Source organism: Crinia signifera, chromosome 9 (assembly GCF_055691185.1).
Source record: "Crinia signifera chromosome 9, ASM5569118v1, whole genome shotgun sequence".
Taxonomy (NCBI): Eukaryota; Metazoa; Chordata; class Amphibia; order Anura; family Myobatrachidae; genus Crinia; species Crinia signifera.
In genome coordinates this window covers 6,568,039-6,856,396 of record NC_139225.1, presented here as the reverse complement: position 1 = coordinate 6,856,396, position 288,358 = coordinate 6,568,039, and the positions used below count along the sequence as shown (strand labels likewise).

The 288,358-nt window shown below is 44.9% G+C and overlaps 3 protein-coding genes across 5 annotated transcripts in view; 1 reads left to right on the top strand and 2 right to left on the bottom strand.

Moving 5' to 3' along the window:
- SCAI (suppressor of cancer cell invasion) overlaps window positions 1–91,430 on the bottom strand; it is a 108,317-nt gene extending 16,887 nt beyond the window's left edge. The window contains exons 1-11 of one of the 2 annotated variants that reach the window (XM_083160982.1): window positions 91,278–91,430; window positions 53,376–53,505; window positions 37,973–38,068; window positions 37,472–37,558; window positions 34,383–34,481; window positions 28,138–28,234; window positions 21,427–21,525; window positions 18,294–18,446; window positions 16,692–16,793; window positions 9,074–9,175; window positions 3,805–3,883 (exon numbers count right to left, since the gene is read on the bottom strand). In XM_083160982.1, the coding sequence (XP_083017108.1) occupies window positions 3,805–3,883; window positions 9,074–9,175; window positions 16,692–16,793; window positions 18,294–18,446; window positions 21,427–21,525; window positions 28,138–28,234; window positions 34,383–34,481; window positions 37,472–37,558; window positions 37,973–38,068; window positions 53,376–53,479 (1,018 nt within the window). In that variant the 5' untranslated portion in view covers window positions 53,480–53,505; window positions 91,278–91,430. Of the gene's footprint in view, window positions 1–3,804; window positions 3,884–9,073; window positions 9,176–16,691; window positions 16,794–18,293; window positions 18,447–21,426; window positions 21,526–28,137; window positions 28,235–34,382; window positions 34,482–37,471; window positions 37,559–37,972; window positions 38,069–53,375; window positions 53,506–83,620; window positions 83,874–91,277 lie in introns of those variants that run through there. The other variant, XM_083160983.1, reaches the window with a different exon arrangement.
- Window positions 91,431–119,347: 27,917 nt separating this feature from the next.
- On the top strand, window positions 119,348–134,539 carry CCNB3 (cyclin B3). Its single transcript, XM_083160981.1, has 12 exons — window positions 119,348–119,635; window positions 123,489–123,591; window positions 124,335–124,418; window positions 125,561–125,676; window positions 126,749–126,860; window positions 127,017–127,121; window positions 127,255–127,347; window positions 128,306–128,443; window positions 128,864–129,019; window positions 129,831–129,980; window positions 131,851–131,981; window positions 133,236–134,539. The coding sequence occupies exons 2-12, from the start codon at window positions 123,499–123,501 to the stop codon at window positions 133,300–133,302; spliced, it is 1,245 nt and encodes a 414-aa protein (XP_083017107.1). The 5' UTR covers window positions 119,348–119,635; window positions 123,489–123,498; the 3' UTR covers window positions 133,303–134,539.
- A 3,115-nt stretch (window positions 134,540–137,654) lies between these two features.
- Window positions 137,655–268,130, bottom strand: LOC146037071 (diacylglycerol kinase eta-like). 2 transcript variants are annotated; one of them, XM_083160979.1, is made up of 30 exons: window positions 267,819–268,130; window positions 265,421–265,634; window positions 186,061–186,171; window positions 185,825–185,905; window positions 183,600–183,704; window positions 183,094–183,226; window positions 171,564–171,670; window positions 168,014–168,139; window positions 166,930–167,032; window positions 165,647–165,809; window positions 163,788–163,896; window positions 163,546–163,685; window positions 162,193–162,274; window positions 161,847–161,938; window positions 160,839–160,938; window positions 158,903–159,152; window positions 158,697–158,801; window positions 157,630–157,729; window positions 157,044–157,151; window positions 154,599–154,695; window positions 153,462–153,569; window positions 153,234–153,347; window positions 152,772–152,906; window positions 149,860–150,026; window positions 148,474–148,591; window positions 147,390–147,476; window positions 142,783–142,902; window positions 141,769–141,877; window positions 140,203–140,333; window positions 137,655–139,753 (listed from the first exon to the last, which is right to left on the bottom strand). In XM_083160979.1, the coding sequence occupies exons 2-30, from the start codon at window positions 265,610–265,612 to the stop codon at window positions 139,676–139,678; spliced, it is 3,471 nt and encodes a 1,156-aa protein (XP_083017105.1). In that variant the 5' UTR covers window positions 265,613–265,634; window positions 267,819–268,130; the 3' UTR covers window positions 137,655–139,675. The 2 variants fall into 2 exon arrangements, with proteins under 2 accessions (XP_083017105.1, XP_083017106.1); XM_083160980.1 differs by lacking the exon at window positions 140,203–140,333.
- Window positions 268,131–288,358: the final 20,228 nt, after the last annotated feature.

Below are 288,358 nucleotides of genomic sequence, written 5' to 3'. Positions count from 1 at the left end.
AGTAGTGCCGGTTACATATCATGTCCCCAGTAGTGCCAGTTACATATCATGTCCCCAGTAGTGCCAGTTACATATCATGTCCCCAGTAGTGCCAGTTACATATCATGTCCCCAGTAGTGCCAGTTACATATCATGTCCCCAGTAGTGCCAGTTACATATCATGTCCCCAGTAGTGCCAGTTACATATCATGTCCCCAGTAGTGCCAGTTACATATCATGTCCCCAGTAGTGCCAGTTACATATCATGTCCCCAGTAGTGCCAGTTACATATCATGTCCCCAGTAGTGCCAGTTACATATCATGTCCCCAGTAGTGCCAGTTACATATCATGTCCCCAGTAGTGCCAGTTACATATCATGTCCCCAGTAGTGCCAGTTACATATCATGTCCCCAGTAGCGCCAGTTACATATCATGTCCCCAGTAGCGCCAGTTACATATCATGTCCCCAGTAGCGCCAGTTACATATCATGTCCCCAGTAGCGCCAGTTACATATCATGTCCCCAGTAGCGCCAGTTACATATCATGTCCCCAGTAGCGCCGGTTACATATCATGTCCCCAGTAGCGCAGGTTACATATCATGTCCCCAGTAGCGCCGGTTACATATCATGTCCCCAGTAGCGCCAGTTACATATCATGTCCCCAGTAGCGCCAGTTACATATCATGTCCCCAGTAGCGCCAGTTACATATCATGTCCCCAGTAGCGCCAGTTACATATCATGTCCCCAGTAGCGCCAGTTACATATCATGTCCCCAGTAGCGCCAGTTACATATCATGTCCCCAGTAGCGCCAGTTACATATCATGTCCCCAGTAGCGCCAGTTACATATCATGTCCCCAGTAGCGCCAGTTACATATCATGTCCCCAGTAGCGCCAGTTACATATCATGTCCCCAGTAGCGCCAGTTACATATCATGTCCCCAGTAGCGCCAGTTACATATCATGTCCTCAGTAGCGCCAGTTACATATCATGTCCCCAGTAGCGCCAGTTACATATCATGTCCCCAGTAGCGCCAGTTACATATCATGTCCCCAGTAGTGCCAGTTACATATCATGTCCCCAGTAGTGCCAGTTACATATCATGTCCCCAGTAGTGCCAGTTACATATCATGTCCCCAGTAGTGCCAGTTACATATCATGTCCCCAGTAGTGCCAGTTACATATCATGTCCCCAGTAGTGCCAGTTACATATCATGTCCCCAGTAGTGCCAGTTACATATCATGTCCCCAGTAGTGCCAGTTACATATCATGTCCCCAGTAGTGCCAGTTACATATCATGTCCCCAGTAGTGCCAGCTACATATCATGTCCCCAGTAGTGCCAGTTACATATCATGTCCCCAGTAGTGCCAGCTACATATCATGTTCCCAGTAGTGCAGGTTACATATCATGTCCTCAGTAGTGCCAGTTACATATCATGTCCCCAGTAGTGCCAGTTACATATCATGTCCCCAGTAGTGCCAGCTACATATCATGTTCCCAGTAGTGCAGGTTACATATCATGTCCTCAGTAGTGCAGGTTACATATCATGTCCCCAGTAGTGCCAGCTACAGATGACCCCAAGTAGTGTTTTTAGCGAAAAATAAATAAAAATTGCATTCTGGATATTTGATTAAAGGGATACTCCACCTGTACAAAGCACATCGCCTAATTGTCCTTTTGAAATACAGCATGTAAAGGAAAGGCCCATACACACTAGGCGATGGGGGCCGCAGCCCATATAATAAACAATATCGGCCGTAAGTCCTGATATTGTGCATGCACGCTGAATGTTATCGGTATTCGATATCATTCAGTGACGTCCCCCGGACCCTCTGAACATGCGAGTCGTTAGGCTATATAGCCAAATTGACCTGTATGTTCAGCAGACAATTACTGTCAAGGACAGGTGGGAGTGCGCATCGCTAACAGCACTGAGTGTACGCACTAGACGGTATTGTGAACGCTATCGCTCTGAAGCCCCTTTCTGACCGATACCTTTCACATTATCCTCTTGTGTGTATGGGACGTAACAGAAGCTGACTGGCAAGACTTTATCTCTCTCCACTTCATATTTATCCAAACTGATACAATTAAAACCCCCCATACATTACGGCGAGGTATTGCATGCATAGCCGGTACAGTTATACAGTGTCCATGATTTATGTTGACATAGACACCAAAAAACCCCATGAAAAACGCATGTCGACTTTTTTCATGTAAACCTTTTCCACGGCGTCCATATTTTAAAAAATTATATTCATAAACTGACTGGTTGATTTGGACAACTTCTCCCCTGCTTGATGCATTAACCCGACAGTTCTATATAACATACAGAGAACACAGTGCTAGCGCTAATACTCTGCGGTCTCCCGGACTCTGCTGGTAATCGCTTCCTGCACCTGCTGGTCCGTAACACATGCTGACTGGTAACCAGTGGTAAGCCATGCACACAGGAGCGGGCAATGGACAGCATGCTTCAGATAAAGGAATGCACGTTTAATCCAGCTGATGAGCAGTGATTTATGGATGCATTATAACCTCTCCAGGCTTGGTCAACGGGCGCACGGTCATGGTCACTGCGTGTATTCTATATATATTCTAAATCATTCATAGAAATAAACTGATGTTGTTAGATAGGGTGTGGACCGTTAGGTCTACAGCAACTAGGTCAACACCATTAGGCCGACATGGGTCAAGGTCGACAAGACATTAGGTCGAAATAAGCATTAGGTCGACATGGGCAAGGTTGACATTCAAAAGGGTTTTTTTCGCTGTTTGTTTTTTTTTTTTAATCCAAATGTCGACACAGTCGACATGGACACAGTTTGAAGTGCACAGCATGCAGCCACTCGCATCGCATGCTTCGGGAACAGTATCTCGCTACGCTCGGCACACTATTTTATTCTCCCACCACGCCCTAGTGGATGCTAGGGCATGAAATACTGCCTGTCGGCACATGTCGGCTCAAAAAACAGTTGACCTTTTGACTGTCGACCTTGCCCAAGTCGACCTAATGACCTGTGGACCTAGACCCATGTCGACCTAGTTGCTGTAGACCTAATGACCGTATCCGGTTAGATAAACAGGATAGCTGGAAGTAGACCAAGCATGAAAGGGCCAATCTAAGAAATTCGAAATCAATAAATAGGATGAACATTGGCATTTGGGACCGACACATTAGGGGAGTATTAGGGCAAATTCCCGTTCTGCTGGGGGATCGGAGATAACATGTTAGAAATCCTCAATTCGGACCAAGAAACAGCTTTAGGGGAGTATGGGATTTTTAACATTCTTTTTTTTTTTGTGATCACCAATTGGCGCATTGGATCAGATCGGCAGAATGGGGAATCGGGCTGTAGATGTGAAGTCTGCATTGTCAGGAACACGGCTGCCTTGTCTTTCCCTGCAGGTAATGTGGATTGTGACCATCTCGGATTATTATGCCGTTTTATTTGGAAAGGCATAACCAAATGATCACAGAGCCAGTGATTGCAATCGGGAAAGACCTCTAAGGCTCATGACAAGTGACTATATTACAAATCTCACTTCTGAACATATCGTTTACATGAGGGGGCCTCCGGTTCAATGCTTAAAGCTTGGAATTAATGACATGTGATTCCAGTAGATGGTTGTGCAATGGTAGCCATGACAATATATATGGGATGTTAAGCCGCAGCACCACTGGAGGGGCCAGTAACACAGAGCAGCCATGTATATATTGCAGGTTGGGCTGCTCCAGCGGTGAGGCACTCAATGCACAGCATGGAATAAAGAGAATTGAAGCCCTGTCTATGACAGGGAGCATTCCTTTATCGTACCTTCATAGTCAGAGCGACCTGTTGGGAAGACTCCTGTGGCAGACAGGTAAATCAGAAGGGCGCTGTTCGCGGGCAGCTCCTGGAACAGAAAATATAGGTGCACATTGGTTTTCTGTAACAGAGGGCGACTCTATGACCATGAATAAAACATCAGAGACATCACAAATAACAGGTACTGGCTGTAAGCTTAAACCACTTCAGTAGTATGCCCGGAATTTTTCCGGGTTGAGCAGCGCTGCAGAGGCGGGTTCTCCCGGAAAATTTCCGGGCATACCATCGATATGGTTATTGTAAAAAAACAATCTCTAGATTACCACCCCCCAAACACCGGCTAACTTGTACAGCGCCAGTGATAGAAAAATTAGGAGTATTTTATCAAAGGACAGCCTCATGCATGCGTACTACAAGCCGTACGCACGAGGAGTGTATCGATTATTGCCAAGCCGTGCAATCGGGTCTCAGTAACCCCCCATATTGGGATGGTATTCTGCTAAGTGCAGAATAATGGGTAAAATATGCAAGGCAGATGTATGGGGGTGCTGTATGGATGGGTGATTTTAGGTTTGCAAGTGGGCTACAGCTGTTTTAAACAAAATTTTTAAGTTGCTTAAATGACAAAAATAAACTGGCAGCCATTTTTATTGTCAAATTAAGATGAACCGTATGGTGATAACGGCATTTCACGTAAACAGGTTTGGTGCACTACCCTTAATAAGAGCAGAGCAGACGTTCAAGATGGCAGCACTGAGGTTCCCGCAACGACCTTAAAGGCCCCCATACATTAGGCTGACTTGTCCTAAGGACAAGTTGGCCTAATGTTGGCCCCGACTTCCCCTGAGCTCCCTCGGCAGCTCCTGATATGATTTGGCACTTGATGCGCCATTTTTTACATGTGATAAATCGGATCGATTTATCACATGTAAATCCGGGGGAGCTGCAGGAGAGCAGGGTCTGGGAGGGAGCTTACAGGTGGGGTGGCGTCAGGGTCCGGGGCGGGTGCAGGATCCGGTCCGTGGGAGCTGCAGAAGGGGTAGTGAGCTACCGGCAGGAGAGGTGGCGGGGTCCGGTCCAGCTTCAGGAGGGGTAGTGGGATAGTGGGTGGACTGGAGAGGTAGCGGGGAGTGGGGACCGCATAACAGAGTCCGGGTAGCAGCGAGCGGGATAATAGGAAACATCCTATTCAAAAGACTGGGCGGTCGCTGATTGGCCGAGAGCTCAGCCAATCAGCAGCCGCCCTGCCCGCCCAGTAATCAGATCGGACGTCATACCCTACGCGATTTGTGAAATTTCACCAGATTTCTCTGCCCGATCCTCCAGAATCGGGTGAACTCGGGCCCAAATCACGTAGTGTATGGGGGCCTTTAGAGTGTGGTATATTCCTCCCCCAAACCAAAAATATACTGGTAGGTTAACTGGATCACACTAGAGTGTGTGTACATGGACTAGATGGGCCAAGTGTTTATTATCTTATGCAGCACGGCCTCCGCTCCCCCCCTGCCTGCTATGCGATGCCGGCACCCTGGTAACGGCAGACGCCAAAACTTTACCATGTGTGCACACACCAGAAGATGAGCAGTGGTCCAGCCAGGCCAAGCAACTCCGCTACATACAGCGCACCAAACCAAAACAAAGCATGACGTTATCACCATACACTTGATGATTAATTTCAGTGGAAGTAGTGGCCTGGGCTGACGGGAAAATAGAGAACATTACACACACGAGAGGTCTTATTACCGTGCTTATACAAAATGATAAATCCCCAGATAGTGCCATACAAGCCAGCGGTACCCACAACACTACTTCCTTCTGTTCCTCCACCATCTCTGCATCTCTAGCCACCATGACTCATAACACTACTTCCTTCTGTTCCTCCACCATCTCTGCATCTCTAGCCACTGGTACTCACAACACTATATCCTTCTGTTCCTCCACCATCTCTAGCCACCAGTACTCAAAACACTACTTCCTTCTGTTCCTCCACCAGCTCTAGCCCCCAGTACTCACAACACTACTTCCTTCTGTTCCTCCACAACACTACTTCCTTCTGTTCCTCCACCAGCTCTAGCCCCCAGTACTCACAACACTACTTCCTTCTGTTCCTCCACCTTCTCTGCATCTCTAGCCACCAGTGGCACTGCTACGCTAATACCTAACATGTGATGTTTTCTTCAGGAACTTAAAAGCTTGTCACCATCAGCGGCTAATTACAGCTTGCATAACCCCCCTGCCACACCAACCCGACAGCATGACCTACTTCTCTCAGGAAAAAAAAAAATCAATATTAATAAACAAAACTGCTGCTGCTTGATGCCTCTGGGCACAGGCCAGCTATGTGTCCCACTTGCCGGGCACCTGTGGATCTCGCTTGCAGTTCCAGGAAAATACCAGGGTTATACTGCAACCCGTTATAACAAATTAATATATATCTAGCACTATTTTTTTTTGCAGGAGTTTAAAGGAAATTCTGGGTACTTAAAATAATAATAATAATAATAAAAAAACAAAAAACATTATGTACATGGAACAGAGCTACATCATTAAGTGTATTACTGTCATGTATATGATGTAACTTACATTAGTAGATAAAATACATAATCTCTTATCCATACATTCATTATATCCCGCATTGATTATTGCAATAGTCTCCTAGCTGGTCTTCCCAAGAACAGACTCTCACCACTGCAATCCACTCTAAATGCTGCTGCTAGGCTGATCTTCCTAACAAGACGCTCATTGTCTGCTGATCCGCTCTGCCATTCCCTCTATTGGTTGCCTGTATATTACCGTATTCAATATAAAACACTTCTACTTGCTTATAAAGCTATTAACCATACTACACCAGCATATATCTCTGCACTTATCACAAAATATCTCCCATCTCGACCACTACGCTCTACACAAGATCTGCGTCTCTCTTCTGCAAAAGTATCTTCTGCGCTATATAAGACGCTGTAACGGAATCTGCTGCGCTATATAAGACGCTGTAACAGAAGCTGCTGCGCTATATAAGAAACTGTAACAGAATCTGCTGCGCTATATAAGACACTAATGGAATCTGCTGCGCTATATAGACACTGTAACGGAATCTGCTGCGCTATATAAGACACTGTAATGGAATCTGCTGCGCTATATAAGACGCTGTAACCGAAGCTGCTGCGCTATATAAGAAACTGTAACGGAATCTGCTGCGCTATATAAGACATTGTAACGGAATCTGCTGCGCTGTATAAGACACTGTAACGGAATCTGCTGCGCTATATAAGAACCTGTAACGGAATCTGCTGCGCTATATTAGACACTGTAACGGAATCTGCTGCGCTATATAAGACGCTGTAACCGAAGCTGCTGCGCTATATAAGAAACTGTAACGGAATCTGCTGCGCTATATAAGACACTGTAACGGAATCTGCTGCGCTGTATAAGACACTGTAACGGAATTTGCTGCGCTATATAAGAACCTGTAACGGAATCTGCTGCGCTGTATAAGACACTGTAACGGAATCTGCTGCGCTATATAAGAACCTGTAACGGAATCTGCTGCGCTGTATAAGACACTGTAACGGAATCTGCTGCGCTATATAAGACACTGTAACGGAATCTGCTGCGCTATATAAGACACTGTAACGGAATCTGCTGCGCTGTATAAGACACTGTAACGGAATCTGCTGCTCTATATAAGACGCTGTAACGGAATCTGCTGCGCTATATAAGAACCTGTAACGGAATCTGCTGCGCTATATAAGACACTGTAACGGAATCTGCTGCGCTATATAAGACACTGTAACAGAATATGCTGCGCTATATAAGACACTGTAACAGAATCTGCTGCGCTATATAAGACACTAATGGAATCTGATGCACTATATAAGACACTGTAACGGAATCTGCTGCGCTATATAAGACACTGTAACAGAATCTGCTGCGCTATATAAGACACTAATGGAATCTGATGCACTATATAGACACTTTAACGGAATCTGCTGCGCTATATAAGACACTGTAACGGAATCTGCTGCGCTATATAAGACACTGTAATGGAATCTGCTGCGCTATATAAGACACTGTAATGGAATCTGCTGCGCTATATAAGACACTGTAAAGGAATCTTCTGCACTATATAAGACACTGTAACGGAATCTGCTGCTATATAAGACACTGTAACGGAATCTACTGCTATATAAGACATTGTAACGGAATCTGCTGCACTATATAAGAAACTGTAAATAAATAAGATTCCATTGCATTGCTTTGTGCCTGCTTCTGGTGTAGGGTGGCCAATCCCGGGATCGGGATCGGCGGGATCCCGGGATTTGGCCCCCAAAACGCCGGGATTTCAATCCCGGGATTGGAATTTCCAATCCCGGGATTTCGGGATTAAACTGCGCATGCGCAGTTTAATGCCGGGCAGCGTCTGAGCACTCAGACGCTGCCCGGCTTCTCCCAATCCCCGCAGTGCGCAGCGTGACGAGGTCACGCTGCGAGGTCACGCTGCGCAGGGCACAGCCGCACGTCCACGGCTGCCCGCCCGCCCGTCCAGCGCTCCCGGCCACCTGCCCGCCCACCCACCCAGCGCTGACGGCCGGCAGCACTCACGGCCGGCCACCCGCCCGCTCACCCACCCAGCGCTCACGGGGACCCAGCGGCAGCGGTCCCTGCCACCCACCCGCCCACCCAGCGGTACCTGCCACCCACCCGCCCACCCAGCGGTACCTGCCAAAGGTACCTGCCACCCACCCGCCCACCTAGCGGTCCCTGCCACACACCCGCCCTCCCACCCAGCGCTCCCTGCCACCCACCCGCCCTCCCACCCAGCGCTCCCTGCCACCCACCCGCCCTCCCACCCAGCGCTCCCTGCCACCCACCCGCCCTCCCACCCAGCGGTCCCTGCCACCCACCCGCCCTCCCACCCAGCGGTCCCTGCCACCCACCCGCCCAGCGCTTGGGCGGCCAGGGTGTTTTTTATTATTAGGGAAGCCAATCCCGGGATCCCGGGAATCCCGGGATTGAGCATTTTTCAATCCCGGGATTGAAAAAATGCCCCGGGATTGGCATCCCTATTCTGGTGTAACAGTGCAGTGTAAGCAGACGGTGACTGTGTAGGACTGGCACTAGGCTGAGTAACAGGCCAATTCTAATTCATACAATTAACCACCTGTGACACACAACAAAATCTGTTATCTGTTAGTTTTTATGGTAATGTAAAGTGCGGCGAGACCTCTGACAAACATTACATACCACAGACAGTGCATAAACATAAACACCCACTGACCTTGAAAGATGCCGCAAGGAAGGTATAGAGCTGACTGAAGGTAGGCTTATAGAGAAGGTATTTATGAGGGTTCTCTCGTTTCGTTGGCTTCTCTGTAGGGTCCTGAAAATCAGAAACATTCTGTCATTCACAGCTCGGTCCCGCCCCTTGCACAGAGTCGGAGCCATCGGCCGCGCACAAACAGCGATGGCAATGCACAGAATAAGTCCCTGCCATCGATGGTTTGTGTAACCATCACCATTGATGGTATCATCGATAGACATCCCTACTACAGATGGCTATCTCAAAAGTAAGGAAATTAATCACCATCTTTTAATGGTATACTGTGCGTCGGTGGTCCATTACTACAGCAAATGATTCATGGTCAATTTGAGGAGTATAAACAGTGCCTGTGCCTGCCATAGTCATTATTATCCTATACCTATCATTATCCTTTGGAACCGAGGGATCTGCAACACCCAATTACAGTGTACGTCAGTAGTGTCAAACTCATGGCCCACCAGCTGTTGTGGAACTACATTTACCAGCATGCCCTGCCACATTTAGCAATCAATTGATATAAAATCTGTGGTAGCGCATGCTGGGAAGTGTAGTTCCACAATAGCTGGAGCACCACGAGTTTGACACCACTGGTGTACATAAACAAATAAGCAAAACATGAAAACGGTAATTTAAGGCCCCCAACACTTCTCCGAGGTATTGCATAGAGTGTCGCATCTGTTACCGCGGCAACTGCCCACCGAGGAGCCGCCAGACTCCCTAGCGGTTAGGATTGCATATGAAACCTCGTGTACGGTCACTTTGCTGATGCTGTAGTGCCAGTGATTCCAGAAAGTTGGGGAACTGCAGTCGTAAGCCTCCGCTGTCAACTGTCACTTCACAAACATGTACCACAGACACAGCAACTGAAATATTACACTATCACTAGCAAACATTGTAGGACCCTCACAGGATGACACAAGCAGCTTTTATCTCAATATCCAATCACTATGATCGAGCACAAACTGCGTTTCCTGGGATGTCCTCATACCCCGTCTACGCATTTAACAGATCAATTCAGTCTCATTTTTTTGCCAACAATTTGAACTGTGCACCATTAGTTTAACCTCTTGCAACCAGCTCAACAGGCATTTCTGCGAATGAATAAGACATGCAGTGATTCTGCTTGCTGGCCAGTAGATAAGTACATCCCCAGAATGCTTAGCCAGGGAGAGCTGAGAAGGAAACAAGCTGTACCAGCCTTCCCTCATTACAAATACAAAATGCTCTTTGCATTATTAAGCATTTCGTTATTTAATCTTCCCACATCTCCAATATTTCTCACAAAGCAGAAGGGTAATGTGAGTGCAAAGCTGTGTCATATATACTGTATGCAGGATAAATCAGGGCCACCTCTTCTATAACACAATATACTGGCCAGGCTGCACTACCCTGAGCACCTGCACACTCATTACTCCATAGTTATCCTCCCCCTTACTGCCTACATATCCCAGGCTCTTCCCCCTGTGTGTTTATGCAGGCTTCTGCGGCTACGCTGCCTACACACCTATCTCTTCTATAACACAATATACTGGCCAGGCCGCACTACCCTGAGCACCTGCACACTCATTACTCCATAGTTATCCTCCCCCTTACTGCCTACATATCCCAGGCTCTTCCCCCTGTGTGTTTATGCAGGCTTCTGCGGCTACGCTGCCTACACACCTATCTCTTCTATAACACAATATACTGGCCAGGCCGCACTACCCTGAGCTCCTGCACACTCATTACTCCATAGTTATCCTCCCCCTACTGACTACATAGCCCAGGCTCCTCCCTGTGTGTGTGTATGCAGGCTTCTGGGGCTACGCTGCCTACATACCTATCTCTTCTATAACACAATATACTGGCCAGGCTGCACTACCCTGAGCACCTGCACACTCATTACTCCATAGTTATCCTCCCCCTTACTGCCTACATATCCCAGGCTCTTCCCTGTGTGTGTATGCAGGCTTCTGCGGCTACGCTGCCTACACACCTATCTCTTCTATAACACAATATATTGGCCAGGCCGCACTACCCTGAGCACCTGCACACTCATTACTCCATAGTTATCCTCCCCTACTGACTACATATCCCAGGCTCTTCCCTGTGTGTGTATGCAGGCTTCTGGGGCTACGCTGCCTACATACCTATCTCTTCTATAATACAATATACTGACCAGGCTGCACTACCCTGAGCACCTGCACACTCATTACTCCATAGTTATCCTCCCCCTTACTGCCTACATATCCCAGGCTCTTCCCCCTGTGTGTGTATGCAGGCTTCTGCGGCTACGCTGCCTACATACCTATCTCTTCTATAACACAATATACTGGCCAGGCTGCACTACCCTGAGCACCTACACACACATTACTCCATAGTTATCCTCCCCCTACTGACTACATATCCCAGGCTCTTCCCTGTGTGTGTATGCAGGCTTCTGCGGCTACGCTGCCTACACACCTATCTCTTCTATAACACAATATACTGGCCAGGCTGCACTACCCTGAGCACCTGCACACTCATTACTCCATAGTTATCCTCCCCCTTACTGCCTACATATCCCAGGCTCTTCCCCCTGTGTGTGTATGCAGGCTTCTGCGGCTACGCTGCCTACATACCTATCTCTTCTATAACACAATATACTGGCCAGGCTGCACTACCCTGAGCACCTGCACACTCATTACTCCATAGTTATCCTCCCCCTACTGACTACATATCCCAGGCTCTTCCCCCTGTGTGTGTATGCAGGCTTCTGCGGCTACGCTGCCTACACACCTATCTCTTCTATAACACAATATATTGGCCAGGCCGCACTACCCTGAGCACCTGCACACTCATTACTCCATAGTTATCCTCCCCCTACTGACTACATATCCCAGGCTCTTCCCTGTGTGTGTATGCAGGCTTCTGGGGCTACGCTGCCTACATACCTATCTCTTCTATAACACAATATACTGGCCAGGCTGCACTACCCTGAGCACCTACACACACATTACTCCATAGTTATCCTCCCCCTACTGACTACATATCCCAGGCTCTTCCCTGTGTGTGTATGCATGCTTCTGGGGCTACGCTGCCTACATACCTATCTCTTCTATAACACAATATACTGGCCAGGCTGCACTACCCTGAGCACCTGCACACTCATTACTCCATAGTTATCCTCCCCCTTACTGCCTACATATCCCAGGCTCTTCCCTGTGTGTGTATGCAGGCTTCTGCGGCTACGCTGCCTACACACCTATCTCTTCTATAACACAATATATTGGCCAGGCCGCACTACCCTGAGCACCTGCACACTCATTACTCCATAGTTATCCTCCCCTACTGACTACATATCCCAGGCTCTTCCCTGTGTGTGTATGCAGGCTTCTGGGGCTACGCTGCCTACATACCTATCTCTTCTATAATACAATATACTGACCAGGCTGCACTACCCTGAGCACCTGCACACTCATTACTCCATAGTTATCCTCCCCCTTACTGCCTACATATCCCAGGCTCTTCCCCCTGTGTGTGTATGCAGGCTTCTGCGGCTACGCTGCCTACATACCTATCTCTTCTATAACACAATATACTGGCCAGGCTGCACTACCCTGAGCACCTGCACATTCACTACTCCATAGTTATCCTCCCCCTACTGACTACATATCCCAGGCTCTTCCCTGTGTGTGTATGCAGGCTTCTGGGGCTACGCTGCCTACATACCTATCTCTTCTATAATACAATATACTGGCCAGGCTGCACTACCCTGAGCACCTGCACACTCATTACTCCATAGTTATCCTCCCCCTTACTGCCTACATATCCCAGGCTCTTCCCCCTGTGTGTGTATGTATGCAGGCCTCTGCGGCTACGCTGCCTACACACCTATCTCTTCTATAACACAATATACTGGCCAGGCTGCACTACCCTGAGCACCTGCACACTCATTACTCCATAGTTATCCTCCCCCTTACTGCCTACATATCCCAAGCTCTTCCCCCTGTGTGTATGCAGGCTACATATCCCAGGGTCTTCCCCCTGTGTGTATGCAGGCTTCTGCGGCTACGCTGCCTACACACCTATCTCTTCCGCTACGCAAGGAGAACACAGGAACCTTGACTTGTACATTCAGGCTCTGTGCCGAGTGATAAGATTCCCAGGGGGTTGCTGCTAGATCACATTATCTAGCTCAGACCAGACAGCAAACTGCCAGCTGTGGATGTAATTATCCTCAAACCGAATACGACCAGCTCACATTCCTGGTCACCTGTTGGGGGCCAACTCACTGACGGCACCTATGCAGGGCTCTCGCCATAGATAGTGACCTCTGCTATAACAGGGTTTAGTTCGACAAATAGAATCGGGTGACATGACTTCGGGCAGTGAACCTCACTGCGCTAGCCATGCTTCGGGCAGTGTACCTCGCTGCGCTCGCCATGCTTCGGGCAGTGTACCTCGCTGCGCTCGCCATGCTTCGGGCAGTGTACCTCGCTGCGCTCGCCATGCTTCGGGCACGGTGCCTCGCTGCGCTTGGCACACTATTATATTCACCCTCCATGCCTTAGTGGATGGTAGGGTATAAAATGCCGCCTGTCAGGATGGCAATCAAAGACCAAAAGAATTAATATTCTTCGAAAAACAGCTGTATTATAATATTGTATTAATTTTTTCAACACATGTGATAGCTTTATGTTTTTTTAATGCACATATTAGCACTGACAAGTGAAAGCATTCCCGCAATAGAAGCAGTTGGCTGGCAGACCCTTTGATACCCCTTTCACATCGCAAAACCGGATCCGATGCTTTCATACTAAACCCGGGTCCTAAATTATACAAAGGGAAACTCAGGTTTAATCTATGTTATAGGTTGAATTGCCGGGTTGGTCGACACAGGTTATAATATGTGGTGCCATACGTCACCAATTTGGCAATAACCCACAAAAGTAAAATACAGTATTTACAGGTCTTCTGTGCTTGCGATTTTCTGTATTATTTGAGAAAATTGTACACGGCTAGGTACACCTGCATTTATTTTTGTAATCCCCCTATTCACCCGCTTGGTGGACCCCTTGCTTATTATTAAAGAGTTTGCCAAATACGGATACAAAATCTGCCTGGATTCAATTCCACCAGCTGGACATTTGACCCTGACTTTCATCCGGTTCACATCCAGAATATATCCTTGATTGATGTTGGTGTGGTGCACCTAATTATTCAATTAAAATGTAACTTTTAATATGTTATTTAAGATAAGATAAGAGAAATATGACAAACACACAAGCAACATTTAGTGAAGACAAGGTAAGGTAAGTGGTGTTTTAAAAGGTCGGTGGCCTACTGACAACGCACTGCACTAGGGAGATAGGATTGGTAACCAGGTTGTAATATGCTGAACACTGTATATATTATGTATTAAATTTTAATCAGAATTGTGTCTCAGTGTCCTTTGTTATTTGACAGCTAGTAAGGTGGGGTATGTCCAGCACACGTGTCACATCAAGTGGCAGGTGTGTGATATATTAATAACGGTGTAACGAGGAGACAATGTACTGCCCCAGTGGAGATTAGTACATGTACCCCTTAAAAAAGCGTGAGCGAAGCGTGCGCCGGCTAGCGGTGTCGCCTACTGACACGCACTTTGACTAGGAATGTATTTTGATTTATGTATTTAACCCACAGGTTTAGCTAGATAACCGGGTACGTCCGAGCTCCAGTGTTCACTGCCATCCTTGACCAGTGAAGACACAGCAACTGCCAGAACTCTAGCAGTGTACGTGTCGGTACTATCTGTTAAGGTGGCCATACACACGCAGATTTATCTTCAGATCTGGCTGGTTGGAACAAAGACATGGTTATGGATGAGAGCAAATGACAGTTGACCATTTGCTTGGAAATGCTGGAAAACTGCCAAACTGTCACTCATCCATAACCATGTTTTTGTTCCAACCAGCCAGATCTGAAGATAAATCTTACTAGTGTATGGGCACCTTTAGCGCTTCAGGCTAAAAGATTACAGTCTGTGGGAGCTGTATGCTAGGGACTCCTTAGTCTCCCACAATAACTGTTATTTCAAACTGGGCAAGACACTACAATCATTGGCATCCTACAGCAGTGCATGTGTTAATGCTGCCTGTCAGGATCTGTAGATATCACGCAGATAAGCGTTTCTACAACCAGATCTCGCTTGTAATTCAAGTGACCCATTATTACCATTGTTACAGTGTGTACAGAGGCAGATTAAGTTGAGAAACATTGTAGCAATAAAATCTATATCAGCAACTATGCCCCACGTATTAATAGCACCCAGTGGAGAAAAGGAAAACCCTACTAATTATTATTAAAGGTTTATTGTTTCCTATTTCAACCCTTTCTGGTCAGGCGATCTCATTGGCTGTGTTACCTAACGTGTGTTACATATCTTCACTTCTCAAATCCCACTGTCCAACATAAGGATTCCCTTGTATAAAATATTCGATACTGTTGCAATTTTTTATATGGGTGAAAATAAACCCTGATTTAAAGCCACAGGGCATTCAACATACACGCTGTGACCTATCAGAACAGCTACAAGAAAATAAACAAATTGAATCCTATTAGGACTAATGTGGATGTTTAATCACCGTTTCTATTAAGTGATATAACACTAAGGTTAAGTTCATTCTGTAACCGGATTACACAGGCCTGACTAACGGAACCTCTTTTAAGGGGTACATGTACTAATCTCCACTGGAGCAGTACATTGTCTCCTCGTTACCCCGTTATTAATATATCACACACCTGCCACTTGATGTGACACATGTGTGCAGGACATACCCCACCTTACTAGCTGTCAAATAACAAAGGAGACACAATTCTGATTAAAATTTAATACATAATATATACAGTGTTCAGCATATTACAACCTGGTTACCAATCTTATCTCCCTAGTGCAGTGCGTTGTCAGTAGGCCACCGACCTTTTAAAACACCACTTACCTTACCTTGTCTTCACTAAATGTTGCTTGTGTGTTTGTCATATTTCGCTTATCTTATCTTAAATAACATATTAAAAGTTAAATTTTAATTGAATAATTAGGTGCACCACACCAACGACAAACCTTTTCCTCCTCCTTTTGCTCTCATTCAATTTTTTTGTCTCAAGTGGTAGCACACTTCCCATATTAATCTAGATATCCAGAAAATAATTGTCTACATGTGATAATTGGGGGGTCCCTTTCTGTCTCTTCCTCAAAGATTCCAATGAGGATCCTGTGCGGGTAACAAACCCCCTTTGTTTCTATCCTTGATTGACTGTGTGGAGGTGCAGTATACAAACAAATAAGCTGATTTTTTTTTGCGTTTATTCATCTACTAATGCATGCAATTTTATTATTGTGATATTTTCATTTGAAAACTTTTTTTTTTCCCCTAGCCGTGTACGGTGTATTCATACCTCAGTATAGCAGAAGCGCTGTTCTTCATATCTTTTCCATTGTTTACTTATATTTGGGGAGTAACATCCCCCCTCCCCCTCCCCCACTGGAACAGCTGCTAACTGATTGCACCAAGGTCAAATTAAGTGAGAACATGTTTAGGCCTTTCATTGAATGCGGAGCTTCATCTTGAATTACCTGCAATCCCGGCTTATTCATCTGAGAGGTGAGATTCATTGGTTCTCTCTCCAAAGCTTGTAACATTCGGAACATATCAATGGTCAGCTCACTGAACTTCACCTGGGAGAAAACCTAGGTTAGTGAGATGAACAATCACACGGAAACACAAAACCGGGTAAGATTTTTTGGGGCTTTCAAAACTGAAATTCCAAATGAGGCTTCAGTACTCAGGCACATTACAAAGCAAGGGTGGGTCTGCAGCAGGTGTTCCCAACCTCAATGCTCAAGGCAGTGCATGTTTTAGAGATATTCGTACTTGAGAACTGATAACTTAATTAGTATCTCAGTTATTTTAGCGATCTGTTCTGAAGCCTGTATATAACGAAAACATGCACTGATAGAGAGAGGACTGAGGTTGGGAATGCCTGGTCTAGAGGTACGGCCCCATCCACTAGTCCGATTTGGCCACTTTTCACCTGATTCAGACAGATCAGGCCAAGAAATCAAGGGAAAGAGGCCAAATCAGATCGGAGTCAGAGACATGATCAGCCTCCCGGCAGCGGGAAATGGGATAGCATGCGATATATTGCATGCAAGAGACCCTGCAACCTGGAATATGGGGGAGGAGGGGGGGGGGGGGCTTTAGTCCTGCAGTCAATACAGATCATCAGTAACAGTTCTTTAATGTAAATATATATTTATATTAGGACCGTCTCCTAGTAGACTGCTCCTGATCTACTGCGAGACAGTCCTACAGATGAAGCGGCATTCATCTTTGCAGGGGCTGGTGGTGGATTCGCCACGCACCACCACCAGCCGCCGGAAGGGGACGCGCGCGTGTTCCCCTCTAACCCTGCTCATCTCCCTGAAGCAGAGACGGGCAGGGGTTCCCATCCCTCCGCAGACGGGAAACTGGGACACGCGTCAGTCAGATGTAGCACCGCTCACCAGTGGGGGTGGTCTGGCGAGCCCCGGCACTGGATGATCGGCGCTACATCTGTATATTGGGAGGTACCTCCATTGATGGTTGTTTTTAACCTGTTACACAAATTGGTTTGTTCCAGGGTCATTTTTTATTTGCTTGGTCCTCTCGTGTTTTCTTCTAAGTGGATATTTAACATAATAAACCACTATAATCAGAGAAATTGATGACCCCTGATGAAGTCTGCAAGGACGAAACGCATTGGTTTGTGTTGAGAAACCACTGACGATCCGCGGTGCAGTGTGCATTAAGGACTTTTTAAATAAATATGATCAAAAGGACTCTTGTGCTTATACTTTCTTTTGGATTGGGTGAAATTAGCCCCGGATTGTGCTTTATATTTCTCCCTTAAACCGGAGGAGCGCCTGTTCTCTGTTGTACATGTTTTTGTCTGTATCCTTTTACTGCAAGGATTCCTAGTGCTCGTTCATATAAAAATCCAATTCTATTATTCTTTGAAGGAATATTATAGTAAAAAAGGGAAGGACACATGTTTGGTGTTCTATGGTCATAGGTCTGAGGCATTCCCATAAGCAAAACTGAAAACATCATACAACAAAAACCCTTCATTTTGATTTGGTGGGCTACTTACAGAGCAGGGCTGCATTGCCCCAAATATTGCGACGGAACTTCCTCACCTGATTATTGCAGTTGCCGATGATGAGGGCATCAGCCAGCATTAACTGTCCCACCACCATGCCCTGTTCCAGCACTGGTCCTGTGGTCTCCGCCAGACGATTTGAAATGATTACAATGGTGTTGTCATCGTTCAAAACCATCACGGGGTCTGCCTGCCACCGGAGAAAGGAGATAAATATAATGAACCGTCTGCAATTGTAGGAGACCTCCGCCTCTCAGAGCTTTATGTCATGTCTGACTGCTCCATAGGAAGCATTAAAACCGGTCCATTAATCAGGACACAAATTCATGGAAATCACTGGAGATAGGACTTGAAAATAGTGTGAAATAAATGAGTGTTCCCCACTCATGAGGGAATAGCTGGGCAGCCACTGAACTTTCCAGCAGTTCATCAGCCTATGTTAGCTACCACTTTATTATTCAGATTAAATTATAATTATATGCCAGATCATCTCTATTAGGGAAAAGAGGCCGATTATAGGCATCCGATTCCCACCATAGCCCTAACTGTGCGGAGTTTGTATATTCTCCCCGTGCTTGCGTGGGTTTCCTCCGGGTAGTCCCGTTTCCTCCAACAATCCAAAAATATACAGGTAGCTTAATTGGCTCCCAACAAATTACCCCTAGAATGTCTGTGTGTGCATGTACATGTGGTAGGGAATATAGATTGTAAGCTCCTCTGGGGCAGGGACTGATGTGAATGTTCAAATATTCTCTCTAAAGCGCTGCGGAATATGTGTGCGCTATATAAGAAACTGTTAATAAATAAATAAAAAAATGGCTGGATATCCCAAAGTAATGACCAAGGTGTTTCCAATTAGCGGCCATTTTTATGGGCCAAAAAAAAAGGACATGCGATCACACTTGGGATACGGGATAAGTCCCCGATCCCATGAGTTATTGCGGGTCCCGGTGGCTATATATAGGCGATTCTATTTTGCGTGCACATAATACCTGGTAACAGCAGGTAGCCGGCATTGGTGTTAATAGGATAGCCCCCAGCAAACATTGAAAACAGAAAGTGATACAAAAGGGATAAATGGAAATAAAATACTAACGGAATAGTGTGAGTGAAATTATGAGTAAGATATATTGTATCACTTTCTGTACATAGCTCTGGCTTCTTAACACACGGCCCAACTTGGTCTATTTTGCAAAATCGGACTGTAAATGAATGAATTCCATTTCGATCCTAATGCCCGGCATCGATTCAAAAAATAGACTTTGCAGGCAAGATGATATAGTACCGACCGATCTGTACAGTATAGTCGAAATCGATCCCGATCGAATCGCACCATTTGTGTACACCCCTAAACACTGGTGTGCGGCTTTGGGCTTTCTGGCTTATGCTGATATTTGGGGTGCTGCACCCTGAACCTAGATATAGCAATAGTGCCCCCAATACCCAGAGAGACATTGACAACTGGCTTGAAGGCTTCCAATATATTTGCAAATATATGAAACCAAGATCTCTGCATTATATTATGGTGTAGATTTAGATCTGGTTACTGATGTCACACAGTGACAGGGGGAACCAAGGGTGCTCGTCTTTACTCAAGATTACACATCCCGTGCAAGCACCTGTGTGACACTTAACTAATTGAGCATCCGTCAGTATATATAAATAGGTACTTGTGTATTATCACGGCGCCCCTGTTTCCATCGCATGCCATTGTACAACCAAAAAATTGCATCGCATGCGATGCGATGAGACACGATTATACCCGATTTTAAATTGTATACGCACCCAGACCCTGATGGGTACTGACAATATTAAATGCCCCCCCATTGCTAACACCACCCCACTATCAACGCCAAGCCGAAGCGTGGCAAGCGCAGCGAGCCCGCAAGGGGAGGCAGTACGCGTCCTTCGACCTTTTCATACCCCCACTATCCACGTCGGCGTGGAGTTGATTTTATATAGTGTGGCAAGCGCAGCGAGCCACCGAGCCCGAAGCATGGCGAGCGCAGCGAGCCCCGCAATACTTGTGAAGTAATGCGCGTCCCCTCGCGGGCTCGCTGCGCTCGCCACGCTTCGGGCTTGATGTGGATAGTCCCCCACTATGAAAAGGTCGGAAGACGCGTACGGGCGCTCCTCGCAGGCTCGCCACGCTTCGGGTTGGCGTTGATAGTGGGGTGGCGTTAACAATGCGGGGGACATTTAACATACTTATTACCCATCAGGGTGGGGATACAATTAAAAATCGGGTCTGCCTGGGCATTTAACATTGAAATCGCGTCGCGATATTAAAATTGTACACTATTCTCGGGAAAAGCCTCAAATCGGGTCCATCGCATACCATCGCAAACCTTAATTAGTGGTATGCGATGCGATGGGCGCCGTGATAATACACAAGTACCTATAAATATATATATATGTTCATAGAGAAACCAGTCTGTAAACGGACGATCTTGTAGACATTGCTACAATATATTTATTCGGCCAGTATCACATAAAATGCACAATCAGCCATGGATCATCATGAGATCCATATTTATGTCTGTTAATAAGAGAATAAAACTAGATCAGCAGTAAGACAAACACAGTCCTCAAGGAACCCTACAGCCGGGTACACAAAAGTAGATACATCTGCAGATCATCTGATCTGCACATATATCCACAGACGGATCGGGCAGCGTGTTCACACTGCACACTGCCCGATCCGTCACAACTAGGAGCTCCTGCAGCGGCTGTACGGACGGTCAGCGGATCACCTGTACACACACAGCACAATGCATATATATATATAAAATCGGGCATCTACGGTGTTGCACAGCCGGCATGATAGAGATACCTGTGAACAACACCTTTCATAGATATATCGCTGGTACACACTGGCCGATGTTAATTTGATATATTTGTCGTTCAATGGAACAGGCGATATATCAGCCAGCGAGTACACACCTTAACAGTCCATGTATTAAAGATATCTTTGACTCAGCACAGATGGTTAAAGCCAAATCACTGAGGTACTATTTAGGTCACCTGTGGCCAAGCATGACTATACTTTAAAACTGAACCATTGCATTTAGGACCGAGTTTGGGCACCTCTGTGCTAGATTATCCTAACAATGATAGGTCTGACATCTAGTTGTTAGATCACACAGTTACAAGAAAGAAGAATACTGAACCTCTATGAATGCAGCCACCTCCTGGAGAACGAGGTTCCACTCCAGCTGATCCTCTGTGTTAAAGCGATGTGTGTAGTCTTCAATTTCGTCTGACAGCTCCTAAATAAAAGATCAGCAAATAACACCTATGAAATGTCACGTGTGCGCTGCTTTAGGTTTGCAGCGATGGTCTGTCAATCACTGAGGTATTGGCGATGTCTATACACTTACTGTACCACCGTTCTGCGGCAGTGATCTCTACAAAACACCACCATTGTATAAGAGATGGCGTAATGTGTGCATGACATTTGTGCTTTAACAGGTGTTACAAACGGCATGGTAGACAATTAAAATACAGCAACTCGGAGTAGGCAGAGATAATGCACGCGTACACAGAAATATACAGACACGCTCAGAGCAGGCAGAGATAATGCACACATACACAGAAATGCTCAGAGCAGGCAGAGATAATGCACGCGTACACAGAAATATACAGACACGCTCAGAGCAGGCAGAGATAATGCACGCGTACACAGAAATATACAGACACGCTCAGAGCAGGCAGAGATAATGCACGCGTACACAGAAATATACAGACACGCTCAGAGCAGGCAGAGATAATGCACGCGTACACAGAAATATACAGACACGCTCAGAGCAGGCAGAGATAATGCACGCTTACACAGAAATATACAGGCACGCTCAGAGCAGGCAGAGATAATGCACGCATACACAGAAATGCTCAGAGCAGGCAGAGATAATGCACGCATACACAGAAATATACAGACACGCTCAGAGCAGGCAGAGATAATGCACGCGTACACAGAAATATACAGACACGCTCAGAGCAGGCAGAGATAATGCACGCGTACACAGAAATATACAGACACGCTCAGAGCAGGCAGAGATAATGCACGCGTACACAGAAATATACAGACACGCTCAGAGCAGGCAGAGATAATGCACGCTTACACAGAAATATACAGGCACGCTCAGAGCAGGCAGAGATAATGCACGCATACACAGAAATATACAGACACGCTCAGAGCAGGCAGAGATAATGCACGCATACACAGAAATATACAGACACGCTCAGAGCAGGCAGAGATAATGCACGCATACACAGATATATACAGACACGCTCAGAGCAGGCAGAGATAATGCACGCATACACAGAAATATACAGACACGCTCAGAGCAGGCAGAGATAATGCACGCGTACACAGAAATATACAGACACGCTCAGAGCAGGCAGAGATAATGCACGCTTACACAGAAATATACAGGCACGCTCAGAGCAGGCAGAGATAATGCACGCATACACAGAAATATACAGGCACGCTCAGAGAAGGCCGAGATAATGCACGCATACACAGAAATATACAGACACGCTCAGAGCAGGCAGAGATAATGCACGCGTACACAGAAATATACAGACACGCTCAGAGCAGGCAGAGATAATGCACGCATACACAGAAATATACAGGCACGCTCAGAGCAGGCAGAGATAATGCACGCATACACAGAAATATACAGGCACGCTCAGAGAAGGCCGAGATAATGCACGCATACACAGAAATATACAGACACGCTCAGAGCAGGCAGAGATAATGCACGCGTACACAGAAATATACAGACACGCTCAGAGCAGGCAGAGATAATGCACGCGTACACAGAAATATACAGACACGCTCAGAGCAGGCAGAGATAATGCACGCGTACACAGAAATATACAGACACGCTCAGAGCAGGCAGAGATAATGCACGCGTACACAGAAATATACAGACACGCTCAGAGCAGGCAGAGATAATGCACGCTTACACAGAAATATACAGGCACGCTCAGAGCAGGCAGAGATAATGCACGCATACACAGAAATATACAGGCACGCTCAGAGAAGGCCGAGATAATGCACGCATACACAGAAATATACAGACACGCTCAGAGCAGGCAGAGATAATGCACGCGTACACAGAAATATACAGACACGCTCAGAGCAGGCAGAGATAATGCACGCGTACACAGAAATATACAGACACGCTCAGAGCAGGCAGAGATAATGCACGCGTACACAGAAATATACAGACACGCTCAGAGCAGGCAGAGATAATGCACGCGTACACAGAAATATACAGACACGCTCAGAGCAGGCAGAGATAATGCACGCGTACACAGAAATATACAGACACGCTCAGAGCAGGCAGAGATAATGCACGCGTACACAGAAATATACAGACACGCTCAGAGCAGGCAGAGATAATGCACGCATACACAGGAATATACAGACACGCTCAGAGCAGGCAGAGATAATGCACGCATACACAGAAATACACAGACACGCTCAGAGCAGGCAGAGATAATGCACGCATACACAGAAATATACAGACACGCTCAGAGCAGGCAGAGATAATGCACGCATACACAGAAATACACAGACACGCTCAGAGCAGGCAGAGATAATGCACGCATACACAGAAATACACAGACACGCTCAGAGCAGGCAGAGATAATGCACGCATACACAGAAATATACAGACACGCTCAGAGCAGGCAGAGAATGCACGCATACACAGAAATATACAGACACGCTCAGAGCAGGCAGAGATAATGCACGCATACACAGGAATATACAGACACGCTCAGAGCAGGCAGAGATAATGCACGCATACACAGAAATACACAGACACGCTCAGAGCAGGCAGAGATAATGCACGCATACACAGAAATACACAGACACGCTCAGAGCAGGCAGAGATAATGCACGCATACACAGAAATACACAGACACGCTCAGAGCAGGCAGAGATAATGCACGCATACACAGAAATACACAGACACGCTCAGAGCAGGCAGAGATAATGCACGCATACACAGAAATATACAGACACGCTCAGAGCAGGCAGAGATAATGCACGCGTACACAGAAATATACAGACACGCTCAGAGCAGGCAGAGATAATGCACGCGTACACAGAAATATACAGACACGCTCAGAGCAGGCAGAGATAATGCACGCGTACACAGAAATATACAGACACGCTCAGAGCAGGCAGAGATAATGCACGCGTACACAGAAATATACAGACACGCTCAGAGCAGGCAGAGATAATGCACGCTTACACAGAAATATACAGGCACGCTCAGAGCAGGCAGAGATAATGCACGCATACACAGAAATATACAGACACGCTCAGAGCAGGCAGAGATAATGCACGCATACACAGAAATATACAGACACGCTCAGAGCAGGCAGAGATAATGCACGCATACACAGATATATACAGACACGCTCAGAGCAGGCAGAGATAATGCACGCATACACAGAAATATACAGACACGCTCAGAGCAGGCAGAGATAATGCACGCGTACACAGAAATATACAGACACGCTCAGAGCAGGCAGAGATAATGCACGCTTACACAGAAATATACAGGCACGCTCAGAGCAGGCAGAGATAATGCACGCATACACAGAAATATACAGGCACGCTCAGAGAAGGCCGAGATAATGCACGCATACACAGAAATATACAGACACGCTCAGAGCAGGCAGAGATAATGCACGCGTACACAGAAATATACAGACACGCTCAGAGCAGGCAGAGATAATGCACGCATACACAGAAATATACAGGCACGCTCAGAGCAGGCAGAGATAATGCACGCATACACAGAAATATACAGGCACGCTCAGAGAAGGCCGAGATAATGCACGCATACACAGAAATATACAGACACGCTCAGAGCAGGCAGAGATAATGCACGCGTACACAGAAATATACAGACACGCTCAGAGCAGGCAGAGATAATGCACGCGTACACAGAAATATACAGACACGCTCAGAGCAGGCAGAGATAATGCACGCGTACACAGAAATATACAGACACGCTCAGAGCAGGCAGAGATAATGCACGCGTACACAGAAATATACAGACACGCTCAGAGCAGGCAGAGATAATGCACGCGTACACAGAAATATACAGACACGCTCAGAGCAGGCAGAGATAATGCACGCTTACACAGAAATATACAGGCACGCTCAGAGCAGGCAGAGATAATGCACGCATACACAGAAATATACAGGCACGCTCAGAGAAGGCCGAGATAATGCACGCATACACAGAAATATACAGACACGCTCAGAGCAGGCAGAGATAATGCACGCGTACACAGAAATATACAGACACGCTCAGAGCAGGCAGAGATAATGCACGCGTACACAGAAATATACAGACACGCTCAGAGCAGGCAGAGATAATGCACGCGTACACAGAAATATACAGACACGCTCAGAGCAGGCAGAGATAATGCACGCGTACACAGAAATATACAGACACGCTCAGAGCAGGCAGAGATAATGCACGCATACACAGAAATATACAGACACGCTCAGAGCAGGCAGAGATAATGCACGCGTACACAGAAATATACAGACACGCTCAGAGCAGGCAGAGATAATGCACGCATACACAGGAATATACAGACACGCTCAGAGCAGGCAGAGATAATGCACGCATACACAGAAATACACAGACACGCTCAGAGCAGGCAGAGATAATGCACGCATACACAGAAATATACAGACACGCTCAGAGCAGGCAGAGATAATGCACGCATACACAGAAATACACAGACACGCTCAGAGCAGGCAGAGATAATGCACGCATACACAGAAATACACAGACACGCTCAGAGCAGGCAGAGATAATGCACGCATACACAGAAATATACAGACACGCTCAGAGCAGGCAGAGAATGCACGCATACACAGAAATATACAGACACGCTCAGAGCAGGCAGAGATAATGCACGCATACACAGGAATATACAGACACGCTCAGAGCAGGCAGAGATAATGCACGCATACACAGAAATACACAGACACGCTCAGAGCAGGCAGAGATAATGCACGCATACACAGAAATACACAGACACGCTCAGAGCAGGCAGAGATAATGCACGCATACACAGAAATACACAGACACGCTCAGAGCAGGCAGAGATAATGCACGCATACACAGAAATACACAGACACGCTCAGAGCAGGCAGAGATAATGCACGCATACACAGAAATATACAGACACGCTCAGAGCAGGCAGAGATAATGCACGCATACACAGAAATATACAGACACGCTCAGAGCAGGCAGAGATAATGCACGCATACACAGAAATATACAGACACGCTCAGAGCAGGCAGAGATAATGCACGCATACACAGAAATATACAGACACGCTCAGAGCAGGCAGAGATAATGCACGCATACACAGAAATATACAGACACGCTCAGAGCAGGCAGAGAATGCATGCATACACAGAAATATACAGACACGCTCAGAGCAGGCAGAGATAATGCACGCATACACAGAAATATACAGACACGCTCAGAGCAGGCAGAGATAATGCACGCATACACAGAAATATACAGACACGCTCAGAGCAGGCAGCAATAATGCACGCGTACACAGAAATATACAGACACGCTCAGAGCAGGCAGAGATAATGCACGCATACACAGAAATACACAGACACGCTCAGAGCAGGCAGAGATAATGCACGCGTACACAGAAATATACAGACACGCTCAGAGCAGGCAGAGATAATGCACGCATACACAGAAATACACAGACACGCTCAGAGCAGGCAGAGATAATGCACGCATACACAGAAATACACAGACACGCTCAGAGCAGGCAGAGATAATGCACGCGTACACAGAAATACACAGACACGCTCAGAGCAGGCAGCAATAATCCACGCATACACAGAAATATACAGACATGCTCAGAGCAGGCAGAGATAATGCACGCATACACAGAAATATACAGACATGCTCAGAGCAGGCAGAGATAATGCACGCGTACACAGAAATATACAAACACACTCAGAGCAGGCAGAGATAATGCACGCATACACAGATATATACAGACACGCTCAGAGCAGGCAGAGATAATGCACGCATACACAGAAATATACAGACACGCTCAGAGCAGGCAGAGATAATGCACGCGTACACAGAAATATACAGACACGCTCAGAGCAGGCAGAGATAATGCACGCGTACACAGAAATATACAGACACGCTCAGAGCAGGCAGATATAATGCACACGTACACAGAAATATACAGACACGCACAGAGAAGGCAGAGATAATGCACGCGTACACAGAAATATAAAGACACGCACAGAGCAGGCAGATATAATGCACGCATACACAGAAATATACAGACACGCTCAGAGTAGGCAGATATAATGCACGCATACACAGAAATATACAGACACGAACAGAGCAGGCAGAGATAATGCACGCATACACAGAAATATACAGACACGCTCAGAGCAGGCAGAGATAATGCACGCATACACAGAAATATACAGACACGCTCAGAGCAGGCAGAGATAATGCACGCATACACAGAAATATACAGACATGCTCAGAGCAGGCAGAGATAATGCACGCATACACAGAAATATACAGACATGCTCAGAGCAGGCAGAGATAATGCACGCATACACAGAAATATACAGACACGCTCAGAGCAGGCAGAGATAATGCACGCGTACAGTACACAGAAATACACAGACACGCTCAGAGCAGAGGTGGAAGGAATTGTATGCGTTGTTGCGTTGTAACGTCCAATGTCAGGAGGCAGCACAACTAATATTAGAATGACAGCACCAGAGCAGCACATGAATCACCGAAGCTCAGAACACAGAGACCATCCATTACCTTGACTAGGTCTTTAACAACATCCATTTTATTGAGTAAGAGACAGACGACGATGAAGCGAGCATAGTACCGCAGTTTCTTCACAACCAACTCCGGCCTACAAGACAAATACTTACAGTTATCTAAACAAGTTGTCACGGTCCTTAATAACAAATCTCAGGATGTGCCGTTCGCCAACGTGATGACAAGTTTCCACATTGACCCCTTTCCTGTGGCAAGTGCGTGCATGTAATGCATGGCACACATGGCTACTTCTAGGACGAAGATATTTGATTAAAGGTTCCAAGTATTACAAGAAGGCTTCATAATTCCCAAACGGATAGGTATCATGAGACTTGTAGTTGGTTATTAGTGATTTGTGATCAGTGGGCACCTAATATTGTGTTCTGGGCAGCGATGATTAGCGGGTCTGCAGCCTAAACATTTGCAGCTGCGTAGACAAGTGCGTCCAAACATGAAATCCGCCCTATGTCGGCACGCAGCTGTCCCATGAGTGGAGTCCACATGATTATTATTATTATTATTAGATGAGTGTATATTATCAAAAGCGTCCTCACCGGGAAATTTACTAAGATCGAATGTGTACGAATGGGGGCAGTCATACCCATTTGATCTTAATTATGTCTGGCACCCAGTGATCCACAAACTAATAAATCAGTCAAATTTGGCTGATTTGCGTTCTTTTTTATGAATGGCAAGCACAGCCGAAACAATATCCCCCCCACAAGTATGACCAGCCCTACGGGGGACATAAAGAAAAGGGGTTCCCCATATTTTTTATAACCAGCATCGGGCGGTGTCACGCCTCAACCGGGGGACACTTTACACAAGTTCTTTCTGCCAAAGCATGACAACCATGGCTGGTCAGCCCTGGCTGGGTCACTGGGAGAATGGGGACCCTCCAAATGGATGGGTTCCCCCCTCCAGGTTACTCCCTTTCTGGGGTGAATGAAGGTGGGGAGTATAATATTTTTTTTTTTTACAGGTACCCATTCAGATTTCCCCCACAGTGTCACAAGCATAACAGATCATCTCTTATATATTTGGCCAGATCTGTCAGTCAACGCAGTGTGGCAAACGGTGGGCGGGGTTTCAGGGGTGATTGACAGGCCCATCCACCGTCAGCCACACTGCAGAAGCAAGGCACTTCCGCACTTCCGTCGTACATGCTCTCCACAAGCACACACCCCTCCTCGCCCAACACTCACCATGCCTGCCCACTAACTCCATCCACGGCTGCTCACCACCCACAACCCCTCCCCCAACACACTCATCCCCGGACCGCCCATAGGGCATCTACACACATCTACACAGCCTCCCCCCTCCTAGACCCCCCCACCGGACATTTAGCCCGCACCCCCTTCTGCCTCACACCTGACAACGGCCACCAATAATAACACAACGCCCGCCCCCCTTCTGCCTCTAAGACATTCCCAACAACACCCCCCACTTCAGCCACAGCGGACCCAGCCTACGCTAACCCCGGCCCCCCACACGCAGCGCTGGGTTGGGCGACGGAAAGACCCCGCCTGCACCAACCTTTCTGACACAGCGGTCCCCTGCAACTTCACCCCCCGACACGCAGAACGGTGTCGCCCGACGGACGGACACCGCTTGCACGCCCCACCTGCTGCCACAGCGGTCCCCGGCTAGCCCGCCCCCCGACACGCAGAACTGTGTCGGGCGACGGCCGGACCCCGGCTGCGGCAGTCAGTACAACACGCTCCAGCATTAGGCCCCCTTCTGCCACAGGCTACGGCAGCTACAATAACCCCGCCCCCCCGACACGCAGATCTGTGTCGCCCGACAGACGGTCCCCGCCTCCGCCAGCAATAATAACACACACGCGGAAAATGGCTGCCCCCATACAGCATTATGGGGGCAACCATTTTCCCAGTGTCTGTTATTATATTAGCCCTGCAGCCGGAGCCGGGGACCGCCCCTCAACAAACATGGATCTGCGTGTCGGCATACAGTTACAAGGGGGGCGGGTTAATGTTAGTGCAGGAGCAGGGGACCGCTGTCGGGTGTGCCTGTAACGAGGGGGGAGGACAAGAAGATAGTCCGGCAGCCTCCCCCCAGGCAAACACAACAGCCTAGAGCCTCCCCGTCACCAAGGGGGATGCGCACAGTGCCCCACCCGCATCCCCCAACGTCACCTCCCCTTCCCACCATTATCCCACTCAGGTCACACACCTGCACGCATCTACAGCCACGCTGCCTGCCTACCAAAAGCTGCCTGTCGCCCAGCTGAGAAGCACACTCATCCCTGCCACCCAGGGGACCCACTGCCTAATGATGAGAGTTGCCTCCCAGCCAGACTTCACTACCTGACGCTCCATGGGACCCGCTGCCTGACTCTCCCACCTGGCTACCACCCAGACACCGCTACCTGCCGCCCAAGGGACCCGCTGCCTAACGCTCCCAAAAGGATCCCACCCGGACACCGCTACCTGCCTCACAGGGGACCCGCTGCCTGACACTCCCAGCTGACTCCCAGCCAAACAACGCTACCTGCCGCCCAGGGGAACCGCTGCCTGACGCTCACAACGAACTCTGTCCGCTCCCAGGTAAGACACAAACGCTGCCTCCCAACCCCCCTCCCCACTAGCCGCCCAACCTAGCCAGCCCCATGTTTACACAACGCACACACACCCCACCCAACCCCCCCAACGCTACCTGCCGCACAGGGGAACCACTGACTCACGCTCCTAACTAACGTTGTCCACTCCCAAGTCAGACTCAATTATATGCACTTTCATTTCTAAACATTTATGCTGTCACTCAAATTCACTACAACAACATTATTCACCAAATTACAATACATCTCACACTCACATATATTTCCACTTCAAATGGGGCGAAGCCCCTCACGACGGTGTGAAGAGCGCCCGGAGGGCGCGATGAATCACCTAGTTGCAGTATAAATTCCCAGGATTCCTTCCACTATTTTTTTTTCTTTTACCAGTAAAGGGACCCGGACTAAGCAGAATCATCACAGTCTGCCCATCAACTCTGCCATGTCTGGCCCAACCTGCTCCGTCCTATCTGCCACTGCTGCTCTGTTTTTTTATCCTCTCACTGAATGGGTTAAATGAGGGTCTTAGGGTCTTTATTCAATCAAAGCCTGATATAGTCCAAGCTTATTAATAAATATAGGAATAAAATATTAAGAAGTTCTGATTTAAAATAAAATTTCAATTTCAACACTAATATGACCTAACAGGCAAGATTCAAGGAGTTTTTTAGTAAGATGGGGGGTTCTATTGAAGATAGCGACCCATCAGAATCTACTTATTTATTTAGCACCTTCTAGAACATAATAGATAGAATCGTATTGGTTGCCCGTAGCAACATCCCATCTTCAAAATAATCCCCAAGGTATTCACTTTATAGAAATAAAAAATGTTTTATCTATGCATTATCAAGATATAGGGGGTATTAAATCCGGGGTAACTACTGTCAATCCGTCCCGACAGCTGTGACCCTGGCCCGTTTTGCCAGACAGCAAATCGGCAGGCGGGATTCAATGTCCCGCCTGCCGATAGGTGAAAAGTGGGCGTGGCCACGTAAATGGCCGTGGATTGCCGATCTGCAGCCGGGGTCGCGACAATCCACGGCTGTTATCGGCAGAACGGGCCCGACAGCTTCTAATGTTGGGCTCTGCCGTGATCCCTCTTCAATGGTGTCGGTATTTCCCCCGTCGGGAATAGTGGCAGCACATTATTTAATTGTTTCTTTCAAGTCTGATCTCCTTTCTGTTTAGATGAGATCCAAATGGTGTTTCTTTAGCGCAAATAGCCTGGGTATAGCATACAGTGGTTGAACCCGACTAAACTAATGGGTGCTACGTGACAAGCGTTTGAGCACTGAAACAGCTGACTTTTGCGCATTTCAGATAACCACCGTCGGGAGCTTATCCGACAGCTATTCCCGCCCCAAAAACAAAAACAATAGAATTGCTCTTTCGGGCACCCAGCATGGACAGTTGCTGGTGAAAATAACGAATTTGCCCCCATAGAGCATAATAAGTTACCCAACATCCGAGTACACGATTCAAACTAACGTAGGACAATTCTATGTACAAAGCATAATGCGGGTTCTTATTTAATTAGGTTTGGTGTGGGAGAAGAATGTTAAACGAATAAAGTTTTTCTTGTAAAACAAGAGTACTGCAACAACAGCGGACGCTCTGGGTTTCTCCTGCAGGTCTCTATCACCCAGGCTGAGCTGTCCATAGTCACATTTGCTGACGGCTTATCCTTTCAGACTGGTTTATGAATGAGCGAGCTGGCAGCAAAACGTCTGAACAAATTTCCAGCCTCCCCTATCGCGTTTGTACCTGTCGAGTGGACTTATTTTCATGTCCATGAGAGCCTCTGCAGTAATTTATCTTGACAACAAATGTCAGCTGCTTCCAGGCTACTGACTGCAGAGAATGTCCGTGAACAACAAATCATTACAGGACAAACCACCCCATACATTTCAGCTATGAAGTGTAACTAGAAGGCAAGTCCTCAAGGTTTAAAAGGGTGGTGGGGGGTGGGTTTGTTAACCACATACAAACTATATTAGCGGCGAGAAAAAAAAAAAACAGTGAAGTATTCATCAAACACATACAAAGCCTCAAAAAATAGTTTAAAGCAGTAACAAGAGGCTCATTTTATCCAAAACTAGGGGCAGATAGATCAAAGCTTAAGGAAAGATAAAGTAATACCCAATCAGGATCTTAATGCCATTATACATGCTGTGTTTGAAAAATGACAGTTTGGAGCTGATTGGTTACCACTATCACTCACCCCTAGGAATTATAATTCACTGGTATTTAACTCTTAACCCCTTGACCTCAGTAAAACAACGAGACGGGGAACCAATGTGACCGTAATCATTATCTACTAAAGGTCATAAGTCTGTGCTATGTGGAAAATGGGTATTGGGCATTGGATCGACCCAATATAGGTTGACATGCATTGAGTTGGCCACTGAAGGTCGACCAAACAAGTGGACATTTGAAAAGGGTCGACATGGGTAAGGTTGACCGGGTTGGAAGGTGGACACAAACATTAGGTCGATAACGGCAAGGCCAACAGTCAAAAAATTAACGTGAGATTTTTGTCCCGAATGTCAACATAGTCAACATGGACACTGTCAAAGTGTACAGCTGCGTTTGCCATGTTGCGGGCACTTTTTATTTTTACTACCACCACGCCGTAATGGATGGTAGGGCATAAATAAAATACCACCTGTCGGCACGTGTCAGCTCAAAAAAAAAAAAAAACTTTAAAAACTCAAGTCAACCTTTCGACTTGCCGACCTTCCCACTGTCGAACTAATGCTTTTGTCAACCTTCCAATTCTGTCGACCTTAGCCAAGTCGACCTTCAGTGGTCCTCCCAATTCATGTAGACTTAAATAGGGTCGACGTGAGTGTCCTGTGGGAAAAAAAGCAGCTATCTGGGATTTCATCATAAAACGGATCAATGGATTGAAGGCTACAATAAATAAATTAATTAGGAATGAAAGATTTGTGGCATTAACAGAAGAGCAATGTGGAAGCCTGTAGGTCATTGTGAAAGCAGAAACCTGAGCTCTCCCCGCCCAGTGCGCAAGTATGCCGCAGATCATTGGTTATTACCATGGAACCGTGCTGGGGGTGGTTTAGCCACATGTCCGATAATTCCGCAGCAGTGACATGTAACCGATATAACAAGGATACTGTATAAGCTAATTGGTAGAAAGATGAACTGGGATCCTTGCTCTTTATCAGTTTAGATGTGCTATAATCAAGCCATGCTGTTATAGATATGCCGTACACAAAGAATATGGCAGTTCTTGTTTTCTGGATTTATCCTCCGTTACAAAGACCTTCCAGATCAGCATTCTACCATTGTGCCTGAGCTGGACCCTTGATTTATGTGCTGCCAGTACACATAATCCCAAGGACATAGAAGAAAAACCATAAGACCTGAAACCAAGTAGTATATAAAGGGCTCAGCTGGGGACCCCGGGTCTTTTGGAAAATACATTTCTACTGCCACGATTACCTTGCCGCAAGAATTAATCACCACATCTGACTTCTCATAGACATCCTGGGCAAAGCCCACAGCCGCCTCTAGAGGGCGATGATGTGTTAAACATATTTCACAGCATTGAAAACGTCTACATATCGGAAACCCATATTGCACATAAAACAATCATTTCCTAAAAGGTTTGATAAATATCTTATAAGCCAAAACAGGGTCTCACCTGTCCTCTTTGGTGACCTGGGAATAGTAGGAGCGCTGTCTAATCGCAGAGTAGAAAGAGAATGCTTCATTAAGGTAACTGGTCTCTGATGTGCGGAGACTGCCAGAGAAGGAAAAGGTCTGGTTACTGAATCTTAGTCTAGAATATTGTACTCACCAGTTGGTGCCAGTCACAGAGTAACACAGACGGTGTAATGGTTATATTACTGCCTCACAGCGCTGAGGTCATGGGTTCTATCCCCCCATGTGTTATATATACAGGGCGGTACGGATGGTGTAATGGTTATATTACTGCCTCACAGCACTGAGGTCATGGGTTCTATCCCCACCATGTGTTATATATACGGGGCAGTACGGATGGTGTAATGGTTACATTACTGCCTCACAGCGCTGAGGTCATGGGTTCTATCCCCACCATGTGTTATATATACGGGGCAGTACGGATGGTGTAATGGTTACATTACTGCCTCACAGGACTGAGGTCATGGGTTCTATCCCCACCATGTGTTATATATATGGGACAGTACGGATGGTGTAATGGTTACATTACTGCCTCACAGCGCTGAGGTCATGGGTTCTATTCCCACCATGTGTTATATATACGGGCCAGTACGGATGGTGTAATGGTTATAGCATTACTGCCTCACAGCGCTGAGTTCATGGGTTCTATCCCCACCATGTGTTATATATACGGGGAAGTATGGACGGTGTAATGGTTACATTACTGCCTCACAGCACTGAGGTCATGGGTTCTATCCCCACCATGTGTTATATATACGGGGCAGTACGGATGGTGTAATGGTTACATTACTGCCTCACAGGACTGAGGTCATGGGTTCTATCCCCACCATGTGTTATATATACGGGGCACTACGGATGGTGTAATGGTTACATTACTGCCTCACAGCACTGAGGTCATGGGTTCTATCCCCACCATGTGTTATATATACGGGGCAGTACGGATGGTGTAATGGTTAGTATTACTGCCTCCCAGCACTGTGGTCATGGGTTCTATCCCCACCATGTGTTATATATACGGGGCAGTACGGATGGTGTAATGGTTACATTACTGCCTCACAGGACTGAGGTCATGGGTTCTATCCCCACCATGTGTTATATATATGGGACAGTACGGATGGTGTAATGGTTACATTACTGCCTCACAGGACTGAGGTCATGGGTTCTATCCCCACCATGTGTTATATATACGGGGCACTACGGATGGTGTAATGGTTACATTACTGCCTCACAGCACTGAGGTCATGGGTTCTATCCCCACCATGTGTTATATATACGGGGCAGTACGGATGGTGTAATGGTTAGTATTACTGCCTCCCAGCACTGTGGTCATGGGTTCTATCCCCACCATGTGTTATATATACGGGGCAGTACGGATGGTGTAATGGTTACATTACTGCCTCACAGGACTGAGGTCATGGGTTCTATCCCCACCATGTGTTATATATATGGGACAGTACGGATGGTGTAATGGTTACATTACTGCCTCACAGGACTGAGGTCATGGGTTCTATCCCCACCATGTGTTATATATACGGGGCAGTACGGACGGTGTAATGATTACATTACTGCCTCACAGTGCTGAGGTCATGGGTTCTATCCCCACCATGTGTTATATATACGGGGCAGTACGGATGGTGTAATGGTTACATTACTGCCTCACAGCGCTGAGGTCATGGGTTCTATCCCCACCATGTATTATATATACGGGGCAGTACGGATGGTGTAATGGTTACATTACTGCCTCACAGCGCTGAGGTCATGGGTTCTATCCCCACCATGTGTTATATATACGGGGCAGTACCTATGGTGTAATGGTTAGCATTACTGGCTCACAGCGCTGAGGTCATGGGTTCCATTCCCACCAGAGTTTGTATATTCTCCCCGTGCTTGCGTGGGTTTCCTCTTGGTACTCCGGTTTCCTCCCACAGTCCAAAAAATAGACTGGTAGGTTAACTGGCTCCCAACAAAACCCTAGAATGTCTGGGTGTGCATGTACATGTGGTAGGGAATATAGATTGTGAGCTCCACTGGGGCAGGGACTGATGTGAATGTTCAACTATACTCTGTAAAGCGCTGCGGAATATGTGTGCGCTATATTTGTCATTACTTTTTTATTACCAGTTTATGATATAGCGCACACATATTCCGCAGCGCTGTACAGAGAGTAGTTGAACATTCACATCAGTCCCTGCCCCAGTGGAGCTTACAATCTATATTCCCTACCACATGTACACGCACAGACATTTTAGGGTTAATTGAGCCAATTATCGTACCAGTTTATTTTTGGATTGTGGGAGGAAACTGGAGTACCCGGAGTAAACCCACGCAAGCACAGGGAGAATATACAAACTCTGCACAGATAGGGCCAAGGTGGGAATCAAAAACATGACCTCAGCCCTGTGAGGCAGTAATGGTATCCATTACACCATCCATGATGCCCCAGTAACTGGTAATATTAATCTCTGTTCATCGCTGCAGAATATGTGTGCGCTATTTAAATTACTGGTAATAAATGATAGTTATGTGTTGCTAGGAAGACACGGTTTTCAGTCGTCCTGTGAAGCTACCATTCCAGTGTTCCACTTTCTTAAACAAACTTGGTGTTACAGGTAATGACAAAAGTATTATTTGCTTCAGAATTAGGCAGCTGCAGTCTCCTGACCGTGGACGTGGATGAGAGTCAAAGCTGTAATCAGTGACTCCCCTAACAGGAAACAAAGCACAGCGTCTGCAAACCTTTTAAGTGAACAGGCAGAACGAGGAGGCTTTACTAAGCCCTACAATGTAAGGGTCACAGACAAAGGCCCCCTCCCGCAGTCCATAAACGGACTGAAACAAAACATGCACCACTTTCATTATTCATATCAGCCAGGCACAACCAATGATTTTACGTTCTGTGGCCAAGGATGGCGGATTATGGTTTCATTAGGAATAACGGACGCGGCCGTCAGCCCGCGCACAAAGTAAAATAATCGGTGTACACAGCAGAACACTGCGCACGCCTCGGCCTTTCTGTCTGCTACTGTCAAACGTGTTGAATTCAGGTTCCGGCCTACAGCCCATACTTACTAATAGTGGTAGTACAGCTGGCCGATTTTTGAGGCAATTTCTCCGATCTGCCAACGCTTGAGTCCATACCGATTGTCAAGGACCTGTCTAAATAGGGGGGCAAGAAAAAACAATAATAAAAAAAAAAAAATTGTAATACTTGTAAAGGCATGTACAAAAAATGTAATGGGGCCTACACACGGGGAGATTTGCTGAACGTTCTGAGCAATGCTAGAATGCTCAGCAAGATTGCGCAGCACATACTTTTTGTACTGTGCGATGCAATGTCTGCAGGAGCGCGCATCGCACTGTGTATGCGCACCTTTAATGACCTGTGATGTTTACCTTATATAGGAAATATAATTTTTTTTTTTTTTTACACAACCTTTATTTGAATTTATATAACAAACTTAAGTGACACTGGAATATTTAGCATCTCTCAAAAAGATGTTGGGTTACTACACACACACACACACACACACACACACACACACACACACACAGTAAAACCGGCATGTTCACCTGTGCTGCTGCTGAAATTTCCACAGCTTTGTGTAGACATCAAAAGTCCTTCCAAAGTACGACTGCCACTGCTTCTGTCCGTACTGGGGCAAGTCCCTGCAAGGAGTACACAAGGTCTGTCAATAGGAGTTTCATTGTGCTCAGGCTGATCATTATTACTATTATTAACAACCTTTATTTATATGGCGCCACAAGGGATCGGCAGCGCCCAATTGCAGAGTACACAAATAAATAGCCAAAACAAGAACACAATTACTTACAGTTCAAGACCATGTAGAACAAGTACAAAGTGTATAAATCATCAGCAAAACACTGTATATTTGATTTACCATTATCTCTATTACTTTGCAATGTACCTCTATCCGCCTGTATCAACAGACCTAATACCCTGATTCAGGATTGCATGCCAAACATCGCAGTTTACCGAGCACCTGAAAGCCGCCTGGCCGAATATACGCCCCAATGTTTTGTACCAAATTTGAGTGCCGCTGCTTTTAGAACCAGTGAATAGGCAGAAAATGAGATGGCCACAATAAGGTTGTGCAGGAACCGTCTACGAGGAGACTGAGTATGTTCCCCTCTCACCAGCTGCACCTCCTGCCTCAATGCCTTATCACTCACCACACAGAACGTGGAATTAATGGGCTGTGCAATGAGAGGATCCTCTGGGCCACGGAAGCTGCCCCCCTCCCAACTCTATGACCTTCTGCTCCTCGTTAGGGAGGCGCTGCTTGCACGTCCCGATGACAGTATTGTGTACAGTATGTGGAGGAGGTAGATAACCAGAGTCCGATTCACCTAGTTATTGCCACAGGGACCCTGTACAGATCCGTCTGGGGCACTGATGTCCTAGCACATTCTCAGCACGTTCTGGTTGGCATTGTCTGCCGGCATACAGCAGCAGCGCTCCGTCACACAGTACAGCCACCTGCGGTGAGGTTTCCATGGAAACAGGCTGCCACTGTGACTAGTTACCCAAAAGCCTAAACTCCCACCACTACCTCTCTTTCCATAAAAAGGTCTGTTCCAGGCAGTGCCAGCTACTGCCTGCAGGTTATCACAACAGCGCACTGCACCGCTTCTCGCCGGTCCTAGAAATGTTCCATTATGTTTGCTTTATCAAGGATCGGAATTACGCACCTAGAACATAGAGAGGCGCACGGGATTACCCTCTGGCAGGAGCAGGTGACCCAAAGTGTCTCCGCTACAGGTGCATTTATTAACGGGACAGAAATAGAGAAATAGGTAGTAATTATTGTGGAAATACAGTATAAAGCTGATTAATCACCGCTGACAGCCGGGACTAACTGGCAGAACATAGAAGGAAAGCTTATAAGAGAAGGTAAAGTTGCACGTAAAAGGGGAATTCGGTTTGCGCTGCCCACTGCTCCTAGCTAAAGTGGCGGGAGCTATTCAATTGTTGGTGCCAATGGACAAAAGTGCCGTGGGTGCCCATTATGTGCGCTCACTCCCACTTTAGGTGGCAAGTCCATGAAAGTCGGGCATTTAAACACCCAAACACAGTGCGCCCAGCACTTCACACGAGTATAGTCACTTTGTGCACATGTGGCACTGAAATGAGTTTGGATGCGTAGAGTAATGGGCACCCCAGTATCTCTTGCATATCATTTGCATGAAATTAAGGTCATTTCTAATCATGCCCATAAATTATAACTCATTTCTCTTCGAATAAAGCTTGTAAAACGTAAATGAATTGAAGCAATTTTCACTACAACATGGTGGCGGTGGTATAATGCGATGAAGACATTTCTTGCATAAATAAAAAATCTCAAAAAATCATTTGCTTTAGTCTTGGAAATAGCAGTCGCTCACATCCAGGTGAGAAGGAAGGCTGCTGGAACACTCAGGGGTCTAGGATATAAGCCTTGGGGGAAATATAATAGTATGAGAGAATCAGAAAGTGAGAGATTTGGGAAGAAATCTCCAGTTATTTTTTAAAGCGGCAATCATTTACAATTGCAAAATCAAACTGGTATTGCTGTGTAAAGGATTGCTGCTTTAACAACAACAAAAAAGGTTTCTTACCAAATCTCTCACTTTCTTATTCTCTCATCCTATTACATTTCAGCCAATAATCTCCTAACTGCCATGTTACATACAAGGGTGTGTTTGAAAATGACAGTTAAGACAGTGTTAGATTGGCTGTGACTTGATCACTCTCCACTTTAGCGCTCTTGAAAGTTGAGTGCAAGACAAGTGATGGTTAACCTGGACACTCCAGCTGTTGTTGAACTACAGATCCCAGCATGCCCCACATCATTTTTAACATGGCCAAATAGCAAAACTGTAACAGAGCATGCTGGGATGTGTAGTTCAACAACAGCTGGCGTGTCAAGGTTAGCCATCACTGGCATAGATCTTTTAGCGAGAACGATGCAATAGTGACACACTTATGTAAGTCGAGGATTCAATACTTCAACAGCGAACACAGCTCACAACAGCTCTAAACGTCTAAAGGGCCCCATACATCAGCAATTAATTGTGACAATTTTCAGATATGGAGATGATTGCCACAATTAATTTTAGATGTGTGGGCTCCCCCTTTTGGCAATCCCAATCACAATCGTCAATCGATTGCTTAATCAGGTTTTTAAACATGTTTAATTATCTGGTATTATCTGCAGATCTTTTTTAGATGTGTGGGCATTCCCAATTCGTTTTCTTCATCTATTTACATTATGAACAGCTGAAATGACAATTGATTGGGGCAATTTCCAGATATGAAGATGCAATCTTTAGATGGAAAAATCTGCCGATCACTGAAAAAAACTGTAATGTGTGGGCAAAGTCAGATAGATCTGAAAATCCATTTATCTGGCCAAAATATCCCAATATCTGAAAATCCATAAATTGTGATTGCTGATGTATGGGGCCCATGACTGACATGAAAAATCTGCGACTGGATCCACCGATTATATAAACATGAGATGAAACAAATCTTTTGTTTGCTAACCGCATATTCAGGGCTATTTTTCAGTAGGCTCCAGCAGGAACTGAGGCCCTTATTCTAGTTCACTGTTTCTGACAAAATATTTCTTATGGAGCCCACACACGCACCGATCCCGGCGTGCGTTGTGGGCTTAACTAGCACACATAGCATCGCATCGTATGCCTTGTGCATACGATGTGCATGCGATGCGATGCTATGCTAGAAAAAGCTAGTACAAAAAGTATGTGCAGCACATACTTTTTGTACTGTACGATGAGGCGCCGCGGGAGCGCGCACCCCATGGTACAGCATCGCACCGCCGGCAACGGTGCGTGTGTGGGCACCTTTAGATGGACAAAACCACGTGAACTGCAGGTGAGGCAGGTGTTACTTGTGCAGAGATAATTCGATTTGGGTGGGGTTTTACACCTGCCTCACCTGCAGTGCACATGGTTTTGTCCATCTAAGAAATATTTTGTCAGAAAGAGTGAACTAGAATAAGGGCCTCAGTTCCTGCTGGAGCCTACTGAAAAATAGCCCTGAGCATATATATCTGTTTATATTCTTAGCACAGTGCACCTTTTAAACCTCCTATACAGTATATTTAGCCAGATCTGTCAATCACTGTGTGTATAATGCTGGGCGGAGTTACACCCTCCGCCCCGAGTTATACACACCACGCCCCCCTCCACACAGAACTGGCCATCCCTTCCACCCAGATCCGGCTCAGATTGACAGTGGATGTCTGGACACCCCCTCACCCCCACACGATTTGCAGCAAGCTCCCTCACTGTGTACTGCTTGCTGCATGATAACTGTGTTTAAGGGGCGTGGTCACCGAGGTCCGTGAAAAAGCCACGCCCCCAACTTTGCATGGTCCCAGCCATCAGTGTGCTGTCCTACCTGCTGCCTCTTCTGCTTCTGGTGAGGGAGGGGACACACGCTGTGTGTGCTACCTTCCTGTGTAGATTGTTATATGGGGTTACCCCTGTTTGATTTTACACTTTCCTAGCAGTAGTCAGGTGCAGGAGGGGGTAGGTCATCCGTACGTATTTTGAGGAAAGAGATGCAATGTACATGAATAAGTCACTCCCGGCTATTGGGCACAGGATGCTTCTGTGCAGTCTGCCCAAAGTCTTAACATTACACATACTAGGCTTGGGGGTTATTCAATCCCGGCCACTATTTCTGCTGGGCGGAAATAGCGTCAATCAGAATTCAATCTACCCCCATGCTACAGATTCTGTTTGGTCAGAAACTGCCGCTGGATTGTCAAATCCTTGGTATTTTAAGGAGGACAGAAAAGAGTGCCTTTTCTTGGTGCACCTAGAGAAATAATACTTAGTAAAACATCACTTTTATTGAGTTCATTTAAAATAGTTGCGAAGATATAAAAAGGACTGGACAACACGTAAGACAACAAATAGTGATTTTTTAAAAGGATAAGAATCCTCACCTAGCGGGACCCCACTACCCGTTATCACCGTTATTATTTATAATAGATATGGTGTGGCACGGAAGACTTGTTTATATTACCAAAGTCATGTAATTTGGATAAGTCAGGTTTGTAACTTTATCATATACAATGTATCACAATAGTCCTGAGGCTCACTTAGTGCAGCCACCAGCACGCGCTTGAACACGGATGTGATGCCGTTTCAGCGCTGCTGTTAGGCTTGCTGGAGCCAGTAGTTCCACAACCTGCGTTCCTACCGCAGAGCTGAGTCTGAGGTTTGCCTGTGTGCACTCCCTCGCTCATGTGGATCTAGAACAGGCAGGGACACACACGGCTCTGGCGCCAGAGACCGTGTCCAACGGAAACCCCAATGTAGCCAACAACAAATATATATACAGTTTGTAAGTGGGGAGGGGAAAGTGGGGTATTAGACACACTAGGTGTGTAGTTAGTCGAGCGTACGCTTTCGCAAAAAAGCTTCCTCAGGTCCTGAGGAAGCTTTTTTGCGAAAGCGTACGCTCGACTAACTACACACCTAGTGTGTCTAATACCCCACTTTCCCCTCCCCACTTACAAACTGTATATATATTTGTTGTTGGCTACATTGGGGTTTCCGTTGGACACGGTCCCCAATCAGTACACTGACACGGTCTCTGGCGCCAGAGCCGTGTGTGTCCCTGCCTGTTCTAGATCCACATGAGCGAGGGAGTGCGCACAGGCACACCTCAGACTCAGCTCTGCGGTTGGAACGCAGGTTGTGGAACTACTGGCTCCAGCAAGCCTAACAGCAGCGCTGAAACGGCATCACATCCGTGTTCAAGCGCGTGCTGGTGGCTGCACTAAGTGAGCCTCAGGACTATTGTGATACATTGTATATGATAAAGTTACAAACCTGACTTATCCACATTACATGACTTTGGTAATATAAACAAGTCTTCCGTGCCACACTATATCTATTATAAATAATAACGGTGATAACGGGTAGTGGGGTCCCGCTAGGTGAGGATTCTTATCCTTTTAAAAAATCACTATTTGTTGTCTTACGTGTTGTCCAGTCCTTTTTATATCTTCGCAACTATTTTAAATGAACTCAATAAAAGTGATGTTTTACTAAGTATTATTTCTCTAGGTGCACCAAGAAAAGGCAATCTTTTCTGTCCTCCTTAAAATATCCTGTCTGTGCCTCTGGTAGCACACCCTCGCATTTACATATATCCAATTAATCAATTATGCTATGAGGGTCCACCCGTTTGTTACAATAAATCTACCTCTGTGCGACTGACAAACCTTTCTGTAAACGTTCTATCAAATCCGTGGTAGTTTCAGCCGATCGGCGCCTGTTGTTGCCGAAGCAGGGACTTTCTGAGTTTCGGAATATATTCCATCAGTCAGAAGTAATGACCTGACATTGAATAGGTCGAATGACAATCAACCTAATAATATAGGAAACGGCCGCTATTTCCCCCCCTCCCCCCGGTGTAAATAGTGGCCAGGATTGAATACCCTCTAAGTCTAGTACTTCAGGTATTTCTTCATCTCTATGAAAGGGTAAAAACTGCTTTTGTTCTTTTTTGGGGGGGAAAACCCCTCATATCAAACTTTTCATGTGTCCACCTATAAACCGGGTACTGGCCAGTAGTACCATGAGTAGTAGTCAGTAAAAGCAAATTACTGACAGTAAGTGGCACCCCGAGACAGGACAGTAAAGTAGCCCATTCTGTCACATAAAGGTAAACAGACAAATGAAGGTGTCAAGCACATTGCATAAATAGTTCCAAAAGCACCTGTTACACGTGTGTGCATGTACCCGAAATAGTCCTCTCACACCTGCACAATATCAGTCACTCTGACAGCGTGCATCTGGGGAACGTGACCCAAACCTAAACATGGTTATCACCTCGCACAACTGATGCTTAACTTAACATTACCCCTCTTCCTTCAGCATTGTTCCCAGCCTCCATTACAGACAGCAGGTTTGGGACAGGATCCAAATGAAAAGATAACAGAGTATACTGTGACACCGCGGGCACGGTGTACAAATAATCAAATCCATATGGTGCCTTTACTACAAACCTCTAGGGGGGGTAATTAATCCCTGAGGATATTTCCGAAAGTCGGAATTACCGGCAGTTTTGTCCTATAATAGATCGAATTCCCATTTGACCTATTCAAAAGGTTTCTTTTTTTCCAGACTTTCGAAAACATTCTGAAAGTCGGCGAATCCACTTTTTTTTTTTTTTTTTAGGTGGAAACAGCCACAAATTCAAAAATTTAGCGGGCACTTATGCCACTGTAGATTTGGCTTTTCAAAGAACCAAATCTGCAGCAGTGAGTCCCAGATGTAAACTGCAGGGATTGAATAGGTCCTGGCCGGTCACGCAGCCTCCGTAGCCCTCCAACCAGAACGGCCAGGACACATCTGCCCCCCCCCAACAAGGTATATTCAATGAAACCATTAAAGATGTGCAATTATATTAGATGCATCCTTTTAACTGTTCCACTTCAATGTATTTTTTAGGTGGAAACAGCCACAAATTCAAAAATTTAGCGGGCACTTATGCCACTGTAGATTTGGCTTTTCAAAGAACCAAATCTGCAGCAGTGAGTCCCAGATGTAAACTGCCGGGATTGAATAGGTCCTGGCCGGTCACGCAGCCTCCGTAGCCCTCCAACCAGAACGGCCAGGACACATCTGCCCCCCCCCCCCCCCCCCCCCCCCCAACAAGGTATATTCAATGAAACCATTAAAGATGTGCAATTATATTAGATGCATCATTTTAACTGTTCCACTTCAATGTATTTTTTAGGTGGAAACAGCCACAAATTAAAAAATTTAGCGGGCACTTATGCCACTGTAGATTTGGCTTTTCAAAGAACCAAATCTGCAGCAGTGAGTCCCAGATGTAAACTGCCGGGATTGAATAGGTCCTGGCCGGTCACGCAGCCTCCGTAGCCCTCCAACCAGAACGGCCAGGACACATCTGCCCCCCCCCCCAACAAGGTATATTCAATGAAACCATTAAAGATGTGCAATTATATTAGATGCATCATTTTAACTGTTCCACTTCAATGTATTTAAATGTACCAATGTAGAGCAGTACATTACGCTTGTATGATGATCCCTGCTTGTATTTTGGCTGTCGAAAGCTTTTTCTAATTTTAGCAGAGAAAAATTCTAACTATTTGATCTGTTTCTTGGCTATGCGATTCTCAATTATGCATCACTTGGCTTTCACTCTGGGGATTCCCAGGGATATCCCAAACAAAAGCCTTCTAAATAATTAGTTTGTTATCTTAATGTGCATGTCCGGTAGTTGATGACACAATATCCAGTAGGCGTATTACTGTAACTAATAACAAAAAACTATAAATGGACCACAAAAGGGGTGATTCAACAGTCTTCCCCTATGCCAGCCTCTGATACCCCTTTTACATCAAAAATCCCTGATCCGACCCGGCATTTGGAACAAGGATCCGGATTTACCCCGTTTAAACTTGCATGTTATGCCCCTTTCATCTTAGAAGGTGGTATTTTGCCATTTTTTTACCTTTTCAAAGCGGTAATATGTGCGGTCTGAAAGGTCCAGAGTGAATTTAACGTTTTAAAAAAAACGGTATTTCAAAACGGTAAAAAAGCAGACCGTTTCAGACAAGTTTTTCTTTTTTTTTTGCAGTCTGAACTGATCTGAACCAGTATATAGGACCCAGGCAGCAGTGAGCACAAGCTGGTCCCGCTCTGTGGGGGGTTGGGGGGGTGAAACTGTTCAATGTGAAAGGTATAAAAATGGTAATTAAATGGTAATATACCGTTTGCAACATGTGATGTGAAGGGGGTATAACTTGCTTTGACCCATTTTAAGAAATGTTTTAAATACCGGGTCTAAGCAAGTTTTTGCGGTGTAAAAGCAGAATTATTCTGCTACCATAACAAATCAGAAACATGTATGTTCTCCAAGTCGTTGGCCGCATCAAAAAACGTTCTATCTTCTTTGCTCAAGGCCCCTAGGAACATATAGAACAACCAATATCCGTAGATAAGATAAAGATTAAAAAATATTTTTTCAGTTGAACATTTTGTATTGACGGATACAAAATCCATGAGCACAAGAACATCGGCTGCAGGATTAGACGGGATTCGTTTTCGCGCATTTACACTGAAATTATGAAGAAGTCTTACAAGTGACAATATAGCGTAGATCATCATGTGTTAAAGGTAAACTAATGTTTTATGAGTTTTGTTCTGAAAGATCCTGTAAAGCCGAGCGTCCACGAAAGTCAGCAGGCGATGATTCACCGCGCGCTCATGTAGAAAGAATATCAAACAAAAGGATCCGCTGAGCAGTGCGAAGTAATTCTGACATCTCTCCACCCGAGAGGTACTAAATGTCTTATTAATATCAGAGAAGAAATATTATGTGTAAGACGGAAAAGCCCTTTGAGATCCCGTAATCTCTCCACAGAAACCTCAGACACGATTCTGTCAAACGGGAATCCAAAGGATACCACACAGCTAAGGGTCATAGGTCAGCCCGCTAGAAATACAACATAATGATGCTGATAGGTTGACAGATCATTGGGCGAAGGTATAGGGTTAACGAGTGATATAATAACAGTTTTCCATGTTAGGCGCCGCTTGTTGGTCTCCGACGATTCAAACTGCGCATGCGCCGGGGAATGTTCGCAGGGGATGCCGTGTACCCGGCGCATGCGCAGTTTGAATTTGAAGATGCCGGAGACCAGCAAGCGGCGCTGACCATGAAGCAGGAGACCCGCAGCACCAGAAGAAGATGGCGACCCGCGACGGGGCTCCATAAAGAACGAAGCACCACATGGCCGGAACATACATAAGGTAAGGCGCTGCGCTATGCCTCCTGCCCCGCACCGCCACCTGTTTAACACCCGCATGGATAGATAGATATTATGGATAATGTAATGGTTAGCATTAATGCCTCCCAGCACCGAGATCACGGGTCCAATTCCCGCTATGGCCCTCGCCGTGCATGCGTTGCTTTCCTCTATTTCACATGGGACGTTGCTATGGCAACCAATCAGAATCTACTTATTTATTTAGCACCATCTGAAAGAGAATTGGATCTGATTGGTTACCCATAGCAACATCAAATGTGAAATAGAACTCGCATCTTAGTAAATTTGCATGTAAAACCGGAACACTGGTAGGTACGGAAATGTATCCAAGGTGCAACCAACGTAATCAACTGAAATCGGTATTAAGGAATATAATACTTATTGGGGCAGATTTATTAAGCTTGGAGAAGAGATAAACTGGAGATAAAGCGGAGAAAAGGTAAAAGGAGATAAAGCACCAGCCAATCAGCTGTGTTTGAAAAAGACAGTTGGGAGTTGATTGGCTGGTGCTTTATCTCCTTTTACCTTTTCTCCGCTTTATCTCCAGTTAATCTCTTCTCCAAGCTTAATAAATCTGCCCCATCGTTTTACAGTATTTTAATTTTGTTGTAATTTTTTGGTCACATTTGGTTTCTTTCTTCATGTGCAAAATGTCACTGGATCCTCTTCTTGATGACGTTGCAGCAGATTTATCACCCCGTTATAAGGTAATTATTACCTTTCATGTATCGCTTACTTACATACAAATAAAGTGTTTACCTAATTATTGACCCCCTATCAGCAGCCTCCATCCACGGTCATCATTTTTCCTTCCTCTTAGGGTATAGCAGTTCTTGCTGGTAAGGAACTGCAGAGTCCTCGTCTAACCAGAATCCGATTTTTTCTCTTCATCAGGGAACATATGGACTAATGTATACAAATCCTTTACCCCTGTGATCTTTAGTCAACATATGTATTTATATTGTTCTACTAGAAAGTGCTCGACTCTCATACGGTTAATGAATATTTGGCACCTGTCCCACAATTTGAAAGGGAATCCGGCTGCTCTCACTGGCTGAGGCCTTGTTGGCTCCGACAGGTACTGTAAACAATTCTGGATTCTTCTACAGCAATCAGAACATATGATACACAATAAAACACGGCCAGGACCATAAATCTCTCTGTGTCCCTACAATGACAAGCACACATTAATGAGCCAGCAGATTTAAGCTTCTTCAATGAGAACATATCGGAAGCAGGAATGTTTTATTTTTGTTCATGAAAGAGCTGAAAAATAATATTTATGCTCTTCGTTTGGTTGTAAACCAGAGAGTGTTCTCTATTTACAAAGCGATTACAATATCATTAACATTAATGCACATGCTGACAATCTCCTGAAGATCTATATATTTGGTTTCATATGCTTACTCTAGCAGCCAAGAATATGTATACGCAGGGCCACGGTGGGTGCACAGCCCGCCACACATGGCCAGCGGCTTCTCAGTCAGTCACGGCACCACCTGCCCAGCAAAGCGCCAAGTTTAGGACACATAGGGGAAGCACTATGCTTATACTGATCGGCGCTCCCCCTCTGTGTCCTAGACTCAGCGCTCTGCTGTGACTGGCTGAGGGGTTGCGCTGTCACTGGCTGAGGTGTGGAGGAAGGAGGGCGGAGAGGAGCAGCAGTGGGCACTGGCAGGCAAAAATGGTATGTGAAAATGGGGACAGGGCTAACACTGTGGGGATAGGGATCAGTGTGGACACTGGCGGGGGGAAGGAAGATGCTACTCTTGTAGGCATTGTGTGAACAAGCGGTGCTAGTCCTGTAGGCATTGTGTGTGTAAAGGGTGCTACTCCTGTGAACTTTACTATTATGTGACCTCATCCCTTCTCCCTATATTTTTGGCACATGCCTTTGTGTTCTTTTTTAAAAAATATTGGGGGGGGGGGGCGCATGGACGCCAATTCTCTTTCTGGCACAGGGCACTAAAATCTCTACTTACCGCACCGAGTATATGTGGTCCTATTTCCGACATCTACACTTGGTGGCTTCGTGAAGGCCAACCTGCGTGCTCATCAGCGGTATACATTCACACAGAGAAGCTCCACTTTGAGCTCATTAGGTTTTAACATAGGCTGTTGGGTAAAAGGGTCAATGCAGAGATCTTAAGGATCCCCCCCCCACACACACACACACACACAATGCAAACGTCAAGAAGGCTGGAATCTGCAGGCTTGTACTGTCCTTTACCCAAACTGTACCCAGCGGTAGAAACCGCACCATTGAAGGAATCAGTGGCTTCCAAACCAATACTCTATCAGTGCTAAGGTTACCGCCGATACCAGCCCCATCGCTTCACGTTTGCATCTAGTCCCGTAAGTCAGCTTTTATTAATACTTTTACAAAAAGGAGTCACGTTATTTGTCCTGAATTTTCTAGTCTCTCATGTAGTTTGTGAAGTCAGAGCACATCATCCCACTGGCAGGAGGACGGGCAGTGAAGCTGAAAATTAAAAGTGAAAACCTCAACAGTGGCTGATTTTTCAGGGCCTGAGAAGAAGACATTTTTTTTTAGCCTAGCTCAGGAAAAACGGGGAAAATAAAAGAAAACAGAAAATTGACATTACACACATGAATTGCGGCAGCACCGAGCGTCTAAGTGCTTCTGAAACCCCGGTTCTGAAATGACCTTATTAAATGTCTAAGCTTGGAAATACAAAGCGAGTTGCACGTGAAGGAGTAGCGTTAACCCACTGTTACCGGTAAAGCAACTAAGGAATCGCGGACAAAAGGGTCAGTTACAGTGAAAATAATTTTGAACGTTCTTTAGAAGGCAGCAAACATTCAGGTAAGAGTATAGGATGTGCCGAGGATTATACATTGTTAATTACAATTTGCACATTCATTCATACACACTCTGTGGCCTGGGTTCAACTAGGTTCTGGATACACCTGCAAGCCGGAAGGAATGCGGTCCTCTCATATGTGACGAATCACATACGACCCCTGTTCTCTGCCATCGGAGGTCAGACATGGAGAGAGGGAGCGGTGAAGTCAGAGATTGGTGGTAGGAGCAGATAGGGGCTAGGCCCTAATATTGACAGGCTTTTAACTAGTGTTTAAATAAAAACTTGAGCCATAATTAAGGAGTGAGATGTGGGAGGTTCTGTAAAATGTGCACCATAGCACTTCCTGTACAGATTCAAAGACTGAGTCGCACGCAGAGGTGTTGGATATCAAACTAAGTGGCAGAGTCTTCTGTTGCATGCGATCCAAATCGCTTTACAGCGTATGCTCATTTTCAGCAAAAAAGATGCCCGACACTATCAGAGCCTCCCAAGGTCTGGCAGGCGGAGATGGGCTGCTAGAAAAGTAGTATTTTGCCAAATGAAAAAATAATTAAGCGGAAGTAATATTTCTCCAAAAACATAGTAGTTACAGATACGCTTCGTGCAAACTATTCCAGTAGCTTACTAAACTAAAAACGTATGATTACTCTCTTACACGGCTTTGTCTCGTTGCGACTAGGATTTTGTAAGCGGCTCCAACCAGGGTGTGACCCGGGATGAGACCCCTTTCAGACTGTTGGCCCTACCGGGCCTATTGCCGGGTTGATTACAACACCAAAAGCGGGTCCCGAGCCGGTACTTAGAGACAAAACCACCTTGAAGCTCCAGCAGTCCTATTGCTGTGAATGGGTCCCACTGTTTAGCGTTGCATTGCGATTCCAGTTGAACCCTAGTTTGACTGTGAGAACACCGTTGGGCGGCCTGTCCTGAGCGCCAAACAGCTGGATCTATCCAACTGGACCAAACAGATGCACAACAACAACAAAAAGTCTCATAATTCCATACAACACGGGGTTAATGCTTTTAACTGGTGCTGACGCACGAGAACTATTATGATACATTTATTATGAATACGATGCGTGTATCGATCCTAATACAGTCCAGGAACTGTTTGTGAAATCGGAGCCCTCGTATTTTCTTTGGGATGGATCATTAATATGCTTTATGCTACAGATGAGAATCAAATTACTCCCAGTTTGCTAAAATGTCAAAGCGATAGCAGATTTAGGGGACAGTGTCTCCTTAATACTAAGAAAATAAATGAGCTATATTTACCCCTCATTTTAATGGGCTGGGTTTAAAAATATCCAATTGCTGCAAAATCCATATAGGCATGTGGGAAATGGAACGGTGTATCTACTTCTGCACACACACTTCCATTAACCCATTGAAGGGCGGTAATTCCTAAGGCTACTTACAAAATATACTGTATACCCAGTGGCGTAGCCACCGTGCGGCAAACCCCACGGTGGCGAGGAAGCGCTGAGCAATGTGGGCGCAGGGGTCTGCGAGAGCTATGCCGCATTCGTGGCCGGGAGCCGGGACCTACTTTGTCTGCGTCCCGGCGCTCCTAGCTTCCTCCTAGCTCCTTATGACAAAATGTCCCTCAAAAAAATGTCCGCCCCCTTAAAGCAGACAGTATTTGGAATGCTAGCCTCCGCTAGCATCTTTCAAAACGGTCTGCTGTAATGGGGCGGACATTTTTTGAGGGACATTTTGTCATAAGGACTTGGAGCCCGGAGGAGGCTAGGAGTGCAAAGTAGATCTGCGGTCTGGACTCCCGGCCACGAACAGGTCAAGACAGGGGGAGAGAGGTTGAGAGGCCAACATTTTGCGGCGGGGGGTGCCAAATTTGACGCTACGCCACTGTGTATACCAGTTAATGGATCATATACAAGATAATTCAGTTCCCTGACACATGATGTGCATAGAAGATGACATCATCACAAATCAAAGCTGGCCACCTACCAGCCTTCTCATTAACGGGTGGCTTATTCACTCATAAACCGACCATTGGTGGAAAAATGTTTAATTGGTGATCAGATTAAAAGCGAATCACATGAAAATTCTAATGTTTGCCAAGCAATTGCCTGTTCAACGCTAATTTAGTTGAAGATTATTGTCTTGCTAACAATGTGATTGTAATGACTGTGCTTCAATTATAGAATGATGTGTTTACATCTAAATAAAATTATTTTTTCGTCAATTGAAATAGAAAAATGGAGAAGCGTACGGACAGCTTTATTGCAAGAGATTTAATCCGTATTCAATTGCGAAAAATGGTAAAATTGAAGTACTGGACATGAGGATGAGATATGTAGTCAGATAGATCAACAGTAAACAGATCAACATACTGTACGTAATGTCAAAAGCACAATGTTGACATCAAGATGCTGACAAGAGGATTTTAACATGGTCCTAGAGGTCGCAGGCACCAACTCAATATGCTCAAACTGTCGACAGGTTTGCATTGTTGACATATGAAATGTCGCCATTTGGATAATAGGGCTAGTTGCCATGAAAGGCTGCAAGGAGGAGTTGAGGTTAACTTGCCGGGATTGGGGAAAGGGGTAAGGGTTGGGCACTGAGGGGGGTAGGGTTAGGCTGGGAGGAGGGGGGTTATGTTTAGGCCAGTGATGGCTAACCTTGACACTCCAGCTGTTGTTGAACTACACATCCCAGCATGCCCTGCATCAGTTTTGGCAGGGACCAATAGCAAAACTGTAGCAGGGCATGCTGGGATGTGTAGTTCAACAACAGCTGGAGTGTCAAGGTTAGCCATCACTGCTGTAGACCATTCATACCCAACCCGAGGGACAGAAGCCCATCTCAGCTACATGTTAGATACATTCCTATACCACCTGAAGCCGCACCAACCTCACATTCTAACAGAGAATTCTGCTAGAAGAACCACAACACACACTGCAAAGAAGCTCAATGTAAAACCCAATTTGAGTTATTGGTGGTGCAATAACGGTTGGACGACTCATCGCTTAACAAAACTGCGCAGATTGCAAAATATAAACAATAATATATTGTTCATATGAAATAATGCAGCCCTCCGACCTCTAAACGTGTAACTATGAAATACATTTCTCAGCTGAGACGTGTTTAATTCATTCATTGAGTAACGCGTTCCTCTCTATCGTCACTTAATCTGTAGGGAAGCCGCTCTTGTGAATCACAGAATGTATCTACTAGGACAGGAAAAGGACTGGCTGCTGGGGGGGCGAGAACCTAAATCAGTGTGAGCCAGGGTGATCAATTCCCAATAAAAACCACAAGCAGTTCGCATGAAACCAACCTCAGGCCGTTGAAGAGCTGCTTAGACTTATCCAGCAAGTAGCAGAAATCAGTGACGGTCTTTCTCTCCACCTGCGGGATGTCCTCATCGTTAGCACCAGACATCGCTCCTCCTTGCAACACACTTCACCCTGGAAGAGAGAGACCCGGTGTCAAACGAGTGACCATCGAAGTGTCGTCTGTCCTCAAATCAGTCTCTTAAACAGGTCGTTAATTGGACACAAACACAGAATCATGACATGGCTTCATAACCATTTTGGGATTATCTTTTATGCAAACCAAACCATTCCAGGCCTAGATTAGAAAGACGTGACTAGGAGAGGAACCCCTTTTTGTTATCTGCATCATCTCCCACTTATTTCAATGGCCCAGTTTTGATAACCAAGGATCAAACAACCATATAAATGAGGATTCTCAAAGCAGCACATGATAATTCAGTAGGTATGACAAAACCAGCAATAATAAGTGAGGCATACACACTGAGCGATTCCGAGCTCTTACCTAAGCGTTCTGACTTGATTGCTTATGGGGCCTACACGCGGAGCAGTGTGATGCTGGCAAGTGCAAATCCAACAAAATTCCTATATATTAATTATAAATAGATCTCTCACCCACAGCAATGTCCCTATCAATACAAGTTCTGCTGTGTACCGGGTTCCATTTAAACTTCTGGATCCCAATGCACAAGAGTATATGAATACATAGGGACATTATATATCCAAAAGGTGCATCAAATAGGACAAAAAAATAACAACAACAATAATAATAATAATAATAATAACAACAATAATAATAATAAAAGAGTTTCCAACTAAATGGAATGGTAGGAGGACACTGACCACTAGTGTACATCTACTTTCGCCACTTAATCACCTTTTGCTAGTATTGACATACCAGGTTGAACTAGATGGACGCAAGTCTTTTTTCAGCCTTACCTACTATGTAACTATGCCCAACTTGTCATCAACACCAGCAGCGTCAGCCTTCACTTCCACACTGACAGCCATCACCCTAGTGATCAGAACCAGGGGTCCTTGTAACAGCACTGACCTATCATCAATGAGCACACTAACATCAGCCCCAAATGCTAGAACAACAGAGAGTTCCCGAGCCACTGTCAGGTGAGACATGCTGTCCTCTATATTCACGCATGTAGCAGCACCCTCCCCTTCCCATATCTCCTCACCCCGTCTGAGTACAGCAGCAGGGTCTCCCCTGCCTGATCCCCCATACCCCATCTCAGTACAGCAGCAGCGTCTCCCCTGCCTGATCCCCCATACCCCATCTCAGTATAGCAGCAGTGTCTCCCTGCCTGATCCCCCATCTCAGTACAGCAGCAGTGTCTCCCCTGCCTGATCCCCCATAAAACATCTCAGTACAGCAGCAGCGTCTCCCCTGCCTGATCCCCCATACCCCATCTCAGTATAGCAGCAGCGTCTCCCCTGCCTGATCCCCCATCTCAGTATAGCAGCAGTGTCTCCCCTGCCTGATCCCCATACCAGTACAGCAGCAGTGTCTCTCCTGCCTGATCCCCCCCATACCCCAACTCAGTACAGCAGCAGTGTCTCCCCTGCCTGATCCCCCATACCCCAACTCAGTACAGCAGCAGCGTCTCCCCTGCCTGATCCCCCATACCCCATCTCAGTATAGCAGCAGTGTCTCCCCTGCCTGATCCCCATACCAGTACAGCAGCAGTGTCCCTCCCTCAACCCCCTCACCCCATCTCAGTACAGCAGCAGTAGTCTCTCTCTCTCCTGACCTCGCCCACCGACAAGATGAAGACACACAGAGTGCAGAGTACAACTTAGTGTATTAAGTGAGGTGCATTTTTATGGTAACCCTAAAATATCCATGTCTACAAAGCCTACATCTTCACAAGCACAGGGCAGACCATCTGGGCCCATCTAATGGAAAGCCTACACCTTCACAAGCACAGGGCGGACCATCTGGTCCCATCTGCGAGAAAGCCTACACCTTCTCAAGCACAGGGCGGACCATCTGGTCCCATCTAATGGAAAGCCTACACCTTCACAAGCACAGGGTGGACCATCTGGTCCTATCTAATGGAAAGCCTACACCTTCACAAGCACAGGGCGGACCATCTGGTCCCATCTGCGAGAAAGCCTACACCTTCTCAAGCACAGGGCGGACCATCTGGTCCCATCTAATGGAAAGCCTACACCTTCACAAGCACAGGGCGGACCATCTGGGCCTATCTAATGGAAAGCCTACACCTTCACAAGCACAGGGCGGACCATCTGGGCCTATCTATCTAATGGAAAGCCTACACCTTCACAAGCACAGGGCGGACCATCTGGGCCTATCTAATGGAAAGCCTACACCTTCACAAGCACAGGGCGGACCATCTGGTCCCATCTAATGGAAAGCCTACACCTTCACAAGCACAGGGCAGACCATCTGGTCCCATCTGCGAGAAAGCCTACACCTAGACAAGCACAGGGCGGACCATCTGGTCCCATCTGCGAGAAAGCCTACACCTTCTCAAGCAAAGGGCGGACCTTCTGGTCCCATCTAATGGAAAGCCTACACCTTCACAAGCACAGGGCGGACCATCTGGGCCTATCTAATGGAAAGCCTACACCTTCACAAGCACAGGGCGGACCATCTGGGCCCAAAAGTGAATCATGCAAATAATGCCACAGCCATTTGGTGCAACAACTGTATCTAATACATTACTTGTTTCTTTAATGGACTCATATTTATATTACAGCTGCAAGAATGTGACAATGTTCCTGCTCACGGTTGATTCAGAGGAAATACCGAAATGTCGGAGCAGTATAGTAACACCTCTGTGAGCTGAGGTACAATATCATTGTATCCCGCCACCCTGCTGTACTGTTATGTGAGCGCCTAGTGTGAAATACAAGTGTGAGACTGTCAGTGTATTCCAACAGTATTTGTGCAATTACATTCTCACATCCCACACATTAATGATTTGATCTGCATGGTCACTGTGTGATTGTATGATTATTGCATAAGCATAAATGTACTTAAAAAATATTATTACTATACAAATCTTATAATCATATGGAACAGAGGACGGTAGGGAACTCAGTTATTCCGTACAGATGTGTCCCTACTAATTTTACAGGAGAATCACGGCACATTGCCGCGATTAACAGGGACCACAGATCGCTCTCACAAAGGGGCCACAGTATGGTGGGAATAATTGCATTTGTGGAAAATTCCGTGGGCACATCTGTATCTGCAGCTTATAACCTGGAGATTACAGTGATGAGACCAGATAAAACAATGTTTTCTCTGACTTATCAGCTGTCACAGAACTGACAGCCACACAAAGAAGAGGCAATGGCGATGAGCCCAAAACATCCCACAATTGAATAGCACTCCCTGATCACCAATAGACAGGAGGTAGGGTAAGCATAAACAATTAAATTGCCCCCAAAGAATATTAGTAAGCAGAGTAACCCAGCAGTATTATATATTAGGCAAAACAAAGGTTTCCTTAAAAAAAAAAATCAGCAAGTAGATTAAGTCAAACCACCTGTATCAAGAGCTTTAATACGTTTAATTAGTCCTATTGTAGGGGAATTCAATTGTTTTATTTGCTGATCAGTAAATAAGAGGTGCCCATCGGAGCAATTTAATTGTTTGTCTGGACACCTATTACTTTCGGTGCACCGAAATAAAGCAGCTAACCTGACCACATTGCGAAAAGCCCTGGGCACCAAAATAGGACACCTTTGACACATTTTGGGAAGCTGCAAGCAAAAATGTTGCCGCCAGTGGAAATTGTGTTCCCAAACGGCAGATAAGTTGAACAGCTGCCAGCAGGCGGCCAAACAACAAGTGAATGGATCCCAAAGTTTGACTTAATTCTTTATTAAATAATACGTTTAATATTTTGCAATATTCAGCTATTACATCGCCCCCTAAGAATTATCTTTTAATTTACCATATTATTATTATTATTCATTTATTTATAATGATAAGGTAGGTGCAAGTAATAGGCAACTATCCATTACTAAATCCAGGGAATGCAGAGAGAGAAGAAAGACGACTTGTAGTATCGGACACTGATCCGCTCAGGTACACTGTGGAGCCGAAGGCATGCCTGGGGCATTTTTCATAAAATCTGTGAAAAACACTGTACTGTATGCTGAAATAATGAACACCAGGATACAGAAACTTTATTCCAAAATTTGGGAAAATCCAAAATAACGGTGATTCGCTGAAAACCTGTAGAGACTAGATTATTTACCATAGTATTTTTATGAATGATCAGTACTTGTGTATTAGCAGGGTGCCCAATTAGCATACGTACGCTAGCGTAGGGAAATCGCATCGCATGGGCCATTTTAGTGCCATGCGATTTTCCTATGTAATTTATTCACTGCTCTCTTGGCCCCCGGTGGATCACATCGCACCTCCTGCAAAAATCGCATGCGATTTTATAGGGTGCAATGCCATTACAATAGCTATAGCTACTGTATATACTTGTATGACATGCAATGAGGTTTAAGCCCCCCCCCCCCACTATCCACACCACCCCGAAGCGTGTCCAGCGCAGCGAGCCCCGCGAGGGGTGGTGGAACGCGTCCTCCCGACCTTTTCATACCCCCACTATCCATGTCCGCGTGGAGTTGATTTTATATAGAGTGGCGAGGGGACGCGGAACACATGTAAAGTAATCTGCGTCCACTCGCCACGCTTATGGCTCGGTGGCTCGCCACACTTTATAAAATCAACTCCACACCGACGTGGATAGTGGGGGTATGAAAAGGTCAGGAGGATGCGTTCCGCTGCCACTCGCCACGCTTCGGGGTGGTGCCTAAAACCTCGTTGCATGTCATACAAGTGTATAGCTAATGAAATGGCATCGCACCCTATAAAATCGCATGCGATTTTGCGGGAGGTGCAATGCGATGCGCCGGGGCCAAGAGAACAGTGAATAAATTACATAGGAAAATCGCATCCCATTGCACGGCACTAAAACGGCCCATGCCATGCGATTTTCTTACGCAGAATCGCCCACTAAGCAAATCCATTGTAACAAATACAGGATAATCTATCTCCTGTACATAGATTTACATTGTATGGAACAAATTATTATTATTTTTTTTAAGTGCATTCCATCTATCACTTTCTCACTCTTTGGAGGTATCCGATTATACGTGGTAATTTATCATTACTACAAGCAAAGCCAAATCCGGGATAAGCGGCCTTTTTTGTGTACAGAAATAACAGCGGTCCAAAGGATTTAGCATGTCCGCATGAACAAAAGAAGGGGGGTTTGGCCTTAACAATTTGATAGGAAAAAACACAAGAGAATAAAGGTCTTTCACCGGCACAACATTTCTGGGGCCAATTGGATACCTTGCTTTGTATGACAGCCAATGGTTTCTAATACTTACTTTGTCCGTTTATTGGTGATCATACGTCTACTGCAGTTAAAAAAGAAAATCACAAGCAGCAATTTATTAATTTTGACCAGTTATTCGCAGTCACTCTACCACTGTGAGTCCAGGCAGCAGGTAATGTGTTAATAGGAAGGTTCTGGTGTCCTCAGTTTAGGCTGCTCAATGTACGCAGCTAGAGCTAGCGACCGCGATAGCCCCACTACCACCCTGGAGGTTACAGATTTTTTGAAAGTTAAAATAATTGAAGCCTCGGACACCCATCTGTTACATTGTCACTCTGCTCCGCAATCAATACAAAAGCTAAATAAAAATATATATGTAAAATAAGCCACAGGCAACAAACTGTTACTGCCAGAAATGTTGAATGGGGATGACTTGATTTAATGACATTCATTTTTTTTACCACCAGCATTGAAAAATAAATATTTCCCAATAACTGTGCAATGGTAATGTCTGATATTATCTCACCTTCATTGTGATGACGTTTAATTTGGCGGCATTTCATGTATGTGGCAGACACGGACCCTGTTGGTAACTTCATCTTTAGATGGCGTTAACCAATAGAAACCTACTGTATGGGATACTTTCCCCATTTACCTCTGAGAGGGATAAAGGGCTAGATTATCTAAGCTTCAAAAGTGATAAAATGGAGAGTGATAAACAGCCAGCCAATCAGCTCCTACCTGACATGTCACAGACTGTGTTTGAAAAATGTCAGACAGGAGCTGATTGGCTGGCTGTTTATCACTCTCCATTTTATCACTTTTGAAGCTTAGAGAATCTGTCCCCTAATCTGAGCAGTGCCAGGACCCCAGGCGGCTGCCGTTTACACTGCACATGCAGGAAAGGGGGGTGGATTATTAGTGTCCAGATAGACACTCAAAAAACCGACCCCAAAAGGTCAACAGGGTCAAACTGCCAACAGGGTCAAACTGCCGACATGAGAAAGTTAGACATGAAAAGGTCAAAAACAGTCGACATGGACCCCCAATTAGTGTAATGCGTACCCTCGCATGGTTTCGGAGTACTGCATTTGTGTGGGCTGCGAGGGAAAACTTGTGACGCATTATACCATTACAGAACATCACTACGAATGGAGTTTGGTTACAAAGCTACAAAGTAACTCATGCATTAAAGCAGGGCATGACAAATTTCTTTAAAATCTGGGAGCCAGGATGAAAGTGTAGGAGCCAGACAAAAGCAAAGATAGGGACAGTGCGTGGCGAAGGCGTACACCCTAATGCCTATTACACATGTACACACACCCATTACGTATTATACTACGTGCCATAATGCCCATTACACATTATGCCACACCGTAATACCTACTGTATATCATATTATACCATACGCCATAATGCCCATTACATATACCACACACTGTAATGCCCATTAAGCGGTATAGCAAACACCATAATGCCTATTACATATTATGCCACATAAGTTACGCTTACCTACATGCTCGTTGCTATGGGTTTCATGCTCTTTGCCAGGTGGTTAACATGGTCTGCAAGTGGTAATGCTCATTGTCATGGGGTTATCCTGGTCTGCCAGGGGTTAACCTGGTCTGCCAGGGCTTAATGCTCCTTGTCATGGGGTTATCCTGGTCTGCCAGGGGTAAACCTGGTCAGCTAGGGGTTAATTCTCATTGGGTCAACCTTGTCTGTCAGGGATTAACCTGGTCTGTCAGGGGTTAATGCTTGTTGTCACGTGGTAATCCTGGTCTGCCAGGGGTTAATGCTCGTTGTCATGGGGTTAACTGCCCTGCCAGCTAAATGGAAGCCCCTCATCCACTTTGCTGGTACCATTTGCGGTAACGGCAGCGGCCGGGCAGACAGGTTGTCCCAGTCACGCACGCACCCCCGCATTAGAGCAGCACCGCCTCCGCTGCAGCGTGGCTTTCTTAAAACTAGCACCAGATCGTGAGGCCGATCCGACAGCCAATCAGGGGTCGAGCTACTACTGCCGCTGCTGATTGGCTGTTGGCTCGCGATGCCGGCTGCTTGAGTAGTTCCGGTTCTGGAAATAGCCGCGTTGCTGCTGTGGCGGACCTGCTCTAGTCCAGTGAGTCTGACTTCTTGTACAGTAGGCTGACGACCACTCTGCCCGGCTCTCTGGAAGCGCACCTCGGCCAGATTCTGCTTCCTCCCAAAAAATATCTGGTCGCCAGGAGGCAGAATCTGGTCTCCCGGGGTTTGTCGAGCCCTGCATTAAAGGGTAAGGGGGCCTACACACCTAGTGATTTAGGGGCATTTTCAATCCGACCTCACTAGATCGCTTAGAAAATGCCCCGTTGCTACGTGTGTAGGGGCCATAGCAACAACAATGCGCATCGCTATAGCCCGGTGATTAATATCCAGCATGCTGTTCTCACTGGACAACACCGACTCTGACTGATCGCTTTAGCAGACAGCGCTGACACATCGCCGTGTGCTGAGCGTTCTAGCACCACTCAGAACGCTCCGCACATCCCAACGTGTGTAGGCCCCTTTAGTAAAAGAACAGAATTTCATTTGACTACGTGAAACTGGACTCAGATCAGAACAAATTACATTGCGGTAAAAATAAACACAATTTAGAAATCCTAGAACATAAAATAAGCAAGAGCAACATCACTAATTTTAATATTGGGGTGTTAGCTAAAATTAGCAATGTTGTGACTTTGGTCAGGAGCGCCATGGCCGAAGGCTACACACAAAGTGGTTGCCACTCAATGTGGTCGTTTTGTTCAACCTGCCTGTAAATTGCAAGGTGCGTGGCCATCAATTAAAATCAATGTTCATTCATGGTTGAGCAAGCACTTCGGGAAACACGACGGGGTCAATGTCATGTCTGTGGTAATTGGTGATCAAAACTAGTGGTGTCACATCCTATCTTCTCATTCCGCTTGACCATCAAACGATCCATCTAATCTGACCTTCCAAGCATGATACTAAAATGCACCCACAAAAAGGTCGTAGAAAATAAAAATCGGCCCAAGTTGAAAAAAGAAAGTGAGGCGGTACTTATTCATATTTTGATCAAAACATTTAAGTTGACGAACCAGCGTCAAGGATATTCATAATTACAAGCTGTAAACATTATTATCATTTATTTATATAAAAGGGATCGGCAGCGCCCATTTACAGAGTACCGAACCAAATAAGCAGCACAAGAAAACAATGGAGTCGGCTCAATGCTTTGCGCAGTGATTGGCGCCACGAGGGATCTCTGCAGCTATTCCAATCAGTGCCCTAATTCTGGCGTTTTCCGACTTAACTGCCCCACAGCGATGCTGTTTCCACCGGGCCAGTGCTTAAAATAGCATCGCTGCCCTAGTTTTGTGGTGGAATTTCTGCTCGCACCCCAGGATGGGTGCGATCAGAAATCCACTAGTCGGAGTTAGAGGCGCACTGATTAGAACAGCTGCGGGAACTCCCCCTCTGCGCTATTCACTGGGCACCGTATTGAATCTCCCCCAATGACTTACAGTTCAAGACAATATAGGACAAGTGCAAGGTATTTAAACATAGCTACATCCTACTGATCGACCAAAAAAAAAAAAAAAAAAAAAAAAAAAAAAAATCGGCCAATTTTTATCGTGAATCAGCCAATCTTAATACGATGCGCGCTCCAGTGGATCTTTTGCTAAATCTTCCGATCTTATGCTGCATGAAAGATCAGAAGATTTATCAAAAGATCAATAGGAACGCACATGGGATCTTAAGAGAAATCTTTGGTGAAGCCGTGCGCTTGCCTGAAATCTTTTGTCCAGGACGGACAAAAGATTTCATGGCTAATTTATGCGCACATTTTAAGAATGCTGATCCTTCTAGTGTGTGTGCACCTTTTGGCTGGCAGAAAACCAAGGGATTTGGGCGCTGCAGGGGGGGGGGGGGGGGGGGCAGATGTAACATGTGCAGAGAGAATTAGATTTGGGTGGGGTTTTACTTCAAAGTGAGATCTATATTGCAGTGTAAAAAGAAGTCAGCATTTTCCCTGCACAGAAACAAAATAACTCACCCAAATCTAATTCTGCACATGCTACATCAACACCCCCCCCCCCTAAAGTGCACATGGTTTTGTCCATTTGAGAAGGAATTTGACTTCGCGAGAGAACCAGAATAAGGGCCTTGGTGCCATTGAAAGGAGTATGTAGTAGAATATTTTTAAAGTTAGTAATAGTAGGGCAGATAAGGAGAGAGGGCCCTGCTCGTGAGAGCTTGCATTCTAAAGGGGAGGTGGTGGGTGGTGACACAGATGGGGTTGTCCGTGAAACACTTATGCTTTGAACAGCAGTAAAATTTTGTTAAAATCAGTGCACAAAAAAAAAGGCAAAAAAGTAACAAAATAGGATTTGTTTGTTTTTCCCAATCACTACTTGATATAATCACAGTTGTCCATCCGGCCTATTTATTTATTATGTATTTATTAACAGTTTCTTATATAGCATATATAGCACACACATATTCCGCAGCACTGTACAGAGTATAGTTGAACACTCACATCAGTCCCTGCCCCAGTGGAGCTTACAATCTATATTCCCTACCACATGTACACGCACACACAGACATTCTAGGGTTACTTTTGTTGTGAGCCAATTAACCTACCAGTATATTTTTGGATTGTGGGAGGAAACCGGAGTACCCGGAGGAAACCCACGCAAGCACGGGGAGAATATACAAACTCCGCACAGTTACGGCCATGGTGGGAATTGAACCCATGACCTTAGCTAAATGTTAAGTGCTCATTACATATCAGCTGTTCATTATATGAAATAGGTTGACGTGACTAAGGTCGACATGGTTATCACAAGCATTAGGTCGGCAGTGAAAAGGTCAACATGAGTTTTTCACAGTGTTCGCCCCTAATGTCAACACCGTCAAAGTGTGCCGCTGGGCTCGGCAAATTATCCTGTCGGCACGTCCGCTCCACATAAACTGTTGACCTTTTGACTGTTGACCTATTATTGTCAACCTAATGCTTTTGTTGACCTTCCACCTTAGCCATGTCGACCTTCGGTGATATATAAATCACTGATTTTTATTTAATTTAATTTTTTTGGGGTGTGGGTGGGGGGGGGGGGGGATTTGCAGATCGGACACGAGGCGATGAACAGAAATGCGTGAAACCTTGTGCCCAAACTAAAAAAAAAAACACTACAAAAAGAATACAGGAATCAATTGTACACGACAAACGTCCGTGTGGGACAGAATGTGCATCGCATCTAGCTAGGATTCTCTTCGAGGGCAGTTACACGGCACCAACTCGTCAATATAAAATAACGTCATAATATTATATATCCACAGTGCTAGCAGTGACCTTCGTGGTAAACTAGGCCATACACGGGTCGTAGATTACGGCCGCTCGTGAGTGAGGAACACAGGGGTAATTAATGCTTTTATATCTAGTGGCTAAAAGGCAATATCACACAGATTCCTTAATAAATGTGCATGTCATTCGGCCCATTGAGATTTAACCTATTCATTGCCAGTGGTAAGACCGCATAAGCTGGAAAAATCACGTTCCTTCTCCAATAAGTAGCAGGAACCCTCTTCCTCCGTGTATCTAGCATCTAATCTAGGGGACTCTTTCATCTGCAGAAACCTATAATAAGTGCAATTACCTCCAGCAGCCGATTTACATTTCCAGTATACAATTAATTCACATTAGTGGTCTGTGACGCTCTAATTAGCTAAATGTTTGTTCAGTAGGCAGTCGCATATAATAATATATGTACAGCTTTTAGTGATGCCTGACTGGGAGAATATATAATGGAACAATAGAAATAAAAGGTTTGAGTGGTAACAGGCAGACTCGCAGACACACACAGTAATGGTGCGATGACGTAGAAAAGCTTTCACATTATTCCATTGCTTTGCAAATTGTATCACACCAGTCTCATGCAGTATATACAGATTAGGAATTACACAGGTATATAATCATTCCATCAGTAAAACTATTGCACCTTCCAGTAATAAATGCTCCTCCATCTTCCGCTCATCTCCAGCAGTACAGATACCAGAAAAGCTAAACATGGCACAGTAAGAGTACGGCGGTGATTCAATTCTCGGGGATGTACATAAAGATTGGAAAATTGCAATAATATCGCATCGTAACAACATCATGGGATGCAAAGGAAAATCTGCAATGTTGGCGACCATGGTCTGAGCACAGGTAATTTATGGACATCGCAGAGAATTAAACAGTAAATTCCTGCGAGCAGGGGGCGCTCTCTTTTTGTGGTTTCTATGTAATTGCATGTTTATGTAAAAAATGGTCATTTTAACATTTACATTATCCCAATATTCGATAACTTGACTACAGTTTATTCTACGGTACTACAGAACATTTTGTGTTCAGTTCTCTGATGGTCAATTCAATTGTTTTTTGGGTGCCCATCACTCATCACTGAGGTGCAAGCAGAAACCCATCTATAGTAGGGCCCTTGGGTGCCTTTACTGCAGTGCACAGGAAAAGTCTCCGTACATGGCTAATCCTGGTGCATTGTGACCACCGTAAACTGGGCAACCAAACAACTGAATAGCTCACATGATTTTAAACAAGTGACCAAAAATAATTGGCTTCCCTCCTCTGAATGCCTTCAATACAATGGGGTCAATTCAATCCAGTTTGACAGAATTGGCACTCATCCTATTAAATCATCTCCAATATCTTTATTTAAAAATAAAATGTAGAAAAGGCAGGTAGAAGGCGCATTAGGACTGGAGAGGTGTGAGGAGCATTAGGTTTTGGTTTTGCTTCCAATCTCATCACAGTCTGGTTTTGGAAATATGCCTTCAAGTGTTGAGAAATTCAGATTTTAAATCCCAATCTTGGATTTTTGATATCTTCAAAATGAATTAAAACTGCTAAAATCATGTAATTTTTGCAATTCAAAAACCAAACATTAAATTTTAAGTCAAACTTTCACGCCGGGATTTAGTTCAGGTTGGATCTCTTCAGGAGATCTAGACAGGGATTTGGTTCAGTATGGATCCACCAAATTCTGATAGGTTCATATTTTTAAAGAACCGAACCACACAATTCATATGAATGGATTTGTAATAATTGTGGCACAAACTAAGCCATATAGGGATCTGCTGATCATTTTCATCTCCTCTTATAATTTCGGCCCTGGAAGTAGCTAAGCGTCACTTCACGGCAAATGTGCTTGTCCTAGTCATTATCTGGGGCTCAGTATAAGAAGAGAGAACGAACACCGGATAAAACGCTCCCTACTAGTCTCTCTCCCTTTCCTGTAAGAAATCAAGGGTTGCTCATAACTCAGCATGACAACACGCAGAGATGAATTACACAGGTTAATAGATTATTAATGCAGTGTTTAGAAATCGTTTTTTTTTAGTTCTAGTTGGCAGGAATTTTGTATTTAACATTTCGTTTACTGCAAATATGAAAAGAGCATCCAAAAAAGGTCAGTGCTGGATTATACACTGGGTCAGCTACAGAACACAGAAAACATTTGATATCATTTTAAAAAGGGTTGATGTTTCAATCACGGGACTTTTATGCAGCTTTCAAAACGCAAAGATGGCATCGGACCGTTTCTAAAAAAAAGGGGTCAGACAGCTAAAACCCCTTTCACACCGCATATCTTAAACGGTATTTCAATGCTGTTTTTGTCCCTTCACATTGAACCCTTTTTTAACCCATAGAAAACAGTGGATGTTCAGACTGCAAAAAAAAAAAGGGTCTGAAATGGGTAGGACACTCCTTTTTTACCGTTTAGAAATACCGGTATTCTGGAACCGGTAAATTCACTCTGGACCTTTCACACTGCACATATTACCGTTTTGAAACTGTAAAAAAAGCGACAAAATACCTGGTAATAAGTGCGGTCTGAAAGGGGCATAATCCTGTAATAAAACAATTTCACAATAAAAAAATTTTTTTTTAGATATTAAAAATGTTCAGCAGGAAAACGTCTGTATTGGAGATGCCTGGCTGCCTTTCTTAAGCCCCATACACACTAGAGGATATAGTGAAAGATATCGCTCAGAAAGGGGCTTCTTAGCGATAGCTTTCACAATATCGTCTAGTGCGTACACTCAATATCGATAACAATGTATGCTCCCGTGTTAAAGACCATTGATGTCTGCTGAACATCCAGGTCAATTCGGCTATATAGCCAAACCACCTGCACGTTTAACGGGTCCTAGTGACATCACTGAATGATATCGGCAGCAGATATCGTTCAGTGTGCACACACAATATCGCCCGCGGCCGATATGGTTGACTATATCGGCATCGGCAGGATCGGATAGTCACTGCACGTGTGATTATCACAGTGCAGGCATGTGCAGTGTATGTTACAGAAGTTCTGTGGACAGCGGTGGAACAGGTGTGAGCACATCGCAAAGGACCGCATCAATAATCGCATATCGTTAGTGCATGTGCGATTGATAACAATATGAAACCCCCACGATGTGTGGCGGGACGCATCGCCAAGTTTTTGGATTTACAAAAACTAAATTACTAACAAACTACCATAAAAGTAGCTATTTTATATGGTAATAAGTTGGAAATTCTTGTGAAACTTGCAAAACTGATCCTTGAGCCAATATCAACTTAATGAAAACTGCGGGTACAATGGGCAGACACAGGGCGCTTAGTGATAACGATGGCGAGAGATAGTGACGCAAACGAATGTCAGTCACAGAACCAGGGGAACGGGTGGGTGCTTCTCATCAATACCAATGACTAACGAATCTAAAAGTAACGACAAAATCAATATCTCTGACACTAATACATTCCTCCCGGTAGCATAGCAGCCATAAACCCTACTGAAAAGACTTTACTCCTAGGCTATCAACTAACTGTATGTATGCAAGACACGCAGATGCAACACTCTATTCACAAAGGGACTACTGAGGGGAGATAAGGTTACTGCAGCTGCTGCAGCGCATCGCACTGAGACAGAACAAGAAGGCTGATCCCTATGTACAGACCCACCTGCCTCACGGGCAATCTTCAGGACTGGTCTCCGGTAACGGTGCCAGCTTCCTGTGATGCTACTAAAACACAGAGAGCAGTGTATATTGTGATGTGCGGCACGCAGGAAAGCGACCGGCATCGCAATCGCAGGAAAAGGACCTACGATGAAACATTTCATGCGACCCATCGCAACAATGCGTAAAAATCGTATGAAAAGTTCCCATATTGCGCTAGTGGATGGGGGCCTTAAGAACTGCAAATCTTTCCCATTCATATTGCCTCTGGAATGTTAGTAAAGAAACTATTTAAATGGCGGCCAGTAGCACAGCCAAATGAGTCAAAATACCAACATGCCCCAAAGTCAACATGCCTTGTTTGTTATTTTGTTCTCGGAGACTAACTTGTGTATGTCAACATAGACACCCCCGAAAAAAACATGTCGGCCTCTTTGACATGTCGACATTTTAAAATGTCCGACATTTGACTGTCGTCATTTTGAGCATGCTTTGACGGTCTGCCAATGCTCGTCTGTATTTCGAATGTCGGGAAATCATACTGAACCCATCAAACGTAGGAGCAAGCAGACACTTCACAGATTAAGTTGACAGAGCTGCAATGGTGCATGATTGTGTAATGCTGTGATGCAGTGGGCCGGGGGGCTATAATTAACCTATTTGTTGCAATACTCCCCCCGCACCACCCACCTGGACTCGCTCGGCTCTCCCTGAGGGCACCATATAAATGAGCAAAGTATGATGCACACCAAGGACAAGAGGCAAATTCCACAGAGATTATATAGAATAAATATTATATATTGTATCAGAGGTTGGTAAACTACGTCTTTAAATCATGGAGGAGCCAATGTTGAAAGCACTGTAGGAAAATGAGCCTCCAATACACTGTGAGGGTTTCCAGGCAGCCACAAACATCGATGCATATCAACCATTACAGCGCTGAATCACAATGAAATTCCTACTCTGCAGCCATTACCGCTCGTAGGCATGTACATCCTACAAAATGAATAGGTAATCCCATGGAGGTTCTAAAAGAGAAGAGAATCGCTAGATTTTTTTCTTTTTCTGTGGATAATTCCGGGAATAAAAAAATCAGCCACCCACCAGTTCCCTCTAGCGTGAAGCCAGCCCTGGATACTACGGATAAATTATTCATGAGACGGCCCGGTGATCAGTGCTGCCGAATGATTTATTAATATGTATCAGTGTAAACTGCTCAATCTTGATTTCTCCGCTCCCGGAGCCAGCACGTAAAAAAGCCCAGGGTACGGTGGGCAGATGTATTCTCCGATATTCAAACAACTGTAGCGAAGTTGAACGCAAGTTATGCAATTCTAACCTTCAAGAAAGGTGAAATCCTGCTTAATCCTTTTCATTGGGTGGGAGGGATGGTTGACGCTGGACAGCCGATACTAATGTGTAATGCTTAGTAAACAGTCATTTCAAATAACGGACGCAGAGCCGAGATAAAAAATGAAATAAGTCTACAGACATCTCCAGAATCTCTGGAATTGCTAACGTGTGCGCTTGAAATACGGAATATAATCCAGATAAAAAAGAGGCTGAACTGTGACTTCTAGCACGGAGTACGGGTTGTGGAAGCAGATGTTTTCATGGGGTGCATTCTCAGAATAACACAATTACTTATGTCTCCGGTGGGGGGGACTGGTGCGGTTACAACGTGAAATTCTATTAAGACGCTGTAAATGTAAAAGGGTCACAATCAGGACCCTGAACGACTAGGAAGCAGTTACTTCTGGGAGGTTATTATTAGTCAAGTATGGCTGGCTGCAATGATTACAGCTGGCGACTCGAAACACGTAGAGAAGAGAGGAAAACATTTCTAAGGTGGAGAAAACCTTCAATAAACGGTTTGTTTTTAGGTAAAGGAGATCGCCAGCTTCCACAAATGGCCGCCACTTGTCAGGCCCCGCCCACTTACTCTTCTGTTTACATTACCTTACATTATGCAGCGTTAAGAGCGTTGGGTGATATGTGTATCAAAATGGCGGCTTTATCTTCGTTGGAAAGACCAAGGTGGAACATTTAAACCATGTGCATTTACAGAATAACTTCCTGTGATTTCGACTGACTGTAGCAACTAAATACTCATTGTCCTAAATGATAGAGGAATATTAATGTCTTACCGGGTCACTCATTATATTCTTCAAATGTATTGCACATGGATTGTATACAAGCCTGTGGCATCTACGGAGGAGGAGAAGTTCTGCATTTCATGTCCCCAGGTTCTGGCAGCCTGGGCACAGAGTGTCCCAGAAAACAGTCGCATGGTAATAAGCTGGCCAATGCTGACACACACGCACAGTATAGGCCCTCTTAAATATTGGTCCCCCGGTCAGGAAATATTTCCCGCCAACCAGTTATTGCCATCATTTTTTTTTTTTTTTAAACACAGTGGTGAGAGGTGACTGTCTCTCTCCGAGACTTATGGGGCAAACACCCAGGGCAATTTCAGGGCTGACTAGATCTGTGCTATTTTTTTTAAACAAACAAAAAAAAGGCTTTTTTGGCCCATACACACTTGCTGACTTTCAGCTGAAAACCACCAAGTGTGTATGGGCCTTAAGAACAATGTATCCTAAAGACTGACTTTGCATTAAAGCTTTGTTCCTAACATGATATTAAAACCTTAGGATTAAACGTACGAGTCACATGTATAGAAATGCTTCAAGCATGTGGCCTTATATGCAAACCAATGTTTGTATTCATTATGGAGAACCAGCTATAGAAAGTACAATGGGATTCTTACGCATTTAAGCCTTTATTGAGATGCAAACCCGAGGTGTTAGAGGACCGTTACTCTGCATCGAATCTCCATCCGTGCTGCCAGGATTCCGTTTCCTGACAATACGAGGGAGAGTTCTGAATGGAAATGAAGAACTGGCAGAATGGACTTGCTGGCCAGACTATGGTTTCTGCTAGAATCGGGGTACATTGCAAATGCTTATTTTATTCTTCAGCAGACCTAGGGGGCGTATTCAATCCCGGGGAACGAATAGGCACCCGCTGCTGTTTCCCCCATTAGGAATAGTGGCGGGGGATTGGATACCGCCTCTAGTGTATGTCAGATAGATTTTTTGTACTCACCTCGGCGGTGCTTTCATGGTTTTCCTTGCCGCTGCTACCGGTTACTCTGTAGGGACACGGTACATCCTTATTAATCAAGGGCTGTCTTAACAGGATGGTAGGCCTGGGGCAAAGCAATGGATTTGGGGCCCTACACTACCATTTATGGAAAAACATTTTTTTTACAAAATGTTATAAAAAAAAAAAAAAAAATCATAAAAACGCCCCTCCTGTGGTTCCGTGGCATCTCTTCACTTGCTTCCATACAGTGAATGGCTGTCAGCCCTGCGATTGGTAGATCACTTCAGCCATCCACCAATCAGCATGCTGAGAAGCAGAACGAGAATGCGGTCTGGTCACTGTGTGTAATTCACAATCAGAGCAACCAGACAGGATTCTCTTTTGCCTCCCAGTAAATTCAGAAGGCAGAAGCCCACAACCCACTCCCCCCCCCCCCCCAACTCGAAGGCCCCTATAATTGGGTGGCCTTTGGACAGCTGCCCATTGAGCCTACACAGTAATACCCCTTTTACACCACCGCAAAACCCTGGGTCTTCGGCGGGTCAGACCCTGGTCAGCAGCGGTGTAAATGGGACACGCCATGTCCCTTTACACGGGACTTCTACCCAGGTCCTGACCTGGGTAGAACATGGCTAGGACCTGGGTAGAGGGCGGTGTAAATGGGTATGCCGGGTCATCCGACCCGGCTCCCATTTACATCAATGGGGGACGAGCAATCTCCGGACCGCTGTGTCCGCAGGTTGGACGGGGGGGCACAGACAGCCCCCGCTGCTGTCTGCTATACTCTGCAGACAGCAGCCGTGGCAGTGGGGGAGGTGAATGGATGCCTGTGTGCAGCATCCATTCACCGGCCGGACAATGGCTGGGGGGGTGTACGGTGGCTGGGGGCAGCCCAGCAGATTACCTTAGTGCTGCAGTCCGGGTCCCGGTGGTGATCGATCGGCGCTTGGAGATGATGTCACCTCCAAGCGGCGGCTCAGGAACTGCCTGCACCGGGTGGATGTGGGGGGGGGCTGGTGTAAAAGGGACCAAACGCCAGGTCCTGCATGTATCATGATACACATTAATACATAGTATTATCCCACAAAACAAGAAGAAGTAGAACTAAAGTAAAAAAGCAAAACAAAGTAGTAAACGAATGTACATATTGTTGGCAGGTGGGGGGGGGGGGGTCAGATTGTGCAGACAGATTAGGAGACAAGATGGCATGTCCTAGTCCATTTTCAACATGAACCAATATTTCTGTGCCACAACCTCCAGAACTTATCCTACAAAAGCGGAAGGGGGCAGCTGAGGTAAATGTTACCGGTTTACCTGCGTGCCCTTATGTATTTGAGTGAACAATGAAAATACAGTATAATATGGGCCGCGCTGTTCTTCGTTGCTGTCAGTTTCTACTTTCCAGGCTACAGGTCAACTTGAAATAAATCTTGAAGTCCCCGGTGTGTGCGCATCTCTAACAGACTCCGTTTCCCATGCCATTCAAGACTGCTCGTTAGGCACCCCAGCGCTATCCCGCTTCCTATTAAGAGGATTTCAAGCTCCCTCAATTATTCACAATTCTCTATTCTGGAAGTAAGGCTAATGCAGCGATTACGGAGAGGGTTTATTTTTAGGATATTCTTGTCAGGAATGCTTACATTGCTGCGGTTACATTTATAGTATAATGTACAGTAATGATGTCAGAGGAGGCTCAATACAAAGTATGGACAATCTCCACCCTCTTACCACCCCCTCTCTTAAAAAAAAAAAAAACACCAAAGAGTAGAAGAGATAAAACTAGAATTGGTTTTTAAATAATAGTAACAAGTACCCACAAGAATGTCGGCAAGAGAAACCCAATGCTTATACCCTCAAAATCTGCATGATGTAATGTGTGTGTAAACTGATGGTCAAATGCAGAGATACTGTAGTAGGAAGGTTCGGTACTTGTGGAATATCTGGGCGCCCGATTTTTTTACCGGGTCGGAAAAATCGCATTGCATGCAACCAAATCGCATGCGATGCGATGGACGCAATTTTCCATTGGATTCAATGTTAAATGTTCCTTGTTCATACCCCCACTATCCAAGTGGGCATGGAGTTGATTTTATATAGTGTGGCGAGCGCAGTGAGGGGACGCGGAATACATACAGGAATACAGGCAGGGAACAGGAACTACATGGGGGTTTTCAAAGATAGCGGGGGCTAGAATGAACACTATGCAATATCTCATGAGTGTATGGGCTACATTGGGGTATTGTATGGTATGTATTCCCATGCAGAGGTGACCTGATGTGTATGCACAACTGCAAGGACGGTATACAATTGTTTCCGAATGCCCACAGCTCTGTGTCAAATGACAGGCTATAGGCAATTGTATGTGCCACTGAGCACAAGCGTCACACTCATTACGTGTGGTGAATATCACACCAAAATGCACCAGAACTAGGCCGGAATAGCGGCTATCCCCATGCAAACTACTGGGTACCTAATAGACAGCGTGGGAACCAAAGAAAACCAAGTTTGGGTGAATTTCTGCTAGACACCTCAGGGGAAGGGAGCAGAAATAATGGGCCCCTGGGGAACTTGTGCCCAGCAGCACATAGTGGGGGATTCAATTGTCTTAGGTACTAAACACTGTCACGCACGTAAAAGCACCAGCTGTACAATATCGTAAGCTGGGTGCTTTAACGTTTGAGGATGTGTCCACGACAGAATAGAGGAAACAATAAAGATAAAATATAATGAATTTAATAAAGATATTGCAAACAGTGATAATGATGGTATAACTGGGATATGGCAGGCATGCAAATATAAAGTCAATTGTCCATAAGGTTATTGTAATAATTTTCAAAAAAAGGGGGAATTCCACTCCAGGCGCTGCAAACTTTAAAGCTGCATATGATACTTCACAAAAAAGGTCACCGGACCTCAAAAAGACAATACTGCAAAAGGAGGGGGAAGTCTCACGTGCGCTAAAAGTCCATATGTAAATAGATGATCCTTGAAAGAATGTGGATTCTCTTTCTTCTTTCTCGTCTCACACCATTCCAAATATATGGAGAAACAGAAAAAGAATACACCAATTATTGATGTATATATACCAAATACTACTCTCTCTCTTTAATGGGATCTATGAGGAACAGAGAGCATATATCCAAGATCTCCAGAAGTGCTCCAAAAATTATTATAGAGGGTCACCCCACTCGTGCATATAGGGACTGTGCTCACATGTATGCTTACACAAGACAGGATGTGCGAACTCTCATAAAGGTATCTTTGTTTAAGATATGACTCCACAAGTCACAATGCCAAACAGAATTCTTTTATTCTTTAAAATCACAGCAGGGTAGGGATAATATACTGACAGCCTTTTTCCCATATAAGATGTAACCCGGGTAGAAATATGGTACCAGATACTGCCAAATACTTCTCCACAAAGACTCTGCTGCTTGCATAAAAAACCAGACACTACAATTCTACGCGTTTCGGCACGCTGAGGTGCCTTTTTCAAGATAAGTGTCAGACGTTCTAGGTCTGTAGATATATGGAAAGGTCCTGTGGGGACACTCTAATCGTGTCCACAGCTCCACACCGTATTTCTACCCGGGTTACATCTTATATGGGAAAAAGGCTGTCAGTATATTATCCCTACCCTGCTGTGATTTTAAAGAATAAAAGAATTCTGTTTGGCATTGTGACTTGTGGAGTCATATCTTAAACAAAGATACCTTTATGAGAGTTCGCACATCCTGTCTTGTGTAAGCATACATGTGAGCACAGTCCCTATATGCACGAGTGGGGTGACCCTCTATAATCATTTTTGGAGCACTTCTGGAGATCTTGGATATATGCTCTCTGTTCCTCATAGATCCCATTAAAGAGAGAGAGTAGTATTTGGTATATATACATCAATAATTGGTGTATTCTTTTTCTGTTTCTCCATATATTTGGAATGGTGTGAGACGAGAAAGAAGAAAGAGAATCCACATTCTTTCAAGGATCATCTATTTACATATGGACTTTTAGCGCACGTGAGACTTCCCCCTCCTTTTGCATTATTGTAATAATTGATGGAGCTTGGTACTTGAAGAATATTGCAATATAATTTGAGGAGTGGAAGTGAATATAAACTGGAGTTGAATACTTGAAGGATTTGAGGATTGGCTGGCTTGGAGAACGAATGAAGATTGTATTGCAGATTGGAAGATTGGATGAATGATTGAAAGATTGGAGGATTAGTTGAAGATTGGAAGATTGGTTGAATATTGGAGGATTGGAAGATTGGTTGAGGGAGAATAATAAATGAAGAATAATGAATGGAGAAGAGTTGTCCTTTGCTGTATAAGGTTGTAGCCGCTGACAGAGGTAACTGTGGAAGTAACCGTCGGGAGAGTAGCAAGGTGAGACCCCTTAGAGGACCTGACCTTGCGTGGTCCATATTGGCGGTAGGCAGAGTCCGGTGGTACATGAAGCAGTGAACGGCCAGCAGGATCTCTTCAGGGAGAAGCTCAGGATTGTAGCGAGTAACTACAGAGCCAGATGAGAGCAATGATGCTGCGGCGTGGACATCATTGTACTGACTGCCGGACTAGCCTGAGCAGTCAGTACTTACCAGGTGAGCTGTGCCGGGATTGGTCAGGCAATCAGGGAGTGAGGCAGAGCCGTGCAGGAGAGGCTGGGGAAACCAAGAAGATGGCGCCCGCCAGAGAGGGCGACGGATTCCAGCCGGCCCTGATGATACGCAGCTGCACAAGCACCGGCCTTTACACAGATGCTGACCAGGCACAAACACACATGGCGGCATGCTACACATATCCTGCATGACACTGGAGCACAATACACCAGTGTCACCACGCGGTGACATCCCGGCCATATGTACCCCTGTGAAGCCAGAGACATGAGCAGAGGTGAGCGCCATGGTTTTAGTGTACCTAGAGGGTCCAGGGCTAAGCATGACACAGGGGTCTTTGGGTAAACGCCATGGTGGATGTGACAAACACAAGATATTCTATTACTTGAACCTCCTGCGCATTAGGATAAACCGGAATCGCAGCCACCAGCGCACATCGAGGCAGCTGCCCAGGAGTTCCAGGTATCGCATGTAAAAATGTCACATGTGCCAGATTGGATGGAAGGACTTCCAGAGCGCTGCCGGGGGGGGGTTCAAGGGATAATCAGATGCAACCGGTCATCTGCGATAGAAACAGGCTGATCGAGGCCGAAGCGGATGTCAGAGACCTACATTAAAAAATGTCTGCGTTTATTCGGACACTCTCTAAACACGGCAGGAGTCCGCCCTAAACCTCTGCCCACAATGCGTTTTTGATCCATAAGCCAATTTCCGTTGCTATTGACCGTCGTGTAGAACGATCCCTAAATACGTGCAGTCATTCTATAACAGCTCGAGCTGTGAATCCGCTGATCAGCGATAAACTGGAATTCCCCCACCCCAGAGATTTTAACACTTTTTCTCTTGAGTCTACCAATCAGATTGATCTAGTGTCAAAAGCAACTGAGAGGTTATATCCACATAACGAACCGCCTATATAAAATAAACAATGTGGAAAAAAACAGAGAGAGGGACCGGGGCCCTAAAAACTAAATAAACTTTGATTGTTGATCTCCCGCAATCTTTTTCACTAAGGGACAAACTAAACATGAGAGTAAACTACGGGTTATATTTACTAAATCTATTTCAGATCGATTAACGTCAATCTTAAATGATTTTGGCCTTCCAGGGTTAATACTCATGTACTCACAGACTATTTTTTAGATTCATTTTTAAATTGGAGGTAAATGTGAATTTAGACCTGGAAGACTAATCCGACATCATTTAAGATTGATCTTAAAATCGGTCTGTAAATCGGTGAATATTGATTAAAATCAACTTTTCGTAAACGTACCCGTATGATTGGTGAATCAATCCCTCTGAATGTGCGTGAAAGCCAGCAGCAGCTGTGAGCGAGGGAGGAATCATACTGAGCCTGTCTCAGATCTGGACCTGCATTCCAATGTTTGTTCCATGAAATGTTAATGAACGCTATTAATTTCCCAAAACATTCTGCGTCTGTGGCGTAACTTCTACGGAGCGAGGCAGCAGCCAACTTGTTGGGATCTAGATGAATCTTAACAGCCTGAACCACATCCGACTTCTGTGTGTGCATGAAGGGTCTGGGATAATGTCTAGGTCGACACCTAAGAATGGCCGACAAGTTTTTTATTTTTGGTGCCTATGTTGACATATGTCAGCGTGGACATAGATTTAGTCTAAACTTATAACAAAGTGAAACTGCATCTGCGGAAATAATGGCCCAAAAAATGTCAGCAATTTTTTGGGGTACTTGTGTATTATCACGGCGCCCGTTACGTAGTTAGCGTAGGGGTGCTGTCAGAATCAGCGTAGTGTTCACGCGCCCAGCGTAGTCAGCGTATCTGTCAGATTCGGCGTAGTGTTCCCGCGGCCAGCATAATCACCGTCCCTGTCAGATTCAGCGTACTATCCCCGCGAGGGGACACGTTACGCGTCATCCCTACTTGTTCATATCCCCCCCACGTCGGCGTGGAGTTGATTTTATAATGTGTTCGGAGCGTAGCGAGCCACCAAGCCTCAAAGCGTGGTGAGACCCATGAGGGGACGTGGATTACTTCACATATATTCCACGTCTGCTCGCCATGCTTTGGGCTCGGTGGCTCGACACACCCCCTTTGTGCAGTAGACATTCGTGCGACGAACCCCCTAACCCTGTCATGGGCAGGGTTAGCCTACCCTGCCGCAATAATTACTGAGACGCAGGAGCGTCTAAGACGCACCTGCGTCTCAGACAGCTGGAGCCCCTTTCTGCCGGCGTTCGCCAGTGCAGGGGATCTGGCGGTTACCAGCGCTGTGTGAGAGGCGTTCACTAGGCTTGCCATTGACGACTGGGACAGAGCTATGGTGTAAACGTAGCATAGCGTAGCCGGACACCGTGCTATTACACAAGTACCTTTTTTATTTTTTTTTTTAAATACCGACCCTTAGCCCACAAAATAACCCCCACTGAAGTCAAGTTTAAAGATCCAATCAGGATAGTCTAAATTTGATGGTAGATTTCCAGAAAATAGCATGTGTGAAAATACTTCCATGGAATTAAAACTTTTAGGGGGTATTCAATTCAGACTGTTTCTTCCCCCCCCCCCCCCATGCACCGGAGTAGTATTACTGAACTAATTGAGCATCTACCACTATCTGTATGTATGGGGGGGGGGGGGGGGGGGGGTTTCTTTCTGGCTAGCTGGGAAAAACTGACTCTCCTATTCAATTAACTGGAAAAGTTTAGTCAAGTGTCTACTATCAGTCTCCCCCTTTTTTTTCACAGTTGAAACTGCATTGACAAAACAGGACTAAAAAAAAAATTATCAAAAACATTTGCAGTTTCACATAAAACATGTTGAATAATCGTCACTTAATCGAATACGCCGAATGTAAAATTTGACCTAAAACCTTCAAAAAGTGTAGGATTTTTCAACTGTCTAAAAATTCAGCACCCAATTGAATACCCCCCCCCCCCCCCACAAACACACACACACACACACACACACACACACACTGTGGCTCTAATAAATATCCACGATGCAGTTCTAAAAACTTGTGATAAAACTGAAATTTTATGCCATTTACCCAGAAAATAAAAGCAACTGCAACCTTTGCCATCCCTTGCCTTGTTACATTTTCCCCGATACATGTAGTTTTAAACATGGCTGGCATGTCTGGTTGAATTAGTAGTGCTGATCAAATCAACTGACCTTGGGGCTCTGATCAATAGGCCTGGTGCAAAATTAGATGTGCCTGTGTAAATTATATTGCAGGCTCCAGTAGTTTCCATTACACAGCTGCCTGCACCCTGCGTTCCACACCTGCAGGCAGCTGGTAATATCGATAAGCTGGAGCTCTGCACTACTTCCAGTTATTCCAAACACATTTAAATGGATGTCAGAAGTCAGATTTGCTTTTCTAGATAACATGATTGACTGAGGCTGTTCTTACAGATTCAAATAAAGGCACAATTATTCCCTTGTCCAAATGCAAGTTGTGACGGGATGGGCTTATGCTGAATCCCCAGTTTTATAGATTCCCCCTGGGGTTCCCCATTCCATCAGGAACCTACCACTATCAACCGCTGTTACTCGGTCAACATACAAGCACTGGCAACCTGGTACCAGTGGGAGGGTAGTTGCTGCTGCTGCCACCACCAGGCTACATCACTGGCGTATGGAAACTGTTACATCCGAGTGTTTGCTAGAGCTGCTGCTGCAGGAACTCTTTGCTGTTCAATGTCTCTGGTTCTCCCTGACCACTTTCTTATAGGGGGTAAAACAGTCAGTGTTGACTTTGAGCAATAGGTTCAACAAATGGTCGGACGGCTAGTTCTTATTTCTTGGTTACAGGATTGCAGCTGCGCCAGTGATGTGTGCTGAGCGATCTCGAATGCCAGTGTTCTCTGGGGAGAGAACACTGGCTCGAAATATATAGTTTGGCGATAGCGATGCGCGTCACCGGGGACCATACACACGGAGCGATCCGTGCTTTATTTCTGAGCGATGTAGTCAGATCACCTAGAAATGGGGCGGTAATCTCCCTGTGTGTATGCCCCATTACTGTATATATCACTATAAAGGTAGTGAATATATAAGTACACACATTGGAGGGAGCCGTGCTGCCCACTATACACACAAAGGCTGGAGGGGGGGGGGGTGTCATGTCTCAAGCAAGCATACATCACAAACACATTATTCCACACCATCAGAAGTCTTGAAGGTGAATTGTAGGATAATCATGGAGTTAACATATTTTGGGATCTTTCTAGGATAACGATAAAACAATAAATGGCGCTGCAGTCTTTACCAGGATTTCACCAGTATGTCCCATATTTGGGAATTTCCACTTTGCCTGATCATTAATAAGGAAGGTAGAAGTGTAGTGTTGAGAACCATAGAGGACATGTAACTTCCACCAATGCCCTGCTTCCCCAGGCGCGCACCCAGGGGGGTTTCAAGGTACCCCGGCCACCAATGTATCGCACAGTGGTTTCCGATGTGTGTGCCTTCCCCTTGGTCTTTTAAAGTTGGTGCTGGGATTTAGATAAACGCTGGCAGAACAGCTGTTCTGGGTACAGTACACAGTGCTGCTTATATTGTGAAAAGGAATGAGGGGGATGGGGAAAGGGGGTTCTGAGGAACACAGTCATAGGTGTACAGGGAGGAATACACAGTGATGCCTGTCTGAGGAACACAGTCATAGGTGTACAGGGAGGAATACACAGTGATGCCTGTCTTACCCTCTACCTCTCTCATACTGCCACTAACTGCCTTTCAACCATTTTCCATCGGTCTCCCGGTCACTCACTGCTTATCATCCTCTAGTGTTCATTCTAGCACCCGCCATCTTTGAAAACCCATGCAGTTCCTCTTCCCTGCCTGGGGTGTCACTGTCTGCTGTAGTGCTTCTAACACAGTTTGGTCTGTATATCAGCACTGATATGCAAACCAGACCTGTGCTAGAAACATCACAGCAGACAGCGACACCCCAGGCAGGGAAGAGGAACTACATGGGTTTTCAAAGATGGCGGGTTCTAGAATGAAGACTAACCCCCTATCTATCCTTTTCAGACACTCTTAGTCACCCTCTGCCTGTCCCTGCTTCATCCTGTCAGTCATCCTCTGTTTGTCATGATTTCTCTCCGCCTCTCCTTGTCATTCTCTACCTCTCTCATCAACTATCCTGTAATGGTGCCCCTCCCCTCCCCTGTAATTTTTTCCTGGATCCGCCCCTGCCTGGCATCCAGCAGGTAACCCATAGCAATGAGCACGTAGGCAAACAGCACTTATGTGGCATGATATGTAATGGGCATTACGTGTTTGGTATACTGTGTAATGGGCATTACGACGTGTGGTATATGTAATGGGCATTATGGAGTGTGGTATAATATGCAATAGGTATTACGGTGTGTGGCATAATGTGTAATGGGCATTGTGGTATAATATGTAACGGGTGTGTGACATGTGTAATAGGTATTATGGTGTAACTTTTTTGGCACGCACTGTCCCTAATTTTAGTTTGTCTGGCTCCTACACTTTAAAAAAGTTTGTTGAGCCCTGCTCTATGCACCCAGCTATGTGAAAGCTATGCCAGTAAGGGGCACTTAAAGTAGAATGTATTATCCATTGGTTGAGATTAGCTTGAGCTGTACACAGATGGCAGATCTGGCCAGTGGCAGGAGCAATTAAACCTGCCCTCGCTACCTCCTGCACAGCAATACAGAAGGGAGATTGCAGGAGCTGGAAGCCCTAAAGCGGTGTACACACGGTGCAATATCACTGGCAATATGGTCGCTGATGAAAACGGGACACTGAGCAATATATTGCACCGTGTGTACACAGCAACAAATATCAATAAATCAGTGGACATCAAAAAGTGAGCTCGGCACACTATTTTATTCTCCCACCACGCCCTAGTGGATGGTAGGGCATGAAATACCGCCTGTCGGCACATGTCGGCTCAAAAAAACAGTAAAAAAAAAAACAGTCGACCTTCCGACCTAACGCTATGTCGACCTAAACACATGTCGACATTGTCTTATGTCGACCTAGACACCTGTCGACCTTCACCTATGTCGACCTAGACACCTGTCGACCTTCCCACCTGTTGACCCAATGGTGTCGACCTAATGACTGTCGACTTAAGTGTGGTCGACAATACGACCGTATCCCCTCCTAAATCCCTTTCCTTTTCATTAGTTACCATTAAAGTACCCTTAATACTATAAAGTATTCTGGATTTTTACGACCCAAGTGCATGATTTCTAATTTGTGGCGTGAAAATGTACAGATTTAGCCATAATTTCCGCCAGCTCACATAACGTGCGCCCCATTCTGGTGTACGGCACTGTCCGGCAGCAGATGGCAGGAGGAGAGCGGATCATCTGTATTTGCCACGTCCTGGACCATTCCTTAAGACTGTCTAGATCACCAACAATTTATTTTTTGTCTACCCCATTGCATATATTTGTGTCATCTGCAAAAAGTCATACTTTCCCTTGCAATGTCACCGACGAAGATATTAAAGAGCAGCGATCCAAGTCCAGATCCCTGGGGTACTACACTTGTAACATTTATCGCCACAGAATGCACTCCATTTACTACAATTGTCTATTTCCTTTCCCTTCAACTGTGGGATGTGGGACCTTGTCAAACGCCTTACTAAAATATAGATATTCTCCATCTACAGCTTCTACCGGATCTATTATTTTAGTTACAAAGATTGAGTCAAAAAAAGTAAATTAAGGTTTATTTGGCATATTCTCAAACCAGGTAATCCATGCTGTTCGGGATCCTGTAACTTGTTTGATGTAATATATTCCACTATTTTTATTTTTGTTTATCGTTTTCAAATTTTTTTGTCAGTTGGAAAATCTCCACTTTTCAATGATTTTCGGTCAATTTATTTTTGCGCTATTCAATTAAAGCTCCTGGGCAGGTGTAAGTTACTTCAGCCACGGAGGGGACGGCTGGGAGGGGGAGGCGGGAGCATCAGACGGCAGCCCGGTCACAGGTGTCCCGCAGCATGGAGGTCAGCAGGGTCTCCGCTCTCAGTGCTAGGGCATAACGGTGGCATGTTGTGTAATGGGCATAACTTTGTGGCATCATGTGTAATGGGCATAATGTGTGTGGCGTAATGCGTAACGGGCAGTGTATCTCCATGTAGCTCTAGCTGGCGCAGTGTGTATAAGTGGCACTATTGTGTGGTGTAATGTGAATTGGTACTTATGTGGCCATGCCCCTTCCCCACATAGCCATGCCCTTAATTGTTGGCGTGCGCTGTCCCTAATTCCCAATTATGTCTTTTCTAGTATATGTGTATTTTGCTTTAGGAGAGTGGGTCAATTGATACTCCCCCCATCATCCCACAATAGCCACAGTTTGGGACGCCCAAATCTATGTTTGCTTACCCCCCAAAAAATAGGCTCGGGACGGCCCTCGGCTCAGGGTTTATGCCCTGTGGGGGGGGGGGCAGGAGGTGGAGGCTTCTGTATGTGCCATTTTGGGGGAAAGGGGAGAGGTGGTTTTATTCCGTTGGGACCCAGAAAAGGTCAGGTACACCCTGATGTTTGTAAGTGAAGGGTACCGGGGACCCACTATTTTCTGGGGGGTTCGCGATCACTGACAAAGGGTTCGTTATATGATAGAAATACTTACTGGAACTGGAGAGGATCGGAGCTCTGACCAGGAAGTGACCAGTCACAGGACAGCCGAGACCAGGAAGGTGCTTCCGGAACTGCCAGTAGAAGGCAAGTCTCCCCTGGGCCACCAGAATGAAATGTCAACATTCTAACATGTCGACATTTCATACAAAACCACAAGTAGCTGAATCACACCTGACAGACCAAGTTGTTTAAACCAGATTAAAAGGAACACAAAATTAGAAGAAGAAAAAAACACAGCAAGAGTGGAAAGGGCTCTGATGTAACGAAGTCTCATTAAAAAATTAAACAAATCCTATATATGTCTGGTAGTCCAAAATGGAACCAAAATGGTTACTATCTCCCCAATTCAGACAGACAACAGAAACAGATGCATAGTGGGTCCCAGAAACCACGGACAGTGAGCACCAAGCACCTTATTGTAAGACAACAAAGCAATCAATGCCGGCTTCTCTCTAAACACCAGCGACAGCAAGCAGAACGCAGCCCCTGCTGCTCGGCCATATCTGTAGCAAGAGGGGCTGCCTTACGAAAAAGCGTCTCAATTACCACCAGGATAGGCTTTACCTGTGCTAGGTCCGTACTTGGCTTTCAGAGGCACAGCATAATAGTCTGCAAATCACCAATCATCACAAGGGGAACAAAAGAACGGTGCTTATCGCCAGCTGGGGAACTAGTAAGGAACCTGCAGGCTGCCCGGGATCTATACATATTTAGCAGAAGCATCAATCTGGTCGGTGATGTAGAAACACAAATGCTGGCGTAAGAGGAGGTGAATACATCACCCAACCGGACACAAAGCACGATGCTGAAATAAGCCTCTGATCGGGCTCGCACCTCAGCAGCTTGAGCAGCATGAAAAGCAGATTGTATTTCCTGATATGGAGGTTGCCATGATCTCTAGGACACAGAATGCTGCAAACAAGAAAAGCACCCAACAAAAAAAAAACACATAAAAAATACAAATCTTTATTAGTCATTACGCTGCATGTCTTAAGTAAAAACAAAGTGCTCCTGCCATTTCCTCTAATGCTTGTACATGGCAGGGAATGAAACCGCGCTCTCGTTCTCCCCTCAGGGCTGCATTTACCACAAGGCACGCGTTTCAGCAGCGCAGCACGGAAATGGCTTTATGTTCATTTTAATTACATCTGTAAGGTATGCCAAATTACAGTATGTCCTACTCTCATAATGTCACGGGCAGCGCCGGCGTGAAATATGGTCCCACGCCCTCAGATATACGCCCCGATTCAGCCCTGGTTGCACAGCTGCTAATTTGCGGTGGCAAGCGATCAGGTAAATGCCGCCCTGCCAGAGTGAAATTCCACCTTTGTGAACCAATCTGTGCGCCGTACGAATAGATGTGTACGGATAGCGAAGATTTACCACAAAACGGTTAGCATCGTACAAAACTAATGATTTCCCCACTGGTCACCACTGATCATAGGCTCCGCGTAGCCCCGGACTTACGCGGCAGCTGCGACTAAATCAGCTTGACCTATGCCGGACAGACGTAACACACCATCCCCTAAAACGCTCGAGCGTGAACGTAGTTTTTCTGGCACGTCTGCGCTTGTTTTTAAACACAACCAGGAAACGTCCGGTTACCGCCTCCGATCTCCAGCATCCTGTCAATCACCCGGCGAACGGCTAGCACTCAGGATTTCTTAGCTAGACGCATGGCATAAGTGCATCGTGGCCCAGACGCATGTGCAGTTTGTTGATAAATGGCCACTGTACGAATATTAATTCCACTTTTTTAATTAAAAACGAAGAAAGAACGATAAATTGGAGATCTACGTACCAACCAATCAGCTTCTAATTGAGATTTTCCAGGCTTGTATCTAAAATGATGGGAGCTGAAGGTTGGTACTTTCTCGCTCACCACTATATCTCTCCAAGCTTTGATGAATCCCCCCTTAAGTTTTCCTTAAAGGGGCAATTCAATTATGAGTGATGCCCAGTTCTGCATGACCCATCATGCCTTCCAGATCACAAGTTCTGCAATGTACCGTAGCTGGCAGATATGTGAGCAACCAGGCAACGCGGTGATGCCCGGTGTCACATTGGCAGTATTTGAATCACCCCTATGCAGCGGGTCATAATTGTGTTAACTGCAGTACAAAAATGATCACTAGATCCTGATTAGTAACTAGGGGTAACGCCACAGCTTCTCCAGCCTACAGGTTTGTATAGGTGACCCCACTACTTCAGGTGTAGATGTATGAAGCAGTGATAAGGGAGAAGTGAGCCAGAGGAGAAGTGACATCTATAATTTGCAGAATATAAAAGTTATACAGAGCAGCTGATTGGTTGCCATGGGAAACTTCTCCTCCCTAAACATCCATAAGGCTTTTGCCTGTAATTGATATTTTGTCACCAGTGACAACCCAAAGCAACCAGGGCTGACAGAAGTTCCTTCAGACCCCAATAATAGAGGGGGTGGCCAAGTGTGTAACGGAAGTGACCACAAAACACCACTGCCTTTTCTCATGTAGCAATGCCACTAAGAAGTGATTGGGAGGATCTGAAGTGCTGCACCACCCTGGAAGAGCACTAGGTACCTTTAACACCCCTGAATGCAAATCCAGATACATTTTGTGTACAAGTTTGCTATACTAAAATATTCATCTTCATAAAAACCTCAAAAGGTCTACAAAAAGCCAAGATCTAGAACCATTACAAGTCAATAAACACTGCACTTCCTAAGGTAAAATATATGGCTATTGTGAGCTACATTACATTAATAATGTACCAGATAAATTACACAATTAACCCGATTGGTTGCTACAAGCAACCAACAAGTCCAATAACAAACCAGGATTGCATAGAGTACAAGGCTATCTACGTATCCCATTATTAGAACGAAGGAACATCTAACACAGAAGAGAAGTCAATACTTCGGCCGATTCAATCAAATGTGGTTTATGGGCAAAACAGGCTGCGTGCCATTGGGAGAGCATGCGAGTGCCAGAAAAAGAACACCACCTGTTCTACCTCGCACCCCATAAGGGTGCACAGGAAAATGTGTATTAGTCTGCCATATATGTAGGTTACATCAGCGAAGAATATAACGATTTGTAATACTATCACATAGCGCTGGGGCAATCAAACAGGGCACTAAATGTGTTTAGTTTGTATGTGCATCCTCTAGGTCAGGCATGACCAAACTGTGGATCTCCAGCTGTTGTGAAACTACACATCCCAGCATGCCTTGCCATAGTTTTAGCATTCTTTAATATTAAGGCTGTGGCAAGGCATGATGGAACTTGTATTGTCACAGCAGCTGGAGGGCCATCGTTTGGACATACCTGCTCTAGGTGTTCCACTAACCCCCCGCACTCCGAAAACTTTATTGATTAGCTGGCTGCTCTCTGTACCTGTATCATAAGGAATACAGATAGATTATAGAAAGGACTGATGTGAATGCTTAAAGTGTCTCTGTAAAACACTGCATAATATGTAGAGGCCACCAACAGCCAATGAACAAATCTCCAATAGACAATGGTCAGAGCACTTAAAGTATCTTTAATAACCTTCAACAACAAGTATCAGAGAACAAATAAACTCCACTTGTAAAATCTCCAGTAACGTGTAACTACAGTTGAGGTTTAAACACCTGTAACAATACTTAGCTTACAATATTGAAGGAAAAAAGAACAATACTTTAGTTTCAATCGGCTGTTTGTTTCTTTGTTGCCGTTTATTGTGAATATTGCTGTTGCGCGCCACACAACTTCATTTACACAACAGTTCACAATAATAAAGGCTTTTGTAGATAAACCTAAAGGGGGGCCTGATTTAGAACAGAGTGCTGGGCTGCGAATATTCAGAGCTCAGCGATCAAGTAACCGCCCCCCCGCCAGGGAAACACCCACCCCTGTGCACGGCTGCGGATACGATTGCAGCCGTGCGCAGAGGAGGAAATGAATTTGCAATCGCCCACCATTAAATGAATTGTAGAGTCAACAATGCCAATACTCAGCCTATAAATAATATGAATTAAAGTCATTGTTATGATGGGCATCCAGTACATGATTCAGTTATACTGATAGCTAGCAGCATTGCAGCACCCAAGCATTGCCAAGGCTGCCACCCAACATTTCCTCTCTTCTTTCACAGGCAGGGTGAGAAATGGGGAAATGTTTTCTCCCTTGGGGAGGAAAACAATATCATTGTTATACATCATCTATATATATATATGTCTAGTGTCCATTTGTGTTTCCCCGAAACACTGCCATCTGTTGGCAGCGAGTGAAACTAGATCTATTTCTCTCTCGCCGCTTTGCAGCGCCCTGCTAAACCAACCCAGCCCGGCCGTCCCCGCTGCGGGCTTCCGAAGCTCTAAGGAGAAGCCTAGCACCCACGCAGGTGCCGGGGATGTCCAAACATAGATTTGGTGGTGGTGTCGGCAGACAGGCCTGCCCACACTGGTGATGTTGACGGGCGAGCCCTCCCACATTAGTGATGTCACCGGGCAGGCCCGCCCATATTTTTGACGTCGGTGAGCCCGCTCCGCCAATTTCAAAGTGCCCCTTGTCCTCCAGCACCCTGCCCTCCTGCGATGCTGGAGGGAACACTACAAACACAGAGGCAATCACAAGGTAGCAGACTAGCTTTTGAAGTATTTGCTTCAAACAAGTTTACTAGTTGTGAAATATCTCCCATTATATGGCCACAGTATCTGATGGGCGTCAGATATACATTTTGGGCTAACATAATGGCCTACAAGATGCATGCTGGGTGGGAATTCCGGAGAGCACGCCCATATTTTTAAAGCTAGTCTGGTTTTGCCTCGTTGACTGCCACTTTCAAAATATGGCCATGTTTGCTAGAACTCCCACACAGCGTACAATCTTGCTGGCAATGACATGCTGTAAAAGGTGCCCACACGCGGTAAGATGTTCTTCAATGATACCCATTTCCGACTGATCGGAAAGATAAACAACCCATCACGTATGATTTGGCACCATCGTTCCATGTGTATGCATGATGAACGATGTGGCAATGCGTGAGATATGATTTGCAGGGTTAGATGGGTCATGAAATGATCCATCTAGCCCTATGATCATTTATTCAATTGTTCTGTGTGTGGGGTGTTCTGGATTTCCAGGGAAACTTTATAGACATCGAATTGGACACAATATCTATCCAGGTGTGGGCACCGTAAGACCCCTTATCTCACAGTGTATGCCCAGCATAAGACATACAGTACGTTGTTGCTCAACTGTGCATGTTTTAAGGGGTGTACGCAAGGGAGGGTGTACTTTCTATTCAATCCCGATCGAATCGCCGGGCGCCATGTACACATTCAATTTCGACTATATAGTACAGATCTGTACTATATATAGTCTTGCCTGCACAATCTATTTATTTATTCGGGATCAAATTGAAAGCGTTCAATTTTGATTAGATTTTGCTTATATATAAAGCAAAATCAAATAGAAAAAAAAAAATTGAATTGTGTGTATGGCCAATCAGTACAGGTTGGGTATCCCTTATCCGCATATCCCAAAACCGACATTTTCCCGAAAGCCGTAGGTTTTCTGAATATTTAGTTTTGTGTATTATGCAAATAGTTCTTTAACGCTTATCTGATATTTTTAAAGGAATTCCTCCTGTCTCCCGGTGAATGCAGGTCTTCCTGTTCTCTGGAATCATTGCCCAGTACAAAAAAAAAAAAAAAAACCACAGATATTGCAGTAGTGCAATATTGGAGAGGGGGGGGGGGGGGTAGTTGTATGTGTAAAAGACACAAGATTAAAATTGTGTAGATAATAGATATATATCTAAATTGAAGTTACATTCCTGTGTGTACCATAAGAAATAATTCAGCTTCTGGAGCATACAAGCACTTCCCACTAATACCGGTACAGGCCGACACTTGGTGTACTCCAAACTGAATTTTTAACACTCACTGAAAAAACCCTGTCCCACTGGCACAGCCATCAACACCGGGGAACCACAAAGGGTTCAAATTTGATCCTTAAACATGAAGGAAAAGCTGCCAAAAAAAAACACCAACCTCACCCACCACCACCACCACTTACCCCCTCCTCACCAATCAGCTACAACAACAAAAGTTGTAATGTCGAAAACACAAGACACAAAAAAAAAAAAATCACCTGGCTTCATCCAGCTGTTACCCCAATACCCCTTTCACAGTAGCCTAAATTCCCGGGTTGGGTCCGGGAACAACCCGGGACTAGCTCTGGTGTGAAAGGTTCCAGGGACAAATTCCCGGGTTAATTTGACGGCAATTCAACCCTGCTAGGTAGCAGGGTTGCTCCCGGGTCCTTCCAGGGTTACTGGCTGGTGTTAAGGTGCAGGGACATGTCCCTGCTTCCCGTGTTGCCTCTGCTAGTGCTGATTGGCTAGCAGGGCAACTTCCTGTTGTGGTGGACACTCACAGACACGCCCAGAGACAGCATACACGGTGCAGGGAGACACGGTGCATGTTCTGTGGCACCACAGACCCCAGAAGTGCATTTTAACCCCTGAAAGCTTGCAATGTGTGCCATGTCTTGGACAAATGAGGAGGTGAGAGAATTATTAATCAATAGAGGGGAAGAAGCTTTCATATGCCTTTTAATTTGTTTTATACAAGTAAACAAAGGCTGAAAGACTACAAATGATTAGTTCTTAATTATTAATAATCAATAATCTAATGTGAGCCTATAAATGGCAATTTTCAATGTTATTCTCATAGAAATGCAGGGTCATCCCGGGTTCAGTGTGAAAGGTGCCGACCCGGGTTGTCCCTGCTTCAAACGCATGTGTGAATAGGTCCCAACCCAGGAATGTCCCTGCTAGTCCCTGGAATTTAATTCCTGGGTTTGTCTCTGCATTTCTGGTGTGAAAGGGGTATAATGGCCGTCTTTCAAGTGAGTGTGCTGCCACCCCCCAAGCATGGGCCACATCTAGGAACGTGCACCACTGTCTGCCACCATTCTTTAAGAACCAAGATGATGTTGGCATTAAACTTCTAAAGTAAGCAATTCTATTTATTAATAGGGGCAGACCTTAGAAAGAGAATTTGCTTTTGCGAGTGAACCAGAATCAGACCCATAGATCATACAGGGTGTACCCACGATCAAGTCATTGACCTTATCCTCCGGTTGGCCATCAAACAGATAATATTAATGCAAGACCATGCGCGGAAAATTTACACCTCTGGTGCAAACTCTGTACCTGCGAATTGACCCGTTATAAGTTAATCGACAAAAACACAAATTCTAGATCAAAATAATGGTAATATAGTTGCCCCTCCCCATGCGCCAATATGTTATAGCAAAGTTGAGATGAGAGAACCAGTGGCACAGTTTTACACGAATGAGGTTTCCCAGCAGAAAACGCTGCGAATATCCCACACACGGATCTCATCTCCTACTTTGGCTTTGCCATTCCACATCGTATTCGGAAATATTTGCTGAAACACAGAACTCCACGGTGCTGTGCGGTTATGGTAGGGCTGGGAATACCGTACAGCAAAACCGGAAAACATTTCTCATTCAGATAGCCCCATAATGCCAATATCACGCAACGCTACTCAATAGCCAACCCCAACTAAAAAGGACCCGCAACCTCTGCATGCATTCCTGCATCTGCATTACTATAGAACCCAATGGTCTCAGCTATATAGAAGGCATATTTGTAAAACCGAGCATTTCGTTGAAAATGTGCATTTTGAGAAAAAAAATGCATTGCATGCCGATCAGCAGAATCGGTCGCAAGAAAGCAACTGTACATACATATGCAATAAATTATATATACACATATATACACACACACATGCATGCATGCATGCATGGTGGCACCTATGCAGTCATATAGATAAATGATAATACCCAATAGGAGGGCACCTCTGTCATATATGATGCACCTACATTCCATATCTACCAATGCAACAGTTCCTGTAGCTAGACACCTGTGCAGGGGGCATAGGTGGAGCCTTGCTGCATGTATTGCACAGCATTGCACTATTGCACAGCATTGCATGGAATCCGTGCACAGGGGACAGCATAGATGACAAGCAGCAGCCATGTGACATTGCCAGGGACATTGCTGGGTATGCAGCAGCAGCATCATACATCACAACACATCCGTCCCATGGTACATGAGCCGCATCCATATACACCGCTATCTGTCACATACACAGCCATCACCCTGCACCCCATATATACGTGATGCAGCACATTCATGTCACCCCTCCCCCAGCACGTACCCGGTAGCCAAGCCCCCCGATGTCCCGGCCTCCTCTGCCGTGGGCCCCGCTCCTGTCCTGACCGCCACACTCTGCAGCAGCCGCCGTGTTATGGGGACACTTTGCAACCAAACCCGACCCGAGGCAGCCCCGCCCCCCTTCTTCTCCCATTGGTCGGCGCCCGTCAGCTCAGCCAGGCCGCTCTCGGCTATAGGCGGATATGGGTGCCGGTCACTGATGACGCGCCTCCTCCGCTCTTCCCCGGGTTAGGTATAGAAGTGGGATGGGCGACCTCTAGCGGCAGCTAGCAGGAAGTGCACAGTGTGCACACACAGGCTGGGCACTGTTACTACAGTAGGTCAGCTGGGGAGAGCGGGAAAATAAAGCATAGGGATGACCATCGGTGGGTTTAAAATCGATGGTCACCATCTGTACTAACGTCAGTGGATAGCATCGATGGTGAGCAACAATCCACATGTGAATCATTCATAGTTTTACCTGTCTATGGCCACTACTGCTTTCCTATACGCATGGCTGTGGGCCAATCAGAGCTAGGTATGGACATCGGAAGCCCACCATCAATTAATGGCCGGGCATCCGCCATCGAATCTTTAGTTGTGATGGTAACTGGACATCGCATCAAAAGAATTTGATAGAAAAAAATTCTGAGACAGGACACAAACTTTGTTTCATGTTTTGAAACCTTGTTTTACGCACAAATAAAATCTGTTTGATGTGTTTATATAACAAATGCAAGATACCTCATTCAAATATAAAAATATTCTGACATACGGAATATAATCCGTTATCCAGAATTCTTCTGGACCCGGGCATTTTGGATAAGGGATACTCAACCTGTTTCTTTTAAAGACCATCAATGATGCTGGAACATCGATAAATGATGTTAGCCAGAATTAGGTGAGGGAAATATCAAATCGCTGTGAGAGAAGAGCTGCAGATTTGTACAGTTGTTGTATATATTGTATATATGTAATTATATTACAGTGTACATACTTTGTTTGTTTTTCTGAATTATTCTTTTGTTGGCCTATGATTTAATCCTTATCTCAGATTGATTGAGTAAACACCTACCTGATATTGGGGATATATGACGCTCAACTAAGCACAGAATTTACAAACTCATTCATACCAGTACCATTTGCAGGGCCTCAGGCAAATGGAATTCCCTTTGACTGACGCGTTTCGAGCCTATGGTGCTCTTCTTCCAAAGCAGAAGAGCAGAAGAGCAACATAGGCTCGAAACGCGTCGGCAACAGTGACTGACCAAACGGATCCTTTTGAGTGAACCTGCCAAGTGCTAAGGTATTTGGGGCCACTGCAGGGTGCACTTCCGGACTGCATCCCTGCCCTAACACCATCCCTTGCTGGCTCCAAATACCCTTAGGGCAGTGGTTCCCAAACTGTGTGCCGTGGCTCCCTGGGGTGCCTCAGGGCAATTGCAGGGGTGCCCTGGGTTGGTGGTCCAGGACCAACTAAAATTATTAATGGTTAATTATTTATGAGAAAAACCAGCGCTGGTGGCTGCCAATCATAAAATATGTACAAACAGAAGCAAATCCTGCCATTTACCACATAACTGAACCTAACATTCGCATATAAACCCAATCTAATAAAAAAAAATTGGCCTTGGGGTGCCGTGAACAAATTCTGATACTCTAGGGGTGCCTTGATTAAAAAAAGTTTGGAAACCCCTGCCTTAGGGGTAAGGATTCATCTCCTTTTATTCATTTTAAAAGGAATTTTATTGTGTTACAATTTTTTATAATTTTTTATGGTTTTGTTCATAAATTGAATATCTCTTCTAACTCTGGGCGCCTGGTTATATTATCACACCCAGCCAAATGGTTTAGGCTGGGAGGTAATGTCAATATTGCATTAATTCTGTTAATAAAAGTCATTTATGTCCCCAATATATCTATCACACCCAGCCAAATGGTTTAGGCTGGGAGGTAATGTCAATATTGCATTAATTCTGTTAATAAAAGTCATTTATGTCCCCAATATATCTATCCAATATCTATTCTTCCTCATTACCTAGTGCAGTTTCCCCAAACAAACTCCTTTACCTGCCAAAACTGTTGCAAGGAATGCTGGGATATGTAGTTAAACAACAGCTGGAGGGCCGAAGGTTCCCCATCCGTGTTCTAGCAGATGCCATGCGCATACACACAGTATCTATCAGTGCAGCAATGAGAGTGTGGAGCTGTCCATCCAGAGCACGCAGGTCAAGCCCCCAAAATGAGGAAAGCAGGGATTTGCTGAGGTAGGCCACACCCCTCCTCCTGAGGCCATGCCCACACCTCCAGTGGTCCCACCTCATTTTTGGATATGAACAAAGTTGGTAGGTATGGGGCTGACCCCCCCACACCATTTGGGTTATTTTGTATCATGCATTGCCCTAAGACTGCATTTTCCCCGTGGCCCCTTCATGCCCCATTCCGACACCGACCTCCGCTCCTGCTCTCAGACGCTGCTTGTTCCAGGGCTGCTCTATGCTTTGTTGGGGATTGCCAGAGGGGGTAGTCGTCCCTACTTGTTATTACATCATGTCGGTGTTACTTACTGCTTCGCCTCGATAAAGTTACTGATTTCAAATATGTGATAATGGAACACAATGTAATGTAATGAAGATCAGTGTATAGAAATATGTTTGTTGTTATGTTAAGTTGTAATATGTTAATGTTAGTTATACTATGTTACGTTATAATACTAAGGTGTGTTGTTATTTTATATTGTAATTATATTGTTATGCCAAGTTACCTTGTTATATTATGTTGTTATTATGTTATATATAGTTTACGTCTTAGAACAAGCACTAAGGACCCCAGCTGTGTGCACAGTGGGACCCCTTCTATTGCACTGACACCTAATTAGGGGCCTGATTCACTGACAGTGAGAGCTCAGGATGCCCAGGAGGGAGGGAGGGTCAGGGGCTCAAATCCCGGGTCACTAGACTCAGGATTTTAACCTTGTCACCATTTCCACTGACAAAAATCCCTGGTAGGTGCACGTTCTTCTGAAAAAAACTGGTCTTTTGAAGTCAGTGGAAATGTTTTATTAGTTGGTGACGCAGTGTAAGGGGTCCCACTGTGCGCACAGCTGGGGTCCCTAGTGTTTATTCTAAGGGCTCCTATACATTAGGCCAACTTTTCTGAAGGACAAGTCGGACCTAATCTACTGACAACTGCCGGGGGGGGGGGGCACACACGATTCGGCACTGGATGTGCCAAGTTTTGCATGTGATAAATCGCATGCGATTTATCACATGCAGTCCCCGGGGAGATGCAGTCAGAGGGAGCCGGGAGCTGAGCAGAGCGGGGCAGGGGGCTGCAAGCAGAGAGCCAGGCAGGGGATGCAGAGAGGCATTCCAAAAAAATGTTGAAATATCCTGCGCCAACAGACTTCAGCAAATATAGACACCTGGGATTACCAATCCCAACCTTCCAATCCACAAACAAAAATGGTGAATACACTTGCGATGTCCAAATAGGGCTACAGAAAGAGTCAGATTGACGATATAAACCACCGGGGGTATTACCCCCTGCAACTGACCTCTCTGTTGTGCCCTATGGGCATATAAAGGTTTCTTTCAATCCCACACGTCTGGTTATTTCAATTGGATCAGAGCTCACCTTAGATAGGTGCCCTATGGGCACGTAGCAGTATCTTTTTTACGTCCCTCGGGTCCGTCAGTCTGTCAATCACCACCAATCCAGGGTTGATGAAAAAACTTTTATTCCAATTACAGATGATCCATACACGAAATAACAATCCCAAATAACAATAAAAAATGGCTAAAAAAGTTTAAAAAAGGCACTGATGGGGTTCAGCACAGCAAAAAAGCTTCCGACCACCTCTACCTCACCCGGGTATTTAGAGGAGAAGGTGGGTGTCTAAAAGATGGAACAAAGACACAGGAACACCCAGCAGATACCTTATGTGGTCCTCCAACCAACGCGTTTCGGGCCTCACCTAGGGCCCTTTGTCAAGGTGTGGAGGATACAGAGTGGGACCAGGTATATATACCTGTCCCAATTAACATAAAACCTGGTGCACAGTAAAACATGTGACGGATTTCATCTTCAATAAAATCTAGATAATACAATACGCCAGTGCTAATTGCTATCTCATATGCATCAAATACCATAATAATAACGGACATATATATACATTTAGTAACCATCAGTTTGTGCAAACAATCATATATTGTAAGGCTCCCCTGAATGGATGTGTCGCTCCGTTTTTTTCTTAAGAGAAAAAAAAGAAAAAAAAAAAAAAAAAAAAAACAAAAAAAAAAAAAACGGAGCGACACATCCATTCAGGGGAGCCTTACAATATATGATTGTTTGCACAAACTGATGGTTACTAAATGTATATATATGTCCGTTATTATTATGGTATTTGATGCATATGAGATAGCAATTAGCACTGGCGTATTGTATTATCTAGATTTTATTGAAGATGAAATCCGTCACATGTTTTACTGTGCACCAGGTTTTATGTTAATTGGGACAGGTATATATACCTGGTCCCACTCTGTATCCTCCACACCTTGACAAAGGGCCCTAGGTGAGGCCCGAAACGCGTTGGTTGGAGGACCACATAAGGTATCTGCTGGGTGTTCCTGTGTCTTTGTTCCATCTTTTAGACACCCACCTTCTCCTCTAAATACCCGGGTGAGGTAGAGGTGGTCGGAAGCTTTTTTGCTGTGCTGAACCCCATCAGTGCCTTTTTTAAACTTTTTTAGCCATTTTTTATTGTTATTTGGGATTGTTATTTCGTGTATGGATCATCTGTAATTGGAATAAAAGTTTTTTCATCAACCCTGGATTGGTGGTGATTGACAGACTGACGGACCCGAGGGACGTAAAAAAGATACTGCTACGTGCCCATAGGGCACCTATCTAAGGTGAGCTCTGATCCAATTGAAATAACCAGACGTGTGGGATTGAAAGAAACCTTTATATGCCCATAGGGCACAACAGAGAGGTCAGTTGCAGGGGGTAATACCCCCGGTGGTTTATATCGTCAATCTGACTCTTTCTGTAGCCCTATTTGGACATCGCAAGTGTATTCACCATTTTTGTTTGTGGATTGGAAGGTTGGGATTGGTAATCCCAGGTGTCTATATTTGCTGAAGTCTGTTGGCGCAGGATATTTCAACATTTTTTTGGAAAGTCGTTGTTACCACTGTTGATCTTGTCTGCTGCCTAAAAATGTTTGCCCATAGAGGACAAAGATCCATCCTACTTAAGGACATCTTTAATGTCGGAGAGGATTGTGACCTTATTGATGAGAATATGGAGGGGGCAATGTTTAAATTGGAGAAAGCTTTGCTAAAAGAAGGAAGGCTGTGGTGGGAGATCACCTCTTTAGAAAAATATTGTTCTGAGAAATTAGTACCTAGAGGTTTAAGGATCGATAAATCTCCTTCCTTTAAAACGGAGTCAGAGAACTTTAAGAAGGATTGGTCGAGTATTTTAGATTCCTGCTCATTTCAGCTCATGGAGCTTATTATTAAATATAAAAATGTAGAACTTAAGAAAAATGAGGAGGAAATCTCAACATATAAATCATTGGTGGAACCTCATTCCAAAACTAAGGAATATAAAGAATTAGAGGAGAGGATCACCACTAAAATAGAAAAAAATGAAAGAGATCTCAGGACTAAAAAGAAGAAAAAATATCTAAGGGATGTAGAAGATTATAGAACAGGCACCCAATATAATAATCCCAAAAAACCTACTCTCTCTAAAGAAACCCCAATAAAAGCCATCCAATCAACCCCCAGGACTGTCAATAGGAGAAAGATAGTCAAAACCCCATATCGCTTAAAATTGAATAGACCTACCACCTCGTATCAAAATAGGAACCAGGAAACACTTCCCATACCCTATGATAATAAAAAGGATAACAGAGGTCCCTATATATCAAAAAATAGAGTATACAATCACCCCCATCACCAACGAGGGGAGACAAATGATTGGCGCTCTCAAAGAAACTCAGTACCCCAAAATGACAGAAGGGACCACTACTATCATATAGAAACCCCTCAAAATAGGAGACAGGATCAACGTCATTTTTTAGAAAGAGGCGAACATCCATCGAACAGGTGGTAGCCCCCCCCGTTTTTAAAAAAATAAAAAAAAGGAAAAGAGGAAAAAGGGGCTCAGGTAAAACAGAGGCCTCTAAAACAGCTAGGAAAGAGAAAAGGCGAATTAAACGAATAAATCCCAATGATTCAGGGACTAATCATCCCGAAAAATTATTGGGAAAAAACAAAATATACAACCTCAGTAGCTATACTCTTAGTGAGGATGAAAGAAAGGTCCTTGAGAAGGGACTAAAATTCGCCCCTGACAATAAAATAAACGACTTCGAAGTCTTTATAGATCTTCAGAAATTCGTGAGGAGATTAACACTAAAAAGGTTCTTCGAGGAGAAAGAAAACATAGATCCCCAATTATCAGAACCCATTAATGAAAACTTCTCAGTCTTTCGCAAAAAATCTACTTTCTTCCCGAAGCATAAAAAAGGATGCTTCGTGGAGACTTTTGAACGTCTAGTTAAAGAAGACCTGGAAAAAGCTGAGTTCAAACCCAATAAAAGGGTTAATATGACTAAAAACGAAAGATTAGCCATAAAATCCCTCAAAGAAAATGCCGAGATAGTAGTAAAACCTGCTGACAAAGGGGGTAGTATTGTGATTCTTAACACCACGGATTACAATGGGGAGATCCTTAGACAATTAGAGGATCGTTCAACCTACAAGAAACTAAGGGGTGACCCCACGGAGAATATAGCTAAGAAATTAGATGTGTTCCTACAATTTTACACCAATAAAGGGATCATTGATGAGAAAGTAAAAGATTATATCAGAATTGACAATCCATCAAAACCAGTGATATACATTTTGCCCAAAGTGCATAAGTGCCAGGAGAAGCCGCCAGGCCGACCAATTGTGGCCGGCACTAACTCCATTTTATCCAATTTATCACATTACTTGGATAGTATACTCCAACCCCTGGCTCAGATCAGGAGGTCATATCTGAAGGACACGATAGCCACACTGGAGGCTATGAAGGAGGTAGTGTGGCAATCAGACTATGTGTTAGTCACTTCAGATGTGACCTCACTGTACACAATTATAAGTCACGAACTTGGATTAAAGGCAGTGAGTTATTTCCTTGATAAAGAAGAAATTCCAGAGGAGAAAAAGAAATTTGTACTTGAGGGTATCTCCCTCATTCTTACCAACAATTATTTCTGGTTTGAAGGTACCTATTACCTGCAACTTACTGGCACTGCTATGGGCACCAGACTGGCACCAAGCTATGCCAACTTATTCTTGGCATGGTGGGAGGAACAATCGGTATGGATGGGACATCCGTATGGTGCCAGTCTGGTGCTATGGCGACGTTATATAGATGACGTGATTCTGGTATGGCAGGGTGATGAAAATCTGCTTAAACTTTTTTGTGATCACCTGAATGACAATCAGTATAACATTAAGTTGTCATTCAGTGTAAGTAAACAGTCAGTTGATTTTTTGGATGTGACATTTTATGTGGAGGGAGATGTGCTAAAATCTAAAAATTACATCAAGGCCACTGACTGCAACTCCTTCATAGGGGCCGACAGCAACCACCACTTCAATTGGCTGAAAAGTGTGCCAAGTAGCCAATTTCAGCGGATCAGCCGCAACTGTACCGAGTTGGAGGTCTATGATATGCAAGCAGTAGGTCTAGAGAACCAATTTGTTAGCAAAGGCTATGATGGAGTGCTGGTTGAAAAAGCCAAAAAGAGAGGCAGAACTCTCCTCTCAAATAGAGGAGGTGATTCTACTCCATCCCTTCCCAAAAGGGAGAATACAGATGTTGCTTTCATTACCCAGTATACAAGCCAGCACAAACAGCTGGAAAACATAATTGGGAAACATTGGCAAATCCTGGCTAAGGATCCTCTTTTGAAAAAATACATTGCCAGTAACCCCAAATTTGTGTACAGAAGAGCAAGCAATATAAAGGATAAAATAGTGAGTAGTGCCATAAATACCCCCATTCCATACAATCCCATCAAATCGAAGGGATTTTATCGGTGTGGCACTTGCAGCCTATGCCGTCTTTGTAAAAGTGCAACATCTGTGATCCATGAATACTATTCAACAACAACAGGCAAAGTGTACACTATAGACGAATTTATTTCCTGTAATAGTACTTATTGTGTTTATTTATTGGAGTGCAATTGCTCTAAACAATATATTGGCAAGACCAAGCGGGTGTTAAAAATAAGGATGGCTGAACACGTCCGCAACATAAAAAAGGGTCTGGACTCCCACAATGTGTCAGCACATTTTAAACACATTCATGGATGCGATATTGCACAATTAAAATCTTTTTGTGGTATACGAACAGTTAAAACTCACTGGCGTATTAATAATATAGACCAGAGATTGTCACAGCTTGAGATGAAGTCTATATATGAATTGAAAACCCTTGAGCCCAGGGGAATTAATGTAGACTTTGAACTTAAATGTTTTTTATAATTCTTTTTATTCATCTTTGTCGTTTTTTAAAAATATGCCTGATAAAATATTCTTTTATATCTGTGTGCTTACCCGTTACTTTCTGAGTAGTAATATGCCTTTTTCTTTCGTTTTTGTGCTCTGCCCAATATAAAATGGAAAATGTACACGGAGATCCTACCATGGCAACCTGATTTAGCTTGCGCTCCAATAAGCACAGAAATACCGGCATATCAACTTCCTGGTTGCGTTCCAGCGACAGCGGAACGTCACATCCGGTTTCCAACAGCAGCCAGACACTGCTTACACGTCACTTCCGGCACGGAAAAATGACACAGCAACAAGAGATGCGGCATTAAGAAAAAAACGGAGCGACACATCCATTCAGGGGAGCCTTACAATATATGATTGTTTGCACAAACTGATGGTTACTAAATGTATATATATGTCCGTTATTATTATGGTATTTGATGCATATGAGATAGCAATTAGCACTGGCGTATTGTATTATCTAGATTTTATTGAAGATGAAATCCGTCACATGTTTTACTGTGCACCAGGTTTTATGTTAATTGGGACAGGTATATATACCTGGTCCCACTCTGTATCCTCCACACCTTGACAAAGGGCCCTAGGTGAGGCCCGAAACGCGTTGGTTGGAGGACCACATAAGGTATCTGCTGGGTGTTCCTGTGTCTTTGTTCCATCTTTTAGACACCCACCTTCTCCTCTAAATACCCGGGTGAGGTAGAGGTGGTCGGAAGCTTTTTTGCTGTGCTGAACCCCATCAGTGCCTTTTTTAAACTTTTTTAGCCATTTTTTATTGTTATTTGGGATTGTTATTTCGTGTATGGATCATCTGTAATTGGAATAAAAGTTTTTTCATCAACCCTGGATTGGTGGTGATTGACAGACTGACGGACCCGAGGGACGTAAAAAAGATACTGCTACGTGCCCATAGGGCACCTATCTAAGGTGAGCTCTGATCCAATTGAAATAACCAGACGTGTGGGATTGAAAGAAACCTTTATATGCCCATAGGGCACAACAGAGAGGTCAGTTGCAGGGGGTAATACCCCCGGTGGTTTATATCGTCAATCTGACTCTTTCTGTAGCCCTATTTGGACATCGCAAGTGTATTCACCATTTTTGTTTGATGCAGAGAGGCAGTTTGCGCACTGGGCGGCGAGGGGACCAGATTTCCGGGTAGCGTAGGGCAAGCCGGGCAGCAGCGGGCGCACATAGTAAAAAAAAACACAAAGAAATGAATGGACAGCCAGTGATTGGCTGAGAGCTCTCAGCCAATCATTGACTGTCCATTCATCTCTATGTGCGCCCGCTGCTGTCCAGCTTCCCCTACGCTACCCGGTCTCTGGTATCCATCGCTGTGTTCACCGCCCAGCCCACTGCCTCCCCTGCCCAGCTCTCTGCTTGCGGCGATCACCGCCCAGGTCAGTGCGCCCACTGCCTCTCCTGCCCGGCTCCTTGCATCAGCCCACCCCGCTCAGCTCCCGGCTTTCTATAAGCCGCGTCCCCTGCCCGCCTCCAGGCTGTGCATAAGATTTACCAAATCTTATGTGCAGCCCGTCTGACCTCCCGACCCGATGCGCATCGGGTCGGATGGGACATACGATTTGGGCCGATTTCACATCGGACTCAAATAGCAGTGTATGGGGGCCTTAACACATGTAACATATACAACATAATGTAATAACAACATAATGTAACACCACTAAGCAAAGCAACAGCATTGCCTAATAACACTATGGTACTTGTGTACTAGCACGGCGCCCACGATATTAGGTCGCACGACATATAATCGCATTGCATCGCATGGCATACACCCGATGCAATGCGATGCAATTTTAAATTGTATAAGCCCCCTATACCATGTTTAATTGTATAAGCACCCTACTGGGGGCTTACAATGTTAAATGCAACCCCACGCCACCCCCACTATGAACGTCAGCCCAAAGTGTGGCTAACGCAGCGAGCCCGCACGGGGCGGCGGTACACGTCCTACAACCTTTTCATACCCTCACTATCCACGTTGGCGTGGAGTTGATCTTATATAGTGTGGCGAGCGCAGCGAGTCACCGAGCCCGAAGCGTGGCGAGCGAAGCGAGCTCCGCGAGGGGACGCGGACTATTTACATGTATTCCATGTCCCCTTGTGGGGCTCGCTACGCTCGCCACGCTTCGGGTTGCCATTGATAGTGGGGGTGGCGTTGGGGGTGCTTTTAACATAGTAAGCACCCAACACGTTTAATTAACTTATAGGGGACACTTTTAACATGGGAAAACCCTTTAGGGTGCTTATACAATTTTAAATTGCATACCATTGTATATGCGATAGAATGGCATACAATGCCATACAATTCGATGGTATACAATTTAAAATTGTATAACATCGGCTGCCATCGCACAAGTACCAACATTATACCATAACCTAACATAATAACCTCTTTTAACATAAAATAACATAATATCATAACATAACGACTATAGATTGTAAGCTTGCCAGCCTTTTTGACTGTATGTAACTACCCAGTTTGTTTCATCAATGTTTCCAATTATAAAGCAACTGAATTTGCTGCGCTAAAGAAATTGTTAATGAATAATAACAGTACTTAACATATTTATTATTTTTTGTTTATTAAGTTTTATATAACATATCATAACTTAACATTACATCAAAAACATAACAAAAACACTTCATTTGATGTTTAAACGAGATAGTAGAACCATTAAGGTCCTTGATTAGAAAGAATAAAAAGCAGGGTTCTCTTTACCTAGCACGGCGCCCATCGCGGGCATCGCATGCACTAAAAAACGGGTGCGACGCGATGGCCGCGATGCCCGCGATTTCCCATAGGGAACAATGTTAAAAGTGTCAATGGACGCGATTTTAGTGTTCAGTGCCTCAATGCCCGCAATTTTTCCATAGGAAACAATGTTAAATGGGCCACAGAGCCCAAATAGTCCCCTGAAGTCTGAAATGGCCCCCACAATTGTTAACGCCACCCCACGATGAACGTGAACCCGAAGCGTGGCGAGCGCAGCGAGCCCGCGAGGGTCGGCGGTACGCGTCCTATGACCTTTTCATACCCCCACTATCCACGTCGGCGTGGAGTTGAGAATAGAATAGTGTGGCGAGCCACCGAGCCCGAAGCGTGGCGAGCGTAGCGAGCCCCGCGAGGGGACACGGATACCTTCACAGGTAAACGCGTCCCTTCGCGGGCTTCACAGGTGTCCGCGTCCCCTCGCGGGGCTCGCTGCGCTCGCCACGCTTCGGGGTCGGTGGCTCGCTGCGCTCGCCACACTATTCTATTCTCAACTCCACGCCGACGTGGATAGTGGGGGTATGAAAAGGTCGTAGGACGCGTACCGCTGCCCCTCGCGGGCACGCTACGCTCGCCACGCTTCGGGTTCACGTTGATCGTGGGGTGGCGTTAACAATTGGGGGGCCATTTCAGACTTCAGGGGGACTATTAGGGCTCTGTGGCCCATTTAACATTGTTTCCTATGGACAAATCGCAGGCATTGAGGCATTGAACACAAAAATCGCGTCCATTGACACTTTTAACATTGATCCCTATGGGAAATCGCGGGCATCGCAGGCATCGCGTCGCACCCGTTATTTTAGTGCATGCGATGGCCGCGATGCCCGCAATTTTTTACCCCCGATGACCGCGATGCCAATCGCGGGCGTTGTGCTAGGTAAAGAGTACCAAAAGCAGCATACTACACCCTGTCCCCTCGCAGTGTGCAGCCAGCAGACTATGAACATGACTTGGGGGATAATTGCAGTGTGAAGTCTTTGAATGTAATAGAAAACCATACTCCAAAATCTGCCTGGGGATGGAAAGAGCTGTTACCCGCAATTAGGGATGCCAATGTTCATAATTTATTAAGAATAAATACATTTTATTTAAAACATTATTGTTTGTTTGGACTTTGAGCACCACTTTTTTGCTATGCCAATCCCGGGGCATTTTTTTTTTTAATCCCAGGAATCTAGATCCCAGGATTGGCCTCCCTACGAGTCAGCAGTCCCTCAGGGAGGCCCTCCGGGCGGCCTGCTCACCAGCCCCTATGGCCCCGCTCAGCAGTAGTGCAGCACCTGACTCCAGCCCGCTAAACACCACCAGCCTCGTCCCGACTCGCGCCCATCCATCCGTGCCATGGCTCAGCTGCAGCCTCACACGGCATACCAGCCGAATCCTCCTCCGCGCTTAAAATGGGACTGGCGCGTGGATGCGCTGCGTGACCTCTGATGTTATGCAGCGCACAGCCCGCTCAGCAGGGGCAGTGTCTGAAGCTGAGAGTGGCTGTAGACTGGCAAAGTAAGACACAGCGGTTGCATAATCCCTAAATCCAGGGATTGAGGCCTCCAATCCCGGGATTCAAATCCTGCTAATTTTGGCCTTAAATCACGGGATCCCGCCGATCCCGGGATTGGCTACACTACCCGCAATGAGGAGAAATGTTGTGTGGTAGGAAGAGATGAGAAAAATAGCTTAGGGAATTCAGAGAATGTTATAATTAGGTGTAATAGTGCAGCGGAAGAGGTCCCTCTGTGCACATAGCTGGGGTCCCTAGCAGCGGCATAGCTACGTTTTGGGCGCCCCCCCCACCGTTAGGGGGGGCGCCCCCCGCCGCCCATGCAAACCCCCCGCAGCCTTACCTTTCGCGCTGGTCCTGGCTGTCTGCTGTATGGGGGCGGCCATTTTGTGGTGGTCCTCAGCAGAAGAACGGAGCCGCCGGGACCAGCAAAATAGGTAAGCCTGCGGGGGATTGGGGGGAGGTGTAACTATAGCACCGCATCCCCCGGCGCCCCCATATGCACAGCGCCCCCCCGCGGTGGCGGGGGCTGCGGTGCTATAGTTACGCCACTGGTCCCTAGTGTTAACATAATATAACAATTTATGTGACAGGGACAGCATAAATATACCTGGCCTGGGGTTTCTTAAGAGAGGAGGATGAGGCCCACGTGCAGCCTCCTCGGCCGGGCCCCCTCCTCTCTGACGGAAGCGGCGCTGGGAGCAGTAGAGTCTGAGCGTTGTGTAGTCTGAGCACTAGCGCGCTTAGTCTCCACTGCACCTGCGCAGATTGTCGGAGAACTGTCCGCCGCAATTTTTACAGCAATTTCTGCAACGTTACGGCCGCCACCGGTGGACAGAGGGTAAGTATCACCAAATGGGTGCAATGAATTCGGCTGCGAATTCAGCAGAAAATATTAATGAAAAATGCAGCACATTTTCCATCCGTATTTAGCTGAAATCTGCTCAGATCAGTCAGATCCATGCAGGCTTAGAAAAAAAGAGAAAACATAATAATAATAATAATTATTAAAAAAAAGAAACCAAAAAAGAGGCATGGGGTCTCCATCCACAAGCTTAACCAGCCCTCTTTGAGCCAGACCTGGTTTCCTGAATACTGGGGGAAAAAAATCAAATGGGGTCCGCCTGTATTCAAGAAACCAACACAGGCTCTTGGACTGGTTACAAAAATTTTTGGGAGGAAAAAAAAAATTAGGTCTCCCCAATTCAGTTTGACCACAAAGTCAGTTGGGGTCAACCACAAACTTGACCCCAATTGACTTTGCAGTCAGCCAGAATTGCCAGTTCCCACCACCTCACTCCCAGCACTTATGTCCAAATTTACTACATGTAACGCCAGTGTCGGCAGCGGCGGTGTAAGTAGTGTTTTTTTTTTACGGCAGCGGTGTATGTATATGTAATGCTCTCGGGGGGGGGGGGGGGGGTGGTGCCACCTGCTGCTTTCTGCTAGCCGGGCGCCAGCTTGAAGGCTCATGGGAGGTGCTGCCGTTTTGGATTTGGGCAAAGTGCCGCTGCCCGTGACCCAGGCAGCTCAGGGGGGGGGGGGGGGGGTGGAGTGCAGCCAGCCATTTTTTAATGAGTTTTGGGCCGGCCCACCGGGAAATGGCCTGGTTTCCCGGTGGGCCATTCCACCCCTGTCCATAGCTATACCAAATTTGTTTGACCAGCCAGACAGAGACCTTCAGTATGATCTTTCAGTGGTCCCGTATATTTCAGTACACATTTGTCAGTTCGCCCTCTATCCAGGTCTTAGAAACGGAATACAAAATAACATCCAGATGGTATCGCTGCCCTGAGCAAGTACATCGAATGTTTATGACTGTATCTGCCCTATGCTGGCGATGTAAACAATTACAGGGCACTCTATATGAAGATATATGGGGCCTTATTCAGATCTGAGCTCAGAACACATTTCATTGGACAATGGGCAAAACCATGTGCACTGCAGCTGGGGCAGATGTAATGTGTGCAGAGAGAGTTACATTTGGGTGGGGTGTGTTCAAACTGAAATCTAAATTGCAGTGTAAAAATAATGCAGCCAGTATTTACCCTGCACAGAAACAAAATAACTCACACAAATCTAACTCTCTCTTTACATGTTACATCTGCCCCACCTGCAGTGCACATGGTTTTGCCCATTTTTCCCAACAAATTTGTACTGAGCTCAGATCTGAATAAGGGCCATGGTGTCAGTGCAATTTACTGACTGTTTTTTGGCAACATGTCCACAACATTCCTAGTGAGCTCACTGAATACCCAGTTCCAGAGACTCCTGAATTTTGGATCCTCAGCTTGATGGACTGCCACTTTCCTAATACAAAAATTCACTATTAGGGCACTTCGTAAACGCAGCTAGGGCTATCATCCCTTGCTTTTGGAGGACTTCAATACAACCGCCTATATTCCGTTGGACACAGAGCATTGATTTCTATATAAATTCGGAAGACCTTAATTATACCTCGCAGATGTCTCCCTCTAAGTTCGCCGCCACCTGGGCGTCATGGCTCATCTTCAAAGAATCTCCCCTCTACAAAACCTATATGACACAGACGTCTACTTAGACATCCTAATGCCACAATGACAAACTCCTACCTTCTCATTCCACTATTTTCTTCCTGTATCTGTCTTTCCCTTCAGTTTTTTTGTTATTATAATTTTTTTCCCCCTTTCACTAAATAAGTGATTAAATGGTTGATTTATAGAAGTAAATAGTTTATATTCCAGATTTGTACGATGCATTGCAACCACTGTTATGTAATTGTATGCTCATTTTTACTTATATGACTAATAAGATAATAATAAGATAATAAGATAATAATAAGAAACTGCAAATAAATAAATAATAAAAATGAGATTGCAGAAAAAAACCAACAACTTTAAAGCTGGGTACACACTAGTAGATATACAGACCAATCCATTGTTTTGTACGTCTTTGCATCCAAAAAACAATTGAATCTCCGCTATAGATATTGAAATAGATGTCAAATATCCAGCAAATTAGAAATAGTAATGTACAGATGTCTGACATATTTTCAGATGAAGGTGTCAAAATTCAGATTGGTATATTAATAATAATAATAATAATAATAATAATAATAATAATAATAATTGTATTTATATAGTGCTCTTTCTCCAAGAGGACTCAAGGCGCTTAACAGATAGAATGAATGTAATACAGTACAGGAACAAGGACGTACAGAAAAGCTTTTCATAAACAATACTTAAGGGACTGAAGGAAACGCGTGAGTAAATAGGAAAGTCTTGAGTCTGTTTTTGAAGCATTCTAGAGTCGGGGGTCTCTCGAACTGTGCGGGGAAGTGAGTTCCATAGAGCCAGAGCTGAATGGCTAAAAGCTCATATTGGTCCTGTGCAGATGGCATATATCGGGCACATAGATATTTTGATGCACAGTGAAGACAAAAATGGTACTATGCAGATGTCACATACAGTATACGTACCAGTGGGCCAAATGTATTAACCCCTTCCTGACAGAGCCAGTTTTTGCGTTCCTGACAGAGCCCTTTTTTTCAAATCTGACATGTCTCACTTAAGTGGGGATAACTTTTTTTTGCTTTTACTTATCCCAGTGATTTTGAGATTGTTTTTTCGTGACACATTGTACTTCAAATTAGTGGTAAATTTGGGTCGATACAGTCTGTGTTTTTTTGTGAAAAATACCAAAATATCGTGAAAAAATGGAAAATTTAGCGATTTGCAAAATGTTAAATTTTCTGCTTGTGAGACAAATAATCTTACCACTCAAAATAGTGAATAACTAACATAGACCATATGTCTACTTTATGTTGACATCATTATTTCAACTTCCTTTTAATTTTTTGGGACACTAGGAGGCTTACAATATGAATAGCAAATTCTCAAATTTTCAAGAAAATTTCAAACACTGATTTTTTTAGGGACCAGTTCAGTTCTGATGTGACTTTGAGGGACTTGTATGTGAGACACCCCCATAAATGATGCCATTTCAAAAACTGCACCCCTCACAGTATTCAAAACAGCATTTTGGAAGTTTGTTAACCCTTTAGGTGTTTCACAGGAATTAAAACAAAGTGTAGGTGAAATTTCAAAATTTCTTTTTTTTTGCAGATTTGCAATTTTAATACATTTTTCTAAGGAACACAGTACATTTTACTAGAGAAATGTGACTAAAAATTGATTCCCCCAATTCTTTTGTTTTCATAAATATCCTATATGTGGCCCTAGTGTGCACGGTGACCAAACCACAGGCTTCATAATAGAAGGAGCACCTACTTGATTTTGGAGCCTCCTTTTTATGAGATTATTTTTTAGGCACCATGTAGGTTTCTAGGCACCATAAGATGCTAAAAGTTAGGAACCCCCCCACAAGTGACCCCATTTTGCAAACTACACCCCTCAGGGAATTCATCTAGGGGTATAGTGTACATTTCAAACCCCCAGGGGTTTCACCAATTGTGGTACAACTGGGCAGTGAAAATGAAAAATTATTTTTTTTACACAAAAATACAGTTCTGGCTCCAAATTTGTCATTTTCAGAAGGTATGAAGGAGACAAAGCACCCCAAAATCTGTGCCCCAATTTCTCCCGAGTACGGCAATGCCTCACATGTGACCAAAAAATACCAGTTGGGTGCATGGCAGGACTCAGAAGGGAAGGAGTGATTTTTGGATTTTGCAGCTCAGATTCTGGTGGAATTTTGGTGGGTGCTATGTCGCATTAGCAAGACCCCCAAAGCACCAATACAGTGGAACCCCCCCACAAGTGACCCCATTTTGCAAACTACACCCCTCAGGGAATTCATCTAGGGGTATAGTGTACATTTCAAACCCCCAGGGGTTTCACCAATTTTGATACAAGTGGGCAGTGAAAATGAAAAATTACATTTTTTTACACAAAAATGCAGTTCTGGCTCAAAATTTTTAATTTTCAGAAGCTATGAAGGAGAAAAAGCACCCCAAAATCTGTGCCCCAATTTATCCCGAGTACGGCAATGCCTCACATGTGACCAAAAAATACCAGTTGGGTGCATGGCAGGACTCAGAAGGGAAGGAGTGATTTTTGGATTTTGCAGCACAGATTCTGGTGGAATGAATGGTGGGTGCTATGTTGCACCAATACAGTGGAACCCCCCCACAAGTCACCCCATTTTGCAAAGTACACCCCTCAGGGAATTCATCTAGGGGTATAGTGTACATTTCAAACCCCCAGGGGTTTCACCAATTTTGATACAAGTGGGCAGTGAAAATGAAAAATTACATTTTTTTACACAAAAATGCAGTTCTGGCTCAAAATTTTTCATTTTCAGAAGGTATGAAGGAGAAAAAGCACCCCAAAATATGTGCCCCAATTTCTCCCGAGTACGGAAATGCCTCACATGTGACCAAAAAATACCAGTTGGGTGCATGGCAGGACTCAGAACGGAAGGAGTGATTTTTGGATTTTGCGGCTCAGATTCTGGTGGAATTTTGGTGGGTGCTATGTCGCATTAGCAAGACCCCCCAAGCACCAATACAGTGGAACCCCCCCACAAGTCCCCCCTCATTTTGAAAACTACACCCCTCAGGGAATTCATCTAGGGGTATAGTGTACATTTCAAACCCCCAGGGGTTTCACCAATTTTGATACAAGTGGGCAGTGAAAATGAAAAATTAAATTTTTTTACACAAAAATGCAGTTCTGGCTCGAAATTTTTCATTTTCAGAAGGTATGAAGGAGAAAAAGCACCCCAAAATCTGTGCCCCAATTTCTCCCGAGTACGGCAATGCCTCACATGTGACCAAAAAATACCAGTTGGGTGCATGGCAGGACTCAGAACGGAAGGAGTGATTTTTGGATTTTGCAGCTCAGATTCTGGTGGAATTTTGGTGGGTGCTATGTCGCATTAGCAAGACCCCCCAAGCACCAATACAGTGGAACCCCCCCACAAGTCACCCCATTTTGAAAACTACACCCCTCAGGGAATTCATCTAGGGGTATAGTGTACATTTCAAACCCCCAGGGGTTTCACCAATTTTGATACAAGTGGGCAGTGAAAATGAAAAATTAAATTTTTTTACACAAAAATGCAGTTCTGGCTCAAAATTTTTCATTTTCAGAAGGTATAAAGGAGAAAAAGCACCCCAAAATCTGTGCCCCAATTTCTCCCGAGTACGGCAATGCCTCACATGTGACCAAAAAATACCAGTTGGGTGCATGGCAGGACTCAGAACGGAAGGAGTGATTTTTGGATTTTGCAGCACAGATTTTGGTGGAATGAATGGTGGGTGCTATGTTGCACCAATACAGTGGAACCCCCCCACAAGTCACCCCATTTTGCAAAGTACACCCCTCAGGGAATTCATCTAGGGGTATAGTGTACATTTCAAACCCCCAGGGGTTTCACCAATTTTGATACAAGTGGGCAGTGAAAATGAAAAATTACATTTTTTTACACAAAAATGCAGTTCTGGCTCAAAATTTTTCATTTTCAGAAGGTATGAAGGAGACAAAGCACCCCAAAATCTGTGCCCCAATTTCTCCTGAGTACGGCAATGCCTCACATGTGACCAAAAAATACCATTTGGGTGCATGGCAGGACTCAGAAGGGAAGGAGTGATTTTTGGATTTTGCAGCTCAGATTCTGGTGGAATTTTGGTGGGTGCTATGTCGCATTAGCAAGACCCCCCAAGCACCAATACAGTGGAACCCCCCCACAAGTGACCCCATTTTGCAAACTACACCCCTCAGGGAATTCATCTAGGGGTATAGTGTACATTTCAAACCCCCAGGGGTTTCACCAATTTTGATACAAGTGGGCAGTGAACATGAAAAATTACATTTTTTACACAAAAATGCAGTTCTGGCTCAAAATTTTTCATTTTCAGAAGGTATGAAGGAGAAAAAGCACCCCAAAATCTGTGCCCCAATTTCTCCCGAGTACGGCAATGCCTCACATGTGACCAAAAAATACCAGTTGGGTGCATGGCAGGACTCAAAAGGGAAGGAGTGATTTTTGGATTTTGCAGCTCAGATTCTGGTGGAATTTTGGTGGGTGCTATGTCGCATTAGCAAGACCCCCCAAGCACCAATACAGTGGAACCCCCCCACAAGTGACCCCATTTTGCAAACTACACCCCTCAGGGAATTCATCTAGGGGTATAGTGTACATTTCAAACCCCCAGGGGTTTCACCAATTTTGATACAAGTGGGCAGTGAACATGAAAAATTACATTTTTTACACAAAAATGCAGTTCTGGCTCAAAATTTTTCATTTTCAGAAGGTATGAAGGAGAAAAAGCACCCCAAAATCTGTGCCCCAATTTCTCCCGAGTACGGCAATGCCTCACATGTGACCAAAAAATACCAGTTGGGTGCATGGCAGGACTCAGAAGGGAAGGAGTGATTTTTGGATTTTGCAGCACAGATTCTGGTGGAATGAATGGTGGGTGCTATGTTGCACCAATACAGTGGAACCCCCCCACAAGTCACCCCATTTTGCAAAGTACACCCCTCAGGGAATTCATCTAGGGGTATAGTGTACATTTCAAACCCCCAGGGGTTTCACCAATTTTGATACAAGTGGGCAGTGAAAATGAAAAATTACATTTTTTTACACAAAAATGCAGTTCTGGCTCAAAATTTTTCATTTTCAGAAGGAATGAAGGAGACAAAGCACCCCAAAATCTGTGCCCCAATTTCTCCCGAGTACGGCAATGCCTCATGTGTGACCAAAAAGTGGCAGGACTCAGAAGGGAAGGAGTGATATTTGGATTTTGCAGCACAAATTCTGGTGGAATGATGGTGGGTGCTATGTCGCATTAGCAAGACCCCCAAAGCACCAATACAGTGGAACCCCCCCACAAGTGACCCCATTTTGCAAACTACACCCCTCAGGGAATTCATCTAGGGGTATAGTGTACATTTCAAACCCCCAGGGGTTTCACCAATTTTGATAAAACTGGGCAGTGAACATGAAAAATTACATTTTTTTACACAAAAATGCAGTTCTGGCTCAAAATTTTTCATTTTCACAAGGAATGAAGGAGAAAAAGCACCCCAAAATCTGTGCCCCAATATCTCCCAAGTACGGCAATGCCTCACATGTGACCAAAAAATACCAGTTGGGTGCATGGCAGGACTCAGAAGGGAAGGAGTGATTTTTGGATTTTGCGGCTCAGATTCTGGTGGAATGAATGGTGGGTGCTATGTGGCATTAGCAAGACCCCCGAAGCACGGTGAAATTATGAACCTAATATTCCATAGATGTGTGGTATATTTTAAAACACTCCTTTATACATAGGCCGGGTTTGTCGGGGCAAGTGTCACACTGGAAAATAGTTTGCTTTCTTATTCCCTTTTTATAGCAAACTTTGCACCTTTTTTGTGTCCTGCCCTTTTTTCCAGTGGAGGGGATTTCATCAGGAAAATGCTGCCCTGGTACAATACGGGGGCCAGTACTAGAAGTACTGGGGCCCTCTGCCTGCTGGTTCCCAAATATTAGGCCCTTTATGACTTCCTCTTGAAAGTGCATAAATGTCCCCCTCTGGCCGGTAGAACGGAATAGCACGTAAGCGTTATACAGTGCCATCTGGATGATATACACGGCCACCTTCTTGTACCAGATTTTTGTTTTCCGCAGGGCACTGTACGGCTTCAGTACCTGATCTGAAAGATCAACTCCGCCCATGTACCTATTGTAATCCAGGATACAATTAGGTTTGGAGGTGTGGGTACTGGTACCTCGTACAGGGATGGAGGTGGTACTGTCTCCGTGAATTGTTGTCAGTATAAGGACATCCCTCTTGTCCTTATATTTGACCAACAACATATTTTCGTTGCATATTCCCCTGCTTTCACCCCTTCTCATTACTTGGGCAATGTGCGTTTTTGGGAGGCCTCTTTGGTTCTTGCGCACAGTACCGCAAGCTGCTGTACCTCTTGAACCAAGGGCCTTAAACAGGGGGATGCTGGTGTAAAAGTTATCCACATAGAGGTGATAACCTTTATCCAGGAAGGGGTGCACTAAATCCCAGACAATTTTCCCACTAACACCTACGAGGGAGGGGGGGCATTCTGGCGGTTCAATTCTTGAATCCTTCCCTTCATAAACCCTAAACCTGTGGGTGTACCCTGAGGTGCTTTCACACAGTTTATACATTTTTATGCCATACCTTGCCCTCTTACTGGGAAGGTACTGGCGGAATTTAACCCTTCCTTTAAAATGTATAAGGGACTCGTCGATACAAATAAATTTTTCAGGGATGTACACCTCTTCAAATTTGGCACTGAAATGATCAATGACCGGCCTGACTTTGAATAGCCGGTCAAAGGTGGGATCATCTCTGGGTGGGCACTGTGCATTATCGGTGTAATGTATAAATTTAAGAATTGTCTCAAATCGAGTCCGGGTCATGGCCATACGGTAAAATGGAGTACTGTACAGAACATCTGTACTCCAATATTGCCTAATTTCTGGCTTTTTTACTATGCCCATATGAAACACCAGACCCCAAAACGTCATCATCTCTACTGCATCTACAGGGGTCCACCTAGCAAATGATGACGTGGGGTTTTGAGCAATAAACTGCTGGGCATATAAATTACTTTGGTCCACCATTAAATTTATAAAATCATCAGAGAAAAATAATTTGAAAAAGTCAATTTCTCTGAGACCTGTGGAATCAAATTGGATTCCTGGCATGGCCAAAAACTCAGGAACCTGGGGCTCAAAATTGTCTGGTGGTGGGGTCCATACGAGATCAATTATTGGGGGGGGGGTCTCAGCTGCTCTACGGGGGCGTCTTTGAGGGGGTCCCTCATCACTAGAGGAGGAAGATGAGGTTAAGGCGAATCCTTCAAATTCCCCACTTGCATCACTGGCTGTGTCAGAGTCAGAAGCAAGCATGGCATATGCCTCCTCCACTGAATACATTCTCCTGGATGACTGGGAGGACATTTGGGAGGACATTTGGGAGGACATTTGGGAGGACATTTGGGATGCCATTTTTATTTTTGTGTTACTGGTAGTGAAATGTTTCAACACGTGTATAGTGTAGGGGGGGGTACAAACTTTATTTCAATCCGGGGGGTATGTAGTGTGTAGTGTGTATGTGGTGCAGAAAAAAAAAAATACTTTATACCAATAAAAAAAAAAAAAATGAAGGGGTTAAAAATAAAAAATTTAAGGGGTTAAAAAAAAAAAAAAAAGGTCCTGCGCAAAAAATTGAGCACAGATGTTGGTCAGTAACGTCTGTCACTGAACAGCGCTCAAAGGCAACAGGAATTTGATCAAAAAAAAAAAAAAAATAGATCAACCCTGTGCCGAAAAAGATGATCAGTGATGTACGTCACTGATCAGCGCACAGCGGCCACAGGACACCCACAAAATCACAGTGTGTGTAAAAAAAAAATTAAAAAAAGACCCCACAGCACACACACAAAAAAAAAAGGTGATCAGTGATGCGACACTGATTACCAGTGAGGTGCAGCAGGTGCACAACCTTTGGTGCAACTGACAGGTATATATAAAAAAAAAAAAACCTCTGTACCCCCAAAAAAGTTGCTGATCACCTCAGATATAGTGATCAGCACAAAAGGCGGGGGCAGCAGACACAAAATTTAGCACTCTCTATCACTCTCTGTCACTATCTCTCTCTATCTCTCTATCTCTCACTATCTATCACTCTATGACACTGCAGCAGCAGCACTGACAGGTATATCTATATATAAAAAAAAACCTGCGCCCCCAAAAAGTTGCTGATCAGTTAATTTATACTGATCAGCACAAAAGGAGGGGGCAGCAGTCAGTTATATAAAAAATATATAGCACAATCTGTCACTATCTCTCTCTATCTCTCTCTCTCTATCTCTCTCTATCTCTCTATAACTATCACACTGCAGCAGCACAAAATATAGCACTCTGTCACTAGGCCTCTCTATCTATCTCTCTCTCTCTATCTCTCTCTCTATCTATAACTATATCACACTGCAGCAGCACAAAATATAGCACTCTCTGACACTATCTCTCTCTCTATCTCTCTCTATCTCTCTCTATCTCTCTCTATCTCTCTCTATCTCTCTCTATCTCTCTCTATCTCTCTCTATCTCTCTATCTCTCTATCTAGCTAGTACACTGCAGCAGCACAATTTCACAGGAAGGCACAAGTAGCAACAGGATCCAGGAAGCAGTGATGAAGCAGCGATCAGGTAAGTATGGAGCAAGTATGGAGCAAGGTTCTGGTCAGTATGGCGGCAGGGGGGTACGGTGACCGCACTGCACGCTATTCCAGACCGGAATGGCGTCTGCAGTGCAGTCACCGTTAGTTTAAATCCCCCTCCTTGGCTGTGATTGGTCCGTCGGTCCGACGAACCAATCACGGCCTTTGGGGGCGGGCGGGGTGAGGTGGGGTGACACCAGTGTCACCCTTACACCCCGCGGTGATTGGTGCTGTACTTTACAGCACCAATCACCTCTGATCCCGTGTCACCGGCGAACGTTATTCGCCGGTGACACAGGAAAACGCTGTGAATGGCTGTTCACACTGAACAGCCAATCACAGCGATCGCCGACGGGGGGGCGGCATCGCAGCCCCCCCTGGGCATGCACGGACATGTCTGCTGTCAGGGACAGCAGACATGTTGAAACTGTCACCGCGTCTATAGACGCGGTGACAGTTTAAATCCATGACGTACATTTACGCCATGTGTCGGGAAGTGCTTCCCGACCATGACGTAAATGTACGTCAAATGTCGGGAAGGGGTTAAGCATTAATAAGTGATAAAATGGAGAGTGATAAAGAGAGAGATAAAGGACCAGCCAATCAGCTCCTAACTGTCATATTACAGGCTGGCTTTAAAAAATGATAGCTAGTAGCTGATTGGCTTAATACATTTGGCTCACAGAGTTTAAGATACAGATATAAAAGATCCAGCATGCAGATATCTTGATTTTTGAGATGCGGATGTTAAAAATACAGCATTTATTATCTATACATTTCTCTATCTCTTTTTTCCCATTTATACACGTCTGCGGGGCTGTAACTAGGGCAACGCCAAGTGTGCTCAGGACACTGGTTGTGCAGCGCACACGCACTGTGGGTGTCCACATGACCTGGCTCCTCCCACAGTATTCAATGAGCAGCAGCGGAAATCTGCTTCCAACTGCTTCCAACATCATACTGGGGGGGTGATTGGCGGCTATCTGATAGCTGCGCACCGGAGATTTGAAGCCCTGCTCTTAGGTCTGAATCAGGCCCTACAGGTGGAGCCTTATACAACTAGCATTCCATGGATAGAAGGCTAGCAGCCTTGCGAGTCCCCCAGACGACGCCCCCCCCCCAAACCCCCCGCAGGCATGTGAACTGATGATTTGCATATACATCCATTCGCAGCCTTGAGTGCGGGGGAGAAACCATTCGGGGGTTGCCGACCATGGAATTATTTCTACAGCGGTTGCAGATCTGAGACACGGGCGCTCTGTGCGAGGACATGGTGGGCCGCTGACGTCAGCTGCCCGCCCCCTGCGTCGTCGGTAAATTACCATGGAGATGCCCAGCGTTCTCATGGGAACGCAAATGAAGTGTTCCCATAGGCAAATACCTACCTATATAATAAGTTAGCCTATACAGTGTAATATAGTGTGGAAGCAGTAAGCACTACATACCTATATATAATACAATGTCAGCACTACATACCTATATATAATACAATGTCACCACTACATACCTATATATAATACAATGTCAGCACTACCTACCTATATATAATACAATGCGTCAGCACTACATACCTATATATAATACAATGTCAGCACTACATACCTATATATAATACAATGTGTCAGCACTACATACCTATATATAATACAATGTCAACACTACCTACCTATATATAATACAATGTGTCAGCACTACATACATATATATAATACAATGTCAGCACTACCTACCTATATATAATACAATGCGTCAGCACTACATACCTATATATAATACAATGTCAGCACTACATACCTATATATAATACAATGTGTCAGCACTACATACCTATATATAATACAATGTCAACACTACCTACCTATATATAATACAATGTGTCAGCACTACATACCTATATATAATACAATGTCAGCACTACCTACCTATATATAATACAATGTCACCACTACATACCTATATATAATACAATGTCAGCACTACATACCTATATATAATACAATGTGTCAGCACTACATACCTATATATAATACAATGTCAGCACTACCTACCTATATATAATACAATGCGTCAGCACTACATACCTATATATAATACAATGTCAGCACTACATACCTATATATAATACAATGTGTCAGCACTACATACCTATATATAATACAATGTCAACACTACCTACCTATATATAATACAATGTGTCAGCACTACATACCTATATATATAATACAATGTCAGCACTACCTACCTATATATAATACAATGTGTCAGCACTACATACCTATACATAATACAATGTGTCAGCACTACATACCTATATATAATACAATGTGTCAGCACTACCTACCTAGATATAATACAATGTGTCAGCACTACATACCTATATATAATACAATGTCAGCACTGCATACCTATATATAATACAATGTCAGCACTACCTACCTATATATAATACAATGCGTCAGCACTACCTACCTATATATAATACAATGTCAGCACTACCTACCTATATATAATACAATGTCAGCACTACATACCTATATATAACACAATGTGTCAGCACTACCTACCTATATATAATACAATGCGTCAGCACTACCTACCTATATATAATACAATGTCAGCACTACATACCTATATATAATACAATGCGTCAGCACTACCTACCTATATATAATACAATGTGTCAGCACTACCTACCTATATATAATACAATGTCAGCACTACCTAAATATATATAATACAATGTCAGCACTACCTACCTATATATAATACAATGCGTCAGCACTACATACCTATATATAATACAATGTCAGCACTACATACCTATATATAATACAATGCATCAGCACTTCCTACCTATATATAATACAATGTGTCAGCACTACCTACCTATATATAATACAATGTCAGCACTACCTACCTATATATAATACAATGTCAGCACTACCTACCTATATATATAATACAATGCGTCAGCACTACATACCTATATATAATACAATGTCAGCACTACATACCTATATATAATACAATGCGTCAGCACTACCTACCTATATATAACACAATTTCAGCACTACATACCTATATATAACACAATTTCAGCACTACATACCTATATATAATACAATGTGTCAGCACTACATACCTATATATAATACAATGTCAGCACTACATACCTATATATAATACAATGTCAGCACTACCTACCTATATAATACAATGTGTCAGCACTACATACCTATATATAATACAATGTCAGCACTACATACCTATATATAATACAATGTGTCAGCACTACATACCTATATATAATACAATGTCAGCACTACATACCTATATATAATACAATGTGTCAGCACTACATACCTATATATAATACAATGTCAGCACTACATACCTATACAATATGTAGCCTATGCAGTGTAATATAGTGTAAAGGGGTGTACACATGGAGCAAATTTGTGCTATTTTCTAAGCAATCTGACTAGATTGCTTAGAAAGTAAGCACAGATCTCTCAGTGTGTATGCTCCAAGAGATTAAATATCTCTTGCTAACTAAGTCAGTGCATGCAGTCAAAATCTAGTCAGATTGCTTAGCAAATGACTGCAAATCTCTCTGTGTGAACAGAATGAGAGATACTGATCGCAATCTCTCATTCTGAACCACTACCCGGCCTTTTTTTGCTTAAGCAAAATTGCTTACCACAAATCTCTGCGTGTGTATGCCCCTTAAGCAGCACCTACACACAGAGCTATACTTAGTCACTAACATCATGCTTGTTGTGGTTAGTATTATGTATAATATACATAGCTCCTCCTCCTCCTCCCCAGCATCATGATTTTTTTGCATTAAAAAATAGGCATTTAAAAATTGTGACCACGCCCACAATGCTTCGCTTGTCCAATCATAGCGGTGCCGTCACGTGCTTTTTTGTTTCCCCGGAAACGCTTTTTTTTTTTTCTTACCGCGTCCTCTTATTGGCTGTCACTTTCGAATTTCTCAAACGAAAATGTCAGCCGTGAGATCCGCGACATGATTGGCAGAGGGGGGACCAATGAGAGCGTGCGGTGGGCGTCGCTTGCGGGTTTCAAACCTGTGTGTTGTGCGCTGCGCCGGGAGGGAGCTGGTCGGTCGGGAGCGAGCGAGTGATCATCATCGCGTCTGGTTCGGGGGAAGGGAAGTGTCCGGCCGCGGCTGAGCCAGTGTCTGTGTGCGGGAGGTCAGTGATCGCTGAGCCGGGTCCGAGGGAGGAAAGAGACCAGGATCCAGCGGTGTCCCGATCTGCAGCACGTTCCCTGGGAGGTAGGTGCGGCGCTCCCTCCGTGTTCTGCTGCTCAGCCCCCCCGGTGTCTCCATGCTCCCTACAGATCGGTATCTGTGATATATATATATATATATATATATATATATATATATATATATATATATATATATATATATATATATATATATATATATATTGGCCATAGCAGTGTGATCAGTGTGTGTTCTAGCTGTGCAATGTGTGGCTTGCTTATGCATGTCTGTACTCAGGAGTGTGTACCCCCATGGTGTAAGTGCATTGTACAACATGTATACAGGAGTCAGTTCCTTGCAGGGGTAGGTACTGGTAGGTATTTGTATGTGTACAGGGGAGACCATGCCTCAGAGATAATATAATTATACATTGTGTGCTGGTAAACTAGCACCACCCACAGAAAATCTTTCTTTAAATGCATGAGAGGGCATTGATTTTACATTGGATTATTGTGGTAAGGGTAGCTAACACTGTGGTCTTGGTGCAGTGGTTACTAAACTGGTTTGAATCCCTGTGCCCTAGAGCAGTGTTGGCTAACCTTGACGCTCCAGCTGTTGTTGAACTACACATCCCAGCATGCCCTTCATCAGTTTTAGCATGGTCAAATAGTAACACTGTAGCAGTGCATGCTGGGATGTGTAGTTCAACAACAGCTGGAGCGTCAAGGTTAGCTATCACTGCTCTAGGGCACCGGGATTCAAACCAGTTTGGGAACCACTGCTACAAGATCAGGGTTAGCCACCCTAAACAATAATCCAATGAAAAATCAATGCCCTCTTATCCATTTAAAGAAAGATTTCCTGTGGGTGGTGCTATTTTATCAGCATACAATGTATAATTATATTATCTCTGATGCTATCTTTTCACAGCACCCCAAGGCCAAAAGTTTCAAAGGGGCCCATTTATCATTAAATCGCATATGCAATGCAGTCTGGGCATTATGTGCTGCACAGGATTGCGTTGCAATATGTGATCCTTTCAACCTGCAGACGCAGTGACCGTTTCGGAGCCTGTCCCTGCGCTCTGTTTCACTGGGTGGTGGGGGGTCTGCATGCTGACACCCGGTTGACCTTGCTGGCAATGTGGTCTGTAGCCCATCTCAGAATGGCGGTAGTCCCTGGACCCACTGTTGATGCATCGGGCTGCTTTGTATCCTCCCATAGTAACCGATGGGAGCGGGACAAAAGGGATCTCAGCAGGTATCGGAGATTCCTGATGTGGTCCCTTGTACATACATTCTGGTGATCCTTAATATTTGCGGCTAACCCCCAAACGGGTGATTTGGGGGAAATTGGCCCCAAATATCATGCTACATGGGCCCCTTATTGAGAACTTCAGGAATAATATTAAATGTAATAAATTTGTGGGTCCTTCCTCATCTAAGCGGCCCTGCTTACGCTACGGAACGTGCATACTGTACGGCAGCACCACCACCCTGGGTCCACGCCACCATCAATTACGGTTAGTAAAGTTGTTGCTAGCGGACAGCGGTGGCCCAAAGAAGATGAAGTCCCAATTTATGTTTACAAGTCATCCTTAGGATCAGATATGTGGTGAGGGACATGATTGTCTTCTGTTTCTCCACATATTTTAGAATTGGAAGCCACAAATAGAGGCTTTGCCTATTAAATGGATCATAAATAATTTGAATAGGTCCTTGAACACCAACCCAATGCACCTCTGCTACTGTTCCCAGGCACCCCTGTCTGCCAGTGCACACAGGCTGGGAACCACTGTATGAAATCGGTAGGATAAAGTGGGTGCAGGCGCCCCAGAGTATCCTTGTGCACAATTAGCTGTCATGTTTCAGGAGTTATGTCACATTGGGCACAAATCTTGCAATGGGTGTTGGCAGAGGGCAGTTCTTGGCGTATAGCCCATCAGAATTTAGCCTGACCCATCAAAGCTTTGGGTATAAAATCTGGCGTAAAGTGGGCACGTGATGTTTTTGTCATTTTAAATATGAAGCTGGAGTTTTGCTTCGGTCAAATAGTGTTTAGGTTACAAGGTCTTACTTTGGGATCAACAGATGTTGTAGAACTGGTCTCTATTTCCTGGTACCAAGGTAATGGGTATAAAATCAGGTGGCAGACAAAGGTGCACACTGTAAAGGGGTGTACACACGGGGGGATTTCAGGGCATTTTCTAAGTGATTTGATTAGATTGCTTAGAAAATACCCCAACATCTCTGGGTGTGTAGGGGCAATAGCTATGCAAGTCGCTATTGCCCAGCGAGTAATATCCAGCATGCTAGATAAATCTAGTTAATCACCTGACAGGGCCAGTGGTCTCACCTGAGAACACTGGCCCTGACAGATAGCTCATCGCCATGTGCTCAGCGATCTCCCAGTGTGTAGGCCCCTCTAGCAATTTCTGTTTTTTAACCTTGGTAAAACTATTATGTGGACAAATGATCAAAGTTACGGGTGCCATTATTTTTAGATAAAATATGATAATTTTTTTTTTTTTTTTCATATGGAAGTCTGACTCTTGCGGGAAACTGGTTCTGCCAATGAATGCACAATGGGGGGGGGGGGGGTATCCGATTATCCTCGAAGCTGCCTTCAAACAGTCCCCAATCACGTGTTGTGGGTCCCAGCCGTTGCTTATTGGGGATTACACTTCACATGCCTCGGGTAGTTATCGTGGAAAGGATGCCAGCAACTGCGCTAACAAGGATAGCCCCCTGACTGCCAGGGCAGAAACCAGAAGTGTGATCTTCTACTGCTGCTTTTAGCTGCCAGTGTGTACACTTTGGCCCTTATTTTGGTTAACTCGCAGAGGCAAATTCCTTATCAAATGGACAAAATCATGTGCACTGCAGGTGGGGCAGATGTAACTTGTGCAGAGAGAATTCGATTTGGGTGAGTTATTTTGTTTCTGTGCAGGGAAAATTCTGGCTGCATTATTTTTACACCGCAATATAGATATAAGTTTGAAGTATAAACCCCACCTAAATCTAATTCTCTCTGCACATGTTACATCTTCCCCACCTGCAGTGCACATGGTTTTGTCCATTTGAGAAGGAATTTGACTCTGCGAGTGAACCAGAATAAGGCCCATTATGTATTAGGCCCATTTTGCCAAAGGAGCAGTAATGGCTCCAGAAGTTTATAGGGAATACACACAGATGGCCAGCATGTCTGGCGTGGGGCTTCGCTTAGGGCAGCGGTGGGGATCCTCCGGCCCGCGGGCTGTAAACGGCCCCCTTAGCCAGTTTTAATGGCCCGTCCGACGGCTTGCCTGGGCTTCAAGGAAGGGATAGTTCTCGCGAGAGATCGGGAGATTTCGTGAGAGGAGTCTTCAGCAGCTGGAGCTCAGCCGCAGCATGGAATGGAATGGGTGAAGCTGCCAGTCGGTGCCTGGGATATGTAAGTGCCTAATAGGCATATTGTCCCCGAAGGTTTTTTTACACATTGTAAATGCCCCTTGCAACGAAAACGGTTCCCCACCCCTGGCTTAGGGGGTTATGACCAGCTCTAGTAGAGACCTCCGCAGCACTGCTGTGTGAGGGTTCTGACACTGATCCCTCCCAGCATGCCACGTGGCAACCATTGTCTCTGTGCATGCACAGAGGGAATTTTGGGTCACAGACCCAGAAGTCTAGGCAGCGGCGGGATCGCAAAAGGCAGCGGTTATCGGGAGAGCTGCCATTTGCGTTACTCAAGGCATAAGTCAGTATGTACCACCGCCGTATATCCTACCTCCTGAGTCGTCCTGCCAATTTGAATATTTGAGCATTTACATCAGTCCCTGCCCCAGTGGAGATTAGGTGTTGCCTAATGTTGAATGTGTCGCAGTCCTGTCATGTTTAGGGCAGGTCCTTAAGGTAGTTAATGTGTTTGTTATTCCCTCTAGGTCATTGAAAATGATGCCCACTCATCGCAACACGCGACCGGTGTTATCCAAACTTCCTCGCCCGGGAAAGCCAATCGCTGTGGAGAATGTTTTGTCTGAAAAGGTATTGCCTACTTTGTGCCAACCATGGTCCTGATCCGATGTGGTCGGATTCCGATAGTGCCAAGTACCCATGGTCGTTACTTTGCTCATGTTCATTGGACGCACAATGGTGGCTACGGTGATAGTTATGGTCCTCTGCCTTTGGGGAAGGGATTGGTGATGGCTGCAGTTTTCCAAAGTGGAGGTGCGTCTCTATTTTGGTAGAGCAGGGGTGGGTACTGGGCTGTAAGCGGCCCTCCAGCTGTTAATGAACTACACATCTCAGCATGACTTGCTTTAATTTTGCTATTTGGCCATGCTGAGAGTGATGCAAGGCATGCTGGGATGTGTAGTTCATCAACAGCTGGAGAGCCACTTATTGCCCACAACTGGTGTTGAGGGTCAGCTTGCATGACCGAATGGGTCACAGTCGGTTGATGGTGTTGCAGGTGATAGAAAAATGGAGTTTAAGAAAAATTCTCCCCTCTGCTCACGCCAATCCCTACTTTTAATAGAGATCTGCTGCTGCAAAACGTAAGAACAAGAGGTGACAATGATGCTGCCTTCTCAAAAAGCATTAATGGTAGAGGGGAAAGGTGGGTAGGTCTCCATTCACAGGGGTGTTATCTGGCCTGTTGGGGTTACCTGTCATCCTTGGGGCAAAATCAATATAAAGATTGATACATTTAAATGAATAAAACAAGGCGTCCTTGTGAACTTTAAAGCTTCTATGTGTAATGGTGTCTGATTTTTCTATTCCCACAGGAGGATTGTGGCCAGACCAAGCGCTCCCCATCTTCACCACAAGGTGGTGCAAAGAAAAGATCTGCGTTTGGTGACATCACTAATGTGAGTATTCATCTCTTTAATCTGCCATAGACTGGAGTGCTGCAGCGTTCTCTGGTAGTAAAGCCGCGTACACACAGGACTCGGTCCCTGCAATTTCGACTGAGCCCCGCGTGCATCAAGATGTAGTTAAGCCGTCAGATAGATGGCCAACTACATCCTGCCCACCCCTGAAGCCGCGGCCAAATAAAGTGTAGCAAAAATATTCTTGGCTTCACTGACTATTAGGCCGGGCGATGGCAACGCTGCTGTAGTCAGTGCCAGTCTCCAGTGTTACGGAGTCTCGCCACAGTCCTATATTGCCTTAACTCATAATTGGCAAATACAGGGAATATTCCTAATCTAGAGCTTTATATTGACCCTAAACAAATAGTGTTTAACTGTCTGGTATTAGTATTATGCCCTGGTCCGTGAACTCATGGTGCCAGGGAACTGATAAGGGTAACGAGGACATTATGGATCATTAACAAGAAACGGAAGTGTCTAAAGAAGTCTCTGCAGTGCTACCGCTGTCACCTGCAATGTAGGAATTCCTCTGCTATTGGGGTTATTTAACTGTTTTTTTATTTAATTTTTTTCAATTTTAGTTTTTTTAAAACTAAATTATTATTTTTTTTTGTGGTTAATATAGAGGATAAGAACATTAACTTATAGAAAATAAAAGACAAAACATAAAGACAAGCGTATCTTGCAGTATACATTCTAGTGTACATAATATAAATTTGAACAGAAAAACCTGTTTCCAATCCTAGACGGTATAAAGTGGCTGGCACACCAGATAAATGGGTGTAATAAAGGCAGTAACCTCAACATATCTGCCTAAGAGTCATCTCCTCCACACAGCAAGGGATTGTGACAAGATTTTTATACCATAGGGGCAGACACCAAATTGGAAGTCTTACATCTGTCCCACTTAGCGTAATAACCTAAAAGTGTGCCGATAAACAAATCTCTCGTGTCCTGAGACCTCGCTGACCAGGGCACGCCATTGACGAATATTGGGGGAGGACATGGCAAACCAGTTTCTTGCAATGCTAACTTTAGCTAGTGTGGTCAGGCTTAGAACGTATTTGAATACCGCGGTTATTTAACTCATTTAACACATTTGTAAGGAATGTTTTCAGTAACACGCATGTTCACTGTAGGCCAACAAAAATCCACTGCTTCAGAAGAAAAAAGATGGACCCAAAGCTGTTCTGAAGAAGACCAAAAACGTTGCAATAAGTGGAGTGTCAAGAAATAATGAAATTAACATAAAGAGGTAAAGTAATACACCCCCCTCTCTCAATCTGATGTTCTACAACTTTTGGACACAACTAGATTTATAGTATGTACACACGGTACTATTTGCCTTCCGATGTTGACGATATAGTCAACATCGAATCGATGCGCGTTAACGTATTGCAAGGCAGAAAGTCTTGTCTACCTTGACTATATAGTGCAGATCTGCACTATATAGTCAGACTTGTATGCAAATCGGATGTGCCTTGCAATCTGGATCCGATCGTGGATCGCATCTTAAGGCACATCTGTCCGTGTGTACACACCATTAGATGTTTCAGCCCTTGATCCTGTGTCAGCGGCTGAGCAGGAGGAGGATCAGTATATCTCCCAGGGGTGTCTGTTTTATTAGAATACCTAAAATCATGATTTATGAATACAATTTTGTATTAATATTTATTAATTGCAGCGAGGATGGAGAAATACCATGGTATCCAATTACATGCAATCAGTGATTGAGGGCCATTGTCTGGCCAGTGGCTATTAACCATAAGCTGCTACTTTACCATGGCTTATATGGGATTTTTTTTTTCTCACTGCCTCAGGCAAGCAACGCCATGGGTGAATTTTTTTTTTTTTTTTTTTTTTTTTTTTTTTTTTTTTTTTTTTTAAAGCGGCGATCCTTTACACTGCAAAATCACACTGGTTTTGCAGTGTAAATGATTGCTGCTTTCAAAAAAACTGAAGATTTCTTACCAAATCTCTAACTTTCTGAAACGCTCATCCTATTGAATTTCACCCAAAGTCCTTGAAACCAGACCATTTTTCGAGTGAAAACGGGGTTGCAAATTCAGAGTCTGTGTGTTCTCTGCAGTAAATGTGTTTTATTTTTTTTTTTATTTATTTTTATATAGTTTATTTATTTTTTAATAAATCTTCAGCTGTTTCTTTTTTTTTTTTTTTGTTAGGGTAATTTGATAGCCCCATTAGCCTTCGATTGATAGGCTGGCAAATGTTGTTGCATCGTACCAATACCTGGTACGGTAGCACAAGTAGATACTCTGCAAGTTGTTATGTTATACAAAGTGTTTATTTCTAATGATTCCTTCTAGAAATCACAGGAAACTTGGGACCACAGAGTCGGTGTTTGCAGCGGTCAAAGAAGAAAAGTCAAACCATGAAGAAGTTGAAGCTCAACCAAAGGTGGCAACAATTGTGGAGCAGGTACTATTCCCATATCTCTGCTAATGTGAGGATGGTCCAGGTCAATCTGCTGTTCTATAGAAGAAGTCCTGTAACGCTGCTGTTCTATAGAAGAAGTCCTCTAACGCTGCTGTTCTATAGAAGAAGTCCTCTAACGCTGCTGTTATCTATTTCCAGGTCTTGCCCCCTGATGTTGAGGATATTGATAAGGACTCTCTGGGAGATCCGTTTGCGAGCTCGGAGTATGCCTTGGATATCTTCACCTACATGCATGAGAGAGAGGTGCGTTCTAGCAGGACTCCACATTACACGTGTAACCGCTCTGAGCGTTATAATGCAGGAACACATGACACACGGATTAGCTGCTGATCACATTGTATGTTATAATGTAATTTTTTTTTTTTTTTTTTTATAGGACAAATTTCTGCTTCCCAATTACATGGAGATGCAAACTGATATTAGCAAGGAGATGAGAGCGATCTTAGTGGATTGGATGGTGGAGGTGCAGGTAAGTCCCTGTCATAGTCCGTTATCCTGTAGTTACACCGTACCTCTCCTGCCCTCTAATCAAAGGGGAACCCTTCACCAATAACAGGCATGCTCTCTGCCCATGGGCGGGATGTATTAAAATACATCGCCGCCGTGATGCTGCCGCATATGTACTAACATATGTGGCTGGCGGTGCGGTGACGGAGGCCCCCCACGATACCTGTACTCTGGTGTGCGGGGGGTCTCCGTCATCTCCCTGCCGCCATGCTCACGCCGGGGACAGCTAAGCAGGCTGTCCCCGGCACCACCTCCTCCCCCTGCAGTCGGAAGGATGTCCGGCTGCGTCACTAGGGGGAGGAGGGGTTTACCTTCCAGGGTCCAGGAGGACCCTTCAGGAAGGTAAACCAGAGGGGGGGTCGGCGAGGCGGCGGGTTTGCGTCGGCGCGCGGCGAAAAGAAGCCCATAGGCTTCTATATGGTATCGCCAACCAAAGGTGGCGATACCCTTCAGTGCGGTATCATTTTTGATACATTGGAAAATGCGGTAAAACCGGGGTTTTACCGCATTTTCCATTTGATACATCTCGCCCCATGTGTGGTAAGTGAGAGGAGAGCGCTTTAGTGTTCACTCTAGGTTTGTCGGCAGGCAGGGCGCCGGGGGGCGACCCGGGCCCGCCGCCGTCATCAAAGGGGGCGGGCCCGGCCCCTCCCAAGTCAATTATGCTGCTGGGGAGTTGGACTCCAGCGATAGAGCGACTGGAGTGTGGTCGGCGGTCACATGGTCTACACAATTTTTTGGGGGTGTTTTATTATCACCATCTAGTGGGCTCAGGAGCCTATCGCTTTCATTCCCTGCACTGAGGTGATGATCAGTGTTCGCCTTTTATAGTAGTAGATTATATATTTTACTGCTGTTTCTCCATCACCCCAATACTGTTTATGTTTGGCCTTACCTTGCACCTCGTCCCGTCTCTGCAGGAGAACTTTGAGCTGAATCATGAGACTCTTTACCTGGCGATAAAACTGGTGGACCATTACTTGGCCGTCTCCGTTATTGCCAAGGAGAAGCTGCAGCTCATCGGATCTACTGCTGTTCTCATCGCTTCAAAATTTGAGGTAAGGTCCTGCGGACGTGTTGTGTTACTTGACGATTTTAATATGAGGGAATATATTACCTAAAGGTCTGGGTTGATTGATTTAAAACCAATGTTGCATTACAGGGGTTCAATAGCACATTCATTAATGCCCCCCCCGTGCTGCTCTGCCACCAGTGCTGGCTTAGCCTCACACCGGCCTGTGCCTGTAATACCCGCAGCCTGTGTGATCCGCCATGTTTCAGTGAATAAGTTGGTTTGTGATGGTTACTGGAAGCATTTCCTTGTTCCCGGGATGACGGTGCTGGTCCAGGATAGTTCCATCACTGGGCAATACCTTAGATGGGATAATCTGGAACTAGGGATTACGCTGGCTCGAGTGCCCGTCTCTGTGTAAATGTTCCTGCCACCTTCTCAGCGCCTTTTCTTATTACTTCTACAGGAGCGCTGCCCTCCTTGCCTGGATGACTTTCTATATATCTGTGATGATGCGTACAAGAGGGAGGAGCTGGTGACCATGGAGATGGAGATCCTGCGGAAGCTGAACTTTGACATCAACATCCCTGTCCCATATCGTTTCCTTCGTCGCTTTGCAAAGGTACTGCGCGAATTTACAGACAATGCCGTTGGTCTTATTTTTTTACATGTCCAAACTGCGGCCCTCCAGCTGTTGTGACCATACACATCCCAACATGCCTTGCCATACTTAGCCTTCCCTAAACTGTGGCAAAGCATGATGGGACGTTTCACAACAGCTGGAGACATGCCTGTCCTAGACCGAGAACTGTATCCACCAGCCCTAGATAAGATGGTAGTCTGGGAGAGTTTATAGTTTTTAACCTGCAATAATATCCTACAGTCCTAACCTACAGATGAAGCTTGTTCGAAGCCGCCGTAAACAAATCTAGGAGAAAGGTGTAGATGGAACCACTTTTTTGTTAAATCTATAAGACCTAGAGGAACGTAGAGGCTGTAGGAGGAACGTAGAGGCTGTAGGAGGAACGTAGAATAACGCTGAGATTTAGAGGTTGTTGTATCGCGTAGTAGAGAAGGTTCCCGTAGAAAGCAATGAGCTTCAAGAAATCTCTTCTCAGTAACCCTTTATAAAATGATACACCCATCCCTATATAAGCATCTGTACCATTTCTATACCTCAAATACTTTGTAAACTTTAACCTGTTGCGCCATTTAGCAAAGAATGAAAATACAAAATCTGTCACTGCCCGTGAAGGGTTAGATAGTGAGAGAGAGGTGTAACTGCTTGTGGTCTACTTGCTGAGATGTGTGGACTTTAACAATGAAGAAATGTAGCAAAGGCGCCTTACATTCTAACAATACCGCGGCTGTATAAACCATTGTGCTATATGATACAGATCCTCTAACAATGACGTCACCATCTTCCGTTACAGTGCGCACACGCCAACATGGAGACCCTGACGCTAGCTCGCTATGTGTGTGAGCTTACGCTGCAAGAGTACGACTTCATGCAAGAAGGCGCTTCCAAACTGGCTGCCAGCTGCTTATTGCTCGCGCTGAAAATGAAGGACTTTGGTGGATGGGTGAGTAGTGTGTGGGGGGTTTGTGGCCGCTGTACAGACGTACCCCCTTCTCTGGGGGCCTAATTCGCCACGTCAGCAATGCCTGATTTTGTATATGATGCACAATGGAAAGTGCCGGTGCATTCTGTATACAGAAGACTCAGACGTGTTGTATATTAGATTATTCCGTGCAGTCTCCTGAAGATGTTCTGCAGCGCCGCGTCGCTAATGAGATGCGCATGTGGGCAAAACGTTTCTTTGTTAAAGTAGTCACACGGGAACTGGCAAGAATCCAGAAATAGTGTGAGGGCCCATATGTATGAACCATGTCGTACAGGAGCATACCAGGGTGGTAATGCTGATCACTGCTATTGGGTATGGAAATGCTCCTCCACCTTTTTTTTGGGGGGGGGGGGGGGGGAGTCTGATGCAAAGCAGGAGAACTTGCTTTAGCCTATAACAATCACATTTTTTATTTTGCTTTTATTTGTAAAACCTTTCACTTAACACAATGGGGGAAATTTACTAAGATGTGTATTCTACTTCACATGTGATGTTGCTATTGGCAACCAATCAGAATCTACCTCTAAGATAGTAGACAGGATCTGATTGGTTGCCCCTAGCAACATCACATGTGAACCAGAATACACATCTTAGTAAATTTCCCCAAAAAAGCCCATACAGATATCAGGTGCGTTTACAGCAAACATTCCTTATGGAGAACTGGGATACGGTCGTATTGTCGACCTGACTTAGGTCGACAGTCCTTAGGTCGACACCGTTGGGGCAACTAGGTTGACAGGATTCTAGGTCGACATGGTTTTAGATCAACAAATGTGTTAGGTCAACATGGGTTAGGTCGTGAGCTCGACATGGGTTTTTTCACTTTTTTTTTTTTTTTTTTTTGTGCCGACATGTGCCGACAGGCGGTATTTCATGCCCTACCATCCACTAGGACATGGTGGGAGAATAAAATGGTGTGCCGAGCGCAGCAAGGCACCGTGCCCGAAGCGAGCAATGCAAGGGGCTGCGGTTGACTTCCAACTGTGTCCATGTCGACATTCGGGTTAAAAAAAAAAAAAAAAAACAGTGAAAAAACCCATGTCTACCTTGTCCCCTGTCGACCTAAGTCTGTTCGCCAGTGCGATCCACACCCGGAGAACTAGACCACACAGGACAATGCACTGACTAATGCTTTCTTCTACCTCTCAAAAGCGAATGTAAACGGAGGATTTAGTGTTGTGTGAGATAGACGTGACATTAGCATAGTGGAGATGCCATTTACCTCTGTCCGGTGTTTTCAGTTATTCGGAACATACATAAAAAAAAAAAATCAGACTCGTGTTTTACCTGTCTACTGCTACGCTAAAGGCTGGTTGGTGTATCCAGTAATAACCAGAGTGGGTCCATCCAATCCCTTGGTTCTTGCAAGTAACCAGCTCTGCCTGAGAATGGTCCGTTATCTGCTAAGAAAAATACTGCTTTGTTGGCTCTGTCTGATTGTATTTAGCATTAGTCTCGGTGTGCCTGAATTATATATATTTTTAATTATTTTCATTCTTTATAACTAGCAGTGCCTAACTGTCATTGCAGAGTGATCATTCTATTTTTGAATAATACTTTATTTTACAATGTACACACACGCACAAGGTGATTCAGGGGGGGTGGAGGTGTTACTTGTTGGATCTCGCAAAATCCAGTCAATTTTAGTAGTTATACATACATACATACATACATACATACGCTTTTTTTTTTTTTTCATTTTGTAATATTTCATTGGTAAAGCGAACGTGTCTTCTATTCCTGTGCTGGCATTTTGTCTCATTCCTAACTGTTCACTGTAACAACACAAACTTCGTATGTGTAACACTGACTCCCTTGTGTACTGTAGACTGCTACACTGCGACACTACAGCGGGTACCAGACGAGCGACTTGTTGCCGCTTGTGAAAAGATTGAATTTCCTGCTCTCGTGTCAACCGAATGAGAAGCTGAAGGCTGTAAGGAGTAAATACTCGCACAGGTAACGCCCCCCCCCCCCCTTTGCATCTACAGCATTTTCACTTCAGAATGGGAAAACTGGGATTTATAATTTAGTAAACTGGTGACGTTTAAACGTATTGCTGCAAGTGTTCCGCATCTGTCTGCTCTGAACCTCTAATATCAGAGCCTTCAGTATTACCGCTGGCTGGGTCATTGTGGAAGCACCAGCTCAGTTAAGCGCCTGTTCATTATATTCTGCAGCACAAGCCGGTAACGTACCAAAACAATGGGAAAAAGCAGATGCCAGCTCCTGTACTATGTACACTTGGGCCGACCATTGTCTTAGGACGGAATACCACATTCTATCTGACCTTCTATTGGAAGCCATGCTAGTACGCCAGCTTAACCTGTTTCAGATGGTTTCTCATCCACACTCCATTCTGAGACTAGACTTAATCCCTACCAGGGCAGGTTTGTCCTGCCCCAACAAAACCCACCACATAACGTAGGCGCCCCCCCCACCTCCGCTCCGGCGTTTGTATGCAGGAGCTCCTGGGCTGCTGCCCCAGCCGCCAGTCACAGCACTCGGCCAGTCACAGGTTTGGGGATGTACGTGGCGACTCGGGCGCCTGAGCGATCCCGAGCCTTCGTCACTGCTGTGAATGGCGGCAGGGGAGCTCCAGTACGATCGCCGGGGATGACTGGGGGTTGTGTGTACCTACTGCATAGAGGTATGCCATACAAACTAGAAGATTATCTTTCCAATCTGGCTGGTTGGAATGAAAATCTTGACATTTTGACCATGGAAGATAGCCGAAAATGGTCATTCAGATAACTTGGGTAAATCTATTTATGCAGATGACTGCTTTTGTCCATTTTCCTACTTTTGGGAGCAAAGGGTTGATTTTAATATTTGTTCACAGCCAGATTGGAAAGATAATCTTCTAGTGTGTATGGGCCTTAAGAAGGATCCCAAACGGAAGGGACAAAATCTTTCCGAAATGCAAATGAGTGCTATACCTGATGAAGTCAGTCCTAGGGCACATTTGTCTTCTGTGTCCCCAGCCTTCACCGTAGGGTCTGGCTGTGCTTATAACACTCCGGAATCTCTCTCTATGGGGTCTTGCCATAAATGATGGAATTATTCAGTGTAGCAAAGCATTGTGGGATTGTAGCGTAAATACATGGCAGGGGAATTGCAAGATGCCAAAAAGATTCATGGAATCTACCAAGCAGATTATTCGTTACTCGCTACCATTGTTTTATTAATGGATTTTGGTCTCCTTTTTTACAGGGTGTTCTTTGAAGTCGCAAAACTACCACCGCTGGATATGTCGGCGCTGGAGGCGATACAGAGCTAACCTTCGCCTCTGCCGCTTCTGTTCCGTCATTTGTATATACACTGTAAATATGTACCTTTTTTTTATATATTATGGAAACTGGAAGCCCCAGCTGCTTCATTGCATTTCGGTGTACAGCCTCCTGCAGTCAGCAGCAATCCCATGAGATGAAGGGTTTGAATAAAAAAAAAAAAAATGGAGTCGATTGTAATGTGTCCTTTATACACAGAAGATAAACGCTAAGTGTTGCTGGTCTGTTCTGTAAGTTATTATCTGCTTAATATATATATTTTTACTTATTTTATTTTTTGACACAAAATTAAATTGCTCCTTATTAAAATATTTAGAGCTGTCAAGTCCACGATAATTAGATGAAATACTGGGTGTGGATGGAAAAGTCTACATTAAGAAAAAAGGACGACACACATGAAAAAGGTTGACTTGCGGTTTTCATGAAAATCAGTCAAGCTCTTTTTGTTATATCCATGTTTGTTTTTCGAGTCCGTGTGAAATCCAGACATAAGCACAGCATGGACACCACCTGTACAGCGGAGAGGTCACCAGCATCACCATACAGGAGTAAAATTAAGGTGTACCCTACTATGCATGATTCTGTCCCAATGATCTTCTGTGGTTTAAGGGGGCGGGCCCGGCCCGGCCCATCCAAAGTCACTGTGCTGCTGGGGAAGTCCCGGGCATCGCAGTCTCTGGCGGCACTGAGCTTCCCCGTGAGGCTGTTTTGGCAGGGCGCAATTTTTCCCCTTTAAAAATCGAGCAGGGTGCAACGCCCTGCTAAAACAGCCTAGCGGGAACACGAAGAATAAGAATAAAAATGAACTGTCGCAGACTAAAACCTGTTATAAAGCCACTTATGAGTTTCCTTCCATTTGACCACGAGAAGAGGAAACAGTTTTTATGTGAACTCAACATATTCATTGTAATCCCTATATCGGAAGTGTTATGTTTCTCATTCCAATTTTGTTTAAATTTCTTAATTTATGAAAGTTATTAACAGTTTACTCCTGTGAGCGGCAGTTGTACCAACCTGTCCACTCCTGAGCTGATCCTTATCAATTCAAAGCTATTGTCTGCACCTGTTAACTAATCTGTTCTCTATGCTGGGATATGTCCGGTACTGTCGCGGATTTGAGTCGTGATTTTTAGTGTTGAAACCATGTTGTGTTTAAAGAGACGCTGAAATTCTGTTTTGTACCAGAGGGCATTAAAAAAATCCTTTGATAAAAATCTCTTTATTTTGTCTCCATTGTCGTGGTACTGAATATTTGTAGAAACACACCTTAGTTTTAAAGGGTAGATATATAATATAATGATCCGACCCGGCATTTCGAACACGCAGTGCTTGGAGTTGACATCATCTACAAGCGCCGGGACTGACGATCGTCAATCTGGGGGCAAGCCCAGCACCAAGGTAAGCTGCTGGGCTGCCCCCAACCGTGAGGACCAGCACCATGGTCGCTGCCGTCAATCTTGCTTCTGGAATCGGCATGTGTTGTGCTGATACAGGATCCCGTTGCACTGGATGCGTTTCTGATGTGCGAGAAGAATGTGTTCCCTCGCCACAAAGACGGGTTATGGTGCATTGCATGATTAAACCGGGTGCTTTATGTGTGTCAATATGGATAGGTACCAAAATGAAGAAACACTCTATCTGCTCTAGTGCCTATCCCTGTAAATGCCCAGCAGGGGGTGCACAAAATCATTGAATCGCCATTTAAGACCATTCGCCCCCTTCTGTTTCTGTGTGCAGATCAGTGGCGGCTCCTGCCTTTAGACTTAAGGGGGGGCTGCAATTGCCTGGGTACTGCTTGTTGGAATACAGCATACAAATACTCTACTTTAAATCACCTTAACCTATGGAATAAAGTAACCTGGATTGCGATTGCACTGTCCCAGTGGTTTTGGTCATATACTGTAAACAAATGGTGTACCCGTATGCACACAAACACAGGTACAGAGCAAAATAAACACTTTGAATAACTTTAATATTAATTAAAGTACAGACCAGTATAATCCTATTAAAGATTTACATACAAATAATAGTTTAAGTAAATATTATTCACAGAGGCTCAAATATAAAAATAAAAAAACTTCCATGCACCTCTGCAATGCGTATCTTCCTTCAGCTGCATCACGCTGAAGTCTGGGCATGCTCACTGCAGAGAATTGCTTCTGGGCTGCACAGACCGCAGCCCATGGAAGCACTGTAGCTCTGGTGATGTGCACAGAATGGTTTCCTGCTGGAAAGCTATTGCTGTCATATCTCCATGTACTGGCAGCCCAAGTGGGGGAGGAGTATTCAGTTCTCTGTATGATGGGCATTAGCAGCTTCCAATAGGAAGCTACTACATGCTGAACTCCTCCCCACATGAGAGGAGGTCACACATGGAGCCTGGTGTTGTAACTCCTGACAGGAAAGACGTGATCATGTGACACGAGGACTGGGAGGGACACAGACAGCCAGCAGAGAGCTCCAGAGTTAGATCCCACACCCTCTCCCCCCGCGGGTAGAATGCGCACCCCCCTCTTGCATATCCGCGTGCACCGGAGCTCTTGTGCTGGCTGTCTGTTTTACAATGGAAACTTTGTTTTCACTGGAGGGGCTGCAGTCCTGCAGCCCAATAGCAGGAGCTGCCACTGGTGCAGATTTCAATAAACTGCATTAAAATAATTCTGCTTCCAATGAAATACTGATAGGACAGTTTATTGTATTGATATCAGCATTCAATTTCCTTTCATTCGATATATGAATCATTGCACTTGCGTGAAGTGTAACAGTTTTTTTTTTAATAACCATTGTATATGGGGTGATTTCAAGTGTTTTGTTTGGCGACTAGATGGTGCTGGGTGATGAAAGTGTTGCTGCATTTGGCCGCACACAGGCACTGACGGTTTTGTTATCATGATCTGGCATTTGGATGGGATGGTATCTAGCATTTATGGCAAATAAGATTGACCGCTAAGACTGGCATATAATAATGCCCCAGGAATGACAGACCATGTTCAGAGTTTCTGACAGTGAGTGGCAGCACCATGGAAACCAGGTTACCATGAGAACCAAGAGGGCGGAGGATCACGAGAGTTTGCAGCCAAGGAGATTTTGCTTACCTAATTTGTTTGTTCCGTTGCACTCTGTATACAGACTCAGTCGTTCACAATATACAAGTGTCATTCATCAAATTAATAGTCACAGTCTCTTTGTGCATCCTTGTCGCACATTGCAAAGAAGAAACTCCAGATACTAGCACAAGACGTGGCGGACTGCTCGGAGCAGGCTTCTCATGTTGTGTATTGGGGTATGAGGACACATCTGTATTTACATTTTTCAGTTTTAGATTTCCATTAAGTTCAACAAGTCGTTCGAGTCCAGGTTAACCATGGCATGGTTGTATGCCATGCGCGCAAATCATCTGCACTTTCCCTGACCATGTCACAGTGGTAATCACCTGGCATAAGCCGGACTCAGGAGAAATGGTACCAGCCCCTCTGCTCCCTCTGATTCACCCCTTCTACCTCCCCGCCCACTGTGCAGCACAATCCTAATAGGCTACAGGAAGATGTCTTCTCGGCAGGCCCCACCTTACGTGCTCCGGACCACACCTACACCCCCTCCTCCTCCCAATCACAGCCCCACTTTCGGGCAGTGACACAGAAGCAGAGATTGATGCTCCTCCTACTTCAGTATTTTTACACCATATAGAAAGTTCTTGTTTTAATGGTAAAAGCCTTATGCAAATTTGACAATGTTGTACTGAAATAATTACTTAATTAAACCTAATGAATTTGTTTAACAATTATTTATATAATTTGATGATTAAAAAAGAAAAAGCAGAACATTTTGGGGACATTTTTGGAACAAATATGAGTTACTTGTTGAAGGTCTTGATGCTAAGTTGGATGTGAGCAGAAAAAGGCCAGTAACTACCAGAACCAACCCTGTTGCAATGCAAGGTGTGCACAGACATTTATTTTATATGCCTGCAGGGCAAATACTGTCTAATTTTGCATGTAGCCCACAAAAATGTAGATTTAAGTTTAGCCACACCCCTCATGCCCAGGTGTACAGTTGAGTGACTTCCAGTCCCTAAAGCATTTATGTGCTAATTTTCTAAACCTTAAAAAGCAGGATTGTGCTATTGTGAGTGGGGGTAAATGTGCTCATAAATCGTTTTCTATTTGCGACCTTCGCATCTTACCGAGCCGACCTGAATCCTCCTCCGTAGCGCTGATTTTTGCTGAAGCTGCACACACAGACATAATCAAATCTATAAATAATCTGAACTTCTGAAAACCCCATTAAAGCCAATATATTCCGATCTATCCTGCGCTATAAGAAACGTTTGCCAGTCACTACATAAAGGAAAACAAAATGCTTTTATTTTCTTTTCTTTCTTCATGCTTCAGTGTTTTCAACAATATAAACCATGACGTAAACATCTGCAGAAAAACATAACTTTACTTTCAATGAAAAAAATAAATTACACAAATCTGCTTTACTTGTAACAAGCGTGTGCTATTCTAGTAAGTGTACACAGTACAATAATGATTGCTCCTGCAAGTGTGCTGTAGGTATGACGTTACGTTAAAAACCGGAATAAAGCAACGGACAACTACGTCGCCGGGATGTGAAATGTATCAATAAAATAAAACACAGTGTAGCAAAAATTGCTATAAAAATAATGGAATCTATGTAACAAGTCACAACCAGAAGTAAATAAACATTTTAAATACACGTACTGTATGCAACATTGGGTTACGGATTTCCGTCATTTACAAATAAAAAGTTATTTTATGAATTTATTCATTTTACTATAGAATCATTTTTTCCTCGGTGATTACTAATTACAATACTATGGGCTTACTTAGCTGCTGCTCAGGTTTTGCTTGTAAAATAGATCAAAACATGTATATAGATCTATATACAAAACTCCAAAGCCTCTTGTTAATATTGGTAATTTATATCCAAGAAAGAAATCACTTTGGAATATTCTGTATTTTCTCTTAAAGCTGCACTTATGGAAAATTTAGGTTTTTTTTCCGTCTAATATCATTCACTCAATAACCACGTAGCGTCATATGATTACCATGGCAACCACAGACACATGGGATGTTATGTACAGAACAGAGAGGATTTGGAGCATATATAATTCCCAACGCTCGTTCTTTTGGCATAACATATGTGGAAGGAAGGCTACGATCATGTAACCCAGGGATGGGGCGCCTTTGGCCCCTCCAGCTGTTGTTGAACTACACATCCCAGCATGCCCTGCTACAGTTTTGCTGTTTGGCTATGCTAAACTGTTGGATGTATAGTTCAATAACAGCTGGAGGGCCGAAGTTTCCCCATTTCTGGTTTAGAGGGTATAGCGATGTAACCCTTTCCTCGGGAATAAGTGCTGAAATTTAAATGTGTTCAACCCACTGGGCACTATCCTGCAGCAACAGCCATGTCAGTCTCCCCACAAATAGATTTTGTAAAGGGGAGGACACAGGAGGACACACTTTAAATAAAGCTGTTAATGAAATGGTGCAATAAACATCCACGTGAGAGAGCTTTAAATCATTAATATGCCCGGTACTAATGGGAGACCAATTACAAGGTAGGAGGGTAAATACATCAGCCATTCACAAGACACTCCAAAAAAACAATACTCCACCGATATATATATTGCTTCAATTACCTGTACATTCACTATGACATTGTAAGATCAAAGGCTGTAGGTCCTACGCCCACAAGACGAGTCACAGCTTCATAAAATTAAATAGAAGTATATATATATATATTTTATCATTTCTTTACACGACGTGCAGCATTTTTTTTTTAGATCATTTAAGTTCCTGGAGAAAGACGAGAAATGGTGCCACATCCAGCAGGGGGAAATGTTTAGGTTCTGAAAACAAGGAGAATGACAGCGGTATATCACATTCAGGTACCCTATGGAGAGGCGGAATAGCTTTGGGAATCGCATATCACTGTTGTATATGAAACGTGCTACACCTAAACCCAAGATATATCAGTAAAGCCTGACGTTAGCGTGGAATCCTGAGTCATAGCAGCTAATGTTAAGCCACCATCCAAGAAAAATACTAGCCATGGAGAAACGAGGCCTGGAGATACTTGAAGTTAGGTGTCCCAACATTCCTCAGGAAAACAGGCTCATGGTGAGAGACTTGTCGCCACACTCCCTAAATAGATTGTGAGGTCTTTCATCAGAGAGCTGGTTAGGAGACGCGTCCACTCAACAGTTCTTTTGGTTCAACAAGAGCAATCTTCACGATGAAGCTAAATGAAGTGCTAATAACGTCATTTTGGGATGTATGTTTGATATGCAATGCTCCATATAATATTAGTCTCCAGTTAAGTGAAAGCTCTATGTTACTGCGTGGGACTGGTGATGTCTTTAATACCCTGTAGAATCCTCTTCATATGGCCAACCTTGGCTATTCCCAAATCCTACAAAGTAAAGCAAGTATGATATTATAAATATGCAGAGTGTGACAGCTGTATTGTACATAGTACTGGAAATGTGTATATGAGGTGGAAAAAAACTAGAATTTGTGATCTTTGGAAGAAATATTAAATAAGACTGAGGGAAAAGTTTACTAAGATGGAAGTTCTGTTTCATATGTGATGTTGCTATTGGCAACCAATCGGATACTGTCTATTATCTTCTAGAAGGTGCGAAATAAATAAGTAGCTTCTGATTGGTTGCCCATAGAACTCCCATCTTGGTAAACTTCCCCCTGACACTTCTATAGAACATAAACCCGCTGATTTCACACAGTACATCAGGGAAGATGATATGGATTTGTTTCGCTTCATACGAGACATAAATGATCATGAGTTGATGATGTGGAAAGGAGACAGTGGCTGAAGCGGGTGTAAGACCCCTCGCAGGGTACCTTGAGATCTCTCCTTTCCAGTAACACCAGCTCTGAGCCCTGGATATCATGGCGGATAAAAATGTCCTTGTATTCCCCCAAACCCAAAACGTCAAGCCAGGCTGCCACTTCCTCCGTGCCCCATTTATCCACTAGCAGAGAGATGAGGGGAGAGAGAGAGAGAATAGAATAAATGAACACACACAAACGAGATAAACGGAACAAATGAGAGAAAAAGATCTGGGGATGAGACATCAAGCAATAAAGCTTTGCTAAAAAAGTTCTCTGAGCCTTAGCATAAACCACAGGCCTGAACTGTAGCAAGTATACACCAGAATGCGGACCGGTATTCCAGCCCGGTCTACCAAACAAGGGCTGAGACACGTCTGCACACTGGCCCCCTGTGACTACATGGTAACAAGGCCACACACTCTTCCATCATTCTAGCTATAGACATTTTGACCCAATTAGTGCAATTTTAGAAGGTTCTTCTGCTTTGGGCCGAATACTGCATGTCCGCAGACACTGTATAGGGCCTTGGCATCCCAGCATGCTTTGCATCAGATTTAGCATGGCCAAATAGCAAAATTGAAGCAGAGCTTGCTGGGATGTGTAGTTCAACAGCAACTGGAGTGTTAGGGTTAGCTGTCAAGGGTATAGAGCAGGCATGTCCAACGTTGGCCCTCCATATGTTTTGAAACTACACATCCCAGCATGCTTTGCAATAGTTTTAGCATTCTCTAATAGCAAAACTGTGGCAAAGCATGCTGGGATGTGTAGTTTCACAACATCTGGAGGGCCAACGTTGGACATGCCTGGTATAGAGTAATCAGGAGACCAGTGGGGGTTCCGGTCCACTCCATGAGAAGAACACATCTGCCACTGACAGCCAGGTGCTCGCTGCAGTACTGGTCCAGGACAAGCAGCTGACACTGGGGGCAGCTGGGGCACAGCCTGGTCATCACCGCCATCATCTAATGGGCCAGTGGGAACAGATTAACATATGGAGATGAAAATGAAAACAAATAGTTGTAAAAGCTATAAAAATACATATACATATATATACTGTGAATCCGCGGCTGAGAGGTATACTCATAGCAATACCATGCAGGGTTCAATACCCAATTTAACCAAATTAGGAGCAAATAGCAAGGTATCTGACTGCAATATAGAAGGTCATGAGTTTGAACCCTGGGTAAGTACTTTTGTTATTGAAAGTTTGTTTAATGAAAAAAAAAAGTGTAAATATTAAGTAATTGTGGTGAGTGTGAATCCCTTAAATGACCTGTGCGACTAATGTACTCTGACCCCCAGCAAATGAAAGTATATCACATGTACTACTTTATAATCTACGTCACTGTGTCGGACATTAATCCATATTTCTCACTTCTCTTGTCCCCCACTAACATAGGAGACACCAAGATATTGTCCACTTCTATTCCTCATCACAAGTCCCAATGGGGACCTAATCGCTCATGTCCGAAATCATCCCCGATGGTCGGTGGTTTACACTCGCGCGATCCCTCTCTCCTCTGGTTTGATGGTGTTTTATGCACATCCTTTATAGCTACGGAACCTGGTAATTACCTGTTAGGGAACTGTTGGATTTCTGCTTTTGACACTTTTCTTTTTCCTTTCTTGGTTTTGAAATAATTCTGAGTTTGAAGCTTCCTTTGCTGGTCTCGCCAACGCTTTCCTAAGAGGAGACAAAGGCATTTCCGCTGTTACTAATATTAACATTGTAACTATATATAATATGTAGTGCAAGCTTCCAAAGAACAGCCAGGCAGCAGTGCCCCATAACGTAAGATGCACGAAAGATGCACGAAAGATACCCTTTACTGTTATTGTCCAAGTGCATAGCATGTGCAGGTGGAGGTGATGACGATTCTGTGTGGACCAAGGGGGTTATTCTAATTTCCACACTGTGTTCGAGATTATTCGCCGGGTTTTCGCGCACAACAGTGCGGGCTGGAGGATGTGCCCATGGGAACGCCCCCGCGCATTTCATGGGTGTTCCCCTATAACGTGGGTACGGGGCGGGCCGCTGACGTCAGCTGATGTAGATTGGTGTCTCAGATCTGCGAGCGCTTGCAAAATTGTTCTGTTGTCGGCGACCATTGAATGATTTTGTCCGCGCACGCAAAGCTGTGAATGGTTGTTTATGTAATGCATCCATTTGCATGCATGCGGGGGACCTTGAGGGGGGACGGGCGGCCATGCGGGCGGCGTTTGGTGGACTCACAAGGCTGCGAAATGCGCAGCCTTGCGAGTCAACCAGAATAAGGGCCCAAGGGCAGAGTGCGCATGTTGCCTGAGCTCCGCCCAATCGGAAGGCCACCAGAAGCTCACAATGCGGTAGGTCGCAGGAATTTCCTGGATTGTGATGTAAACAAGGGCCAAGTTTACATAACCTTAAGTTCTCTGGGGCCCCGGTGCAATGCGCCTGCTGCACCAATGATAGATCCGCCTCTGGTAAGAGGTAGCGGCAGCCTCCCCCACTATGCCTGGTGACAGTCCCTACTTATGGCGGTCCCGCTGACAACATCTCTGCATGCATATAGATTGCTGAATTGACTCAGTGCTACACCAATCCCGTACCTCTTCAGCTGGTTTAATGATGTGGCTGATCCAATGGACGTCAGACATTTTCAGCAGGTCGTGACTCACGGCATTGAGAGCGCAGAGTAGCCCCTCCTCCTCCTGAGGAGAGTCCCAGTGCTATTCACACCAAGGATACAAACACAAGGAGGAAAAATACAACAATGAGGCCATTGCATAGATTCACAGGTACACACACACCACCCTCCAGCTGCTGTGAAACTACAAGTCCCATCATGCCTTGCCACAGTTTTGCTATTAGGGAATGCTAAAACTATGGCAAGGCATGCTGGGATGTGTAGTGTCACAACAGCTGGAGGGCCGCAGTTTGGCCATGCCTGACCTACATGAAAACAGTAACTAACGTTTTGTCATCCCTCAATGCATTTCATTATTATGTTCACCATTTTTAGGTTACATGGGGGTTTATTCTAGTTCATTCTTTCTGTCAAAATCCTTCTTAGATGGACAAAACCATGTGCACTGCAGGGGGGCAGATGTAAAATGTGCAGATAGAATTAGATTTGGGTGAGTTATTTTGTTTCTGTGCAGGGAAAATACTGACTGCATGATTTTACACTGCAATATAGATCTCACTTTGAAGAAAAACCCCACCTAAATCTATCTCTCTCTGCACATGTTACATCTGCCCCACCTGCAGTGCACATGGTTTTGTCCATCTAAGAAGGATTTTGTCAGAAAGAATGAACTAGAATAACCCCCAAGGTTACATAGTAGGTAAGGCTGAAAAAAGACTTGCGTCCATCTAGTTCAACCTGGTATAGATATCCATTGCTGATTTGGTAGGTTCTGGTATTTTACAGACAATTTATATTTCTTATTTGTACCCATGGATGTTTTTCTCCAGTAAATGTTTGTCCAACTTTGCCTTGAACGCATTTAATGAGCCAGCCGTTACCACCTCTCTGGGAAGAGAGTTCCAGAGTTTGACTGTTCTGACCGTAAAGAAATTCTTTCGGTACTCTTTACCTAGCACGGCGCCCATCGTGGTTATCGCGGGCATTGAATGCACTAAAAAATCGGGTGCGACGCGACCGACGCGATGCCCGCGATTTCTCATAGGGAACAATGTTAAATTTCTCAATTGACCCGATTTTACTGTTCAATGCCTCAATTGACACGATTTTTCCATAGGAAACAATGTTAAATGGCTCACAGAGGCCAAATACCCACCCTGAAGTGTGAAATGGCCCCCACAATTGTTAACGCCACCCCACGATCAACGTGAACCCGAAGCGTGGCGAGCGCAGCGAGCCCGCGAGGGGCGGCGGTACGCGTCGTACGACCTTTTCATACCCCCACTATCCACGTCGGCGTGGAGTTGAGAATAGAATAGTGTGGCGAGCGCAGCGAGCCCGAAGCGTGACGAGCGCAGCGAGCCCCGCGAGGGGACGCGGATACCTGTGAAGCCCGCGAAGGGACGCGTTTACCTGTGAAGGTATCCGCGTCCCCTCGCGGGGCTCGCCACGCTTCGGGCTCGCTGCGCTCGCCACACTATTCTATTCTCAACTCCACGCCGACGTGGATAGTGGGGGTATGAAAAGGTCGTAGGACGCGTAACGCCGCCCCTCGCGGGCTCGCTGCGCTCGCCACGCTTCGGGTTCACGTTGATCGTGGGGTGGCGTTACCAATTGTGGGGGCCATTTCACACTTCAGGGTGGCTATTTGGCCTCTGTGGTCCATTTAACATTGATTCCTATGGAAAAATCGGGTCAATTGAGGCATTGAACAGTAAAATCGGGTCAATTGAGAAATTTTACATTGTTCCCTATGGGAAATCGCGGGCATCGCGTCGGTCGCGTCGCACCCGATTTTTAGTGCATTCAATGGCCGCGATGCCCGCGATTTTTTTACCTGCGATGCCCACGATCAAAATCGTGGGCGCCGTGCTAGGTAAAGAGTACCATTCTTTCTACTAGCTGAATGAAATCTTTTTTCTTCTAATCTATACTCATGCCCTCGCGTCCTAGATTCCTTTCTAATAGAAAAGAGGGTCCGTGACAGTTCCTTATATTGGCCCCTGATATACTTGTACATGTTGAGCATGGCCCCCCTTAAACGTCTCTTTTCTAATGTAAATAGTCCCAAATTGCTTAATCTCTCCCCGTAGCTTAAATTCTCCATTCCCCTAATAAGCTTTGTTGCTCGCCTTTGGATGTTTTCTAATTCTTTGATGTCCTTTTTATAGTGTGGGGCCCAGAACTGTACTCCGTACTCGAGGTGAGGTCTCACCAATGCTTTATATAGTGGCATAATTACCCTCGAGTCCCTAGTTTCCATTCCCCTCTTAATACATGCCAGAATTTTGTTGGCCTTTTTTGTAGCTACATTACAATGGGCACTACATCCCAGTTTGCTGTCTATTTGGACTCCTAGATCCTTTTCAAGTATGGAATTACCCAGTTCCTCTCCGCTAAGGTTGTAACTTGCACACTGGTTGTGTCTCCCAAGGTGCATAACCTTACATTTATCTACATTGAACCACATCTTCCATTTTTTTGCCCACTCATCTAGAATTGCAAGATAATTTTGAAGCATGGTGACATCTTCTGATGATTTGATGACTTTGCTAAGTTTTGTATCGTCCGCAAAGATGGATACATTGCTGAGTAACCCTATCCCAATATCGTTAATAAAAATGTTAAACAGAATGGGCCCCAAAACCGAACCCTGGGGCACTCCACTTAGTACCGGTATCATATCTGATACGGCACCATTCACAACCACTCTTTGTTCTCTATGACATAGCCAATTCCCTACCCATCTGCAGATATTTTCACCCAATAGGTTCTCCATTTTATTAATCAATCTCTTGTGTGGGACAGTATCAAATGCTTTAGCGAAATCTAGGAAAATCACATCTACAGCATTTCCATTATCAAGGTTTTTGCTAACCTCTTCATAGAACCCTAGTAGATTAGTTTGACGTCCTAGACACTGTCAACCCCCTATATCATAACCGGACCGATGAGCATGTCCAAGTATTCTCTGTGAAGACGTTTGCACTATATAAATATCTATTAAATAAACCCAATAAATAAATAATAAAGCTGCCAATTGTGTGAGACAGATATTGATTTCGAGAAAGTCTTGAATGTTTAGGTCCCGCGCCGATGCTGCGCCTGCTGCAGAAATCACTTGGAAACGGTGCAGCGGCCATTTTCCCAGTGATTCACGCATTCACAATAGAGAATTGTCAACGAGAACACGCAGACCATCGAATGCTTCCTCCAGTGCACGCGGATCTAAGACCTTCTCTGGTGTCTTATATCTGCATGCTCCCTGTATGGGAAGACAGGGACAGCTGACATCGGCGTTGTCAACGAAAGCTGCTCGCCCCCCCCACACCATCGCTGAATTACCATGGAAACGCTGGGCATTCCCATGGGCACAGCCCATCATTGCCGCCCCCCGCCCCGCACTGTCCCATGCCAACGGTTCGGCGACTATACAAATCGCCGTGTCCGTTCGCCCAGGGACCCTGCACATGTTCATACATCAATATGCGCATGTGTACATGGAAAACATTGCTCCCCCGTGCGAATCAGAATCAGTGCAGTGCACATGGGGGATCATTCTGAATGAATCGCTCCCCCCATGTGCACTGCACTGATTCTGATTCACTCAGAAAGGCACAATTACTCTCTAATGGACAAAACCATGTGCACTGCAGGTCGGGCAGATGTAACATGTGCAGAGAGAGTTAGATTTGGGTGGTGTGTGTACTTCAAACTGATATCTATAGTGCAGTGTAAAAATAAAGCAGACAGTATTTACCCTGCACAGAAACAAAATAACTCACCCAACTCTAACTCTCTCTGCACATGTTACATCTGCCCCACCTGCAGTGCACATGGTTTTGTCCATAAGAGAGTGAATTTGCTTTTGCAAGTGAACCAGAATCAGGCCCACAGTGTGTACATGGACCCTCTCATCTGACCTCCACCCTATGAAAACACAGAAAATTGACCCCTTTCATACCAGAAAATGCAGGGACCCAGGTTGGCCCCTTTCACACCAGAAAAGTACCTGCATTTTCTGGTGTGTGAAGGGGCGGGAAGGAGGTGGGAGGAGGCTGTCAGGAGGCGGGCAAGAGGCCGTCTGGCGGTGAGTACTCATTCCCGGTTGCTGGTCCTCGGCGCAGGCTCCACACAGGCGACGGGCGCAGATGACAGGTCAGACGGTTGGTGTAGATGACGCAGCTCTCTGGCAGCAGTGAGGGCGCCGGAGAGCTGCGTCACGTCATCTTCATCCACCGCCTGTCCTGTCATTGCGCTGCCGCCTGTGTGGATCCCCGGCCTGACAGCAAACCGAGTACCGGCAACCGGGGTAAGTACCCCCTACCCCTTTCACACCGGCCAGGTCCCCGGGTTCAACCCGGGAACAACCCTGCTCCAATTTAGTCGTGGGTTGTTCCTGGGCCCAACCTGGGAAATTAGGCTGGTGTGAAAGGGGTATTAGAAAAACATGTAGTGGAAGACCGAACTGGTCCGACTGACATTTTCTGCTGTCACATTTTATGTTTGTACATGTACAGTAGAATCTATAATACAGCCCTTAGTATGACGGCGTTGTCAGACACCTACCTGCTTGCTTCCCATGAAGGCGCGAGTCTCCGTGTACAGCGCCTTGACACTAATGGCCACATCTACAGCAGAATTTCTACTCAACAACTGCGAATACAGAAATACAATTGTATTAATAAATAATTATGTGTAGGGTTAGTATTTAGGAAGCTACCCAAGGATATTATTCACTTGTACGGCTTTGGCGAGTTACACACTGGCCAGGTCGTTCACTGCGGGGATGGAGGGCCGGCTCTGCGTTCTCATTCTGATGAGGCAGTGATGCGGGTGAAGGACGGGCAGTCAGCCATTTCCTTCCCAGCATACACCTTACATATGCGTGCGCCTTCGGCGAATGGATGTTACCTGTATGTGAATTGCGCTTATGAAAGCTTACCTACATGCTTGCTGCCAGGAGTTAAATGCTCGTTGACAGAGGTTTCTGACAATGACAGGGGAAGTTTTACATGCTCATTGCTAGGGGTTTACACGTTCGTTGCCTGGGGAAGTTAACATGCTCATTGCCTGGGGGAGTTTATATGCTCATTGCCTCTGGGACTTTACATGTTCATTGCCTGGGGGAGATTACTTGCTTGTTGCCTGGGGGAGATTACTTGCTCATTGCCTGAAGCGGGGTTATAAAGCTAATTATGCTCATTGATGTACATTTGTCTCCATGACCCGGCCAGAGCTGGTGGCAGCTGCAGAGTGGAGATACAGACCCGCAGCGGTGGTCTGACCGGCGTGTCCTTGAGAAGTGAGTGTACTGGACACTGTCAGGCACACAGCCCGCCGGGAGGACTCACCGCTCCCCCCCCCCCCCTCCTCCTAGCCTGACTCAGCGCTCACCTGTCCCGCTGGCCAAATAAATGGAAAAAAAAATTGTGTGTGTGTGCTCGGACCCCGAACCCCCTGACAGGCATGGGTAAACTGTACCCGCCCCCCATCGGTGGCCCTGAACACAACAGGAAGGGACTGGCAGATCTGCAAATGACCAACCCAGTAAGAAGTTGGTATTCCTGCTGTAGATGACTGGGTATAATAAGGATACAGAATTTACAATCCTGACATATAGATTATTTTCTGCATTTATATAGTCTCTCACCTCAGCGGAATTGTTGGATTTGTTGGAGAAGGCCTCGTTCAGGACCCCAAAGCTGCCATTCACAGCATGGGCCAATTCTTGTTCTATGGCCTTGTGGGTTTTGGCTGCATCCCGGATTCTGTGTGAGGAGGAACATCATCAGGATCACACATATAACCAAGGCTGGGCGCACACGACACCAGTCATGGGGGAGCGGGAAGCCGCAGACCGAGAAGTACAGTCACTAAAGCTTCTAAAAATAAAGAGGTGATGTTGCCCGTAGCAACAGGTCAGAATCTGTCTATTATATTCTAGATGACGGACAGAATCTGATTGGTTGCTATGGCAACATCACCTCTTTTTATTTCTAGAAGCTTTATTAAATTTACACCTGAGAATGACTTAAGGGCAGATGCACTAAGCTTCAAAAGTGATAAAATGGAGAGTGATAAGCAGCCAGCCAATCAGCTCCTGTCTGACATGTCACAGGCTGGTTTTGAAAAATGTCAGACAGGAGCTGATTGGTTGGTTGTTTATCACTCTCCATTTTATTGCTGTTTAGCGAGCCCTCTGACGCAGACTGCCGGGCGAGCGAATGGCTGACCCCGTGCCAACATCCCCGCCACAATGCAAATCGATGTTTAGCATAAACATCTATTCGTACTGGAGCCGACCATCAAATGATTTTTCCCGCTATCAAATATGTAGGTATGGCCTGAAATATATTTGTGGTGTGTGGCTCCGAGAACGTCAGCTGCCCACCCCCGCCAGGTATCGACCCGCCCGCGTACCCATGGGAACGGCCATCGTTGTCATGGGGATGCCTATAAAATGCCAGGCATTCCCCTGTGCCACCCACCTGACCGCCGTTATCCCACCAATAGCTGGTAAGCACCACATACTGTAAGCTCTCGTTACCAGTAAGCGATGCGACAGATGTTATGATGGGATATGGTCGCTAGGTTGACAGTATGAAGGTCGACACACTTAGGTCGACGTGTGAAACAGGTCGTCAGACAGGGTTGGACGGTCGACTCGAGCATTAGATCAACAATGGGAAGGTCAACATGATTAAAAAAAAAATTCAAAAGCAGGCGGTATTTCATACCCCTAGGGCGTGGAGAGAGAATAGAATAGTGCCGAGGGCACCGAGCAATGTGAGGGGATGCGCTACACTGATGTCCATATTGACTTATGGTGACACAGACACGGAAAAAAACGAAAAAAAAATAAATAAAATAAAATAACCCGCCGCCTTGTCATTGTCAAACTAGTGTTTGTGTCGACCGACCGACCCTGTCGACCTATTTCATGTGTCGATCTAAGCCCTCTCGAACTACATACTGTCTTCCCTAATACATCGATATCACTTATGTGATCATGGAGCCTACCTGAAATACACTTTACCTGCTGATGAGTTGCTCTGCAGAGTGTGCGAGCTGCTGCAGCTGGGTGACCTCCTCCTCAGTCAGATACTCCATGGATTGCTGGGAATGAAGACGTGGGCGGGGCATAGCCCTATAATTCTCACCTTTTCTTTTGTCCTCCCATGATTTCAGGGTGCTCTCAAATGCCTGCCAGAACCAAGTGCAAAGACAATGACTGCTGTACCCCAAATACCTGCCAGAACCAAGTGCAAAGACAATGACTGCTGTACCCCAAATGTCTGCCAGAACCAAGTGCAAAGACAATGACTGCCGTACCCCAAATGCCTGCCAGAACCAAGTGCAAAGACAATGACTGCTGTACCCCAAATGTCTGCCAGAACCAAGTACAAAGACAATGACTGCTGTACCCCAAATGTCTGCCAGAACCAAGTGCAAAGACAATGACTGCTGTACCCCAAATGTCTGCCAGAACCAAGTGCAAAGACAATGACTGCTGTACCCCAAATGTCTGCCAGAACCAAGTACAAAGACAATGACTGCTGTACCCCAAATGTCTGCCAGAACCAAGTGCAAAGACAATGACTGCCGTACCCCAAATGTCTGCCAGAACCAAGTGCAAAGACAATGACTGCCGTACCCCAAATACCTGCCAGAACCAAGTGCAAAGACAATGACTGCTGTACCCCAAATGCCTATTAACAGCCACTTTACTACCAGGTAACAGGATTGGGATTTCATTCTGCTTAAGGGCCCAATGTTCAGCCAACCATTCAACTAGTCGGTTGGATGGAGAAAAAAAATCAAGGTGCTGTAGCTGTACTGTCAGTCAGACAAGGTGCTGTAGCTGTACTGTCAGTCAGACAAGTTCCTGTAGCTGTACTGTCAGTCAGATAAGGTCCTGTAGCTGTACTGTCAGTCAGACGAGGTCCTGTAGCTGCACTGTCAGTCAGACGAGGTCCTGTAGCTGTACTGTCAGTCAGACGAGGTCCTGTAGCTGTACTGTCAGTCAGATAAGGTGCTGTAGCTGTACTGTCAGTCAGACAAGGTGCTGTAGCTGTACTGTCAGTCAGACGAGGTCCTGTAGCTGTACCCCCGCCGCCGCCCCGTCGAGCACACCCCCCCCCCCGCCGCCTATGCTAACCCCCTCCCCCGCAGTCTTACCTTATGCGCTGGTCCCGGCGGCTCCGTCCGTTCATTCATCTGCTGAGGACCACCACAAAATGGCCGCCCCCGTACAGCAGACAGTTTCAGAGAACTGTTTGCTATATGGGGGCGGCCATTTTGTTGTGGTCCTCATCATAAGAACGGAGCCGCCGGGACCAGCAAGATACGTAAGTCTGTGGGGGATTGGGGGGTAGGTAACTATAGCACCGCAGCCCCCGGCGCCCCCACATGCACAGCGCCCCCCCGCGGTGGCGGGGGCTGCGGTGCTATAGTTACGCCCCTGGACATGGTGCTGTAGCTGTACTGTCAGTCAGACAAGGTCCTGTGGTTGTACTGTCAGTCAGACATGGTGCTGTAGCTGTACTGTCAGTCAGACAAGGTGCTGTAGCTGTGCTGTCAGTCAGACAAGGTGCTGTAGCTGTACTGTCATTCAGACATGGTGCTGTAGCTGTACTGTCAGTCAGACAAGGTCCTGTGGTTGTACTGTCAGTCAGACAAGGTGCTGTAGCTGTACTGTCAGTCAGACAAGGTCCTGTGGTTGTACTGTCAGTCAGACAAGGTGCTGTAGCTGTACTGTCAGTCAGACAAGGTGCTGTAGCTGTACTGTCAGTCAGACAAGGTGCTGTAGCTGTACTGTCAGTCAGACAAGGTGCTGTAGCTGTACTGTCAGTCAGACAAGGTCCTGTAGCTGTACTGTCAGTCAGACAAGGTCCTGTGGTTGTACTGTCAGTCAGACATGGTGCTGTAGCTGTACTGTCAGTCAGACATGGTGCTGTAGCTGTACTGTCAGTCAGACATGGTGCTATAGCTGTAGTCATTTTCTCCCATACAGTACCAGATTTTCCGTCCAACCCACTGACTATTTGGATAGTTGGATGACAGTTGGTCTAGTGCATCGGTGACCAAACCTGTCCTCAAGATCTATCTACAGTTCATGTCCTTCAGGCAACCTATGGATCTATAGTAGGAATGATGCAGCAGGTTCGAAAATGTGACAGTTAGTAATGACTACAGCTGTGCACCAGGTGATTTGGAACACGTTGCAGATCTAGAGCAGGGGTGCTCCAACTATTTTGCTCTGGGACCCCATCAGACAATAAAAAATATTACAGGACCCCAGCAAGTTACTACTGAATGGCCACCACATGTGTGATCGGTGAAGTGACCGCTATTGTGAGTAATTTGGGAGGGGGGGGGAGCGGGACCCACCTTGGGGTCAGGACCCACAGTTTGAGAACCGCTGATCTAGAGAACCGGTTTGGTCACCCCTGGTCTAGTGTACGGCCAAGCCCAGGATGCGCTGACATGGTAACTGAGGCAGGGTGTAAGAAGCCAATCCCAGTAAGAGACATGGAGAAAAGGTAACAGCCTGCGAATTCTAGGCATCGTTGGGCTCCTAGTGGGTCTGTCCAATGCTTTAAAGTACCAAACTTTTTAAATGAAAATCCAAATTGGATTTGCCTATTAAATGAATGCTACTGTACTTTAAAACATTGGGCGGACTTGCAGGGATCCCGCCAGTGCCTGCAGGTCCTATGCTGTGACATTTATCCCATGGCGTTCCGGCACATTACTAGTTGGGGATCACAGTTATCACTGGTCTTGTATAAGGAAGGGCTTTGTGATCGAGATGTGGTTACCATCCCAGCTGAACCTAGGAGAGAACATCGGCCTTGGACTATACAGTCTTAGAGACCTTTAGTTTGGGAATAATAGTATTTATGGGTGTTATAAACGAATTCTCCATCCTATTGCCCCTGAACACACCCTGTCCCTTGTAAGCATCTGAGCTCGGTTCTTGTGTTGGATCTTCAGAATTCCAGGGGGTTGTACCCAAGCTTCTCCGTCCACTTGTACTGGCACCCCTTCCTCTCCCAGGATAGTGATCTTTACTACACGGCACTGATAATAGAAAACACATGAATGGGACCATTATGAAAGTGTGGCTGAATGCAGCAAATGGGACAGGAAAAGTAATTGTTTTCATTATCTTATTATGACTAATACTAATATAAAATATATGTCAGGGCAAACTATAAGTGCCGGACGCTGTCTTTGGTAATTAATCAATAAAGGATCCAAGTGAATCCTTGCACTCTGCTCTGCTCCTGATAGGCTTACAGTCAGAAATGCTTCCCTATATTGTATCTCTAATACATTTTATTCTGAAAAGCTCATTTGAATATGTTTAATATCTGTATAAGATTTAGTGGTGCTGATGTATATTACCTGGGCGATACGGTGGTGTTGCAGGTTGATGACGCGAGACATTGCCATCTGAATGCTACCAAACACAGCTACCACTTCTAGCTTCTTGTCATCAAAAGAAGGGGCCCCGAAATTCTGCAGCATGCAAATAAGACAAAGGAATAGCTTACCATATAGATAGAATATGAGCCATATAGATTTATTTTTGGGACATTTAATGGGGCAGTTGTATGCTCGGTCATCACTTACATTGTCCTCTTTGGTTCCTCCCCAGAAGTTAATGCCCCCAGCATAGCTCGGAATGTTTAGAACTGCGATGCCCTGCAGACTGGGCAGGGAGATGGTCACCCCATCGCACTGAAAGAGCAAGTAACATCTACATTTCCAAAGCATATAAACATACTGCGTACATTTATAACAAGCAGGGGCTTCTGCGCCATGTTCATGGCTCCAAGGAAGGTGTGAACCTTGAAGCTGTTTATCGTTTACAAAAAAAGTTAATTATGATAAACATACACAAAGTGCATGATGCATAAGGGGCACTACTGATGTTGGCATAATATGTGAGGGGCACTACAATTGTGGGCATAATGTGAAATAGGCACTACTACCGAGCAGGAATAATGTTTAAGGGTCCTTACTACTGTGGGCATAATGTGAAAGCAGCACTACTATGTGGTATAATGAGTAAGAGGCACTACTACTACTATGTAGCATAATGTGTAAGAAGCACTACTAATATGTGGCATTATGTGTAAGAGACACGACTACTGTGTGATATAATGTGTATGTGGCTCTACTATGGTGGGCATAATGTGTAACAGGCACTACAACTGTGTAGGCAGAATGCATACCTCCCAACATGACCCTCTCCAGGAGGGACACAATGCTATGCTCCTGGACTACCCTCTTAATGTATGATTGCCTTCACCTGCATTGAACTGGTTAATTGGTAAAAAAGGTGTTCCACAATCACACATCAAGAGGGAAGTGCAGGAGCAGAGCATTGTGTCCCTCCTGGAATGGGTCATGTTGGGAGGTATGAGATTGTGTAAGCAGCACTGCTACTGTGTGGCATAATGTGTGTAAGGGGCACTACTGTGTGGTGTAATGTAAATAAGGTTCACTATCGTGTGGTTATGTCCCTTCCCCATGAGACCATGCCTCCTTTAGGGGCACACCTTAGGTGTGCGCTGTCCCTATTTAAATATGGAGGGTAGGGTGCACCCCTAATAATAAGTAACATGCAAGATCAAAATCCGTCTTGGTAAGATATTTAAATGAAGAAATTATTTGAGGTACTGTACATACTGTATAAAGTATTAAAAATGAACTACTGAGACCAGCCATTATACTAGATGGGTATAAGTGTGACACTATGTTCACCTCCAGTTTCACCCGCTGTTCTAGGTTCTTGTATGTCTTCTGCAGGAGCTCCTTGGTCCCCAGAACTCCGTACCACATCATGTTTCGTGTTCGGCTACTACAGAGTAATAGAAGGTGCACAGTATTCTAGCATCTTTATATTGATTGGATGAATAACCAAAGAAAAAGAAAAATTGTCAAACGCTAGCCACAACAAATCCAATCTTTTCTATTTGTCTATTTGAGCAAGATTGCCATGAATAATGGAATTAAGCTTTTGACTGTATTTATAAAGAAAGAAAAAAAAGATTTCGGGGGGAAATGTAATAGGGCGAGAGAATCAGAAAGTGAGAGATTTGGTAAGAAAGCTCCAGTTTTTTTTTTTTTTAAAGCGGCAATCATTTACACTGCAAAATCAAACTGGTTGTGCAGTGTAAATGATTGCCGCTTTAAAAAAAACCTGGAGAATGTATCCACCGACATGCTAGGGAGTGGATTTGGGCTCCCGGGGGAGGGGTAGCCAACTCCAGTTCTAGGAAGCTACAAACAGGTCACATTTTCCAGGTCACCCGACAGGTGCACAGGTGCACTCATTACTCACTGACATATTTTAAAAGATCCCCATTTGCAGCTAATTACTTCACTTGTGATTCTGCAAGACCAGGAATACATTATCTGTTGGTAGCTCTCGAGGACTGGAGTTGGCCACCCCTGTTATATATCATCTGAAATATATAATAATTAGTTCCAGAAGTGGTTGGTGTAGGAGGTAGTGCCGGAGTATACAGCGATGTATATACTGTACTCTCAGTGAATGGTGGTCCATGTACATTTACAATCTTACGTGTTACAGGTACAATTCAAGTACTCATTTTACAGGGGGCAGATCCCAAAATTGAAACATGAAAGTTCATATAAAACATTAATTTCACATGCATATAAACGGTAATTGTGATTTCATAACTGGCCATATAATCATTACTATAAATAGAATATATAGGGCAAAATGCAATAGGATGTGAAAATCAGAAAGTGAGAGATGTTGGGAGAGTTTTCCTGTGTTTTTTTTTTTGTTTAAAGCGGCAATCATGTACACTGCAAAACCAGGTTGATTTTGCCATGTACATAATTGCCGCTTAAAAAAAAAAAAAAAAAGGTAACCTCTCCCAACATCTCTCACTTTCTGATTATCACACCCTATTACATTTGGCCCAGCAGTACATGCTGTACTGTCTATGACTGCGGCACCGTGAGTGTACACAGCGCTTTACAGCATAACACATGAAAGAGAAGATAAGTATTATATAACGTAAAGACATTACCTAACACAATCTGTGCCACAAAGAGCGTCTAAACAGGAATTCACGTTTCCAATGCTAATTTATAGATAACGGCAGACACTGACAGATAACGTTTTAAGCTTAAGCCGCCTGTCGCCAGATCCAGTAATGACATTTTATGCTTTACAGCATTACGCACACAAATCATTGTTTCTCCGGAAAGCTTATCTGGGAGAGAGCTCAGGCTGCGGAGGGAGAATAGACGCAGTATTAAATCTCAGCTAAGTGTATGCGAGTCAGGCTGTCAGAGGAGACAGCTGGCTGCCACTATCCCTAAGCACTCATGCTGAGTAGGCCAGAGGAAGCCTTCCCACGTAAGCTGCACTCTCCATCAAATGTTCTGTGCATTTCTATCATCATTTATTTATTAACAGTTATTTATATAGCGCGCACATATTCCGCAGAGAATATTGGAACATTCACATCAGTCCCTGCCCCAGTGGAGCTTACAATCTATATTCCCTACCACACGTACATGTACACACAGACATTCTAGAGTTAATTTTGTTGGGAGCTAATTAGTTTTGGATTGTGGGAGGAAACCGGAGTACCCGGAGGAAACCTACGCAAGCATGGGGAGAATATACAAACTCCGCACAGTTAGGGCCATGGTGGGAATCGAACCCATGACCTCAGCGATGTGAGGCAGTAACGCTAACCATTACACCGCCCCTACTGACCATACTGTTTCTTCTTAGTACATAGGTCTCGAATAAAGAAACAAAACTGACCAATAACATCACTGGACCATGAGACAGGCCCCCATTAATTATCCCCTTGTAAATGACACTCAGTAGAATGTAAATGGAATACACTGCCAATAATTGCCTGCAATATTCTTAATTCTAAACATGACAAACATGGAACAGGGATGAAATCTTCTGAGGAAAACAATGGGGCTGATTCAGATCTGATCTCTGGGCTCAGAATCTTTGCAGGGATTGCTTGTGCATGTGCACTGTCCGATAATCGCTGCAAATCAGCCTGAATCAGGCCCAGTGTACGAGCAAAGCTAGGACATTGGGCAACATGAGATGCTGGAGCAGCGAGAAGCATAGACAGGATTAGTCGGAGTGAAATAGAAAATCAAACCCAATGTTTCAGGGAAAACTGATAAGTACAGTACCTGCATTTTTTGGGGTGTTCGTCCCTCTTGTTATTAAACTCTAGGGAAATTTTGGCATCCAGACCGATCCCAAAGTAATTATTCATAGTGCATCTCTCTGAAAATTGCCTGCAATGGAAATATTAAATAAATTACTGAGCAATAGGGACATAATACATACACAATACAGACTGGGCCGCAGTCTTCAGAACTTTCCAGAACTATTGAGTTAGGGCGTTATTCCATATGGATAAGGCCCAACAGAATATTCGCAGTGGACTGACAGGAGAAAGCCGCCATCCGACCTGAAAGAAAAAACACCCCAGGGAAAATTGCAAATGATTTGCGAATGGATCGCTAACCGCCATCGACTCCCAAATCCATACACAAATCCCAAAGCATCGAAGCTCAAATGTACGCAGGTCTGTGGCTGCCGCTAATCTGCCACTGAGATAGGCTGGGAGTTACGTCACAGACCCTCCTCAAAAACTACTGGGCATGCCTGCATTTTATCAGACAAACACAGAAAAGGGCACATTACCCAGAATGCCGGGTTCCTGTCCGTCACACATTGCACTGTACAGCTGGATGTTTATAACACACTTACACAGAGTTGGGATCCTCAGTGAAGTGCAGAGGACTGAACGCGTAGGGCCGATCCAGGATGATAGAAGATGTGGTCGATGAAACGGTCCCACGTCTGTATGCTGGAAATATACATAATATCATTCACCCACTATGTTGCATTTAGGGCAGGAATGTCCAGACTGCGGCCCTCCAGCTGTTGTGAAACTACACATCCCAGCATGCCTTGCCATAGTTTTAGCATCCCCTAATAGCAAAACTCTGGCAAGGCATGCTGGGATGTGTAGTTTCAAAACAGCTGGATGGCCACAGTTTGGACCTGCCTGATTTAGGGAAAACCCAATCAGTTTGCTCTTTCCTAGAGGGTAACCATTTGGACAAAATTTCACAAGATAAAAGACCATCATTGGTTGCTGGGGTTCAGACCAAATTCTGCAAATTCTTAAAATGATAGCGTATAAGCCAGAAACATTTGGAAACCTCTGTCTAAAGGGGTTATTTTGGTTCACTCACAAAGGCAAATTCACTCTCAGATGGACAAAACCATGTGCACTGCAGGTGGGGCAGATGTAACTTGTTCAGAGAGAATTAGATTTGGGTGAGTTATTTTGTTTCTGTGCAGGGTAAATACTGGCTGCTTTATTTTTACACTGCAATATAGATATCAGTTTGAAGTACACACCCCATGTAAATCTAACTCTCTCTGCACATGTTACATCTGCCCCACCTGCAATGCACATGGTTTTGTCCATCTGAGAGTGAATTTGCCTTTGCAAGTGAACCAGAATATCCCCTAAGAGGTCAATTAGGCCCAACTATGTAATGCCTCTAAGTACTGTAAGCGTGGCTATATGTCCTACTTTTGTTACAGTGGATTGTTGTTTGGGCAAGAACAGGCCGCGAGGGGGGCGAGTTCTGTTACCATTGCTGGCCAACCCGCCTCCCTTGTTTCCAATTCAACTTACTCTTACAAATCCTATATTTGCATATGGATACCCCATCTGTTTGGATGCTTAATATTACATAGTGTAGATCATGTTATCTAAGCAATACACAATACATTCCGTCGTCCAGTTTATAAAGTCTTACCCAGCCTCTCAGCTTCCTTAAGGAATTCCTCGGAGCTTTCCTTCTGGAGCGGGGACGTGGCAGACCCACTGAACACTTGAGTGTGTTTGTTCTGCTCGTCCACAGCTGCGTTTGAAGCAAAATGATAAACTCGGATGAATAATGAAACTTTGGCAATTGGACTCGATTATTTTAAAAGAAAAGAAAACCCAGGTACGTCTCCTCACCCTTCTCCGCCTGCTCAATTATCTGCCTCAAAGCTTTCTTTAGGCTGTTCGCCCTCAGCATCAGCTGCTCCTTAGATTTGAAGATTGTTGCTACATCTTCCAGATGGTCCCCCTTCTCGTTCACTTCCTTGCTGTTTTCCTTCAGTGCAGAGTCAGGGTGGAGGTTCCGTGGGGAGGGGGACAGTAACGCCAAAGACTCTTCGTTAAGAGCCCTAACCAACGAATCCAGCTTTTCATTAAGCATTGAGCACTGTAAAAGATTAATAAAACTCTCAGGTTCATAGATGGGCATTTAGTCCCCGTTTCATACAAACACATATCCAGGGCCCCAACTAGGAATCGTGGGGCCCGGGACTGACCTTCAGTCCACCCCCTTTTTCCGAGTACCATGTTGGCCCTGCACATATCCATATTACATTATATTACATTCTCAATATAAATATGTGACCTTAAGCCGCCCCCGAAGCCTCAAAAAGATCAAATTGTGGAATGAGCAGCTGTGGGACAACGGATAAAGCCATTGTGATGGTGGGACTTATAGGAGTGCCAAGCCCGTCTGGTATATGGGTCTGCAAGGGTTGCAATGCCACGCTCCAAGGTGAGATGACCACACAGCTCTTGCCAGCCTCGTGTCAATGTCCAGTACCTGGGCCCAGAGGATCTATTGGCAATCATTTATATGTTTTTCAATGCAGCAGGGCTGGTTTTACGGCATCTCTGGGACAGAACTCTCTTATTCCCACAACTTATCAAAATATCGCTGGGGAAGCAAAATTAAACTTAAGATCCAGGCTATGCTGGCCCAGACCAGTAAGGGTTAACTTATTTCTTCTTAGCCAAGGGACAAGTACAAGGGATGTAGTGATGCGGTTTGTATCAATAGCTCCCTGCAAAATCCAAGTATTACCGTCTTCATGAACCCATCGCACAACCTTCAATGGGAAATGGAAGGGATCCAAGAGGATGATATTCTGTAAGTACTATGAGAGAATACCCAGAAATTTGTGAGTCTCCCAGAATGCCAAATTTACATTACCGGCATGTCAAAGACGGATGTGTTCTTTTACCTGACTGTCCCATCCTACTCTTTTTGTATTCAAAGCAAGTAGAACCTTATTTAGCTTCTAGTTCCAGATTCATAATATTACTGCTTTCAGATTTTAATCAACTACAACTTTTTACAGCCCATATTGGCGGCGGGGGGGGGGGACCGGACGGGGTGCAGTGCTGCAGCCATAACATGGCTACCTTTAAGGAGTACCTCCCTCATCTGTACATGTTCAGGCGGGGGAGGGAGCTGTTAATGATGCGTGGGGGGAGCGCATCATTAATAATATTATGTGTACGCACTAGACAAGAAGATATCACTGAGAAGGACCCTTCCGAGCGATATATTTGACTATCTCCTCTAGTGTGTATGGGGCTTTACTATCTCCTCCAGTGTGTATGGGGCTTTACTTTCTCCTCTGGTGTGTATGGGGCTTTACTCTCTCCTCTAGTGTGTATGGGGCTTTACTCTCTCCTCTAGTGTGTATGGGGCTTTACTCTCTCCTCTAGTGTGTATGGGGCTTTACTCTCTCCTCTAGTGTGTATGGGGCTTTACTATCTCCTCTAGTGTGTATGGGGCTTTACTCTCTCCTCTAGTGTGTATGGGGCTTTACTCTCTCCTCTAGTGTGTATGGGGCTTTACTCTCTCCTCTAGTGTGTATGGGGCTTTACTATCTCCTCTAGTGTGTATGGGGCTTTACTCTCTCCTCTAGTGTGTATGGGGCTTTACTATCTCCTCTAGTGTGTATGGGGCTTTACTATCTCCTCTAGTGTGTATGGGGCTTTACTCTATCCTCTAGTGTGTATGGGGCTTTACTCTGTGGCCCAATCTTTTGAGAGAACCACAGATTTCAATACACAAAAGATCACTGATATGACAACGTTCTACCTTTCTAGTCATGTTGTCCGCTTCCTCGTGATTCTCTGCAGCTCGCTCATACGCCTTCCCCACTTCTGTGACGAAATCATTAACAGAAAGGCACAGGAACCTGTCCGGGGGTAAGTGATGGAACACATTAGTAAGTGACCAAGTAGAACATAATATGATATAATAAGTTACAATAGGATTTTGCTGCCCCCACCCCAATTCCTGCCCAGCAGGACTACTGTATACAGCATTATATATTTAATCTACGCACGCTGGCAATGGTTTCGGTGGCCCACCGTTTTATTTAAAATGCTGTAGAAGCATGTGTTTAGAAGCTTCGGTGAGTTACACATTCGCCGGCCGTTCGCTGCGGGGAGGGAGGGCCGGACAGGGGCGGTGATGGCGCCGGAGCATGCGAACACTCGGCTACCCCCGATGCCTGCCGGGGGAAAGTGGTTGATGTCACAGAACCTCAGCCGTCTGCCCCTTACTTGTCGTAGCGCTTGTAAATAAAAGTCAGTTTTCACTGATTTTTATTTGTGAAGGAAAGATAAATCATTCACGTTCTTGTACACATCCCCTCGCATGGTACCAAGGGGGTTCGGTGTTGGGTATTCGGCCAGGCGGCATCTCAGGCGCACGGTAAGTCTGGACTCACTCGGTGCTGCCATGGAGGAGATGATGTCAGCGCCCCTCCCTCCCAACGGCCAGGGAATGCCTGCGTTTTCTGTGGCACTTCCAGAAAACACTGCGTTACCTCCGCCAAACATCTGCAGTGTGTCAATCACCCTGCATACGGACAGCGAAGACTAGCCTTCACTAGATCCATTCTTACAGACGTCCAACAATCACCAGGCAGTGAATTTGCAGCCCTGCGTACAGGGCCCTATATATACCTGTTTGTATGCAACCATTTTTCCTTGATTTACTATCACACCATGTTTTGTTATCTTGCAGCAAAGGTATTTCTAATATCATTGTATTCTGCTAGCAAAAGTACAATCTACAGCAGCCGGCGGCCGGACTTACTTGGCAGAGGAAATGACATCACAGTGCTTGTCTGACTCCAGGATCTTAGCTAGGTGGAAAGCCACAGAGTCGGCATACTGAGAAATCTGCACCTGACAATAATTAAATAAAAATATTGGTAAATGACAAATAGAAACTGGGTCATCATGTTCCCTAAATGAGCAAAGCAAACTCTGGGGTAAATTTAATAGCCTGCAATACGTAGGCATCAGTGATTTTCCGCCACAGAGTCTGTCCGATGTTTTAAAGGGGCATTAATTTAAAAGGCTTGGCCATGACTAAGGAAACAACATGTAATTGTATGTAATGAAACTGCATGAGGTCTCCATGGCACTGATTTACTTACCTGAATCCGGGGCTCTCCGTTCTCATCTTCTCTGATTGATGGCGGCGAATGTTTCGGGGATTCATATGTTAAAATGCTCCACCTAAGGGTTAAAAAGACTGGAAATAAGACAGCTCTAAGTGGTAAATACATACATATTGTGAAGCAACCAACAAATAGTAGGAATTATGTTTATCGCTCCTTTCCCATAAGTAAAATTCCAGATGAGCACAAATGGACATGACAAATAGTAATACAATTCTGTACATTTTATGGAGCTCATTTTGGGGCTGTGTCTGCGTCTTTTGCTGGTGGTATGACTGCAACTTTATTCAAATGCAGCTACATAGTCCTTCCCCACTGCACATCCCTGACCCAGTACTGCACGGGAGCTGCCATGTTGGTTCCAGTCATCGGACTCCAGGTCCTCCAATCAGAGGCTGCCTTTCTTACAGATGACTAGAAGGGATCCTGGGTACTATATTTAAATGTCTCTGTTACAGCAGTACAGTGCCAGAACGGGTGCCAGTCGGGCTAATGACTGTCGGAACCCTGTACCACACCCGCCAGAACAACTGCAGTTGTAAACTGTTTCCTGGCTCCAGTTCCAGCAGCTTCTGGATTCCTGATCTTCCAAGTACTATTCAGCAATCTCTGCAAGCCGCAGCATTCCATTTGCAGTACACTCTCCATCTGGAACATCTGTGCGGTAATCAGCAAGTGTCAGCAAGTTTATCCTTAGTGTGTTCTCCAGGCACCAGAGCTTCTGTGCAGTGTTAGCCAGCATTCAGTCAGCGGTGCAATCCCTCCTCAGTATACTTGTTCCATGGTACAGCAGCTAGCTTCAGATTTTTGTAGCAATGGGGAAACGGCCTGTGCGGCTGCTAAAACAGCGAGGCTCGCGGCTAAATGCAGGGGAATCCTCGCCGTCCTCTGACAGCGAGGATTCCCGCGGAATGTAGAATAGGGCGAGCAGCCGGTGTGGGGGTTAAACGTCGAGGATCGCTTATTTACGGCGATACCTGTCTTTTAACCCCCACGCCGGCCGCATTGAATGGAAGTTTGTGGTTTCCTTTTTTAAACATCATTTTACACCATTCGTTCGTAAAAACTTAAATTCACCCGAATTCGGCTGATAGTAAATCAGCCGTACAGCTTTTAACGTCCGTATTTTAGATTGAATGGTTATGAATGGGAATGCATGTGCAAGAAAGAAAGCATCAGTCCACTGACATCAGAAATGTGTGTGAGATAATGAGGTCCTTTAATTAGGCAAACACCTAATCAGGTGGAACTCCAGGTTTTCTATATTAGGAGCCCTAGTCATGTTAATTAAAAAATTCTGAATAATTGAAATAAAGGGTCACCCGTTACCTGTCCAGCATTTTGGATGTGGCCCGCTCTAGCTTCTCAAGTATTTGGAGCAGCTGTGCATCATCGTCACACAGACTTCCCCATCCCAGCACCCGCGCCAAGTCATTCCCTGTGCCTAGCGGCAATACCCCTAGTTGGCACTGAAAAACAGAAAATTAAGAAATAAAAAAAGTAAGAATAAGCCATTAAACTTGGTTAATAATACAAATCAGCAGTCTAAGCACGCAAATCTAATGTCCTACCTGTTTGTGAAGCCCCAGCTTGTCTATCTCAGAAAGTACCCATCCAACGCTGCCATCTCCCCCACAAACGAGGATACGAAAGGTTGAAAACTTCTGGAACAGACGAAGCCTTGGAAAAATAAGGAAAAGTATAATAAATATTATATGTTGTATTACTTTTCAGAGTAAATATTTTATAGATGCCCATTGAGTTGATGCATTTGCACCAAACAGTGTCTCTAAGCGCGCCAGGTACCGTGAGACTCTGCTAGAATTGGGGGATTTTTTTTCTTGACAAACATGATCTGAATGGAATGCAGCTAGAACACACCAGGAGACTGTGCCGATTAATGTGATATGCAACACCTGTATATCTGTATGCGGCTGAGTCTCTGAGTCTGTATAACCAGGAGACTGTGCTGATTAATGTGATATGCAACACCTGTATAGACACTAGCAAGGATGCAAGGGACCTGGTGACACACTCACACCTGTTTGGTGTATTGAAACTAGATGTAGTAGGACAGTTCTCTTCCCTTTAAACGTTATTATTTCAGGGGTTTCTTGGAATATAGTTAGTAAATATGACGGAATTAGACAAATGCAATTGTTTTAGATTACATTTGCTCTCAAAACAATCCAAGACTTTTGTGGAAGGTTTTTTCTTTCTTCAAATCTCCATTTAAACCATATCTAACAATTAAAAATGTAAAAAAAAAAAGATTTTTCCACACTTGCAGTTATAATAACTGACAATACTCAGAGAAACCTTGACGGACAGCTTGGGGGCTTACCCATGTATTTGCAAATATATGTAACCAAGATCTCTAAATTCTGCTAACTTGGGGTGTTTAACTCTGGTTACTAGTATCATTCAGTGTGCTGGGGGGAAACAATGGGGGGAATTTACTAAGCAAAATGTGGTAGGAATTTGGGCACGTATTAGAATTTTTGTAATTTACGAATGTGAAATAAGGTTAGTATTTTGTATTTTACGACCGTAACAACCTGTCGTATTTGTATTTTTACAAAAAAATATGAATTAATACGCCTTTGAAAGAATATGCCTCGAATTTGACATTACTCTAATGAATTTTGAAATTTACTATCAAGTCGTATTTCAAAATACTCCAGAAAAATACACCTTCATTTTCAGGTGTATTTCACACAATCAGACTTTTAACATGCGTGTACTAGGCGTATTCTAGTACAAGTTGTATAAAAGTGCTCCAAAAAATACGACAACATCGAAAAATACAAATCTTAAAAAATATGACACCTTTGTAAATTATACTCCGGAATACGAATGTGTAAATCATACCCCTTTCACATTGCACTTTTAAAACGGTATATTGCTGTTTTTTTCCCATTTTAAAACGTTTAAGGCTGCAATGTGAAGGTGCCAGAGTTGATTTACCGGTTAAAGTTAACCGGTATTTCAACACGGTTAAAAAGCAGAGTCCTACACATTTTAAAGCCGTTTTTTAGGCAGTGTGAATGGCTCTATTTCAATGGCTTTAAACGTGTCCCTTGGGGGTTAAACGGGTTGAATGTTTGAATGGTATTAAATGATTTCTAAAACGGTTTTCACCTGCAATGTGAAAGGTCTCAAGGCTCAGACCCGTTTTAAAGTCCCATTTAAGAATACCGTGTCATTACCCATATCTGCAATGTGAAAGCAGTATTATATGCTCTACTGATAGCAGTTGTGTTCAGTCATATACAAAATACAAATACGACTGAGACATACTGTAGTTGTAGTCTTAGTAAATTTTGCCCTGTATGTTTTTTTTACTCCGTTATACTAACTGCTAAACTCATTAAAAGATGAACGATCCATATGTGTAGCTACTTATAAATAACAATATTGGGATACTCACCCAAGCTGCGGACCCCCATTCATGAGGTCAAAAACCTGGGCTGGATTCAAAAACTGCTTGAATTTGCGCAAGAACTTCACACCTTGGTTGTCACCACTTTTTGAGTTCACACAGACAAGAAGTGGACTGGCACAGGAGACAGGGGATGTAGCTTTCCAGAAACCTAAAACAGCAGACGGAATACGCTCCTGAATGCATCCCAAAGGACGGCTCGCCCAACACATCAGTTTATATTTTTGAAAAAGCATTTCTCTAATAGTTTTTGCCCATTTATAATGCAATAAATAACAGTCAGTTTAAACTAACCGATTGCAATGTATATAATAGGTTGAGTGTTTTGGATCTATCAGATGATGGAGGAGAGGTAGAAGTGGGTGTTACCAGTGGGACGTGACAATTGGGAATCACGCCTGTCTCTTTCGCACAGTTATGGAAGTGTCAGTTACGCACACTTGCACAGACTGCAAAAAATCATTCAATGGTCAGTGAGTTTGCGAATGGATCGCTGATCACTGGCCAGCTGCAAATCAATCCCAAACTTGCAAGGGGCGGGTTTTTGGTTTGTCTGGATGGCGGCTATTGGATCTCAGACCTCTGCAATTTCACACAGCGAATCAGGCTCCTAGTTCGGTCTGACAGCTTGTCTCCCTCCCAGTTTTAGTTGGGATTTTTGAGGTTCATCTTACAAAAAAAGGGAAATGACAGGTGCAGACGTGGGGCGTAGTGACTAGAGTGTGGTGGAGTTGACATTCTGAGTCTTGGTTGTACAGGAGATGAGGGGACAGTAACTGGCACTGATTAACTGAAATGATGACACTGATTGGTGAAATACTGACAAGGCGTAAAGAGATTGAGGGGCAGTGACTTGAATAGAATATAATAAAAAAATTGGATTTTTTAAGTCAAAAGGGGGCAGTGGTTGTCCTATTATAGTAATGGCTAATGAGAAAAGAATTGGTTGGTGGTTCCTCACATTATCATTCCCCAAGGCTTAGTACATTGGTCTCTGTATGAGACAAAATAAAGATTTAGATACCATCCACAGAGAAATGATATGAAAGAGTTTATTATTTCTCCAAGAGACGTGGCATAAGACAGGGCATGCTGGGATATTTAGTTCAACAACGGCTGTAGTGCCAAAGGTTCCCAATGTCTGCTATATACTATTCACAGAATATCTATGGTTTATATTTGGTAATAGCACAATTCAATCCATCCATGCTCTGAATAAGTTGTAGTGTGTGTTCAATACTGTACGTGTTCATTTCATGCTAGACACTCACCATCAGAGTCAATGCTGTTCAGCGCAGTGGGCGGGATTATAGAGACTCTGCAGGCTCCGAGTGGACAAATCTTCCCCAATTGCTCCTTACATGAACTGTGCACCTAAAGAAAGACATAGACAGCATGTAATTCTAAGCTTCACCTTCATCTTCTCTTCTTCACATTCATTGATGTTACATACCTATCCGGAAAACGCATAATAAAACTAGCGCGGTTTACCATACAGGCCACTATGTATATCATATTATACTATCACTTTGCTAACTACCTTATACCCCTTTCACATTGCACATAATTACCGGGTTCATGCCGGTTTCTTGCTGGTTTGACAAGGTAATTGGTGCAATGTGAAAGGGGTTACCAGGTCCAGCAAACCGGTAGCAACATGGCAAAACGAACCGGTAAAAAAGAAGGGTTCTTACCAGTTCGTTGCTGCATTGCTTTGCGGTGTGAACGGGTTAATCAGGTCGAGATATTTCCTGTTCACACTATTGGGGGAGGCAGTGCTTGGAGCAGCGCTGGGTGATAACTGACGCGTTTCATTACAGGTGGGTGATAACTGACGTGTTTCATTACAGGTGGGTGATAACTGACGTGTTTCATTACAGGTAGGTGATAACTGACATGTTTCATTACAGGTAGGTGATAACTGACATGTTTCATTACAGGTGGATGATAACTGACATGTTTCATTACAGGTGGGTCATAGCTGACGCGTTTCATTACAGGTGGGTGATAACTGAAGTGTTTCATTACAGGTGGGTGATAACTGACGTGTTTCATTACAGGTGGGTGATAACTGACGTGTTTCATTACAGGTGGGTGATAGCTGACGCGTTTCATTGCTGGTGGGTGATAACTGACGTGTTTCATTACAGGTGGGTGATAACTGACGCGTTTCATTGCTGGTGGGTGATAACTGGAGCGTTTCATTACAGGTGGGTGATACTGATGCATGTCATTACAGGAGGGTGAGCTAACGTGTTTCATTGCATACATTTGCCATTTCTACAGCTATCTCAGCGCTGCCTTTAATATCTTACTCTGATTAGTATAATAACGTTATGATTCACAATAACGTACTATAGCTTTGCACCACAGACATCTCCAGTCCTGCAGTCTCCGGACGCTTCCACATGTTTTATCGCAGACAGCACATTTAGCACTGACTGGCAGGTTTCCTTCCAACCACTGGTGAGGCATCGTCACCTAAATTAAAGCATAATATGTGTACAGTGATACTGAGCAACCTGCTGTGGTGTCAACGAATATTTAAAGGCTGAAACAAATCATCAGTGACATTGAGAAAAATAAAGTAACCTGACATTACAATTCATTCTTTTTTAGCGGTCAATGAGAAAAAACATTGTCATGGGATGGGCCAGGTAGGATTGCTGAATGGAGTCTGTTTCATGTACTGTATATACAACAACCTAGTATAAAAATGTTTCAAAGAAATAAGAAAAAAGGCATTCTGCACCGCTAGGTGTGTAAAACCTAGTAATTCACCAATCAAAGAATCAGACATAAACAGGGTTTGTCAGAGAAGACCGGAACTAGCAGGAGCGGGGTCTATAGTAGCAGGAGCGGGGTCTATGTTAGCAGAAGCGGGGTCTATGTTAGCAGGAGCGGGGTCTATGTAAGCAGGAGCGGGGTCTATGTTAGCAGGAGGGGGGTCTATGTTAGCAGGAGCAGGGTCTATGTTAGCAGGAGCGGGGTCTATGTTAGCAGGAGCGGGGTCTATGTTAGCAGGAGCAGGGTCTATGTTAGCAGGAGCGGGGTCTATGTAAGCAGGAGCAGGGTCTATGTAAGCAGAAGCGGGGTCTATGTTAGCAGGAGCGGGGTCTATGTTAGCAGCAGTGGAGTCTATGTTAGCAGCAGTGGAGTCTATGTTAGCAGGAGCAGGGTCTATGTTAGCAGGAGAGGGGTCTATGTTAGCAGGAGCAGGGTCTATGTTAGCAGGAGAGGGGTCTATGTTAGCAGGAGAGGGGTCTATGTTAGCAGGAGCAGGGTCTATGTAAGCAGGAGCGGGGTCTATGTTAGCAGGAGCGGGGTCTATGTAAGCAGGAGTGGGGTCTATGTTAGCAGCAGTGGAGTCTATGTTAGCAGGAGCAGGGTCTATGTTAGCAGGAGAGGGGTCTATGTTAGCAGGAGCAGGGTCTATGTTAGCAGGAGAGGGGTCTATGTTAGCAGGAGAGGGGTCTATGTTAGCAGGAGCAGGGTCTATGTAAGCAGGAGCGGGGTCTATGTTAGCAGGAGCAGGGTCTATGTTAGTAGCAGTGGAGTCTATGTTAGCAGGAGCAGGGTCTATGTTAGCAGGAGAGGGGTCTATGTTAGCAGGAGAGGGGTCTATGTTAGCAGGAGCAGGGTCTATGTAAGCAGGAGCGGGGTCTATGTTAGCAGCAGTGGAGTCTATGTTAGCAGGAGCAGGGTCTATGTTAGCAGGAGCAGGGTCTATGTAAGCAGGAGCGGGGTCTATGTTAGCAGGAGCAGGGTCTATGTTAGTAGCAGTGGAGTCTATGTTAGCAGGAGCAGGGTCTATGTTAGCAGGAGAGGGGTCTATGTTAGCAGGAGAGGGGTCTATGTTAGCAGGAGCAGGGTCTATGTTAGCAGGAGCAGGGTCTATGTAAGCAGGAGCGGGGTCTATGTTAGCAGGAGCGGGGTCTATGTAAGCAGGAGTGGGGTCTATGTTAGCAGCAGTGGAGTCTATGTTAGCAGGAGCAGGGTCTATGTTAGCAGGAGAGGGGTCTATGTTAGCAGGAGCAGGGTCTATGTTAGCAGGAGAGGGGTCTATGTTAGCAGGAGCAGGGTCTATGTTAGCAGGAGCGGGGTCTATGTTAGCATGAGCAGGGTCTATGTTAGTAGCAGTGGAGTCTATGTTAGCAGGAGCAGGGTCTATGTTAGCAGGAGCAGGGTCTATGTTAGCAGGAGCGGGGTCTATGTTAGCAGGAGCGGGGTCTATGTTAGCATGAGCAGGGTCTATGTTAGTAGCAGTGGAGTCTATGTTAGCAGGAGCAGGGTCTATGTTAGCAGGAGCAGGGTCTATGTTAGCAGGAGCGGGGTCTATGTTAGCAGGAGTGGGGTCTATGTTAGCAGGAGAGGGGTCTATGTTAGCAGGAGCAGGGTCTATGTTAGCAGGAGCAGGGTCTATGTAAGCAGGAGCGGGGTCTATGTTAGCAGGAGCGGGGTCTATGTAAGCAGGAGTGGGGTCTATGTTAGCAGCAGTGGAGTCTATGTTAGCAGGAGCAGGGTCTATGTTAGCAGGAGAGGGGTCTATGTTAGCAGGAGCAGGGTCTATGTTAGCAGGAGAGGGGTCTATGTTAGCAGGAGCAGGGTCTATGTTAGCAGGAGCGGGGTCTATGTTAGCATGAGCAGGGTCTATGTTAGTAGCAGTGGAGTCTATGTTAGCAGGAGCAGGGTCTATGTTAGCAGGAGCAGGGTCTATGTTAGCAGGAGCGGGGTCTATGTTAGCAGGAGCGGGGTCTATGTTAGCAGGAGCGGGGTCTATGTTAGCATGAGCAGGGTCTATGTTAGTAGCAGTGGAGTCTATGTTAGCAGGAGCAGGGTCTATGTTAGCAGGAGCAGGGTCTATGTTAGCAGGAGAGGGGTCTATGTTAGCAGGAGCGGGGTCTATGTTAGCAGGAGAGGGGTCTATGTTAGCAGGAGCAGGGTCTATGTTAGCAGGAGAGGGGTCTATGTTAGCAGGAGCAGGGTCTATGTTAGCAGGAGAGGGGTCTATGTTAGCAGGAGCAGGGTCTATTTTAGCAGCAGTGGGGTCTAAGTTCAGGAGTGGGATCTAATTTAGCAGGAGCAGGGTCTACGGAGGTGATTCAATACCGCTCGCTAAGCAGCTTATCTTAACGCTGCCCGCCCGAACGCCTGCCCCCCACCCCCCAAATCCCCTCGGTTACATGCAAAGGGATTTACACAAACACATCCCCTCGAATGTGGCCGAAGGGGAGAAAAATCGTTCAATGATCGCCATCCATCAAATGGTTTTTCTCCCCTTTCGGAAATAGAAGTCAGTCTAAACTGACTTTTATTTCCTTCGGTGACCACCCAAGAGGAGGTGGGCACTGATGTCCAGTGACGTTAGCCGCCCGCCCCCCCCCCCCCCCCCCGGCTGGCATCGGCCCCTCTGCATTCCTAGGGGAAGGTCATAAAATGCTGGGCGTTCCCGTCCACCGGTATGCCGGCATCTGCATTCTGACTGCTGGAACCACAATAGCGGGAATATCAGTCATCCACATGTATTCTAATTGTAATACTCGGTGACCAATTCATGGTAACTTCCTATAGGTTAGTAGTCTGTACAGTCAGGAGACTAACATATGGCGGCTATTCCTGTAGTATTTTATATACTCTGACCGGATATATGACTTTAACCCTTTAAGTGTCAAGTGAATTTGTCAACATAGGTGAGAAAATGGACAAACATATTTATTCATCATTATGAATTATAATCTTTTTGACACAATCATTTTTTTATTTGAACTTATATAACAAATGTGAGCGGCGCTGGCTTTTTTAGCGGATATCTTGGACATCTCTCACAGAGATGTTGGCAGTCGAAGGGTTAAGGCCACAACAATATTATAAAATAAATAAGGCGCGTACAGGTTCATGCACTTACCCCATCCTCATCCTCTATGATGTCATTGGCCACAGACGCCAGGGTGGTCCATTTGCAATTATTTATGGCTCTCACTGCGCAGCGCTTGTGAGCTTTGAACTTGCAAACTAGAGAAGAGAACACAAAGTATGCAATCACCGAGGGTTACGATTTGGTACGATGGGGTATTTACACATTTTGACAAATTACACCGGCATGATCCCTATGAAGTACAACTATATCTATTGAAAGGCATTGATAAAACAAAAACCTTATCAGAAATATAAAATTCATTAATAAAAACTATTATTGGCTTAATGAACATGCATGGCAAGTACTGATATCAACATTAACAGCAACTAGTAGAGCAAATGTCTCAGTGTTGCCATCAAAAAATAAAATATTGTCAAAAATAATAAAAAAATTACTAAGTAAAAAGAAAAATGATTGTCATTTCTTATTTTTAAAGTAATTTAATTTATTTCTATTTATTACCAGTTATTTATAGAGCACACACATATTCTGCGGCGCTGTACAGAGAATAGTTGAACATTCACATCAGTAATTTGTAGGGAACCTAACAGTATATTTTTGGATTGTGGGAGGAAACCGGAGTACCCGGAGGAAACCCACGTAAGTACAGGGAGAATATACAAACTCCACACAGCTAGAGCCATGGTGGGAATAGAACCCATGACCTCAGTGCTGTGAGGTGGTAATGCTAACCATTACACCGTCCGTACTGCCCCATATATATAACACATGGTGGGGATAGAACCCATGACCTCAGTGCTGTGAGGCAGTAATACTAACCATTACACCATCCGTGCTGCCCCGTATATATAACACATGGTGGGGATAGAACCCATGACCTCAGTGCTGTGAGGCAGTAATGTAACCATTACACCGTCCGTGCTGCCCCGTATATATAACACATGGTGGGGATAGAACCCATGACCTCAGTGCTGTGAGGCAGTAATGTAACCATTACACCATCCGTACTATGGTGGGGATAGAACTCATGACCTTAGTGCTGTGAGGCAGTAATGCTAACCATTACACCGTCCGTACTGCCCCGTATATATAACACATGGTGGGGATAGAACCCATGACCTCAGTGCTGTGAGGCGGTAATGCTAACAGCTAAACTGCTGTTTAACATTCACAGCTCGTCCGTACTCGGATAAACTGGGAAATATTACTGGTCGCTACCAATTACAGCCAGAATAAATCAGATTTTTTTTCAAAGGGAATTGTGGTAATCAGAATTGATACCCAATTTGTGAGCATACATAACTGCCTCTGGATATAAAAATCTGTGTCTGCAAAAAGACTATTAATTCCCTTTAGCGGAGAATTAGACTGTGCCACTTATTAGTACTATTTTTAAGCTGTGTATTAGGCCTAGATGGGGTATGCAGTCCCGGATCACGGTTGTCGGTCCATCCCGACACATTTGCGGTTTGCCTGACAGCAAATCGGCAGGCGGGATTCAATGTCTCGCCTGCCGATTGGCGAAAATGGGACGTGTCCTCGTAAACGGATGTGGATTGCCGTTATCGAACAGGCCCGACAGCTTTTAAAGTCGGGCTCGTTCCGCCGTGATCCCTCTTCAATGCTGTCGGTAAAGACCGCATTGAATAGGGCCTCACCGCTATTTCCCCCGGTCGGAAATAGCGGCGGAGGATTGCATGCCCCCATAGTGTGATCATTGTATTCATTTTATTTAATGAATACCGTAGTGTGGTACTGAAATAAATTGTATATTTTATTTAAAAATTGTGGTATATGCACTCTCTGTAATATTTGTATATTTATCCTGTACTAGCTTGTTGAGTGACACTGGGGTCCTCTTTGAGAGCAGCAATTGATTTATTTACCTTTACATCGAATATTTGGTTATACTGCGCGCCCGATTTTTGTGTGTATCGGTGGGGCGTGTATAAATATATCATACGAACCCAGTGATACACGTCATTTTCTTTTTTCCTTGGCATGTGCATCAATGTAGTAGTGCACCAATTGTAAGCGCATTGACATAAATGGTTCTAAGTGTCTCCTTCTACAATCTACCCAGGCTTATTAAGCTGTGCTCTGTATACTGTAGGTCTATGTATAATGTAGTAATCTACAGGATGCCAAAAACTGATAATTGACTTTATAGGGCTCTCTCGATCTGTCAGTCATATATTTGGGTGGGTATTTCATTTCAGGTGTCACCAAGATTGGGCACCATATACCATTTGCTACAAACACCAACCAGTAATATCGATAAATGCAGGGGGTCCGGTCAATTTAATATTCATTTATGTGATTGTTATTATTAGTTATCATAATTCTGCCTCGGATGGGTATGTAAGAAGTGGAGATTAATAACGCTTCTAGCCATAGTACAATATGGCCGCTTATTAATAACCCTTCTAATTGTGAAGGATTATGCGATTACTGGAAGAATACAAACGTAGTCATTGCGCCCAAAATTGGAGATGATTACATTTTTTAATTGTGATGGATTACGCGATTACAGAAACTGGATACAAAATAAATAAAAGTTTATTTAGCCAATTAGTGGGAACAAAGAATATTCATGTGGTCATTAATTCTTGTACCAACGGTTTCTCCTCTTTCCTAACTCATGAAAAATGAAAACAATACAAAAACATTTATAACATTAACCAGCAGATGGCAGCAGAGTCCCCTTTAACACGTACAAGTAATTTAGAAGCTACAGATGCTCTGGAAGTCAGGTGGCTATCCCTGATAGGTAAGTGTTTGGTTATTATTAGAATATAACCATAGTTACCTACCCTCCTGCATTCTGCAGGAGACTCCCTGAAATAGCAGCAATCTCCTTCTCTCCCTCATTTCACATTACACTGTTGCATTTTTGGGGAAAAAGGAATGAGAGATAGATAGAGTTACATTGAATCATCTGCACCATTTCCCAGCACTTTACCAAGTATAGTAACTTACTAACTGCGGGAAACGGTCATCTGTCAGACCACACTTAGGTCGACAGTCATTAGGTCGACCCCGGAAGGTCGACTGGCCCCAAGGTCGACAGGGTTAAAGGTCGACATGGGTCAAGGTCGACATGACTTAAGGTCGACAGGGGCCAAGGTCGACATGGGTTTTGGTCAACAGTCATTAGGTCGACATGAGTTTTTCACTGTTTTTTGAGCCGACATGTGCCGACAGGCGGTATTTCATGCCCTACTATCCACTAGGGCATGGTGGGAGAATAAAATAGTGTGCCGACGGTGTCCATGTCGACTGTGTCGACATTCGGGTAAAAAAAAAACCAGTGAAAAACTCATGTCGACCTAGGCCCATGTCGACCTTAAATCGTGTCAACCTTGACCCATGTCGACCTTTAACCCTGTCGACCTTGGGGCCAGTCGACCTTCTGGGGCGACCTAAGGACTGTAGACCTAAGTCTGGTCTGACAGATGTACCGCTTCCCTAACTGCTTTGGGGATCATCTACATTTGGATATAAGTAATTTTACAAGATTCCCCTCAGATGTAGCAGTACACACCCACGCTTCTAGGTGCCACATTCACAATCTATTTTCACAATCTCTCCATATATTGAACTAGACACGCCCTTTGGGTGGAGCATGACACCCCTCCTCAATGAAGCACTGTGCAGAATTCTACTACCAACTATAATCTCCCTGAAACTAGTTTTCAAAAGTAGGCAAGTATGAATATAAGACAATGGGTGACATTTAATAGGTTGAGAGATTCAGAAAGTGAGAGATTTGGTAAGAAATCTCCAGTTTTTTTTAAAGCGGCAATCATTTACACTGCAAAATCAAACTGGTTCTGCAGTGCAAATGATTGCCGCTTTAAAAAAACTGTAGATATCTTACCAAATCTCTCACTTTCGGAATCTCTCAACCTATTAAATTTCACCCATAGTTTGTACAGCCAATAAAAATGAACCACAGGTCATAAAAGTGCTGCTATGAAAAATGTTTTCAGAAAAGATTGCACCACACAATGAATTCATTGCGTTAAGTTACTAGATACAGGGCCAGATCAAGGGGGCAATTCATGCCCATCGCAGGGCTGCAAATTCCCCTGCGAATGAAGCCAGCAATGACATTCACAAGATAATTGACAGCTAGCCGAAATTTGTAGGCGGCACACCAGTGTTTTCTGGGAGTGCAGCCGAGGAAACGCAGATGGGCCCAGCTGTTGGCCAGGGCTGCCGCTAGGAATTTTGGGGCCCGAGACTGATTTTTAGTCCGCCCCTTCCCCCCTCACTTACAGCCCGGCTCCCCCCTCACTTTCCAACGCCCTTCCGCTGTGCTGCCTCCTGCTCAGTACCCTGTGGCTGAACAAAGCCCTGCTCCAGAAGTGCAGGCTTCTTTACCTCAGGACGCCGGCAGCCAATTAAAATGCGGCACGGCTGGTGAGCCAATCAGCGTCTGGAAGTGAAGAAGCCTCCGGGACTCCGCAGGGCTTCGTTCAGCACACTGAGAGCGCAGGCAGCACAGCGGAGGCAGTGGTGGGGGTGCGGTGGGCAAAAATAATTGCCCGGGTCATTCCCTCTCAGAGAGGCAGGGCCCCGGGCAGCTATACCCACAGCACCACCCTAATGGCGGCCCTGCTGTTGGAAGGGAGGGATGCTGATGTCATCAGTGGCCCCGATCTCCCCACGGCCATTGCAGTACCAAGTACGTCTAGATACAGGGGTGTGGTGGGGGCGGGGACCCATTTCATGATGAGTGAATTCGAATGGATTTCCCTTTCTTCACATAACCGTGAAGCCATTCGCAGCTGTGCACAGTGGAGGGATTTGACGCTGGCGGTTGCAGCCCTGTGGTCAGGTCTGAAATGGCCCCCAAGGGCTTAATGGGCCTGGGACTGAAAATGTTCAAGTGCATATTATGAGAAGTGGATGAGGTGAGGCCAATGCCATGTAGGCCCCATCCACTATAATACCTAAATATATAAAAGTACCAAAAATGTCATAATTGTGTTGAAACCATGCTGCAGTGCAGGTGGGGCAGATGGTACATGTGCAGAGAGAGTTAAATTTCGGTGAGGTATGTTCAAACTGAAATCTAAATTGCAGTGTCAAGTTAAAGCTGTCTAACATCTGTGGGCTACACTCAAAAGCAGCCAGTATTTACCCTGCAGAGAAACAATATTATTGTATTCGCTCCCCTGGCATGGAGACATGGTTTGTTCCATATACAAATGTAATTAACCCCATAACCTTATATACGAAACATGCTTTCAAATCCAGCAGATGAAATCACCGAAGACATAGCTGTTGATTTTAGTGAATTCAACTCGATGTGTTTGAAATATTATTTTAAAACAATTGAAATAATACATTATGCAGATATATGTCTATATGTAGAAAGCCAATACAATAATAGTTCCCAGCACAGGATCGGTGGCTTTCCCTCCACTGGCATCTTTCCATTCCCTACCTAAATGTAGAGGGCGCTAGCACAGGCTGGCTACACTGCAGCTATTGTAAGCTAGTCACATCATTGTGCTACGATCCCTAGACAGGGAAATGTAAAGTCAACGACTCAGGAAGCAGCAGAGATTAAGGAGTGAGAATATATTTGTACCCTGCATATAAATCAGGATTAACATCCTACATAAGAACCATATTTCTCCTAATATCCAATATAACACAAACTGAGCCAGAGACAGGAACTTCATGGCCTCCTGCGGGGATTAAAGTGGTCCCGGAGAGGTGGTGGAACTTGTTTCCCCTGTCACCTACACTCCCCTCCCCCATAAGGCGAAGCCCAGGCCAGTGACAGGGTATTTGGTAATCCATGCAAACAAAATTGCTATCCTACTTCCCATACTTTATAAAGGAAGGGACATGGGCTCACAATTTGAATGACTGCACACAGTAGCACATGACACCACATTTAGTGCCCCTGACACATATTACACCACATATTTGTGCCTTTTATTCACGTAATGACACACAGTAGTACCCCTTATTCATGTTACATTATACAGTAGTACTCCTTATACATGTATGCCACACAGTAGTGTTGCTTAAACACAATGGCCACATGAGTAGTGCCCCTTATAATTAATGCCCACAGCAGTAGTACCTTGCGATGGCTTGACATCACATAAGCCATACCAGAAAAGGAAACTACTGGTTTTGTCTGTTTGAATTAATTAATTACTGTGCGGGTAATCAATTCCTGCCCTGCAGGAAATGGCTAGTTACCCACTCAGATGTGAGATTGTGCTCCCTACTGCACTTGATACATTGGGGGAAATTTACTAAAGGAAATTTGTAAAAAAAAAGGTGTATTTGTATCCAGAAATACACTTATTTTTGACATTTACTATCCCGAAAATACGGCAATTCGTAGTCGTATTAATGTGCTATCATTACGAATACGAATTGCCGTATTTTCGGGATAGTAAATGTCAAAAATAAGTGTATTTCTGGATACAAATACACCTATTTTTTTTACAAATTTCCTTTAGTAAATTTCCCCCATTACTTCTACTATTCACTAATACAGGGGTGGCCAAACCGGTTCTCGAGATCTACCAACGGTCCAAATCACCTAGCTGGTGCACTGCTGTAGTCATTACTAACTGTCACCTGTCACATTTTCAAACCTGCTGCATCATTCCTACAATAGATCTACAGGTTGCTTGAAATACATGAACTGTGGGTGGATCTTGAGGACAGGTTTGGTTACCGTTGCACTAATTGGTCTTTTATCTCCAAACCCATTACACAGATAGAGTCCGATTCTAAATTGTACGCTATTTGCATATAGTCCAAAGACGCAGCAGTGATGCAAAAGCTATGCAGGAGGCATCTCTGAGAAATAGGTAGGGGGAACTCAGTTGAAACTCCACCACAGCTTTGCACAATGATTCCAACAGAAAAGCCTGCCCCAGCGGCTTCCTTTTCTGGTACGGCATATGTGATGTCATGCCCTCACCACCGCTGAAGAAGGGAGGAGGTAAAGCTGCTGAAGGGACAGAGACAGATATGTGTATACAGGACACTTACTGTGAACATTTTGAGTAAGGGTTACTACTTCTGTTGGCATTATGTGTAAAAGCAATACTACTGTGTGGCATATATGTACAATTTGTGTTATAACATTAATAAGGAGCACTACTATGTGGTGTTATATGAATCAGGGGCACTACATGCAGTGTAATGTTAATATGATTGTACTACTGTGTGGGACAATTTGAATTTGGTGTACTATTGTGTGACCTCACCCCTTCCTTGAGAGACCACTGTCCCTTTATAAAGTACTAGCTGGAGTACCTGGCGTTGCTCGGGATTTTAAGAATGTTTGTTTACAAAAATCAATTTAAATATTAAACACACAGTATAAATAACATTAGTTGTTTGGTAATTTACATTAAAAAAGTGCAGCACATTATGCATCTCCTGATATACTCTGTGCTGCTGGGTATCCTGCTCCTCCCACTATATAACTCTCAGTCTGTGGCTCCCTGCTGCCCCCATTCCCCTCCTCACATCATGTCACTGCCCCTGTCACATGCAGCCCTGTCCTCACTGACACATCACTCATCTCCTGATATACTCTGTGCTGCTGGGGACTCTGCTCCTACCACTATATAACTCTCAGTCTGTGGCTTCCTGCTGCCCCCATTCCCCTCCTCACATCATGTCACTGCCCCTGTCACATGCAGCCCTGTCATCCCTGACATATCACTCATCTCCTGATACACTCTGTGCTGCCGGGGATCCTGCTCCTCCCACTACATAACTCTCAGTCTGTGGCTTCCTGCTGCCTCCATTCCCCTCCTCACATCATGTCACTGTCCCTGTCACATGCAGCCCTGTCCTCACTGACATATCATGCATGTCCTGATATATTCTGTGCTGCTGCCCCACCCATAGGGGTGCTAGGGATGTGTTACCCACACAGTATTTGTTCACAGATTGTAATTGATATATGTACGAAGTTTGGTGCAAATTGCTCCAGTCATTCCAGCGTTATGCTGTATGCTGAAATACTCTGTGCTGCTGCCTCACCCCTAGGGGGTGTCTTACCCCCACAGTGTTTGTTCCCAGATTGTAAGTAATATGTGTAACACGTCTGGTGTAAATTGCTGCAGTCATTCCCGAGTTATGCTGGAACGTATGAGCGTACAACAAAAATTGTGTTTTTTTAATGAATAAAAAAAATGAACCTTAATTAATTTCGATTTTAAATTTTTTACGTTGCCTCGGTCGTATTTCAATACGCTCGTATGTAAAATGTCATGATCTTGGCTTGTAAACTGTGAATTTGTATAGAAAGACAGACAGAAGGACACATTTTATACAGCAGATGGGAGGTACAGGACAATTTTTGTAGTTTGCAGGGGGTACCAAAATCCCTGGCAATGTCCCAGCCTCTTCCTAGTGGGGCGGGGAGGCGCTCGGTTGTAGGGGAAATGAGTTCCATCACCTTTCCCAGACCACTTTAAGCTCTGCTAACTACTTATGCATACACATTAACACTGGGGTTAACCTTTGTTGGAAGCCTATATTTTTGGATTGTTGGCGGAAACCAGAGTACTTGAAAAGAAACCCAAGCGATCATGGGAAAAATACAAACTCTACACAAATAGGGACATAGTGGTAATCAAACCCATGACCGTTGCTAACCATTACACCCTCCGTACTGCCCATTATACAAGTCGTACTGACTACCCTATAATAAAAAATAGTCCCAGCTGGGGGATAGTTTAATACTTAGCACTGCCTTGTCCAATCCTGCATTCTTAATGTGTATAATGTATCTTCTTATAATTGCTTTACTATTTGTATTGCCAGTGGATGATGGCAATGATTTAGCATTTGGAAAAGACTACAAAAATCTGCCCACGCCCTCCATAGTCACGCAACTGCCAATTATACCAACACATGTTACAATCCTCTAAATACAATCACAATGTACATTTCATAAAATCCTAATAAAACATATATAATATTATTTTAAATAAATTAGTTGTAATTTCCAGGACTCTGATTTTTGATTATTTACTACAACAATGTGAAGAGGGATGTCATTATTTAAGAATCCCCTACAATAAACGAATAAAGGTCTGTTGCAGCAGGTTTTGTGAAAAACTGCCCCAATCCCTTTAATTCACATATTTTTAGTAACCAGATCGCATTTTCCATACTTATAATAAGAAAAGCGATCTCGCTGAATTTCACCAATTTTTTTTTTTTTTTTTTTTTAAGAAAACGCCAGCAGTGAGCCCTGTGATAATTACGCCATCCTGAGATAGCGTTGTGACAGGGCTCACTGCAATATGCCTGCCCCTGCACAGCTTTCTCTGCCCAGCAACAGCGAAAGCTGTGTGCTGTGGAGCCAGTGTGATCAGCGATGTGTGTCCAATGGTCGTTAGTCGGACCCGCTGAGAACATACAACCAATCACATTCTAATTTATATTTATTTAGCACCTTCTAGAAGATAGAATCCAATTGGTTGCTATGGGAAACTTCCCATCTTCAATAGAATTCTCATTTTATTAAATTTACCATGCAGTCGTTGCCAATATAGTTAAAATTTGACTGCATGTACAGACGACAGGGGGGGGGGGGTCCTTAATGACCTGCGGGAGCGCACTTTGTTATAGATATAGTGCGTACACTAGACGATTTGCACAATAATACCGTTAACAATATCAATATCGTGCAACTCGTTAATGCTTCTCGCTTAGTGGCCCTGATTCTAGTCTAATCGGTCCCCCGTGTGTTCACACGGGGGGCCCATGTTGAAGCTCTACGCGTATTTGCTTATGCGCGGGGCTTTTGTGCAGGCGCCTTCGGAGACTTGCATAGTCTCCATGGCGCTGTTACTGGGGGAGGGGCATGAAGGAGGCAGGCAGAGGGCGTTAGCAAATGTAGGCGGCAACCTGCCTGCTGGGGTCAGCGGCTGATGTAACCGGACGTCAGCTGTCCACCTAGTTCTCGGAGCAGGACACCGCTAATCTAAGTCAGCAGAGACAGAATTAGATTTGCGAGCACTAGAGAAATAATTTGATGGGCAGCGACCATCAAATGATTTGGGGCCCACGCGCCTGGAAAACAGGGGGGGCGGGCATTCGCACGTGCCTGGAAAAAAGGGGGAGGGGCGGGCATTCGCACGGCCAGCAGGCAGCGTTTCAAGGCTCGCTAAGCAAAGAACATCGGCTGCTTACTAAGCCAACCAGAATGACCCCCAGTGTGTACGAACTTTAAGAGATTGGAATCTTAGCCGTCTTCTTTTAGGCCCTAATTCTGGTTCACTCTCAGAGGCAAATTCCTTCTCAGATGGACAAAACCATGTGCACTGCAGGGGGGCAGATGTAAAATGTGCAGAGAGAGTTAAGGCCCCCATACACTATGCGATTTTGGGACGATTTCATCCGATTTCGGCACTTTGGGCCGATAACTGTGTGAAATCGCCCCAAAATCGCAGGTGTGTGATATATGATCCGATCCGATGCGCGGTCCCGTGCGCATCGGACCGGATCAGGGAGGTCGGACGGTCAGCACATAAGATCACGTCCGACCTCCCTGTATGCATATGCCTGCCCACCTGACAGGCATATGCATGCAGACTGACCGGGAGCAGCACGGTGGGCAGCGGGTCCCTGAGCACTAGTACACACACTGACCTGGCCGGGCATGTGATCACAAATAGCAGCGCTGCGGGACGGGCAGTGCAGTGGCGGCTATTAGATTTTTAAAATACCTGTCAAATGACCGTGCCACTGCACTGCCCGTCCCCGCTGCTGCTATTTGTGATCACAGCATACCCGGCCAGGTCATCAGCGCTCGCCGCACCCGGCACCCGCCGCCCACCCCCACTATTTGTGTTCACATGCCCGGCCAGGTCAGCAGCACTCGCCGCACCCGGCACCCGCCGCCCGCCCCCACTATGATCACATGCCCGGCCAGGTCAGCAGCACTCGCCGCACCCGCCGCCTGCCCCCACTACTGGCGCTGCACCCCACCTGCTCCTCACTGGCATCACCGCTACCCGCCCCACTGCTCCTCACCGCCCTGCAGCTCCCCATTTGTTTTACATGTGATAAATCGTAAGCGATTTATCACATGTAAAAATTTGCTCATCAAGTCCTAAATTGTATTGAGCCTCCCGGGGAGCAGCCGGGCGGCTCGGAGGAGAATTGGGTCTGACTTGTCCTTAGGACAAGTCGGCCTAATGTATGGGGGCCTTTAGAATTGGGTGAGTTATTTTGTTTCTGTGCAGGGTAACTACTGACTGCTTTATTTTTACACTGCAATATAGATCTCACCTTGAAGTAAAACCCCACCCAAATCTAACTCTCTGTGCACATGTTACATCTGCCCCACCTGTAGTGCACATGGTTTTGTCCATTTGAGAAGGAATTTGCCTCAGAGAGAGAACCAGAATAACCCCCTTAGTGTATAATTGCTAATTCCATAATGGGGGAATGTGTAAAATATTGATTTCATTTGCACAATGCGCCGATTTATTCCTTTCCCCCCCCCCACAAAAATAGTAATTTCAATATGTAAATAGATTACCTTCACAGGAGAGTCCGTGGGAAGTGACTCCGGACAGCGCCTCCCGGCACACGTTGCAGAACGTGGGTCTGGCGTGTGAACAAGCGTACCAATTGTGCATTCCCGAAAAATGTTCCATGTTAAACTGGGTGGGCTGGAAGCAAAAATGACAATTATTACGTCTCATATCCACTACGGGCTTTTTTTTTTCAACATTAAATCTTTATTTCAAATTTCATAGTAAAGGGGGTAAAAGTAATAACAAGGGGGTAAAACTACGGGCTTTTTTAGATGGGGGCTTATTTACTAAGATGGGAGTGCTATTGAAGATGAGATGTCAATCAGATTGTATCTATTGTGTTCTAGAAGGTGCTAAATAAACAACAAGTAGATTCTTATTAGTTGCTACGGGCAACAGCTCATCTTCAACAGAACCATTTCATGAAAGCCATGGCACAGAAGATAACGCCATTGCTGGCTGCAGGCCTGTATTCTGCTGACGGAATTATCACGGAGAACCGACGTACCTCATTTAGCTCCCACTTCTGGACGGATTTCAGGGCTCCGATCCAGTCTTCCATCTCTTTCCTATTCTCTGCACACAAGATGAGCTTGCGGAACGGAGTTATAACCTGCGTAGAGGACGAGAATGTCAGACTGAATCTATCTATCTCCTTGCACGGCTTGGACTTTTCTCTGTCTCCACTGCCCGCTGTACATCCTATATCTCGCAGTTTGGGAATTGTACTGTCCTAGAGTGAGTTCCGCAATCTATAAAGTGCATTGATCAGGGAAGGATAATGGAACAGAGATGGGGAGGGGGAGGGGAGCGAGAGTTAAATATAGAAATACTGATAGATAATCTATCCGGAGAATGCACTGAAAATAAGCAAGGGTTTAAAAGGCAAAAGATAAAAAAGATAACTGAATATAAAAAAAAAAAATGTGATTAAGCAAAATATATAGTTATAGCCAATATATACAAGAGATCCAGTGAGACTACGTGGTATAGTGTCGTCTCACAGGGATACTGGATCTCTTGTATATGTATATAGAATCGTCTTCAGTATCATAACAATGGCAAGTCAGCCCAAGCCGTGCAAAATAAAAGGGAGAAAACACAATAACAAATATCCATTCTTTACATAAAAGAGAACTAGATCATATAACACAACAAGATGTAGAAGTGGATTCAAAAAGTGATGTAATGCTAAGATTGTATAGGTCTAGACCAGTGATGGCTAACCTTGACACTCCAGCTGTTCTTGAACTACACATCCCAGCATGCTCTGCATCAGTTTTAGCATGGCCAAATTGCAAAACTGTAGCAGGGCATGCTGGGATGTGTAGTTTAACAGCATCTGGAGTGTCAAGGTTAGCCATCACTGGTCTAGACCTTCATACAAGGTGCCAACCTACAATTGATGTGTGTGTGTGTGTGTGTGTGTATATGTATATGCTATAGCTGAGCAACAGCGGCCAGAAGGAATCATGCTATGTTAGACCAGTGTATGTAGTTACTGTAGGGCTGTTTTACCAGCATTGTAGGCTAAGCAATGCACTGGGGCCCTACTCACCCAATCATGGAAAAACATAAAAAAAAATTTTTTACCCCTCCTACGGTCCCACACTGAATGGCTGTCAGCACTGTGATTGGTGGATAACTCCACCAATCAGCAAGCTAAAAGCCATTCACTGTCTGGCTGCAGATTGGGAGTCGGGTATCACATGACACCCTGAAAAAATGTAGAAGTGTCATGGTGGTTCAAGTGCCTCTGCAATATGGTCTGTTTCACCCATGGTGACCCCTTAATGGCACTGGGCAATGCCATGCGAAAACTGGTACTATCACAGCAAGCGCACCTTTCACCATGTGATACATCTGCCACACAGAGGCGTAACTCTGGGAGGCAATGGAGTCATCTGCCGCTGGGCCCCTGCTCTCAAGGGGGCATCTCTCCTCTCCTGCCAGTTTTAATCAGTTCATTGAAAGCCATCAATATCGCTTCTGTGGCTGACTCCCCCTCATAACATCATTTTTGCAAGTGTCACACCCTGTATTCCTGTATTAAAACCCATGACCTGTCTTGCTGGAGACAGACACCTTACTGATTGAGCTATATGGGGGGCACCAATATTTATCTTGCCTCCGGGCAACTGGGGCGAACTTACGCCACTGCTGCCACAGGAAAGTGTGTTTGGGAGACCATAGTAGGGTCATTCCTACTGCTTTGTAGTCAGATTGATGTAGCTGACAATTCCCTCATATATTGCCAATACAAGATTCCTAGGACAGAGTGTTTAAATGACCAGAAAGTGCAGAAATTGAGGGGGGGGGGGGGGGGGGAGTTATGTGGTGAGTTTTTAGTTGCGCAAGACACAGGACTTTTATTAATGCACAGTCATGTACTAAAGGATAACAGTGCACCTATCCAAATGCTGATTGGATTAAAAGGCTTGTGGGTGTGGTTATTCAAAGAAATAGGCTTACAATGTGAGTTTTAGATCAGTCACATGGTCGTGCTCAATGTGTGGCACTGTGGAAATATACAATTCTGATTGTGATGCAACATATATCCTAGTTGTATGTCCCTTATATCCTTTTCACATCGCACTTCGTACCCAAGTGATTGCCGGGTTTGTATGCATGTGGGTGTTCTAGAGTGCAAATATTTGTCTCCAGGCAAGTTTTGGAAGGGGCAATTAGGTTCTATGCTAAAACTGAGTTACTAAACCATAAATATGTTCGTACCGTGAAGCTGTTGTTGATGTTCTTGGTACTGGTCTCGGCCACACTGGCATCAGAAAGGTCTACCTCATCAAAGATCAAAGACTGCAGAAAGAAGTACAGTGTTTAATGGTCTTGGCATGCTTAATGCACCAACATTACTAGAAGTAGGCATCATTAACGAGCAGTGGGTTATCTGCTAGTGTGTAAAGAGAAATACAATAATAAAGCTTTTTTCAAATGTAATATAAAATGAAGACCTTTGAATCCTTGGCGTAGTACAAGGTTCTCCCTCGGAGCTTGAAATAGCGCCTCTTCCATCTCTGGAAGGAGCTGGTCTGTTTCAGTAGAATTCCTTCCTTCACGCTTTTCTGCAAATAACACAATACACAGTCTGGATGCCATCTTCAAATAACATCAGAGTCTTTCAATCAAATACAAGGTAAGGGAATTCAAAAAGTCCCCCTATATGTCTTCCGGGGTGCAAAGATCTACATCTGACATAGGGCATGACTCATAGATGTACAGTACGTTTGTAGCGGGGAAAATCTGCAATTGTGCCAACTTGATATGTATCTATACGCCCACTGGCTGCTTGGTTCCGGTTGATAGATCTACAGATAGAGAATCAATACGTCTACCCCCAAAAAGTCAAAATGCAATAGGGCGACAGGGTCAAATGGCCGACATTCAATAGGTCAAAAGGATTGATAGGGTAAAAAGGTCAACATGAGTTGTTTTTTTTAAAACGATTTGTTCTTACACCACCATCCATGTCGGCATATAGTGAGAATATAATAGTGTGCTGAGCATAGAGGCACCGACCCCGATGCATGGCGAGAGAAGCGAGCCACGCAAGAGTACACGTTGCACTAATTGGGGTCCAGTTGCCGCTGTTGACACAGAAAAATGGGATAAACTCATGTTGACCTTTTCACATGTATAGATTTTTTATGTTGACCTTTTGACCCCATTGACCTGTCAATCTTTTGCATATTGACCTTTGGGGTCGACCTATTGACTGTCTATCTAGACACCGTATATCCATACTTGACAACTTTTTGAGAAGCCTCTCCGGGAGAAGCCCGGAGAGGACAGCCGGATCTTCAGGTCAGGGGGCGGGGCTGATGACTGAAAGCCCCGCCCCCAATCCAGGCAAATGACGCGATTCACAGGTCCGCGAGTAGGGGGGTGGGGCTAAAATGCCACGAAATGACGCGATTTGCGTCATTTTAGTCCCACCCCCTGCCGCGGACCCGTGAAAAAAATGGTAATTAGTGCGGTAAGAAAGGGGGGTACGGGGGCTGCCAGGCAAAAATGGGAGGATTGCCGACCTTCCCTGGGGGCCGGGAGGGGGACCCGATTTTCAGGAGCCTCCCGGCAATTCCGGGAGGGTAGGCAAGCCTGCGTCTATCTAATAATCCACACCTGGCTGGTTTGTAAACTTCTCAACTGCAAAAAATGACTATGGTTTGCGTACATCTGTAAATCAGGCGCAGAGTCAATAGTTCTAAATGATTAAGCGGAGAGAAAAACATGTTGTTGGCTGGTAAATAACAAAAAAAATGTTGGTAATACTGCAGAATTCTGGACAGCAAATGGTGCGCTAAAATGTAACAGCTTAATTAGCTGGAAACTGTTATCTATATATATGCAACGCCCGTTGTTGGCGCGCCCACTCACAAACTTTCTGTCACAAAGCTATAATAAATTTGATGACAGCTTGATTTAATAAACTAGTATTAGTCACACAAATAATTCTACAAATCATTCCGTAATACATCAATGTAATCTATTTAGAGGTAACCTCTGTCAATTTCAATAGAGCGATAAGCATATGAACGCACGGCATCCTGGGATACTGTGCAGTGTGAAGGGCCTGTGTTTAAAGTCCCAGGTGCGACCCGACATAGCGATCGGAGAGTCTGAGTCTACACCGTTAAACAGAGATCCGGTGAGCACTCAAGTAATGGAACCTAAATAAGAAAGGGGGCCAGAATCCAGAAACACAGATTTTGGGGCCAAATGTAATAGGGTGTGAGAGATGTTGGGAGAGTTTTCCCATATTTTTAAAGCGGCAATCATTTTCACTGAAAAACCAGGTTGATTTTCCAATGTAATTAATGGGCGCTTTACAAAAATTGGGAAAACTCTCCCAACATCTCTCACTTTCTGATTCTCACACCCTATTCCGTTTGGCCCATTATGTTGGAGTAGAAGGGCACTTCCTTGAGGTACACGTCACCCACCTGTGGCTGCCCACTTGCTGAATAATGTGGACGGTCTGGATGTAACCCCCCTCTGACTGGCTACTTAATTGCCGAGTCATGTTCCCCACACTGCCCACTTCTGCCCACTTCTGCCAAGTTCCCCGATTCCCAGATGCAGCCAATAGGTCAGCAGTGAAGCAGTGCACATTCATTGTAAACAAAGATTCAATTCGCTGCTGAAAATCTTTGTTATATTTATACAGAGGCGTAGCGAGGGTGGCTCTGGCGGAGCACCAGCTCCGGAAGATCAAATGGCGCCAGAGCCGTGCCTGCATCGCGTCCCAGCCCTGCACCGCCAGCCACCCTACCTGCTCCTCCTGCCGCCTGGCTCACCACTGTGTCGGCCGGGTGACAAGCAGGGCCACCCGCTCAGCATTTACCGCTGTGCCTGGGCCCGGGTGACATGCAGGGCGCCACCAGCCCTGCACTTCCCTGTACCGCGAGTCAGTGAAGAAACCGCCGAGTTCCGTGGAGGACCTCACCCTGGCGTCTGCAGCAGAAGGACAGCCCTGGACAAAGTGCGCAGCCTGGAGCGGTGCTTGGCATCCAGGCCGGCACTGAAGATCACAGCAGCTGGAGATCGAAGGGGGCAGATGCATCACAACAGAGGGTAAGACTCCACATGCCCTTTTTATTGCACCACTCTGCCCTTGTTACCCCTTCCGCTGCAATACTCTGCAAATTCAGGACACATTATACGGGCTGGGCTCGCCTCTTTATCCCCCCTGCCCCGCAGTTAGTTTAATAAAAGAACTCGGAGTTGGCAAACATAGGGGATGGGCTCTCCTTCTTCTGCTGGCCTGTAATTAGGTGAATATGAGTGTATACCTGTCTGCCCTGCTGCTGCCAAGGGGGAAATGGGGGTAACAACCACAACCATAATGGGGTTATTACAGCAGTGATACCCCCACAAGTCTGTAAAAGGAGTATCTACTATGGAGGTATTACACATATAACCCTCTGGGCAAGGAGCATGTGATCCCCAATGGCAACGAGCATGAATTTCCCATGGCAACGAGCATGAAACTCCTGGCATCGAGCATGTAACTCCTGGCAACAAGCATTTTGGTAAGCCGCATTTGTGTGGCATAATATATAATAGGCATTACAGTGTGTGGCATAATGTGTATTGGGCATGATGGTGTGTGGTATAATATGTAATAAGCATTATGGTGTATGGCATAAGGTGTAATTGGCATTAGAGTGGTGGGTATCACGGTGTGTGGTATTATATATAATGGACATTGCAGTGTGTGGCATAATGTGTAATGGGCATTACGGTGTTTGGTATAACGTGTAATGGGCATTACGGTGTTTGGTATAACGTGTAATGGGCATTACGGCGTGTAGTGTAATGTTGTAATGTTAGGCCACGCCCCCCTTTTCCCTGCGCAGGAGCCTCACCTACTACAAATTGGGGGGGGGGGCGCAAAACATGCCCTTGCTCCAGGCGCCGTGGCATCTAGCTACACCGCTGTATTTATATAAGGTGAGTGTGTGTGTGGGGGGGGGGAGGGGGGGACCACTATATATCTTGTCTCCAGGCAACTGGGACAAACTTATGCCACTGGGGACATGTAAGAATATACTGTCATTATGCAAGGCACGTGTGAGTATACTGGCAAGCTAGTACATTTATGGCCATACGCCAATCTCAAGACAAGTACGGCTCTACACCAGTAACACATGTGGCAGGTATACATCAAATCATCCCAGTGTCATCACAGGTTTGAATTCAATGTGCCTTGCTGTAGCACCACTGTCCCTGTTTGTAAGGCAGATACACCCTCCGGTTTCTTATATAAAACTGTCCATTGAGCATTTGGATTTCCTAAATACTCTAACAGCTGGCTCCACCAAATCACCTCTTAGCGAGCATAAGCAGCTTACACATATTCTGCCTCTGTAGCTTATAATGCAATTGACACTTGTTTTCTCCTGGGCCTGGAGTATTCCTTCATTTAATAAGTATCCCCTTGTTGACAACTGGAGTAACAGTTCTGCCTGATCTGTGATATAGGTTCATCCTTTATTCAAAGTCAACTGCTAGGTATTTTTTAAACATTTCACGACTCTCTTGTCTGCATTCTGGACTATCTGGCAAGGCTTATTCCCGTGGAAGCTGTAATATCTGAACATTTAATTGTTGTTACATGGAACAATGCCCCCATTGCTGATCTCCACCTGGAGTTCATCATCTTCCCCTTTCATCTATCATGTATATTTAGTTGCCCACACTAGTTGAAGATGATGCTGATGTTAGAACTATGGTGCAGAGCTGGACATAAATTGGCAGAAATGTCTCCCATGTTTGGTAACAGTATTGTGTGTATTCGCACCTCTCTGATCAGAACGCCCCAATCTGTATGCATGGTTTCACACCCTCCATTATCTTTGCACACTTAAACCAGAGCTATCCTTGGTGCAAAAAGATCGGGATGAAGTATATTTATGCTTAAACACGACTCTCTAGAAGCCACAATTCCATCATTACGCCCTTAATGACCTGTGCGTACATGTGAACTCCGCCTTCCCACCCAGTTACACGGCTGCAGCCACTATGGAAAATGTTACATATCTGTCTCACCCAGCGGCGGAACTTGTGGGTGGTGGTGAGCCAAGTTCACAATATGAAACACAGCAGTGGGTGACGGGGGGGAGATGTATCAAGCTTTAAAAAGTGATACAATGGAGAGTGATAAACAACCAGCCAATCAGTTCCCACCTGCCATTTTTCAAACCCAGCCTGTGATATCGCTGTTAGGAGCTACTTGTTTATTACTCTTCATTTTATCACTTTTTGAAGATACAACTGGCTCAGGGAGAGGCAGAGGGTGACAGAGAGAGGCAGGGGGAAGCAGAATGTGACAGGGCAAAACAGTGGGTGACAGGAAGAGGGTAATGGGGCAGCAGTGGGCCCCTTAGACATCAAGGTGAACTGCACCTGCTCCAAAAATGTCCCCCTCTGGTCTCACCAGTACTTTATGCTCAGCTGCAGAGTGCACAGTGTAAAAATACACCAGATATGTTTACAAAACCAACTTGCTGTCAATTTTGAATCAACCCCTATGAACCTGGATTCTAAGATAATAAATGTATACTCATTGTTTTCACTGCAGGCTAAAGCAAGCTAAAATATGTTCAGGTAAACACAGAAAAGTAGAATGGTTCCTCTAATAACAAAATCGGTTTAGATATGTTGAGAATTCCATGATCTGTAGCATTGTCCTCCGTGGATACTAATCTCTCTACAACTTGTTTCTTATTCGGACATACCATTCACCTTGCAACATGTACACCTCCAAATCAATGTCGCTATTGAGGTTTTTGTTTTATATTTAATGTTTATTTTGCATTTCATCGTATGTAAGTTATTTATTTAGCAACAGTGGCATCAGAATTTCACCTTATTTTTTTTTTTGCAAATATCTGTTTGCAACCTACCGTACCTTGAACATGTGACTTCAGCGTTACACTTGTTCTTAAAAACCTATTTGCATCCATCAGTGCTCTAACCGGGAGGTAACTGGGGCTTCCCATGTCTACAGCTACAGTAGGTGAGAAATGTTATTTCTGGATGAACTGCTTTTATTCCACTTCTCATTGAAGTTTTTGCATCTCCTCCCATAAGGTTGTGGTTCTGTTCAAAGCACGTAGAAAAGTTTTGGTTTTTCAGGAATTCCCTTTGTTCTATTTTCTATATCTTCTAAGTCAATGTAAGGAACACTCTTTCCTACACGTCTCACTTAACCAGTCTGATTCATTACATTGCTATATAACTTTGCCAGTAGAGGTTGAGCTTGTGGCTCAGTCTCAAATACTTGTAAAATTTTATGGAACAAAAAATAAATCTGCCTGCTAAGTGTCACCTTGTGGGTGCAGAGTTCTGTGTGCTTTTTGGCTGTGGCTGCACCCTGCATGGGCCTTGCTTCCAAGTATTAATATGTTGTAGCTCAACTTTCTGTTCTTTCTTTGAAGTCCAACTGTTTTAAGTATTTTTGTAGAAAATAATAATTTTGTCCAGTGGCGTAGCTACGTTTTGGGCGCCCCCCTCCCCCCGCCCTGCCAAGCACCCTCCGCCACCGCCCTGCCAAGCACCCGCCGCCCATGCAAACCCCCCCCAATCCCCCGCAGCCTTACCTATCTCGCTGGTCCCGGCGGCTCCGTTCTTCTGCTGAGGACCACCACAAAATGGCCGCCCCCATTCAGTAGACAGTTTCAGAGAACTGTGTGCTATATGGGGGCGGCCATTTTGTGGTGGTCCTCAGCAGAAGAATGGAGCCGCCGGGACCAGCGAGATAGGTAAGTCTGCGGGGGATTGGGAGGGGGGGGGTGTAACTATAGCACCGCAGCCCCCGGCACCCCCACATGCACAGAGCCCCCCCCCCCGCGGTGGCGGGGGCTGCGGTGCTATAGTTACGCCGCTGATGATGTCAACCAAAAATGCAACTTACATTTACTGTACAATTAAAAAAACATAATCTACATTTGTTTCTTATATCCTTAGCAAAGAGTTAAGGTGCCCATACACTATGCCCAATCCCTCTCCAGTCACCCGGGACCCTCCCAGGCAGCAGGATTGCTTGCGAACATGCCCCCCCCTCGCAGCGCGGGTTCTCCCGCACTGGCTGCAAATGGATGTTTAACATAAACATCCATTCGCACGCTGCGGGGAACACCCACATCTTTCGATGTTCGACGACCATCGAAAGATGTGGAAAGTGCACGCATATAAAATTGACTGTTAAGTCCCTTACATATGCATGCACGCTGAGACGGAAATGAGCGGACATGTGACATCCAGTGATGTCAGCTGCACCCCACGTCTCATGGGAACGCCCATGAATCACTGGGCATTCCCATATGATAGTGGGACTGCCCGGCGCCCCACGCCCCTCTTCACCCCCCGCCCGTTATGTTGGGTGCGTGCACCCGGCGAACATTCTGTGCACGCATGTACATGCGCAGAAATGCGTATGCGCACTAAAAAAACATTGGCCCAAGTGTGAACACAGGCTAGCTGCGAACGGACCCGGGTAAGGTCCAAAATTGCTTGGATACATTTGTTATGTCAGATTAATTTAACCAATTTGTCTGACTGACCATTGTCTGTTTTCCAGCATTTTGGGAGCTAATTTTTGATTCTCATTTGCTCCATATATTTCCAGGTTTTTGTTCCCACCAGATGTACTCTGTACCGATTCTGTTCCTCATCAAGAAAACTGAGTATGACTTGTGTCTGCCGACCAAGTGTCTGTACAGTACGTAGTATCTGTGGCATCCTGTCAAACTTGTTTCTCACCTGAGCATTACATTTCTACCACACAGTTCTCCTTGCCGTGAAGAAGGCGACTATTGTGTAGGTTCGCTGACTACTGATAACACAACATAAGATTAGATTAGTTGAGATTCAACTTTATTGTCATCACCCCAAACATTAGGGCAACAAAATTCAAGTTTTGCTTCCATCCAAAATACAGTAAACACAATAAAACCTAGATCACATCAACCCTCCCTAACCCAAAGTAGCATTCTAGGAAAAAACTGTTCCTCATCCTATTGATCCTACTCCACATACAGCTAAAACGCCTACCTGAAGGCAATAACACAGACTTTGCCGGATGGGTCCTATCCTTTAAGATATTATGCGCCCTACGCAAACAGCGCTTCCTCTGAATATCATCAGCAGCTGGGAGAGAAGTACCTATTATCTGTTGTGCCCATTTAATTACCCTCTGAATTGACTTCCGCTCCACAGCCGTACAATTCCCATACCAAACCGAGATACAACTCGTCACGATGCTCTCAATCGCACAGCGATTAACGTTTTACAGTATACGCAATGGCAATTTGTTGTCTCTTCAGTATTTTAAGAAAATATAGGCGTTGATGAGCCTTCTTTACAAGACACTCAATATTTTGGACCATGCCAGGATCCTCTGAAATATAGGAACCTAGAAATTTAAAACTAGGGACACGATCAACATTTGTCCCACTGAACCGGCATAACCTAAGTTTCTTTCTCCGGAAATCCACAACAATCTCCTTCGTCTTACTAGCATTAAGAAAGAGATTGTTGGCACTACACCACTCAGCCAAGTGCTGTATCTCCTCCCTATATGCTCATCATTATTATAAATAAGTCCTATCCCTGTTCCAAGTTGTATCATCAGCAAACGTAATAATAATATTAGAATTGTGGACCGGTTTGCAATCAGATGTAAAAATAGAATAAAGGAACGGGCTCAACAAATAGTTCTTCCTTCCTTGGGTCTCAATGCTCGTAGGTCTACACACGCTCATGTATATCAAGTCTAGGCTTATAACCTTCTGTCAGCTGATACATCTTGATACAGCTAACGAGCGCCGGATGACCTCCCAACAGTTGGGATTCCAACGGTCAGTATACTGACATCAGAATCCCGACTATTAAATGCCTGACAGTTGGAATCCCGACATACAGGGGCTACTCTCCCTCGTGGGGTGAATAGAAGCAGGGGTGAGCGCAGTGTGCCACCGAGTCCGCAAGGGGCTTCAATGCGTTTGTTTTCTGTCTGAGTACTGGCAGTTGGGATTCCGATGTCGGTATTATAGCTCATATGACCTTTTGTGGTATATTATGCTTCAATGGATTCTTCTCAAATGCCACAAATGACCTTAACAACATGAGGATTTTTGACTGCAAAACATTTATGTGTTCAAATTCCTGGCTCCAATATTTTGGCTTTAATGCCGATTCAGCTCTGTGCACCGTATCATTGCTGGCGCTCTAGGTTTCTGTTTGTATTGATCCATAACTTTTGTTACGTTGTCAGTGCAGCCACAAGCGTTTTGCAGCATTAAATAGCAAAGGGGCCTCATTCAGCACAGATCGCTCAGGTGAATAACAGCAGTTACTGCAACCAGATAGCAAGAAAAAATGTCCATTGCAGAAATTGCATTTACATCACAAAGCGTGAAGCAGAACCATCTGCAAAAACACAAAACATCAAAGAGAACCTTCCTTCTGTACCAGTCAAAAGGCCCCACTACACTATACGATGTGGGCATGATTTCACCCAATTCCAGCAGATCAGGCAGAAAACTCAGGTGAAATCAGGTGATTAAGACAACCAATCCGTGTGCACCGGACCGGAGTCGGAGGGCGGTTGCGATGTATCGCATCCGATCAAGTCCATAGGTGTGTGCCAGGGATGCAAGACCCCACACTCCCCCTCCCTGCAGCTGGCAGCCGAGTGGACACATTTGAAAACTCATATTCAAATGAAAGGATGGCCGCTGATTGGCTGAGATTGCTCTCCCCCATTTATTTGAATGAGTTTTTTAAATTCTCCTTGGTGATGTGAGACTTGCATGCAGCTGCTTAATCACAGAAACCCATTCCAATAAGCTCTCGCCTCACAGTTATTTGTACTAGTTGCTGTTGTTCCTAAACGTTTACACTTACAGTGGTTCATGGATCAGTGTCATCTGCTGATGCAGATATATTTCTATACCCTGTACTTGTAGTACACAGTCTCCAACTGTAAGTCACCATTTTACTATTTTATTTACATGATCATCAACTGGTGATGACTTTATGATCCCTTGTGGCACTATAAAAATAAAGGCTCATAATAATTATCCAGCAGGAATTATATTGCTTGTGTCGACCTAATGACCTGTCGACCTAGACCCATGTCGACCTTGCTGCCTGTCTACCTAGTGGTATCGACCCAATGCTTGTCGACCTAGTAAGTGTAGACCTAATGACCGTATCCCGTAATGTTGGCTAGGTGACCTGAAGGAGATTGCTAGACTAATGAGGGAGAGAGGGAGATTGCTGCTATGTCAGGGAGTCTCCTGCAGAATGCAGGAGGGGAGGTAACTATGATGTAACAGTGTAATGTGGGCTAGGTGACATGAGGGAGATTGCTAGACTAATGAGGGAGAGAGGGAGATTGCTGCTATGTCAGGGAGTCTCCTGCAGAATGCAGGATGGGAGGTAACTATGATGTAACAGTGTAATATTGGCTAGGTGACATGGGGGAGATTGCTAGACTAATGAGGGAGAGAGGGAGATTGCTGCTATGTCAGGGAGTCTCCTGCAGAATGCAGGAGGGGAGGTAACTATGATGTAACAGTATAATGTGGGCTAGGTGACATGAGGGAGATTGCTAGACTAATGAGGGAGAGAGGGAGATTGCTGCTATCTCAGGGAGTCTCCTGCAGAATGCAGGAGGGGAGGTAACTATGATGTAACAGTGTAATGTGGGCTAGGTGACATGAGGGAGATTGCTAGACTAATGAGGGAGAGAGGGAGATTGCTGCTATCTCAGGGAGTCTCCTGCAGAATGCAGGAGGGAGGTAACTATGGTGTAACAGTGTAATGTGGGCTAGGTGACATGAGGGAGATTGCTAGACTAATGAGGGAGAGAGGGAGATTGCTACTATGTCAGGGAGTCTCCTGCAGAATGCAGGAGTGGAGATAACTATGGTGTAACGGTGTAATGTGGGCTAGGTGACATGAGGGAGATTGCTAGACTAATGAGGGAGAGAGAGAGATTGCTGCTATGTCAGGGAGTCTCCTGCAGAATGCAGGAGGGGAGGTAACTATGATGTAACAGTGTAATGTGGGCTAGGTGACATGAGGGAGATTGCTAGACTGAGGGAGAGAGGGAGATTGCTGCTATGTCAGGGAGTCTCCTGTAGAATGCAGGAGGGGAGGTAACTATGATGTAACAGTGTAATGTGGGCTAGGTGACATGGGGGGAGATTGCTAGACTAATGAGGGAGAGAGGGAGATTGCTGCTATATCAGGGAGTCTCCTGCAGAATGCAGGAGGGGAGGTAACTATGATGTAACAGTGTAATGTGGGCTAGGTGACATGAGGGAGATTGCTAGACTTATGAGGGAGAGAGAGATTGCTGCTAAGTCAGTGAGTCTCCTGCAGAATGCAGGAGGGTAGGTAACTATGATTGAGACTGCATGGCAGAGATGGCCGAGGCCTTGCTGAATTACCCCCATTTTGGTCCCTGCACTGTTATGCCGTGTACATGCACACGGTAAGCATTCTGTGATCACTGGCTACTTTGCAAATCACAGGCTCTTCCAACCCCCCCACCACTACGGGAGGTATGAGATATATATAGTACATGTGTCTGGTTCTTTGATTGCAGCAATAGACATATCAACAACTGTTAAGGTTCCAGATTCCTGTCTTGTGTCCTTTTTTAAGCTTTACAACAAGGAAACACATATAAATACAGTACAGTGTATGCTACGGAAGGTATATGAATAAACATCATTCTGACAAAAATCATTATAGTTCTAAACCATGAAATAAAATAAATGAAACATGCAAATGTAATTTAAATAGCTGATGATGATAATGAATCACCCAAACAATTACCAGGAAGGAACACGGCTTTCACTCTGGCCGCACTGGAATGTTACTCTTTCTAGTTATGTGAAGAAGAGACTTAACTTTATTGCTTTTCTTTTGCAACTGTTTGTACAAGTAGCCTGTCAGCCATAAACTCCCTAGCAGCAGATATCAGCGGCCTGTCAGCCATAAACTCCCTAGCAGCAGATATCAGCGGCCTGTCAGCCATAAACACCCTAGCAGCAGATATCAGCGGCCTGTCAGCCATAAACACCCTAGCAGCAGATATCAGCGACCTGTCAGTAGCGCAGCTCCTCCATAAACGCCCTAGCAGCAGATATCAGCAGCCTGTCAGTAGTGCGGCTCCTCCATAAACGCCCTAGCAGCAGATATCAGCGGCCAGTCAGCAGCACGGCTCCTCCATAAACGCCCTAGCAGCAGATATCAGTGGCCTGTCAGTAGCGCAGCTCCTCCATAAACGCCCTAGCAGCAGATATCAGCGGCCTGTAAGTAGCGCAGCTCCTCCATAAACGCCCTAGCAGCAGATATCAGCGGCCAGTCAGCAGCACGGCTCCTCCATAAACGCCCTAGCAGCAGATACCGGCGGCCTGTCAGTAGCGCAGCTCCTCCATAAACGCCCTAGCAGCAGATATCAGCGGCCTGTCAGTAGCGCAGCTCCTCCATAAACGCCCTAGCAGCAGATATCAGCGGCCTGTCAGTAGCGCAGCTCCTCCATCAACGCCCTAGCAGCAGATATCAGCGGCCTGAAAGTTGACTTTTTAATAAACATTGTATGGTGGCAAAGGAGAGTGGATCACTAAGCACTAGCCGTAGGATCACTAAGCACTAGCCGTAGGATCACTAATCACTAGCCGTAGGATCACTAAGTACTAGCCGTAGGATCAGTAAGCACTAGCCGTAGGATCACTAAGCACTAGCCGTAGGATCACTAAGCACTAGCCGTAGGATCACTAAGCACTAGCCGTAGGATCACTAAGTACTAGCCGTAGGATCACTAAGTACTAGCCGTAGGATCACTAATCACTAGCCGTAGGATCACTAAGTACTAGCCATAGGATCACTAAGCACTAGCCGTAGGATCACTAAGTACTAGCCGTAGGATCAGTAAGCACTAGCCGTAGGATCACTAAGCACTAGCCGTAGGATCACTAAGCACTAGCCGTAAAGCAAGTTAAGATTTTCCCTCAGTTTGCAAGGGCTACTTTACAGACTTTTTACAACAGCAAGTGAATATGTACCTGACTCCCATGCCAATGTGCTCTCAGGCCCCCAGAAAGATGCGTCTGCTGGCCCCAGTAGGGTAAAATAAGCCTAATTAGTGTATTAAAGGGAAACACTCCTAAACATGCAGCAAGATGGCCGCCCGGCTGCCAAGCTTTCCATACCATAAAAAGCCACACAGGAAAAGTGGTGAAGGGTGGGAGTAGAACGCATATCCTTGCCTGTACCAGTACTAACAGGACACCAACTGCACCCCCAGAAACCTACTATTGCTGGCACCTAAAGCTCACAACCAAAATTAACCGCTAACTGCCCTACAACTAATCTGGTACAGAACGGATTCTCCATATCAAATGCCCCCCCCTGTATTACCAAACAACATACTACTTTACTCATATTACTATTGCGATGGATATTTTCTTTTTTTTTTAATGAAAATCTCCCTGCTATGTATTAAAGCATTGTGGATGAGTCTGTCACATTTGTAAAAGACATCTCCATGGTAACACTGGTCATGTGCACAGTGTGAGTTTCCAACGCCAGTTTGTCAAGTGCAGGACAGGAATCGGAAGATCCGTCTCCTGCGAGTAAATCTGGGTACACACTGGCAGATATATCTGCAGATCGGTATCTGTCCTCCGATCGGGCAGTGTTATGGGGGTGGACGAGGATCATGCAAAGACATGGCGGCGGACAGCGTTTCATGCATGTCCTCATGACAACGATGGGTGTAACGCATGGGACAACAGAAGGGACGAGGTGTGCCAAGGGTGAGCCGCTGCTGCCCGCCCTGTCTTCGTCCCGCTCGATATATCAGCAATACAATCGAGCAGCTGATATATCGGCCAGTGTGTACGCACCTTAAGCCTCCATGAGCATTAAGAAGATGATACCTCCGGAAGACGGTGAAAACTAAAAAGGCTGCTTCGATTTTTGGGAATTTGGTACATATTGTAATTCCCATTGATAATAATGGGGATTAGGATCTGAAGCAGTAATTTGCCTTCTGCGTCAGTACATTAGTACATAAATTCATAAAACTGCTGCTTTTACATAACTGAATGAAATAAAAAAAATACTTGATACATGGGTCCTTAAATCCTCTGCACCTGATAACTCTGTGACTAGAGTCCGCCACAATGCGTCTGCAGTGAATCCTTTCTACAGCAATGCAGGAGGTGCTGGTATCTGTTATTATTATATAATAATAAGCAGATTCTCTTTGTGTATTTGTTTAACCCTTCGAGTGAGAGAGGTTTAAAATATCCCCAAATATAGGCCAGCGCCACTCACATCTGTTATATAAATTCAAATAGAAATTGTTATATTTCCTATAGAAGGTAACATTACCGGTCATTATGATGAATAAAACTGTTTGCTGGGCAATTTTCACACCTACTGTATTTTAAAAATTCACTTGGCACTCAAAGGGTTAATGGTATTAGAAGCTTGACCTCATACAAACAAATAATTTTTTGTACAATTCCTCCATATAAATGCACAAGTACTGTCTTTGACAAACATTTAAGGACACACTAGACGATTTACTCCATGAGCGATATCGTCAATGATTTCCTTTGAACTCCCGGTCAATCGACGAAGCATATATCATTAACGATATCGTTCAGTGATGTCATAGGGTCCCCGCTCTGTACAAGCAATTGTTGACAATATAGTCAAATTGCACTGCACATCGTTAACAATAGTGAGCGTACGCACTAAACAATATTTTAAACAATATCCCTCAGAAGGGCCAAAATGATCAATATTTAAAATAACGCCTATCATGTACGTACCAGTTATTTACTTTGCGCACTAATATTTATGTACTTTTTTTAAACAAAATCTAAACTTTAAACCAGATAATTTACCATACTTTCTTTATTTTAACTCTTTTTCACACATATTATGCTACTACCGTATATAATGGTTTACAGATCATTAGTGCATTCCATTGATTAGCTCTTAATTTGAATAACTAATGACGAGTTTCAGCTTCAGAACTTTGTCAGAAAAACAGGTTACAGAGCCCCTGTTAGTGACTTATAGCTCCTGTAACTGGAGTTTTCCAATGAAAACTGCACCAAAAGCCCTTTATAGCATTCAGGTGATACTAAAGTCATGTTAAACGGCTGTCAACACTCTTTTTCACATTATTTTAGTAAAAAAAAAAGTTAATAAATCTGCCTCCAAGTTCCTTTCCTGTCATATATTACCTCAACTCCTCACTGACTTCATGAATTGTCGCGCTTAGAAGTTAGGTAACAGCGGACTCCTATCTGATTCTGTCACAGGAAGTATCACCTACTGTACATCAATAAAGACTTGTCAGGCAATTCTCAATGTCAGATCTCTCGTGTGGAATCTTATACACTCGCCAAATGGCAATGTACCATCATAGGGTACAGTATTACATGATTCTAATGCTTATTTCATATCAGACCTGGTCAAGGCTTCTCTCTAACATGATGAAATAGCTGTCCGCACCAGTAGTGATCCGCCGTCCTTGGAGACTTCAGTAGAGTAATGGTCCTTGTCCCAGAAATATAAGCGTATAACTGTCCTCAATTGTCCTCAACACCCGTCTCAGAAGCATATTGGTCTTTCTATTCATATGGATTGTGTGCTAAAATGAATAATATTACACGGCGACTCAGTGGTCAATAGGGGCTCATTCCTCTGCAGAGCATTAGCGGTATCACAGTCCTTCATCCAGATATTGCTGCCACAATTACCGTCATTACCATTCATAGTACCATTAGGCCGTGGAGTATTGCAGGTCTCCCATCCCTAGCTCAGCCCCCCATTGATAACACGAGTAAATAGCCGGTGTGTATTCTCCTTCGCCTCTGACAGTATAATGAGCGTTTGCAGCTTCAGGCTCCACCTGGTTATTGAAATGATCTGGCAGGTAAACAGGGAAGTTGTACAAGGGAAGGCACAGGTGTGGTGAGTCTAAAAATAGATGTCTGAGGTGAAAGAGTAAATCGAGCAGTCAGACCAGATAGACCAGAATAGAAACGTGATGGACTTCTGTCACCCAAATAAAGGAACCTCACTGGCAGGCGTCCGTGCTGTATATTACCGTATATTACTGTGACATTACCAATTAACTTCTTCTGCTCTCTTAAGTTTTACTTACACCTCTAGGGCTTGACTTGCTGACATATTTAATAGTTACCCTTTCTAAAGTTGCAGGCCACCCCAAACACCAATATATATAAGTAATATATATTTCTATACACACACAGGCCCTTATTCAGATCCCAGTACAAATTTGTTCTCAAAATGGGCAAAACCGTGTGCACTGCAGATCTGAATAAGAGCCTCTGTTGCTTCGAATGGCTTGCGAAAATCAGTCCAATCTGCGTTCACAACTCACTTACGATCAAATGATTTTCCCAGTTGGGGCGTAATGCAGAACCTACTCTGTCTGTGCGATAGCATCAGGCGGATCGGGTCCGGGGCTGATGTCACACACCCTTCACGAAAACGCCTGGGAACGCCAGTGTTTTCCCTGACACTCCCACAAAATGGGCAGTTACCACCCCCAAACGCCGGCTAATGTAAATCTACTCTTGAAAGACTTGCTATGCGGAAAGACTCCGGTGTTTTTTTTTTCCCGTTCAGCCTCGCTAAGGCGTGCTACGATTCTTATGCATGCGCACATGTTCCATAATCAGCCATTTTGCAAAATCGCAGGGCTACCATCAGGCCTAAATAACCCCCACTAGAACCTTAGGTATTCATTGCATTATACAGAGTGATAAAATTTGCAAATGATATATTTGCAATGTTGGGGTCACTATAGTTGTGTATTGTGTAGGGCTTATTTAAATATTGTTGTAAATAGACGGTAGCCACCATTTTTGCAAATGCAAAAAGTAGTTGTACTTTATTATACATACAGCAGTGTTCTTACAGGGCTTGTAAACCACGGAACCCATACAGACTATGGTCCTATGTATAGGTATAGACGGATCTCATAAAACGTAGTTGTCACATATGGGACAAGCTCCGCCCACCACCGAGTAAAGGAAACTTCTAACTGATCAGTTCCCTCAACTCCAAAATAAGAGCCTGAATTATTTTTGTATGAAAACATTTAAGAAGGTGACAGATAAATGAGAAGTAGAATATGATTGGTTGCCACGGGAAACATTTCCACTCCTATAAATATACACTTTAGTAAATATAGACCTAAAAACCATCTAAGGTGCACTATTCTGCTCTTCACCATGCACAAATCCAAATGACACGTCCGCTGTCCACAATGGTGACAGATAAACTTTGTCATTGCTTAAACAAAAATAGGTCAATTCAATTAGGCAAGATTCTGGGGTATATTCAATTAAAGTTGGATCCATTCCGACATGCATTTGTTGGAATGGATCCGACAAAGCCCTATTCAATGCAACCAAATCCGAGTGTCAGATTTGGCTGCTACTTTTTTTCAAGTCGGATTAAGATTGTCGGAAATGGGGACCTGTTGGATTTGGCCGCGTCTCCAACAAAAGCACGTGGACCTGTGACTATTCCGCCAATCCACGTGGTTTCCAACAGGTCAGAGCATTCTGGGAAAAAAACAGCCCTTATTGAATAGGATGGAACCCCTTCCAATCTAAACCAGTCGGAAATTGACATCTTTCCGACAAGAGTCCGGTTTTGACTGTAATTGAATATACCCTTATGTCACACTTGCAATTAAGTGTGGCTGTATACTGCACTTACAGTACAACTAGACTTATGGATCCTTGTTCAAAACTCCATTGGCTGCATACAAAAATATTCATGGTGACATCCGCCCCCCCATGGGGCAGCATGGGGCAGAATATAATGAGGGGGAAGACAGAGATATCCGTTCTGGGACTGTTCTGGAACTGTCAATGTGGGTTAAACCGTCTGTAGATATTAGAGAATTGAATTAAAACCGGGCAGTTTCTAGCCACAAAACAGCATTATTTGGAATATATTGTATTATCGTGTATATCACCCCCATTTGAATGACATCATTGCGGCTACACAGGTGTATATATTATCTATCATTTGGTGCTATAGCACTGTAGTTGTACTGTATTTGTTGCCTGCTCTAGTTACAGTATACACTATATATTTGTACATAGAAACATAACTATATGTTATGTTATGCTAAGTGGTAAAGAAGAGAAAGGGCACAATATCTGATTATAGAAATGTGTCGACAAAATGTCACAGATAAGTATATTTTACTGAATACATTAGATATTTCTGTCTCATTGTGATATGACAACCTTAAACTAACCATCGGATAGAACCATCATGTACAACGCAGTAATAACTAGTCGCTAGACGCTTCTAGGAACAGCCTCTGATAGCTGCTAGACGGTAATTGTAGCTTCTACCTTTTCATTTTCAGAAAACAGTAGTTTCCCTCGTTGCATAAAGATTATTAGAGGTGTTGTGTTTTCTCTAAAGTCCCCCATACACTTATGCGAATTCTCGTAGGAAAAAGTCGATTAAGATTTCCAATGAACCGCAAGCAGGTCTGATCTCCCACTCCAATACAATGCGCACGGGACTGCGCGTCTGAACGGTTTAGATGTCAAACACATCCGATTTGACCATTTTCCAGAGGGTATTATCATATTATCAGGCCAATCAGCCATATGAGTATTTATTGGTTCCACAGTATTTATTGGGTAGTGGTTACCTGGCTTCATGAGGGGGGATGCTCAGGCTGCAGTACAAGGCCCAGACAGAGAGGGGTACTGCCTCTGCAGCTGCAAACGAGGATATCTGTACAGAATCAGTAGTAGCACCTCTGAGGATCCCCTGATAGACGGGAACCAAAGGAGTTTTAGAGATAGAAGTAAAGAGGTTCAAAGTGCGCTATGAATGATTACATACAATTAAAAATAAAGACAATATTTAATAAAAGGATGCCCCATGGGCAACATAATATGTACAGTAAAGCTTTTTAATACAGCAAAGAATGAGTAATCCTTCAAAGGTTTGGTCTCTCCAATGATGTAACAGGCCCAACGCGTTTCGTCAAAGAGTTGACTTCATCAGGGGCTTAGAAAGCATTGAAGTTATTAAGACCGATTTGCACTGTAGATTGTAATATAAATAATATAATTCAATAAAATGCATATAAATAAAGGTTATTTAGACGCATCATGCAGTATATCAGTATATTAGAAACATCTCTGTATATCATTTCAGTAGTGGACTCTGGTCACTAAACTTATTAATCTATCAATTTTTTGTGACCCTTAATGGAGTCCACTACTGAAATCATAAAGTGTTCCTTCCCTCCTTTGTCCTCCTCTCCTTATCCTATGTCCATTTGCATGAGTGCAAATCGGTCTTACTAAATTCAATGCTTTCTAAGCCCCTGATGAAGTCAACACTTTGACAAAACGCGTTGGGATTGTTAAATCATTGGAAAGACCAAACCTTTGACGGATTACTCATTCTTTGCTGTATTCAATGTTTTACTGTACATATTATGTTGCCCATGGGGCATCCTTTTATTAAATATAGTCTTTATTTTTAATTGTCTGTAATCATTCATAGCGCACTTTGAACCTCTTTACATATATATATATATATATATATATATATATATATATATATATATGAGACACTGGAACCCAACCGCGCCTCACAAAGGGAAGGCAGCACCTCTGAGGGGCCCCCTGTTAGACAGGAACCAAAGGTTTTAGAGATAGAGGAAAGGGAGTTTCAGAGTGCGCCAATTCATATACATATACAACAAATCTGTTGATCTACAATATAGAGGTACAAAAGGTATTTGTATAAAGATTTATTCAGAAGTCTTCCAAATGATGACAAAGGCCCAACGCGTTTCGTCAATAGCTTGACTTCATCAGGGGCATTGGAAGTAGAGCAGTACAAAGCAATTTCACACTGTAAAGTTATAACAAATCTGTATCAATTATACATAAAAGCAATAAAAAATTAAAAAAAGGGAGATGAAGAGCATGATGAGGATAGAGGACATAATATGGAGAGGAGGATAGTGGAGGAATCACTTGAGACCATTGATATAACAGAATATCTTTGTGGACAAATCCATTACTTCAACACCCAATTAGTGAGTCATATACATTAGCCAACTTTTGGTATGGGTAAGTGGTGTTATTAAGAGGAAAAACCAACGGTGAAAATTTCACGCAAGAATTTACCAGAACCCCATTAGGGTAGTATTAAGATATATCATACCTATAGATTTTTCATTGTTTAGTTTTTAGAAAAACAGCAGAAATTTGCTTGCGAGAGACGATACTGGAAGTGGCTTATGCTGGTATCTAAAATAAAATAATTTGTACATAATGTGGAGGTTTGCCTATAGTCACAATCCACCAAAATAATTTGATATAACATACCGCTGGGGATCAGCAGAGGCAGTAGAGCAAGGTGTAGTAGCAGTCCAGTGATTTCCAAAGTAAATCAAAAATTTTAGGGGAGTGGATAAATGACCCCAATATTTAACAACAGAATAGAATCAATCTAAAAAAGAAATAACATAACTGCTAATCCATACATAATTACAACATATGCAACAGTGATCAGACTTAAGCAGTGGTATAGTGTACTTACTAAAGCAGTGCCAAACCGGAAGTGAACTCCTGAGATCCAAACACTGAATGAGCTACTAAGGGAGGTAGATGTCTTAAATAGGGGGATGCCTCTTACATCACTTCCTGTTCATAATGTTTTGTAGCAATCAAAATGCGTATCTAAGCGCCTTATTAACTGCGCTGAGATGCCCCACCTACATAGAGGGATTTACCCATTTAAATTACGTTAGTATTGATAGCCGCCTTGCATACATCACAGAAAGAGAGGCGTTTTTTCTATAATACAGGGAATTAAGATGGCCCCTAGTTGAAACGCATGACGCAATAGCCATGCGTTCCACAGCCAAATAAAGGTTCAACTCACGATCGGAGCGCGCCCCGCCCCCATAGGGGGAATGCTCCATCAGTAATACGTCAGTGTTGACACCCGCCCAACCCGCATCATTGAAAAGGAGGCGCGGTTTCCTATATACAGGGAAACAAGATGGCCACCATTTGAAACGCATGACGCCGGAGCCATGCGTTCCACAGCGTAATTAAGGTATTTAATGGTATTATTCACTATTTTTAAGGTTTTTTTCCCTCCCTACTTAATGGTGCACTGGCGATCTAACCTTCCATTACATCTCAGCGCAGTTAATAAGGCGCTTAGATACGCATTTTGATTGCTACAAAACATTATGAACAGGAAGTGATGTAAGAGGCATCCCCCTATTTAAGACATCTACCTCCCTTAGTAGCTCATTCAGTATTTGGATCTCAGGAGTTCACTTCTGGTTTGGCACTGCTTTAGTAAGTACACTATACCACTGCTTAAGTCTGATCACTGTTGCATATGTTGTAATTATGTATGGATTAGCAGTTATGTTATTTCTTTTTTAGATTGATTCTATTCTGTTGTTAAATATTGGGGTCATTTATCCACTCCCCTAAAATTTTTGATTTACTTTGGAAATCACTGGACTGCTACTACACCTTGCTCTACTGCCTCTGCTGATCCCCAGCGGTATGTTATATCAAATTATTTTGGTGGATTGTGACTATAGGCAAACCTCCACATTATGTAAAAATTATTTTATTTTAGATACCAGCATAAGCCACTTCCAGTATCGTCTCTCGCAAGCAAATTTCTGCTGTTTTTCTAAAAACTAAACAATGAAAAATCTATAGGTATGATATATCTTAATACTACCCTAATGGGGTTCTGGTAAATTCTTGAGTGAAATTTTCACCGTTGGTTTTTCCTCTTAATAACACCACTTACCCATACCAAAAGTTGGCTAATGTATATGACTCACTAATTGGGTGTTGAAGTAATGGATTTGTCCACAAAGATATTCTGTTATATCAATGGTCCTCCACTATCCTCCTCTCCATATTATGTCCTCTATCCTCATCATGCTCTTCATCTCCATTTTTTAATTTTTTTATTGCTTTTATGTATAATTGATACAGATTTGTTATAACTTTACAGTGTGAAATTGCTTTGTACTGCTCTACTTCCAATGCCCCTGATGAAGTCAAGCTATTGACGAAACGCGTTGGGCCTTTGTCATCATTTGGAAGACTTCTGAATAAATCTTTATACAAATACCTTTTGGACCTCTATATTGTAGATCAACAGATTTGTTGTATATGTATATGAATTAGCGCACTCTGAAACTCCCTTTCCTCTCTCTCTCTCTCTCTCTCTCTCTCTCTCTCTCTCTCTCTCTCTCTATATATATATATATATAGCTTAAGAATAAGCAGGGGGACTCACCATGGCAGTTAAGTCAGCTTTTTATTGGTCAAATGGGCATAATAAATGTTTCGACCTGATATGGGTCTTTTTCAAGATACAGCAACAAGAAACATAAGTGCAGCAGTCAGTATAGATGATACTTCTCTGCATCCTAGCATTCCAGTATAGATGGTACTGCTCCTCATCCCAGAATTCCTTTATAGCTGGTACTGCTCTGCATCCCAGTGGAGCTGGTACTGCTCCACATCCCAGCATCCCTGTATAGCTGGTACTGTTCTGCATCCCAGTGGAGCTGGTACTGCTCCACATGTCAGCATCCCTGTATAGCTGGTACTGTTCTGCATCCCAGCATCCCTGTATAGCTGGTACTGCTCCACATCCCAGCATCCCTGTATAGCTGGTACTGCTCCACATACCAGCATCCCTGTATAGCTGGTACTGTTCTGCATCCCTGTATAGCTGGTACTGCTCCACATCCCAGCATCCCTGTATAGCTGGTACTGCTCCACATCCCAGCATCCCTGTATAGCTGGTACTGTTCTGCATCCCAGCATCCCTGTATAGCTGGTACTGCTCCACATCCCAGCATCTCTGTATAGCTGGTACAGCTCCGCATCCCAACATTCCTGTATAGCTGATACTGCTCCACATCCCAGCATCCCTGTATAGCTGGTACTGCTCCACATCCCAGCATCCCTGTATAGCTGGTACTGTTCTGCATCCCAGCATCCCTGTATAGCTGGTACTGCTCCACATCCCAGCATCTCTGTATAGCTGGTACAGCTCCGCATCCCAACATTCCTGTATAGCTGGTACTGCTCCACATCCCAGCATCCCTGTATAGCTGGTACTGCTCCACATCCCAGCATCTCTGTACAGCTGGTACAGCTCTGCGTCCCAGCATTCCTGTATAGCTGGTACTGCTCCACATCCCAGCATCCCTGTATAGTTGGTACTGCTCCACATCCCAGCATCTCTGTACAGCTGGTACAGCATTTCCTGCTAGTTATTGATCTCACATTTACATGATTACAGCCAGAGATAGCTTACTATTCCATCTGTGATTTAGTCTTGTCTACGCATCACATGAGGAAAAGTTATATCAGACCTGCCTGACACAAATCCAGCAACATATGCCAGTCTACATCCACAAATAAGCACGTCCGTAACACTAGCCTGCATTCTCCAAGCCTGTATTCAGTGCTATAGCTCCATCCAATTCCATTCTAGTTCAAGGTTAGTTTCCTCCGGTTAAAGTCATGTTCCAGCTGGCCGTCTCCTGCAGCTGGATTCGAAGCTTAGGTTCAAGGTTATAGCTTGCTGTCTCTTCCAGTTCCAATCTGGTTCTAGCTAGCTGTCCCCTCTGGTTCCAGTCCAGTTCAAACCTGTTATTACTTCTCCAGTTCCAGTCAGATCCAGCCTGCAATATCTTCAGCCTGTATTCTTCCATTCTGGTTCCAGTATTATTAGTCTGCATCACTACAAAATGTGTTCTTTCCGCTCCCAGCCTAGTTCAGTCTGCTACCTAAATTCCGGTCCCAGCCCAGTTCCGCTTACTACCTAAATTCTGGTCCCAATCCACTTCAGCCTGCTACCTAAATTCCGGTCCCAGCCCAGTTCAGCCTGCTATACCTAAATTCCGGTCCCAGCCCAGTTCAGCTTACTACCTAAATTCCGGGCCTAGTTCACTTCAACCTGCTACCTAAAGTCTGAAAAAGCCTGTAAATACCATTGGGGGAAATTTACTAAGCTAAATACGACTAAAATAGGTGTATTCATATAAAAAATATGCCTATTTTTGAATTGTAACCACTCTGCAATGACAAGGACATACAGACAAACAACCTGGGCAATGCATTGTCTCTTTATTCATTGCTTATAATTTTACATTTACTTTTGTATTGTATGATGTAACTTCTTAATTATGAAAAAATCCGTTAATAAAAATGTCTTTAAAAAAAAAAAAAAAATATGCCTATTTTAGGCATTTTCGTATTTTTGGCATTTACTATGCTGAAAATACGACAAATCGTTTTTGTATTCATGGCACATTCTTATTTGTATTTACGAATACAAATGTATACATCATTGAAAGTATACGACTAGGAATGACCATTCATTCAAATGATGATTCCTAATTTCCTAATTAGTGGGATACGGTTGCTATTGCAGCGAAAATACGCCTGAAAAATACACTTAATTTCCAGGCGTATTTGGCAGAAGCCTGCACGGATCAGTCAAATCCGTGCAGGCTTTAGTGTAAAATTTTTAAAATAAATAAATAATAATAATAAAAAATAAAAAAAACGGTGTGGGGTCTCCCACATGGGCATAGCCAGCTCAGGCTCAAAGAGTCGGTACTGGTTTTAAAAAATCAGGGAACAAAACAAGTTGGGGTTCCCTGTATTTTTTAAAACCAGGACTGACTCATTGAGCATGGGGCTGGTTATGGCCATGGGGGGGGGGGGGGGACCCCATGCTGTTTTTATTTATTATTGATTTATTTTTACACTGAAGCCTGCATGGATCTGACTGATCCGTGCAGGCTGCTGACTCGGATTTGTATTTAGCGTCCGTACGAATGCTGCAGAATACGAATGCATATACCACCGGCCAAATACGAATACGTAAATAGCATAGTAAATAGTAAATTTGCCCTATTTACAAATCATATTTAGTCAAAAAACCATCCGTTAACACCCATATTGTGTCGTTTATGAATAGTTTATATGAGTAGTATCATCTGTAGGGCTAAACACAACTAAGGACAGGCATAAGAAGGAAAGGAATGCTCTGTATTGTATACAGTACTGCTAAATATGTCATAGGGATTGTTCCGTATAATCAGATTAATGTTAAGATTTGAGGCCCATACACACTGGGCGACTTTGAGCTGAAAGTCGCGCAAAACAGCATGTTTGTGCGGCTTTCAGCTCAAAGCCACCCAGTGTGTATGGCCCAGCGGTGAGCGCTGCTGCGCGCTCCCGCAACATTGCCGGGAAAGCCGTTCATGAGCTGGTTATACCGGCAGATGAGCGGCTCTCAGGACGGCTTTGCATAGTGCTCCGCTATGCAACGCCGTCCTCCCCCCTCCGTCGGCGCTGGGCAGGGGGAAAGCCTCTCAGTGTGTATGCACAGAGCGGCTTTCCTCGTAGCTGTCTATACACGCTGGGCATAGTCGCCCAGTGTGTATGGACCTTAAACTTTTAATAAGTACAATAAAATAAGCGCATACACACACACATGTAAATGACACACAAATAAACATGAAATAATTACAGCTATATGTACAAAAAGATGTAGGGATCTCTAGGATAGAACATAGTCCCTATATCCCTATAAAATGATGTGAAATGGGTATTATACAGTATATCACAGAATGACAGATCAGCTGTCTGAGAAGTGTAACATTGTGTCAGTGTATTGTCACACTTTTGGTGGATACATTCAAACTGATATTCTGTGCCTATTAGTCTACAAGTAATGGTTATACAGTCTGCTGGCAATTAGACAGTATTCCAGCATCACAAATGTCATAGTTCTCTGTACACATTAACTAGCAGGATCCGCAGTCATTTGGAATGTTTTGATAATTAAATAATGAAGTTACAATATAGGAGATTTACATATATCATTAACATGTCGACAGTGTGATAACGCTCCGTCAATTACTCACAAAAAAGTAGATAATTTAGTTGCAATCCTGGCGCCAATTAGCGCTGTGGTAATTGCTCATAGACCTATGGGGTCACACAATTTACAGACAATTTGGGGGTCATTTTGGTTTGGAATCTGCTGCTGTTGATTCTCAATATGAGATCCAAAGAGCTGTTACTATCAGTGAATCAAGTCATCATTAGGATGAAAAACCCCTTCACAACAGTTGGCCAGATCAAGGACACTTTCCGGGAGGTAGGTGTATATGTGTCAAAGTCAGCAATCATTCGTCTTCATTGGCGCAACATCCCCCCCCCCCCCCCTCCTCCTCACCCGTCAACCTTTCTGGGTATGTATGCTATTTCAAGTGCAGCCTGGAGCCAGCAGCAGAGTTAGCACATTGTCCCTGCTGTAAGAATAGGACAACGCTAGCCCAGGGCTGGTGAATCGGTCTCTGATGACTTAGTGGTATATTTACACCGTTACTGTTGTGCTCATAAGTTTCCATTCCCTAGTAGAAATTGTGATTTTCTGGCCATTTGTCAGAGAATATGAATGATAACCTCACAAACTTTCCTTTCACTCATGGTTAGTGGTTGGGTGAAGCCATTTAAGCACAACTGTGTTTACTAATAAATCATAATGTGTTTTTAAATCATAATGACAACAGAAACTTCCCAAATGACCCTGATCAAACGTTTGTACCCTGGAGATTTCGGCCTGATAACATGCACACAAGTTGTCACAAACAGGTTTGAATGGCTACTAAAGGTAACCGTCCTCACCTGTGAACTGTTTGCTTGTAATGTGTGTGTGTGTGTGTGTGTATGTGTGTGTGTGTGTGTTGATTGGCTGGTGCTTTATCACCTTCCACTTTATCATTGCTTTACCAGGCGTCATACATCTGGCCCTTGTGTTTTATCACCAATGCACGGAAATGGCGCTGACAATAAATATCAGCAGCACAGTATGGGTTAGGTAAACTCAGGGAGATTGCTAGACTTTTCAGGGCGCCAGGGAGATTGCTATTTTTTTTCTTAGCAAGTCTCCTGCAGAATGCAGGGGAGTAGGCAACGATTGGGGGTTATTCAGACCTGATACTCCGCTTGAGCAGACCAGATACTGTGCAAGCGTACGGCTCATAGTAAATATCTGCAAGGCCATCTCGCACAATTTGGTGGCCATCTCCAGCGAAAGCAATTACAATCACATCTGAATAAGTCCCACAATGCAATGAATTCTGCTAAACACAAATAATAATAATTGTATTTTTATAGCACACTTCCCCAAGGCCTGCATTGATTGGACAGAAGTTAGGATAGCCACCCCACTTTCATATGATAATGAGGGAAGATTGTGTCAAGAAATACAAAGTTACCGGTGAAATGCAAACTGAGGGCTCTACAATTAATCCTGTTTCCCCGCTTTACCGCTGACCCTGCCCTGTTCCTGCAATGTTTGTTATACGACTATATACTATACCACAGCCCTGGACAGATTGTAACTTTCCAGCTGTTCTGACACCGCGAGTGTCAGGCTTCCCCGGCTACCAGCTGTCTGGAAGACCATGCTACAGCTTGGCAAGGAGAAATGCTCCGGAGGTGCGAGAGAGACAGAGATGTAGTTTCACTCACTGCCAACAGATGGCAGTGTTTCGGAGACACACAAACGGACACTAGACCAAATGTTCTCAAACTGGGTCCTCAGGATACCACACAGTTCAAGTTTTCCAGGTCACTCGGCAGGTGCACTCATTACTCATTGACACATTTTTAAAGACCCACAGGTAGAGCTGATTATTTCACTTGCGATTTTGCAGGAGCTGCAAAACATGCACTGTGTGGGGTTCGGGACCGAGTTTGAGAAGCTGTGCGCTATACATATATATTTATATGAGGATTAGGGTAAATCGGGTCCCCCTCCCAGCCCCCTGGAAAGGGGAGCAACCCTCCCGCCTTGCCCTCCCTCCACCGAGGGGGTAGGGGTCGGGGGTCAAATGATGCGATCGCAGCATTTTAGCCCCTGAAATATCGGCATTGCACGGCGGGGCTAAAATGACTCTACCACTCTTGACACGCCCCACATGGGGCAGCCCATCTGTGGCTCCACCCCCAAAACAAGCCCTTTTCCCCACCTAGCTGCCAAAAAGTTGGAAACTATGATAGATATATATATGTATATATATATATATATCCCAAAGAGGGCAGCAGGCTCACTAAAGCAGGGGGACGGGGCCATTACCGGGAAGGGGAAAGGGCCGGTCCGGGGCTGGAGCCATGGACGGCTGCACTATTGGGGGGGTGTCTAGTGTGATCATGTCATTTTAGCCCCGCCCCCCACAGTGCAATGCCTGTATTTCAGGCATTGCACTGCGGGGATGGGGCAAAAATGACGCAATCACGTAATTTGACCCGCGGACCCCCCTGCCGGGAGGGGGGTTCGTGGGAGAGGAAAGGAAATGCGGGAGGGTTGCCATCCTTTCCGGAGGGGCCAGGAGGGGGCCATTTCAGGAGGGTAGGCCACCCTGATCTATATACACACACACACACGTGTTTCTAGTCTTTGGTGTGCAGATTTGTGAAGCAAAATGTATGCAAAAAAGGATAAATTTGCATAGGCCAAAAGAAGTATAGATTAGTCACACTCACACTGATGCAACCGTGCAGAAATAGGAGTTCACTTTGCATATAAGATGGTTATATTTTTATTTTTAAACAATTGTTTATTCAAATTCAGTATCAGTAAAGTACCTAAAACATGTACAGTCAGAACAAACATATTGTGATGATTTGGGCACAAAGCACAAAAAAAAAAAAATACATTTGCATACGGACAAACCGCGCTGTAATATAACAGTTTCAAATACATTTATTTTTCATGCAGAGTAAATACTGGCTGCTTTTGTATGTCGCTGCTGGCAGGGCTGTAATTAGGAGTGCATGGTCATTGATGCCTCACAGAGCAGAGTGCAGGGCTGTGTGGGAAGCACAGTGGCGGACCTATGGCCGGTTTCACACACTCCGGCTCCTGCCGGACGGCGAAATTCCGCACGGCCAGGGAGCCGTGCCGCACACATTAGTTGTGAATGGACACTATCGTGTCCATTCACACGGGGCGGCCATGGCCCGGCCGCACGGCTGCAGCCGGATCCCGCCACTAAAGGGATGGCTGCCGGGCTGTGGCCATCCCCTCCATGATAAACTACTGTGTGCGGCACGGCTCCCTGGCCGTGCAGGATTTCACCGTCCGGCAGGAGCCGGAGTGTGTGAAACCGGCCTTAGTCCTTGGTTCTGGTTAGTAGGGCGCCAGAAATAGCACTGCGGCAGTGCCCCTCCCATGTTCAGTATCCGACTACATGGAGCGTTTTCTAAACCCTGCAGTGCTTTCAGGTGATTCACAGCTGCACTCATTAATCACCGACACATTTTAAAAGATACACAGATGGAGCTAATTAGCTCACTTGTGTTTCTGTGAGGAGACCTGCAAAACATGCACTGTTGGTAGCTCTCGAGGACTAGGGTTGGCTACCACTGGTCTAGAGGGTACCCTCAAGTCAGCAATACAGCTTTATATACACATCACACATAAAATCCTAATGTAAACTTACTGTCTCTTAGAAAAGCTATAAATAAGGCCAGTGGCGTAGCTACGTTTTGGGCGCCCCCCCCCCCCCCCGCCAAGCACCCCTACCCCCCTGCCCCGCCGCCCATGCAAACCCCCCCCCCCCCCCTCAATCCCCCACAGCCTTACCTATCGCGCTGGTCCCGGCGGCTCCGTTCTTCTGCTGAGGACCACCAGAAAATGGCCGCCCCCATACAGCAGACAGTTTCAGAGAACTGTGTGCTATATGGGGGTGGCCATTTTGTGGTGGTCCTCAGCAGAAGAACGGAGCCGCCGGGACCAGCGAGATAGGTAAGTCTGCGGGGGATTGGGGGTGGGCTTAACTATAGCACCGCAGCCCCCGGCGCCCCCACATGCACAGCGCCCCGTGACAGCACAAATCGAAACCCAGATAGACAGGGCAGCAATGACTATATATAGTGCAAATCTAATGCAGATTGTATGAATTGTATGTAAATAGTACAGAGATAGCAAAGATTGTATAGCACTCGAATCTTAAGTCGAATAGCAAGGGAATCTCATCGTGTGTATACACCGTTAGATATAATGTTCCCACTTTTCCACAATTTGCTATTTCCTGCGTACAGAATAACGATCTGTATGAAGAAAACATAAATAAAACAAAACAAAAACAATCGGAAAGAATGAGATGAGGATGATGATAATATTTGTGAATATCTGTCATCTCCTTTATTAATTATGACACACAGCTTTCTATATTTACTGTATCGCACTTTGTTTTGTGCAGTGGTAAAAAACAAAGTGCATCTGAGAGAACAATTAAGTTATTGCTGATTTATGCAAACCAAAGTCGCTTGTACCTAGTAGGGGACACATACTTGCCTCCTTTTTTTTCATTTCTCCGGGAGAATCCCAGAGAGGAGACCCAGCAGACCACTTTGGGGGGCACGGCAGACTGTCATGACATCAGGCTAAATGATGTCATTCGAGTCCTTTAACCCTGCCCCCTTTCTAGCGTTGCTGGGTGTCAATGATTTTATCCCCATTCTTCCCACATTACTGCAAAGCAGGTGGGTGCCACATTCCATTCCAGGGCTGATTAAATCCAGGCCCCCCTCTCAGTTTGGCGGTGTACAACTAATGTATCCACAATAAAAGATTAATACACCTAATGCTGCCCATACATATGTGAGATATTGCATGCAATAATTCAATTTCGGCCACATCTGGCATGCATTTTGAAGGGGACATTCAACGCGATGCGCAGGCACGCCGTCGAATGTCGCATCGATAGATATTATGAGCTGCACATAATATTTATCGAATTGCATGACCAATCGCATGTGCTTTTTAACCACATGCGATTGCTGAAATGCAATCAGGGTGGAGACTGGAGCGGGGACCGGAGCTGGCGGTGGCGGCGGCAGAGGAGCGGGACAGGAGCGCTGGCGGGGACCGGAGCTGGCAGCGGCGGATGAGCGGGACAGGAGCGCTGGCGGGGAGCGGGGTACATACCTGGCTGAGGACCGGAGTTGTCAGGCGGCGTGACTCAGCAGTGGCATCATATGACTTTGAAACACTGGATGGCCCTCTGATTGGCTGAGGCAGCTGAGATAGAGCTCTCTCAGCCAATCAGCGGCCCCTGAATGTGAGGCCGCTGATTGGCTGAGAAAGCTCTCAGTCTCAGCGGCCTCGGCCAATTACGAATACGAATATATGCGGCTGGCATCGCGATGCGGTGACGGAGGCCCCCCGCTATACCTGTACTGTGGTCTGCGGGGGGTCTCCGTCACCTCCCAGCCGGCTTCTGCTGCTTTCACGCTGGGGAAGCAAAGCAGGCTGTCCCCGGCGCTTCCTCTTCCCCCCTGCAGCCGGAAGGACGTCCGGCTGCGTTGATAGGGGGAGGAAGGGCTTACCTTCCGGGGTGCAGGAGGACCTGCAAGAACTCCTCCATTTTATCATTTTTCAAGCTTAGTACATCTGCCCATACACTGTTTCTTTAATATTTTAATTACTTTCATTTTTCTCTCTCTCTCTCTATATATAGCTTCGGCTTCCTCTCACTAATCTCTATTAACACTAGTATTTTCACTGGTGTGCTGCTCGGGGCTTTCTGGCTTATTCTTTTTTGGGGGTGCCACACACTGCACCCAGATATAGCACTAGGGACCCCCAATATACAGAGAAGCCTTGATGTTGGTTTGGGGGCATACACATAATTTGCGCAAATATATGTAACCAATATCTCTGAATTATATTATCATGTAGTGTTCTAGGTTACTAATACCATTCAGTGTGCTGGGGGAAGCCATGGATTGTTACTAATCTTTTTACTAAGTTTAATTTTGCGGAATTTAATACAACAACGTTTGTATTGTATACCAATAAACGTTGTGTCTTACACAAAGGTAACTGCTTCCGACAAATCCCCAACCGCCTTGTTCTCTTTCCTGTAGCATACATAAGTGTATGATGGGAAGGAACGCACTATCATTGACATCTATAAATGGCAAAAACAACAACCACTATATACATAACCGTATATAATAAAATACATGTATACAGTACGTCCTTGTCCTTGTGCAGCCTATCTTTCCTTTCTTTCTATCAATGGTTAGTTTGATCCAGAAATCACATACCTCTTATTGTTTGCTAGAGCGGTCATTAATCTACAGTATGTGGAGCAGGATCAATGCAATTAGACGCTGCCCTTGCAATAACAATGACAAGGTCACGGTAAATAAGCAGACAAAGATGATGCAGAGGATGGGACCGGCCTGATCATTTGAGGAGGATAAAACACTGATGAAGTAATAAGTGGTGGCACACACTTATAATGACATTCAAAGTGACAAGCTTGTTTGATTCACGCTGCAAGTGAAAAATGGGGAATTTTTGGCACTTCAGAAAAGGTGTCTTTGCTTACACAGGATCTTCAATCATTTAGAAAGCAAGTATACTCGTGAAAAGGTTAGCACCGCCCATCACCCTGGCTAAGGCCCGCCCCTCTGCTCCGCCCACATCCCCACAGCAGTAAATTCACCAATCCCTGTTACTTATGTACAGAACACGGTGATAGCAAGCCTACACCGCCCTACTGTACTTTCTCCCGATTGTTAGTTTCTCAAATACTAGAAATATAAGCTTCACCCTATTGTCCAGAATGGTCAATATTTTGCCAATTTCATGTCTGTTTTTGTGTTTTACCTGAATGTATATCCCGATATCCAGTGCGACTAGTGGAATAGGTATCAGAGTATCCCCAATTCTCATTATTATAGTGTACACAGTTCATATTCTGCCACATCACAATGCCCCCTGTTCATACTGTGCCCTCATGTTCAAATTATACTATGGCTCAGATTATATTATCCAACGCTATAGTGCTTCAATTTCATATTGTGCCACATTACAATGAGCAGATCAGATTCTAATACATTAGTGGCCTTTAGTTTATATTGTGCCACATAACAGTGGCCTCCAGTTCAAATTATGCCACATACTCTTACCATTATACACCACACTACACGCTCCTCTCACATAAAATGTCACACAATTCAGGTTGGCAATGGATCACACTCCTATTCTTAGCAGGCAAATTTTAAAGATTGTTATGCAACTTTATAACTTGGGTCCAGGCCCCCTAAACCTCTAGGCCCCATAAAAATGGCACTTTGCATCTAATAAAGTTAAACCCATAAATTTCATCTTTACTCGTCAATTACAAACCGCGGGGGATTGAATTCAGGCTGTTCTAATAAATATTTTAAGGCAGAACGAAAACTGCTTTAATTTAGAACACAACACTTTATTCAATTAATATCACTATACACACCAAAATTGAATTGCCTGGGTGGTAATAATAATAATAAACTTTTTTCACTCCCTTAGAAGTCAGATTTTGATAATCCCCTAATAAGTTGGTGGCTGCAATTAATTACACCCAGTAGGGCACATGTTCCAAGTCACCCAGTAGGTTCACAGAGGGCATTTAGCAGAACTGACAAATACTAGTTGTACCAAAAATTGGTACGGATTGTTTCCAGTTCTAAATATGGTTTAGGTTTTCGATATAACACTATGTGTTCACTAGACTTCCGGGTGAGTGCAGGGAAGACATAAAACGCCCCAAATAACCACATCCCTTCTAGGAATCACTCAGTGTGTGTTGCAAAAATCAAAAAACAACACGGCCTGAGAAATAGATACATTCTTAAAACTGAGAGCTAAACATAGAATAGTTATATATAGAACTATCATTAACAGGGCGCGCCCAAGTCAGTTCTAGAGCGGCACAAAACCAGGTCATATCCAGAAGAACAATAACTAGATTATTACTCAATGCATTCGGATATATAGGTCATAATCTTTATGGTTTCAAATCAGAGCATCAGTTCCAGGTTAAGATGTCATGGGTATGGGCGATGGGTGATGCAAGGAATTCTGGGAACTCTGTTTGACACGTGGCCATGATACATTCGATTGTGGAGCTTTCTCTTTCGAGACATGCTGGACCTGCTTATCTCACTATGGGCCTTATTCTAGTTCACTCTTTCTGACAAAATCCTTCTTAGATGGACAAAACCATGTGCACTGCAGGTGGGGCTGATGTAACATGTGCAGAGAGAATTAGATTTGGGTGAGTTATTTTGTTTCTGTGCAGGGAAAATACCGACTGCTTTATTTTTACACTGCAATATAGATCTCACTTGAAGTAAAACCCCACCCAAATCTAACTCTCTCCGCACATGTTACATCTGCCCCACCTGCAGTGCACATGGTTTTGTCCATCTAAGAACGATTTTGTCAGAGAGATTGAACTAGAATAAGGCCCTATATCCCTACAATGAAAAGACCCTACATTGACGCGCACACCATTAACAGGTGTTAGGGAAGGTCCTCAGTAGATCAACTGTTGATGGTCACCATTGATGGTACTATTGGCAGTTAACCTTGATGGTATGAAACCATCAACAGGGGAACCATTACTCACCAGTTAGTGGGCCAATAAGAGTCAAGCCAAGTTTATTGTAATCAGCAGAAGGAGGAAACATACATAAAATACCAGTACAATAAAGTAATATCGCATATAACATACATAAAATACCAGTACAATAAAGTAATATCGCATATAACATACATAAAAATACATAAAACCAAACAACATTCAAGCATTTAACATACGCACTGCTGATGGTAGGAAACTATTGTGCAAACGGCTTGTACGTGCCCTCAGGGTTCTAAACCTTTTAAACGAGGGTAATTTCTCAAATGTACTAAAAAAGGGGTGGCCTTTACAATATGCTCTAGTTTTGAGCGTTCCCTAGCCGTGCAGTTAGAGGTGGGATCAGGGCTTAATGGGTCCCACCAGCGGCAGGAGCTAGACTTTGAGTCCTGGCGCAATCAAGAAAAGGAAAAATGTAGGGGCTTTGGGCTATCAATGTCAGCGAACCGTTAGATCTCAGCCATCTATGGCAAAACTATTGGTCAATGCTGGTTGACTTTAAATGGTTGTCAACCAAGAATGGTCAATGGCCATCTCTCGCAGTTGTGCTTGGCGATGGATGAGGGTCTTCCTGGCAGTTGCAGGCTACTAGGCATATCCAGACTTCAGTATTTTTTTTAAACACAACTCCTCCCCTTCCTAATCCCTGGTCATCGAGCCCTACCCATCGAAATGCTCCACTGCCCCCTTGCTCTGATCCAAACATATCATATGTACTTGTCCTACACATACACCTTGCAATGTTCTAGGGCCCCCTTAACCCCATGAGGTCCTAGGTGCTCCATGTGCTCAGCCTGCAAGTTACCATCAGCACCTTGCATAATTTTTAAAAACCATATGCCTAAAGGTGCCCATACACTAGGCGGTATACATGCAATTTGGCCACTTTTTATGTGATTGCATCCATCAATCGCATAAAAAGCCCAATCGGAGCTTGCGAGTCGGAGCAGCTGCAGAAACAATCGCAGTTAAGCCCAGGATGCACGGCTGGGATAACATGCAAGTTATCATATACAAAAGGACAGCATACGATATATCGCATGCGGTGCTGCCCTCTGGGAAGGTCACGGGGGACTCAAGGTGGGATCGTGGACTACTTCTCCGAGGGAGAAGTTGCCCTAGTGTATGGCCAGCTTTACAGTGCAGGTGGCATGCCGAACGCAGTACTAGGTGGCTGGATGCTATCAACTCTGTGCCATATTGCTGACATTTTATCCTCTTGAACATATAAAATCAGTGAAACTTTGTGGAGGCAGTGGGGAATTACAGAGTGGTGCAGAGACGTCATTACATCAAGGACCTGCACTGTTTACTGTACATCTAATACTATCTCATTTCAGCGGAATATAGTGCTCACTGTTGTGTTTGGATTTCCCAACTGTTGGAAGTGACCCCCACTGACGTCAGCAGCCTCCATCTCCCCACGGCCATCGCAACGCTGGCTGCGAACAGGGGGAAATCCATTCAATGGTGAGTGGTGGCGAATGGATTTCCCCTTGTGTGCACAGGGGCGGGGCTACATTGTGGCAGGGCGGTGTTTAATTGATCCCTGGACTGCGAAGATTCGCAGCCCAGCAATCATGTCTTAATCAGGCTTAAAGTGATACTGCAAATGGTAATGCTCAATAGGGCTAAATGAGCGATATCATATAAAATATCATTTAGGCCCTTATTCTGATTGAGTCGGACAGCTACACATTTGCTCGGATTGCGTATTCCTGCAGAGTGCGCATGCGTAGCCTACACATTGCGCATGTGCAACGGCGGCACTCCGAACTCGGTCGGATCACTACACATAAAAAATGTCCAACGAACACTCTCGGACAATATGGGCATCATGTGGGCGTTTCTGTGGTCGCGGTTTGGAAGTGGGCAAAACATTCAGTCATTGCAGGATGTGAAATTGTGGGACACATAAACGCAGGTAGTTTGGGAAATCCCACATTCTACAGAATACAAAGAAATGTCGCAAGGGTTAATGTAAATTGCAATTTGGGTGTACAAGCATTTAATTGAAAGTAGTAGAGACCATAGAGTTTGGATAATTGTTTAATGGGTTTGAAGCAAGAGTTCCGTGCGGATTCGTGCTGTGTAAATCTCCAGCAGAGGGCGTTTGGTCGGCTGTCCGGCCGCTTGGACGCTGAAAGACCGTACGAACTTTGTGAGTTCCGTTCGCACACGGTGGTGTTCATGCAGAACCACACCACTCCCTCTTATGTGGTAGTTCGAACGGATGCGGTGGCCTTGCAGGCGTGTCTTCACTCAACGTGTGGTTCTGCGGTGCGTTCGGTCCGATACGACTGAACGCACATCCGACCGAGTGAACCAGAATAAGGCCCTTAGTGTTTAGAGGGGTTTAGACTGGCAGACGGAAATGTCCAACTGAGTAGTCTGTGTTTGTGTGCTCTCCTGTAGAGGACACATAAAGACAGTCCAGAATTCCATAATATCATTTAATATCTAATAATAATAATAATATAATAATAATAATATAATAATATTAACCAGCTGATGTTTCCGGTTTCAACTGGGCCAAGGTTTGCTGAGCGAAACATTTGACCTCATTTCGCCCCTTTAGAAGTTGAAGCTTCATAAATCCCTTAGCGGGTGGCTGCAAATAACTGTCACAGTTTCTAGACCACCCAGCAGGTCACATGTTCCAGGTCACGCAGCAGGTCCACAGATAGTGTTTACCAACTGTCACATTGTAAATACCAGGCATACGTTTAGCCACATAACTATGAAATGAAGCACCAATTACAATGATAATATTTTCTGCAAATCTACGGACCAAGGGCCTGATTCAGACTTGATTGCAAAGTTGTAGTTTTTTCCTCAAATGGGCAAATATATGCTGCACTGCAGGTGGGGCAGATGTAACATGTGCAGAGAGAGTTAGATTTGGGTGAGGTGTGCTTAAAGTGAAAGCTATATTGCAGTGTAAGAATAAAGCAGCCAGTATTTACCCTTAACGGAAACAAAATAACTCCCCCAATTGTAAAGGTGGCCTTACACTACGGCAATGTATTGCTGCAGTGTATGGCCAGCCGATGCCCCGCGACCGGATCACATGCGGTACTTCTGCATGTGATGTATCGCACGGGACCCCTGTTCCCCGTCGCCGGAAGGAGGATCCAAGGTCGTAGGTCGGACCTGCAAGCAGGTCCCCCCTTCCGACTCAGGTCAGATTTGCTTGCATATTAAGCCTCTCTGCACGTGTTACATTTTCCCCACCTGCAGTGCAACATGGTTTTGTCCATTTGAGAAAAAAATGCGCATTGCGATCCAGTATGAATTAGGCCCCAAGACCTTTCATTTGAGATATGATGATCAGACAACATCATCATAGAAATATGTTACTCATCTTTCTGCTATTAATATAAAGAAAATAATAATAAAATGAAAGAAATGGGCTGGTGCTATAATAAGAACAGTATGGCCAAACCTGTAATACAATTCCACATTCCAACCTATAAGCTTGGGGCTGTGGAGACAATTGTTTGTCCTGAAATACCTTGAGGGGAAGAAGGTAAATTCACTTTTACAAAGTGGAAGTCACTATAGGCATGAAGCCAAAGGACTAAGACATAGTTCTGCGCCCACATCACTGACACTATTGGAAACGAGATACACCGGCTATTTTTCTTAAAACCTTCATTGTTCGGTTCCAAGCCACCCAGTGCTGCCGGCGTGCGTACAACAACCAGGGCCGGCGCCACCACTAGGTAGCTTTAGGCATTTGCCTGTAGGCGTCGGCCACTGGAAGGCGGTACTTGGGAGCAGGTCAGCGGCGCCCACACATCCCCCCCCCCCTATCGAGCCAGTTGAGCGGCACCAGCAACCCCCAGTGGACCATGCACCGGAGCAAGTCAGCGGCGGTAGCATAACCCCCCTCAACGTGGAGTGACTCGGCGGCCACATCCCCCCTCTCCCGTGGAGCGCCCTGCCTGGGGCACGGAGATGTCTTGCACTGGCCCTGCCAACATGCATATTCCCACCCATATGCAGAGTTGTAAGTGTATGTATATTGCTGTAGCCAGAACGCTTGGTTTTACAGCTTCATCAATATTAGAACGCAGTTGCACCAACCCTATTGGTGTAAATCATATATATTAAAGCAGGCACAATTCTGTCTGTATGCCATCCCTAGCCTTCATAAGTATGCCCCACTTCAGCCCAGTTGCATCTACTCAGTTACAAATATACGTAGATATGCTTATGCAGATGAATCGCCCTTAGTTATGGTATGTACACTTGGTTCCAGAGCATGTACAATTCAAAAATGTGCAAGATACACTCTGTAAACTAATACCCCTTTCACTTCGCAAATGCTAGGTTGGACATGGGTCTGTCCCGGGAGCAACCCAGCATTTGCGATGATTAGCCCCCACAGTGACCCAGCAATAAACCGGGTTGCTGATGTCAGAAAGGGGGCGGAGCAGCAGCATGTCATCAGGGAGCGGGGGAGTAGGCGGGTTATTTGTGCATTGTGAAAGGGGTATAACTTATACCCCTTTTACACCGCCGAAAACTCCGGGTCAGCGGCGGGTCAGACCCGGATCTTCGGCGGTGTAAATCCCTAACGCCGTGTCCCTTTACACGGGACTTCTACCCAGGTCCTGACCTGGGTAGAACACGGCTAGGACCTGGGTAGAGGGCGGTGTAAATGGGAACGCCGGGTCGGATGAATGGGGAACGTCCAACCTGCGGACCGTAGCGTCCGCAGGTTGGACGGATTGTCAGTCTGACACTGACAGCCGGCGCTGCTGTCTGCTATACTCTGCAGACAGCAGCGGCGGCGGGGGAGGGAGGTGAACGGATGCCTGTGTGCGGCATCCATTCACCTCCTGTCCAATGGTGGGGGGGTGCGTGCGGGGACTGGGGGCAGCCTAGCAGCTTACCTTAGTGCTGGGCTGCCCCCAGCAGCGTTCCGTGTACGGCGGCGTCGATCGGCGCTTGAAGATGACATCGCGCTGTCATCTTCAAGCGCCGGGAAGGGGCGGGAGGGGGGTGCGGGCGTTTAAGCCCGTCCGGTGTAAATGCCCCTAAACGCCGGGTCGCACCCGGCTTCAACCAGGGTCCAAAAAGCCGGGTGCGACCCGGCGTTTTGGTCTAAAAGGGGTATTACTTTCAGCAGACTGCTTCAACCCCTCCCTTTGTCTTTCACCCATAGAACAGTAGCTGGAATCTAGATCTGCAGGTAGTTATTACAATCTGTTAAACAGTGCGTAGCTTTTGCTTACAAATTATTTCTTATATTGTATCTTCTATATATTGCTATACAAATGCCTACAAATATAATGAAATATTGCAGTTTGAGAAAAGAAATTCTGATAACAATGCATATGGATAGTGGTAGATGCTCAATCAGTTTAGTAATACCACTTAGGTGCATGAGAGGGAGGGGTTAATATTGAGTAAGAGCTGGGGGAAACAATGTCTTTTTTACTTAAACAATGGATAACTTGTAAAACTTGTATTATTTACAGGAAAGGCAAATGCAGAGAAATACTAAAGATTCACATGGGTTCTATCCCCACCATGGCCCTAACTGTGCGGAGTTTGTATATTCTCCCCGTACTTGCGTGGGTTTCCTCCGGGTACTCCAGTTTCCAAAAATATTCCAAAAATATACTGGTAGGCTAATTGGCTCCCATCAAAATGAACCCTAGAATGTCTGTGTGTGTGTGTACATGTGGTAGGGAATATAGATTGTAAGCTCCACTGGGGCAGGGACTGATGTGAATATTCAAATATACTCTGTAAAGCGCTGCGGAATATGTGTGCGCTATATAAGAAACTGTTAATAATAATAATGATAATAAATAATAGCCCATTTTTTTCAGTTACTTTTTTATTTTTTTCTGAGCAATTGAATAACCTTCTTAATGGTAATTTGTAATGTTTGCTGCATCAGAAATGGGGAAGTATAACACATAGCACATCTGTGTTTACTGACATACAGATTGTTCAACGGTTTCTCCATTGTGAGACGAATAAAGGAATTCTATTCTATAATGAGTATATTTATGGGTATAATAATAACTAATGTCAGTTTTGAAATACCCTGATATTCAGAAGTTTTGAAGGTGAAACCTGGCAATCCCAGGAACAGCCAGAACTGGGGGATCTTCTAAAGGCTATATCGGTTCTCTGTGGGGTTTATACATTAGAAAACCGTTTACAAATTGCTGTCTGTTGGTTGTGCCTTGTGGTCAGTCCACACACCCTGTATACCTAGCTACTGGACTAGAGATTCTTTCTCATTTCCATCCTTCCTTTAAGTCCTATGTAACCGTAAACCCAAGTCCTGGAAATTATTATTAATTTACATTCTAAACCCCCCCCCCCCACATTAATTATGACCAGCATCATGTATAAATTGCAGGGTTTCATGATGATATTAAATGAAACACCAAAAGCATGGGACGCGGTCATTTGGTCAACACCATTAGGTCGACATGGGAAAATGTCGACATGGGTCTAGGTCGCCATAGGAAAAGGTCGACATGTTTCTAGGTCGAAAGGTCATTAGTTCGACAGGTCATTAGTTCGACAGTGTCTAGTTCGACAGTCAAAAGGTCAACATGGGTTTTTCACTGTTTTTTTGAGCCGACATGTGCCGACAGGCGGTATTTCATGCCCTACCATCCACTAGGGCGTGGAGGGAGAATAAATAGTGTGCCGAGCATAAGGGCCGTCCTATGATGAGCACAAAAAAAGTCAGTGCTTCATATGAGCATTCTCCACGAATAGCAGAAAGTTGCCTTGCTTATTAAAATTATACTTAGGCGCTGCGGAACCCTTGTGGCGCCATATAAATAAACAATAATAATATTCATAATAATAATAATAATACTTCCACTGTGTGCGTGTTTGTGTTTTTATTTGAATATTTACGCACGGAACTTATGGTTCCGTGCAGTGTGAACAGGTTAATCGGGTCGAGTGACCCGGTTCCTGTTCACACTGATGGAGGAGGCAGTGTCAGCTACAAACTGCCTCCTCCCCCGCCCCCAAAGACACTTCCAGCCATTCTGCCCTGCCCCCGCATGACATCAGTGAACCGGCAATATTGGGCCTTATTCTAGTTCACTCTTTCTGCCAAAATCCTTCTTAGATGGACAAAACCATGTGCACTGCAGGTGGGGAAGATGTTACTTGTGCAGAAAGAGTTAGATTTGGGTGGGGTTTTACTTCAAAGTGAGATCTATATTGCAGTGTAAAAATAAAGCAGCCAGTATTTACCCTGCACAGAAACAAAATAACTCACCCAAATCTAACTCTCTCTGCACATTTTACATCTGCCCCCCTGCAGTGCACATGGTTTTGTCCATCTAAAAAGGATTTTGGCAGAAAGAGTGAACTAGAATAAGGCCCATTGTCGGGTCGCTGAAGAGACCAGAGAGTAAAAAGCAGGGTTGCTTCGGACTAAACCATTTCAAAGTCCCGGTGCGACCTTGCATTTTGCGATCTGAAAGCAGCGCGAGTGATGTGATCACCAATTAAATTTAGCTAAATATAAAGTACTTTGCCAAGCATTATCGCACAGTCTGGCATTTGGAATTAAACGGAAAATCTGGATTCACAGTAGACACTGCCAGAGCGAGTACTACAGCATTTTCCTACAATACATAGTTCATTATGTCGGTGTGAAGAATAAAAAAAAAAAAAGTGAAAAACTTGTCCACCTTTTGACTGTCGACCTGGGGGATTGTTGACCTAATGCTTGTGTCGACATAGTGACCCTATCTTGGATCAGGTGCAAGCCACTGTCCCACCAAGAGAATTTAAATAAATTGAAAATCGAATTGAAAAAAAGTTAATTTATTTGTTACACAAAATGTGGTTATAAAGTTGACCTCAGTGTCAAATGTGACTGTTAATTTGTTACACCTGAGAACAGCAGTGATGACAGATGTTCATTAATGGGGAGGGGGGGGGGGGGGGGTGAGGTGGATATTAATAAATCGGACCCTTGTTTATGTCCTTTCTGCATAAAGTAGGTAAAAAAATGGACCCAGAAAATCATATGATCTGATATTATATTCATTTCTAACTATCTACAAATCAAATACTTCCTAAACCTAAGATAATGATTTGTCACCCTTTGTAGCTGATTCGTTATCCGCAGGTATTTAAATGAAGTGTGAAATGGCCCCCACAATTGTTAACGCCACCCCACGATCAACGTGAACCCGAAGCGCGGTGAGCGCAGCGAGCCCGCGAGGGGCGGCGGTACGCGTCCTACGACCTTTTCATACCCCCACTATCCACGTCGGCGTGGAGTTGAGAATAGAATAGTGTGGCGAGCGCAGCGAGCCACCGAGCCCGAAGCGTGGCGAGCGCAGCGAGCCCCGCGAGGGGACGCGGATACCTGTGAAGCCCGCGAAGGGACGCGTTTACCTGTGAAGGTATCCGCGTCCCCTCGCCACGCTTCAGGCTCGGTGGCTCGCTGCGCTCGCCACACTATTCTATTCTCAACTCCACGCCGACGTGGATAGTGGGGGTATGAAAAGTTCGTAGGACGCGTACCGCCGCCCCTCGCGGGCTCGCTGTGCTCGCCACGCTTCGGGTTCACGTTGATCGTGGGGTGGCGTTAACAATTGTGGGGGCCATTTCACACTTCAGGGTGGCTATTTGGCCTCTGTGGGCCATTTAACATTGTTTCCTATGGAAAATCGGGTCAATTGAGGCATTGAACAGGAAAATCGGGTCAATTGAGACATTTAACATTGTTCCCTATGGCAGTGGTTCCCAAACTGTGTGCCGTGGCTCCCTGGGGTGCCTTGGGACACTTGCAGGGGTGCCCTGGGTTGGTGGTCCAGGACCAATTCAAATGATTCATGATCAATTATTTATGGACAAAACCAGTGCTGGTGGCTGCCAATCATAAAATATGTACAAACAGAAGCAAATCCTACCCTTTACCACATATTGGAACCTAAGAATCCCATATAAACACAATCTATTGTATTTTTGGGGGGCCTAGGGGTGCCCTGGAAAAATTCTGATACTCAAAGGGTGCCGCGATTCAAAAAAGATTGGGAACCCCTGCCCTATGGGAAATCGCGGGCATCGCGTCGGTCGCATCGCACCCGATTTTTAGTGCATTCAATGCCCGCGATGCCCGCGATTTTTTTACCTGCGATGCCCACAATCAAAATCGTGGGCGCCGTGCTAGGTAAAGAGTACCATTTAAATAAATCCAGAAATAGCTTTTGCTATCGTAGCCTGGCAGCTAGCATATCATTGCGGGTGAGATTATCCCGAACCCAAGGCTGCAATATCCGAATGAGACTGATTATTTCAGGTGAAAACGGCTTTTCTTTCTGCGCTATTATTTAGCGTCACGAATCACGCTACACAATGGTTTCTAAAGGTCAGGGAACAGAATGCATATACACAAAGGCATAGTACTGTAGAAAATGATGACAGATATATAAAGTGTAATTAAACCGTTTTTCTAAAATGACAAATGAGTGTTATTGCTGCAATACCTATATATTTGGTGATACAAATGATCCGGTAATAAGCGCTGCCTGGCTGTGGCAGCAAAAGGGTAGCCGGATCTATTAGTAGTGTGCATGCAAAACCTCAGAAGCTTCCTGTGTAAGTAACAAGAGCCAAATATAGACCATTGCGATCTGTCAGAAAACAGGAAAAGAACAGGTCGCTGGGGGTTATTCTGGTTCACTCGCAAAGGCAAATTCCTTCTCAAATGGACAAAACCATATGCACTGCAGGTGGGGCAGATGTAACATGTGCAGAGAGAATTAGGTTTGGGTGGGGTTTTACTACAAAGTGAGAAATATCGCAGTGTAATTATAAAGCAGACAGTATTTACCCTGCACAGAAGCAAAATGACTCTCTCTGCACATGTTACATCTGCCCCACCTGCAGTGCACATGGTGTTATCCATTTGAGAAGGAATATGCCTTTGCGATTGAACCAGAATAACCCCCTGTGTGTCAGCTTCTAAGACACAAAGGACTGTGGGTATTCAGTTCACTGACATTTATGGGAGTACATATTACTAGGATAGATTATAGAAAATGAAATTATAATGACTAAGGAAAATTAATAAACAATTCAGCCCCATATCCAGCATTGTTATACAGCCGCTCTCTGCACGCCAGATCCCGTGAGACTCCGCTATCGCCAGGCATCTTGCTTCTTAGGGGGTCATTCTGGTTCCTTCGCACGGGGACCGATGTTTTTGCTCTGCGCCTGTGCATGCGCAGGGTGTTTGCCGGGTGCATGCACCCAGGACAGCGGGCGAGGGGTGGAGAGAGGCGTGGGGCGGCGCCATTAGCATATAGGAACGCCTAGTGTTTCATAGGCTTTCCCATGAGAATGCTGGATGTTCTTATGCTAATGAGGCCATGACACGGGTGCGGGGGAGCTGGCAGCTGACATGACCGGATGACAACTGCCCGCCCATTCCCTTCCACATCTTTCGATGGTCGGCCAAATAACGCAATTTGTGGGTCTTCGGGGAGGGGGTGCCGGTATCCAGGAGGGTTGCCCACCTTTTCCTTTGGACCTGATTTTCGGGAGCCTCCCGGCCATTGCGGGTGGGTAGGCGACCCTGATAATAACGTCAGCCTATAGCATCACTATCCCTCTGCTTCTGCACCGTCACCGTGTTTTTGTTTTTTTATCGGAACCTCTGATTTAGCCCTCACACGATAAATAAAGGAAAGGGGAAACGCTCATGAAATAAACTGAATAGAGAGAACTGATCGGTGCTAAGACACATTTCCTAACGGATGATCGAATAGGAACAGTGACAAGTAGGACATATTTCACTTGGTATCCGGTCCCTCGGTCGACATCTAAGACTGGATGACATACCCTAGGTCGACAATGACAGAAAGTTGACACAAGCTTAATGCCGACATGTACATGGTCGACATGTGTTTTTCAGGTATTTTTTTTTATATACCAACTAGGTTAATACTTTACTATCCTAGCGGGTAATAGCGCGCCGAGCGCAGCATGGCGAGCAAAGCGGGAGGAACGGGCTACGTTTATATGGTGTCCATGTCAACAAATGTCAATATAGACACTCAAAAAATTTGTGTCAACCTTTTTAGTGTTGACCGTAGAAATTGTCCACCAATTATGCCAGAGCGGTTTTGCGTTTCCTTGTCCCTGCCCTGTCATCGATGCCCCCAGTGATCACTAACTGGACTTTTGGTCTAAGCTTACATTTTATTTTCTATCAGAACCACCAACTTCTACATCGCTCGCTACCTAAATCACAGAACCCAGGTGTTAGTCCCCAGAAACCCAGACAATAGTGACGATGAGTTGGCTGCAAGTGATTTGCAAACTCTATTTGCATTCACTAAATGAAGGTGACGGTGCGTATGCAAAGCAGCAACTATTCTACGCACTGACACTGAGACGGCCAGGTATGGAAGACAACGTAGACTAACTTCAGGAGGCAGCACCATGCACTGTGCCCCTCAGGTACTGGTCTGTCTCAATCCAGCATGGGATAAATCAGGGCTGGGCAACACCGGCCCTACAGATGTTGATGAACTACACATCCCAGCATGCCTTGCATCAGTTTCAGCCAGGGCCGGTGCAAGGCACCGGAGCGCCCCAGGCGAGTCAGGGTGGGGGCGCCCCGGTGCCGGGGGGGGGGAAGGTTGGTACCTGTGTAAAAAAACTTGCGTCCCTGCTGAGTGCTGGTGCGTGCAGGGGTGTCCGTGCCGCCGGGGGAGCCTGCGGCGCTGTTATTGTGTATAAGCTTGTCGCGGCCGGCGGGGTCCCTACAGTGAATAGAAAATAACTAGCGCTTCCCGCGCCGCCGCGCACATAGTGCTAGTTATTTTCTATTGACTGTAGGGACCCCGCTGGCCGCGACAAGCTTATACACAATAACAGCGCCGCAGGCTCCCCCGGCGGCACGGACACCCCTGCACGCACCAGCACTCAGCAGGGACGCCGGGGACGCAAGATTCTTCACAGGTACCACAGTGCTGGGGGTGAGGGGCGAACTGCCGCCCTTCAGGTGCCCTGGTTTCAGCATGGCCACATAGCAAAACTAATGCAAAGCATCCTGGGATGTGTAGTTCACTAACATCTGGAGGGCCGGTGTTGCCCAGCCCTGGGATAAATAGTACCCACTCCCTTCTCCCTCCTCATGCCCCTGATTCTACGATGAGATAACTATCAGCAGAAATGGATCTAGGAGTGTGATTGTACAGGGTTCTGTGGGTAGCACCATCGCTGCCCCACAGCCCTGGATTTTAGCTATCAGGGTGCCTGGAATGGTATTCTGCAGGCAGTATTACTGCGGCACAGCAGCAAAAATGGGGCGTGCCCTTGCGAGAGGGTTGCAAGTATAGGCCACGCCCTTTTATATAGACCACGCCTCCAAAATGTTGCCACACCAGTGGCGTGTGTGTGACCGCACCTCCTCCAGCTGACTCCAAGTCGGGAGGTATGCAGTGCTTGACTTCCTGTTGTTCCCCTCTGCATGTCATCATGTGCTTAAGGGGCGGGGCCAGAACATGGCACTCTGAAGCCTTGGTATGGCACCAACCTCTGGTTAACACCAAACATACTACACTAGACTTACATCCAACTTGTGTGACAAATGCAATCAGTATTAGGCATCGGGCGAACTGCTACATCCTCTAATACAGCAGCTGCAGAATCATTCCTCAATCTTGTGTACAAAGAAAACTACCGTCACCAATATTGGCTGCTGAAATGTTTTGCATTTAGTAGTAAATGTCTCGTATGCTGGTCAAGACAAAGATGACGTCAATGTACACGATGGTTGGACGTTGTCAAAGCGGACACTAACATGCAAATGAAGGACTTGAAAGAAACATCAAGAGACAGAATGACATGGCGAACATTGATCCATCGGGTGTCCGAAGGTCGAACTTGACTAAACGGTTAATCATCATCAGTAGGGTGTCAGGCTGACAGCCCAGGACACTGTGCATATTGTGGCCATACACTGTGAAAGATCTCGGTGATTTGGCCATGATATCAGTGATACAGTCAACAGGTCTACAAGCATTGGATCAACCTTATGTCAAAGCGCGCCACGCGAGGGGACACGGTACACTGATAAGGTCTCCAGGCTCATTATGAACAGCAGGAAAATCATTACATTGGGCCTTATTCTGGTCGATGCGTAAATTTCCGAATTCTTTCGGATGGCGTTTTTTAGCCGTCTGCGCATGCGTGGGCAACGCTATGCGCATGTGCCACGCAAGGTCTCCGTACTAGTTCTCACCAATACCGTACAGAAATGTGCACCGCATTCACTCGTGAAATATGGGCGTATTATGGGCGTCATTCGGAATGACACAGGGGCGTAGTTTCAAAGTGGGCTAAACTGGGCGTAAACATAGCCGTACACGAGGGAGTGCACTAATTCTGGTACGCGTACATTCGGACAGCACACCGAATGCACACGAACAAAAAGGCAGGAAACATGCGGTCTTCATAAGCAAGTATTGCTTTGCGGACACCACTCGGTCATGCGCTAGGCATTCGGACAGCACACCGACTGCACACGGACAAAAAGGCAGGAAACATGCGGTCTTCATAAGCAAGTATTGCTTTGCGGACACCACTCGGTCATGCGCTAGGCATTCGGAACGCCCAATCAGTACGGGCGCACCTCAACCAATGTCAGCTGAACACAATACAATCCACTCCTTTACTCATTACTCATTAATTACACTCTTGTCATTGCTTCAATTGGAACCATTGCAGCTTAAATGTGGTAGTAATGTGTTTAAGGATTTAATTGATTCCAAGTCCAAACAAACACTTTTTAATGAGGTTGCCTAATTGCATAAGTGTGTCATGTGACCGATTTCGGAGGTCAGATAAGAGTGGTGAATTTTGCGTTAATACACCGCATCGGTGCGTACGGGCAGGTTCCCGTCCGTTCTGACGCGGTAAGACCGTGCAGACGCTGTAAGACCGTGCAGAATATGTGTGTGTCCACCGCACACGCAAGGTTTGGATGTCGTCTGTAAACACGCCCTCTTCTTAAAGAGTGAGGCCGACCGAATGCGGAGGACCGGTGGGCGTTTCTTCGTACCATGTCCGCACAGCGTGGCGTGTGGACCGCTCCGAAATAATTCGCAAATATACGCACCAACCAGAATAACCTCCATTGTGAGCAACCGTCAAATGATTTTACGCTGTGCGTCCGCATGGGAGGGGATGTGTTAGAAGATCCCCGTAAATGCTAGCGAGAGGAAACGCGTGCCAGGGGGCGTGCGTTCACCTGTTCGCGAGGCTGCGATTACACACAGGTCTGAATAAGGCCCTTTGTCCGCAGAGAGAAGACATTTCCTCATTATTTCCCATGTGAAAGAACGCAGGAAATGTTTGTTGTTTGGCCGATGTAGGGCACACACCGCCTATAGCAGCTGACTTGCAGCTTAGACAACATTGCGCCAGACGGACATCCAGCATGCCTGAATGATCAATATTTCCGGATCAGTCGCCTGCTGATCTGCTGATATTGAGCATACACCGATCCACACAGGCGCGGCGCTGACCCAGCAGGTTTCCGACCATCTCTGAGTTAAGCACAAAATCTTTGCCAGCTCAGAGGTGGTCTAAAAATATGTTCGTTTTGCTGAATGGAAATAGCTGTGCACCCCCCCCCCCCCCTTATCTTATTTCAATAATGTTGCATCACTGGACGTCATCTGGTTTTTGCACTGCTCAATGGGGTCGATTCAATTAGCAGCAAATTACTCATGGCTGTGATTACAGGTATCGCTGGCAGCCACATATAATGTGTGTGTCTAATTAAAGCCCAGGTTGTGTGGGGTGCGAGTTACTGTGATGGCAATGAGTGGATACTCTGTGGCAAGGACAACTCGTGCCCTTTGTGGGTAACTTTAAACCCCTACATTTGACTCCATGTTTTGCATTAAAGCCTCAACTCTGACCATTGGCATCCATGCCATGACAAACCAATGCGCATGAGCTGTAATGTTGGCATACGTGCACTAATCCCTGAGTACAACCGTACCAACTGGGATTTATACTGTGTCATGGATTTGGACTGAGGACCGGTGTCTCAAAAACTTTAAATAAAGACTTTTTTATTTTCCTCAATATTGCCAAAGTTCACCACAAGGTTTGCGGGTGATTATGTAATAGCTTCAGAGCAGTGGCGTAACAATAGCCAGACACTAGAGATTCTGAATGTTGGAAATAACGCCTGAGCTCAATGCTGAACCCAAACTTACTTGAATCGTGGCGTCCTAGACTATCAGCAATTTTTTTCACAGCACCCCAAGGCCAAAAAGTTTCTCATTGAGAAATTCCCAAGTACCTGCAAAACACTGAAGGTCATATGTCTGTTTCCCTGATCTGACGGAGCCTAGACTTGAACTCATGTTGATATTCACAATAACCAGAGGATGTGAGGAATTGGAGACTTTCCTAACAGCCCTTTCACACAGAAAAGCAAATTATCGGGTAAAACATTTCTACCCGGTAATTTTCCTTTCAACAAGGGTCTTTTTCTTGTTTAAAAAGGTCAACCCAGGTTAAAGTTCCTCAGTCTTCGACCAAGGAATTTTGACTCAGGTTCAACCTTTCACACAATAAAATGACCCGTGTTAATCAGCAAATTACCAGGTAGAAATGCTTGGCTGTGTGAAAGGTGGGGTCAGGGTCACTGGTTAAGGCAGGCATGGCCAAACTGTGGCTCTCCAGCTGTTGTGAAACTACACATCCCAGCATGCCTTGCCATAGTTTCAGCATTCCCTAATAGAAAAACTGTGGTAAGGCATGATGGGACTTGTAGCTTCACAACAGCTGGAGGGCAATAGGTCCTTATTCTGGTTGATTCACAAGGCTGCAAATTCAAAGCCTTGCGAGTCCACCAGATGCCGCCCACTGCTCTACAGTAAGGGTTGCGAATGGATATGTAACATAAACTTCCATTCGCAGCCAGGGCAAACACCCACATCATTCGATGGTTCCCATGGGCGCGCCATCTGCACCCACCCGATATTTTGGGTGCGTGCATTATTATTATTTCTCTCTCTTTCTCTCTCATTCACTTTTCTATACATAGCTTCGGCTTTCTATCATTAATATTTATTAACACTATAGTATTTTCACTGGATATAGCGCTAGGGACCCCCAATATACAGAGAAGCCTTGCCGACGGCTCGGGGGCTTGCACGTCAATTTGCGCAAATATATGTAACCAATATCTCTGAATTCTGTTATCATGTAGAGTTCTAGACTGGTTACTATACCATTCAGTGAGCCGGGGGAAACCATGTATTTTTTACTTACCTAGGGCCAGTATTACCCCTCCATTTAATGGGGTTGGATCATTTGGTCTACAGCTTCATGGTCGACAGTCATTAGGTCAACATGGGAAAAAGTCGACATGGGTCTAGGTCGAAAGGTCATTAGTTCGACAGGTCATTAGTTCGACAATGTCTAGGTCGACTGTGAAAAGGTCGACATGGGTTTTTTCACTGTTTCTTGACCTGGTTGTCAACACAGTCTACATGGACACAGTTTAAAGTGCACCACATCCCCTTGCATCGCTCGCTGCACTCGCAATGCGTCGGGCACGGTGTCTCGCTACGCTCGGCACATTATATTATTCTCCCACCACGATCTAGTGGATGGTAGGGCATGAAATACTGCCTGTCGGAACATGTCGACCTTTTGACTGTCGACCTAGACACTGACCTAGAACTAATGACCTGTTGAACTAATGACCTGTCGACCTAGAACCATGTTGACCTTTTCCTATGTCGACCTAGACCCATGTAGACCTTTTCCCATGTCGACCTAATGGTGTTCACCTAATGACTGTTTACCATCATGCTGTAGAGCAAATGACCGCATCCCCTCTCATGCACCTGAGTGGTATTCCTAAAGTAATGACGGGTAATATTGGACTTGGGGTACCTACCAATACCCCAAACATTTACTAATGTGTCTGACAGCCCTTACTGTTTCCCTGCCTTCCTAATCACGTACCCCTGACGTTCATGTTAATTCTCTGTGTACCGGATGTATTTTGGGAAAGATATTCAGCTGAATTTCTCCTGCTCATTAATTCTGTCTGTAACGTTGAACTGAATCCAGATTACATTTGTGCCTGGGATCTGTGAATTCTCCTCTATTTCTGTAACAAACGTGACTCAATGCGAGAGGGTATATTTAGAAATCATTCGACAGGGCTTGTTTGCCTTCCTAATTCCCCAATGGGTGCTAGCTTCTTTTCCAAAGCCAAAAAATGATGCAAGCCCAAAACTGTCATGTCAGCACTAAATGAGTATTGATAATCTATATCTCTGAACTGTGAGGAGATAACAGGAGGTTTGATATCAGAGACTTAAGGGGTTATTCAGACCTGATCGCTGCAGAGCCCTGTGGACGTTTGGCGGGCGGCGTTTACCTGAATCAGGCCCAACATCAGCATCACAGCATTATCCATGTTACAATAAGCATACAAATATTTACCAAATAATGATTTATTCAGATATGATACCCACAGCCAGTTGCAGCGGGAGTAGCAGCAATAACAATCGGGAGATCTTGGGAGTATGGCCCCTCTCTCTCCACCCCCCGCTCGTAAGGCTGGGTGCGTGCACCCGGCGAACAGAAATTCTGCTATGCATGCGCAAAACAACGGTCCCCGTGTGAACGAGCGTCCGCTGCGAATGAACCAGAATGAGGGCCTATAATTTTGTTTCATACCATAGTGCAGTGGTTTCCAAACTGTGTGCCGTGGCACCCTGGGGTGCTCAGGACACATGCAAGGGTGCCTTAGGTTGGTGGTCGATTCGGTACTTATGTATTATCTGGGCTCCCATGTTAAATGCACCCCATTTTATTCATACCCCTACTATCCAACTACGCATGGAGTTGATTTTATATAGTGTGGCGAGCGTAGCGAGCCACTGTGCCCGAAGCGTGGCGAGCGCAGCGAGCCCCGCAAGGGGACGCGGTCTCATAAGAAAAATGGGAGCCCAGATATTACATAAGTACCGTCAATTCATTTACGGTCAAATGCTTGTTGCTTTCAATCATAATATACATGGAGAAACAGAAGCAAATTACCGGGATATCCTTCACACATCATTTAACCTAAGAATGACAAAATAAATAAAAAAATTACTACTTTTTAATATCGTTTTAAAAATGTCTCAGGGGTGCGTGGTTTTGTCCATTTGAGAAAGATTTTGATCTTGCGATCAGCTCTGAGTCAGGCATATGTGTCATGTTTGCAGCACCGGGAGACAGTGACTATACTTTATTATTACATTTATCGTCTGTCATTTGATATTGTGGTAAATAATGTAGTAGATGTATATGCTGAATACGTATATATACACTGTGTTATATTCTGTATCATCCATAGAGAACACTGATAGTAACATGCTATACTGTATAACGCTGAATACGTATATATACACTGTGTTATATTCTGTATCATCCACAGAGAACACTGATAGTAATATGCTGTACTGTATAACGCTGAATACGTATATATGCACTGTGTTATATTCTGTATCATCCATAGAGAACACTGATAGTAACATGCTGTACTGTATAACGCTGAATACGTATATACACACTGTGTTATATTCTGTAACATCCATAGAGAACACTGATAGTAACATGCTGTACTGTATAACGCTGAATACGTATATACACACTGTGTTATATTCTGTATCATCCATAGAGAACACTGATAGTAACATGCTGTACTGTATAACGCTGAATACGTATATACGCACTGTGTTATATTCTGTATCATCCATAGAGAACACTGATAGTAACATGCTGTACTGTATAACGCTGAATACGTATATACACACTGTGTTATATTCTGTAACATCCATAGAGAACACTGATAGTAACATGCTGTACTGTATAACGCTGAATACGTATATATACACTGTGTTATATACCGTATCTTCGATAGAGAACACTGATAGTAACATGCTGTACTGTATAACGCTGAATACGTATATATACACTGTGTTATATTCTGTATCATCCACAGAGAACACTGATAGTAACATGCTGTACTGTATAACGCTGAATACGTATATACACACTGTGTTATATTCTGTAACATCCATAGAGAACACTGATAGTAACATGCTGTACTGTATAACGCTGAATACGTATATATACACTGTGTTATATTCTGTATCATCCATAGAGAACACTGATAGTAACATGCTGTACTGTATATCGCTGAATACGTATATATACACTGTGTTATATTCTGTATCATCCACAGAGAACACTGATAGTAACATGCTGTACTGTATAACGCTGAATACGTATATATACACTGTGTTATATTCTGTATCATCCACAGAGAACACTGATAGTAACATGCTGTACTGTATAACGCTGAGTAAGTATATATACACTGTGTTATATTCTGTATCATCCACAGAGAACACTGATAGTAACATGCTGTACTGTATAACGCTGAATACGTATATATACACTGTGTTATATTCTGTATCATCCAGAGAACACTGATAGTAACATGCTGTACTGTATAACGCTGAATACGTATATATACACTGTGTTATATTCTGTATCATCCATAGAGAACACTGATAGTAACATGCTGTACTGTATAATGCTGAATACGTATATATACACTGTGTTATATTCTGTATTATCCATAGAGAACACTGATAGTAACATGCTGTACTGTATAACACTAAATACGTATATATACACTGTGTTATATTCTGTATCATCCATAGAGAACACTGATAGTAACATGCTGTACTGTATAATGCTGAATACGTATATATACACTGTGTTATATTCTGTATTATCCATAGAGAACACTGATAGTAACATGCTGTACTGTATAACGCTGAATACGTATATATACACTGTGTTATATTCTGTATCATCCATAGAGAACACTGATAGTAACATGCTGTACTGTATAACGCTGAATAAGTATATATACACTGTGTTATATTCTGTATCATCCATAGAGAACACTGATAGTAACATGCTATACTGTATAACGCTGAATACGTATATATACACTGTTATATTCTGTATCATCCACAGAGAACACTGATAGTAACATTCTGTACTGTATAACGCTGAATACGTATCTATACACTGTGTTATATTCTGTATTATCCATAGAGAACACTGATAGTAACATGCTGTACTGTATAACGCTGAATACGTATATATACACTGTGTTATATTCTGTATCATCCATAGAGAACACTGATAGTAACATGCTGTACTGTATAACGCTGAATACGTATATATACACTGTGTTCTATTCTGTATCATCCATAGAGAACACTGATAGTAACATGCTGTACTGTATAACGCTGAATACGTATATATACACTGTGTTATATTCTGTATCATCCATAGAGAACACTAATAGTAACATGCTATACTGTATAACGCTGAATACGTATATATACACTGTGTTATATACCGTATCTTCCATAGAGAACACTGATAGTAACATGCTGTACTGTATAACGCTGAGTAAGTATATATACACTGTGTTATATTCTGTATCATCCATAGAGAACACTGATAGTAACATGCTGTACTGTATAACACTGAATACGTATATATACACTGTGTTATATTCTGTATCATCCACAGAGAACACTGATAGTAACATGCTGTACTGTATAACGCTGAATACGTATATATACACTGTTATATTCTGTATCATCCATAGAGAACACTGATAGTAACATGCTGTACTGTATAACGCTGAATACGTATATATACACTGTGTTATATTCTGTATCATCCATAGAGAACACTGATAGTAACATGCTATACTGTATAACGCTGAATATGTATATATACACTGTGTTATATACCGTATCATGTATAGAGAACACTGATAGTAACATGCTGTACTGTATAACGCTGAATACGTATATATACACTGTGTTATATTCTGTATCATCCATGGAGAACACTGATAGTAACATGCTGTACTGTATAACGCTGAATACGTATATATACACTGTGTTATATTCTGTATCATCCATAGAGAACACTGATAGTAACATGCTGTACTGTATAACGCTGAATATGTATATATACACTGTGTTATATTCTGTATCATCCATAGAGAACACTGATAGTAACATGCTGTACTGTATAACACTGAATACGTATATATACACTGTGTTATATTCTGTAACATCCATAGAGAACACTGATAGTAACATGCTGTACTGTATAACGCTGAATACGTATATATACACTGTGTTATATTCTGTATCATCCACAGAGAACACTGATAGTAACATGCTGTACTGTATAACGCTGAATACGTATATATACACTGTGTTATATTCTGTATCATCCATAGAGAACACTGATAGTAACATGCTGTACTGTATAACGCTGAATACGTATATATACACTGTGTTATATTCTGTATCATCCACAGAGAACACTGATAGTAACATTCTGTACTGTATAACGCTGAATACGTATATACACACTGTGTTATATTCTGTATCATCCACAGAGAACACTGATAGTAACATGCTGTACTGTATAACGCTGAATACGTATATACACACTGTGTTATATTCTGTAACATCCATAGAGAACACTGATAGTAACATGCTGTACTGTATAACGCTGAATACGTATATATACACTGTGTTATATACCGTATCTTCGATAGAGAACACTGATAGTAACATGCTGTACTGTATAACGCTGAATACGTATATATACACTGTGTTATATTCTGTATCATCCATAGAGAACACTGATAGTAACATGCTGTACTGTATAACGCTGAATACGTATATACACACTGTGTTATATTCTGTAACATCCATAGAGAACACTGATAGTAACATGCTGTACTGTATAACGCTGAATACGTATATATACACTGTGTTATATTCTGTATCATCCACAGAGAACACTGATAGTAACATGCTGTACTGTATAACGCTGAATACGTATATATACACTGTGTTATATTCTGTATCATCCATAGAGAACACTGATAGTAACATGCTGTACTGTATAACGCTGAATACGTATATATACACTGTGTTATATTCTGTATCATCCATAGAGAACACTGATAGTAACATGCTGTACTGTATAACGCTGAGTAAGTATATATACACTGTTATATTCTGTATCATCCATAGAGAACACTGATAGTAACATGCTGTACTGTATAACGCTGAATACGTATATATACACTGTTATATTCTGTATCATCCATAGAGAACACTGATAGTAACATGCTGTACTGTATAACGCTGAATACGTATATATACACTGTGTTATATTCTGTATCATCCATAGAGAACACTGATAGTAACATGCTGTACTGTATAACGCTGAGTAAGTATATATACACTGTTATATTCTGTATCATCCATAGAGAACACTGATAACAGGACTTTCATCGGGCTGCTCCCATCCTATGGAATGCCCTTCCACACACAATAAGACTCTCCAATAGCCTCCAAACATTCAAGCGTTCCCTGAAAACTCACCTCTTCAGGCAAGCCTATAAAGTTTAAGTTCTACATGCATAACCCTCTGAGGCACTTATGTATTATATAGCTACCCTTCTGGACTTGTAACTTGGTGGGACTGCTATGGTATTACTGGTGCCTGTCCTTGTGTTTCCCCCTATATCCCTATAGATTGTAAGCTTGCAGCAGGGCCCTCCTACCTCCAAGTCTGTATGTTGTTACCCAGTTTGTTTTATCACTGTCTACTATTGTAAAGCGCAACGGAATCTGCTGCGCTATATAAGAACCTGTAAATAAATAAATAAATAAATAAATAGTAACATGCTGTACTGTATAACGCTGAATACGTATATATACACTGTGTTATATACCGTATCATCCACAGAGAACACTGATAGTAACATGCTGTACTGTATAACGCTGAATAAGTATATATACACTGTGTTATATTCTGTATCATCCATAGAGAACACTGATAGTAACATGCTGTACTGTATAACGCTGAATACGTATATATACACTGTGTTATATACCGTATCATCCACAGAGAACACTGATAGTAACATGCTGTACTGTATAACGCTGAATAAGTATATATACACTGTGTTATATTCTGTATCATCCACAGAGAACACTGATAGTAACATGCTGTACTGTATAACGCTGAATACGTATATATACACTGTGTTATATTCTGTATCGTCCACAGAGAACACTGATAGTAACATGCTGTACTGTATAACGCTGAATACGTATATATACACTGTGTTATATTCTGTATCGTCCACAGAGAACACTGATAGTAACATGCTGTACTGTATAACGCTGAATACGTATATATACACTGTGTTATATTCTGTATCATCCATAGAGAACACTGATAGTAACATGCTGTACTGTATAACGCTGAGTACGTATATATGCCCTGTGTTATATTCTGTATCATCCATAGAGAACACTGATAGTAACATGCTGTACTGTATAACGCTGAATACGTATATATACACTGTGTTATATTCTGTATCATCCATAGAGAACACTGATAGTAACATGCTGTACTGTATAACGCTGAGTACGTATATATGCCCTGTGTTATATTCTGTATCATCCATAGAGAACACTGATAGTAACATGCTGTGCTGTATAACGCTGAATACGTATATATACACTGTGTTATATTCTGTATCATCCACAGAGAACACTGATAGTAACATGCTGTACTGTATAACGCTGAATACGTATATATATATATACACTGTGTTATATTCTATATCATCCACAGAGAACACTGATAGTAACATGCTGTACTGTATAACGCTGAGTATAACTGCTCAGTCGCTGAGGAAAAGAACACGCCAGATTAAACCTACATCCGCCATAACATCGTTATTCTGAGACAGGATTACAGGTCTATTAACCGTTGAACGTCAGAACAAAATAAAATGTCATAAAAAGGGCAAAGGATATTAAACCATTTCACTAAGTAATGATAAAACCACTTCAATTTAAAAGATGACGGACTTGGCAATGTATCAGCGGTCTGCCACTATAATTATATCCCATTCTCTGCCATCTTCTTCTCCACAATGGCTCCATGAGCCTGATTCAGACCAGCTGGCTGGGCTGCAAGAGCCCAGCCAGCAGGTGAACCCCGCCCTACCGCCCGCACACCCGTCGCACTCCCCCGCCCCTGTGCACAGCTGTGAATGTGTACGCAGCCATGCACACAGGGAGAAATCAGTCACCAATGATGACATTAGGGGCCCTCCCTTCCAATGGCCGGGAACGCCTGCATTTTCTGGGGGACACCCAGAAAACAATGGCGGCAACCCCTCCCCTCCCCCCAAATGCCTGCAGGGTGTCAATCACCCTGCAAGCAGCGAGCGTAGGCTAGCCTTTGCTTGCTGCCTTCGGTCGGACAGTTAGCACATGCGCACTGCGTACCATGTGCGGTTGTCCGATAGTGGCTCGCAGTTCAGCGAATGGGTCTGAATCAGGCACCCTGTTTCATGCAGGAGATAAGCTGCTGGGATCATGTTTGCATACATATAAACAGAAATGTACATGATTCAGGCAAGCCAGTCTATACCGACACGGAAATACATGCAGTCTGACAGTCTAGACATTATGGGCGAAATTTACTTAGCGAAATACGTCTATAATAGGCGTATTCGTATAAGTAAATGCACCTATTTTAGACGTATTCGTATTTTAGGCATTTATTATGCCAAAAATACGTCAATTCCCAGGGCGCCGGGCTGCCCCATTGCCATATGGGAACGGCCAGCGTTTCAAGGCCGGGCTTTCTCATGGTAATGAGTTGGTGCCGCGAGTGCGGGGGGCTGGCAGCTGCCTGCCCATATCCGTTCCAGCATGCACGCATATGGAAGTGACTGACTTGAAAGTCTATTTTATATACGTGTACCTTCTACATCTTTCGATGGTCGGTGACCTTTGAAAGATGTGGGAGGTTACCTGCGGCATGCGAATGGATGTTTATGCTAACCAGACCAACCAGAATAATCCCCTTTATGTGCTGTCACCCTTGCACCGTGTATGGGAACCTTAAGCATCCAGCAATCCTGCCTTGGCTTCAGTGTGCCCAGAAAACAGCGCTCAGGCATTAACTTTAACACTGCCTGCCAGTGATCAGTATGTCCTCCATGCTGCGCCATTTGGGGCGCCGCAAGCGACACATCCGAAAACATTGGGAAAATTAGAAAATGGCGTCATGTGTAATTCCGTCCCAAGAGCAGAATGCTGGAGAACTTGTGTACAGAGCATCGGAGTGATAACATAGGCCCTTATTCTGATTGAGTCGGACAGCTGCGCTTGCGGTCGGACGGCCGATGTTTGGTGTTTGCGCATGTGCAGAGGCGTTTCTGCGCCTGTGCGAACGTTTCGCACGTCCGAACACGGTGTGAATTCCGTGCAGAAAATGATCGGTTGGACCCATCCGAGCAGGGGGTGGAGAGGGGCGTGAAGGGCTGTTTGGGCTCATTACCATATGCGTACGCCCCGCGTGTCATGGCTGTTCCCATGAAAACCCTGTGCGTACGTATGGTAATCCGTCCGTGACGCACATGTGGGGGGCGGACATATGACACAGCCGGATGCCAGCTGCCCGCCCATATCCCTGCTTTCATACGGAGAAATGTCCGAGTGGTCTGGAGTACTTGGAGCTGTCTGACCGCTCGGTCCATCATTCGATGGTCGCGATCATTGGAGAATGGGGTAGGTTCCCACAGATGGAGGAGGTGTTCAAATGTAACATCCACTCGCGGTCCGATTGGTCGGCGTTTTACCGCATTCGGACGGTGTGAGCGATCCGTACGGTAGGCGGAGTTAAGAACACTCGGTTCCTGTCCGAATTACACATCCGTCCAAATCAGCTACAATAAGGGCCATTGTACGTGTGCGATTCCCCACTGGAGAACTTGTGTACAGAGCATCAGAGTGATAACATTGTACATGTGCGATTCCCCACTGGAGAACTTGTGTACAGAGCATCAGAGTGATAACATTGTACGTGTGCGAGTCCCCACTGGAGAACTTGTGTACAGAACATCAGAGTGATAACATTGTACGTGTGCGATTCCCCACTGGAGAACTTGTGTACAGAACATCAGAGTGATAACATTGTACGTGTGCGATTCCCCACTGGAGAACTTGTGTACAGAACATCAGAGTGATAACATTGTACGTGTGCGATTCCCCACTGGAGAACTTGTGTACAGAACATCAGAGTGATAACATTGTACGTGTGCGATTCCCCACTGGAGAACTTGTGTACAAGGATCAGAGTGATAACATTGTACGTGTGCGATTCCCCACTGGAGAACTTGTGTACAAGCATCAGAGTGATACCATTGTACGTGTGCGATTCCCCACTGGAGAACTTGTGTACAGAACATCAGAGTGATAACATTGTACGTGTGCGATTCCCCACTGGAGAACTTGTGTACAGAACATCAGAGTGATAACATTGTACGTGTGCGATTCCCCACTGGAGAACTTGTGTACCATCAGAGTGATAACATTGTACGTGTGCGAGTCCCCACTGGAGAACTTGTGTACAAGCATCAGAGTGATAACATTGTACGTGTGCGATTCCCCACTGGAGAACTTGTGTACATAGCATCAGAGTGATAACATTGTACGTGTGGGATTCCCCACTGGAGAACTTGTGTACAGAGCATCAGAGTGATAACATTGTACGTGTGCGATTCCCCACTGGAGAACTTGTGTACAAGCATCAGAGTGATAACATTGTACGTGTGCGATTCCCCACTGGAGAACTTGTGTACAGAACATCAGAGTGATAACATTGTACGTGTGGGATTCCCCACTGGAGAACTTGTGTACAGAGCATCAGAGTGATAACATTGTACGTGTGCGATTCCCCACTGGAGAACTTGTGTACAAGCATCAGAGTGATAACATTGTACGTGTGCGATTCCCCACTGGAGAACTTGTGTACAAGCATCAGAGTGATAACATTGTACGTGTGGGATTCCCCACTGGAGAACTTGTGTACAGAGCATCAGAGTGATAACATTGTACGTGTGCGATTCCCCACTGGAGAACTTGTGTACAGAACATCAGAGTGATAACATTGTACGTGTGGAATTCCCCACTGGAGAACTTGTGTACAGAGCATCAGAGTGATAACATTGTACGTGTGCGATTCCCCACTGGAGAACTTGTGTACAAGCATCAGAGTGATAACATTGTACGTGTGCGATTCCCCACTGGAGAACTTGTGTACAAGCATCAGAGTGATAACATTGTACGTGTGCGAGTCCCCACTGGAGAACTTGTGTACAAGCATCAGAGTGATAACATTGTACGTGTGCGAGTCCCCACTGGAGAACTTGTGTACAGAACATCAGAGTGATAACATTGTACGTGTGCGATTCCCCACTGGAGAACTTGTGTACAAGCATCAGAGTGATAACATTGTACGTGTGCGATTCCCCACTGGAGAACTTGTGTACAAGCATCAGAGTGATAACATTGTACGTGTGGGATTCCCCACTGGAGAACTTGTGTACAAGCATCAGAGTGATAACATTGTACGTGTGCGATTCCCCACTGGAGAACTTGTGTACAAGCATCAGAGTGATAACATTGTACGTGTGCGATTCCCCACTGGAGAACTTGTGTACAAGCATCAGAGTGATAACATTGTACGTGTGCGATTCCCCACTGGAGAACTTGTGTACAGAGCATCAGAGTGATAACATTGTACGTGTGTGATGTCCCACTGGAGAACTTGTGTACAAGCATCAGAGTGATAACATTGTACGTGTGCGATTCCCCACTGGAGAACTTGTGTACAAGCATCAGAGTGATAACATTGTACGTGTGCGAGTCCCCACTGGAGAACTTGTGTACAAGCATCAGAGTGATAACATTGTACGTGTGCGATTCCCCACTGGAGAACTTGTGTACAGAGCATCAGAGTGATAACATTGTACGTGTGTGATTCCCCACTGGAGAACTTGTGTACAAGCATCAGAGTGATAACATTGTACGTGTGCGATTCCCCACTGGAGAACTTGTGTACAAGCATCAGAGTGATAACATTGTACGTGTGCGAGTCCCCACTGGAGAACTTGTGTACAAGCATCAGAGTGATAACATTGTACGTGTGCGAGTCCCCACTGGAGAACTTGTGTACAAGCATCAGAGTGATAACATTGTACGTGTGCGATTCCCCACTGGAGAACTTGTGTACAGAACATCAGAGTGATAACATTGTACGTGTGCGATTCCCCACTGGAGAACTTGTGTACAAGCATCAGAGTGATAACATTGTACGTGTGCGATTCCCCACTGGAGAAATCATTCAGACAAAGCAGAGAATCTGTGCAGTCTTTTCCTGTGAATCAGCCAGCGCTACTATGCTAAATATACATTTGCATTAAGGCATCTACAGATAAAGCAGATTATTTTGGGACCTGCATTAAAGGCACTTGGGGGATGAAGTATTAAAGAGGCAAAAAGCTTAATCTGCCTGCAAGAAAGGGGGACACAACCGCAGCTACCGTGTACACAAGTGATCATTTACTGTTTTCTCTCATTTTCGCAATGGGTAATGAACCACAGAAACCAACCAGCAATCTATCACCTGTTATACCCCTTTCACACTTGCAAAAATATCCCGGGTTTTTGCACATGAACGCGCATCAACCCGGGATTTAGCTCAGTGTGAAAGGGTCTTGGGCGAATATCCCGTGTTCAGCATTCTGGTATTTCTACCCAGGTCCTGACCTGGGTAGAACCCGGAATTGACACGGGATGCTGTCAGTGTGAACGGGTATTCCGGGTCAGCGTGACCCAGATCCCGTTCACTGCAGTGAAAATGCGCCGCTGGGAGGTGCTGACACCTCCCAGCGCCGCCCCGGCCAAGCCTCCAGATGAAGCCACCCGCCCGACTTTATTCCGGGTCGGGTTGCCAGTGTGAAAGGGTACATTCCCGGGTAGTGTCCCTGGATGCATCCGGGAACACATTCCCGGGTATGACCCGGGTCTGCGAATGTGAAAGGGGTATAATATGTACTGATCGTCAATCCATGTGAGCAACACACCTATAAATGTGTTGTGTTGAAAATGTAGTAATTTTTTATTAGTTTTGCAAAAGAAGACAAACAAAGAAAAAATAACCATACAGACAGCAGCGTAATAATAGATCAGAAGGTGGATGGAAGAGCTATGTATCATCCAAAATAGTATACATACAGAATTATATAAAAGCATCCATTTGCATTCTCGCAAGTTGGATATATATATAAAATGAAAACCATCCCCTCAGGATATAGATAAATATATATTAAGTCGAGTACCCGCAGGCGCCATCCAGGATCCCGATAACGGAGACGTAAAAGGATAGTACAATTGCATGGACATAGCGCATAACAAATCCCTAAGCACCATTGATCTGCATCTTAAGTGAATCATCTAACACACACACCACTGTCTAAACTGAAATAGACCTATTAACATTAAGAGATGAACAACAAGAAAAGAAAAACCTCCCAAAGGACCCAAAGCAAACCTCCCAAATAACCCCCCCACCCTGTACTACCCACCCCCAACTTAGGCGTACCTGGAGCCCTACAATTATACTACCCCTAAACCCATTCTAAACCCCCACTACCCTACTAACTATACTAACATACCCTCCAACATGACCCATTCCATTAGGTACAAAATGCTCTGTTCCTGGACTTCCCTGCCAGTGGCAGTTGCAGAGGTGGGGCTGCAGCACAGTCCAATATTCAAAAAGGGGAGCCAGACCTAATGAAACTCCAAGCATCGCTGCATTCACTGGCAGTTGATGTGACCCCCCCCCCCCTTTGAATTTTGTACTGTGCTGGAGTCCAACCTCTGTAACTGCCACTGGCAGGGAAGTCCAGGAACAGAGCATTTTGTACCTAATGGAACTGGGTCATGTTGGAGGGTATGTACTAACTAATCCCCCCACCCCCACAAACACACTAAATAACCTAAACACCCCCCCCCATGATTGGATTACGAGTGAATGGGCTGACTGGGGCGGTGACACGGCCCCCGCCAAACTTTTTCGGTGCCCCCCTCCCCCTCTCTCTCTCCCTCACCATGCCCATACTTGACAGAGCTGCATCTGCGGTCACTGTCCCGTCCAGTCTCCCGGCTCCGGCTGATAATGAAAAGTGACTCTTAGAAAATGGCTGCCAAAACTGTCTGCAATACGGGGGCAGCCATTTTCTAAGTGTCAGTTTTCATTATCAGCAGAAGCCGGCGCCGGGAGCGAGTGACGGGACAGTGACCGCAGATGCGGCTGGGCAGCAGCGCAGCAGGTAACTATAGCACCGCAGCCCCCCCGGCGCCCATAGTTACTCTGCGCCTCCCCGCCACGGTGGGGGCTGCGGAGGCATAGTTACGCCACTGAGGATATTGCTATATAGCTACACTCTAGGGTCCCATCACATCCATAATAGACATATATTTATTTTGTATAGGCCCAGACACAAATTCAAATCATCCGCAACAGGATAAGTAAAAAGTAAGTGTGAGAAAAAATAAATAAATTGGATTGTAAAACAATAGGAATATTATCCAAAACAGCGAGGCATTACTGAATATCCTCAGTCTGGCCAATATTCAGAATGTCATAAAGTCAGTACCGGCCCATTCTGCACAGGTATAAGCAAGGGCGCGGCCATCGCATATAATTAGCATATTGTGCAGACTTGGTGCAGCCAATAAAGGTAGCGTAGTAGTTTTGAAAGAGGTTGGATCCACAACAGAATATCCAAAAGTATGGTAGCGAAAGTATTCAGCTCTGAACATGGGCACAGACAACAAAGGAGGTATCAAGGACCCGTCTCATCTGTTCCAGGAGCGAAAAAAGAGAAGGCGTCAGGCAAGGCCCAGCATAAATTAAATGCTCAAGGTCGGAACAGTAATTAAACTTTACTGCAGGCAGAGTCACAGGATAACAGATATCTGACACTTGAACTGGTATCAGAACAATAGAGGTTCCATGTGCGCTGGATTCAGGCAGACCTCCCCTCGCAGCCATCTCAACTCCGGCAGATGTATAGGCATGTGGCGGGGCACCATAACACACATCAGCAATCTTATGTAAAAGCCTGGTAGTAGCGGCAAAAATCGCATGTAGAATCCGTTCAGTGGAGAGTTCCATGTTCTTGTATAACACACAGTAGACATAAAGGGGGAAATTTACTAAAGGAAATTTGTAAAAAAATAGGTGTATTTGTATCCAGAAATACACTTATTTTTGACATTTACTATCCCGAAAATACGGCAATTCGTATTCGTATTGATGTGCTATCAATACGAATACGAATTGCCGTATTTTCGGAATAGTAACTGTCAAAAATAAGTGTATTTCTGGATACAAATACACCTATTTTTTACAAATTTCCTTTAGTAAATTTCCCCCTTAAATAGTGTAATCCTCAATAAAGTCGACCCTTAACTGCAGATTAACCGCACAGAGGAAAGGCGATGGCTAGCACATCGTCAGGATTATGTTGAAGGTCAACAACTTAAGGAGAAACCAGTGTCACTGGTAGCCAGAGCTGCCAGAGGATCCAAGATGGCGCCGGCGCCCAGGCACAGCAGGCACAGCCGATCGGGGACTCTACAAGACGTCGAGGAGAGCCGCGGGCAGCACAGGTGGGGGTATGTATACACCATTCGCAGGTCCTGGGGCAGGATATTTGTAAAGGATATTCACTGAGCTCACACTCCCCGCACCCGCTCTCAATGCCGGCCAAGCCACACCCCGGCCAGTATTGTGTTGGGCAGCCAAGACTTAATGATGAGGGTGATTCAATTCAACATGATTTTAACAGCGCCAGGAAAGAGGTCCCGGAGCTATTTAATTGTCCGCACTGTTATACTGACCAGAGGATTTCTTATCGCACTGCAGAATTCCGACTAACCTAGTGCCGCATTACTGATTTCTGCCTTTAGTGCAGCGCAAACAGCATTGTGTCAGGCATTTAAGTCAGAGAATATCATGATTTAAGGTGCAGAAATGAGCATCTCCCGACTAAGGGGGGGCATTCTGGTTCATTCGCTCCCCCACGCGTTTGCACGGAGGAGCAATGTTTTTTTTCTACGCATGCGCATAATGTAGGAGCCGGACTGGAGGCAAAGCCTGGGGGTAGGCTCCCCTGACAGGGTTTGTAGGGAGCTGACTAGCAGTTAGTCATAGGAGGAGTGCTTAAGGAGAGGGTCATAGGGGGAGGGGCTTAACGGGGTGTTGGAGGGGTATATAAGCAGGGTTCAGGCAGGAAATAGGGGTCACTGGGAGATTTTCTCAACAGCTAAGCAGCGTGACATCTCCCATGGCTTCCCCAGGCAACGCTGATGCGGAGGTATCCGCTGCGCTTGCTGCCCTCAGGGAGGCAGCTGGCACCAGAGGGACTGAGTGGCTGCAGCAGCAGATGTCAGGTCTGCTGGGGGGACTGGGAGCAGCAACGCAGGAGGCTGCTCCAGCGGGTGCACGGCCTCGGAGGTCCAGGCCTCCGGAGCGCTTTAGCCCATCTGTGTCCCCCAGGGTTCAGCGCCGTTCACGGAGCCCCGTTAGGGACCCTCCAGGCCAGGCTACGGGCCGGGCACCTTCCGCCCGCAGGACCAGGTCTGGGAGGAATCCAACCAGCAGGCGGAACCCTCCGCGCGGGGGGGATCCCCCCCACGTGCAAGAAGATCCGGCGTCGCGTGGTACTGGACCTGGTGCGGTGGGGCATGCGGGGCATGCTGCTGCCCAGCACGGGGTGAGTCGTGCCAGGGGGGCAGAAGTACAGGCTGAGGACCGCAGGCCTGGTACACGGAGCGAGAGGCGCACAGCTGGCTCCGCCTCCAACGAGGTCACGCCGGCTGGTGCTGTACCTGAGGGTCGGGATGACAGGAGAAGAGAGATGGCAGCGTCAGCAGATGATGGAGAAATACCTGGTCCTTCCTCATTGGCTGGAGTTCGTCAGGACACTGGACCTGCGGCTGCTGGGTTCACAGCCCCCAGGCAGCCTGGTGAGTCTGTCTCTATGTCTGTTAATGCTTTAGCGCAGAGTCAGGGGGGGGGAGGGTTAGCCCTCCAAGGGGAAATGAGTAGAGGTTTTACTGAATTATTGAGTGGTTTTGCAGATTGGTTGGTGGGTTTGCGGCAGGGGGCGGGGCCGTCCCCGGCGGCAGCATGGGTGCCGCAGAATGCGGGCACACCAGCTAGCATTAGTGTGCCAGTCAGTAATAGTGTGCCGGTTAGCAGTGGGGTGCCGGTTAGCAGTGGGGTGCCGGTGAGCAGCGGGGTGCCGGTATCCGGCGGTGACCAAAGTAGCAGTAGTGCAGGGGCAGAAGGGGGCAGTGTTGGGACGCAGGAGGAGAGTGGTAGGCTCAGTGACACTGCAAAAGGGGAGGTGTATGTATGCTTTGAGGGGCCATTGGGGTCCCACCTGAAGCAGGAGGTGAGGGAGAAGATTTGGAAAGGGGAATACGTTGATATATTTTCATTGCTCCCTTTAGAGCGTTTTAATCTGGATAGGCCCCGTAAGGAGGAGAAGAAGGAGGAGGAGGAACGGCGGCGGTATCGGCTGATACCGCGGTCATTCACGAACTGGCTCCAAGCATTTGCTATTTTAGCTAGTGTGATTGGGGAGAAGGCACCTGACAATTGTTCAGGCTTGTTTTGTTACATGGATGCGATAGGAGAGGCATACCATGTGTATGGGGGCTTGGCTTGGCTCAGGTACGATGAGCAGTTTAGGCAGAGGAAGGCTGTTCGCCCTAACATACGTTGGGACCATAAGGATATTGCTTTATGGTTAAAGGTGACGGCTCCCACAAAAAGTGGGCAGCCCTTTCGTGGGGACAGGGGGGGGGCCGAGGGAGGCCACAAATGGGGCGGCCATGCAGAAGGGACTCTGCTTTGCCTTTAATGACGGGTCATGTCGTTTTGGGGCAAAATGCAAATTTAAACATGAATGTTCCTCGTGTGGAGGGACCCATGGTGCAAATAAATGCTTCAGAGGGAAGTCACGGGACGGTAATTCAAAAGGGGGAGACACCGGTTCGGCTGGAAAGGATGCTGGGCTATCTGCGTAGGTATCCTGACCAGCAGACAGCCGTGTTGTTGGAGGAGGGGTTTAGGGAAGGTTTTAAGATACCTTCCGACGTGCAGGTTTCAGGGGGCTTGAGGAGGAATTTGAAGTCTGCAAGGGAGCATCCAGAGGTGGTGCAGGATAAACTGCGTAAGGAGGTGCAGCTGGGTCGTATGGCTGGACCTTTTGGGTCGGCACCATGGCCAGATTTGATAGTCTCTCCATTGGGGGTGGTGCCAAAAAAGGAGGCGAACAAGTTTCGTCTTATACACCATTTATCTTTTCCAAAAGGGGCGTCGGTCAATGATGGCATTGACCCTGACATCTGCTCGGTGGTTTATACATCGTTTGACGCGGCTGTTCAGTGGGTGAAGCGGTTTGGGAAAGGGGCCAGATTGGCAAAGACGGATATTGAATCGGCATTCCGTTTGCTGCCGGTTCACCCAACCAGTTTGCGTTTGTTGGGTTGTTGTTGGGACGGGGAATTTTTTGTTGATCGTTGTTTACCGATGGGTTGTTCTTTGTCATGTGCTTATTTTGAGGCCTTTAGTTCTTTTTTGGAGTGGGTGGTTAAGGATGTCTCTGGGTGTAGTTCAGTTATTCATTACCTAGATGACTTCTTATGTATCGGTCCTGGGGAGACCGGAGTATGTGACTTATTGTTGAGGACTGTTGAAAGGGTGTCGGCAGACTTTGGGGTCCCGCTTGCTCCAGGTAAGACGGAGGGCCCTGCGACTGGGATCAGTTTTTTGGGTATTGTCATTGATACCGAGAATATGGAGTGCCGCTTGCCCGAGGAGAAATTGCTGGGTTTGAAGGCCGAGGTAGGGAGGGCATTGCTGTTGAAGAAGATTAGATTGCGGGAATTGCAATCCTTGCTGGGCAAATTGAATTTTGCGTGTCGCATTATGCCTATGGGCCGCATTTTCAGCAGGAGGCTGGCAGCAGCGACAGCAGGGGTGGTTCTTCCTCATCATTTTGTCAGATTAGGTAGTGAGTTGAAAGGGGACTTGCGGGTGTGGGCAACTTTTTTGGAAGCTTTTAACGGCAGAGCTTTGTGGATGTCAGACACATGCGTCGCCACTGAGCTAGACCTTTTCACAGACGCGGCCGGGAGTGGTGGGTTCGGGGCCTATTGCCAGGGACATTGGTGTGTAGGCCGGTGGCCGGATTCTTGGGTGCAGAGAGGCATGGTAAAAAACTTGGCGTTGTTGGAGTTGTTTCCTATCTTGGTAGCAGTAGTTGTTTGGGGGGAGCTATTCCGCAATAGGAAGATTTGTTTTCACTGCGATAATTTGGGGGTTGTCATGGCTATTAACCAATTGTCGGCATCTTCACCGTCAGTGGTCACTATTTTGCAGCAGTTAGTATTGGAATGTCTGGCTTTAAATTTGTGGGTTGTGGCTAGGCACGTTCCCGGTGTCTCTAACGGCATTGCGGATGCTTTATCTCGTTCACAGTGGGAGCGTTTTCGGGAGTTGGCACCAGAGGCGGACAGGGAGGGGACCGGGTTCCCGAGTCGGCTCTGGGCTCTGCTGGACGGGTAGTCGATCAGCTCATCAGGGAATCCTTGGCCCCGAATACATGGTCGGCATACAATCAGGAATGGCGGAGCTGGTTAGAATGGCGTGAGGTAGTAGGTCTGAAGGAGGATGATGACGAGTTGGCTGTCTTGCTATATATAGGCCATTGTAAGGAGATTGGTTGGTCAGTGGCAAAAATCACGCGCTGCATGGCGGGCTTAGCTTTTGGGTTTCGTGCAGGCGGCAGGCCTGACGTCACTAAGAATTTCCTGATTGCGCAGGCTTTAAAAGGTTGGAGAAGAGGTCATGTTGTACAGGATCAGAGAAGGCCGGTGTCTTTCCAGTTGTTACAGAATATGGGCATGAAGTTAGGGGAGGTCTGTAGTTCCAATTTCGAGGAAAGGTTGTTTGGGGTAGCTTTTTCGCTTGCCTTCTTCGGGGCACTGCGGATTGGGGAGCTCGTGAGTCCAAGCGTGTCCAGGCCGGGAGGTTTGTTAGGAGAGGATGTGGATTTATACTCGGATAGGGTGGAGCTAGTGGTGAGGAGGTCTAAGACGGATCAGTTAGGGAGGGGGAAGAAGGTAGTTCTCTTCTCTGTACCAGGCTCAGATATGTGCCCGGTGGCACGGCTGAGGATATTTAAGGAGGTCAGAGTGGGCAGGGAAAGGGATCCTTTGCTGATGCATGCGAATGGATCCTTTTTATCACGGTTTCAGTTCACAAGTGTGTTTAGAGCAGTCCTGCGGACGTTGGGCCTCAAGGGGGAGGAATACGCGGGTCACTCTTTCCGCATTGGGGCCGCAACTGAGGCTGCGAGAATGGGATTTGGGGATGAGTTGATTAAGCGTATTGGGCGGTGGGAATCGTCTCGCTTTCGGTCTTATGTTCGTTTAGGGGATTGTTGAGGTTGACCGTGTTTTTTCTGTTTTAGGGCAGCCTCCGTGCCTGATTTGGATTTTAGGACATTCATATGCCTTTTGGGGAGCTTTACGGGCTGATGTCAGACCGAACGGCCGCCAGCTGGGTTTGGATAGAGAGGAGGCAGTGGTTCGCTGGCTGGGAAAACGCGGTATGGTATGGAGTGGAGTAATGCAGGAATTTCACCGTTTTGTTCGGCTCGATAGGGTTCCCGACATATTAGTTCTGCATGTGGGCGGGAATGACCTTGGGAGCAGACCATTTAGGGAGTTGATACGGGATATCAAGTTTGATCTCCTACGGTTATGGGCAATGTTTCCGGAATTAATCACGGTTTGGTCAGACATCGTGCCACGCCATTATTGGAGGGATGCGAGGTCGGCTGACAAGCTCAATAAGGCACGGATTAAAGTTAACAGGGCGATTGGGCGTTTTATGGCCAGGAACGGGGCTGTTGTGGTGAGGCACAGGGAACTTGAGTCTGGTGCCGGGGCATTTTGGAGAGGTGACGGTGTGCACCTGAATGCTGTGGGGATAGATGTTTGGTCTTTGGGACTACAAGAGGGAATAGAAACAGCGTTCCGGATGTGGGGGGGGCGCACGGGGTTAAGGGTTTAACCTCGTGCTTTGTGGCGGAGGGGGGTCCTCGAGGTTGGTGGCATTGAGGCTTAATTATGCGGCGGGGAGGGCCCCATGAGGGGGCTGGACTCCCCTGGGTGAGGTTAATTAATGAGCACTGGGTGTGTACAATTGGTGCCCTCGAGCCAATCGCTATCGGCTGGGGGTAAGAGCTCCTGGAAGTGCTTAGAGGTGTGGATATATATTTATTGAGGGCCTCGGGGACCACCTTCCGTGGGAATGTTTTTGGATTATTGTTTAAAATTGTATTGTTTCAATAAAGATGGCTGCTGTGGCCAATTTTATCCAACAAGAGAGTTATGTCATTTGTGGGGGGATAGTTGGGCACAGCGATTAGACAATACCCTGTCATGTAGGAGCCGGACTGGAGGCAAAGCCTGGGGGTAGGCTCCCCTGACAGGGTTTGTAGGGAGCTGACTAGCAGTTAGTCATAGGAGGAGTGCTTAAGGAGAGGGTCATAGGGGGAGGGGCTTAACGGGGTGTTGGAGGGGTATATAAGCAGGGTTCAGGCAGGAAATAGGGGTCACTGGGAGATTTTCTCAACAGCTCCCACCCACCCTTCCCTATTTTTTATAGTTTAGGTAGAATATTTGATAGGATGTCTTTTTGTCACAGTGGCCTGTGCGGAGGGGGGTCCTCGAGGTTGGTGGCATTGAGGCTTAATTATGCGGCGGGGAGGGCCCCATGAGGGGGCTGGACTCCCCTGGGTGAGGTTAATTAATGAGCACTGGGTGTGTACAATTGGTGCCCTCGAGCCAATCGCTATCGGCTTGGGGTAAGAGCTCCTGGAAGTGCTTAGAGGTGTGGATATATATTTATTGAGGGCCTCGGGGACCACCTTCCGTGGGAATGTTTTTGGATTATTGTTTAAAATTGTATTGTTTCAATAAAGATGGCTGCTGTGGCCAATTTTATCCAACAAGAGAGTTATGTCATTTGTGGGGGGATAGTTGGGCACAGCGATTAGACAATACCCTGTCATGATTTATGTGCATGTGTAGGGTCCATGGCCGAACGGACATTTGCATAGGCCTGCCCACTTAGCTGTCAATCACCGGCGGCTCCTGGCACGGCTGTACGGGTGGTTGTCGGATATATATTTAGATGTTTCGGTCATAGGCTGTCATAATATATCTGTAAACGACGCCGTTCATACATATATCCGTTGTACACACTGGCCGATGGTGTATTGACATATCGACCGTTCAATCGAAATGGATGATATATCGCCCAGTGTGTAGGCACCTAAAGACCTCTGCAGGTCAAGATTTCATGTAGGAATCAATACCATACAGAAACAATTTACAACACAGCTTGCACTCTGGTGTCAGTACGAACTCAGGCCCCTAGCAGGTATCATTCAATGACTGAGCAACAGCACCCATCGTGTAGGAACTGATGTAGGGGAAATGAAGACATTGGTCCTCTTTTGTAACTGCTCTTGACAAACACATCCTAATACTCGAAGGTACAGGCGGTTACACAGGATAGAAATGTTACCCATATAAGCCTTGTACTACATGTAAACACATTTGCACTTCACCATAAAAGAACCATTTTGCATTAATTAATGAATTAATTAATGAATTAAATATTTAATTAATAAATGAAGGGTTTTAAACAATAGATATGGGACAAAATATCTACCATATACAATTTTAATAATGTATAAATTAATCTTAATGGTATGTTCACTAGGATTTAGGGGCCTAGGACTTATGACATAAAGCATGCCGCATATGCCACCGGTCTTGTCTGTGGTCCCGGCACTCCTCAGACTCCTGCTAATGAAAACTGACCCTCACAAAATGGCCGCCACCTCCTCTAGCCTCCTCAAAAACTGTCTCCTGTATGGGGGCAGCCATTTTGTGACGGTCAGTTTTCATTAGTAGCAGGAGCCAGAAGGAGAGCCGGGACCACAGGCGGTGCAGGTCCCGGCAGGTGGCAGCAGCGTAACTATAGCCCCACAGACCCCCAGTGCCGACACTTTCTCAGCGCCTCCCCACCACGGGGTCTGCGGGGATGTTGTTAAGCTGCTGTCTCCGCTACATCTCTACTTATGGCTGAGTGGAAATAACAGAGTGGCAACTGTAGGGGTTTGAGAAGTGTGTTGAGAGTATGTCCTGCAGTTGGCTTCAGTATCTTGCCACTCATAATGCAGACAGTCAGCGTGCCATAATTTTTCCAAATATTGCAACCTTAGCCCTAATCCCTAACTCACCGCTCCCGCAGCCTAACCTTAACCCCTTCAGATCCAACGTCTACTCAGGCTCAACAGCCCTAGCGCTAGTAGCAGATCCAACCGTGAGCCACTTTAACATAAGAACATTAACCCCGTTCAACATTCAATGTCGACCATTTTTGAATAATAATTTAAAAAAATACAATTCATTTAAACATTTAAACCAGACTGTTTGAATTGGAAAAACAAATTGGACTGCAAAGGGACAACTGTCCCCTCCCGCAGCCTGACCCTAACTGTCCCCTCCCGCAGCCTAACCCTCCAGCTATTGCCTGACCCAAATACTTGATCTGTCAGGATTTTGGATGTTGGGATTCTGCTGCTGGGATTCTGACTATTGACGCACTTAGCGCCGGGATATTGACAGCATACGTTACAAATGTTTTTGCTGTTCTTGTATTGTGCATGAGCACCATCACTACAACAGTAACATACTCCAATTTTGATAATAGTTTCGCTAAATGCTTCATAACTACCGTAATGAAAGTTATGGCTACGTGGTCTTGGGTCTCGCTAATTTCGCACAGGCTCACACAGTTTAAAGCACGGATGGGGAACCTCTGGCCCTCCAGCTGTTGTTGAACTACAACATTCCAGCATGCCTTGCTACAGTTTTGCTCTTTGGCCATGCTAAAACTGTAGCAGGACATGCTGGGAGGTGTAGTTCAACAACGGCTGGAGGGCCAAAGGTTCCCCCATCCCTGGTTTAAAGTGTCATAATCATTTTGCCTTAAATATACAACAAAAAGGTAGAGCGTTGCTTGTATAGCGTCCCAGTTGAATCTACCATGCAAAACCTAGATTGAGATTGAGTATGAACTCAAGTTTTTTTAAGGGTTTTAAATTTCATGGTTTCTTGTGTTAATTACTGTATGTATCAACTTCCTTATTTTTTACTTCACTATAAAACAAAGTACCATGCTGATTTTATTGGTGGTAGTAATGTATACCATTGTTGAGTACCCCCCAAAAAATGGGATCCCTAATGCAGGGTTGACGGGAAAAGCCGGGAGAGGAGATTTTCAGCAGGATTTCGGGGGGGGGGGGGGGATTTTCAGCAGGATGTCATTAAGCCCTGCCCCCATGCTGGAAAATGACCTGATTTGCCAATCTGGCTGGTGGGGCTAATTGACACTTTAGGCCCCGCCCCCTAATTGGAGATAAGCATATCAGGTTATTTAAACGGTGCGTCATGGATGGGGGGGGGGGGGGGAGCCGCGGTTGGAGGGGGGGGCGGAGCGTGATTTTTGGGACCTGCCCTAATGTCAATTTAATTCTATTAAAATGTGTTTTTGACGTAACATTAAACGTAAGGCAGATAAAGTACTTTTGTTTAGATTTTTCGGTTCGGGACGAAAAGTTACCTTAGGGTTCCAAATTTGTGATGATTCCTTAATAAACACCTGCAATACTTCAAATATACTGGATAAAGAAGCCTCGAATATACTGGATAAAGAAGCCTCGAACAGGATTTTTTTTAATCAATTGAAAAATCTATATTTAATCAACTAATTGTCAGACAGTCGAGATATTTGTCAGGAATAGTTGATATGACTCCTCCTCTCTTAAATAAAAAAGATTCCATAAAGATCTGAGACGGGTGGAGGACATATCATTTTTGTTGGGGGGTGATTTAATGTGGAATGATGCTACATCTTTATAAGCTGTATCCTTTTTATATACGGAACTGATGTTACTACTCATTGACCCTGAATAGGATTCAGAAACAGCTTCATCACCAAATTCCAGCAGATGCAATAATCCTGGTAAAGTGATAAAAATGGAGATAATTTAGAAGGCGGTAACACGCCAGCCAATCAACTAACTGTTATTTTTTTCAAACACAGCTGATTGGCTGATGTGGTACCACCTTTCGCTTGATCACTGCTTTATCACGTTACCAGGCCTAACACACCTGCCCCAATGAGTCATATGAGCCATGTGCTGAGCTCTGTTTGGAAGCTGATGCTCTTATTTCTGGAGATCAGCAACTGAGCAGCCACATGGGAGTGTGATGGCATGTGTGTGGTCTGATGGCATGTTTGGGGGTATGATGGCATGTTTGGGGGGTATAATGGCATGTGTGGTCTGATGGCATGTTTGGGGGTATGACGGCATGTGTGTTGTCTGATGGCATGTTTGGGGGGTATGATGGCATGTGTGGTCTGATGGCATGTTTGGGGGGGGGGGGTATGATGGCATGTGTGTGGTCTGATGGCATGTTTGGGGGTATGATAGGATGTGTGTGGTCTGATGGCATGTGTGTGGTCTGATGGCATGTTTGGGGTATGATGGCATGTTTGGGGGTATGATGGCATGTGTGTGGTCTGATGGCATGTGTGGTGTTCAGGGGCAGGTGCTGTGTTCTGATGTAATGTATGAGAGTACCCATAATAGGAGATTTGATTGAATGCAATGACATTTGGATATATCTGATGACTTGTAAGGATTATTTAAGGAGACTTCTTAGTAATGAGCTAGTGGCTAATTGAATCTGCTCTGTACACGGTTAATTGAGCTCACAAAATATACTTTCAATTTTATTCTGTACAGCGGATTACATTTACTAAAATGGGAGTTCTGTGGAAGATGGGATGTTCCCATAGCAACCAATCAGATTCTACCTTTTATTTAGAACCTTCTAGAAGATAATAGATAGGATCTGATTGGTACCATGTCAGTTCTATATATAGTACCACAGAGTTTCTTAAAAGCCATTATTACAGTCAAGGTTAATTGTATTCACTGATTGAGAACAGGTGACGTAATTAGCACTGCAGTAAATATGATTTAATCATCTGGACTCCTTAGAACATACACTCTAATGGTAGAGTTTGCGAAACTCTGCTGTAACTTGTATCATCGGAGGATGTAATCTCCGATATGTAGGTGAGGATAATTCAATTATACTCATAGTTCTGTGTTTGCGTTTCCTAAGTTATTAAAGCTCTTGTTGCATAATTAAATTACAGAAGTTATATCCACATAGGAACAGTCAATGACGAAAGCAGAAAATGTTGTTACAATGTGGTACAGGGAGATAAAACCAGAATACGTAACACACCACAAAACATCATCTAAAAAAAAAAGTCAAATTGGCAGATCTTGTACATACATGTGAGCCTCATACATAGAGTGGAAACAGTGGAGAATTAACTATAAGGGGGGTATTCAATCTTGGCCGCTATTTCCGACAGGGGAAATAGCAGCTGCTGCCTATATAAGAAACTGTAAATAAATAAATAATATTCAATGCTGGCATTTCCGACACTATTAAGGCGGATTCCGCCAAAAAATATCCAACAAATGAGATCTGCTTTGTAGGAAATGGCCGCAGATTGTCGAATTCTCGGCCATTTTTCAACAATCTGCAACCATTTTCGCCGACAAGCCTACTTTCCGATACTCGACAGTCGGAACATTGAATTCCAACTGTCGAGCGGGACAAAAATGCCCTGGGATTCCGACTCTAGGGATATTCCTACTCTAGGAATCCCAGATTGAACAACCCCCTTAATGTTTTGCATTTACCATGATTTGAATACTAGGCTCAGCCACACACTACTATGCAAACCAAATGTCTTATCACTAAATGCACAATAGGAGAACTGCTTTGGGATTCCAGAAGGTAAAGACCAAGACATGACCAACATAACCGGCGTTACAGACAGTCCTGAAAGTGTGAGCTGATAGAGAGTCTGTAATCAGGAAGCGACTGAGTTCTCAGTAGGAAACATTTACTGTATATGAGAATGTGATTTAGACGACGCACACATGTACAATAGCCCTCTGGATATAGAAGGGCATAGGCAAAGACATTGCATTTATGATGCTCAATGCATTAACAAGTTTATAAGCATAATACATTGTACAAATGTACATTAATCGTGCACTCATTGATCAAAAACACCTCTATTTCCCTGTGTAATAATCAGGTTAATACTAATAAAACCTAATATCCAACAGTCTGCATACACATACACCTGCACATTATAGAAGTGGCCCAACATATACTGTACATACAATGACAGCGCTCAGCTTACATATATCAACTCCATAAGTTACCTTAGTACAATGATTCCTTACAGGGCCCACTTCTATAACTGGTGTACAATGCACACTCCATACTCTGTTACATAGTAATAAATAAAGAATCAATTCCCCGTTGGTTAGTGTGAAAGAGAGATTCTATTTCATGTTGACCATTGTGGCTACAGTGCAATCCAGAGATCATCCAGTTTACAATACAAAGCCCCTTCCATTGTGACCAATGTACAATACAAAGTCAAATTGCTGATGACCAGTGTCTAATTTAGCGTTCATTCCTTAGCAACTGGTATACAATTAATAGCTTACACTGTAAAGGTCAGAGTGCCATACAGAACCCATTCACGTTTATACAATTAATAGCTTACACCATAAAGGTCAGGGTGCCATACAGAACCCATTCACGTATATACAATTAGCAACCCATTCTGTCATTGTCAGTAGACCAGATCTTGGTGGACAAGAGGACAGGAGCGAATTCTGTAGCTACTTCATGGACATATAGTACACTACTGTATATAGACAATAGTATTTATCCATACCTGTTAAATATTGAATTCAGTAGTATCAATCAGACCCATTGCCACATGGGTAAAAAAATCAAGAACTTATCCATGTAGTCCCCATGTGTTAACATTTGTGATACAAAATGGGTTGTTAAGAAGCGCTCAGAGACTACCAGTGTGGTACTAAATACTTCAGCATACCTGAACAATGCTCTGCTTCCAACTTTGTAGCACCAGTTTGGGGAAGGCCCTTTTCTATTCCAACATGACTGTGACCCAGTTGACAAAGCAGAACCTATAAAGATATGCAGGGCTGCCGCTAGGAATTTTGGGGTCCAAGACTGATTTTTAGTCCGCCCCTTCCCCCCTCACTTACAGCCCGGCTCCCCCTCTCACTTACCGCCTGGCTCCCCCCTGAGAATAGGGGATGTTTCCCATAGCAACCAACCAAATTCTGCGTATCATTTTCTAGGATGCAATAAGGAAATGATAGAGTATATTATTGGTTGCTATGGTCACCTATTTTCATTTTTAGAAGCTTTAATAAAATGACCCCGTAATCTCTGGAACAACCATTGTATTGTGCATCGGCTTTAAGCTATATGTCAGTCATGGCACATGTTCAAAAATAGGAGTAAAAACTACTCGTTAAAGCAGATATGTCCCCAGGTCCCGTGATATTATTATTGCTCCACATGAAAAAAAAAAAAAAAAATATATATATATATATATATATACATATTTATAAAAATGTAGTTTTTAGAAGTACAAAACAACAAAGTTTTAGTAATTGCACATATTAAACATCAATATTTTAAAAAAATTCAATGCATTACAGATGACATACTGGGGTGTATTCAATGCCAGGGGCGAGCGGTGACTGTATTCAACTGCCCCGCCCCCCCGCATACACCGATTCCCGGAAGCAGCAAGACTCCCGTCTAAATGCAGCGGGCTCCCTGTATTAGCCGCGAGCCTCGCTGTTTGGGGGAATCCTCGCTGTACCCGCATTGAATACCGCCCAATGTATGCAGACTTGTAGCATGAATGCAGCCTAGTCTTCCAGGGAGTGAGATTCCTTTTGTAGATGACCTGAATGATTACGCTGTAGTCTAGTTATGTGGCTCAGCAAGCCTACCTACCTTACTGCGAATCTGTCCTGATGTGGACACCTTGCGGATGAGTTTGTGGGAAGTGCCCTCTTGCTCTCCGTCGCTGTCAGAAGACTCTTCTCCGGCAGTCTCTGTTGTGGGCAGTTTGTCTGAGTCAAGCGAGGAAACCGAATCCCGGGTCCGTCTCTCGAACATATCGCCAGGAGACAGCTTGTGAGCCATGGTCTGAGAACCTGGCTTCTATCTACAATATAGTCAAATCAATATTACTTGTCATTCAGAAATGACTGGCTTAGTACACTATCTATTAAATGTGACAGTTTACTGTTTTTAAATGCATTCTCTGCGGTATGTAGATCTTTCTATGTGCGCAAGTCTCCATGGTTTTTCAGGTGTCGACATAAGGTCTGTCGACCTTCAGCGTAGAGATGACCGTATCATGTGGAGGGAGATCAAATACTAAGCAATTAACTGCTGACATTTTACATGCTGTGTTTAAGTAATGACAGTTAGGAGCTGATTATTTGGCACTTTAACATTTTTGCCTCCATTTTTTTTTTTATTCCGCAAGGGACCTATATATCTGCGACAGCTTTCTCCGATCCAATCGCTTTTGATGATCCGCCAATGCAGATTGGTGCCAATTACAGCTTGGTGATCATTTTTTGATCAGAAAATCAGGGAAATTCAACAGGTTGATTATCTCCGATTCCCAACCCAGGAGTCAGGGATGGGGCCGGGGTTGGGAAACAGGGAATTATCCCAATCCATCATACATTGGGTCCTCAAGTTTTAACTGACTGAATTTTGACTACAACCCCTTAATCTCTATCCACTTTATCTACCTCTAAGCCAGTGATACCCAAACTATGTCCCTGGGGTGCCTCGGGACACTTGCAGTGGCGCCCCGGGTGGGTGGCCCAGGACCAATTAAAAAAATTTATGGTCAATTATTTATGGACAAAACCAGTGCTGGTGGCTGCCAATCATCAAGTATGTACAATCAGAAGCAAATGCTGCCCTTCACCAAATAACTGAACCTAAGGATCACATTTAAACACAATCTATTTCATTTTTAATTTTTATCTACAAATTTTTTCTATTTTTTTGGCCTAGGGGTGCCGTGCAAAAAAAAATCTGATTCTCTAGGGTGCCGTGATTCAAAAGATTCAAAAAAGATTGGGAACCCCTACTCTATCTCTTTGATAAATCCCCCACTGGGTTCGATGTTGATTGACACCTGGGAGAAATTATACGCATGTTTAGTTTTTTTCAGTCTACATTAATACAACAGCTACTTATACAAACATGTTAAATGGAAATTATGCCGGAACCATTTGGGAGACATACTGGGTGTAAAGGAGATGCATGTCTGCAACAATCACAGCATCATTACAGACGAAAAACACAATGTGCCAAAATGAATTTTGCAATGTGACATTTTGTCAATGAAGAGACACCTGTAGGAGGGCGCAACATCATTACACAGATCAAGAACGCCATATAGAAAACCCACGTTTGGTGATATTTCATTTCAATGCACATGGACGGCAATTTATGTTAAGTTCAAAAACAAAAAAACAATTCTTAATGATTATGAGTATGTCGGTCAGGGTAAAGTGCACCTTGTATATAATAGATTCCAATTAGTTGAATTAGTTAACGACGCTGGTGTCAAAAATATGGTCATAGACATCTCCTTCTGGAAATAGATATGTAGGCATCTCACAGAGACATTGTACTCCCAGCAGGAGACATTTTGGTCAGGAAGTAAGTAACAAGGGCTGATGTTTAGGTGCTCACGTAGAGATATATATAGTTGACACAAAAAAAAAAAAATTCAAAAAAAAGGAAAAATGTGCCAATAGAAATGTTTTACGGCTAATTTCCCATTTAAATATTGTACACAGAATACATCCAGTGAGAGAACGCAGAACACATTTAACATGATTTTAAAAAAATCGTCCGCACTTTTCCTATACGATTTCTTGAAAACATGGTTTGGACACATAGATAACATAGTCTGCGGGTATTTAGTTTAAGGGGGGGGGGAGTGAGAGAGAGCGAGAAATATGACATATCTAGGTAGATGGACATTTTGTTTAGAAGCTTCAGTGTTTTATGCCTGTATAATATGAATGAATAGATAGATAGATAGATAGATAGATAGATAGATAGATAGATAGATAGATAGATAGATAGATAGATAGATAGATAGATAATTCACAGAACTATTTCGGAATTCTTCTGAATTTATGTTAAAATTATTTATTTTTTACATTCCAGTGCAGTAAATTGACAAATGCAGCCATGTATGTACATATGAGAAGAGAAGACCTCAGTATAATGTGTGTGAGTGTGTACACACACAGATATACACACACACACACAGGGGGGGGGGGGGGGCAGCCATCACACACCTACCTACCTGTTTAGGAGATTAGTGCAGTCATGATGAAGCAGGAACCTCCCGCAGCCAGCTGTTCCCTGGTGCAATGCCCTGCTGGTGCAATGTCCTGCTGGTGCAATGTCCTGCTGCTGCTGCTGCTGAATGGCAGCGCTGTTGCTATTGGTGCTCAGGCGGGGTATCTGCCGACCACCCCATGCAGCCATTTCCATCCGTCACCCCCAGCAGAAATCAGCCTCCTCCTTCCTCATCATCATCATCATCATCATCATTCTGACTGAGGCAAGACTCTGCATTGCTCAACTACAGAGATGTGACACACTGCCCCCCCCCCCTCCCCAGTACTGTCACAGCCCCCCTCCCCAGTACTGTCACAGCCCCCCTCCCCAGTACTGTCACAGCCCCCCTCCCCAGTACTGTCACAGCCCCCCTCCCCAGTACTGTCACAGCCCCCCTCCCCAGTACTGTCACAGCCCCCCCTCCTCAGTACTGTCACAGCCCCCCTCCCCAGTACTGTCACAGCCACACACTGACTGGCACGGCTGCTGCTGCTGCTGCTGCTGCTGGGTACTCACCGGGCTCTGCACCATGCAGCGCAGCAGCAGCACCTCTAGGCTCTGCAGTCCCCCATAGCGTGCGGGAGACAGTCAGTGCCCTGCGGCTGTGCTGGTGGTGACACACGCCGGCAGCCGGTGACTTCCCCTCTCTGCCCAATGTTATCTGCCTGCTCCAGGAGGCCGCCTCCCCTCTGCTGCCTGCTGACAGCCCCTACTTCTCCATCTTCATGCGGCAAGCCTGATAGCCCTCCCTCCCGCTGCATGATAAGCAGCACCCACACTGTATATATATATATCTATATATATATATATATATATATATATATATATAGATATATATATCTATATATATATATATATATAGATATATATATATATATATATACACACACACACACATATATATATTTATATAAAATATATAATGCCGCTGCCTGCTTCAGTCATCTTTCCCCTATTCTCTATTCCCATCTTCCCCATTACAAGCGCAGTTATATATATGTCTCTTTTCCACACAATTCCAGCCTGTCAAGCCGATTAATCATGTGAAAAGTGTCATATCGTACGCCATTTACCTCCACTTCCGATCTGAGCATCGGATCCCCAGATTGTCATTCGCTGGCAGAAGAATACGCTGTATCCTGGTAAAGTGAATGGCATTTCTTAGGATACATCACATGCAAAAGGACCGATGTATCGTACGCAGTCCTATTTGCCGGAGAGTTGCCGAGGTATCGTATGAGCTCCACCAATCAGAGCTCAGCACAAGCCTCTCAGCCTCTGACCTCTTGTGCAAAGGCTAATGCCCGGTACACACCATGGCGACCGGCTCACAATCACGCGGAGCGCACGACCCGCTGACGATGTGCAGTGTGCACCGTGAGCGGGTTCCGATCCGATTGCGACTCGCACCCGGGTGTATGGTCATTATTCAGATCCTACCTGCTGCAGGTAGGATCTGAATAACGACCGACCCGCGGGGCAGCGCATCGGATCGGGATGGGACCAGAACAGGCAAAAAATGGCCCAATCTACCTACAATCTACATCCAATCGGTCGGGATTGGATCTAGATTGATGGGATTGGGCCCTTGTCGTTCTGGTGTGTACCCTACATTAGTAATGCACTGCACACTTGTGCAGACAGTGTGCCTTGGCTCCCGATGCCCAGCACCATTAATCATTGTCACATTGGCAGGGCATACGGTCGTATTGTCGACTGCATTTAGGTCAACAGTCATTAGGTCGACACCGTTGGGTCGACAGGTGGGAAGGTCGACATGGTTCTAGGTCGACAGGTGTCTAGGTCGACATGGGACATGGTCGACATGGGTTTAGGTCGACTTATGCGTTAGGTCGACATGGGTAAGGTCGACATGTTTTTTTTTCACTGTTTTTTTAGCTGACATGTGCCGACAGGCGGTATTTCATGCCCTACCATCCACTAGGGTGTGGTGGGAGAATAAAATAGTGTGCCAAGCGCAGCGAGGAACCGTGCCCGAAGCATTGCGAGCGATGCGAGGGGCTGCGGTTCCAACTGTGTCCATGTTGACTGTGTCGACATTTGGGTAAAAAAAGTGAAAAAACCCATGTCGACCTAAAGACCTGTTGACCTAACGCATATGTCGACCTAAACCCATGTCGACCTTGTCCCATGTTGACCTAGACACCTGTCGACCTTGACCCATGTCGACCTAGAACCCTGTCGACCTTCCCACCTGTCAACCTAATTATGGTCGATAAAACGATCCACACCCTATTGGCAGATAGGTGAAGCTGCAGCACTACCCCACTGCCATGCACACAACCTTTAGCTAAAAAAATATATATATAAATACATGCCGACCATAGGGGGCCCCTAGCTAGAGGGGGGCCCAGGGGTACTGACCTCCTGAGCCCCCCCCCCCCCCTTAATCCGGCCCTGCCGCTGGTAACCAGTGCCAGGAAGAGAGTGGCCTCTGTTTTCATTTGTGCTAATAATGCAGAAATACCAATTATAGCAGGAAAGACTCTGATTGGATAATATTGGCCCAATAAAATGAATCTACTATAAACCAATAAAATATTTGACTCCAAAAATAACAATATAAAAGGTATGGAATGGAGACCTGCTCCTGAGGGGCACACATTCATCACTGTTCCCATGAGTGAGTGAGCCAGTGGCAAACGCAGGATTTGTGGAGGGGGGTTTCCAAATGTAATCCAAAATCTCCCACTCTGCAGCGCATTGGAGTAAGTATGGGAGTCTGGGGGAGCGGTAACAGCCCCGAATATTGGTCTTTTTATATACTGGATACTCTATGGAATACAGCATTAATATGTAACAGTACAGATGGTTTATAGTTCAGGCTGTGTCAAACATTTAAATAAGTGGTCAGGAAAAGGTACTTGTGTATTAGCAGGGCGCCCAATTGCTTAGGGAGGGCCACGCATTATTGCATACCACCGCCGCCACCACCTCTCCACCCCGGCACGCATTAGTGCATACCGCCGCCGCCACCACCACCACCCCCCCGGACGAGCATACCACCACCGGCCGGTCACACCCCCGCTCCCGGGCTGGATTGGAGACCCAATCTGCCCCTGGACTATGCACACTCAGAAGTACTCTAGTGATGTCATATGCAGTCAGGTAGTGATGTCATATGTAGAGAGCAGAATTGTTTAAGGAAGAGCCCTAAACAGGTATCTTGTCTAGGGCCCCATAAGGTCACTCCTTCTCTGCCTGAGCAGCCATCTAAGAGCTGAGGCCACCCCCCCCCCCCCACCTTCCCTGTGAAACTTACATGTGTTATATACTATTTTCCACCATTGAGTACATAGGGCCTCCTTGCCTTGTGTCCTGTAATATATCTAGGCATACTCTGGAACTTCTCATTGTAATGTGATATAAAAGGAACTGGAAGGTGTTATCATCCGGGCTGGTCAAGTTCCTAATGGGCATGGAGCTGAAAATGTTCAAGGGCCTTTTATGAAAAGTGGAGGTGAGGCCAATGCCATGCAGGAATGTACAACCCATACACTGTATGCCCCAGCGTCGCCCTCAATATATAACAGTACAATTGCACATATGGGCAGAATGGAAATGTCATTTGAATACTATACTGTGACTATTTTAACTGGGATTGAGGGTACTGTGTGACATAATGTGTAGAAGCAGCCCTACAATGTGACATAATGTGTAGAAGCAGCCCTACAATGTGACATAATGTGTAGAAGCAGCCCTACAATGTGACATAATGCGAACTACGGCACTATTACGGTTAAAAAAAAAACCAGGGCACTACTTATGGACATACAATTCACTAAGGTACTACTATGGATCTGAAAATTAACTAGTGCACTACTATGGGGCAAAACATTTACAACTGCGGCGAGGCAACAAGCATTGGGACAGGGGCTCCTTTCAAATGTTGCTATGTGACCCATATGTCTGTGGCCGATGAAGGATGATGCTTACATTTCTTCTTTTATTTTAACCCTTTGTGACATAGGGTTAAGGCCCATACACACTAGAAGATTACCTTTCCAATCTGGCTATTTGGAATGAAAATCTGGACATTTTTAGGAGCAAATGACAATTGACCATTTGCTCCTAAACATGGAAAATAGACGAAAATGGTCATTCAGACAAATTGGTTAAATCTATTTATGCAGATTACTGCTTTTGTCCATTTTCCAACTTTTGGGAGCAAATGGTTCATTGTAATTTGTTCTACAAATTTTTAACAGATTTTCATTTCAACCAGCCAGATTGGAAAGATGATCTTCCAGTGTTTATGGGCCTTTAGTTGCAGTTTTGGTAAATATTGCAAAAACTGCAACTCCCAATGTTATTCTGCGGGGTTCCGCTCAGCGCAGTGCAAGGCTGCCCCGCCTGCCGAGTGCCCCCTCCCAGCAATGTGCTTACAAATATTTGCAGGCAAATCGATAAAATGTACAGCCAAAGCCTTGCACATCACTGACTGACCCCCGGCTGCGCAACCTAGCTGCAAAACCAGGCGCAGGCCCGCCATGTTCTGGGTTGCAGCGGCTGCGTATGACTATGTCTGGAACGCTCCCACAAAACTTAGCACCACCGCCCTGTCGTTATCTAAACTGCGATCACGAGGCGATTGTAGTGTAAGAGCATGCACATTGACGCGTACACGCATGGTCAGATCTCGGCAAGTCCCAATCTGCGGCCAGGCCCGTGTTGCAGTTTGAGCATTCTCCACTTTTATTATTACTATTAGCTGCTGTGTGCCATACAAGTGCGGCCTCCAAGTGGTAACCGGTAGTATTACAGGCACCCAGAGTGGGTACATTGTGACACCTTGGCCGGATAAATATAGTGAGGAGGCTGTAGAGGAAGAGGCTGCTGTGTCAGAGAAGTGTGCTCAGAGATTAGAATGAAGGGAAGTTGGGGAGAATAGAAGATAGCACGGGCTGAAAGATTGGAGAAGTATCTTATGTAGAGTGAAGTCTTGAGGTCAGTAGACAGGATGACAAATATGATGCTTTCTGCAGTGTAACGTATAAATTAGAATTTGACCTCTGCACATCATTCTTGTCACGCTTTATACTTTGTGGAGATGACTGAAGTGTTGATGCAGTCATTCAGAAATATGTATGTATGTATGTCGTGTTTATAGGGGAGATATAACCAATGGCATTCGCAGATAAAATAGGGGAGCCACACTAACTGATACCCCTAATTGCTCCCAAAATGCTTGCTGATACTGACTGTCAGCGTGCGCCACCAGGAACTGGATACTGCAGTAGCAACAAATGATACAGGAGATCATAAGCCTACCCCAGCCTCCATGGTCCAACCTCTATTGGCTAACTATCTGCCTGGGTGCCAGATGGCCACCGGACAGTCGGGATTCTGACAGACAGTAGACCGACATCGGAATCTTGACTGCTAAAAGCTTTGACAGTTGAAATCCCAACTTACAGGAGATATCCTCCCTTGTGGGGGGTCCACGACCCCCGGAGAGGGAGAATAGAACCTGTGGGGAGCGCAGTGAGCCACCGATCCCGTAGCGCTCGCCCTCCTGTGGGAGTCCCGGCAGTCGGGAGATTATACCATACCCATCTGCCTGCCCACAGAATCACTGATGATATCTACGATATCTTCTGACGAGGACAACAATCAGATTCTGCCTGTCATTGATCTAGAGCAGTACATTCTATAGTACAGGGTGGGGCGTGGGAACTTCCTATTTTGAAAATGAAATTGAAAAAAATAATGTACACGTTTCGTAACTCTTTATCATTATTTTTCTCCGGACACACAACATCGGAGATTTGATTTCACACCGATTTAAAAATAATATTTTGGAAATGTCAACGTCCACTGTCAATACAGTGATTCAGTCGAATTCGGAAGATTCGGTCCACTCTTTCAAGCATGTTGACCGGTATATTAGCAAAATGGAGTTCATCGTGAAGAATTCAATGAAGAGAACGTCCCGGCATGCCAAGGGCAACTGCGTGCTTACGAGCAGAGTGCGTAGGAGATTGCAGCACAGAAAAACAAACTCGTTCAACATTTTCAGGTGTTGTGATGGTCTTCTGATGTCCTTTCTTTCTTCTGGACACATTCCCCGCTTCCCTGAAGGCATCCACCACCAATAACATTGACTTTCGATCAGGAACACGGCCTCGCAGGGGAATTACGAAGTGAAGACGAGAGGCACATTGCACCGTGATGACTAAGCGGCTATTAGAAAAATACACCTCTACAGCAAAAGTGCGCTCCTCCCTTGACCATATCATTATTGCAACTGAAATGAGTGGGGACACAAACCTCCTGTCGGGTGTGGATCATTTTATCGACCATGGTTAGGTCGACAGTCATTAGGTCGACACCCTTGGGTCGACAGGTGGGAAGGTCAACAGGGTTGTAGGTCGACATGGGTGAAGGTTGACAGGTGGGAAGGTCAACAGGGTTGTAGGTCGACATGGGTGAAGGTTGACAGGTGGGAAGGTCAACATGGTTGTAGGTCGACATGGGTGAAGGTCGACAGGTGTCTAGGTCGACATGGGACATGGTCGACATGGGTTTAGGTCGACATATGCGTTAGGTCAACATGGGTTAGGTCGTTAGGTCGACATGGGTTTTTTTCAGTTTTTTGACCCGAATGTTGACACAGTGGACATGGACACAGTTGGGAGTCAACCACAGCCCCTTGCATCGGTCGCTGCACTCGTCATGCTTCGGGCACGGTGCCTCGCTGCACTCAGCACACTATTTTATTCTCCCACCATGCCCTAGTTGATGGTAGGGCATGAAATACCGCCTGTCGGCACATGTCGGCTCAAAAAACAGTGAAAAAACTCATGTCGACCTAACGACCTAACCCATGTCGACCTAACGCATATGTCGACCTTGTCCCATGTCGACCTAGACACATGTCGACCTTCACCCATGTCGACCCAGAACCCTGTCGACCTTACCACCTGTCGACCCAACGGTGTCGACCTAATGACTGTCAACCTAAGTGCTGTCGACAATACGACCGTATCCCGTATGTATGTACAGTATGTATGTATGTATGTATGTATGTATGTTTGTGTATGTATGTATGTACGTATGTACAGTATGTATGTATGTATGTATGTTTGTGTATGTATGTACATATGTACGTATGTATGTAGGTATGTATATATGTATGTATGTATATATGTATGTATGTATGTATGTGCAGTATGTATATATGTATGTATGTATGTATGTATGTGCAGTATGTAGGTAAGTAGGTATGTAGGTAGGTATGTAGGTACGTATTTATGTATGTGCAGTTGCTGATTCTTTCTTATGTATTCATATCTGCAAAAATTTCCCGTCACCATCTCTACTGGCAGCAATGCCATGTGCAACTGTGCCCGCCATCGTACAGTTACATTTACATGTCCGCAGTAAGGGTTTCCCCGCACTTTCATGCATGCGCAATAGCAAAACAAAAATTCTCAACTGAGCAAATATCAGTACATGGGCCACCTCCGAATCAGGCCCATTGACAATGGTAGATCTCCGCTACAAAACAATGTAACTACTGTGAAAATTGTGTTATATTATATAATAAGACTCCCAACATGGCTCATTCCAGGAGTGACAAAATGCTCTGTTCCTGGACTTCCTTGCCAGTGGCAGGTGCAGAGGTGGGACTGCACCACTGTCGCAAACTCAAACAGAGGAGCCACATGTCGGCACATGTCGGCTCAAAAAACAGTGAAAAAACTCATGTCGACCTAACGACCTAACCCATGTCGACCTAACGCATATGTCGACCTTGTCCCATGTCGACCTAGACACATGTCGACCTTCACCCATGTCGACCCAGAACCCTGTCGACCTTACCACCTGTCGACCCAACGGTGTCGACCTAATGACTGTCAACCTAAGTGCTGTCGACAATACGACCGTATCCCGTATGTATGTACAGTATGTATGTATGTATGTATGTATGTATGTTTGTGTATGTATGTATGTACGTATGTACAGTATGTATGTATGTATGTATGTTTGTGTATGTATGTACATATGTACGTATGTATGTAGGTATGTATATATGTATGTATGTATATATGTATGTATGTATGTATGTGCAGTATGTATATATGTATGTATGTATGTATGTATGTGCAGTATGTAGGTAAGTAGGTATGTAGGTAGGTATGTAGGTACGTATTTATGTATGTGCAGTTGCTGATTCTTTCTTATGTATTCATATCTGCAAAAATTTCCCGTCACCATCTCTACTGGCAGCAATGCCATGTGCAACTGTGCCCGCCATCGTACAGTTACATTTACATGTCCGCAGTAAGGGTTTCCCCGCACTTTCATGCATGCGCAATAGCAAAACAAAAATTCTCAACTGAGCAAATATCAGTACATGGGCCACCTCCGAATCAGGCCCATTGACAATGGTAGATCTCCGCTACAAAACAATGTAACTACTGTGAAAATTGTGTTATATTATATAATAAGACTCCCAACATGGCTCATTCCAGGAGTGACAAAATGCTCTGTTCCTGGACTTCCTTGCCAGTGGCAGGTGCAGAGGTGGGACTGCACCACTGTCGCAAACTCAAACAGAGGAGCCACATCTGCCAATGACTCCCAGACTGTGCTGTTTGGGGTGGCAGTTGTTTGAACTCCCTTATCTGAAATTTGGACTCTGCTGCAGCCCTGCAACTGCCACTGGCAAGGAAGTCCAGGAACAGTCATCTTGTCCCTCCCGGAATGGGTTATGTTGGGATGTATATATAAGATTCTGATGTGAACGTAATATTTTAAATAAGAAGTGAAATCACATTTTCCTCAGGTCAGTCATGCAAAAGACAAAAGAGCTGTGATGTCATAATGAGCCTCAAACCACAAACAGCCAGCCCTGGCCAATCAGGTGGGGCCTGGGAGGTCATAATGATGTCATAATCAGGGCTGTACTGATGCTGTCTCACTCATTCACCTCACAGGACTCGGGCAGTGCGCAGCTCACCAGCAGGAGGACATACTCACATAAGGTTAGTGACTGGACAGAAATAAGGGCAGGTTAGTGCGATGCGGCGGCAGACTCGGAGCGCGACTACTGTAATATATGACTGATCACCTGACCGACAGGACAGTATTGGATACAAACAAATCTCCCACCTAAGGGGGCAGTACTAAGCAGCCACTAGGGCTGTGCCTGGGACACCTAAGGGCGGTGTCTGGATGGCGCTGGATAAACCCTGTATGGAGCGGTTAGGACGTGTCGCAAGGCACAAGGTGTCCTATGCTGCATCAAGTCCCCGTACGGATCCCTACTTATTAATGTGCAGAGGTGGGAGAGATGTATACGGTGCTGTACCCATTACTTTGTTATTATCTGATACTGTTGTTATAGTTATATCATAGTTTGGGCTCCATGTAAGAGTGATACTAAATCCTGGCAGCATATTGTGTTAGTGTCCGTGTGATACACAGGATATGCCGCTGGTATTTACCATCACACACAGTATCTTTCCAGCGAGGACCAGCGGTGTCCCCTCCTCCGCTGCATCCTCTGCTGTGTTGCCAGCAGCCTGTTGGCAATGGGTTACTGACTAATGCACATACATGACGGCCATCTGTGTATGTGTATAGAGATCAGACCCGGTGGGGACATAGGAAACAGAGTTAGAGCTGTCCTATATATATCATTGCAGCCCTAACCCCTTATAGCACCAGAGACGAGTCCTAAAGGGGTTCTGGCTTATTCTTACATAGAGTCCTAATACTAATGGGTAGCTACCTTGTCTCTTTCCCCCTACCTTGTCTTTCTCGCCCCCTACCTTGTCTGTCTCGCCCCCTACCTTGTCTGTCTCGCCCCTTTACCTTGTCTGTCTCGCCCCCCTACCTTGTCTGTCTCTTCCCCCCCATTACTGTGGACATGCGCGTGCCCCCCGGTGCCATTGGGTGCGTTCTTCATCATCTGGGAAAAAAGTTAAAATACAGATTTGGGGTGACAGAAGGGATGACGGGTTATATAAGGTTAGTGGGTGGGTGGTTTGGGCAAACTCTGCAAAGTCTCTTAATGCCTAGAGGGACGGGCAGTCCGTCAGCCATGGGTCCCCAGAGGTTTCCCCCACAGGGGGTTTTTCCTCTCCTGAGTGCTGATGGATGACTCCACCATCTTGTTCCTCTTATAGGACAAGTGTGTAAGAGTTCTGGAACAATCCTGTTCCAGTATTCCCTATTTTATAATGCAGAGCAAAAATAATATATACATTTTACTTAAAATAAAAGTTTGAATTTATTTTTTAAATATATTTTGTTTGAATTTGTCTTTATTTATATTAATAAATGCTCAAAAAGGTCAGGAGATCGCAGCAACGGCTGGTGGGTAAATGAGAGCAGAGGTGGTAACGGAAAGTAACACAGGGGTGGGAAGGCTGAGAGGATGGAGGGTCATCTTAGATAGAGTATAGGGACAGGTGTGGTATCTGCAGGCTTACACCCTGACCACTGAGGTGACCATACAAATGGGCGGGGCTTATGGAGTAGGCTTACACCCTGATCACTGAGGTGACCATACAAATGGGCCGGGCTTATGGAGTAGGCTTACACCCTGATCACTGAGGTGACCAAACAAATGGGCGGGGCTTATGGAGTAGGCTTACACCCTGATCACTGATGTGACCATACAATTGGGAGGGGAGTATGGAGTAGGCTTACACCCTAATCACTGAGGTGACCATACAAATGGGAGGGGTTTATGGAGTAGGCTTACACTCTGATCACTGAGGTGACCATACAAATGGGCGGGGCTTATGGAGTAGGCTTACACCCTGATCACTGAGGTGACCATACAAATGGGCGGGACTTATGGAATTGGTTTACACCCTGATCACTGAGGTGACCATACAAATGGGACGGGGCTTATGGAGTATGTTTACACCCTGATCACTGAGGTGACCATACAAATGGGACGGGGCTTATGGAGTATGTTTACACCCTGATCACTGAGGTGACCATAGAAATGGGAGGGGCGTATGGAGTAGGTTTACACCCTGATCACTTAATAAAAAGTATAGCAGCGCTGATTTTACAATGTAGAAAAATGTATTACACAATTAAAAACAGGAATAAATAAAATACATTAATGAACCAATTGGTGCAAAAACAATGACAAAAATGAATGGTGGGACTGGACCCAAATATAGTCACCAAAAGTTGAATGGTATTGAACCTGCTCTGATCCGAAGAAATTGGGGGGGGGGAGTCCTTTCCGGCCACTTGAATGGTATTCTGAAGCGAGGGTGTTAATGGACTACAACCGATGGCAAGTGTGGAATTAGCCCAATCGGGAGTCCCGCTGAGGTGGAGAAGTCAGGTGTCCAGACAAGAAATGTAGGCTTGAGACTCTCAGGGAAGTTGGTTTTTGATCAGATACTCTTAGCAGGTAAGGCAGTCCTTGGTGCAAGTTGAAGTTTTAGAGGTGAAGTGGGTCCAGGCAGGGGGTGTCACCTGAACCCTGAGGTGACCATACAAATGGGCGGGGCTTATGGAGGTTTACACCCTGATCACTGAGGTGACCATACAAATGGGAGGGGCGTATGGAGTAGGTTTACACCCTGATCACTAAGGTGACCATACAAATGGGCGGGGCTTATGGAGTAGGCTTACACCCTGATCACTGAGGTGACCATACAAATGGGAGGGGCGTATGGAGTAGGCTTACACCCTGATCACTGAGGTGACCATACAAATAGGCGGGGCTTATGGAGTAGGCTTACACCCTGATCACTGAGACCATACAAATGGGCGGGGCTTATGGAGTAATGAATCAATGCCTCCGACAAATATGTGCTCAAGGTTTGGCAGGGAAACATTATATTCGTATGTGTTGTATGTGAATAATGCAAGTCGGTTATATGATATATGGGTTATAAACTCCTGATAAATAATAATAATAAATACAAAATAGTAAAAAGAAGATGTAACAAAGGAGGAAGAGGAAGAAGAATTATATTCTATATCTATAGGAGAGATCGCTGCTAAACTATCAGAACCAGTTACGGCTCTTTCTACACAGGAGAGTCCCAAGCCAGGCGGCAATCTTGGGTGTGTTACGTAGGTTACAATGTGCAATTAGCAACACATGACAATAGGACATACAAGGGAGCAATAAGAAGCAACCTATACCCCTTTCACATCGCACCTACTGCAATTACCAGGTTCATGCCGGTTCGAACCGGTAATTGGTGCAATGTGAAAGGGGTTACCGGGTACTGCAAAGCGGTAGCAACATGGCAATATGAACCAGTAAAAAAGAAGGGCTCTTACCGGTTCGTTGCCGTATTGCTTTGTGGTGTGAACGGGTTAATAATGTGGAGTGACCCATTTCCCGTTCAAACCAATGGAGGAGGCAGTGCTTGGAGCAGCGCCAGCACTAAGCGTTGCCTCCTCCACCTCCCCCGATGATGATCTGCCACGCCTCTAGGTGAGGTCAGCGAACCAGCAATATTGGCAGTTCGCTGAGGGGATGTGAACAGAGTAAAATGCAGGGTTGCTCCGGGACTGAACCATTTCAAAGTCCCAGTGCAACCCTGCATTTTGCGATGTGAAAGGGGTAGAACAGGATTCACACTGCAGAAATAGTTCTGCCGCTTACAGAATAAGGAATACGTTCGTACGTTCTGTATCCACATTACTCCTTTATACCATTTTAAAAATAGCTGAAGGGAAAATATCAAACGAGGTTCCAGTCACGGACAATAATTACATATCTGACTAACAGTAAAAAAAATAAAATAAGAAAAAAAACGATATTAATTCACATTTGGAAGATGTTAAACTCTGAATTGCATATAATATAGGCACGATCCCACGTGGATTGCTGACAGCTCAGGAGCGATGTAATAACTGTGGGCTGTGGTAATGGTTCCAGTGATACAGACTGTTCGGTAGGTTGCGTGTGTTAGCAACCTAGCGAACATCTGCCCCCCCCCCCCTGCTTGAATCCCGTTGCTAGCAAGTGAGGGGATGTGTTCCCTAACACATCCCCCCCCCCCCCCACGTGGCCGAACAGGAGAGAAATCATTCGGAGGTCGCACACCAATATGCTTTCTTTGGGTGATGCTGCTGGAGCAGTGTACTCCTGCAGTGTAACTATACCACCCGAGTACGCGGTTCCGTGCTTGTGTCCTGGTCATCAGCCGCCTCCTGCAGTGTAACTATATCACCCGAGTACTCGGTTCCGTGCTGGTGTCCTGGTCATCAGCCGCCTCCTGCAGTGTAACTATACCACCCGAGCACTCGGTTCCGTGCTTGTGTCCTGGTCATCAGCCGCCTCCTGCAGTGTAACTATACCACCTGAGTACACGGTTCCGTGCTTGTGTCCTGGTCATCAGCCGCCTCCTGCAGTGTAACTATACCACCCGAGTACGCGGTTCCGTGCTTGTGTCCTGGTCATCAGCCGCCTCCTGCAGTGTAACTATACCACCCGAGTACTCGGTTCCGTGCTTGTGTCCTGGTCATCAGCCGCCTCCTGCAGTGTAACTATACCACCCGAGTACTCGGTTCCGTGCTTGTGTCCTGGTCATCAGCCGCTTCCTGCAGTGTAACTATACCACCCGAGTACTCGGTTCCGTGCTTGTGTCCTGGTCATCAGCCACCTCCTGCAGTGTTACTATACCACCCGAGTACGCGGTTCCGTGCTTGTGTCCTGGTCATCAGCTGCCTCCTGCAGTGTAACTATACCACCCGAGTACCCGGTTCCGTGCTTGTGTCCTGGTCATCAGCCGCCTCCTGCAGTATAACTATACCACCCGAGTACACGGTTCCGTGCTTGTGTCCTGGTCATCAGCTGATGAATAATAGGTCCTATAACAATGACAATTTATCTTTCAGAGAAGGCGAGTTGTCTTAAATAAAATTGATGGTTTTCAATAAACAATCACTTGTATTCTTGTGCTAGAGCCTTTACCTCCTTCCTTGCGGGTCCTCTGGGGAGCACCTTCAAGTTCCCCTGGGGCAGCAGCGATAGGGGAGTGGAGGCGGCTCCAGAAGTCCTCAGCCAGGGCTGCAGCCAAATGGATCTTAGACATGGCCGCAGTGTCTGGTGGTCTATGGTCAGGGTCCCTCGGGCCGATGGTGCTGCAGCGTCACCCACCTTCATCCTGTACAAGGGGACACTCGGCGCTCACCTTCCATCAACCTCCTCCTCCACCACGCCACTCCAGAGGCCGGGGAGCTCCGTGGATGGGATATTGGAGTTCCACGTGAGTGCAACCATCCCTGACCGCCACAGCAAGTTTTTAGGCATAGTGCTAATCATAGGGGTTTCACCTCAAACCTTCTTGCTTGATGCAAGAACCGGATTGATCTCAGTCAGTTTTGTTCCTCAAAAAATGTCTTTGATCTTGATTTTGTCTATGATTATACTTTCAATACTAGATACCTTTTTGTCAATCTCAATTTTAACTGTAGACAAAGTCACTTATATTTTGTTCAATCTGTGGCATCAATAATTCAAGTTATTTTTCCACATCTTTCAAGTTTTTCATTTTTTCAAACATAAGTAACCAAATAAGTTTTAATTATCGTTCGTACCGAACGTGGTGCCATTCTCTCATCAACTGCTCATTATCATACCCTAGTGCCATGGCTCCCTGGGGTGCCCCGGGTTGGTGGTCCAGGATCAATTCATATAATATATGGCAGGGGTTCTCAAACTTGGTCCTCAGGACCCCACACAGTTCGTGTTTTTCAGGTCACCCGGCAGGTGCACAGGTGCATTCTTTACTCATTGACATATTTTCAAAGATCCACAGGTGGAGCTAATTATTTCACTTGCTATTCTGTGGGGAGACCTGCAAAACATGCACCGTGGGCCTTATTCTAGTTCACTCTTAGAGGCAAATTCCTTCTAAAATGGCCAAAACCATGTGTACTGCAGGTGGGGCAGATGTTACTTGTGCAGAGAGAATTATATTTGGGTGGGGTTTTTCTTCAAAGTGAGATCTATATTGCAGTGTAAAGCAGTCAGTATTTCCCTGCACAGAAACAAAATAATTGACCCAAATCTAATTCTATCTGCACCTGTTACATCTGCCCCCCTGCAGTGCACATGGTTTTGAACACCTGAGAAGGAATTTGCCTCTAAGAGTGAACTAGAATAAGGCCCAGTGTCGGGTCCTGAGGATTGAGGAGATTGAGAACCTGTGATATAGATAGTTAATTACACTAACCAACAAAAAACAACTTTTTATTTGCAAATAAAATAGTCATTTTATTAAACTAAATTTGGGTCAGGAAAACCGAATATGACCTTAGAATTTGTTTATTAGCTCTAGTTTTTTAGATACACTACTTGTGATACATGTACTTCTGTAGTAAAAACCAATATTATATTAATATGATATCTGTACACAACAGAAGTAGCAATTGTTATAATACAATCTATGTACAGGTAAATTAGCAGAACATAAGATAACAAGCCTCGCTATTTCGTATGACGACCTATTTATGAGTGCGCCTTCGTTTTGCTTGTCGTTTGTACTCTTGTCCTGGAGCATTTCTTGTCACCGTCCAACAGTAGTCTGCAAGCATGGAAACGTCCCATTTACCCTGATATCTTCGTTCCATAGTTGAAATATATTGGTGGAATCTCTCACCATGCTCATCACTTACTGCACCACAATTCGGAGGAAAGACGTCCAGATGAGAATCGAGAAAATGAATTTTGATAACATATATGACTAACATATTTATTGAGTAACAAAATATGGCTGACGACCACTCAGGATACCTGTACTAAGGATTGCCAACCTACAATTTATTTAAATAAAAAAAATCCCTAGTATTTTTCGAAAATCCCTCAAATTCTCTAGCATTTAATGAAATATGGTTATATCTCAGAAAATAGAGCTAACTCAGCATAAATGCCATATTCGTATTTTCCATGCTCGAATAAACTAGAAATTACGATTTTAGTTTCGGAAGAATTTTCACTGTTGGCAAAACCACTTTATAGGCAAAACCAGTGCTGGTGGCTGCCAGTCATAAAATGTGTAGAAACAGAAGCAAATAAATGACCCTTAGAATCACATATAAACCCAATCTACTTAATGTTATATTTATTTTTTTGGCTTAGGAGTGCTGTGAAAAAATCCAGATAGTTTTGGGTGCCGTGATTCAAAAAAGATTGGGAACCTCTGCCCTAGTCTAAGCATTTTATTTCATCTTAATCCATATTGATATACAGTAAGGAGGAACTTCGTTCTGTTTAAATGATACATTGTAATATTGTTGATATTATACAGAAAGGGGATGAAACCTCATTTGAGAACTTTGTTGACGTGATTAACCAGAACTTAGAATCTTACCTTCACCCATAATTTCCAAACACTAAAAATTAAGTTAATTGACCTTGTATTAAGGGGGGTCGCTAAGCAGCGGTCATTTTCTTCTTAGCGAGCGGTTTATCACCTCCGTACCTTTTAACTTCTTGTAGTAATCTTAGATATATAAGAAAAATTAAGGCCGTAGAACATTCTCTGGAATATTAAATACGTAGCGGGTAATCAGTGTTCTGAGACACTTTAAGAACTGTCATACTTGTGAACTAAATGATATGAGAATTAAAGCCATTCAAATCGCTCATCCAGGAAGAAAAGTTGGCGATAGGGATAAGTACCTTCTAGAAAAGGAGATATACTGGACAAGTTAACTACCCTTGTCCAGCAAGGTCTGGATGAAGATATGAAATTACCCCTTCTATTAACTAATTTGTGATATGGTTGATTATCTCCGGTTTTTTGTTTTTTTTTAGGTCAATATAATTTTTTTGTCAATGAAATTATGTATCGTTTTTTAAAAAAAAGGAACATGTCATGAGACTGTTGGCGGATACAAGAATTCCTGGCATCAGACTATAATTGCATTGAAGCAGTATGTATGCTTTTATTTGCAATCTTAATTATTGATTACCCGTAATCTGCCATAGTGTAGTCTTTAGTCAAGTGCCCTTATTGTAAGCACTTGCACGAGCTATTTCTGCCGCTGTTTATTTTCTTTAACCCCACCCCAAGCCACACTTGATTGGTGACTATGGTAATTATCTGTATGAGCAGTCACTGAGCCACACCCTCTGACGAAGTCTCTTGACGAAACGCGTTAGCCCTTGGCCTGCAGTGCTAATTACTGCCTCCGTGACCCAGATGCTGTCTCCCCCCAGTAAGTCTCTGTTTCCGAATCGCTGGGGCACACCGGCTCCTAGAGTGACTGTTCGGGACAAACAGATTGGATGTTCTGGTGCAGCAATCTTTCCTGGCAAAATTGTAATTCTGCCATATTCTACCAAACGCAGTTTATTAACTTGGTACGAGCAATCCTTTTTCTGTACTGTGGATCCATTGTGTTAGTGGTCTGCATAGCTGACTTTTTGAATGCATTAGGAAGTACCCCTTTATCGCTTCCTTTTTTCTGCCTAGATTGACTACCCTTGGAAAATGGGTTCCTAGACATTAAAGCAGCCATTATTTTGTGGCTTGTAGTGCACCTTTATAGTCTGTCTGTATGTGTGTGTGTATATGTATATATATATATATATATTTACACACACACACACACACACACACACACACACACACACACACACACACACACATACACAGAACAGCTGCCGGTGTCCATGCCCAGTGTCAGTAGAGGAAAGCAGCAGCCTGGGTGGCACTCAGATGAGAGACTGTGCAATAAATACAACTCACAGCATAGTAGGACTACCTTTATGAGGACCTTATAATCCACTGTCGTCAGGACAATTTGATATCTTTATGGTAAATGCATAGTTATGCCCTTATATTAAGACTGAATCGAATAAAGGAAATTCTCCCATAGGGAATCCTGTGATGGGGGCATGGTGTTTGAGGGGCTATATACACACACACACTGAGCTGAAATACGTCTGGGGCTCATAGAATTATCACTCAGTGCCATGTGCCAAATTTACGGAAAAACCATTAGCAAATGGGAACAATATACAGTTTCAACGATCAAGTTTTTTTTTTTTCTCTCTCTCGTAAATTCAATGAGTGAAAAGCGTGTCCCCCACTTGACGCAGAGGCCATGTGTTCACTACCCCTCCCCCCCCTTATACTACTCTCCGGAAATACTCATAACATAAAGTATGTTTAACCCTTTGATTGCCAACATTTATGTGAGAGGTGTAAAATATCCAATAACAATGCCAACATTGCTCACATTTGTTATACAAATTCAAATATGAAAATGTGTAAAAAAAAATATATTGTATATAAAAAGGTCAACATTAAAGGTCATTATGATGACTAAAAAAAATGCTTGCTTGTCAATTTTCACAGCTATTTTCATAAATTCACTTGGCACTCAAAAGATCGACTGTGACAGAAATAAAAATCAGACATTTTAAATAAAAGACACCAAAAATCCCTGTCAGTTTTTATTCCATATGAATAATTAAAAAGATATATATATTTTACAGCAAAGCACAGCTATGAAATAGATTTCATGTCAGTATTTAGTCACCCTGGAACTACTGAACAGTTGCTCGGAGAATGGCTTATTTGCAAAGGTGGGAACTATTAGCCCAAAGGGAACTAGTTGGTAACACTACTGTAAGTGTTCTTATTTAAACACCGAATGACTGAAATATATTCCATCTGTTATGAACTGCAAAAAATCTGTAGATATAAATTCCTGCTAGGTTTCCTGGATTTTGGTGAAACCATTTTAATTGCACAGACTGGAGCCATACATTGAATGGTCTGAGGAAAATCTAGAACAATGCAGCTTATAAAAACTTACTAAAAACAAAACGGAAAAAACTAAGCTCAGAGCCTGTGACATGACTGAGGGAGAAATGCGTCAGTGACATCACTGCTTCCTGAGGGCAACATCACTGAGGGCAAAATGCATCAATGACCTAATTCCAGAAGCTGCATTTTGATTGGCTACCGCCACTTTATGAATAAATTATGTCTGGCATGTGGGTTTGAAGAATCATTCAGCGTTGAATATGGTGGTCTTCAGTCCTGTGTGTAACAATATGGCAGCAATCTTGTACATGTACAGTGCTATTTAGTTACCAATAAATTAGTTTCCAGTTTCTGCAATTCATTTTCTTAAGACACAAAAAAATATATATATGATGATAGAACTCGAAAATATAAATAAATTTGATTTTTCTGCTACACTGTTCATTAAAAAAAAAAAAAAACACTGCTGTGCCAGTTTTATATAATTTGAATTGTTGGTGCGATTGTGTGCCAACTACTGATTACCCATAACTCTTTGCTGCATTAAGGCACCAAGCTGAAGTGGGCACTTTATCACCAAGTTTGCTGCCTGTACAGTGCAGTAGATTATAGAAACACAAAACAGTTAGTGTGTCGGAGCTAATAAATAAAATATATGTTCCTAGCAATTACTGCAGAAATCAGAAAGTGTTAGAAGTGGGAGGAGAATGATCTACTTTTAATAAGTTATTTTGCCCGAAAAGTATCAAATAAAAGCCACCTTGTGGTGTACGGGTCAGTTGTTTCTGATAGTAGTAGTGATATTCATTGCAATCTGAGATTATTCTTTTGCTTCAACTGCTGTACATTAAATCCAGGGGCCATGGGGAAATTAGGTCATTGTGTGTTATAGCTGCAGAGATTATTCATTTTAAAAAGGGTAAATCAGCTCTAAAAACCCCTTTAAACAATTAAAATTACGCTGAATATGACGCACCTTCCTAAAACACTCCTTACTTGAAATATTTCGCCTGAAATCACCGGTGCGTGATAACTGTATAGTGCAGGGGTGGCCAAACCGGTCCTCGAGATCTACCAACGGTCCACGTTTTCCAGATCACCTAGCTGGTGCACAGCTGTAGTCATTACTAACAGTCACATTTTAAACCTGCTGCATTCATTCCTACTATAGATCCACAGGATGCCTGGAAAACATGCACCGTTGGTAGATCTTGAGGACAGGTTTGGCCACCCCTGGTATAGTGTAACCACAGCTACGGCACCACATTAACCCAACCATTCAATGTGATGTATTGTGCAATTGGCCACACACTATACTGAAATTTTGGATCAAGTGGTCCTCTAGCCAGAAACAAAATGGACACCTTATGACTCTACGAGAAGAAGTTCATAAAAAAAGGGACCAATATACCAGAATTTGATCGTTTGCCGCAGAGATTACCACTTGGTAGATGGCAGCCATAGTTCCTAATATTATTACTTCTGAACAAATGAATAAGCTGGATGCACACGGGCATTGAATCATCTACACATTGTGGCGGTCATAGATACATTAGGTATTGTCGAGCCGAAGAAAGATTTGATTCCAGTTAAGAAAAACCCCTTTAGCATTTTAAGATTTTTGGAGAAAAAAAACATTTGACGCAACAGCAAACCCCGCACTTTATATTTAGCTTTTGGCAAAATAGGAAACAGAAGTAAAACAGCTCTCTTTAAAAAAAAAAAAAAAAAAAGCATCCCTTAGTGAGCACCGAGG

Excerpts from the sequence above, each read along its gene's own strand:
- CCNB3 (XM_083160981.1), top strand. The coding sequence starts at position 123,499 with ATGATGCCCACTCATCGCAACACGCGACCGGTGTTATCCAAACTTCCT. Across the intron at positions 123,592-124,334 it reads AGAATGTTTTGTCTGAAAAG|GAGGATTGTGGCCAGACCAA; the intron begins GTATTGCCTACT and ends CTATTCCCACAG. Across the intron at positions 127,122-127,254 it reads CCTACATGCATGAGAGAGAG|GACAAATTTCTGCTTCCCAA; the intron begins GTGCGTTCTAGC and ends TTTTTTTTATAG.
- LOC146037071 (XM_083160979.1), bottom strand. The coding sequence starts at position 265,612 with ATGGCTCACAAGCTGTCTCCTGGCGATATGTTCGAGAGACGGACCCGG. Across the intron at positions 163,686-163,787 it reads AGCTGGGGCTTCACAAACAG|TGCCAACTAGGGGTATTGCC; the intron begins GTAGGACATTAG and ends TCTGTTTTTCAG. Across the intron at positions 157,730-158,696 it reads TAAGGAAGCTGAGAGGCTGG|CATACAGACGTGGGACCGTT; the intron begins GTAAGACTTTAT and ends GTATATTTCCAG.